Below are 288,358 nucleotides of genomic sequence, written 5' to 3' on the forward strand. Positions count from 1 at the left end.
GAACTGGCGCAGCTCGTCACTCATAAAGGAGGATCGCCTGTCGCTGTGGACGTATGCGGGGCAACCGAACAGTGTGAATATGGTGTTAAGGGCTTTAATGACTGTGGCCGCTGTCATGTCAGGGCAGGGGATGGCGAAGGGGAAACGGGAGTACTCGTCCACCACGTTCAGGAAGTATATGTTGCGGTCAGTGGAGGGGAGGGACCCTTTGAAATCCAGACCAAGGCGTTCAAAGGGACGGGAAGCCTTGATCAGGTGCGTACCATCCGGCCTGAAAAAGTGCGGTTTGCACTCTGCACAGATGTGGCAGTTCCTTGTGACTGTACGGACCTCCTCCACAGAGTAGGGGAGGTTGCGGGACTTTATAAAGTGGTAGAACCGAGTGACCCCCGGGTGGCAGAGGTCCTCGTGGAGGGTTTGGAGGCGGTTAATTTGTGATTTGGCACATGTGCCGCGGGATAGGGCGTCGGACGGCTCGTTCAGCTTTCCGGGACGGTACATGATCTCATAGGTGAAGGTGGAGAGCTCGATCCTCCAACATAAGATCTTGTCGTTCTTAATTTTGCCCCGCTGTGCATTATCGAACATGAAGGCTACCGACCGTTGGTCCGTGAGGAGAGTGAATCTCCTGCCGGCCAGGTAATGCCTCCAATGTCGCACAGCTTCCACTATGCCTTGGGCTTCCTTTTCCACTGAGGAGTGGCGGATTTCTGAAGCGTGGAGGGTTCGGGTGAAAAAGGCCACGGGCCTGCCCGCTTGGTTAAGGGTGGCCGCTAGAGCTACATCGGAGGCGGCGCTCTCGACCTGGAAGGGGAGGGACTCGTCGATGGCGCGCATCGTGGCCTTTGCGATATCCGCTTTGATGGCCTGACAAGCCTCTGTCGACAGGGGGAAGGTCGTTGTCTGTATTAGGGGGCGGGCCTTGTCTGCGTACTGGGGGACCCACTGGGCGTAATATGAAAAAAAACCCAGGCAGCGTTTTAGGGCTTTTGAGCAGTGCGGGAGGGGAAATTCCATGAGGGGGCGTGTGCGTTCGGGGTCGGGGCCTATTATCCCATTGCGCACTACATATCCCAAGATGGCTAGCCGGTTTGTGCTAAACACGCACTTGTCCTCGTTGTATGTGAGGTTCAAGGCTTTAGCGGTCTGGAGGAATTTTTGGAGGTTGGCGTCGTGGTCCTGCTGATCGTGTCCGCAGATGGTCACGTTGTCGAGATACGGGAACGTGGCCTGCAACCCGTGTTGATCAACAATTCGATCCATCTCTCGTTGGAAGACCGAGACCCCGTTTGTGACGCCAAATGGGACCCTTAGGAAGTGGTATAATCGCCCGTCTGCCTTGAAGGCTGTGTACTTGCGGTCACTTGGGCGGATGGGGAGCTGATGGTAGGCGGACTTGAGGTCCACGGTGGAGAAGACCTTATATTGGGCAATCCGATTGACCATGTCGGATATGCGGGGGAGAGGGTACGCATCTAGTTGTGTGTACCTGTTGATGGTCTGGCTATAGTCTATGACCATCCTTTGCTTCTCCCCTGTCTTTACTACTACCACTTGTGCTCTCCAGGGACTGTTTCTGGCCTGGATTATGCCTTCCTTCAGTAGCCGCTGGACTTCGGACCGAATGAATGTCCGGTCCTGGGCGCTGTACTGTCTGCTCCTAGTGACGACGGGTTTGCAATCCGGGGTGAGGTTTGCAAACAAGGATGGGGGCTCAACCTTGAAGGTTGCGAGGCCGCAGATAGTGAGTGGGGGTATTGGGCCGCCGAATTGAAACGTTAGGCTCTGCAGGTTGCACTGGAAATCTAATCCCAGTAATGTTGGCGCGCAGAGTTGAGGAAGGACGTAGAGCCTGTAGTTTTTAAACTCCCTCCCTTGCACCGTTAGGGTCACTATGCAGAAGCCTTTAATCTGTACGGAGTGGGATCCTGCAGCTAGGGAAATCTTTTGCGCACTGGGATGGATGGTCAAAAAACAGCGTCTTACCGTGTCGGGGTGGATGAAGCTTTCCGTGCTCCCGGAGTCGACCAGGCATGGTGTCTCGTGCCCGTTTATCAGCACCGTTGTTGTCGTCGTCTGGAGCGTCCGGGGCCGTGCTTGGTCCAGCGTCATTGAGGCCAGACGTGATCGTAGCGTCTTCCTCGAACCCCGTGGAGCCGTCGACACTGGGGTCCGTTGTTGCCGTCCAAGATGGCGGCGGGGGTGGACAAAATGGCCGTCCCCATGCGTCACACAGGTCTGGGGGATCCCAAGATGGCGGCGCCCCTCCTCCCCTCGTGGTGGCCGGGACCCAAAATGGCGGCGCTTGCGGATCGCACATGGGGCGCTGGGGGGGTTGGGGAGCGTCAGAAACGCGCAGATCGCCTTGTTCTCCGGGGACAGTGGTAGTCGGGACCCAAACTGGTTGCGCCTGCGGGTCGTGCATGGGGCGCTGGACAGCGGTGGCCGGGACCCAAACTGGTTGCGCCTGTACATGGGGCGCTGGGGGGGTGTTGGGGAGCGTTAGAAGCGCGCAGGAATCCTTGTTCGCCGGGGACCGCGGCGACCTCCCGGGACCGGCACACAGCCGCGAAATGGCCCTTTTTACCGCAGCTCTTACAAGTCGCTGCGCGGGCCGGGCAGCGCTGCCGGGGATGTTTCGCCTGGCCGCAGAAATAGCAGCGGGTTCCCCCGGGACGACTTGGCGTCTGAACCGCGCAAGCCTGTGGGGTGGGGGGGAAGGGGGGGTTTGTCGCGACGGGGGTCCACGGAGCCCAAGGGGCTGCCGCGCGGTCGGGGCCGTAGGCGCGGGCGTTTCGCGCGGCCACATCTAGTGAGGCTGCAAGGGCCCGTGCCTCTGAGAGTCCTAGCGACTCTTTTTCTAAAAGCCTTTGGCGGATTTGGGAAGAGTTCATACCAGCCACAAAAGCATCACGCATCAACATGTCCGTGTGTTCCATCGCGTTTACCGGCGGGCAGCTGCAGGCCCGTCCCAAAATTAGTAGCGTGGTGTAGAAATCATCTATCGATTCTCCGGCACTTTGCCGTCTCGTTGCGAGTTGGTAGCGTGCGTAGATCTGGTTCACTGGGCGAACGTAGATGCTTTTTAGTGCTGCGAACGCCGTCTGGTAATCCTCTGCGTCTTCGATGAGAGGGAAAATTTCCGGGCTTACCCTCGAGTGCAGGACCTGTAGTTTCTTGTCTTCCGTGACCCGGCCGGGGGCCGTTCTGAGGTAGGCCTCGAAACAAGTCTGCCAGTGTTTGAAAACTGCTGCTGAGTTCACTGCGTTGGGGCTGATCCTCAGGCATTCCGGGATGATCCTGAGCTCCATAGTTCTTTTAAGCACGCTTAATAAATTGTAGCCCACAAAGACTCACGAGAGACGAATAGAGATGAAGTCGATGAGGCTTTATTAAGCGTGACTTGTTCCCCGCAGTTCAGTAGCTGACTGGCCTGCGGGGGAGAACTCCAGGTTCTTATACTCCGCATTCAGGGCGGAGCTAGAGGTCAACAGCCAACCAGGACCCGGGATCTGTCAGCCAATGACATCACGGCTTCACAGTCCCACATGACCCCTAATGCATACTACCACACACTCATGAACACATACCCAAGCACATACATACACGCACCCAAACGCATGCACACACATAAGCACATACATACATGCACCCAAACACACAGACGCACATATACATATGCACATATAAATACACATGTGCACCCAAACACACACAACAAAACACACACTCACCCAAACACACACACGCACACACACACACATAAACACATACCCAAGCACATACATACATGCACCCAAACACATGCACACACACAAGCACATACATGCACCCAAACACACAGACACACATATACATATGCACAGCTAAATACACACGTGCACCCAAACACACACACATGCACACACACACACATAAACACATACCCAAGCACATACATACATGCACCCAAACACACACATGTACTTACCCAAACATGCACACACACCCAAATACAGACATACACTCACCCAACATGCTCACCTAAAACACATACAGGCACAATGACCCAAACACATATGTAAACACACACACACATTGACATTGAGATTTATGAGTTAACAGAAAAGGACAAGACAATAGTGCAGGGTAGCAAACAAACAAAGAACAAAGAAACGTACAGCACAGGAACAGGCCCTTCGGCCCTCCAAGCCCGTGCCGACCATGCTGCCCGTCTAAACTAAAATCTTCTACACTTCTGGGGTCCGTATCCCTCTAGTCCCATCCTATTCATGTATTTGTCAAGATGCCCCTTAAATGTCACTATCGTCCCTGCTTCCACCACCTCCTCCGGTAGCGAGTTCCAGGCACCCACTACCCTCTGTGTAAAAAAAACTTGCCTCGTACATCTCCTCTAACGCTTTCCCCTCGCACCTTAAACCTATGCCCCCTAGTAATTGACCCCTCTACCCTGGGAAAAAGTCTCTGACTATCCACTCTGTCTATGCCCCTCGATAGCAATGATAATTGGAGTGTAATAGGAAGGAAGAGAGCATAAAAATGTAAGTGCGCCAGCAAATAAGGTCGGTGTGGGGAAGAAAGGAAAAAGAAAGAATTAAAGGCTCTTCATCTGAATGCATTCAGCATTTGTGACAAGGTGGATGAATTGACTGTGCAAATATAAATAAATGAGTGTGATATAATATCCATTACAGGCATGTGTGCAAAGTGACCACGGCTGGGACTTGAACGTTCAAGACTATTTAAGATTTCAGGACAGGAAGAAGGGAAAAAGAGGTAGGTAACTCTGTTAAACAATTAGAATAGTGTGCAGTGATCTTGGTTCAGAGGACCAAATTGGAGATAGGGGATAGCAAAGGAAAGAAGTCACTAGTGGGAATGATTTATTGGCCCCTTAACAGAAAGCACACTTTAGGATGGAGTATAAATGAAAAAATAATGAAGGCTTGTAAGAAAGGCGCTGCAGTAATTGTGGCAGATTTTCCTCTTCATGTTGGCGAAGGTAGCCTGGAAGATGAGTTCAAGACTGACAAGTGCCTTGGACCTGCATCCTCAGGTCTCAAAGGAGGAGGCTCCAGAGTTAGTGCCTACATTGGTTGTAACCTTCCAAAATTCCCTAATTCTGGAACAATCTTAGCAGATTGAAAAACTGCAAACATAAAATCCGTATTCATGAACAGAGGGAGACAGAAATCAGGAAAGTATAGGCCAGTTGGTCTAACATCTGACATTGGGAAAATGTCAGAATGGGAAAAGCAGGACATTTAGAAAACTAAACCACCAGGCAGAGTCAACATGGTGTTGCGAAAGGGGCATCATGTTTGACAAATTTATTAGAGTCCTTTGAAGATGTAACAGGCAGGGAGCCGTCCATCCCCAAGTCTCGGCTCACTCTTGCTTGTTTGTGCCAGTTTGGCCAGAATGAAGATGAAAGAAAGCATGGGATCGGAGGGGATGGAGCAGAGTTCGGTGAATTCATGTTTGGTCGGCCCTCCCCAGAAGAGCTGGAGGATGGAATATGACCAACATGCCAGATGGGATGGTGATGATGTGAGAGATCCGTGAGGAGAGTTGTTGTTTGCGTACAAGTGCCATGATGAGAGTTTGATACTGGAGGGAGTTGAAGGATGATTTACCCTGGCGAAGCAGATGAGATCGTTCATCAGCTTTCTGAACCGCATTGCGCTCCTGGCCTTGTTGCCAGCCACGCTGACCTCCTGGCTAACCCAGGCTGGAGTGCTTTCTGGAGCCATCCTGTGAATAGAGGACTTGCCTCTCTGCCTGGTCTCCTCGAATCAAGGTGTCGAGGGCCTAGTGGCTGAGATGGGGTGCTGCCTTCTTCGTGAGGGCGGTGGACTTTTTCTTATGGCTGCCTGCCATGTGGATCAGTCTCCTGGTGGCAACTCGGCTGGAGAGAGTCATATGTGTGTGTTGCACTGGCATTTAAACATGGCGTCAGGACCTTCAAACCCACGAGCTGACGAAGGACGGATGAATCCACTCCTGACCTGTCAGGCGATGGAGAGATATTCACTTGTGCATAATTAATAAGGCTCCAAGCTCACACCCGCCACTGCACCGAGGCGAAATAATGGAAAATTCTGCCTGTTTAGTGAATTGGCAAGAGTTTGGAAGATGATGTATAATGTGGGAAAATGGGAGGTCATCCAGTTTGGCAAGAAGAATAGAAAAGCAAAATAGAATTTAAATGGGGCGAGGCTTCAGAATGCTGCGGTACAGAGGGATCTGGGCATCCTTGCACATGAATCACAAAAGGTTTGCACACTGGTACAGCAAATACAACAACTAAGATGCTTGCCTTATTGCAAGGGGGGGTAGAATATGAAGTAGGGAAGTCTTACTACAACTCTACAGGGCATCAGTCAAGCTACATCTGGAGCATGGTGTACAATTTCAAATTCAATGCTTGCATTGGAAGCAGTTCCGAGAAGGTTCACCAGGTTGATTTCTGGGATGAAGGGGTTGCCTCAACACCCACACCTACAGGTTTCCCGATGGTGTGGGGGTGGCCACAATGGGATACTCCATTGGCCAGCTGCTGCAATGGAGGATCCCGCTGCCGGCAGGGGCACGCTGCGACGGAAAACAGGGATGGCGGGACGGAGAATCCCGGCCAGAGAGTCTGAGGAGGCCTGGCAGGTATAGATGCTGAGAAGATGTACCCTCTCGTAGGAAATCTAGGACTAGGGGGCACATTTTACAAATAAGGGGTCTTACAGTTAAGACAGAGATAAAGAGGGTCATTAGCCTCTTCCACTGAGAGCAAAGAACAAAGAAAAGTACAGCACAGGAACAGGCCCTTTGGCCCCCCCAAGCCTGTGCCGACGTTGCTATCCTTCTAACCTAAAACCTTTTACACTTCTATTCCCATCCTATTCATGTATTTGTAAAGGTGCCCCTTAAATGTCACTATCATATCTGCTTCCACCACTTCCTCCAGGCATCCACTAACCTCTGTGTAAAAGACTTCCCTCGCACATCTGCTCTAAACTTTGCCCCTCACACCTTAATCCTATGTCCCCTCGTAATTGACTCTTCCATCCTGAGAACCTTCTGACTATCCACTCTGTCCATGCCCCTCAGAATTTTGTATACTTCTATCAGGTCGCCCCTCAGCCTCCGTCGTTCCAGTGAGAACAAACCGTGTTTGTCCAACCTTTCCTCATATCTAATGCCCTCCATACCAGGCAACATCCTGGTAAACCTCTTCTGTACCCTCTTCAAAGCCTCCACATCCTTCTGGTAGTGTGGCGACCAGAATTGAACACTATATTCCAAGTGTAGCCTAACTAAGGTTTTAGACAGTTGCAGCATGACTTGCCAATGTTTATACTCAATGCCCCGTCTGATGAAAGCAAGCATGCCATATACCTTCTTGACTACCTTCTCAACGTGCATTGCGATTTCAGTGACACGTGGACCTGTACACCCAGATCCACCCGCCTGCCAATATTTTTAAGGATTCTGCCATTCACAGTATATTTCCCACCTGCATTAGGCTTTCCAAAATGCATTACCTACATTTGTCTGGATTAAACTCCATCTGCCATCTCTCCGCCCAAGTCTCTAACTAATCCATATCCTGCTGTATCCTCTGACAGTCCTCATCGCTATCTGCAATTCCACCAACCTTTGTGTCATCCGCAAACTTACTAATCAGACCAGTTACATTTTCCTCCAAATCATTTAGATATGTTGCAGTTATGTTTTGTTCCATTGGAACGACAGAGGCTGAGGGGCGACCTGATAGAAGTAATAGGAGCTTGGGTCATTAAATGCAGCCAAGGCTGAGTTGGACAGATTGTTGATCGACAGGGGAGTCCAGGGGAATGGCGGCAGGCAGGAAAGTGGGATTAAAGCAGATCAGCCATAATTTTATTGAATAGGGGAGCAAGTCGATTCGTCGAATGGCTTACGCATGCTTTTGTTTCTCATGGTACAAACACACACACTCATGGGTCACGTGTCCTCTAAAACAACCAAGTACACTCATTTGCACACTCACACCCACATGTGGGAAATGGTCCCCATACTGATTCCCCCCGCACCCCCCCCCCTCCACTTTCTGCCATTTAAACTATTTCCTACTTATGCTTTCCTATTTCAACTTCTCCACACCCATTATCAATGCATCCTGTCATTTTCTCAAAGCACTTGTTAAATTTGTCAAACATGATTTGCCTGTTACCAACCACTGCTGGTTGTCCTCAATGAGTTCTGTACCTGACAGGGTTATAGTGACAGCGGCTATGTCAGTATATGAAAATGAAGAACGCATCAGAACATTTAATGTATCATTGGTTTCCTTCTTTCCATTGGGGTGCATATGGGTTGGGTATTGTTTATTTTTTAATAAATATTTTATTGAAAATTTTTGGTCAACCAACACAGTACATTATGCATCCTTTACACGATATTATAACAACACAAATAACAATGACCTATTTTATAAACAAAAAATGAATAAATAATAAATAACAAAAATGAAAACTAACCCTAATTGGCAACTGCCTTATCACAAGTAACACTCTCCAAAAATATAATTTAACAGTCCAATATATAATTATCTATCGCAACGACCTATACATATTATACAGTATATATTAACAACCCTGAGAGTCCTTCTGGTTCCTCCTCCCCCCCCCCCCCCCCCCGATCCTGGGCTGCTGCTGCTGCCTTCTTTTTTCCATTCCATCTATCTTTCTGCGAGGTATTCGACGAACGGTTGCCACCGCCTGGTGAATCCTTGAGCCGACCCCCTTAGAACGAACTTAATCCGCTCTAGCTTTATAAACCCTGCCATGTCATTTATCCAGGTCTCCACCCCCGGGGGCTTGGCTTCTTTCCACATTAACAATATCCTGCGCCGGGCTACTAGGGACGCAAAGGCCAAAACATCGGCCTCTCTCGCTTCCTGCACTCCCGGCTCTTGTGCAACCCCAAATATAGCCAACCCCCAGCTTGGTTCGACCCGGACCCCCACTACCTTTGAAAGCACCTTTGTCACCCCCATCCAAAACCCCTGTAGTGCCGGGCATGACCAAAACATATGGGTATGATTCGCTGGGCATCTCGAGCACCTCGCACACCTATCCTCCACCCCAAAAAATTTACTGAGCCGTGTTCCAGTCATATGCACCCTGTGTAATACCTTAAACTGAATCAGGCTTAGCCTGGCACACGAGGACGATGAGTTTACCCTGCTTAGGGCATCTGCCCACAGCCCCTCCTCGATCTCCTCCCCCAGCTCTTCTTCCCATTTCCCTTTTAGTTCATCTACCATAGTCTCCCCTTCGTCCCTCATTTCCCTATATATATCTGACACCTTACCATCCCCCACCCATGTCTTTGAGATCACTCTGTCCTGCGCCTCTTGTGTCGGGAGCTGCGGGAATTCCCTCACCTGTTGCCTTGCAAAAGCCCTCAGTTGCATATACCTGAATGCATTCCCTTGGGGCAACCCATATTTCTCGGTCAGCGCTCCCAGACTCGCAAACTTCCCATCCACAAACAGATCTTTCAGTTGCGTTATTCCTGCTATTTGCCACATTCCATATCCCCCATCCATTCCCCCCGGGGCAAACCTATGGTTGTTTCTTATCGGGGACCCCCCCAAGGCTCCAGTCTTTCCCCTATGCCGTCTCCACTGTCCCCAAATCTTCAGTGTAGCCACCACCACCGGGCTTGTGGTGTAGTTCCTCGGTGAGAACGGCAATGGGGCTGTCACCATAGCCTGTAGGCTAGTCCCCCTACAGGACGCCCTCTCTAATCTCTTCCACGCCGCTCCCTCCTCCTCTCCCATCCACTTACTCACCATTGAAATATTAGCGGCCCAATAATACTCACTTAGGCTCGGTAGTGCCAGCCCTCCCCTATCCCTGCTACGCTGTAAGAATCCCTTCCTCACTCTCGGGGTCTTCCCGGCCCACACAAAACCCATGATGCTCTTTTCAATCCTTTTAAAAAAAGCCTTCGTGATCACCACCGGGAGGCACTGAAACACAAAGAGGAATCTCGGGAGGACCACCATCTTAACCGCCTGCACCCTCCCTGCCAGTGACAGGGATACCATATCCCATCTCTTGAAATCCTCCTCCATTTGTTCCACCAATCGCGTTAAATTTAACCTATGCAATGTTCCCCAATTCTTGGCTATCTGGATCCCCAGGTAACGAAAGTCCCTTGTTACCTTCCTCAACGGTAGGTCCTCTATTTCTCTAATCTGCTCCCCCGAATGCACCACAAACAACTCACTTTTCCCCATGTTCAATTTATACCCTGAAAAATCCCCAAACTCCCCAAGTATCCGCATTATTTCTGGCATCCCCTCCGCCGGGTCTGCCACGTATAGTAGCAAATCGTCCGCATACAAAGATACCCGGTGTTCTTCTCCTCCTCTAAGTACTCCGCTCCACTTCTTGGAACCCCTCAACGCTGTCGCCAGGGGCTCAATCGCCAGTGCAAACAATAATGGGGACAGAGGGCATCCCTGCCTTGTCCCTCTATGGAGCCGAAAATATGCAGATCCCCGTCCATTCGTGACCACGCTCGCCATCGGGGCCCTATACAACAGCTGCACCCATCTAACATACCCCTCTCCAAAACCAAATCTCCTCAACACCTCCCACAAATAATCCCACTCCACTCTATCAAATGCTTTCTCGGCATCCATCGCCACTACTATCTCCGTTTCCCCCTCTGGTGGGGCCATCATCATTACCCCTAACAGCCTCCGTATATTCGTGTTCAGCTGTCTCCCCTTCACAAACCCAGTTTGGTCCTCGTGGACCACCCCCCGGGACACATTCCTCTATTCTCATTGCCATTACCTTGGCCAGGATCTTGGCATCTACATTTAGGAGGGAAATAGGTCTATAGGACCCGCATTGTAGCGGGTCCTTTTCCTTCTTTAAGAGAAGCGATATCGTTGCTTCAGACATAGTCGGGGGAAGTTGTCCCCTTTCCTTTGCCTCATTAAAGGTCCTCGTCAATACCGGGGCGAGCAAGTCCACATATTTTCTATAGAATTCGACTGGGAATCCATCCGGTCCCGGGGCCTTTTCCGCATGCATGCTCCTAATTCCTTTCGCCACTTCTTCTACCTCGATCTGTGCTCCCAGTCCCACCCTTTCCTGCTCTTCCACCTTGGGAAATTCCAGCCGATCCAAGAAGCCCATCATTCTCTCCCTCCCATCCGGGGGTTGAGCTTCATATAATTTTTTATAAAATGTCTTGAACACTCCATTCACTCTCTCCGCTCCCCGCTCCATCTCTCCTTCCTCATCCCTCACTCCCCCTATTTCCCTCGCTGCTCCCCTTTTCCTTAATTGGTGTGCCAGCAACCTGCTCGCCTTCTCCCCATATTCGTACTGTACACCCTGTGCCTTCCTCCATTGTGCCTCTGCAGTACCCGTAGTCAGCAAGTCAAATTCTACATGTAGCCTTTGCCTTTCCCTGTACAGTCCCTCCTCCGGTGCTTCCGCATATTGTCTGTCCACCCTCAAAAGTTCTTGCAGCAACCGCTCCCGTTCCTTACTCTCCTGCTTCCCTTTATGTGCCCTTATTGATATCAGCTCCCCTCTAACCACCGCCTTCAACGCCTCCCAGACCACTCCCACCTGGACCTCCCCATTATCATTGAGTTCCAAGTACTTTTCAATGCACCCCCTCACCCTTAGACACACCCCCTCATCTGCCATTAGTCCCATGTCCATTCTCCAGGGTGGGCTCCCTCCTGTTTCCTCCCCTATCTCCAAGTCCACCCAGTGTGGAGCGTGATCCGAAATGGCTATAGCCGTATACTCCGTTCCCCTCACCTTCGGGATCAACGCCCTTCCCAGCACAAAAAAGTCTATTCGCGAGTAGACTTTATGGACATAGGAGAAAAACGAGAACTCCTTACTCCTAGGTCTGCTAAATCTCCACGGGTCTACACCTCCCATCTGCTCCATAAAATCTTTAAGTACCTTGGCTGCTGCCGGCCTCCTTCCAGTCCTGGACTTCGACCTATCCAGCCCTGGTTCCAACACCATATTAAAATCTCCCCCCATTATCAGCTTTCCCATCTCTAGGTCCGGAATGTGTCCTAGCATCCGCCTCATAAAATTGGCATCATCCCAGTTCGGGGCATATACGTTTACCAAAACCACCGTCTCCCCCTGTAGTTTGCCACTCACCATCACGTATCTGCCCCCGTTATCCGCCACTATAGTCTTTGCCTCGAACATTACCCGCTTCCCCACTAATAGAGCCACCCCCCTGTTTTTTGCATCTAGCCCCGAATGGAACACCTGCCCCACCCATCCTTTGCGTAGCCTAACCTGGTCTATCAGTTTCAGGTGCGTTTCCTGTAACATAACCACATCTGCCTTAAGTTTCTTAAGGTGTGCGAGTACCCGTACCCTCTTTATCGGCCCGTTCAGCCCTCTCACGTTCCACGTGATCAGCCGGGTTGGGGGGCTTCCTACCCCCCCCCCCTTGTCGATTAGCCATCACCTTTTTCCAGCTCCTCACCCGGTTCCCACGCAGCTGTATCTCCCCCAGGCGGTGCCCCCCGCCCATCCCCTCCCATACCAGCTCCCCCCCCTCCCCAGCAGCAGCACCCCAGTAATTCCCCCCTCCCACCCCCCCGCTAGATCCCCCGCTAGCGTAATTACTCCCCCCATGTTGCTCCTAGAAGTCAGCAAACTCTGGCCGGCCTCGGCTTCCCCCGTGACCTCGGCTCGCACCGTGCGACGCCCCCTCCTTCCTGCTTCTCTATTCCCGCCATGATTATCATAGCGCGGGAACCAAGCCCGCGCTTCTCCCTTGGCTCCGCCCCCAATGGCCAACGCTCCATCTCCTCCACCTCCCCTCCTCCCCCCATCACCACCTGTGGAAGAGAGAAAAGTTACCACATCGCAGGATTAGTACATAAAACTCCTCTTTCCCCCCTTTTTAACCCCCCTCTTCGCCCCCCACATTCGCCCCACCACTTTGTTCAAACGTTCTTTTTAATAACCTGCTCATTCCAGTTTTTCTTCCACAATAAAAGTCCACGCTTCATCCGCCGTCTCAAAGTAGTGGTGCCTCCCTCGATATGTGACCCACAGTCTTGCCGGTTGCAGCATTCCAAATTTTATCTTCTTTTTATGAAGCACCGCCTTGGCCCGATTAAAGCTCGCCCTCCTTCTCGCCACCTCCGCACTCCAGTCTTGATAAACGCGGATCACCGCGTTCTCCCATTTACTGCTCCGAGTTTTCTTTGCCCATCTAAGGACCATTTCTCTATCCTTAAAACGGAGGAATCTCACCACTATGGCTCTGGGAATTTCTCCTGCTCTCGGTCCTCGCGCCATCACTCGGTATGCTCCCTCCACCTCCAACGGACCCGCCGGGGCCTCCGCTCCCATTAACGAGTGCAGCATCGTGCTCACATATGCCCCGACGTCCGCTCCCTCCGCACCTTCAGGAAGACCAAGAATCCTCAGGTTGTTCCTCCTTGCGTTGTTCTCCAGTGCCTCCAACCTTTCCACACATCGTTTCTGATGTGCCTCATGCGTCTCCGTCTTCACCACCAGGCCCTGTATGTCGTCCTCATTCTCGGCTGCCTTTGCCTTCACGACCCGAAGCTCCCTCTCCTGGGTCTTTTGTTCCTCCTTTAGCCCTTCGATCGCCTGTAGTATCGGGGCCAACAGCTCTTTCTTCATTTCCTTTTTGAGCTCTTCCACACAGCATTTCAAGAACTCTTGTTGTTCAGGGCCCCATGTTAAACTGCCACCTTCCGACGCCATCTTGGTTTTTGCTTGCCTTCCTTGCCGCTGTTCTAAAGGATCCACCGCAATCCGGCCACTTTCTCCTCCTTTTTTCATCCGTATCCAGGGGGGTTCCCTTCTGGTTTACCGCACAGTGTTTTTAGCCGTCAAAATTGCCGTTGGGGCTCCTATCAAGAGCCCAAAAGTCCGTTTCACCGGGAGCTGCCGAAACGTGCGACTCAGCTGGTCATCGCCGCACCCGGAAGTCGGGTTGGGTATTGTTAAGTGGTATTTACAGTCCACAAACTGCTGCTCAGCTCGCCAGGGTTATAAAGTTGAGGATATTTAGAATCTTTGGAATTCACGACTCAAAAGGGCTGTTGATGCCCAATAGTGTCCTAGGCCCAACCACCTTCAGCTGCTTCATCAATGACGTTCCATCCAATACAAGGTCAGATGTTCGCTGATGATTGCACCATCCAGGACTCCTCAGACACTGAACCAGTCCATGTCCAAATGCAGCAAGACCTAGACAATATCCAGGCTTGGGCTGACAAGTAGCAAGCGATATTCGCGCCACACAAGTGCCAGGCAATGATCATCTCCATTAAGAGCGAATCAAACCAGCGCCCCTTGACATTCAATGGCATTATCATCACTGAATCCCCCACTATCAACATCCTGAGAGTTACTATTGACAATGATCGGAACTGGACTAGCTATATTAATAATGTGGCTACAAGAGCACATCAGAGGCTAGGAATCCTGTGGCGAGTAACTCACCTCCTGACTCCCCAAAGCCTATCCACTACCTACAAGCACAAGTCAGGGGTTTTATGTAATACTCCCCATTTGCCTGGATGGGTGCAGTGCCAACACCACTTAAGCTTGACATCAGCCAGGACAAAGCAACCCGTTTGATTGGCACCCTTTCCACAAACATTCACTGTCCCCACCACCGACGCACAGTGGCAGTGTGTGTCATCTACAAGATGCACTGCAGGAACTCACCAAGGTTCCTTCGGCAGCATCTTCCAAACCCACGAACACTGCCATCCAGAAGCACAAGGGCAGCAGATGCCGGGAACCCCACCACTTGGAGGTTCCCCTGCAAGTCACTCACTATCCTGACTTGGAAATATATCGCTATTCCGTCACTGTCTCTGAGTCAAAATCCAGGAACTCCCTCCTTACACCACATGGGTGTACCTACACCACATGGACTGCAGTGGCTCAAGAAGGAAGCTCACCTTTTAAGGGCAACTAGGGATGGGAAACAAATGATGGCCTTGGCGCCAACGCCCACATCCCATAAAAGTGAATGTAAAAACATAGTTTCAGCCATTCAAGACTGAGATTAATAGATTTTGGGACACTGAGGGTATTAAGGGAAATGAGGATAGTGCAGGATAGTGGGAGTTGAACCATGACTTTAAGGAGTTGCTTAATAGGATTGAAGGACTGCATTGTCCACTCCAGTTTCTACGCTCTCATATTGCAAAGAGGTGTACACAAGTCACCTCCCATTCTTCTTCATCTAAACCTGTCAGCTCAGCCTTCCTATTCCGTCTCCCTCGTGTGCTCACCCAGCTTCCTCTTCAATGCATCTATACAAGTTGCTTCAACTATTCCTTGTGTCGGCAAATTCCACATTCTAACCATTCTCGAGATTTCCCATGGATTTATCAATGACTTTCTTCCATAAAAGCTGGTTCTGTTCATTCAGAGGGGCCCAACTTGCTTTGATATCAGTCCAGAATATGCAGATAAAGCTGGATTTTATTCAATTATTATTTTAATGTTTGGGGGAAATGGGCCAACCAATTTAAATAGTAACGTTTGCGAACTGGAAAACCTGAGCTGGCATCTGGCCAGTGGAATTTAGGAACATTGGAGTAATCCATTTAGCCCCTTAACCCTGTTCCACTATTCAGTGAGATCATGGCTGATCTAATTTATATACCTGCCCTTGCCCTGTGGATAACAAAAATGTCAATCTCAGTTTCAAATTTAAAAACATTTCTAACCATTTGCAGAGTGTCTAAGAGAGAAGCCAAACTATTTGATTCAAATATCAGGGGCTGGATTCTCCGCGCCCCGACGCCAAAATCGTGGCTGGCGCCGGAGTGGAGATTCCATTTCCGCGCATGGAATCGGGAATGGCGCCGGTTCCTCGATTCTCCGGGCCCCGAAATGCGAGTACGCCACGCCGCGTATCCCCTACCTGCGGCCATTGCCGGAGGCCCGCCCCGCCATTCCCCCCCCCCCACCGCCCCCCCCCCCCCCCAACAGGCCGAATTCCCGGCGGCGTGGATCTAACATGGTCCTGCCGGTCGGGATACCGAGTCCGCAGCCGCCACGGTCGGGGGCGGGCCGGTCGGAGGGCAGGGGGCCTTATTCGGCACCGGACTGATTTTGGGCGGGCGATCCGGGTCGGGCGCGTGTCTGATCGGGGGCACTATTTGAGAGGTCCAGCTCCGCGGTCTGACTCCGCATTGGACAACGGCGCGGCCGCTGGAGTCCGCCGCCGTGCGCATGCACGGCCTCTGACCCGGGAGTGCGTGGGCCCTTATCTGCAGCAAAAGATGCAAGCTTCCCGACGGGTCACTGCTAGCCCCCTGCAGGGCGATGAATATGTGGCCCTTCCACGCCAGTTTTTCTGCCGTGAAAGGCCACAGCTTTTACGGTGGCGTGGGGACTTTGTCCCAAAAACGGAGAATCCAGCCCCCTGAATTCTGTAGATTTGGTTTATGGAATGCTACCAAACTGAGCTAAGCTTTGGACTAAGTTTATTTACACTAAAACGCCAATGTCAATTGGTTGAAAGAAGCAAGCCCAATACTAATCTCCTTTTCCTCCATTTGTCTCTGTTCTCTCACCTACTGAATACCTTTGGCCTCAGTCTTGGCTGAGGCCTCTTTAAGTGGCCTCCTACTTCTTCTTTTGGACATGGATCCACAAGTAGTAGCGCCTGGATGTTTCAGTAGCGCATTCTTGCTGGTGGGGGGAATCCCACTGGGAGTCCACCAGAAATAAATAATCAGCCGTGACACAAGAAATTTGTCATGCTATTCAAACACACACATCATGGTAGATAGACCAACAGACCAATTAGCATACATAACACGACAGCCAATCACAGACAAGAGCAGACACAGTATAAGACAAGAAACACGACACCTGCTGGCCAGTCCATCTGGAGACAGGACAAGGCCAGGACCTCATTAACAAGACACTCACACATCACCAGGTGCTGAGTACCAAGACAGATGTGTAAATAACTAGTTGGAATAAAACTGCGTTGTACCAATCGCAACCATGTTGGTTCATCTGTACCTCAGAGCACCCAACACCACAAAATTTGCCAGCATCGTCACGGCGCCAGAAAAAATACATCCCTGCCTCTTGATTTTTGAGTCTTTGGATTTATTTTGGTGACATCAATTTATGTGTACTATTTGGGGATGTAGGGTAGGGATTCTTACATTTTACTATCATTTTACCCGCAACATTTTCTTTTTTGGAACCTACCATTCAAAGAAACATTTACAGCAGCTCCCCCTGCAATGGGTCAGCTGTTAAACCAAGGCCTCTTTGGCCTCTCTGATTGTCGTAAAAGATCCCGTTGCACTATTTTGAAGAGCAGGGGTGTTACCCCCAGTATCCTGGCCAATATCTATCCCTCACCGCTAACACAAATTATCTGGTCATGTGCAGTTTTTGGCACCTTACTGAACACAAATTGGCTTCCATGATTCTTACATTGCAACAGCAACTATGCTTCAAAAGTACTTCATTGGCTGTAGCATGTTTTAGAATATATTGAAGTTCAGGAAAGGCATTGTTGAAATGGACGTCTTTCTTCTTTTCCCTCATTTCTTGGATCAATAGGAAAGAGCCAGAGGTCGTGGTCCATGTTCGAAATGATTACGTCGGGAATAAAAGGATTGACGTCCCCTCAAACCTTGAGAAATCACTACCTCTGCCTGAACTGGAGTATCGCACATAATTTAGGGCTTCAAATATCAGGAACGACGCCAAGGCATTGTAAAGGGCGCAGTGGAGGTTTGTTGGAACGGTACCAGGTTTTATGCAGATAGACAAGAGAAGCTGGGATTGTTCTCCTTCGAGCCGAGAAGGGTAAGGGGAGGTATAATAGAGGCATTCAATATTGTGAGGGATTTTGATTGAGTTGATAGGGAGAAATATTCTACTGGTGTGAGTGTCGATAAACAGAGGACACAGTATCATGATAATTTGGCAAACAAACAATATGAGAAGAAATATTTGTAAGCATCGAGTTGCTCTGATTAAGAACGCACTGCCTAAAAGGGTGAGGGAGAGGGGGGAGTGGTGCGGTGGAAGCAGATTCAACAGGCACATTCAAAGGGGAATTGGATAAATCCTTCGAAAGGAAAAATTTCCAAGACGGTGCATAAAGAGCGAGGAGTGGGAGGAATTGGATAGGTCTTTCAAAGGACCAGCGCAGTCATGATGGGCCAAATGGCCTTGTACTGTGCATGGTAGCACAGTGGTTAGCACTGTTGCTTCACAATACCAGGGACCCGGGTTCGATTCCTGGCTTGGGCCACTGTCTGTGCGGAGTCTGCACTTTCTCCCCGTGGGTTTCCTCCGGGTTCTCCGGTTTCCTCCCACAAATCCCAAAAGACCTGCTGTCAGGTAATTTGGACATTCTGAATTCTCCCTCCGTGTACCCGAACGGGCGCCGGAATGTGGCGACTCTGGGCTTTTCACAGTAACTTCATTGCAGTGTTAATGTAAGCTTACTTGTGATACTAATAAAGATTAGAATTATCATTTTTATGATAAGATTCTTTAATTTTATGATAAATATGAGTTTTTCTTTCTTTCAGAATTCTGATCGTCTTGGAGATAAGGGGCTGGATTCTCCGGTCCGTCCGCGTGTTTCTCGGTGGCGCGCCGTTCGCTGGCAGCGGGGTTCTATACTCCCGCCACTTGTCAATGGGATTTTCCATTGAAGTCACCCCACGGGAAACCCGGGGGCGGGGGTTCGCTGCCGACAGGAACAGGAGAATTCCAGCCAAGAACTGGTAGACGGATTGTAATTCTATGATGTGGTCAAGCAAAACTGCCTATATATGAGTAGTAGACACAAACATCAGTCGTCACACATTATGGGGTGCCTCGATACATTCTCACAGAACTCAGTGAATTGATGGTACTCAGGAAGCAGCACTGATTTGTCCGTCACCCATGAAGTGCATCAGTACCCTGAAATCATCCTCTGAAAATTAGACCCTCAGTTGAACCCTCAAGCAATCTCCTTCCTGTTCCTCTGCTGTCACTAGTGCTCATTTGACTTCGCTGGCAGCCCCAGTAACTGTTCTGAGTTACCAAACACTGGGAAGACTCCCCTGTTATTTTTTTTTTTAAAGAGTGCCTTGTGATCGTTTTCATCCACAAGTGAGATTTAATGTCTCGTCTGAAAGATGCACCTTCGACAGAGCATCGCTCCCTCAGTTTCGCACTGGAACGTTGTACATTCGAGCTTCTGCAGTGGGATTTGAAGCCGCCAGCTTTGCTGACTCAGGGTCAGGAGTGCCACCCACTGAACCAAAGCTGACCCCCTTCTCCTGATCGGGAACAGTGAAACCAAAGAGAAGTCTGACGGAGCTGGTTGGCAGAAGTGAGACGTTGAAGGAGGATCTTGTTGTGAATTGTGCCAAAAGTTGCAAAGTGGTTGAGGACAACAAGGAGGGATAATATCCCCATTTCTCATCATTTTTGCTGGGAATTCCATTATCTGTTTTCTGCTCTGACTCTCCGTGGAATTCCCCAGAACGGATTTTCCTGGGTTGCTGTTTACTTCATTGGAGAGAATGACGCTGTGCGGTGGGAGGTGGATGGCTCCACTGCCTCAGGCTCCTCAAGCTGCTGTTCCACATCTGTATCTATGGAAACTCAATGGGAGGCATCACTATATTTCTATAAGAAAGGCACTCCTAGTAACAACATTTCGCTAGCTGAAACTTGCCGTGCTACGATGTCGTGCAACCTTCACATTTGGCAGATGGCCAGTATGTATGAGGAACTCTTAGTTCAGAGAAACAGCAGCATTGGTGGACTCTACTTCAAGGAAAATTACTCCCCCCCCTCCCCACTCATGCATAACCTTCAGTCACATCGACTTCATGTTTGCTACCCCACCACTGCTCCATCCAGCTTTGCCTGCAGTCCTTGAAACTGGAGCTAAGTAGTCTCTTTTATAAGCCCTATTGCCATCATGCAACAGGGCTTTTTAGCACAGGGCTAAATCGCTGGCTTTTAAAGCAGACCAAGGCAGGCTAGCCGCACGGTTCGATTCCCGTACCAGCCTCCCCGAACAGGCGCCGGAATGTGGCGACGAGGGGCTTTTCACAGTAACTCCATTTGAAGCCTACTTGTGACAATAAGCGATTTTTATTTCATTTCATTTTTCTAATTTCAACAAGAGTGCGAGAGGGCACGTCACTCCATGTTGGTGTTGATGGAGCCGATTGTCCCAACCCATCACTGTTAGGTTTCTTTGGAATTGAAACGGCGAGTCATCCGCTTGTAGAGGTTGCCTTCCGTGGGCCAAAGAGTTCCCATCAATAGGCAGGCATGCACTGCTGCTGTCTGAGGTGAAAGCATGCATTGTTGCCGTGCCGTACCAGGGCAGGGGAGATTAGCACTTCAACATACACTTACCCCAGCTGCATCTTCAAGGTATTAAATTGTCCGCAACAACAATTTGCATCTGCACAGCACCTTTTACCTAGTAAAGCAACCCAAGATGCTTCATTGGACCATTATCAGCTAAGATTTCAAACTGAATTACAAAGGGAGATGTCTGGAGTGGTGATCAATAGCGTGGTCAAAGTGGTAGCTTTGAGGATGAAGGAGAGAATTAGGGAGGTGGTGACATCCAAGGAGGAGATTCCAGAGCTTAAGACCGAAACAACTAAAAGCACAGCTGCTAATGGTCACAGAGTCATAGACGTCGAGAGCACAGAAAAGGCCCTCCGGTCAAAAACAACCACCTAACGATTCTAATCCTATTTTCCAGCACTTGGCCCATAGCCTTGCCTGCCTTGGCATTGCAAGTGCACATCTAAATACTTCTACAATGTTATGAGGGTCTCTGCCTCCACCACCCTTTCAGGCAGCGAGTTCCAGACTCCCACCATCTTCTGGGTGAAAAGGTTTTTCCTCACATCCCCTCTAAACCTCTTGCCCCTTACTTTAAATATATGCCCCCTGGTCATTGATCCCTCCGTCAAGGAGAAAAGTTTCTTCCTGTCTACTCTATCTCTGCCCATCAATTGTATAAATCATGTCCCCCCTTAGTCTCCTCTGCTCCAAGAAAAGCAATCCAAGTCTATCCAATCTCTCTTCACAGCTAAACCTCTCCAACCCAGGCAACATCCTGATAAATCGCCTCTTCAAGTGCAATCATATCCCTCCTGTAATGTGGATTCCAGAACTGCACACAATACTCCAGCTGTGGCCTAACCAACATTTTATACAGTTCCAGCATAACCTCCCCGCTCTTAAACTCTATGCTTCGGCTAATAAAGGCAAGTATACCATATGCCTTCTTAACCAGTGTATCCACCTGCCCTGCTACCTTAAGGGATAGGCGTACATGTACACCAAGATCCCTCTGATCTTTGGTGCTTCCCAGGGAGTGCCGTTTATCGTATATTTCCTTGCCTTGTTTGTCCTGCCTAAGTATATCACCTCACACTTATCCGATTGAATTCCATTTGCCACTGATCAGCCTATTTGATCAGCCCATCTATGTCCTTCTGTAATCGGAGGCTTTCCTCTTCATTATTTACCACCCCACCAATTTTCATATCATCTGCGAACTGACTGATCAACCCTCCTACATTCATATCTAAATCTTTTGCATAAACCACAAACAGCAAGGGCCCCAACACTGACCCCTGTGGGACCCCACTGGACACAAGCTTCCAGTCAGATAAAAAAAACCATCACCCTCTGCTTCCTGCCACTCAGTCAATTCTGGGTCCAATTTGCCACATTTCCTTAGATCCCATGGGCTCTTACCTTTGCTGTCAGTCTGCCATGTGGGAATTTAGCAAAGGCCTTGCTGAAGTCCAAGTAGACTACGTCAAATGCATTTCCCTCATCTACATACCTGGTCATCTCTTCGAAAAATTCAATCAAGTTGGTCAGACATGACCTCCCTGAACAGAACCATGCTGACTGTTCTTAATTAATCCCTGCCTGTACAAATGAAGATTGGTTTTGCCTCTCAGAATTGCTTCCAATAACCTCTGTCTTGAGGTTAGACTGACTGGCCTGTAGTTTCCTGGTTCATCCCTTACTCCCTTCTTGAATAATAGGAGCACATTGACTATCCTCCAGTCCACCAGCACCTCTCCTATGGTCAGAAAAAATTGAACATTATTGCCAGCGCAACTGCTATTTCCTCCCTAGCCTCACTCAACAGCCTGGGATACATTTCATCTGGCCCTGGAGATTTGTCTACTTATACGACTGCCAGACAACTGAGAACCTCCTCTCTGTCTATGTTAATTTCTTTAATTTTATCACAGTTCTTCTCCCTGATTTCTATACCCGCACCATCTCCCTGTTTTGCCCTCCTAGTTTCCTTTTTAAGTTCCCTTTAGCACATTCTAAACACCTCTACTGCTTCTGCTGTTTTACGCCCTTGAAACCTACCATAAGCCTCCCTTTTTCTCCTTATCCAATGCTGTATATCCTTCGATATCCAGGATTCATTGGAATTGTTGGATCCATCCTTTTTCTTGATTGGGACATGTTGGCACTGTACTCTCCCTCTTTCCTTCTTGAATGCGTCCCACTTTTCAGTCACAGATTTATCAGAAGTATCTGCTCCCAGTCTTACTTATTAAAATTGGCCTTCCCCTCAGTTTAGAACTTTAATCTCAGGCCCATCCTTTGTCCTTCTCCATAACAATCTTGAATCTAATGGAGTAATGACCCCTGGCTTCGTTACCTAAAATTAAGTCCAAGACTTTGTAGGACCTTCTATGTACTGGCTTAAAAAGTTCTCCTGGACGCATTTTAAGAATTACCCTCCCTCTAAATCTATTACACTGTTACTACCCCAGTTAATGTTGGAGAAGTTGAAATCCCCCACTATCACTACCCTAATACTTTTACACTTCTCTGAAATTTGCCTACATATCTGCTTTTCTATTTCTCTCAGACTGTTTGGGGGCCTATAAAACACTCCTAGCAAGGTGATTGCTCCTTTTTTAGTTTTTATGTTCTACCTATATGGCTTCAGTTGAAGAGCCTTCTAAGGTGTCATCCCTTCTTACTGTTGTAATTGATTCCTCTTGTTTTGCCTCCTTTCCTATCTCACCTGAAGATCCTTTATCCTGCCAATCCTGCCCCTCTCTAAACAATTTCTCAGTGACAGCAATGACATCATACCCCCATGTTTTAATTTGTGCCCTCAATTCATCTGCCTTGTTTGTCAGACTCTTTGCATTAAACTAAATACCGTCCAATCTTGCCAGTTCCCTTGTGACTTAACTGGTCTAGACATTCTATGCCTTCCTGACTCACTTGATTTGTCTTCTCATTTTAGTTGTGCGTTTCCCCCTGCTGAACCTTATCTTAGGATCCCAGTCCCCTGCCTAGTTGGTTTAAACCCTCTCCAACAGCACGAGAAAACTTCCCTGCAAGGACACTGGTTCATTTCGGTTCAGATGCAAACCGTCCACCTTGTAGAGGCCCAACATACCCAAAAATGGTCCCAAAGTCCCAGAAATATAAAGCCTTCCCTCTTGCACCATTTCTCCAGCCACTAACCTTTTCCATACTCACTAGCACGTGGCACTGGAAGTAATCCAGGGATTACTACCTTCTGGGTCCTGTTTTCTAATCTACTTCCTAGCTCCTTAAATTCTGCCTGCAGGACCTCATCCCTCATTCTGCCTATATGGTTCGTTTCAATGTATACCCCCATGTCTGTTTGCCCTCCCCCTTCAGTATGCCCTGCAGCCGTTCAGTGACATCTCTGACCCTTGCATCAGGGAGGCATCATACCATCCTGGAGTCTCTTTTGCGGCCACAGAAACGCCTGTTTGTTCCCCTTACAATTGAATCCCCGACCATTATAGCCCTGATGTTCTTCCTCCTCCCTCTTGTGTAGCAGACCCACCCACGGTGCCATGAAGTTGTCACTGCTTTCCCTGACACAGTCATCTCCCCCAACAGTATCCAAAATGGTATATCTATTAGAAAGGGGGATGGCCGCAGGGAACTCCTGTACTCCTGCCTTCCTCTACATGCCCTTTCTGCCTGTTCAATCTTCACCTGTGGTGTGACCACCTCATTGAACATGCTACCCACGACCTGCTCAGCATCGTGGATGCTCCACAGTAAATCCACCCTCAGCTCCAGCTGCAAAATGTGGCTAACCAGTAGCTGCAGTTGGGCACACTTCCTGCACATCTGGTCACCAGTGACAACTGAAGCATCCATGATTTTCTACATAGCACAAGAGGAGCACATCACGGCTGCAAGCTTTCCTTCCACTACCGTTTGTCATGCTATGCAAACATGCAACCAATGAACACTCAGAATAGGACACAACCAATGGGCAGTCAGGACACTTAGAGGTGGCATCACCACAAAGGGGCATGGCATAAACACTATAAAAGGGATGAGGCGCTCACACCCTGCCTCTTTCCACAGACAGACATCTAGAGATTTAGACAGGGTTGATCAGCAGCATCATATCCCAGCACGTGGCTTAGAGCAAGCTGGTACAGTTAGACAGAGTTACTACAGTTAGATTAGCAGAGAGTCAAACTCATTTGCGAACTGTGTTAATAGTTCAATAAACACGTTGAACTCATTTCAGAGTCTGGAGCATCCTTTAGTTAAGACTGCATCAAGTAGCAGCCTGTGTTATCCGAAGCAGCATAACACAACATGCTACCAGGTGTGACTGTTCAATCTATTTAGTTCAACTCAGCAAGATCCGTGACAACCAGCTACTGAATACAGGCACAATGGACAAGATTCAGGCTCCTCATCAGCTCAGGACCACCGGTAATCTTAGTGCCAACTGGCGATCATTCAAGCAGAAATTTCAACTACACGTGGAAGCATCCGATCTCAATGGCGCGACCGATGCTCGGAAGATAGCTCTTCTACTCACCACTGCGGGTGACCATGTGATAGAGATCTTCAACTCCTTTCACTTTTCCGAAGGGCAGGACAAAACGAAGTACCAAACCATCCTGGACAAATTCGACAGCCACTGCAAGGTGGACACCAACAAAATCTTCGCACTCTACATCTTCAGGCAGAGGATGCAAGGTAAAGACGAATCCTTCAACTCCTATCGAACTAACCTTAGACTGCTAGCGCAATCCTGCAACTTTGGTGATATCACTGACTGTATGATCAGAGACCAAATCATTTTTGGAGTCCACTCTGATCCTCTGCAAGAGCAATTGTTGAAAATCAAACACATGACCCTGCCAGTCGTGATTGAAACGTGTACTGTGCATGAGCACTCTAAAAATCGCTATTCACAGTACAAAATGGCAGAAAGTGAAAAACAAGCCTCCCACGAGGTGGAGAGTATTCAGGCCATCTCCCGGATGCAGCGTCTCCACATTGATGAAAGCGGCCATTTTGCGTGCTGTTCCCGGGGCCCGACGCATGCGCAATGCGAGCGGGAACACGAAGCGGCCGTAAACTGCACTGCGCAGGTACAGACGTCCGAGAACCGCACCACGCATGCGCAACGACGCACTGAGCGTCATGACGTGTGCGAACTGTGGCACTGCCCATTTAAAAAAAAATGGCAAGATGCAAACGCTGTTTAAACTGTGGGAACCAAACCACTGTGCAGCCGTGTGCAGATCTGCACCACCAGTCAGGAGCCAGCGCTCCCAATTCCAACAGCGGCGCATCAGAAATGTGCAACACCAAATGCTTGACTCTGATCCAGGCAATGCGACGGATCCAGATGATGACTACCTGGACAACACTTACCGAGTGGGCATTATTACAAAGTGCGAATACGCCACACCGGACACATCGCAAGTCCAATCAATCCTGGCCCTGGATTCCGAGGACGAATGGCGAGCAGTGATGAAGGTCAACCACTGCCCCATCCAGTTCAAACTGGGCACAGGTGCCTCCGCCAATCTGAATTCGCAGGTGGTCTTCAAGAGAATCAAGAAGCCCCCCACAATCCTTCCAGCTGCCTGCAAACTCCTGGACTACAATGGAAACGCAATCAAGGCACTGGGGTCCTGCCATCTGCAGGTGTCCAGCTGACACACACAGGAAAGCTTACTCTTCGAGATTGTGAAACCAGACAGGGCGTCCCTGCTAGGTGCGCACGCCGGCAAGCAACTGAACCTCATTCAAAGGGTCTACACCACGACGCTGTCCCATTCAGGTCTTCAGACCAGCATCGACGACATCCTAACCCAGTACCCAGATGTATTTAGCGGGATGGTCACGCTGCCGTACGAGTACAAGATTCTACTGCGGCCTGATGCCAAGCCAGTGGTCCATGCACCACAACATGTCCCTGCTCCACTGAGAGAGCGCCTGAAGGCAGAGCTCACGAGTCTACAACAAAAAGGCATCATCTCCAACGTCACTGAACCAACCGACTGGGTCAGCTCGATGGTGTGCGTAAAGAAGTCTTCGGGGGACCTACCCATCTGCATTGACCCCAAGGATCTAAACAAAAACATTATGCGGGAACATTACCTCATCCCGAAGAGGGAAGAAATCCCGAGGGAGATGGCACACACCCGCTTTTTCACAAATTTGGATGCATCCCCAGGATTTTGGCAAATCCAACTTGAAGAATCAAGCAGAAGGCTCTGCACCTTCAACACGCCTTTTGGCAGATTCTGCTACAACCGAATGCCATTTGGCATCATCTCGGCATCAGAGATTTTCCATCGCATCATGGAACAGATGATGGAGGGAATAGAAGGGGTTTGTGTCTATGTTGACGATATCATAATCTGGTCCACAACCCCAGAGGAGCATGTGTCGCGACTCAAGAGAGTATTCCGACGCATACATGAACATGGCCTCAAGCTAAACAGGTCCAAGTGCTATTTTGGGACATCCACGCTGAAGTTCCTGGGCGATCAGATTTTGCGGCACGGTGTGTACCCGGACACAGACAAAATTAAAGCCATCGAGGCAATGAAAGTCCTCGAGGACAAGAAGGCAGTACTGCGCTTCCTGGGAATGGTCAATTTCCTTGGCAAGTTCATCCCAAATTTGGCCACACACACCACAGCCCTACGCAACCTGGTGATAAAATCAACCGCCTTTGAGTGGAAGGCGGAGCACCGAACACAGTGGCTGGAGCTGAAAGCCAAGCTCACCACTGCACCCGTCCTTGCATTCTTTGACCCAGACCGAGAGACCAAGATATCCACAGATGCGAATCAGGATGGCATTGGGGCGGTGTTGCTTCAAAGAGACGATACGCCATCCTGGGTACCAGGAGCATACGCGTCACGGGCAATGACACCCACTGAGACCAGATATGCGCAGATTGAGAAGGAGTGTTTAGGTCTTCTCACCGGCATCCTCAAATTTCATGATTATGTCTACGGCTTGCCAACATTTACTGTTGAGACGGATCATAGGCCTCTGGTCCACGTCATCCAAAAGGACCTGAACGACATGACACCTCGTTTGCAGAGAATTCTGCTCAAACTCCGGAGGTATGATTTCAATTTGGTGTACACCCCTGGCAAGGAGCTAATCATCGCCGATGCATTGTCCCTCTCCGTCAAGTTACCCAGTGAACCACTGGAGATCATCCAGCACATTGAATTGCAGGTACAACTGTGTGCAAGCACTTTCCCGGCAACAGATGAGAAGATTGTTCACATCCGAGAAGAGACGGCCAAAGATCCCCTGTTGCAGCGAGTCATCCACAACCTCAGCAATGGCTGGCAGAAAGGGCAATGGCCTCAATTCTACAACGTCAAGGACGACCTGATGCTGATCGACGGCATCCTGCTCAAGCGGTACAGGATAGTCATCCCGCTACGTCTCCAGAGCATGGTGCTGTGGCAGATTCATGAGGGACACCTGGGCGTAGAAAAGTGCAGACGCAGGGCCCAGCAAGCTGTCTACTGACCCGGCATCAACCAGGACATCACGGACATGGTCCTAAACTGCAAAACCTGTCAGAGGATCCAACCAGCGCAGAGCAAGGAGACGCTCCAACCACATGACCTAGAGACCTCTCCATGGTCCAAGGTTGGCATTGACCTATTCCACGCGAATGGTCGCGACTATATCTTAATCATCGATTACTTTTCGAACTATCCTGAGGTGCTGAAGTTGCCAGACCTCACCTCACGGACCATCATCGAAGCGTGTAAAGAGATATTCTCACGGCATGGCATCCCGAACACCGTCATGAGCGACAATGGCCCGTGCTTCCACAGTCGGGAATGGTCCACGTTTGCCAAGAGCTACAATTTTAGGCATGTCACCTCCAGTCCGCACTATCCGCAGTCCAATGGCAAAGTCGAAAAAGGGGCACACATCGTTAAGCAGCTCATCCGCAAGGCCTCGGACTCAGCTTCCGACATACACCTTGCACTACTTGCGTTCCGGGCGACTCCCTTGTCCACTGGCATGTGACCAGCTCAACTGCTGATGAACAGGGATCTGCAGACGACGCTTCCAGCCATACACCTGCCCAACCTGGATCACCTCCCGATGCTGCAGAAGATGCAGCAGCTTTGCGACAGCCAGAAGCAGGGCTATGACGCAGATGCCACCGATCTGGGTGTGCTATCCCTGGCAGACACGGTCAGGATTCGGTTCAATTCCCATACCAGCCTCCCCGAACAGGCGCTGGAATGTGCCGACTAGGGGCTTTTCACAGTAACTTCATTTGAAGCCTACTTGTGACAATAAGCGATTAAGGATCAAGATGCTGGCTGTTGGGTGATCTGCTCCGGCTGTTGTTGTTCGACAGGCCGCGCCCAGTTCCTATGTCATATGTATGGCTGATGGCTCCATTGTACGAAGGAATCGAAGGGCACTGCAACAAGTTGCTTGCCCACAAACACTTTCCCCTCCATTTCCACATGTCGAATTGCCACCTCCAGACACCTTGAACCACGAGGCCACCAGTCGTGCCTCCCACTCACCTGTCAAGACATCGTCATCCCTTCCACCACCTCTTCAGCGGTCGACGAGGATCAGACGCAAGCCTCAGAGACTGGACTTATGAGCATTTGTTTTTTGTTCTGTTCTGTATTCCTCAGTCAGTCACATTAGACAGATACATTCACATGTATATACATTTAAAAAAAGGGAGATGTCATGATATGCAAACATGCAACCAATGAACACTCAGAATAGGACACAACCAATGGGCAGTCAGGACACTCAGAAGTGGCATCACCACAAGGGGGCATGACATAGACACTATAAAAGGGATGAGGCACTCACACCCTGCCTCTTTCCACAGACAGACATCTGGAGAGTTAGACAGGGTTGACCAGCAGCATCGCACCCCAGCACGTGGCTTAGAGCAAGCTGGTACAGTTAGACTGAGTTACTACAGTTAGATTAGCAGAGAGTTGAACTCATTTGCGAACTGTGTTAATACTTCAATAAACACGTTGAACTCATTTCAGAGTCTGGAGCATCCTTTAGTTAAGACTGCATCAAGTAGCAGCCTGTGTTATCCGAAGCAGCATAACACAACACCGTTAAGCTCCTTATTTACTCCTTTTTTAAAAAAGGTTACGCTATAGTAGAATATTATTTACTTCCCTTACCCTACTTTGTTTACTTCTATTCCTTTACTATAATGACCCTGACTTTCACTTTTTTGTGCTGTTTCTCAATTAATCCCTTCCTCTAAAAAAAACACTTTTTATACTCACAACTGCTTCACTGTGACGATGAACTGAGGCAGAGGCAGAACTGGGCAATGCCCCATCCCAAACAACAGCCTCAGTCTGAAACTGGTATTGTGGATTGGCCGCATTTTGGGGTTCAGCTTCAGAAGTATTTTGCGGCCACTGAAGCACTGTTGAAGTGTAATCATTGTTCTAACATCTTACCCGCCTCAGGATAAAGACCCGATGGAATGTGGATCGCACCCCCCCATCTCTTTGTTGAGTGCAGATGCAAAGTTTCTGGCAAAGGTATTGGTGACAGGCTTGAAGTCTTGCCTCCCGGAGATAGTTTCAGAAGAGCCGACAGGATTTATTTAGGGGAGACAACTGTTGGACAATGTCCGGAGGCAGCTCAACGTGATTCTGCCCCCTCTCCATACCTTGAAACCGAGGTGATTATTTCTCTGGATGCAGAGAAGGCATAATAATAGTAATAATAATAATCTTTATTATTGTCACAAGTAGGCTTACATTAACACTACAATGAAGTTACTGTGAAAAGCCCCTACTCACCACATTCCAGCGTCTGTTCAGCTACATTGAGGTAGAATTCAGAATGTCCAAATTCCCTAACAGCACCTCTTTCAGGACTTGTGGGAGGAAACCGGAGCACCCGGAGGAAACCCACGCAGTCACGGGGAGAATGTGCAGACTCCGCATAGACAGTGACCCAAGCCGGGAATCGAACCTGGGACCCTGGCGCTGTCATTCAGTAGGATGGAATGGAACTATTTATTTGAGATCTTGGGCAGGTTTGGCTTTGGGCCCAGGTTTATATCCTGGATCCGGCTTTTCATAGATTATCATAGAATTTACAGTGCAGAAGGAGGCCATTCGGCCTGTCGAGGCTGTACCGGCTCTTGGAAAGAGCACCCTACCCAAGGTCAACACCTCCACCCTATCCCCGTAACCCAGTAACCCCACCCAACACTAAGGCCAATTTTGGACACTAAGGGGCAATTTAGCATGGCCAATCCACCTAACCTGCACATCTTTGGACTGTGGGAGGAAACCGGAGCACCCGGAGGAAACCCACACAGACACGGGGAGAATGTGCAGACTCTGCACAGACAGTGACCCAAGCCGGAATCGAACCTGGGACCCTGGAGCTGTGAAGCAATTGTGCTATCCACAATGCTATCGTGCTGCCCTGTAGAGATGTGTAGATTTTGTAGAGATGTGGGATTACAATTATGGACACATGGGTTTTTAAACACAAAACAATGTTTATTCCATGGACTCAACTTAATCTCTCAAATAAACATTGGATCTCTTAACACTCCTTACTTCAAAGATAATCCCGAAAATATTACAACACAAAATAATCCTTCAGTTATTCCTTTCAACATCCAAGAGAGACTTAATACCTTTCAAACAGAAACACATCAGGTTAAGGGCTTTACTATTATGAGTTTAAATCACCCAAATGATCCAGAGATAGTCTTTCATGGCAGAGATCACAGCTCACTGCAAACGCAGACACTCCCAAGCTCTTTTCCAACTGCAAAACTAAACTGCAAAATGGCTGAACTGAGCTCAGCTCCATCCACTCTCTGACATCATTGTTTTCTTAAAGGTACATTGCTTAAACATCCATGTCTAAGCAATCCATGTCTTAAAGGTGCTCTCACATGACACTGTACACCAAGATCTCTTTGACTGTCAACACTCTTGAGGGTTCTACCATTCACTCTATATTCCCTGCCTGTATTAGACCTTCCAAAACGCATTTCATAGAATTTACAGTGCAGAAGGAGGCCATTCGGCCCATCGAGTCTGCATCGGCTCTTGGAAAGAGCACCCTACCCAAGCCCACACTTCCACCCGATCCCCATAACACAGTAACCCTACCCAATACTAAGGGCAATTTTGGACACTAAGGGCAATTTTGCATGGTCAATCCACCTAACCTGTACATCTTTGGACTGTGGGAGGAAACCCACACACACACGGGGAGAATGTGCAGACTCCGCACAGACAGTGACCCAAGCCGGGAATCGAACCTGGGACCCTGGAGCTGTGAAGCAATTGTGCTAACCACTATGCTACCCTGCTGCCCTCACATTTGCCGCATTAAACTCCATCTGCCATCTTGCTGCCCAAGTCTCCAAACAATCTAAATCTTGCTGTATCCTCTGACAGTCCTCAGCACTATCCGCAATTCCACCAACCTTTGTGTCGTCCGCAAACTTACTAATCAGACATCCTTATATGTGGACGACCTGTTCCTGTATGTGACGGACCCTCTCTCCAGCGCAGAGGAAATAATGAAACTGCTCAAGAGCTTTGGCTCCTTTTCGGGGTACAGGTTGAATCTGGGTAAAAGCAAATGTTTTCCAGTGAATCCCCCAGGAAGGGAAGCAGACCTGAGGAAGTTGCCTTTTCGCCTGGCCAGGCCGTTATCTGGGAGTCCAGGTGGCCCACAACTGGGCCTCATTGCAGAAGCTAAATTTTGGGGTCCTGATTGGAGGGGTGACGAAGGACCTGAAGAGATGGGATAGCCTCCCACTGACCTTGGCTGGATGAATCCAGTCAATTAAAATTAAAATCCTCTCACGATTTCTGTTTCAGTGCCTTCCAGTTTTCCTTTCAAAGTCTTTTTTTTACAGGAGTTAATAAGATGATTTTGTCTTTTATTTGGGCGGATAAGACCCTGCGGATCCATAGGAAGCTGTTATAAAAGAATAGACAATCAGGGGTCTTGTGTTAGCCAACCTGTTATATTATTATTGGGCGGTGAATATTGAAAAGGTGCGGGGGTGGTAGAGAGGGATGGAGTCCCCCCCCCCCCCCCCCCTGCTCTCCCCAGTGAAATGGACTGCCAATTTGGTGGTGCTGCCCACCATGAAAATATGGGGGCAATTTAGACGGCACTTCAATCTGGGTGCTATGTCGATGTTAGCCCCAATCTATGGGAACCATCATTTTGTGCTGGCGGTTTTGGATCTGTCCTTCGGGGTTTGGAAGGAGGGGTTGGAAAGGTTCAGGGACATGTTCATTGATGGTAAGTTCATGAATTTTGAGCAGTGTCTGAAGAGGGGTAAGCCCTCAAGAACTAACCAGTTTCAGGGGCACAGTGGTTAGCATTGCTGCCTACGGCGCTGAGGACCCGGTTTTGAATCCCGGCTCTGGGTCACTGTCCGTCTGGAGTTTGCATATTCTCCCCGTGTCTGTGTGGGTTTCACCCCCACAACCCAAAGATGTGCAGGATAGGTGGATTGGCCATGCTGAATTGTCCCCTAATTGGAAAAAATAATTGGGTACTCTAAATTTATTTTAAAAAAGAACTCTAACCAGTTTTGATATAAGCAGGAACGAAACTTTACGCACAAGGATATTGCTGCCTTCCCTTAGGCCTCTCCTCCCTCGTTGATGGACAAAGTTCTTTTGGCAGCAAGTGTAGGGGAGGGAGGGGTGTCAGAGATCTACGGTCAGCTGATGTCAACGGATCAGGTCCTGTAGGATAGAATTAAAAGAAAATGGGAGGAGGAATTCTGCCAGGAACTTCAGGATAGGGAGTGGAGTGAGGCTCTATATAGAGTCAACTATACCTCTTCGCGTGCTCCTTTCAGCCTGATACAGTTCAAAGTGTTGTGCAGGCCTCATTTGACCAGGGACCGGATGAGTGGGCTTTTTGCAGATGTAGGGGATAGGTGCCAGTGGTGCTCTGGGGGCTCTGCCCATCACACACACATGTTCTGATCCTGTCCCGGGCTCGTGAACCTTTGGGTCTCCTTATTCAGCAACATGTCATGAATTCTTGGTGTCAACTTGGCTATTTTTGCGATCTCAAACTTGCCAGAGTTACAGACAGGGGTGAGGGTGGCGGCCCTGCCTTTGCTTCCTTGATAGCCCGGAGGCGGGTCTTGATTGGCTGGAAGTCCTTGTCCCTGCCTACCGATTGGCTCGGTGACCTGTTGGCATTTTTAGACTGAGAAAAAATTAACGATCTAATGAGAGGAGTAGTGATCTCTGTATGTAGTGATACATGATCAAATAATGTTAAGCAAGTACAGGCAAATGATCACCTAGATAGCTACACTATCAAGACCTATATAAATGTGCACTCCACAAAAAGTGTCAATGAAAAAAGGTTAAGGATAGACAGGTTAAGGTTAAGGTTAAGGGGCAGCACGGTAGCATTGTGGATAGCACAATTGCTTCACTAGTTTACTTAATATTACTCATTAAATTATTTTGCCATCACTGGAAGACTACGTCTATATTTCAACAACTCGGCTAGACAAAAAAGAGTAATATATATATTACAAAATAGTAATATAACAAGAGGGTCGGCTGGAGGGCGGTTTTTCTGCCTGAGGTGGCAGCCATTTTCCTTTTTCAGAAAGTTGGTCGCCATCAGATGCGGGGGAGGGGGGGGAGGGTGCAGGGGAACACTGGGAATTGATTGTTGTTTCTATTGTGTTTGTGAGGGATGGGTGAAAAGATTGGAATACTGTTAACTGTTGTACATAGTTGGCTGTATAGGTTTTATTCTGGAAAATTGTTAACAAAGCAATATTGTATTTAAATTGGGAGGGTGGGTTGGCCGGCAGGGGACTTTTTTGTATATTGTATGAATCTTTGGTTGAATATTTTGTTTGTAAACTGAAAATTTGAATTTATATATTTATTTCTTAAAAACATGCTATCGAACTACAAATCACTGTTGTTGTTGCAGCTTAAAACTCCACACTGCCACCTCAGGGGCTCTTCAATGCCTGAAATATCTGAGAAAGGAGCAGCACGGTAGCACAGTGGTTAGCACAGTTGCTTCACAGCTCTATAGTCCCAGGATCGATTCCCGGCTTGGGTCACTGTCTGTGCGGACTCTGCACGTTCTCCCCTGTGTCTGCGTGGGTTTCCTCCGGGCACTCCGGTTTCCTCCCACAGTCCAAAGGTCTGAGGGTTAGGTAGATTGGCCATGCTAAATTGCCCTTAGTGTTCATAAAAAGGTTAAGTGGGGTTACTGGGTTACGGGATAGGGTGGAGACGTGGTCTTGAGTAGGGTGCTCTTTCCAAGGGCTGGTGCAGACTTGATGGGCCGAATGGCCTTCTTCTGCACTGTAGTTTCTATTCTATGAAATGTCACTACCCCACTACACCACCTTCCCATCACCCCTATCCACCCACCCCACCCTCCAAACCTCCCCACTCCCCAGCCTGTCCACCCACTCCACCCTCCCTCCAACCCTCCCAACCTCCCAATCCCCACCACCCTCATCACCCCTGTCCACACACCCCACCTACCCTTCAAATCTCCCCATCACCACTGCCCACACACTGCACCCTCCCTCCAACCCTCCCCATCACCCCATCACCCCTGTCCACACACTCCACCCTCCCTCCAACCTTCCCCACCAACCCCCAAAACCCCTGTCCACACACCTCACCCTCCCCACTCCCCAGAACCCATCCCCCACTCCACCCAGCCCCACCTATTGGCAATTAGCATTTAGATGCATTAAAATCGAAGATACTGAGATCGAAACTGATGTGTTGGATGTTCTGGATCACAAACAGGTCACCAACACTGGAAGTGGTGCAACTCTATTTTATTATAAGGTTAACTATATTAACATACTTGAACTGTGGGTAAATGCAATACCAGCTTTAACTGTTGACCCTTGCCTAGTCCTAACCAGTTGATGCACTTAGCACATGGTGAATGTCTGTGTTGCAGGCTGTGAGCTCTGTCTGAGCTGGCTGCTACTAGAATGAGCGGGAACTCTCCCGTCCCCTGTCTTTATAGTGCGTGTGCTCTCACTGGTGATTGGCTGCGGTTCTGTGTATGCTGATTGGTCCCACTGCATCAGTGTGTGTGTGTGTGTGTCTGCACCATAATATACTGGTGTATATTATGACATCCCCCCTTTTATATAAAGAACATGTGCCTGCGTGACAATAAATATTGTGTAGTGAATGTACCTGACTATGTGTGTGCGTGTTATTTACATGGCTATGTACATGAGGCTAATCTATGAACACGGGAAGGTGCCTGGTGCAGAGAAATAGGGTGTCACACCAACAACGAAATGAACATTATATACAAACTACTGGAAAGATGAAACAGGACAACAGAACAGATCAAAGAGTCCAACATCGTAAAACCCATAAGTCAAATCTCTGAGGTGGGCCACAAATTCTGGTTGACTGCCTCAAGGGTGGGTCAGGAGCCACCGGCTGAGGAACGGGCTGGGCCACGGCAGAGTGAGGAGGAAGCAGAGTATTCGGAATCTCCACATAGTCCAGGTTGGGGACAACAGGAGGGCGTGGCACCGGTGGAGGATCACGTAGCGAGCGTGGAACGCGACGAAGGGTACGCCGATTGCGGCGGCGAATGGAACCATCTGGCAGACTAACCAGGAACGAGCGGGGAGCCACCTGCCGAAGAACCACAGCAGTTACAGACCAGCCACCCTCCGGAAGATGGATGCGGACGTTGTCATCCGGCGCCAGAGCAGGGAGATCAGTCGCCCGAGCGTCATGCGCCGCCTTGTGTTGTGCACGAGACTGTTGCACCTGCTGAAGGACCGGAACGTGGTCGAGTTCTGGGACGTGAATGGACGGCACCGTGGTCCTGAGGGTGCGACCCATGAGCAGCTGGGCTGGCGACAGGCCCGTGGAGAGTGGGGCCGAACGATAGGCCAGCAGGGCGAGGTAGAAGTCGGATCCTGCATCGGCAGCCTTGCAGAGGAGCCGTTTGACGATGAGGGCGCCCTTTTCCGCTTTGCCATTGGATTGGGAGTGCAGGGGACTGGATGTCACATGCACAAAGTTGTACCTGCTGGCAAAATTGGACCATTCCTGGCTCGCGAAGCAGGGACCATTGTCCGACATCACAGTGAGTGGGATTCCGTGACGAGCAAAGGTCTCCTTGCAGGCACGGATGATCGCCGATGATGTGATGTCGTGCAGGCGTACGACCTCCGGGTAGTTCAAAAAATAGTCTACAATCAGAATATAGTCCCTGCCGAGCGCATGGAACAGGTCAACGCCTACCTTAGACCAAGGGGACGCAACCAACTCATGGGGCTGTAGGGTCTCACGTGGTTGGGCCGGCTGGAACCGCTGACAGGTGGGGCAGTTGAGCACTGCGTTGGCGATGTCCTCATTAATGCCGGGCCAGTACACAGCCTCTCGGGCCCTCCGTCTGCACTTCTCCACGCCAAGGTGTTGCTGTTCTAAAACGAGCTGGTGCATGCTGTGCGGGATAACGATGCGGTCCAGCTTCAGGAGGACACCATCGACTATTGCCAGATCATCCCTGATATTGTACAACTGCGGGCATTGGCCCTTGAGCCACCCGCCCGTCATGTGGCGCATGACACGCTGTAGTAGGGGGTCAGCCGCAGTCTCGCGGCGAATGTGGAGAAGGCGTTCATCCGTGGCCGGCAGATTAGAGGCCGTGAAGGCCACATGGGCGTCAACCTGGCAGACGAACCCCTTTGGGTCACATGGGGTGTTGACTGCCCTGGACAGAGCATCGGCTATGATCATGTCCTTGCCCAGGGTGCATAGGAGCTGGAAATCGTACCACCGGAGTTTAAGCAGGATGTGCTGGAGGCGAGGGGTCATATCATTCAGGTCTTTTTGTATAATGTTGACCAGCGGGCAATGGTCGGTCTCGACAGTGAATTGGGGGAGTCCGTACATGTAATCATGAAATTTGTCGACCCCAGTCAACAGGCCCAGGCACTCCTTTTCGATCTGCGCGTAGCGCTGTTCCATGGGGTTCATGGCACGTGACGCATATGCAACGGGGGCCCATGATGAGGCCTCATCGCGTTGCAGGAGCACCGCCCCAATGCCGGATTGGCTGGCATCCATTGGCTGGCATCCTTCGTGGGGTCAAAAAATGCCAATACCGGGACCGAGGTAAGCTTGGTCTTACGCTCCTCCCATTCGCGCTCGTGGGCGGGAAGCCATTGGAAGTCTGTCGTCTTCCTGACCAGGTTCCGGAGAGCTGTGGTATGGGAGGCGAGGTTGGGGATGAACTTCCCCAGGAAGTTGACCATGCCCAAAAATCGGAGGACCGCCTTCTTATCCGCTGGCTTCTGCATGGCCGTGATGGCTGCCACCTTGTCCGCATCCGGCCGCACACCCAACTTTGAGATGTGGTCCCCTAGGAACTTGAGTTCTGTCTGGCCAAAGGAACATTTGGCTCTGTTGAGGCGAAGCCCTTGGTCCCGTATTCCTTTGAAAACGCGCTGGAGGCGACTGATATGCTCCTGCGGGGTGGTGGACCAAATGATGATGTCGTCAACATAGACGCGCACACCCTCAATGCCCTCCATCATTTGCTCCATGATCCGGTGGAATACTTCTGATGCCGATATAATCCCAAATGGCATCCTGTTGTAGCAGTATCTGCCAAACGGGGTATTAAAGGTACACAGTTTTCTGCTGGACCTGTCTGGTTGAATTTGCCAGAATCCTTTCGAGGCGTCACGTTTGGTGAAGATGTTGGCCCGAGCCATCTCGCATGTGATCTCCTCGCGCTTGGGGATTGGGTAATGCTCCTTCATTATGTTGCGATTCAGATCCTTTGGGTCAATGCAGATCTGGAGCTCGCCGGAAGGCTTTTTTACGCACACCATGGAACTGACCCAGTCGGTTGGTTCCGTCACTCTGGAGAGCGCTCCTTGGTCCTGGAGGTCCTGCAGCTGCTGCTTGAGGCAGTCCTTGAGGGGTGCTGGGACTCTGCGAGGTGCATGAACCACAGGCTTGGCATCTTGTTTGAGCAGGATTTTGTAAGTGTATGGAAGCGTGCCCATGCCTTCGAAAACGTTGCGGTGCTGGTCGATGATGGCATTGAGTTGCGCCCTGAAGTCCGCATCCTGGAAGGCAGACGTGTCCTCTGGAGAGAGAGAGTGTACTCGTTGAATGAGGTTTAGGAGTTTGCACGCCTGTGCGCCTAGCAGAGAGTCCTTCGAGGAGCCCATGATCTCGAAGGGAAGGATGGCTTTTCGCGAGTTGTGCGTCACTTCGAGTTGGCATGAACCGGTAGCAGGATTGACTTTGCCATTGTAGTCCACTAGTTGGCAGGTCGACGGAAGAATGGTTGGTTTAACCCCAAGGGTCTGAAAGTCTGACCACGCTAGAAGATTAGCGGAAGCACCAGTGTCCAGGCGGAATCGTATCTGGGATCGGTTGACCGTCAGGGTGGCACACCACTCGTCGTCTGGATCAATGCTGTGCACAAACAGCGGCTGGTGGTTTTGATATGGGGACAGCCTGTTCTTTGTTATAACAGCGACTCGAAAAGGCTCCCTCGGGTCCTCGGTGTCACTGATCTGCGGGAAGTCGGAATCGGACTCGGTGACCGTGGGTTAAATTGCCCGAACATTCCTGCGAGGCTGGCTGAAGCGATGCGAATTGGCAGGCTGAGCTGCTCGACAGCAGGCAGCATAGTGGCCAAGTCTGCCACATCGTAGGCATTGTCGCGATTTTGCAGGACATTGCTGCTTTAAATGGGCGGGGCCACAGTTGTCGCACGTCGTAACGTCAGTACGCTCGTTGCGCCACCACGTATGCGTGGTGCAGTCCTGCATGGTGTGCGCCTGCGCATCACGTTCCTCCACGTCACCGTCCCCTCGTTTGGCGCGTACAAGCACGGGAGGCAACGAAAAGCACGCAAAATGGCTGCCCTCATCCAGGCTGCAGCCTTGGAGGTGTTCAATTGTTTGGACCTGTTCCGCCTCGTGGGGATCTTGTCACGCCGTCTCAGCCGACTGTATGTGGGAGTACCGGCTGGTGGCATTTTCGTGTTAGGACACAGGTCTCGATGGCAGTCGCTAGGGTGAGTTGCTTAATTTTGAGGAGCTGCTGATGCAGGGGGTCCGACAGAACACCAAATACGATCTGGTCGCGTATCATGGAGTCGGAGGTGGATCCATAGCCGCACGACTGCGCAAGGATGCGGACGTGTGTTAAAAAGGATTGGAAAGGCTCGTCCTTACCCTGCAAGCGCTGCTGGAACAGGTATCTTTTGATGCTTTCATTGACCTCTATGCTGAAGTGGGTATCGAATTTGAGGAGAACCGTCTTGTACTTTGTCTTGTCCTCGTCGTCTGCGAATGTGAGGGAGTTGAAGATGTGGATAGCTGTTGCCCGGCCGTGGAGAGGAGCAGAACAATCTTCCTGGTGTCCGAGGTGTTCTCCCTGTCCGTGGCTTCGAGGAAGAGCTGGAAGCGCTGTTTAAAAATCTTCCAATTGACCCTGAGATTGCCGGCGATGCGGAGCGGCGGCGGCGGGTTGATGTTCTCCATAATTCAGGATGCCGGAATGCTGATTAGTTGCAGGTGGGTCTCAGAAGTGCTAGTATGCAACCACTCCTTGTACCATGATGTGTTGGGTGTTCTGGATCACAATCAGGTCACCAACACTGGAAGTGGTGCAACTCTATTTTATTATAATGTTAACTATATTAACATACTTGAACTGTGGGTAAATGCAATACCAGCTTTAACTGTTGACCCTTGCCTAGTCCTAACCAGGTGATGCACTCAGCACATGGTGAATGTCTGTGTTGCAGGCTATGAGCTTTGTGCTCCGAGCTGGCTGCTACTAGAATGAGCGGGAACTCTGATGTCCCCTGTCTTTATAGTGCGTGTGCTCTCACTGGTGATTGGCTGCGGTGTTGTGTATACTGATTGGTCCCACTGCATCAGTATGTGTGTCTGCACCAAGAACAAAGAACAAAGAAATGTACAGCACAGGAACAGGCCCTTCGGCCCTCCAAGCCCGTGCCAATCATGCTGCCCGACTAAACTACAATCTTCTACACTTCCTGGGTCCGTATCCCTCTATTCACATCCTATTCATGTATTTGTCAAGATGCCCGTTAAATGTCACGATTGTCCGTGCTTCCACCACCTCCTCCAGTAGTGTGTTCCAGGCACCCACTACCCTCTGTGTAAAAAACTTGCCTCGTACATCTACTCTAAACCTTGCCCCCTCACCTTAAACCTATGCCCCCTAGTAATTGACCCCTCCACCCTGGGGAAAAGCCTCTGACTATCCACTCTGTCTATGCCCCTCATAATTTTGTAGACCTCTATCAGATCGCCCCTCAACCTCCGTCGTTCCAGTGAGAACAAACCGAGTTTATTCAACCGCTCCTCATAGCTAATACCCTCCATACCAGGCAACATTCTGGTAAATCTCTTCTGCACCCTCTCTAAAGCCTCCACATCCTTCTGGTAGTGTGGCGACCAGAATTGAACACTATACTCCAAGTGTGGCCTAACTACGTTTCTATACAGCTGCAACATGACTTGCCAATTCTTATACTCAATGCCCCGGCCAATGAAGGCAAGCATGTCGTATGCCTTCTTGACTACCTTCTCCACCTGTGTTGCCTCTTTCAGTGACCTGTGGACCTGTACTCCTAGATCTCTCTGACTTTCAATACTCTTGAGGGTTCTACCATTCACTGTATATTCCCTACCTGCATTAGACCTTCCAAAATGCATTACCTCACATTTGTCCGGATTAAACTCCATCTGCCATCTCTCCGCCCAAGTCTCCAAACGATCTAAATCCTGCTGTATCCTCTGATAGTCCTCATCGCTATCCGCAATTTCACTAACCTTTGTGTCGTCTGCAAACTTACTAATCAGACCAGTTACATTTTCCTCCAAATCATTTATATATACTACAAACAGCAAAGGTCCCAGCACTGATCCCTGTGGAACACCACTGGTCACAGCCCTCCAATTAGAAAAGCAAATATAATATACTGGTGTATATTATGACAGAAACTGTGGTATGTTGAATGTCCGACAGAACTATCAGGTTATCTTGCAGGTTCTAATTTTTTAATGCATGATTAGGTACTTTTGTTTGTGCTGTGTGCTTAATGAATACATGATACCTGATTTAAACTATTTAAGTGTCTTAATGATTTGAGGATTAAATTGCCTAGACTTTACAGCAATAAAATGGAAAAGCTCGGGCCAACAGATCCAGGCTGATGTTTATACTTCACATCAGACTCCTCTCATTTCTCATCACCCCACCCCAGCAATATATCTGGCTATTTCTTCCACCCTCATGTGCTTGCTTAATTTTCCCTTCAATACAAATGTGCTATTGGCCTCAACTAATCCTCATAGTAGTGAGATAATAGAACATACAGTGCAGAAGGAGGCCATTAGGCCTATCGAGTCTGCACCGATCCACTTAAGCCCACACTTCCACCCTATCCCTATAACCCAGTAACCCCTCCTAACCTATTTGGTCACTAAGGGCAATTTATCATGACCAACCCACCTAACCTGCACGTCTTTGTACTGTGGGAGGAAACCGGAGCACCCGGAGGAAACCCACGCAGACACGGAGAGAACGTGCAGACTCCGCACAGACAGTGACCCAGCGGGGAATCGAATCTGGGACCCTAGCGCTGTGAAGCCACAGTGCTATCCACTTGTGCTACCGTGCTGCCCTTCCATGCAGCATGGAGTGAGTTCCATGTTGTAACCACTCCCTAGGTAAAGGAGTTCCTGCTGGATTTATTGATGACTATTTTATATTTACGATCCTTAATTTTGGTCTTGCCTACAAGTGGAAACATCTCTATGTTAACCCTATCAAACCCATTCACAAAGCTCCTTCAGATGTTTGAATACATCGCATTGTAATTCCTCATGAGCAACCCCTTTCTCAGATGGAGAATCCCACAAGAACGTTTAATGAGCCTTTTCTCTTTTTGATGCTAGTTAACTCGCACTTTTTTGATTTCCCAGTTCTTCTCTTGAACCTCTCTGATTTTGCTGCAAGTTGACAAGGATCAGGATGATGGTCATCACTCCCCCCTCACCAACATCCAGCACAAAATAAAGCAACTTTCATCGCGAGGAATCAAATGACTGTCGTCAGTATGACAAATAAGGTGCCCTGTACGCATTCAATAACAAACAGTCCCACTCTGGAAGTTGGAAGTGAGAGAGGGAAGACGAACAGTGGTATTTCTCACATCTGACAGCTGACGTACAGACTGCCCTTTCTGAAGGGCCAGATGAATTCACTCGCAGCGAGGAGATGGCACAGAATCACAGGCCCTGTTTGCACACTGCTCGAGTCAGGACGCAGCTCGCCCTGCCACTAAACAACCCAGCTGTTTCCTCACTTGGCCCTGACGCCAAAGAGCTTGCACTCTGCGACCTCTTCCTAGCTCACACCCCTCTGTGTGAAGATCTGCAAACAGTCCACAAGGGCCCATAGTTGGCAGCCCCAGTCACCTCTTCTTGTATTTGCAAACAGCTCATTTCTCCCCCGAGTTTCTGTTTTAAACGCATTCTTGCTGTATTCCTGTGAACGTGCTAAGCAAAGCTTCCTGGAAAGACAGAGTAGGGAATACATTGCAATTTGTTTCCAGAATTCTTTTTTCCAATTGGAGTAGAAGATTCTCGGGATAGGATCCAAGGAGTAAATTATTTTCCAACAATTGTAATGGACAAGAAATGATCGGGCCTTAAATTGGATATAGGCCACATCTGGATACGTGCACACAAAGACCCACGCGGAGAACTCCTGAGCAAAGATAGTTGACAATGTGTTGATTAACTTAACTAAATACGAGTCAGATCCAGCTTGAGAATGGCATTAAAGATTAAGGAGTTTAATATTGATTGAGGTGGAGCAAGATTCTGTGTGCTACACAAAAAGAACATTTATGTCTTTCATGACCTCATGAGGTCCACTTCAGAGAGAATGATGTAGTTTGGAAGTGTTATATTATGGGGAATTCCAACAACCAATTAAGTGCACAGTAAGATTCCACTATGACAATCTTTGACTCATGCAAATTTACAATTTTAAATGTCTGCGGAAACTGTAATTGTGTTTAACAAGATATGAAAAGGTCTTTTAAGAGTTTTCTTCAGTTTTGTTATTCATTCATGGGACGTGGGCCAGCATTTATTGCCCATTCCTAATTGCCTTTGAACTGAGTGGCTTGTTCGACCATTTCAAAGGGCAGTGAAGACTTACCTCATTGCTGAGGGTCTGCACCACATAAGAAGCAAATGGGATTTTAAAACAAATAACCCTCACGAGACCCTCAGGGACACCCCAACTGATCTCTCTGTGGGACACATGGAATACGACCTCCCCCGCTAATTGGCGGAGGCCCATCCACTGGGACTCATAGAAATCGACTCATAAAAACCAGCCCGGACAAGGACCAGCTAGTTAGTGTCATTTGAGACCTTGGAACTGTAAGTTGCTTTACGGTCTTTTCTTAAATTTATTTTGGATTTACCTTCTTGGGCCTCCTTAGCTTTTATTTTTTTTTTAAAATATAAATTTAGAGTACCCAATTAATTCTTTCCAATTAAGGGGCAATTTAGCGTGGCCAATCCACCTACCCTGCACATCTTTGGGTTGTGGGGGCGAAACCCACGCAAACATGAAGAGAATGTGCAAACTCCACACGGACAGTGACCCAGAACCGGGATCGAACCTGGGAACTCGGTGCCGTGAGGCAGCAGTGCTAACCATTGCGCCTCCGTGCTGCCCTCTCCTGAGGTTATATGCTGGTGACGAGGAAAAATAATGGCTGTGATCCTGGACGCCCTGACCGCACCGGGATTCCCCAGCACAAGAACAAGGTTGGTGAGACCTTAACAATGCCGCTTTTTGGAAGGCTGGAGGTCTTTGATATAGGCGTGGAAGACTGGGCCCAGTATACCGAACGGATACGGTATTTCTTCCGAGCTAATGGTATTGTTGGAGGTGACCGGCAAAAGGAATACTCCTGACTCCCTGCGAGGCCCCAACTTTCAGCATAATTAAGATCCTCACATACCTGGTGGGCCTCGATTCAAAAACCTTTAGCGAACTCATAGAACTTGTTGCAAATCATTATGACCCAAGCCATTGGCAATCATGCAGAGATACCTCTTTAAAACAGCCGGGCAAATCCCTTGGGAATTGGTTACAAAGTTTTTTGATGTGATTTCGCAGGTTAGCCGAGCATTGTGACTTTGGGCCAACCCTCCCTGAGATGTTATGAGATCGGTTAGTATGTGATATAAACAAAAGGCGACCTAAAGGAAGTAAGGAAATTGTTAGCTGAATCCACCTTACGTCTAAAATGCACCATAGAGCTGTCGATCCCCCTTTAGGACATGGAATAGGGGGCACCCGGAGGAAACCCACACAGACACAGGGAGAACGTGCAGACTCCGCACAGACAGTGATCCAAGCTGGGAATCGAACCTGGGCCCCTGAAGCTGTGGATCAACTATGCTAACCACTGTGCTACCGTGCCGCCCTCAAGAAATTATTCAAGAAAATTATGATTGATCCCTTGGGGAGATGGTGGCGTAGTGCCATTGTCACTGGAGTAATGATCCAGCGACACAGGGTAATCATGTGGGGACCTGGATTCAAATCCCACCGTGTCTGAAAATGAAATTTGAAATCAATAAAAATCTGGAATATAAAGTTTAATCATCTTTGCGAAAGCCCAGGAGGCCTGAGAAGGTAAATCCCAAAGAAATTTAATTCGACAACTAAGGTAAAGGCCGCAAAGCGGTTTACAGCTCCGAGGTCCCGAAGGGTCTGCTCTAGTCGGTCCCAGTCTGGGCCAGCTTTAATGAGGCAATTTCTATGAGCCCCAGCTGATGTGCTTCCACCCATTAATGAGGAATCTGGTATTTCACGAGTCCCACAGGAAGATTAATTGGGGTGTCCCCATGGACATCAAAGGTCCCCAGTAGCTGGTTGTAGCGGGCGTCTCCACAATGTTTATCGGCATCATGCTTTGACAGATCCTGGGCCACATCAAACAGAGTTAAGCGTTTTCCATTCATCTCTCTTCACCCTGAAGTGACTTTGAAGTAGTCAACAGTGAAACTAATAGAAAGCACTTAGCTCTGTTTGATGTGGTGCAGGAGCTGTCAATCAAAGTTTGATGTTTATAAATGTAGGTTAGTTTCACAGCTGACCACTTCAAAGTCACTCAAGCGTGAAGGGTGATGAATGGAAAAATAGTGACAGCTAAATGTGTGTAGAAGCTGTCAATCAAAACCTAGTAAAATCAATATCAAATATTTAAAAAAATATCATGTGAGCAGCATTGTAGCATAGTGGTTAGCACAGTTGCTTCACAGCTCCAGGGTCCCTGGTTCGATTCCCGGCTGGGTCACGTGTCTGTGTGGGTTTCCTCCGGGTGCTCTGGTTTCCTCCCACAGTCCAAGATGTGCGGGTTAGGTGGATTGGCCATGCTAAATTGCCCCTAGTGTCCAAAAAGGTTAAGCAGGGGTTACCGGGTTATGGGGATGGGGTAGATACATAGGCTTGAGTAGGGTGCTCTCTGTAAGGGTCGGTGCAGAATCGATGAGCAGAATGGCCTCCTTCTGCACTGTAAATTCTATGATTCTATGAAAGAGAAATGAATGAATGGTTTGCAGATCAAAGATATGAGGGGGTTTAAACCCAGCTGACTGCTTTCTCCTTCCAGGAATTGACAAGTGCTGCTCCCTGTGCCTGAGCCAGCAGGTGTATTGCCCAGGTGTTAAAGCAGTATTTCTATTCACTGCCTCGTCTGGACTACACTCCAGCTTCCAGGCAGAGGTGTTTATTCTGAGGGGCTTCCTAACATGTGTCTCTCTTCTGGAGGCTTCCACATAGGGGTCTCTCTTCAGGGGGGCTTCCCGACAGGGTCTCACATTTGGGGTCATTTTAATTATAGGGTCACTTTTGGGGGGGGGGGTGCTCTGCAATTAGAGGGTCTCTGGGAGGGATCTCTGGTGGGGGGTAGTGGTAGGGGGGTCTGGTAGGGATGCAATGAGCAGGTCTTGCATTGTGGGAGAAGAGTGTCCTTCCAATGGACTTTGCGGGCAACTCCCATCAAAAGGTACCTCCTTGGCCCACCGTGAGGTCCAGAGGGCCAGGTACACGCTCGCCAGGATCTGCATCAATTCTTGCCTGCATGATACTCAGCCCAGAGAACCAGAGAATCACAAGGGCCCGGAGAATATGGTGCCAGGGCCATTAATACGTTGCAAATGGGTCTTAATGATCTATTTGCAACCACCCGCTGGCATGGGGCGCGAACCGCGATCCTGATTCAAGTGGGGGACGGGAGCATCGGAAACGGATCTTTCCTGATGCTGGGTTCTCCACTACATCATGAACTCTGTTACTGGTGGAACATCGGGAGGAGAATCCCGCCCTTGACTCAGAGGCAAGCCTGCAACCAACTGACATGTAGCTTTTATTTCTTTTTAAAATCTTTTTATTGGCATTTTCAAAATTTATGAACAGCTATGTACTTTGTTGGCCGTGTTTATTTAATATATTATACAGAAAGGAAAAGTATCATATGTGGAAAGGAAACGGCCCAAATTGTAACCATAAAGGTTGTAAGTTTGGACAAATATTTTCAAGCTCGACTCAATTAACTTTGATGATCAAGGAGAAATTATTCAGCACAGTCCCTCAGGAATTTAAACATGGAGAATAGAAATTGGATGTAATGGGGTCTGCAAGCGCTCCCAGTGGCCTTTCCTCATTTCACATTTCTTGATGTTCATATAAACATTTGCATCTACATCAGATTGCTCAAAGCACCACAAGGTGAACTGAAGCCTCCAACTAATCCCTTTTCTCCTGTTCCACCACCCGAATATACAAACCATCCAAAAGCTCTAACATTGAGGACCCATCATTCAGAGGCTTCAATTCATAAAAGTTCTGATAAAACGCCTCCTGGGCAGAGTCCAGACCACTCCACACGTCCCTGATCTGCGCAATTTTGCGAGGGGCCACTTGTCACCTCAACAAGTCCGATGTTCATACAAAGCCCCCTCGAACGTAGCAACAAGCACACCACCCTATCCATTGAGAGCACCCTAAACTCAATCTGTAACTTCTTCCTACTGACCAGCAATTCCAGTGCCTGATTGGTCAATTATTGGCGGTCCACATCCAAGATGGCATGTGCCAACCTCTGCCTCTCCATCACACTGAGATATACACTGAAATACACACTGAAATATAGAGTGAAATACACACTGAAATATACATTGAATGCATACTGAAATACACACTGAAGTACACACTGACATACACATTGAAATACACATTGAAATACAAACTGAAATACACATTGAAATACAAACTGAAATGCACACTGAAATACACACTGAAATACACATTGAAATACAAACTAAAATGCACACTGAAATACACATTGAAATACAAACTGAAATGCACACTGAAATACACATTGAAAAACGCTACCTTGTTTGCTTTGAGGTCATTTTCAGAAATCATGGGTGGAATTCTCTGTGCCGCCAGCTGGCCAAAGGGATTTCCCATAGTGGGAAGTCCCATGCCATCAGGAAATACCCACTAGTGAGTGAGCTGCCGGTGTAACGGAGCATCCCGACAGTGGAGAATTCAGCCCCATTTTAACATAGGGGTTACCCATAGATTTGGCTTGTTTATCTATAGTCATGACTGAAATAACTCCTGTGTAATTGGTTGCAACTGAGGTCTGGCCCGTGTAATAGATTAGAACAAAGAGAAGTTTCGAGCAATGGACTGAAAACAAAAACAGTCCTCGCTAATGCTCTGGAACTGAGATCAGTCTTGAATATTGGACTGGGACTGAGAATATCTGAATTCGGATTGGTTTATTGTCACGTGCACCGAGGTACAGTGAAAAATATCGTTCTATACAAGAAAAGAAAATACATAATAGGGCAAACATAAAATACACAATGTAAATACACAGGCATTGCGTGAAGATGTGTGAAGAGATCAGATCAGTCCATCAGTCCATAAGAGGGTGGTTTAAGAGTCTGGTAACAGCAGGGAAGAAGCTGTTTTTGAATCTGTTAGTGCGTGTTCTCAGACTTTTGTTTCTCGTGCCCGATGGAAGAAGTTGGAAAAGTGAGTAAACCGGGTGGGAGGAGTCTTTGATTATGCTGCCCGCTTTCCCAAGGCAGCGGGAGGTCCTATTTAGTGGAACAGAACGGAGAACAGTGGTGAACTGGAACTCAGATTATTCTCGAGTAATGTTCAGCACCTAGAGTCAGTCTGTACACTGGTTTGGAACTGGAAACCTATTAGATTCAAAGATAAATATATGAGAACTGGGTCAGATAGGAATAAGAACTGGACTGAAATCATCTTGAAAGGTGGAGTGAGGGGAACCCAGATTGTAAACTGGATTTTACTACAACCAGTTATTAGAGTCAAAATGGTACACAGACCTATAAGGAGAGTACAGCAATGGTTCCTATTATGCCTCACCATTAATATCTTAAATAACCTTCCAGGCTTGAACTGCTGTATTCCCACCAACACTCCCAACAACAAGTTTGTTTCGTTGAGCTTTAGGTCACTAACAAAGTCGAGCTACATTGCTGCTCTAGTCACCTTTTCACCTTAAGGTTCTCAAAAAGCTGAAGGCTGATCTCCCTCCGCGCATGTAGACCCAATCAGTTTTGGTCAGTCCTTTTATTTGCTGAGTTGTCTGAAATTGACAAATCTGTAAATCACACAGCAGAAGTCTACTTTCAGATCCAAATTTTCTGTCCTTAAGAACATAGGAAATAGCAGCAGGAGCATTCCATAAGGCCGATCGATCCTTCTCATCCATTTAATACGATCATGGCTGATCTTTGGCCTCAACTCCATTTTCCCACCCACTCCCAATATCTTTCAATTCCCTGGCAGATCAAGCATCTGCCTGCCCCAAGTCTTAAATATACTCAACGATGGAGCATCCACTACCCTCTGGGATAGAGAATTCCAAGATTCACAGCCTTCTGAGTGAAGAGGTTTCTGCTCATTTAAGACCTAAATGATTGGCCTCTTATCCTGAGACTGTGCCCCCATGTTCTGGACTTCCTTGCCAGAGGAAACAACCTCTCAGTATCTACCCTAAGAAGCCATTCCAGAATCGTACCTTTGACACTTGTGTTCCGTTAAATTTTTCATTTTATATCATCTTGGGATGTGACGGAAACTGGTAAGGCTATGTTCATCATCCATCCCTGGTTGCCTGAATAAGACAGTGACATACGTCCTCGTTGAACTGTTGCAATCCTTTTGTGTGTAGTTATGGTTCATTTCATAGCGCCCTTGTCGCTGAGGACGGTCTTTGTGGGTTCAAGTCCTGCTTCTGGAAAGTGTAGCCGACACTCCAGTGCATTGTTGGAGGTGCCGTTCTTTGAATGAGAAGTTAGATCAAGGTCCAATTTGTCCCCTCAGGTATAAAGGATCCCATGGCAATATTTTAAAGAATGGCAGGGGAGTTCTCCCTGGAGCTCTGGCCAATGTTGATCCCTTAATCAACGTCACAAATAAACAAAATTTCTAGTCATTATCAAGTTGTCACTTGTGTGAGTTTGATGTGTGTGAACTGGCTGCTCTGTTATCAATGTTACAATCGTGACTACACATAATTGGCTGTAAAGTACTTTGAGATGTCTGGTGAAAATGTACTATAGAAAGGGAAAGGCGCGATCCAACGGCCACGCTGTACCCGAAAAGCAGCTCGCCACAGCGCTGCGTGGCCATTGAAAGCCGGGAGACCCTGCTCCTGGGATCTACCTGGCTTGCAACACCTCACGGGATTCAATGCAATCTCGCGAGACATTGCAACGTGAATCCTGCCCACAATGGGCGGCATCACCTTTTAGCAAATCTGCATATTAGAGTGATGCAGTAAGCCTCACTCTATTGTGCATATTCCTGACAGGCCTGAGGCTTTGGGACTCAACCACTTCGCCTCAGAGACCTCGGATGAGCACCGTTCAGCACTGGTCCCCACAAATAGGGACCAGACGGAACGGCACTCGTGGGGGTCTCCCACGGGATCGGAGGCCTCCAGCTGCAAACCCTTTGGCCAGGGTGGTACCTTGGCAGTGCCATCTGTGTGTCAGGCTGGTGGTGCCCAGGTGGTACTGCCCACTGGCATGCAAGGTGCCAAGTTGTCAATTTTTGCATGCACACATCGGGTCGGGGCTGCCTGTCTTGGGTGTTGTGGGAGATGCGGGGAGGGGACCAGGGACTTTCCCATTGTATGTTCGAGCTTGGGGGAGGTCGGGGATTGTTTCACGGGTCTCGGAGATCGGGACGGCATTTAAAAATGGCGTCGCGATTGCTGTCTACAATGGGCAGTTCCAGTGAGCAGAGCTCCCCACTGTACAAGACAGGGCTATATGTGGCCTCGGCCACGTGTTCCCTGTTCACGCCTCTTATTCGACGTGAGTCGCATTGAATATCCATGTGTTTCTCGGCACTGCGAGCGCTGGGAAACACGCGGCTAAACGCACTCGCGAGGGACTTTGATCCCTTTTGGGAGAATCGCGCCCCAAGTCTTTCTTTTGTGAAGATCTCCCACAATGAGGTAATGGAGGAAATTGTAATAACCTGACTTTGCGTTGAAGGAACAGAGATATGTGTCCAGGTTGGTGTGCCACTTGGGGGTGGGAACCTGGAGGAAATGGGGTTTCCATAACCATTGCTGTTCAGATCCTTCTCGATGGCAAGACTGGGAGGGAGTTGGAAGGTTGTGGCATCCAGCAGATTGCACATATCTACTGCCAAGCAGTCCTACTAGTAGAGGGCGAGTGGGGATGTGGTCTTTTTTTCATTCATTCATGGGATTTGGATGTTACTGGTTGGGCTGTCATTTATCGCCCATCCCTAATTGTCCTTGAACTTGGTTTGGCAGGTCATTTAAGAGTGCCGTGGATCAGGAACCAGATGTAGACCAGACCAGGTAAGGATGGCAGATTTCCTTCCCTGAAGAGCGTTAGAACCACAGAATTTCTCCAGTGCAGGAAGAGGCCATGTGGCCCATCCAGTCTGTATTAACACTCAGGCCTTATCCCCGTAACCCCATCTAACCTGCACATCACTGGACTGTGGGAGGAAACCGGAGCGCCCGGATAAAACCTACGCAGACACGAGGAAAAAGTGCAAACTCCACACATTCAGCCAAGACCACAATTGGACCCGCATCCCTGCGTTGTGTCAATTAGTGAACAAGATGGGATTTTACAACAATCGATATTGGTTTCACGGTCATCATTAGACTTTTAATAACATATTTTAATTGAATTCAAATTTCACATCTACCTTGGTGGAATTCAAACTGAGTTCCCCTGGATCTTTGGATTACTAGCCCAATGACAATACCACTCACCACTGGATTTTATAGCGACAACGACAGTGTCTGCTCTGCCCTGAATGGTTTTGTGCCTCTTGAGATTTGTTGGGCTGAACTGTTGAGTGATTGTTGAGTATTCCATCACACTCCAGACTTGAGAGTTGCAAAGTTAATAATTATTTAATAGTTTCAGAAACCTAAGAAGCCATGTTTCTTACAATGCAACAGTGAATTTCAGCGGGAGCGGAGCAGGCTAGTCAATTTCAGCGGGAGCAGTGCGCAAGCGATTTCTGGGAGGTAAGTCTCTCCTTTAAAAACACTTGTCTTTGCAGGAGCAGGCCAGTCGATTTCAGCGGGAGCGGAGCAGACTAGTCAATTTCAGCGGGAGCAGTGCGCAAGTGATTTCTGGGAGGTAAGTCTCTCCTTTAAAAACACTTGTCTTTGCAGGAGCAGGCCAGTCGATTTCAGCGGGAGCGGAGCAGGCTAGTCAATTTCAGCGGGAGCAGTGCGCAAGTGATTTCTGGGAGGTAAGTCTCTCCTTTAAAAACACTTGTCTTTGCAGGAGCAGGCCAGTCGATTTCAGCGGGAGCGGTGCGTTAGTGATTTCTGGGAGACCTTCACAGGAGCAGGCTAGTCAATTTCAGCGGTAAACACTTACCTGGTCCCGTTTTCGGTCCCTCTTTGCTGTTTTAAAAAAAATTTAGTGGTTAAGGCGGGAACAGGAAGTTCGACCCGCGGACTTCTGGGAAGACCCTCACCAATAAATTCTGGTGGAGAATTTACCTGCAGGAAGTGCTGCCATCTCCAGCTCCTCCAAGACCGAGTTAGGGAACTGGAGCTGGAGTTGGAAGAACTTCGGATCATTCGGGAGGCAGAGGGGGTCATAGATAGCAGCTTCAGGGAATTAGTTACACCAAAGATTGGAGATAGATGGGTAACTGTAAGAGGGACTGGGAAGAAGCAGTCAGTGCAGGGATCCCCTGCGGTCGTTCCCCTGAGAAACAAGTATACCGCTTTGGATACTTGTGGGGGGGGGGACTTACCAGGGGTAAGCTATGGGGTACGCGCCTCTGGCACGGAGTCTGTCCCTGTTGCTCAGAAGGGAAGGGGGGAGAGGAGCAGAGCATTAGTAATTGGGGACTCGATAGTCAGGGGCACAGATAGGAGATTTTGTGGGAGCGTGAGAGACTCACGTTTGGTGTGTTGCCTCCCAGGTGCAAGGGTACGTGATGTCCCGGATCGTGTTTTCTGGGTCCTTAGGGGGGAGGGGGAGCAGCCCCAAGTCGTGGTCCACATTGGCACTAACGACATAGGTAGAAAAGGGGACAAGGATGTCAGGCAGGCTTTCAGGGAGCTAGGGTGGAAGCTCAGAACTAGAACAAACAGAGTTGTTATCTCTGGGTTGTTGCCCGTGCCATTTGATAGTGAGATGAGGAATAGGGAGAGAGAGCAATTAAACACGTGGCTACAGGGATGGTGCAGGTGGGAGGGATTCAGATTTCTGGATAACTGGGGCTCTTTCTGGGGAAGGTGGGACCTCTACAGACAGGATGGTCTACATCTGAACCTGAGGGGCACAAATATCCTGGGGGGGAGATTTGTTAGTGCTCTTTGGGGGGGTTTAAACTAATGCAGCAGGGGCATGGGAACCTGGATTGTAGTTTTAGGGTAAGGGAGAATGAGAGTATAGAGGTCAGGAGCACAGATTTGACGTCGCAGGAGAGGGCCAGTGTTCAGGTAGGTGGTTTGAAGTGTGTCTACTTCAATGCCAGCAGTATACGAAATAAGGTAGGGGAACTGGCAGCATGGGTTGGTACCTGGGACTTCGATGTTGTGGCCATTTCGGAGACATGGATAGAGCAGGGACAGGAATGGATGTTGCAGGTTCCGGGGTTTAGGTGTTTTAGTAAGCTCAGAGAAGGAGGCAAAAGAGGGGGAGGTGTGGCGCTGCTAGTCAAGAGCAGTATTACGGTGGCGGAGAGGATGCTAGATGGGGACTCATCTTTCAAGGTAGTATGGGCTGAAGTTAGAAACATGAAAGGAGAGGTCACACTGTTGGGAGTCTTCTATAGGCCTCCAAATAGTTCTAGGGATGTAGAGGAAAGGATGGCGAGGATGATCCTGGATAAGAGCGAAAGTAACAGGGTAGTTATTATGGGAGACTTTAACTTTCCAAATATTGACTGGAAAAGATATAGTTCGAGTACATTAGATGGGTCGTTTTTTGTACAGTGTGTGCAGGAGGGTTTCCTGACACAATATGTTGACAGGCCAACAAGAGGCGAGGCCACGTTGGATTTGGTTTTGGGTAATGAACCAGGCCAGGTGTTGGATTTGGAGGTAGGAGAGCACTTTGGGGACAGTGACCACAATTCGGTGATGTTTACGTTAATGATGGAAAGGGATAAGTATACACCGCAGGGCAAGAGTTATAGCTGGGGGAAGGGCAATTATGATGCCATTAGACGTGACTTGGGGGGGATAAGGTGGAGAAGTAGGTTGCAAGTGTTGGGCACACTGGATAAGTGGAGCTTGTTCAAGGATCAGCTACTGCGTGTTCTTGATAAGTATGTACCGGTCAGGCAGGGAGGAAGGCGTCGAGCGAGGGAACCGTGGTTTACCAAAGAAGTGGAATCTCTTGTTAAGAGGAAGAAGGAGGCCTATGTGAAGATGAGGTGTGAAGTTTCAGTTGGGGCGATGGATAGTTACAAGGTAGCGAGGAAGGATCTAAAGAGAGAGCTAAGACGAGCAAGGAGGGGACATGAGAAGTATTTGGCAGGTAGGATCAAGGAAAACCCAAAAGCTTTCTATAGGTATGTCAGGAATAAGCAAATGACTAGGGAAAGAGTAGGACCAGTCAAGGACAGGGATGGGAAGTTGTGTGTGGAGTCTGAAGAGATAGGCGAGATACTAAATGAATATTTTTCATCAGTATTCACTCAGGAAAAAGATAATGTTGTGGAGGAGAATGCTGAGACCCAGGCTATTCGAATAGATGGCATTGAGGTACGTGGGGAAGAGGTGTTGGCAATTCTGGACAGGCTGAAAATAGATAAGTCCTCGGGTCCTGATGGGATTTATCCTAGGATTCTCTGGGAGGCCAGGGAAGAGATTGCTGGACCTTTGGCTTTGATTTTTATGTCATCATTGGCTACAGGAATAGTGCCAGAGGACTGGAGGATAGCAAATGTGGTCCTTTTGTTCAAAAAGGGGAGCAGAGACAACCCCGGCAACTATAGACCGGTGAGCCTCACATCTGTAGTGGGTAAAGTCTTGGAGGGGATTATAAGAGACAAGATTTATAATCGTCTAGATAGAAATAATATGATCAGGGATAGTCAGCATGGCTTTGTGAAGGGTAGGTCATGCCTCACAAACCTTATCGAGTTCTTTGAGAAGGTGACTGAACAGGTAGACGAGGGTAGAGCAGTTGATGTGGTGTATATGGATTTCAGCAAAGCGTTTGATAAGGTTCCCCACAGTAGGCTATTGCAGAAAATACGGAGGCTGGGGATTGAGGGTGATTTAGAGATGTGGATCAGAAATTGGCTAGCTGAAAGAAGACAGAGGGTGGTGGTTGATGGGAAATGTTCAGAATGGAGTTCAGTTACAAGTGGAGTACCACAAGGATCTGTTCTGGGGCCGTTGCTGTTGGTCATTTTTATCAATGACCTAGAGGAAGGCGCAGAAGGGTGGGTGAGTAAATCTGCAGACGATACTAAAGTCGGTGGTGTTGTCGATAGTGTGGAAGGATGTAGCAGGTTACAGAGGGATATAGATAAGCTGCAGAGCTGGGCTGAGAGGTGGCAAATGGAGTTTAATGTAGAGAAGTGTGAGGAGATTCACTTTGGAAGGAATAACAGGAATGCGGAATATTTGGCTAATGGTAAAGTTCTTGGAAGTGTGGATGAGCAGAGGGATCTCGGTGTCCATGTACATAGATCCCTGAAAGTTGCCACCCAGGTTGATAGGGTTGTGAAGAAGGCCTATGGAGTGTTGGCCTTTATTGGTAGAGGGATTGAGTTCCGGAGTCAGGAGGTCATGTTGCAGCTGTACAGAACTCTGGTACGGCCGCATTTGGAGTATTGCGTACAGTTCTGGTCACCGCATTATAGGAAGGACGTGGAGGCTTTGGAGCGGGTGCAGAGGAGATTTACTAGGATGTTGCCTGGTATGGAGGGAAAATCATATGAGGAAAGGCTGATGGACTTGAGGTTGTTTTCGTTGGAGAGAAGAAGGTTAAGAGGAGACTTAATAGAGGCATACAAAATGATCAGGGGGTTGGATAGGGTGGACAGTGAGAGCCTTCTCCCGCAGATGGAAATGGCTGGCACGAGGGGACATAGCTTTAAACTGAGGGGTAATAGATATAGGACAGAGGTCAGAGGTAGGTTCTTTACGCAAAGAGTGGTGAGGCCGTGGAATGCCCTACCTGCAACAGTAGTGAACTCGCCAACATTGAGGGCATTTAAAAGTTTATTGGATAAACATATGGATGATAATGGCATAGTGTAGGTTAGATGGCTTTTGTTTCGGTGCAACATCGTGGGCCGAAGGGCCTGTACTGCGCTGTATCGTTCTATGTTCTATGTTCTATGAATCCATTAAAAAAAATGTCTAATTGGTTGTAAATGGGATGTCCTGAGGATCATGAAAGGCAACAAAGAAATGCAAGTCCTTCTTTTGGCTGATATTTGATTATCTGTTTTTGCCAATCCTGATTTGATTTGTTAGACCTTGGCAACTGGATTTCAATGAGAGACTACAAGAAAAAGTTCATCAATTTCACTCCCTTCAACAAACTGGAAGATTTTCAGTTATGAGACGATTTTGTTATGGAACCTGCTCACAGCCTGAGGGTGTTGATGGTGTGGGATTAACAAATTCCCACAAATTCCCTCTGTCACGGAATAATGGAATTTACCTTTAGCAGAATGTGTTTTGTGCAGTTTGAACAACAATTGGCCTTCATTCTACATGTCTGCTGAGGCAACCTGTAGAACCATCTTTACTCTCATTGACAAATCACCCTTTGCCTGGCCAGGCCAGTGACAGTTATTGAGAGGTTCATGAATAGCGAGCAAGGGTTCATGGGAGATTAACGATGTCGAGCCAAGGGTGCCCACATGTTCCAGGACTTGGAATCACCTGTGAAAAATGTTGGATTTTCCATCGGGTCAAGGAATCCAAGCTTCGCAGTGTGTTAACACTAACACATACATCAAATACATCGGGTGGGATTCTCCGTTGCTCGACGCCAATTTCATAATCGGCGATCGGGGGGAGAATCGACTCCGACGTCCAGATCGGGGACGGCAGCGGTTTGACGCTGGTCAGCCATCCTCCGCCCCCTCGGAGATGGCGTCATCACATCAGGCGCCGCGTGCCATTGCAACGGCATTGCCGTGTCATCGGCCCGCCCTCCCGCGATGTTCCGCCCCCGATGGGCCGAGTTCCCGATGGCGCGGGACACGTGTGGTCTCAGCGGTTGCGAACCCGGCGTGGTGACTGCGGACTGTGACCAGCGCTGCCACACTCGGCCGGGATCCGTGCCGCTGGCCGGGGAGGCTTCCGTGAGTTCTGGGGGGACTGGTGGGGGTGGCCAGGGGGTGGCCTGTGGGGTTGCTGATGGCGGGTCGGGAGCGCGCATGGCCGGCGCCTGTACGGCTGTAGGTCGTCAGCCGTGCGCATGCGAGGCCAGGGACCCGGCCATTCTCCGGCCGTTTTCGGCACGGGAGCCAGGAATTTCACCCGGCCCCGCTGTCAGCCCCTTAGGGTCCTGGAATCGGTGAGGGGTTGGTGTCGATTCTTCCATCGTATACCTCCTGCGGATTCTCAGTTTGAGCCAGCACTTAGCCACTGAAACGGAGAATCCAGCCCATCATCTGCATCGAGCTGTTTGGAATAAATTTTCTGTTGACAAAGGTCAAAAGAGGTCTAAAGCAACAGTCCTAATCCAGACTGGAAATAAATAGCTCATGGTTATGTTGTTTTAAAGGGGTGTTGCCTTCATCATTTTAAATTGGATTTCACAAACTTTATCTCTTTGCATTTGTTGAGACAGAGAAGAATGGGAGGAGAGGCCCAAGTCATCGGTGTGAAAAGAATACCATTCGCTCGTGGTGTTTTGAGATGTTTTATCTTCATTTGTACAGTTGCATGTAAGTAAAGGGAATGAAGGTTAACCAAGGACTTTGGGAGTGAAATTCTCCTTGGGGTCTAGCCCTGAAGTGATAATAGTGCAAAGAGAAATAAAAGGAAGTGACGGTGGGTTGTATAATGTCCTGCTGTTTTGGCTATCATCTCCTTTACGTTTAAAAAAATCTGTAATTAAAAGTCAAATGATGACCATGAAACCATTGCTGATTGTCATAAAGACCCATTTGGTTCATTAATGCCCTTTAAGGAAGGACCTTACCTGGTCTGGCTTACATGTGACTCCAGACCCACAGTGATGTGGCTGACTTTTAGAATGCCCTCTCAAAGTGCTCAGTACAAGGGCAATTCGGGATGGGCAACAACTGGTGGCCAAGCCAGCGAAGCCCACATCCCATGAATAAATAATTAAAAAATGATTTCCCAGGGCACACTTCAACCCCTTTTCTTGTTCACAGTAACAGTGCAATGTATTTGAACCTTGTGAAATAAGGTGAAGTCTCCATAGTCGCAGATGACCATAGGCTAATTTCCCCTTTGAGAGGAGGGGGGGGGGCGCGGAGCTGACTGGTGGTGGTTTAACCTGAGGATCACCACACCTCAGACAAAGGGCAAGGTTGAGAAGGAGGGGCCTTTGTGTTTAACCTCAGCCGGGACAGGAATTGAACCCACGTTACAGGCCTTGCTCTGTGTCACAGACCAGCTGCCCAGCCAACTGAGCTAAATGGGCAGTCGTGAACGCGGCAATCGGGTTTACAACTCTCCTGATTTATATTCTCATTGAAATCAAGGGATGAGCTGGAAATCTGGTGCTGACCCAATGTCACCTGCTTAGCACTGCTGGCCAAGGCCCAAATCGACTCCAGTGCTTTTAAAGCAGCTTGATTTCCAAACACAAGGAAATAACAAAGATAGCTGCTCTCGGGGTCAATCCTGAGAGTGTTAACCCCCACTGACGGCTTGTATTAAGTTACTTTTTATACTTTGAAAAATGATCATTAATCCTTTAAACTGCCTGGCGGAGTCATTGAAACAAGAAATATTAATGTAATAGAACACATGCTGGCAACAGACTCTGAGCTGGCATTCCCCTGCGCTGGCAGGGACAGTGCTAGCCCTGATTTCAGTCCCTGGAGTCACACTGTCCCATATTCTGTGACAGTATCACAAGTCACACAAGTGCCACACATATTAACAACATTGTTTAACAGCACATATTAATGCACTGACTCACTCTTGTCCCCTTCCAGGTTCTCCCACTCACATTGTCACCGTTTTATAAATGTTTATGTGTCAAGACCAAAGAATTTACAGCCACAATGTTGTGGATAAACCGGTGAGCCTGTTCGGGCTAAATCCTAATCTCTACCTCACTGATTGACTTTGCCGTCATCGTGTCCAAACGGAAAAGTCTTTCTTCCCTTTTCCACCTCTGATGTAATCACTTCAGTGTTGGCTGTGACTGAACTTCTATTTTTAGTTTTCTGTAGGTTGAAATAAAGGGACACAGCCGTGATTCCCAACTCCTTTCCACTCCCATATTATGGGGTTTAGTCACTGTCCTATCTTTGCTGTTCTGGTCTATGACCATAGTTCCAGTACAGAGCACCCATCATTGTGTCTGCTGCTCCATGTCCAGCTCAAACAGCTTGGTGTTCAGTGGCACCACGGCAAAAGCAATAAACATTGGTGCAAATGGTGCCCCAGCCATAGTATTGAAGCAGCCCTTATCAAATTCACCAGTGGTATCCTACATGACTGTGACAAAGTTAAATTATCCATGTGCATCTATCTTGATCTCTCTGCAGCCTTTGACGCAGTTGATCACACTATCCCTCTCCAATGCCTCCCCACAGTCATCCAGTTAGTTGGGACGCACCTGCCTATTATCTATCTCATCTATTGAATAGTAAGTAGGGAATCACTTGCAATGGGTTCTTTTTCCAATCCTGCACAATGATTTCTGAAGTCCCCAATTACTACCTTTGGACCCTTATTATTTCTCTCTACATACTCCACAGGGTCAGTTTTCACTTATGCTCAGCTCTACCTCACCAACACCTCTCTGCACCTCTCCACTCAGACTGTTTGTCCAGCGCCCAAGACAGGATGAGCAGGAATTTCTCCCAACCAGGGTGGCACAGTGGTCAACGCTGCTGCTTCGCGGTGCCAGGGACCCGTGATCGCTTCTGACCTGTGTAGAGATTGCACATTTCCCCCATGTCTGCGTACGTTTCCTTCGGGTGCTCTGTTTCCTCCCACAGGGTGGACTGTCCATGCTAAATTGCCCCTGAGAGTCCAAAGATGTGCAGTTTAGGTGCGGAAATAGGGATAGGGCAGGGGAGTGGTCCTAGGTAGGGTGTTCTTTCAGAGGGTTGCTGCAGACGCGATGGGCCGAATGGCCTCCATCTGCACTGCAGGAATTCTGTTCTATGAAATGTTGGGAAGACTGAAGCCATTGGGCACAATTCTCCAGAGCAATTTCTAAATGTATATAACCTGGTGAGCCCTGTAGCGAGCGGGAATTGCCGCGAGCTTCCCGGCCCTCGGCCCAGCGAGGCTGACAATGAAATTCAATGTTAATTGGTCACTTAACAAGGCCTCACGGGCTTCTCTCCGCAAATGAAGGCTCGCCAGCTGAGTGGCCGGGACCGTGCACGCCAGCCCCTCCCCCTGCCGAAGGTCGAGCGGCACTTTCTCAGCCACCCCACCCCACTCGCAACAATGGCGCCGAAGAGCCCAGCCCCAAGATTCGGGGATACTGACCTGGGGAGGTGGCTAGAGGCTGTGGAGGCCAGCAGGGGTGTCCTGTTCCCCAGAGGGTCCCGGAGAGTCAGCCACAAGGCAGCACGATGAGGTGGCAGCAGACAGCTCGGGGAGTGTGACCAGGTGTGTGCCTCCAGTGCTGGAAAAAGGTCAGCGGCCTACACCGGGAGGCACGAGTGAGTAAACACCAATGCCTGCCTCCTCCCCAGGGGAGCACCCATCCCCCCAACTCCCCAGCGACCCCCAGCTCTCTCTCCACCCCCTCCCGTTCAACCTTCACTCCACCCCCCCTCCTTAACCCTCACCCCCCCAACCCTCCCTCCACACCCCACCCTCCCACCATTTGAACCACGCGTGTGGGTAACAATGTCCTCTCTGTGTCTCCTCGGAAAAGCTCTTCCATAATCGTCGGGAGAGGGTCCAGACTGGCGGAGGGATGCTGGACTTAGGAATCCTCACCCCCCCTTAGAGGAGTGGGCCCTGGAGGTGACCGGGATGGCTGAGGACAGGGTGGTCACTCCTGCGGAGGCTGCCGGATGCCACAGAGGTGAGGGACCACCAGGATCCACCCGGAGAACATGTCAAACGTGAGTTGTTATTTCCTTACTGACTGACCCATCCCTCCCACTGACCACATGTCCATTCTCCCGCAGGTCCTCCAGTCTACGGAGCAGGCCCATCCCGGACAGCCCCCTCTCCAGCCTCCCAGGAGACCACCTCGGAGGAGAGCTCCGAGGATGCAACCATTATAGTCGTGGCACAGCTGTCTTCCCTGCCCTCCACCGGTGCAGATATACGCACCTCGGTGGGACATGTCAGTGGACAGGCTTTGGGGGCACAATCTGGTGAGAACCACACAGCTGCTGATGCACATCTGGTGGAGGCAGGAACCCCCAGGCGAGACAGCAGTCGGAGGGCTGCTGGTCCCAGGGCCCAGCTGGGTCCCAGCCTGATTCTGAGCCTGTGGTACAGTGTTACCCGGAGCTGATGGAGATAATAGGGAGCAGCCGGATCATTCAGGGGGAGATGTCAGCATCACTCCAGAAGATCCATAGGCACTTGGAGGAGTCCCAGAGGCTATGGCGCAGGGGATGTCGCTGGCCAGGAGTGGCACCGAGGCCAACACTGCTCGGGTAGCGAGCACAGTGGAGAGCTTGGTGCACGACTTTGCACCATTAGTGAAAGTGTCCGAGGCCTCACGCAGTCGGTGACGGCCATGGCTGGGGGCCTCGGCAGAATGTCCGACTTGCTGGGGGATGTCACCCAGTACCAGGGTGACCTTGATGAGGTTCTGCGGGACATGTTCTGCTCTCAGATGGCATTGCCGATGCGCTGCGAAGCTTGTCCCAGTCATTAAGGAGCATCGCCGAAAGCATTGACACAATGGTGCAGACCATGCGGAACATCCAGGGCTGGCATAGACAGATGATGCATGGGCGGCCGGGGCTCAAACCAGCTGCCCCACCATCGCAAGGTGAATCCCTGGGAGGAATGGGCGCTGAGTGCCAACCCAAATCCACCCCATGGAGTGGCGATGGTGGGCACCAGCTCCCCCGAGTCCCAACCCTCTGATGAGGCCAGGTCTCGAAGTCAGCACACGGGACAGGGTGGCACAGCTGTGCACTCTGCTCCCAGAGCCCCCAGAGGATGCCTGCCAGGGGCATCGAAGCTTGCAGGACGAGATAGGCGGCTGGCAGCGTCCACCGCTGATGTGCATCTTGGGGAGACACATTGACGTAGTGGTAGAGCTAGGAGGGCAAAGCACATCAAAGATCACTGAAGGCACTGGGACGGGGAGGGGGTGGGGTTAGGTAGGAGGTGAGGGGGGTGTAGAGGATGGGGGTTGGGAGGGTGGGGGGTTGCACCATCAGGAGAGTGGCTACCTGTACGGAACATTAAACACCCTTGTGTACAACCAGCAGTTTGTCTCAGTCACTTGCTTCCACAATGCATCACGTGTGTGGGTGGCATGGTAGCACAGTGGTTGGCACTGCTGACTCCCAATGCCAGGGACCTGGGTTCAATCCCGACTTTGGGTGATTGTGTGGAGTTCCCACGTTCGCCCCATCTCCTTGTGGGTTTCCTCTGGGTTTTCCTTCCACAGTCCAATGATGTGCAGGTTAGGTGGATTGGCCATGCTAAATTGACCCTTAGTACTCAGCAATCTGCAGGTTAGCAGGGGTTACGAGGATAGGGCGGGGGAGTGGGCCTACGTCGGGCGCTCTTTCAGAGGGTCGGTGCGGACTCGATGGGGCGAAGGGTCTCCTTTTGCACTGCAGGAATTCTATATCAGTGCGGCACGGTGGCACAGTTGGTCGCACTCTCACCTCACAGCGCCAGGGACCCAGGTTCGACTTTGGCCTCGGATAACTGTCTGTGCGGAGTCTGCACGTTCTCCCCGTGTGTGCGTGGGTTTCCGCCGGGTGCTCCGGTTTCCTCCCACAGTCCAAAGAAGTGCAGGTCAGGTGGATTGGCCTTAGCAAGGCTACACAGTCATTAGCACTGCTGCCTTATGGCACCGAGGACCCGGGATCGATCCCAGGCCCGGGTCACTGTTCGTGTGAAATTTGCACATTCTCCCCGTGTCTGCTTGGGTCTCACCCCACAACATAAAACTGTGAAGAGTAGTTGGATTGGCCACGCTAAATTGCCCCTTAATTGGAAAAAAAAATGTTAAATGTAAATTGCCCCTCAGTGTCCAAAAGGTTAGGTGGGTTATGGGGATGGCGAGGGGACAGGCCCTATGTAGGGTGCTCTTTCCAAGGGTTGGCACAGACTCGATGGACCGAATGGCCTCCTTCTGCGCTGTAGGGATTCTCTGACAAGTTGCTGTCATAATATTTCTGTCATAGTGACTCCTTTGTTATGTAGTTGGTATTTTTATTCCTGCATTGGCATTTGTAGTCTATAAGTATTTACTATATTTTTAATGTCAACCAGCAGTGGCCCAAGCAGAACCTGTACCTTCTGTGATCTGTGATGCGGTAGGAAAATGGGAAGAGCCCTGAAGAAGGGAGGGACCTCTGCTGTGTCCTCTGACTAACTATAATGTACCATGTGTTGTCATGTCTGTCTCCTCATCTTTAGCAGACTGCTCCAAATCAAACACAAACAGTTCACAATGCAAAGTAGTAAACGTGCACTGATTAACAAAGTTTATTACCATGCGCAGTATATCAAAACAATAAAGGAGCTACTTCTGAGCTTTCTTCCAACTCAACTAAAACTTTGAAATGGCTGTTCACTTTACCATGGAGTCAGATTAATCCAAACTGGATAGAGAACTTAAACTGATTAGTCAGGCTTCAGCAGCTAGAGATCAGACCTTAGTGAGAGGGTATTGGATATGATGCCCTCCATCAAAGGGTTAGAGCTCCTCATTGGCCCTGCCCATTTTTACAGCAGTTAATCAAAATCACTGCCCCAAGATGCTTTGTGACCGTGCCAAAGTATTCTCCTGATCTGTTTCAAGATCCTGTCATGTTAAGTCAGAAAAAAACCCACTTCTAATTCCATAGATGGACGGCTATTTCACAGTATTCAACACAGTCGGGGAACGAGCCTGGGAAGCACTATGGTCCAGGAGAGACACAATATAAAGCTGCATCGCTTTAACAATCAATATACTAGCTTCTCTATTATCGGGCAAGAATTAGAAGTCATATGAATATGTCCAACTGAAATGTGAATTTATAAACTCCGCAGAAACATATCCAAATGTGTACGATGATCTGCAACAAAGAAGGAGGCAGTGGTGTAGCAACGTTGTCACTGGACAAGTAACCCTGAGACCCAGAGTAATGCACTGGGGACCTGGGTTCGAATCACGCCACAGCAGATGGTGAAATTTGAATTCAATAAATATCTAGAGTTTCGAATGATGACCTTGGACTCCATTCACTAATGCCCTTTCGGGAAGGAAATCTGCCATTCTTACCTGGTCTGACCTGTGATTCCAGCCCCACAGCAATGTGGTTGACTCTTAAATACCCTCGCAAGGGCAATTGGGGATGGGAAAGGCCCAGCCAGCCATGTCCATATCTTGTGAAGGAATAAAAAAAGGTGGTTAAACTTAACACAGATAAAAATGCTTTACTTTTGTCGCTGCACTGGATACTTTCCCGAACCACAGTGACAGCCTATAAGGTGGACTTCGCCCTTCAAAGTGAAAGGAAGAGCATGTGGCACGACAAGAGGACCTCGCTTAGATTTCTGTCCTCACATTCACAGCCTATTCCTGGACCTGATGTAAACTGTACTAACCACACTACTGCTTGTGTGCAGTCCCCCTTTAGACTTGAATCATTGCTCACCACAGCTGTTTAATCTGTAGCCATGTCCTTATTTGAGAGGTTCCACTATCCAGTTTCTCTTGATGGCCAGGGTTTCAAAAGAATCTGATTCCAAAATGATACCACTGCCCTCTGAGTGATGTACATTGATGAGAATCGTGAAATTGTTCACAAAAGAATGAATGATTCTCTGTAAATATCGTGTGATGAGGAGAATGGGCTGGGCTCCCATTGCTGGAGTGACACAATTTATCACTACAGTGCTCGACGCTGAAGCTAAACCTGCTTGTGCAGAACTCAACAGACAAAACCCACCTGTTCTTATTCGACAGGATCTCTGAGGCGAATGTGTGCGCGGATATGGGTTAGATGATCCAGCTATCACCTTGAATACTGGTAAATTAACATGTCCAGGGTTGACTGGCCAATTCTCAAGAGTTGATGTGCGCGGCGCGGTGGTACAGCGGTTGGTACCACTGCCTCACAGAGCCAGGGACGTGGGTTCGATCCCGGCCTTGGGTGACTGTGTGGAGTTTGCATGTTCTCCCTGAGCGGGTTTCCTCCGGGTGCTCCGGTTTCTTCCCACAGTCCAAAGATGTGCAGGTTAGGTAAGGTTGTGAGGGAGTGGGCCGAGGTAGGGTACTCTTTCAGAGGGTCTGTGCAGACTCGATGGGCCAAATGGTCACCTTCTGCACGGTAGAGATTCTATGACTCTATGACATCAGCATGTAACCCTTCTGCAATGTACAACCTTCTCATAGGCAATGGAAGTGTGAATCTTTATCGATGAGTCCTCACTGACTATGAAGTGTACACTATTCGTCAAGCACCTGAAGCTGCTGCACTTGTGATGGTTGCAGTGAAAGGGCTGTGGTTCCACTCGCCCTTTCTTCTGATAACTTTCCCTGGTAGTCGAGCAAGTGATTCTGCCATCTGCCTCCACCAAGCTTATAGATATCAAAACCCCCATCCCCACCCCCACGGGACACCCACCAACTCTGCCCCACTATCCTCCCCAAGGACTAACCCTTCTCCGTCCTGATCCTTCTATTTTCAGCCTGCGTCTCAGTTACATTATCCACCTGACATCCGTCACAAACATGCTTTTTCTTCTTCATCTTAATCCCTGCATCTTTTGTCATCCAGCGACCCTTGGATTTGTTTCCCTACTTTTCCCCTTTGTGCAGATGTACCTTGACTGTGCCTGAACTATCTTTCCTCTAAGCCCATTGTTCAGTTAGTTTGGCCTGTCAACCTTTGACTGCAAATAGTCTGGGTCAGATTCACCCTTACCCCATTGAGATGAGCCTTCCCCAGTTAATTATTTTACACTGGATTGTACCTTGCCCCTTTCCATAGCCAACCAAAACATTGTGATAGAATAAACACTGTCCCCCGAATGTTCTCTGATTGACACTTAATGCACTTGGCCCATCTCATTGCCAAGAACCAAGTCTAGCATTGTCTCCTTTCTCATTGGACTGCTGTAGAAAGTATTCCTGAATACACTCGAGCAACATTTGCTCCTCCTAATCTATATTCAGGTAATTAATGCCCCCATTATAACTATGCTACAATTCTTGCATCTCTCTGTAAATTGCTTGCAAATGTGTTCTTCTACATCTTTCCCACTATAGATTGCAGACGGCACATTCTATAGACTACACTGAGCAATGCAATTGCCCTGTTTTGTTCCTTAGATCTAGCCAAATAGATTTTCTGAATCTGATTCTCAGATGGCCCATCTAGGACAGCTTCCCTCTTCAACACTGCAATCTTATCCTTAATCATTAATGCCATCTGCTTCCCTTCTATTTTCTCCTGAATATCTTGCATTCATGAATATTTAATGGTGTGGAAATGCTGGCGGAAGATTATCTGAGATGCCGGTGGAGATCACCTGAGGAAGGAGCAGTGCTCCGAAAGCTAGTGATTTGAAACAAACCTGTTGGACTTTAACCTGGTGTCGTAAGACTTCTTAATATTTAATAGCCAGTACTGACCTTCTTTGACTAAGGTCTTTGATATAGCCACTGCATCATATTTCCATGTGGCAATCCATGTCTGTAACTCACCATTCTTATTTAGCACATGTGTACTGTAGCGGTCAGGCCAGCCCTGCCATTCCTCTATCTAGAATCATAGGAGCATAGGAATTAGGAGCAATTCAGCCCTTTGAGCCTGATCCCGCCGCCATTCAATCAGATCATAGCTGATCTCTTCCTGATCTCAAATCCACCTCCCCAACTGTTGCCCATATCCCTTTAACCTGTTTTTTAAAATTAGAAATATATCTATCTCCTTGAAACCATTTAATGACTCTGATTCCACCGCCCTATGGGGCAGCGAGTTCCACAAATTCACCACCCTCTGCGAGAAGTAGTTCCTCCTCATCTCAGTTCTAAATCTACCGCCTTTCAACCTATATCGAAGACCTCTCGTTCTAGGTTGCCCCACAAGGGGCAATATTTGGCCTATGTTTACTTTATCAATCCCTTTTAGTATGTTATACACCTCGATCAGATCCCCTCTCATAGAATCATAGAGTCCCTGCAGTGCAGAAGGAAGCCATTGGTCCATTGAATCTGCACCCACTCTCTGAAAGAGCACCCTACCTAAGCCCACATCCCCACCCTATCCCCATAACCCTGTAAACCTACCTTACCTTTGGACACTAAGGGGCAATTTATCATGGCCAGTCTACCTAACCTGCACAACTTTAGACAGTCAGAGGAAACCGGAGCACCCGGAGGAAACACATGCAAATTCCACACAGATAGTCACCAAGAGTCGGAATCGAATTCAGGTCCCTGGCATTCTGAGGCAACAGTGCTAGTCAGTGTGCCATAGTGCCATCCCGATATCTATTGGATAATAAACCTTACTACTAAAAAGAAAATCTTACTACCAGTAATAACTCTTGTTACTGCTAATAATATACACATAATAAACCTGACAACAAATAAGAGAGACCAACTCACCAGCTACTCACTTCCATTCTGTTGATGAAATGAAATGAAAATTGCTTATTGTCACAAGTAGGCTTCAAATGAAGTTACTGTGAAAAGCCCCTAGTCGCCACATTCCGGTGCCTGTTCGGGGAGGCTGGTACGGGAATTGAACCGTGCTGCTGGCCTGCCTTGGTCTGCTTTAGAAGCCAGCGATTTAGCCCAGTGTGCTAAACCAGCCCCTAATGTTATCTAAATATAAGGAAGAAAACTGAATGCTTGACTTATTTTTTAAAAAATTTAAATCTCCCAGCTGCTTAGTCACAGACCCTGATTATGGAGAAAAGGAAATACAACAGTGACAATGTCACTGTTAGATTTTACTTTCCACATTTGGACACCAGCCGGGTGTCCTGGTTCGCCAATGCTGCTGTCTCCTCAAGCAGTCAAATCCTTCCTTAAATGTGGACAGAAAACTGCAAACAGTGCTCCAGGTGTGGTCTCAACAAAGTCCCGTACAGTTGAAATAAGTGTAAGGGTCCTTCCTGTTGGTTCCTGTTTTTCTTGTTTATTTCCTTATTTCTCATTTCTTTTAATTTTGCCATTACATTTTGAATCATGGATGTTTAATGGACCTGTGACTTTAAGGCAAAGCAGCATGTACCTTTAATTCAAACACAGGATCCAGAAGGCTGGTGATTGCTGACTGGCTGACAGCAATGATGACTTGGTTTGATTGATTTGGCTGGTGGCCAATGAATTGGCACAAAGGGCTGTGTTACACCCGGTAGCAGGTGCTGAATGGATCTGATTCCACTGGAATGTTTTTAGAGTCACGAAGTTCCAGTTTGGTTTCACTTTTGATTCTGCAGCCTGGATGGAGGAATCTATCTAACTTTCTCCAAAAAGATCTAACTAATCCTCGCCGTAGGGCCCCTGTCAGTCTGACTCACAGCGAATCTGTGTGCCATTGTCGCATGACTGCAAAGGCTTGAAGTCAAACAACGAGCGGAAAGTAAGGTTTGATGTGAAAGAAAGGGTCTGTACAGAAAGATATAGTCCTGAATGTGAACCTCGAGCTGAAGGCCCGGTTTGATAAGAAATGAAGTATCTCTCCAGAAAGCCTACTGCCTGTAAGTGCTGTGTTGAATGAATGTCTCAGCAAGGAAGATCATTACCCAGCTGTAAACCAGAGACTTTGATCAACAAGCGTGCTGTGAGGAAAGCATGCCAAAGAACCACCATTCGAAGCAAAGGTTCTTGAGCGGCATTCTCCGGTCCGCCAGCCACGTTTTCCAATGTGCCGTGCCCCTGCCAGCAGCGGGATTCTCCATTCCCACAGCCAGCCAATGGAGTTTTCCATTGTGACCACCCCACGCCGTTGGGAAACCCACAGGCGTGGGTGAACTGTCGGCGGACTGGAGGATCCCGTCAATGGAGAATTCCACAGCTTATCTTTTGACATTCAACCTTATTATTTTTACCCTTCCCTTCCCCCCCCCCCCCCATGTTTGTCTGTCTTGTGTGTGTGAGTAGAGGGTGGGGCAGTTAAAGGAGGTAGTTGTTTAGCTTGTCACTATCCAGTTATATTAACTGCATGCTTCATCATCATTCTTGTTATACATTGTCAGTAATTGTGTTTCTACTTACAAACCTGGTGACTGTAATCATTGGGCGGCCAAGGGCCAAAGACTTTGGGAATTTGCATAAGAATTATTGGTTAATTTACTTGTGTTGTCACTCTATGTGATATGAGGCTGGAATTGACCATGCATTAGCCCAGGGTGTCATAACACATGTCTTCTTTATTTCTATACTCAAAATACTCTTGCAAAAAAGACCAATGCGCTATTTACCTTTTTGATTGCTTGCTGGACCTGTCTGCAGACTTCCGAGGTCTTTGTGCAAGCACACCCGAGTCGGTCTGAAGATCAACATTTACAAGGTTCACACCTTTTCAAAAATATCCTGCTTTTAGGTCCTTACCTCACACTTTCGCACATTGTGCTCCACCTGCCATCTTGTTTCCCACTCAGGTAACTCATAAAGCCTCTATGTGCCCTCCTCGGAACCTACATTTCCAACTAGCTTTGGATCGCCAGCAAAATTTGATATATTACTCTGTGTCTCTTTATCTAAGTCGTTAATATAGGCTGTAAATAGCTGTGACCCCAGCACTGAAATTCAACCGACTAGTCACAGCCTGCCCTCTTTAAAGTACCTCATTTTGGTTCATCTTTGCTTCCCATCCATTCAGCAAACCTCCATCCCCCCAACCTCAGAATTCCTTATCTTTTTTTTTATTAAGCCAATTATTTTTCTTTTCCAATTAAGAGGCAATTTAGCGTGGCCAATCCACCTAACCTGCACATCTCTGGGTTGTGGGGGTGAAACCCACGCAGCCATGGGGAAAATATGCAAACTCCACACGGACAGTGACCCATGGCTGGGATTCGAACCTGGGTCCTCAGCGCCGCAGTCCCAGTGCTAACCACTGCACCGCATGCTGCCCTATGATCCTTTATCTTGTCTGTAACCTTTTATGTGGCACTTTATTGAGTGTAATTTTGAAATCCAGGTATACCTGATCTACTGGTTACCCCTTTACTGGTCTACCCGATAAGTTACATCCTCAAAACATTCCACTAACTTTGTAAACATCATTTCGCCTTTGGAAACCGGTGTTGACTTTGTCTGAAGTAAAAGCAAAACACTGAGGGTGTTTGAAACCTGAAATAAAAACAGAAAATGCTGGAAAAACTCAGCAGGTCTGACAGTATCTGACATTTTCAGTCTGTGTGAATGACTGGAGCTGGTCCTATGTGTAATGATATGAATAATCTGAGAGTAAAGGGTTAACAAGATGATGTTCATGTATATCAACAGTAGATGGCATCACTGAGTAGTCTATTATAAAAGACTGCGTCTAGCTTTATAGAACATAGAACATACAGTGCAGAAGGAGGCCATTCGGCCCATCGAGTCTGCACCAACCCACTTAAGCCCTCACTTTCACCCTATCCCCATAACCCAATACCCTCTCTTAACCTTTTTTGGTCACTAAGGGCAATTTATCATGGCCAATCCACCTAACCTGCACGTCTTTGAACTGTGGGAGGAAACTGGAGCACCTGGAGGTAACCCACACAGACACGGGGAGAACGTGCAGACTCCGCACAGACAGTGACCCAAGCCGGAATCGAACCTGGGACCCTGGCGCTGTGAAGCGACAGTGCTATCCACTTGTACTACTGTGCTGCCCATTCTGGGAGAAGCTGTTGGAGAAGTTGATGTAGAAGAATAGTGTGAAGTTGAATTGGAGTGTAGGTTATATATTCGAGAGATAATTAATTACTGTACCATAGATTCAATACTTTTATTTTATTAACTGTTCCTCAGTTGAGTGTGCAAACCAATTTAAGTAGTGTAAAATAAACTAGTTTTGATTTAAACATGTAGATTTATGTTCTTTGTCAACTCTTTGGCTATCTTGGAGAACAATACAAGGAACATAACACTATGGCCAGCTCTTTGAAGAAGAGTCAGACAGACTCAAAACTCTGTTTCTCTCTCCTCAGATGCTGCCAGACATGTTGAGTTTTTCCAGCATTTTCTGGGCGGGATTCTCCGGTTCCTCAGCCTTGTGTTTCCCGGCCATGTGCCGTTTGCTGGTCGCGGGATTCTATCTTTCCGCCGCTTGTCAATGGGATTTCCCATTATAACCACTTAACGCCACCGGGAATGCACGTGCGTGGGTGCGCTGCCAGCAGGAAAAGTGAATCGAAACGACCGGAGAATTCTGGCATCTGTTTTTGTTTTGACTTTGTCTAATCATACTATGATTCTCAAAGTGCATTCTTAAGACTTCCTTAACAATAGATTGCGCCATTGCCCGATGACTGATGTCAGACCCATTGACCTGCAGTTTCCTGTTTTCGCTTTCCCTTGTTGAATAATGGTGTTAGAGTTGATATCAAATCTGCTGCGACCATTCCAGAATCTAGGAAATGTTGGGAAATCATACCCAGAACATCTGTCAACTGCAATCTGTCGCATTTAGATTTCTAGGTTGTGGGTCCTGTGGATCTGTCTGATTTTAGTCGCTCAAGTTTCTCCAGCAGATTACTTGTGTGCCAAACAGCATAAGCAGCAAGTAATAGACAGAGCCAAGTGATTCCACAATGAACACATCAGATCTAAGCTCTACAGTCCTGTCACATCCAGCCGTGAATGGTGGTGGGCAATTAAACAATTCACTGGAGGAGGAGGTTCCATAAATATCCCCACCCTCAACGATGGAGGAGCCCAGCACATCTGTACAAAAGACAAGGCTGAAGCATTCGCAACAATCTTCAGCCAGAAGTGCCAAGTGGATGATCCATCTTGGTCTCCAGCATCAAAGATGTCAGTCTTCAGCCAATACAATTCACTCCACGTGGATATCAAGAAATGGCTGAAGGCACTAAATACTGCAAAGGCTATGGGTCGCTAACAATACCCTGGCAGTAGTACTGAAGATTTGTGCTCAGATCTTGCCGCACCCCTAGCCAAGCTGTTCCTGTACAGCTACAACACTGGCATCTACCCGGCAATGTGAAAATTGCCCAGTTGTGTCCTGTACATAAGAAACAGGACAAATCCAACTCAGCCAATTATCGCCCTATCAGTCTACTCTCTATCATCAGCAAAGTGATCAGAGTCGTCAACAGTGCTATCACTTACTCAGCAATAACCTGCTCACAGACACTCAGTTTGGGTTCTGCCAGGGTTGCTTCTGACCTCATTACAGCCTTGGTTCAAACATAGACAAAAGAGCTGAATGTCAGAGGTGAGGTGAGAGTGACTGCCCTTGACATCAAGGCAGCATTTGACTGAGTATGGCAATATAGAGCCCTCGTTAAACTGGAGTCAATGGGAATCGGGAGTTATACCTGTGGTGATGTGCATCAATGTAAATACATGTAGGCTAGCTAGACACTAGAGGGAGCACTAGAAACATCACACACACACACACACACACACTCAACCAATAGATCAATTAGATAGGACACGACCAATAGACATTCACGATACACAAGGAGGTGACACGACCACAGGGGGGCATTACACCAACCCATATATAAAGGACACCACGCACATGATCTGCCTCTTTCCAATGGAGGCAGTCAGTGAGTAGAGACACAGGGTTGATTCAATATTACACCCACCACGTGGATTGCAGCAACTGGTTAGTCAGTCTGGGTAGCTATAGTAGGATTAACAGTAGTGTCGAACCTACTAATAGAAGTGTAAATAATTTAATAAACGTGTTGAAGGTATCTCCACGTCAGAACCTTCCTTTGTCAAGTGCACCACAAGGAAGCCGCTTATGTTACACCTACAACATAACAAATCATGGTACCAGGACTGAACTGTTTCAATCCATATATCCATTCCTCAGTGTACAGTGACAACCAGCAACGATTCCCAGGCATGATGTTCGAGATCCGGGTTCCGCTGCGGCTCCAGTGCCATGGCGCTCTCCGCAAAAACTGGTGGGCATTCCGGCAAAGGTTTGAAATCTTCCTGGTAGCAGCTGAACTAGAAGACGCGGCCAATGTTGAAAAGACAGAGCTTCTCCTCACCATCACCGGTGCCAGAGCAGAAGAAATCTTTTTAAAATTCAAGTTCTCCAAAGGGCAAAACAGGAGCGACTTCCAGGCAGTCCTGGACAAATTCGGCAAATACTGTGAGGAAAACACACTCCAACCAGCAAGAAAAGGTAAGAGAAGTGCCAGTACTCACCACAATGCCGAGATCCTGGGGCAGAGAACAGTTTTGATCGGCGGCCATCTTTCTAAAGGCAGTTGCACGAGATGCGCGCAGAACAGGAAGGTCCGTTTGCGCATGCGCAAGGCGCCGCGCATGCACAATCACGAAAATGGCCATCGGTAAAGGAACAGTGATCTGCGCATACGCAATCGCTTCCTACGCGCTACGTCACATGCGTCATGACGTTAGAGGCCCCGGACCACGCCCATTTAAAGGGGAAACATCTCAAATTAAAGAAAAAATCTTCTAAAGCAGTAAAACAACCTTCACCTGGAATGACAGCACAATGCCTCAAATTGAACCAGGGAATTAAATTAACCTCCGAAGAACCCTGCAACAAGCAGTTACCTACGCCCAAACCGATGATTCCGACCTTGAATACTTCGATACCGACCTTTACATTTTCTCTGGACCTCGCGAGCCCAATGCCAGCTCCAACGCAAACAGTGATGATATGGTCCTAGAAGACTACGACTCGGATGAACCTTTCACCTTGGGAGGCTACCCCAGTACAAAATCCGAACTGCAACGAGACGTGTTGCACATTGGCGACCCCCGTACTGAATCCGCCGCAGACGCGGATTCGTTCTTCGGATTTGAGGATCTTCAGCCCAGCAGATATGACATCCCAACTCGTGAGTGCAGGATGATGCTGCAGCCTGAAACCAAGAGACAGAGAGCGGTACACGCCCACAGAGAGTGGCCTGCTGCCACACAGAGTGTGGTCCACGCACCGCTCAGGGTTCCCGACTCTAAGAAAGAAGACACGCAAGACTCTACACCGCAGTCCTTGCATGAACAAGAAGTGACTCCAGCATCACAAGCCTCCGCAGCGAGCTCGTGGACAGCCTCCACGATAGAAGCAACGCAAGACTCCAGAGCGCAGTCCTTGCACGAACAAGAAGTGACTCCAGTGTCACAAGCCTCCACAGCGAGCTCGTGGACAGACTCCACGATAGAAGAAACGCAAGACTCCAGAGCGCAGTCCTTGCACACACAAGACGTGACTCCAGTGTCACAAGCCTCCGAGCGAGCTCGTGGACAGCCTCCACGATAGAAGCAACGCAAGACTTCGACGCGCAGTCCTTGCAGGAACAAGACCATGAGGGTCTAGCAACCTCCTCTGACCAACTAGCGGCAGAAGATGCAAGTCTGCCATGCTCAAGCAAACAGCAAGAAGACTATGACAGTCTACCACGCTCCAGTGCACAGCAGGACGACCATGACGGTCTATCATGCTACAGTGAAGAACAAAGCGATGATGACAGTCCAAGCCCAAATGAAACAGCAAGACAATGACAGTCCACCCACATTGTTTGCGCCACCAGATGAAGACTCTGACAATTTACCCAACCCAAGTGAACAACAAGCAGCTACTGAGGCTCTACCCACGGTATGTGAGATGAGTGACGACAGCATCCCACTTCCCAGAACAGCTGTGCAACGTGACAGACCTCAGCTAGTGTGTACAGAGGCACTCGACGATCACTGTGAGACCACTGGTGACTCCGGTGACACCATGATACTTCCACCCTCATTCGCTCGAACCTCTCCACAAGTCAATGCATTCCTGCATGTTCCGACTCCAGACGTGCAGCTTCAAGAAATCTCAGCGGACTCCAGTGAACCTGCTAAGACTCTGGACGGGGAGCATCAACAAACCAACACTGACTTAGTTAAAACAGACAAGACTCCAGATGGGGAGCAACCAAACACAGACTCTGATTCACATAAGCCGGACTTTACTCCAGACAGGGAGTTCCGCAACCTCAGTGTGACAGCAGATGCCACAACGACAGGAGATGGATCACTTAACAATTACACTGGGTCAGTAATAACAAGCAGCGGCTACAGTCCAAGAGGAATACACCATTATTCACCACAGCTATAGCCACACATTTTTTCCACACCAGAAGTGCAGCCAATGACAGCTCATGCTGGACAAGCCCAGTATTCAGGCATGCAGCAGCCAGCAGTCTATGCAGCATATTTTCAAACAGGCCAGCACTACGGATTGCCCACTAATGGAATCAAGACCGAAGGAGGACTACCGCAAGTGCAATCTGCACTACAGACTGGATGCCTTAGTTACAGCCCAGGATTTGCTGCACCCCAGCCTGGCCAGACAGCAGATTCCTATCAGATGCAAGGTTCTAGTTTCACACCATCACCAGGTATTTATGCGAGCAGCAATTCTGTTTCCAATTCGACAAGCTTCAACGGTTCTCAGCAGGATCACCCTTCCTGCGCAGCACGTGGCCAGAACCAGTATGTACAGTCTTATCCAACTTCAACATATGGCACATCCATGACCTAGAATGATACTGTTGATGGTACCTCTTCAACGTCAACACCTTATGAGCTACAAGATGCCATCTGACAGCATCATCACAAACATCGAAAAAAGAAAGGGACTCCAAATCAGACAGCGAAGTGACTTGACCACTTCTTGGTTCCTGTGGCACAGGGACGTTGATGGCGTTCATAACCAAGAGAGACATTTGACCATGATGATTGATCGTTTATGGGCTCACACGGATGATTTGGACTTGTTTAATCACTGTTGCCATGACTTGTATATACCTTACCTTATCTACCTATTCTTTGTTCAATTTTTTTAAAGGGTACAGAAAATATGAACATATAAAAAAGGGGGGATGTGGTGATGTGCATCAATGTAAATACATGCAGCAGCGAGCTACACGGCCAGCGGGAGGATGCAAATGGATCACTAGCACCAAATTGCATCCAATTACCAGGCTGGAAGCACAATTCTCAAAGCCCCCATGGTGCTCCAGGTCTCTCAGCCGGGATTCACACAGGTGTGGATTGGTGCAGGAATTTCCAAACGTGGCCCCTCCATGGTGGACCCTGCAGTGTTTCAGGGGGGAGGGGGGGGGGGGGAAATGTGTAATGTAGGTGCCACAAAGTCCATTGGGAAGCTCTCCTCCCCCGCAAAGCAAATCCTGCCCCCCCCCAGACACGCTCAGACCCCCATCAGACTCCCAGTAGAGACGCCCAACTGAGCCTCCAACAGAGATACCCCATAAGACACCCAATAGAGACCCCCAGCAGGGCCCCATCAGACCGCAATCAGAGACACCCCTATCACATCCCCAACAGAGACCATCCATTAATCCCACAACAGAGACCCCCAATCAGACCCCCATCAGAACCCCCCCCTCCAAAGCTAACTGCTTTGACTTCCTCTTTTTCACAGCAGGAAGCACATTGCTGGTGTTGATGTGGTTATATGTCTGTCAATCATAGCAAGAGTGTTTATAAATATTGTGGTTAGCATCAAAGCAGGGTAATGGAGATGCATTCAAGCATGAAGGGAAAGATCAAGTAACAATCCAGCAGGCAGCTGTCTCTGGAGTAATAAAACTGTCAATCAGTGGCTAATGCAATGTATTGCGATGTGAAATTGACTGGAAGATCTTCATTTGAAAGGCTGAAAAGGGATCACAGCCTTTGAAGTGTACTGGGCTTTCGAAGAAGCCTCTGACACTTATAACATCTGCTGCTTTGAACACTTCTGTCTAAAGCAGCAGATGTTAAGAAAGGGTAAGTGAAAATGCAGTGATTTTTTGACATACTGCGTGGACTGCTCTTCATCTTTCAGGCAGGGCCTCTGATGGTGGAAGTCTAATGGGGGTCGAATAGGGGGGGCTGATTGGGGACTCTGATTGGGGGGGCTGATGGAGAGTCTCTAATATGGAGGTCTGATGGGGGGATCTGATGGGGGGGGACGGGGATCTGATGAGGGATTCTGATGAGGATCTCTGTTGAGGGGTCTGATGGGGGATCTGATGAGGGGACGGGGATCTGATGAGGGTCTCTGTTGAGGGGTCTGATGGGGGTATCTGATTGGGGACTGGGGGATCTGATGAGGTTCTCTGTTGAGGGGTCTGATGGGGGTATCTGATTGGGGACTGGGGGATCTGATGAGGTTCTCTGTTGAGGGGTCTGATGGGAGGGTCTCTCCTGGGAGTCTGATGGGAGAGCCTCTGTTGGGGGGCTGATGAGGGGAACCTGATTAAGGGGTTTTGATAGGGGTCTCTGTTGGTGATCCGATGGGGGCGTCTGATCGGGATCTCTGTTGGGCGATCTGATGGGGGGCTAATGGGGTGTCTCCTTTGGAGATCTGATGGGGATCTCTGGTGGGGGGTTTGATGGGGGTCTTATGGGGATCTTTGTTGGGGAGTCTTATGGGGGTCTGTTCGGGAGCTAGGTGGGTTTGATGGGGTCTTTGTTGCGGGTCTGATGGGGAGGGTCTTTGTTGGGGAGGCTGGTGGGGCCTGATTGGAGGGTGTCTATGTTGGGGGAGTCTGATTTACATTATGGGGAAGGGGGGGTCAGCCACCACACCATGCTCAAAATGACGGCCCGATACTGGGATTCCAAAAGAATCCTGCGAGCTCCTCTGAATGCATAACTTTTCTTGGAAAAGGAGATTGAATCTCTCCTGGGCGTCGCTCCTAGTGTCTGCGGGGTCCGGGAGCCATTCTACTCTGGTGGGAGAGCGTGGTCTGCCAAATGGAGAATCCAGCCCTGGTACTTTGTCCAAGTTCCCATTTATCATTCCAGACACGGTCGGTAGGTTGAGCATCCACAGGACAGTCAAATCCAAGTTAACTCTCCCTCTGCTGCTGTTCAAACAGTCAAGCTTTCAAAAAGAAGGAAAATAGAGTTCGCATTTCTACAGCATCATTTACAGACATCGCAAAGCCTTTGACAGTCAATGAAGTGCTTCTGAAGAATAGTGACTGGTGCAATGTCAGAAACAGAGCAACCAATGCGTGCACAACAAGCTCCCACAAACATAGATGTGTTAATGGCTAGATAATGTCTTTTTAGTAATGTTGATTTGGAAGCACACTCCCGACATCTTGAACACTTGGCTCCCTTGCCAGCTCCGAACCTCTCACTAACGTCACAGCATGCCTGTCAAAGCAATCGAGGAAAAGGGCAGACAGGCCTGCCTCACCTCAACGGTGCTGCCAGTGCACCGGCTGCCACTGGCTCTCGCCTCCATGTATCACTGCAGTAACAGAGTGCTGATCTTTCATGCGATGCTTGGGGACAGGTCACTCCCTTTTTGCCACTGCATTCGTCAAGCAATATTCTCAGGTTGCCATCTTGTGTTATTATAATACATGAAGGTAAGGTAAGGGTTAATTAAATGTATACAGACAGCCTCTAGAGGGAGCTAATCCTGGAAGTATATAAAGGATGATGCTGAGCCTTGTGGGACGGAAGGTTGGTGGTAGGAGCAGAAGCTGGCTAAGAGGACTGAAGAGAGTTTAATCTGTTAGTGAGTTAGATGTAGATGAGTACAGTGAGTATAGTTTATGTGTGATCAATCAACTGTTTGTTTCTTAGGGATAAGTGTCAATCCAGTTAGTAGTGTTTAATAAAATAGTTTTGTTGGTTTACTGTTCTCTGACCAACACTACACATCGAAGCCATCCAGATAGAGCAAGGCCGAGAACATCACACATCTCTGCCTCAGAGTCTGAATCGCAGCATGCAAAATCCCACAAAGTCAGTATTTCCCCCCAAAGCTGGACAGGAGACCCGCTGTGCACGCTGATTTAGTCCACGGTTTGGAAGGTGCATATACATTGGTCATAATATCTTTTTGTTTTTTTCTCATATATATGCCTATTGTAAATGCACGACCTGTAACTTGTAAAGGTCACAGTCGTTAATCTAGTCGATTTGTCGTGGCATGATAAGGACACGCTCCAATCTCAATGTCGCTTATATTGGACCCTTTGCCATCCTGAAGGCAGATATCGACTGCACCTTGATGGGAAAGCTCCAAGACTTGAGCAACACCTGCTGTCGGATAGCACCTATGACCTGCTTTGAGAGTTCAAGCTCCATTATTTGGCAGCGATAATCTCGCTCTTTATAGGCTTATAGAGCAGTCCGCGGTTGATTAAATGACTGCAGGGTATAGGGCACAGGTACTTTAATGTGTGTAGAGATGATGGATTGCAGTTAAGTGGATAGACTGGAAAAGCTGGTGTTGTTCTCCGATGAGAATAAATGGCTAAGAGGAGTTTCGATTGAAGATATATAATCATCAAGGGTTTAGGGAGAGTACCATGGGTGGCACGGTAGCACAGTGGTTAGCATTGTTGCTTCACAGCACCAGGGTTCGATTCCCGGTTTGGGTCACTGTCTGTGCGGAGTCTGCACATTCTGTGTGGGTTTTCTCCGCGTGCTCCTGTTTCCTCCTGAAAGACGTGCTTTTTAGGTGAATTGGACATTCTGAATTTTCCCTCAGTGTACCCGAACAGGCGCCGGAGTGTGGCGACTAGGGGATTTTCACAGTAACTTCATTGCAGTGTTAATGTAAGCCTATTTATGACACTCATAAAGATTATTATTAAATAAAGAGAAACTGTTTCCAAGGCCCAAGGGTTGATGACTAGAAGGCACAGATTTAAGATAATTGACAAAACCAGCGGCAATGTGTGGAGATATTTTATCGTGATGAATGGTCAGGATTCAAGGCTTTGTGGTGATGTCACTGGGCTAGCAATCCAGACGTCCAGGCTAATGCTCTGGGCACATGAGGACGAATCCCACCACCTTGGTGCCGAGAGGAATATAAATTCAATGACAAAATCTGGAATATGAAGTTAGTTTGAGTAATGGTGACTGTGACAACTATCATCAATTGCCTTAAAAAATCTACCTGATTCAGTCGGAAAGGAAATCTGCCGTCCTTACCTGGTCTGGCCTACACGTGACTCCAGACCCATGGTAATGTGGTCAAGTCTTAACTGCCCTCTGAAGTGGCCTAGCAAGCCACGTATTTCAAAGGCATTTAGGGATGGGCAATAAATGCTGGCCTGGTCAGCAACGCCCACTTCCCATGAAAGAAGAAGTCTGGAGCAAGGTGGTGGACACGGATTCAAAAGTAGCATGACAGAAGAAAAGAATAGTAGGGATAGGAAGAAAGAATGGCAAACTAATTGGTTTGCTTTTCAGAAGAGCTGGTGTAGATGCAATGAACCGACGCCCTTCCTCGGGGGCAGCACGTTAGCACAGTTGCTTCACAGCTCCAGGGTCCCAGGTTCGATTCCCGGCTTGGGTGACTATCTGTGTGGAGTTTGCATGTTCCCCCTGTATCTGCGTGGGTTTCCTCCGGGTGCTCCGGTTTCCTCCCACAGTCCAAAGATGTGCAGGGTTAGTGGATTGGCCACGATAAATTGCCCTTAGTGTCCAAAAAGGTTAGGTGGGGTTACTGGGTTACAAGGATAAGTTGGAAGTGTGGGCTTAAATGGGGTGCTCTTTCCAAGGGCTGGTGCAGACTCGATGGGCCGAATGGCCTCCTTCTGCACTGTAGATGCTATGATTCTAAGATTCTATGATTTTATTCGGAGGTGAGAGGCTGTAGCTACGTCAGAGAGGTTTAAATTCGCTTATCCCTCAATTATTAGATAATCATTAGGGCAGCACGGTAGCACAAGTGGATAGCACTGTGGCTTCACAGTGCCAGGGTTGCAGGTTCGATTCCCGGCTTGGGTCACTGTCTGTGTGGAGTCCGCACGTTCTCCCCGTGTCTGCGTGGGTTTCCTCCGGGTGCTCCGGTTTCCTCCCACAGTCCAAAGATGTGCAGGTTAGGTGGACTGGTAATGCTAAATTGCCCTTAGTGGCCAAAAAGATCAGGAGGGGTCATTGGGTTATGGGGATAGGGTGGAAGTGAGGGCTTAAGTGGGTCGGTGCAGACTCAATGGGCCGAATGGCCTCCTTCTGCACTGTATGTTCTATGTTCTGTGTTCTATTGGGTCTCGGAACAAATACATGAATTGGTTATACCTGAATGGACCTTCTGTCTGAGATGCAGTTTGTCTATTAGTTCCCGGGACAAAAAGATCTTACTTTAGCAGAGAGGTTGGTCAGCTAGGAGATGCACTTGTCATGCCAAGTACTGAAGCCACTGTGAAAATGCAGCTGTAGCAGGAGATTGGAGAGGCAAATCTCTGGAAACTTTAGCAGAGGGAAAAGCGCTTTCCAGATCAATTTTATTTGTGTAATTGTGGCATGTTTTCACAGTTCCAGTCCCTTGTTTGTGTTCCAGAGGATAGTCCAATCCGGAACCTCGGTTATGGGGTTTTGGCTTCCTTACACAGACTTGAATTGTATGTCAGGGCTGTATATCATTGGGAGATTTGCTCATCATCCAGTGCTCCTCATTCAGTCCGAATTGTATTCGACCTGGAAGTACATACAGAGGGCAGCTTTCCCTGATGTTGACAGTCGAGGATAAAATAATTCTATCCTCCGGCAGGAACATCCTTCACTGAAATGAAAATAATAAAGACATGCCAAAATAATGAGCACCAGAGGGCAGAACAGATGAGGTGTTCTGAGTTGTTAGGATTCCGATCAATGTACTGCATCAGCCGCCAACAACACAATGCACCCTGAACTCTCTTTAAGACATGCCAGCGTGTACACATGTCTAAGTTTCAAAGGAATTCAGCACAAGCCTTGCTCCAAACATGGTCCTCATCCAGCTGGAACGTTTCTTTGGCAGTGTTGCTCCCCATGATAGTTTAGCCTGAGAGGAGATCTGCTTCTTTGATCAGTTGATTTGACAGTTTGAATTTCCATTGCTCGGTGTTAGCCAATATTGAACCTTTCAAAGATGATAGTTCAAAGTGCTGAGATGTGAATGGAGAGCCGGTGGGCAACTGGCGGGGGATTGATGCTGGTTAACCAACTGTTTGGAAGAGAATCTGCATTCAGTATTCATGAGGCAATAATCTCTTGCCAAACCGTGAGCTCATAGACGTAAGAAACATGGGCTTGATTCTCCAATTCTGCGGCTATGTTCGCAGGATCCGCCTGGTCTTGCGACCAGAATGTTGGCGCCGCGCCCGCACTGATGCTTCGCCCGGTGGGGGGCTAGCAGCCATGCCGCGTAAGCCTGGCTTTACCTACGGACAAGGCCGGAGAATGGTTGGGTCCGTAGCCGCGCATGCGCATGGTAGCGGCCTGCGGCGGCCGCACCGTACAGCATGGCGCCGGCCGTGTGTGGACCCGGCCTGCCAAAAACGATCCCCCTCTAACCCCCCCCCTCGCCACCCCCGCACCACCCCTCACCAGCCTCCTGAGCCCCTGCAGAAGTCCCCCCGCCAGCGGAACGGCCCCTCCCCCCCGACTGTGGTGGTGCTGGACACAGTCTGCAGGCACCACGTGGGGGCCCCAAAAAGTGAGAGAACACGCGCCCCACACCATGGAGGACTCAACCCATCGGGGGCAGAGCATCGGGGAAGGCTGATCGTAGAATCCAGACCATGATCTCATAATTTAGGCTGGCACTCCCGTTGCAGTACTGGGGGAGTTGGCACAGACAGGATTTATTTGTTTGATTGTTAGCCATTGATTTTAATTGTGAAATGGTTGCATTTTCGTACTCTCAGAGTACTTTTAACTGATTCCAGCAGCAGGATTTTATGTATTTAAAAATAAAGATTATTATTTGTTATTGCTCTGGATGTTTAACCGCTACAGGCACAATCTGCCGACTGTTCATGCGGCAGGATATTCCGGACCCGCGGCAGTGCAAGGGTTTCCCGGCGACAAGGGGTGCAATCACCGGGAAATCCCATTGATAACGGCAGGGTCGGTAAATCCCACCTCCATCGCCGAAAAACACTTGGCAGGTTGGTCGGTAAATCCCACCCAATATCTCATACTCACTATTGGCCACAAAGATAAAATACAGATGAAGGAAAAAAACAATGTGATTACAATCTGGATGTATTTGTCTTATTTGTGGCCGGCCTGTGGTTTCTTGGATGAATTGGTGCTTCAGCTGCAGGAGACGTCTTGTAAAATCAGAGGATTCCCAGTGAGCTGCAAGGCTTCTAGTAGTTCAATTGCCATGAGATTGGCTCTCGGGTAAACTTGAAGTTGGGACAGGTTGGGGGCAAGTTCTTCTCCCATTTGCAAGGTATATCTGTATATTCCCTTGGATGCATAGTTGTCTTGCAGTTGGTAGAATGGCTTAGATGGTGCTTCCAAAGGTATCGGTCTCAGAACAGTTTCTGTTGTGTTAGACAACATCCAGTGTTGCGGCTTTTCGCTCCCTGAGAGTATCAGACATCTAAGATCTTCGTATTTGGGATAAGGAGCTATCAGAATATGATGGAAGGTTGATGAAATCCATTTAATCTCTGTCTAACGCTCATTGAGTTTCGAAGCCTCTATCATCCATGGTGAAGCACCAAGGCAAATCAGCTGGCATTTGTCATCTTTCCTGTTGACGTTAAATCCTTAACAAAGGGAGGAGCGGATTTCAAAAGTCTCCGTAATTGTTCTTATTTTAATTAGGTTGTGGTGTTCTTTGTGATTCTTGTTATCAGGATTATTAACGAAGCTAACATTTATTTACACTACTTATTAAAGCTCGACCACTTACTCCTTTAGTAAACAATAATCTAGTAATCTACAATCTACACTCGACTAAAATTAGTCTCTACACTCTATCTATAACTGTACACTCTCTCACTGCTCCTCTCCAGCTCTCTCCACCTCTCTCCCAGAAGCCTGGGAGTCAGTGCTTTATATAGTTCTACATCTAGCTCCATCTAGTGATTAATGATGACATGACATTAACACTTTGTGTTCTGAACATTTCACGTAATGTCACAAAGGTATTTTCTTGTGTTTCAGGACTGTCTGGAGCTGCACACTGTCAGGTCACATGATATGCTGACTGTAGAAGACGGAATCCTCCTGTGGAACACGAGAGTTGTTGCTCCGGCGAAGGACCAAGCACTCGTGTTAAATTCACAATGGGCACCCCAGAGTGTCCCAAATTAAGATGCTGGTGAGAAGTTACGTCTGCTGGCCGGGTTTGGGCACAGATATCGAGATGTTGGCTCAACAGTGCTCCATCTGTCGAGAGCACCAGGGCTCCCCACGGCGCAACCCTGCACCCTTTGGGATGGCCAAGGGTTGAGGCCATGGCCTCACGTACAAGCTGATTTGGCCAGTCCATTCCCGGGTTCGATTTTTCTTGTCCTGGTGGATACCCACGCCAAGAGGTCCACAAGATGGCGATGATCACCTCCCATAGTGCGCATTTCTTTTTCCACCCATGGAGGTGCTCTTAACAGATAATGGGGCCTCTTACATGACTGAAGAATTTACCGCTTTCATGAAAGGCAACGGGATTCGGCAACCCACACTGCCCCATACCATCTGGCATTTAATGTCTTGGCAGAGAGGGCCGTGCAGACGGATAACCGGGGTTAAAGAAACAGACTTCAGGCTCGATGGGCACCAGGCTGCCACATTTTATATTCTCATACAGGAACACACCGCATGCAGTAACTGGGGTGGCCCCCCGCTGAGATGATCATGGGTTGTCAACTTGCTACCTGTGGTAGTATGTATTAGGGGTCATGTGGGACTGGAAGCCCTAATGTCATTGGCTGACAGATCCCGAGTCCTGGTTGGCCGTTGACCTCTAGCTCCGCCCTGAAGGCGGAGGATAAGAAGCCGGAGTCCTCCCCCGCAGGCCAGTCTACTACCGAGCTGCAGGGGAACAGACACGCTTAATAAAGCCTCATCGACTTCACTCTATTCGTCTCTCGGAGTCTTTGTGCGCTACAATTTATTAAGCGTGCCTAAAAAGGACTATGGAGCTCAGGATCATCCCGGAATGCCTGAGGATCAGCCCCCACGCAGTGAACGCGGCAGCAGCCTTCAAGCACTGGCAGACTTGTTTCGAGGCCTACCTCAGAACGGCCACCGGCTGGGTCACAGAAGACCAAAAACTACAGGTCCTGCACTCGAGGTTAAGCACAGAGATTTTCTCCCTCATCGAAGACGCGGAGGATTTCCAGACGGCGTTCGCAGCACTGAAAAGTCTCTATGTCCGCCCAGTTAACCAAATCTACGCTCGCTACCAGCTCGCGACGAGACGGCAAAGTCCTGGAGAATCGGTTGACGAATTCTACGCTGCGCTGCTGATTTTGGGACGAGCCTGCAGCTGCCCGTCGGTGAACGCAAACGAACACATGGACATGTTAATGCGCGATGCTTTTGTGGCAGGTATGCACTCCTCCCAAATTCGCCAAAGACTTCTAGAAAAAGAGTCGCTAGGACTCTCAGAGGCACGGGCCCTAGAAGCCTCCCTGGACGTGGCCGCGCGAAACGCCCGCGCCTACGGCCCCGACCGCGCGGCAGCCCATTGGGCTCCATACGCACCCGTCGCGACAAACCCCCCTCCCCCCCCCCCCCCCCCCCCCCCGGACACCCCACAGGCTTGTGCGGTCCAAACGCCGAGTCGCACCGGGGGAGCCCGCTGCTATTTCTGCGGCCAGGCGAAACACCCCCGGCAGCGCTGCCCGGCCCGCGCAGCGACCTGTAAGAGCTGCGGGAAAAAGGGCCATTTCGCGGTTGTGTGCCGGTCCCGGGACGTCGCCGCTGTCCCGGCAGAACAGGGAGCCCTGCACGCCGTTTACGCTCCCCAACCCCCCCCAGCGCCCCATGTACGACCCGCAGGCGCAGCCACTCTGGGTCCCAGCCACCGCTGTCCCAGGAGAACAGGGAGCCCTGCACGCCGCTTACGCTCCCCAACCCCCCTCCGGACCCCACGTATGACCCGCCGTCACTACCAATGTGGGTCCCGACCACCGCTGTCCCCAAAGAAGAGGGAGCCCCACGCGTTCCTGACGCTCCCCAACCCCAGCGCCCCATGTGCGATCCGCAGACGCCGCCATTTTGGGTCCCGGCCACCACGAGGGGAGGAGGGGTGCCGCCATCTTGGACCGCCCCAGACCTGTATGACGCATGGGGGTGGCCATTTTGTCCACTCCCGCCGCCATCTTGTGACCCCCCAGCCATGTGCGATGCACGGGGGCGGCCATCTTGTTCACCCCCGACGCCATCTTGGACGGCAACAACGGACCCCAGTATCGACGGCTCCACGGGGTTCGAGGCAGACGATCAACTACTACAACCACGTCTCGCCTCTATGACGCTGGACCAAGCTCGGCCCCGGACACTCCAGACGACGACGACAACTAATAAACGGCCACGAAACACCATGCCTAGTCGACTCCGGGAGCACGGAGAGTTTTATCCACCCCGACACGGTAATACGCTGTTCTTTGACCATCCGTCCCAGCGCACAAAAGATTTCCCGAGCTGCAGGATCCCACTCGGTACAGATCAAGGGATTCTGCATAGTTACCCTAACGGTGCAAGGTAGGGAGTTCCAAAACTATAGGCTCTACGTCCTTCCCCAACTCTGCGCCCCCACATTATTGGGATTAGATTTCCAATGCAACCTACAGAGCCTAACCTTCAAATTCGGCGGCCCAATACCCCCACTCACTATATGCGGCCTCGCAACCCTCAAGGTGCAACCCCCGTCCTTGTTTGCAAACCTCACCCCGGATTGCAAACCCGTCGCCACTAGGAGCAGACGGTACAGCGCCCAGGACCGGACCTTCATTCGGTCCGAAGTCCAGCGGCTGCTAAAGGAAGGCATAATTCAGGCCAGCAATAGTCCCTGGAGAGCGCAGGTGGTAGTAGTAAAGACAGGGGAGAAGCAAAGGATGGTCATAGACGACAGCCAGACCATCAACAGGTACACACAACTAGACGCGTACCCTCTCCCCCGCATATCCGACATGGTCAATCGGATTGCCCAGTATAAGGTCTTCTCCACCGTGGACCTCAAGTCCGCCTACCATCAGCTCCCCATCCGCCCAAGTGACCGCAAGTACACAGCCTTCGAGGCAGACGGGCGATTATACCATTTCCTAAGGGTCCCATTTGGCGTCACAAACGGGGTCTCGGTCTTCCAAAGAGAGATGGACCGAATGGTTGATCAACACGGGTTGCGGGCCACGTTCCCGTATCTCGACAATGTAACCATCTGCGGCCACGATCAGCAGGACCACTACGCCAAACTCCAAAAATTCCTCCAGACCGCTAGAGCCTTGAACCTCACGTACAACGAGGACAAGTGTGTTTTTAGCACCAACCGGCTAGCCATCCTGGGCTACGTAGTGCGCAATGGGATAATAGGCCCCGACCCCGAACGTATGCGCGCCCTCATGGAATTTCCCCTCCCGCACTGCCCAAAAGCCCTGAAACGCTGCTTGGGGTTGTTTTCATACTACGCCCAGTGGGTCCCCCAGTACGCAGACAAGGCCCGCCCCCTAATACAGACCACGACCTTCCCTCTGTCGACAGAGGCTTGCCAGGCCTTCAGCCGCATCAAAGCGGATATCGCAAAGGCCACGATGCGCGCCATCGACGAGTCCCTCCCCTTCCAGGTCGAGAGCGACACCTCCGACGTAGCTCTAGCGACCACCCTTAACCAAGCGGGCAGACCCGTGGCCTTTTTCTCCCGAACCCTCCACGCTTCAGAAATCCGCCACTCCTCAGTGGAAAAGGAGGCCCAAGCCATAGTAGAAGCTGTGCGACATTGGAGGCATTACCTGGCCGGCAGGAGATTCACTCTCCTCACCGACCAACGGTCAGTAGCTTTCATGTTCGATAATGCACAGCGGGGCAAAATCAAGAACGACAAGATCCTAAGGTGGAGGATCGAACTCTCCACCTTCAACTACGAGATCTTGTATCGTCCCGGAAAGCTGAACGAGCCGTCCGATGCCCTATCCCGCGGCACATGTGCCAACGCACAAATTAACCGCCTCCAAACCCTCCACGAGGACCTCTGCCACCCGGGGGTCACTCGGTTTTACCATTTCATCAAGTCCCGCAACCTCCCATACTCTTTAGAGGAGGTCCGTACAGTCACAAGGAACTGCCACATCTGCGCAGAATGCAAACCGCATTTTTTCAGGCCGGATGGTGCGCACTTGATTAAGGCTTCCCACCCCTTTGAACGCCTTAGTCTGGATTTCAAAGGGCTCCTCCCCTCCACCGACCGCAACACATACTTCCTTAATGTGGTGGACGAGTACTCTCGCTTCCCATTCGCCATCCCCTGCTCTGACATGACCGCGGCCACAGTCATTAAAGCCCTGAACACCATCTTCACACTGTTCGGTTGCCCCGCATACGTCCACAGCGACAGGGGGTCCTCTTTCATGAGTGACGAGCTGCGCCAGTTCCTGCTCAGCAAGGGCATAGCCTCAAGCAGGACGACCAGCTACAACCCCCGGGGGAACGGGCAAGTAGAAAGGGAGAACGGCACGGTCTGGAAGACCGTCCTACTGGCCCTGCGGTCCAGGGACCTCCCAGTTTCACGGTGGCAGGAGGTCCTCCCGGACGCTCTCCACTCCATCCGGTCGCTATTGTGTACGAGCACTAATCAAATGCCTCATGAGCGTCTCCTTGTCTTCCCTAGGAAGTCCTCCTCTGGAACGTCGCTGCCGACCTGGCTGGCGGCCCCAGGACCCATCTTGCTCCGAAAGCATGTGCGGGCACACAAGGCGGACCTGTTGGTCGAAAGGGTTCACCTCCTCCACGCGAACCCGCAGTACGCTTACGTGGAGTACCCCGACGGCCGACAGGACACGGTCTCCCTGCGAGATCTGGCGCCCGCCGGTAACACACACCCCCCCCGACAACATTCACCCAACCCCCCCCCTTCCTGCCACCGCCGCACCCCGCGACCGCCCCCTTCCCAGGAGGATCGGTCCCCTTCCCCCCAGGCCCGACCAAGAATAAACCCCAAGCTGAAACCGTAAGGCTCCCGGAGATGTCAACACCGGAACAAACGCCACCACCACCACCGGGGCCGAGGCGATCGACACGGACGACCAGACCGCCCGACCGACTCGTGGCGTCGATCTAAATCAATATATGGACTTTTCACAAGAACATTTTGCTTTTTCTCCCGATACCTTCTGTAAATAGTTGAAACAGGACAAAATTGTCCAATACTGTATTGCCATATGAATGTTTTCCTCCCAGGACCAGCCCTGTAAACCCTTACCACCATGCGAAGCATCACCCCGCCGGGTTCATTTTTGACAAGGGGTGAATGTGGTAGTATGTATTAGGGGTCATGTGGGACTGGAAGCCCTAATGTCATTGGCTGACAGATCCCGGGTCCTGGTTGGCCGTTGACCTCTAGCTCCGCCCTGAAGGCGGAGTATAAGAAGCCGGAGTCCTCCCCCGCAGGCCAGTCTACTACCGAGCTGCGGGGGAACAGACACGCTTAATAAAGCCTCATCGACTTCACTCTATTCGTCTCTCGGAGTCTTTGTGCGCTACACTACCCAACTTAGTTTGATTCTCCCAGACATCAATGCGAAGGTGCGCCGTCACCTGGAGTTACTAGGACGTTGCCTGGTTCAACATCAACCTCACTGATGCTTTCTATTGGGCTAAGTGCTGGCAAGTGGGATTAGGGGGGCAGGTCAGGGCCTTTCATGCGGTGCACACTCGATGGGCTGAAGGGCCTTTTCTGCACTGTAGTATTCTGTGATTCCGTGATTCGCATCAGAAAACGCGCATTTGTTCATAACTTCATCGACAGTGCCCGTCGGCTCTCTGGGATTGTTGTCCGTCAAATGGGACTAGTCTTTTACCAAGTTTGGCAAATGATGAGATGGCATTTGGATCATATTCACTCACGGAGGTTGGTCCCTCGTGAAGTTCCTCTGATTTAACCTGTCCTGGATCCTCTGACTCCATTGCGGAACCAGCCTGCTGTGACCCCTCCAGTCTGTGTCGATGCCGACATGCCCGATGTTGTATTTCGGATTCAAACATGGAGGCGCAGACGTCTGAGGTCTCGGAGGCAGATTCAGCGGTTCAACTGCCTCCTGCCGATCGTCCACTATGGTGTTCCTGCCACAGACGACGTTCCCCTGGGAGGTATATGCCGACTGATCTGGCCCATCAGATGCACGATGATTTACCGGAGCCGAAGAGAGTCCAACGTTCCCCACTTGCTCCTCTTTCTCCTCCTCATTGGCCATTAAGGGGATCTTCGGACTTTGGGGGAGAGGAATGTAATATCCCTCAGCGGACCTACAGGGTGGGAATGATCATCTTCCCCATGGTTCTCGCGAAGTATGAGCTGACCCGCTGAGGGGCGGTGAATGTCCATTTAACAATGTATAAAAGGTCGGTTAGCAAGGCACTGACCATGAAGAGACCCAGTAGGGATCTACCGGGAAGTGTAAATACCGTAGTTGTAAATAAATCAAAATTCTTTATTTTACCCGGTGTGTGTAGTGACCTCTGTATGTGGTAATACATGATCAAGTAATGTAAAGCAAGTACAGGCAAATGATCACTTGATGGCAACACTAACAAGATCTATAAAAGGACTTCCCGCTCTTTCCTCAAAGAGTGTGTGTAAGGAGTGTGGAGAGTACAGAAGGGAAACAGCAAGAGAGAAGAAGTTAACAGATCATAGTATAAAGTATTATCTTAATTAATAGTTTAATCTAGACTTATTTGTTTGTTGACTAGTTTAGTATTGAAGTAAAAAGAACTCACTAGTTTATTTCCTATTACTCATTAAATTATTTTGTCATCACCTGAAAGACTACGTCTATATTTCAGCAACTTGGGTAGACAAAAGGAGTAATATATATATTACAAAATCGTAATATAATAGTGTGGACTCCCCGTGCCCTTATTAAAACAAGGTAACATGAAAAGCAACCCCCAAAAATCTTTTACCAACATATAAAAAGTTAAAAGATAGTTAAAGGAATGGTTAAAGGGATTGATTAGGAACAATAAAGGAAATCTTGTTGAAGAGGCCGTGGCTGTGGTTGAAGTAATGATGAGCGAGTACTTTGCTTCTCTCTTCCCAAAAAAAGGGAAAGAAATGAGTAGAATACAGTGAAAGAGATATTAGGTTGAGTAAAAGTCAATTTAAAAAGGGAAATAGATTGGCATCATTCAAAGTTAACAAGTCACTAGATTATAAAAATTATTTCTTGAGCTATGAGAATCATTGGCTAGGCCAGCATTGTTGCTCATCCCTAATTGCCCTTGAGAAAGTGGTGGGGAGCTGCCTTTGGGGCAGCACGGTAGCACAAGTGGATAGCACTGTGGCTTCACAGCGCCAGGGTCCCAGGTTCAATTCCCCGCTGGGTCACTGTCTGTGCGGAGTCTGCACGTTCTCCCCGTGTCTGCGTGGGTTTCCTCCGGGTGCTCTGGTTTCCTCCCACAGTCCAAAGATGTGCAGGTTAGGTGGATTGGCCATGCTAAATTGCCCTTAGTGGCCAAAAATATCAGGAGGGGTTATTGGGTTATGGGAATAGGGTGGAAGTGAGTCGGTGCAGACTCGATGGGCCGAATGGCCGCCCTCTGCACTGTATGTTCTATGTGTTCTATGTTCTTGAACTGCTGCAGCCCATCTGGGATAGAAAGGCCCACAGTTTTTTGACCCAGTGACCATGAAGGAACGGGGATATAATTCCAAGTCAGAAGATGTGACATGGTGAGAATTTGCCGTTCCCATGCACTGGCTACCTTTGTCCTTCTAGGTGGTAGAGTTTGCAGGTTTGGAAGGTGCTGTTGAAGGCTCTGATGGGCTGTATGCTGGGTAACTTGAGGAAGCTGGGATAGAGATGGAAGAAGCCCTGACCGGAATTGTTCCAGGAACGGGGGGAATCACAAATGTCACACCCTTGTTCAAAAAAAAAAAACAGGTACATAGAACATAGAACAGTGCAGCACAGTACAGGCCCTTTGGCCCACGATGTTGTGTCGACCATTTATCCTAATCTGAGATCAACCTAACCTGTACCCCTTCAATTTACTGCTGTCCATGTGCCTGTCTAAGAGTCGCTTAAATGTCCCTAATGACTTAGACTCCACCACCTCTGCTGGCAGTGCATTCCACACACCCATCACTCGCTGTGTAAAGAACCTACCTCTGACATCTCCCCTATACCTTCCTCCAATCACCTTAAAACTATGTCCCCTCGTGACAGCCATTTCCACCCTGGGGAAAAGTCTCTGGCGATCCACTCTATCCATGCCTCTCATCACCTTGTACACCTCTATCAAGTCACCTCTCTTCCTTCTTCGCTCCAGTGAGAAAAGCGCTAGCTCCCTCAATCTTTCTGCATAAGCCATGCCCTCCATTCCAGGCAGCACCCTGGTAAATCTCCTCTGTACCCTCTCCAAAGCATCCACATCTTTCCTATAATGAGGCGACCAGAACTGGACACAATGTTTCAAGTGTGGTCTAACTAGAGTTTTATAAAGCTGCAGTAAAACCCCGCGGCTCTTAAACTCAATCACCCTGTTAATGAAAGCCAACACACCATACGTCTTCTTAACAACCCTATCAACCTGGGTGGCAACTTTGAGGGATCTATGTACGTGGACCCCAAGATCCCTCTGTTCCTCCACACTTCCAAGAATCCTGCCTTTAACCCTGTATTCAGCATCCAAATTCAACCTTCCAAAATGAATCACTTCACATTTATCGAGGTTGAACTCCATCTGCCACTTCTCAGCCCATCCTGTCAATGTCCTGTTGTAACCTGCAACAATCCTCAACACTATCTACAACTCCCTCAACCTTCGTGTCATCGGCAAACCTACTAACCCACCCTTCCACTTCCTCATCCAAGTCATTTATAAAAACCACAAAGAGCAGAGATCCCAGAACAGATCCTTGCGGGACACCACTGGTCACCGACCTCCAGGCAGAATACTTTCCATCCACTACCACTCGCTGTCTTCTTTCGGCCAGCCAATTCTGTATTCAGACAGACAAATTTCCCTGTATCCCATGCCCCCTAACTTTCTGAATGAGCCTACCATGGGGAACCTTATCAAATGCCTTACTGAAATCCATATACATCACATCCACTGCCCGACCTTCATCAACGTGCCTTGTCACATCCTCAAATAATTCAATGATGCTTGTGAGGTATGACCTGCCCCTCACAAAGCCATGCTGACTATCTTTAATCAAACTATGTTTTTCAAAATAATCATAAATCCTATCTCTCGAAATCCTTCCAATATTTTGCTCACCACAGACATAAGACTGGTGGGTCTGTAATTCCCAGGGATTTCCCTATTCCCTTTCTTAAACAGGGGAACAACATTCGCCTCCCTCCAATCATCCGGTACTAGTCCAGTGGAGAGTGAGGACGCAAAGATCATCGCCAACGGCGCAGCAATCTCCTCCCTCGCTTCCCGTAGTAACCTTGGGTATATCCCGTCAGGCCCAAGGGACTTATCTATCCTGATGCTTTTAAAATTTCCAGCACATCCTCCTTCTTAATATCAACCTGTTGAGTCTATTGACCCGGTTCACACTGTTCTCATGAGCAACAAGGTCCCTCTCTCTAGTGAATACTGAAGAAAATTTTCATTTAGGACGTCCCCTATGTCCTCAGACTCTAGGCACAAGTTCCCCCCACTATCCCTGATTAGCCCTTCTCTCACTCTGATCATCCTCTTATTTCTCACATAAGTGTAGAACGCCTTGGGGGTTTTCCCTAATCCTTCCCGCCAGGGCTTTTCCATGCCCTCTTCTAGCGCTCCTAAGTCCATTTTGAGTTCCTTCCTGGCTACCTTGTAACCCTCTAGAGCCATGCCAGATCCTTGCTTCCTCAACCTTAGGTAAGCTTCCTTGTTCCTCTTGACTAGAAGCTCCACTTCTCTTGTGATCCAAGGCTCCTTCACCTTACCATTCCTTCCTCGTCTCAGTGGGACAAAACTATTCAGCACTCGCAGCAAGTGCTCCTCAAACAATTCCCACATTACTGTTGTGCATTTCCCCAAGAATAAATGTTCCCACTTTATGCTCTTCAGCTCCTGTCTAATAGCAGTATAATTTCCCTTCCCTCAATTAAATACTTTCCCATACTGTGTGTTCCTATCCCTCTCCATGACTATGGTAAAGGTCAAGGAGTTGTGGTCACTGTCACCAAAATGCTCTCCCACTGAGACATCTGACACCTGGCCTGGTTCGTTGTCGAGCACCAAGTCCAATATGGCCTCCCCCCTTGTCGACCTATCTACATATTGAGTCAGGAAACCTTCCTGTACACACCTGACAAAATCTGCACCATCCAAACCATTTGCACTAAGGAGGTTCCAGTCAATATTAGGGAAGGTGAAGTCACCCATGACAACAACTCTGTTACTTCTGCACCTTTCCAAGATCTGCCGCCCAATCTGTTCCTCTATCTCTCTGCTGCTATTGGGGGGTCTATAGAAAACTCCAAATAAAGTGACTGCTCCTTTCTTGTTTCTGACTTCCACCCATACTGACTCAGTAAACAAACCCTTCTCAACTACCTCCTTTTCTGCAGCTGTGGTGCACTCCCTAATTAACAGTGCCACTCCCCCTCCTCTTTTACCTCCCTCCCTATTCTTCTAAAAACATCTAAACCCTGGAACATCTAACAACCATTCCTGCCCCTGTGAAATCCATGTCTCCATAATGGCCACAACATCATAGTTCCAAGTACTAATCCATGCTCTAAGTTCATCCCCCTTATTCCTGACACTCCTTGCATTGAAACAGACACACTTTAACCCATTCCACTGAGTGCAACTTTGCCCTATTAACTGTCTATCCTTCCTCACAGACTCGCTGCATACTATTTCTACCTGTCCAACAGCTGCTCTATCCTGTGATCCATAGCTCTGATTCCCATCCCCCTGTCAAACTAGTTTAAACCCTCCCGAAGAGCTGTAGCAAACCTCCCACCCAGGATATTGGTGCCCCTCCAGTTTAGGTGCAATCCGTCCTTCATGCACAGGTCCCACCTTCCCCAGACGATATCCCAATGAGCCACACATCTGAAGCCTTCCCTCCTGCACCAGCCCTGTAGCCACGTGTTCAGCTGCATTCGCTCTCTGTTCCTTGCCGCACTTGCACGTTGTACCGTGGTAACTACAGGCTAATCAGTCTAACATCAGGGGTGAGGATACCTCCAGAGCCCATTGTCAAGGACAAAATTAATTCTCACTTTGAAACGTATGAGTTAATAGGCAGTAGCCGGTACAGCTTTGTTAAGGGAAAATCATGTCTCACTAACCTGATTGTGTTCTTTGAAGAAGTAACAGGGAGGGGACGATGAAGGTAACCCATTAGTTGCTGTATATATGGGCTTCTAAAAGGCATTTAGAAAAGCATCATATAACTGACATTCGAATAATAGGAGCACACGTGGTAATTTGGGTATGGAATTGACAGAGAGTACAACACCGTCAGCCTGCTCCACCAGTCAATGCATTACGTCTTCAACTCCACTTTCCCGCCCATTCCCCATTTCTCTTGATACTCTAAGAAATCAAAAGCCTGTCTATCTCAACCTTAAATATATTGAACAATGGAGAATCCACAATCTTCTGCAGTAGAGAATTCCAAAGATTCACAACCCTCTTAGCGAAAAGGTTTCTCATCTCAGTCCTAAATGATCGATCCCGTATTGTGAGGCCGTGCCTCTGTGTTAGAGATTCTTCACCAGAGCCAACAAATACTCAGTGTCCACATGGTCACGTTCAACTCAAAATGGAGGCCCAATCTACTCAGCCCCTCATCATAGGAGAACCCTCCCATCTTAGGAACCAATCTAGTGGTGAGCAGATGTTATTCTGCTTGAGATCGGTAATAGGACCATTGTTCTTCTTGTTCTCTGTGGAATATTGTTACAAAGGTTCCAGATGATACATGACTTGACAATATAGTGCACGGTGAGTGGGATAGGAGACTTCAGGAGGGAGAGACACGCTGGCAAAATGGGCAGACAAATGGGAGATGCAATTTATTGTGGATAGATGGCGAGATGTTGTTTGAGAGAAACAGCACGGAGATTCAGTGTAATCCGAATGGTGCTAATACGAAAGGGTGGGGAGAAGAACAGGGAGATTGGGAGCTGCATGATCACAAATCTTTGGAGATGGGATGGGAAGTTAATAAGGTCAGCAAGAAAGCACATGGGTTACTCAGCTTTATAAAATGGGACACTGAATACAAACCTTGAAAGGTTTAACCAATCACTCTTTCAGTCTCAGCTTGAGTATTGCATACATTTCTAAGCACCGCACTTTAGAAAGGATGTCAAGGCACTGGAGAGGGTACAGAAGAGGTTGACCAGGGATGAGGACATTCAGTCATTTGGAGGGACTGGAGAATCTGGGAATCGTTCTCCTTCGAGCAGAGAAGGATAAGGGGAGACCTAAAGGAGATGTCCAAAATTACAATGGATTTTGTCAAAGCAAATAGTGAGAAAATACTTTTCCCTGTAAGTAGATCATAATTAGGGGTCATAGATGTAAAATAATTTGTTTTTAAAAAATCTAAAGGGCAAACGAGAAATTATTTCACACACGGTTTTGTTATGATCTGAAATGCACTAACTGGATGTGAGGCAGAAGTAGGTCCCTTAGGAATTTTCAAAACAAAATTGGAAATGTACTTGAAGAGGATTAACTTGCAACATTCTGCGGAATAAGCTGGAGTGTGGATTAAATTGGATTGCTCTTGCAATGAGCTCTTGATTCAAAGATTCTATGGTCCTAAACCACATCACCAAAATGTTTTTTTAATCAAAGTCACAAATCGTTGATGTGACCATGAACAGGGTTATCTTTCCCTCCTCATCTCCCTCTGTCACTGGCGGGTTGGGTACAGGCGGTTAAAATGAATGTGTTGCCGTGATTTCTGTTTATTTTCCAATGCCTGCCGATTTTCCTGCCAAAGGCATTTTTCAGAGAGATTGAAGGAATTATTACCTTGTTCATATGGGGAGGGAAGGTGGCCAGAGTGAGAAAGGTGCTGCTACAGAGGGGAAGGCAGGCAGGGGGTTTGGGTCTTCCGAACCTGATGTATTACTACTGGGCGGCGAATGTGGAGAAGGTGTGGAGCTGGGTCAGAGGGGTTGATTCCCAGTGGCTCAAAATGGAGGAGAATTTGTGTAGGGGGTTGAGATTGAAGGCGCTAGCAACAGCGCCGCTCCCGATGGCAACAGGGAAATACTCAGGGAGTCCAGTAATAATAGCTTCATTGAGAATTTGGAGGCAGTTTCGCCAACACTTTGGGTTGGGGGCAGGGTCAAGGGACATGCCGATTCGGGGGAACCACAGATTTGGGCCAGGGAAGTGGGACGGAAATTTTTGGAAATGGGAGGAGAAGGGGATTAAGACACTAAAAGATTTGTTTCTTGGGGGGTCGGTTTGCAGGATTGAAGGAGCTGGGACCGAAGTATGGGCTGGAGCAGGGGGAAACGTTTAGACACATGCAGGTTCGAGATTTTGCCAGGAAGGAGATACAAAGCTTCCTGGTGGACTGGCCTCCACATTGCTGGAGCAGGTGCTGATGACAGGGGGACTGGAGAAGGGGGTAGTGTCGGCTATTTACGGGGCTATTTTGGAAGCGGAGAAGGCACCATTGGAAGGAATCAAAGCAAAGTGGGAGGAAGAGTTAGGAGAGGATATGGAGGAGGGGTTCTGGTGTGAGGTGCTCCGGAGAGTGAATGCCTCCACCTCGTGTGCGAGATTGGGGCTGATACAGCTGAAGGTGGTATATAGAGCATACCTCACAAGGGCGAGGATGAACCGGCTCTTTGAGGGGGTAGAAGATGTGTGTGAATGTTGCGGGGAGGGGGCACAAATCACGTTCATATGTTTTTGTCCTGTCCAAAGCTGGAGGATTACTGGAAGAAGGTTTTTAGATTAATCTCTAAAGTGGTGCACATGAAACTGGACCTGGGCCCTCGGGGTGTCGGACCAGCCGGGGTTGATACATAGATACATAGATGATAGGAGCAGGAGGAGGCCTTTTGGCCCTTTGAGCCTGCTCCACCATTCATCACAATTATGGCTAATCATTCAACTCAATAGCCTAATGCTGCTTTCTCCCCATAGCCTTTGATCCCATTCTCCCCAAGTGCTATATCCAGCCGTCTCTTGAATATATTAAAAGTTTTAGCATCAACTACTTTGATAATGAATTCCACAGGTTCACCACTCTTTGTGTGAAGAAATGTCTCCTCACCTCTGTCCAAAATGGTTCACCCTGAATCCTCAATCTGTGGCCCCTGGTTCTGGACACACCCATCATTGGTAACATCTTCCCTGCATCTACCCTGTCTAATCCTGTTAGAATTTAAAAGTCTCTCTGAGATCCCCCTCATTCTTCTGAACTCCAGAGAGAACAATCCCAACCTAGTCAATCTCTCCTCATGTGACAGTCCTGCCATCCCTGGAATCAGTCTGGTAAACCTTTGCTGCACTCCCTCGAGAGCAAGAACATCCTTCCTCAGAGAAGGAGACCAAAACTGCACACAATACCTCTCCAAGGCCCTGTACAATTGCAGCAACACAGCCCTGCTTCTATACTTGAAACCTCTCGCAATGAAGGCCAACTTACCATTAGCCTTCTTTACCTCCTGCTGCACCTGCATGCTTACCTTCAGTGAATGGTGCACAAGGACACCCAGGTCCCGCTGCACACTCCCCTCTCCAAATTTACAACCATTCAGGTAGTAATCTGCCTTCCTGTTTTTGTTTCCAAAATGAATAATCTCACACTTATCTAAATTATACTGCATCTGCCATTGGTTTGCCTATTCGCCCAATCTGTCCAGATCTTGCTGTAGGATTCCTGCATCCTTGTCACAATTCACCCTCCCACATGAATTGGTATCATCTGCAAACTTTGAGATGTTACATTCTGTTCCCTCATCCAAATCATTAATATATATTTTGAATAGCTGGGGTCCCAGCACCGATCCCTGTGGTATCCCACTGGTTACTACCTGCCAATTTGAAAAGGACCCATTAATCCCTACTCTTTGTTTCCTCTCTGCCAACCAATTTTATATCCACCTCAATACATTTCCCCCAATCCCATGCACTTTAATTTTGCACAATAATCTCTTATGCGGGACTTTGTCAAACGCCTTCTGTAAGTCCAAATATACCACATCGACTGGCTCCCCCTTATCGACTGTACTAGTTACCACTTCAAAGAATTCCAACAGATTTGTCAAGCATGATTTTCCCTTCATAAATCCATGCTGACTGTGACTGATCCTGCCACTGCTTTCTAAATGTTCCGCTATAAAGCCCTTGATAATGGATTCAAGCATTTTCCCCACTACCGATGTTAGGCTTACTGGTCTATAATTCCCTGCTTTCTTTCTACCTCCCTTTTTGACTATCGGAGTGACGTGAGCTACCCTCCAATCTGCAGGGACAGTTCCAGAGTCTATAGAATCCCAGAAGATGACCACCGATGCATCCACTATTTCCAGAGCCACCTCCTTAAGCACTCTGGGACGCAGATTCTCAGGCCCTGGGGATTTGTCCGCCTTCAATCCCATCAGTTTTCCCAGCGCCATTTCTCTACTAATGTTGATCTCCCTCAGTTCTTCCCTCTCACTAAACCTTTCATTCTCCAACATTTCTGGGATCTGATTTGTGTCCTCTTTTGTGAAGACAGAACCAAAGTATGTATCCAATTGCTCAGCCATTTCTTTGTCCCTTATTATGCATTCCCCTGTTTCTGTCTGTAGGGGGCCGATATTTCTCTTTACCAATCTCTTTCTCTTCACATATCTATAGAAATTCTTAGTGTCAGTCTTTATGTTCCCTGCAAGCTTCCTTTAGTACTGTACTTTCCCCTTCTTCATCAATCCCTTCGTCCTTCTTTGCTGAATTCTAAACTGCTCCCAATCCTCAGACCTATTATTTTTCTTGGCCAATCTGTATACATCTTCCTTGTATCGGATACTATTTCTAATTGCCTTTGTAAGCCATGGATTGGCCCTCTTACCCCTTTTGCTTTTGTGCCAGACAGGAATGAACAATTGCTGTAGGGCATTGTGGATAGCACAATTGCTTCACAGCTCCAGGGTCCCAGGTTCAATTCTGGCTTGGGTCACTGTCTGTGCGGAGTCTGCACATCCTCCCCGTGTGAGCGTGGGTTTCCTCCGGGTGCTCCGGTTTCCTCCCACAGTCCAAAGATGTGCAGGTTAGGTGGATTGGCCATGATAAATTGCCCTTAGTGTCCAAAATTGCCCTTAGTGTTGGGGTGGGGTCACTGGATTATGGGGATAGGGTGGAAGTGTTGACCTTGGGTAGGGTGCTCTTTCCAAGAGCCAGTGCAGACTCGACGGGCCGAATGGCCTCCTTCTGCACTGTAAATTCTATGATAATCTATGATTAATCTAGGACAAAGTTTCGGCACAACATCGTGGGCCGAAGGGCCTGTTCTGTGCTGTATTTTTCTATGTTCTATGTTCTATGTTCCTCCATGCGTTCCTTGAATGTTTGCCATTGTCTATCCACTGTCATCCCTTTAAGTAACTCTCTCCAATCTATCAAGGCCAACTCACGCCTCATATCCTCATAGTTCCCTTTATTAAGATTCAGCATCCTAGTCTCTGAATCAACTACTTCACTCTCCACCTTGATAAAAAATTCTATCATGGAAACGGTGCGAAGGCAGATGTAGCCTTCGCCTCGTTGGTCGCCCGAAGGCGGATCCTGCTGGGATGGAGAGCAACCTCTCCAACCTGTGCTCTCGCGTGGCGGGGGGACCTGTTGGAATTCTTGGCTCTTGAGAAGGTTACGTTTGAACTGAGGGGAAGGATGGAAGGGTTTCTACAATTCATGGGCGTTATTCATCATGCACTTTCGAGAATTGAATAACATCGAACATTAGTTTGGGGGGGGGGGGGGGGTTGGGGGGATGAGGACTGTGTGCATTAATGGTGACTATGGGTGATTCCTGATTCCCTTTTGTTATTTGTTTATGGTTTTTTTTGTTTTTAAAAAAATAATTTTTATTGAGGTTTTCACAAAATATCAACAACAGAATGAAAAAGGAAGCAATAGAATTAAATACAGAACAATGTAAAACAACCCCCGTGCCCCCCTCCCCCTGTACATAAATAATAAATTAACACCCGCCGAAACACATAGCAAACATAGCAAATATATACACCCCCTCAGATTCCCCAGTGTAAACATACAAAAATAAAATAGAACCCCCCCCCCTCCCGGGTTGCTGCTGCTGCCGACCATTGTCTACCGCTCTGCCATGAAGTCCAAGAACGGTTGCCACCGCCTGAAGAACCCTTGTACCGATCCCCTTTAGGCGAATTTCACCCTCTCCAATTTAATAAACCCCGCCATATCGCTGATCCAGGATTCCACGCTTGGGGGCCTCGCATCCTTCCACTGAAGAAGAATCCTTCGCCGGGCTACCAGGGACTCAAAGGCCAGAATACCGGCCTCTTTCGCCTCCTGCACTCCCGGTTCCCCTGCAACCCCAAATATTGCGAGCCCCCAGCCCGATTTGACCCTGGATCCTACCACCCTCGACACCGCCCTCGCTACGCCCTTCCAAAGTTCCTCCAGCGCTGGGCATGCCCAGAACATATGGGTGTGATTTGCTGGGCTCCCTGAGCACCTAACACACCTGTCCTCACCCCCAAAAAACCGGCTCATCCTTGTCCCGGTCACGTGTGCCCTGTGCAGCACCTTAAACTGTATGAGGCTGAGCCTCGCGCACAAAGAGGAAGAGTTCACCCTCCCAAGGGCATCTGCCCATGTCCCCTTCTCGATCTCCTCTCCCAACTCCTCCTCCCACTTACCTTTCAACTCCACCACCGAGGCCTCCTCCTCCTCCTGCATCACCTGGTAAGTTTCCGAGATCTCCCCCCCCCGCCCCCGAGAGCGCCCTGTCCTGTACTGTGTGTGTCAGTAGCCGCGGGAATTCCTCCACTATCCGTCTGGCAAACGCCCTTACCTGTAAGTACCTGAAGGTGTTCCCCGGGGGGAGCCCATACTTCTCCTCCAGCTCACCCAAGCTCGCGAACTTCCCGTCCACAAGCAGGTCCCCCAACCTTCTTATCCCTGCCCTGTGCCACCCTGAAAACCCTCCAACTATTCTCCCTGGGACAAACCGGTGGTTCCCCCGTAATGGGGTCCACACCGAGGCCCCAACTTCCCCCCTGTGCCACGTCCACTGCCCCCAGATTTTGAGGGTAGCCGCCACTACCGGGCTCGTGGTATACCTCCTTGGAGGGAGCGGGAGCGGCGCCGTTGCCAGCGCCTCCAGACTCGTACCCGCACAGGACGACGTCTCCAGGCTCTTCCATGCAGCCCCCTCCCACTCCATCACCCACTTGCGCACCATCACCGCATTGGCGGCCCAGTAGTACCCACAGAGGTTGGGCAGTGCCAGCCCTCCCTATCTCTACTCCGCTCCAGGAACACCCTTCTCACCCTTGGGAGTCCCTCGCGCCCACACAAACCCCGTTATGCTCCTGTTGACCCGCCTAAAGAAGGCCTTCGGGATAAAAATGGGGAGGCACTGGAAGAGGAACAAAAACCTTGGGAGCACCGTCATTTTGATTGACTGCACCCTATCCGCCAGGGACAGCGGCAACGCGTCCCACCTCTTAAACTCCTCCTCCATTTGCTCCACCAGCCTCGTGAAATTAAGCCTGTGCAGGGCCCCCCAGCTCCTGGCCACCTGGACCCCCAAATACCTGAAGCTCCTCTCTGCCCTTTTTAGTGGGAGCTCGCCTATCACCCTCTCCTGGTCCCCTGGGTGAACCACGAACAATTCGCTCTTCCCCATGTTGAGCTTGTACCCTGAGAAATCCCCGAATTCCCTGAGGATCCTCATTACCTCCGGCATTCCCCCCACCGGGTCCGCCACATATAGCAGCAAGTCGTCAACATAGAGCGACACCCTATGCTCCTCCCCACCCCGCACCAACCCCCTCCAGTTCCTCGACTCCCTCAGTGCCATAGCCAGGGGTTCAATCGCCAGTGCGAAGAGCAGGGGGGACAGGGGACACCCCTGCCTCGTCCCTCGATGCAACCGAAAGTACTCAGACCTCCTCTTGTTTGTGGCCACACTCGCCATCGGGACCTCATACAACAGCCTAACCCACCTGACAAACCCCTCCCCAAACCCGAACCTCTTCAGCACCCCCCACAGGTACCCCCACTCTACCCTATCGAAGGCCTTCTCAGCGTCCATCGCCACCACTATCTCCGCCTCCCCCTCCCTCGCCGGCATCATAATAACGTTCAGGAGCCTCCGCACATTCGCTTTCAACTGCCTCCCCTTCACAAACCCCGTCTGGTCTTCGTGGATCACCTGCGGCACACAATCCTCAATCCTCGTGGCTAAGACCTTCGCCAGCACCTTGGCATCTACGTTTAACAACGAAATCGGCCTGTAAAACCCGCACTGCAGGGGATCCGTGTCCCGCTTCAGGATCAAGGAGATCAGTGCCTGGGACATTGTCGGGGGCAAGGCCCCCCCTCCCTTGCCTCATTGAAGGTCCTAACCAGCAACGGGCCCAACAGGTCCACATATTTCTTGTAGAATTCGACCGGGAAACCATCCGGCCCCGGTGCCTTCCCCGCCTGCATGCTCCCTATCCCTTTGGCCAGCTCCTCCAGCCCAATAGGGGCCCCCAATCCCGCCACCAGTCCCTCCTCCACCTTCGGAAACCTCAGTTGGTCCAGAAAGCGGCCCATCCCTCCCTCCTCCAGTGGGGGCTCGGACCGATACAGTTCCTCATAAAAGTCCCTGAAGACCCCATTGATCCCAACTCCACTCCGCACCACACTCCCTCCCCTATCCTTAACTCCCCCGATCTCCCTAGCTGCGTCCCGCTTCCGAAGCTGATGCGCCAGCATCCGACTTGCCTTTTCCCCATACTCATGAATCACCCCGTGGGCCTTCCTCCACTGCGCCTCCGCCTTCCTGGTGGTCAACAGGTCGAATTCGGCCTGGAGGCTACGCCTCTCCCTCAACAGTCCCTCCTCAGGCTCCTCCGAATACCTCCTGTCTACCCTCACCATCTCCCCCACCAGCCTCTCCCTCTCCCTCTGCTCCCTCCTCTCCTTGTGGGCCCTAATGGAGATCAGCTCTCCCCTAACCACCGCCTTCAGCGCCTCCCATACCATCCCCACTCGGACCTCCCCGTTATCGTTGGCCTCCAGGTATCTCTCGATGCTTCCTTGGACCAGCTCGCTCACCTCCTCGTCCGCCAACAGCCCCACCTCCAAGCGCCACAACGGGCGCTGGTCCCTCTCCTCCCCCAGCACGAGGTCTACCCAATGCGGGGCGTGATCCGAAATGGCTATCGCTGAGTACTCGGTATCCTCCACTCTCACTATCAGCGCCCTACTCATAATAAAAAAGTCGATCCGGGAATAAACCATATGAACATGCGAGAAGAATGAAAATTCCCGAGCCCCGGCCTTGCAAATCTCCAAGGGTCCACCCCTCCCATCTGGTCCATAAATCCCCTCAGCACTTTAGCCGCCGCCGGCTTCCTACCCGTCCTAGACCTGGAGCGATCCAGTGCTGGATCCAACACTGTGTTAAAGTCCCCCCCCATTATCAGGCCCCCCACTTCCAAGTCCGGGATCCGACCCAACATGCGCAACATAAAACCCCCATCATCCCAGTTCGGGGCGTACACGTTGACCAGCACCACCCTCTCTCCCTGCAGCTTACCACTTACCATTACGTACCTGCCGCCATTGTCTGTCACAATGCTCGACGCCTCGAACGACACCCTCTTTCCCACCAAGATCGCCACCCCGCGATTTTTGGCACCCAGCCCCAAATGAAAAACCTGACCTACCCACCCTTTCCTCAATCTTACCTGGTTTGCCACCTTCAGGTGTGTCTCCTGGAGCATGACCACATCCGCCTTCAGCCCCTTCAGGTGCGTGAACACCTGGGCCCGCTTAACTGGCCCGTTCAGTCCACTTACGTTCCAGGTTATCAACCGCATCAGGGGGCTACCCGCCCACTCCCCCGCCGAATAGCCATAACACCTCCTCGGCCAGCCACACGCCCACACCCGACGCCCGGCCCGTTCCCCACGGCGGCAGACCCCCGTCCCAACCCCCTCTACTCACTCCAGCTTCCCCTTGACCATAACAGCATCAACACCACCCCCTTCACAAGAGCTCTCCTAGCTGCTTTGCTCCCCCCATTGCACTCCCGCAAGTCAGCTGACTCCTGCTGACCACGGCCTCTCCCGCCTCTCCTTCGACTCCTCCCATTGTGGGACATACCCTCCTCCTCCATTACACATCAGCAGGCTCTCCGCCTCCCGCTTCCATCCCAAGCGCGGGAAACAACCCTCGCTTCCCCACCCCGGCCCCCCCCCCCTCCAGCCTTCAGCGCGGGAAAAAGCCCGCGCTTTCCACCTGCCCGGAGCCCACTTCACAAGAGACACTGACCTTCTCCCCCACTCGTACGCCACCCCCTTCACAAGAGACACTAACCTTCTCCACATACTCATACACCACCCCCTTCGCAAGAGACACTGACCGTCTCCCCTTACTCATACACCACCCCCGTCACAAGAGACACTGACCTTCACCCCATACTCATACACCACCCCCTTCACAAGAGTCACTGACCTTCACCCCATACTCATACACCACCCCCTTCACAAGAGACACTGACCTTTCCCCATACTCATACAACACCCCCTTCACAAGAGACACTGACCTTCTCCCCATACTCATACACCACCCCCTTAACAAGAGACACTGACCTTCTCCCCATACTCATACACCACCCCCTTCACAAGAGACACTGACCTTCTCCCCATACTCATACACCACCCCCTTCACAAGAGACACTGACCTTCACCCCATACACATACACCACCCCTTCACAAGAGACACTGACCTTCACCCCATACTCATACACCACCCCCTTCACAAGAGACACTGACCTTCACACCATACTCATACACCACCCCCTTCACAAGAGACACTGACCTTCTCCCCATACTCATACATCACCCCCTTCACAAGAGGCACTGACCTTCTCCCCCAACTCATACACCACCCCCTTCACAAGAGACACTGACCGTCTCCCCATACTCATATACCACCCCCTTCACAAGAGACACTGACCGTCTCCCCATACTCATAGACCACCCCCTTCACAAGAGACACTGACCTTCTCCCCATACTCATATACCACCCCCTTCACAAGAGACACTGACCTTCTCCCCATACTCATACACCACCCCCTTCACAAGAGACACTGACCTTCTCCCCATACTCATACACCACCCCCTTCACAAGAGACACTGACCATCTCCCCATATTCATACACCACCCGCTTCACAAGAGACACTGACCTTCTCCCCATACTCATACACCACCCCCTTCACCAGAGATGCTGACCTTCTCCCCATACTCATACACCACTCCCTTCACCAGAGATGCTGACCATCTCCCCATACTCATACACCACCCCCTTCACAAGAGACACTGACCTTCTCCCCATACTCATACACCACTCCCTTCACAAGAGACACTGACCTTCTCCCCATACTCATACACCACCCCCTTCACAAGAGACACTGACCTTCACCCCATACTCATACACCACCCCCGTCACAAGAGACACTGACCTTCACCCCATACTCATACACCACCCCCTTCACAAGAGTCACTGACCTTCACCCCATACTCATACACCACCCCCTTCACAAGAGACACTGACCTTCCCCCCATACTCATACAACACCCCCTTCACAAGAGACACTGACCTTCTCCCCATACTCATACACCACCCCCTTAACAAGAGACACTGACCTTCTCCCCATACTCATACACCACCCCCTTCACAAGAGACACTGACCTTCTCCCCATACTCATACACCACCCCCTTCACAAGAGACACTGACCTTCACCCCATACACATACACCACCCCTTCACAAGAGACACTGACCTTCACCCCATACTCATACACCACCCCCTTCACAAGAGACACTGACCTTCACACCATACTCATACACCACCCCCTTCACAAGAGACACTGACCTTCTCCCCATACTCATACATCACCCCCTTCACAAGAGGCACTGACCTTCTCCCCCAACTCATACACCACCCCCTTCACAAGAGACACTGACCGTCTCCCCATACTCATATACCACCCCCTTCACAAGAGACACTGACCGTCTCCCCATACTCATAGACCACCCCCTTCACAAGAGACACTGACCTTCTCCCCATACTCATATACCACCCCCTTCACAAGAGACACTGACCTTCTCCCCATACTCATACACCACCCCCTTCACAAGAGACACTGACCTTCTCCCCATACTCATACACCACCCCCTTCACAAGAGACACTGACCATCTCCCCATATTCATACACCACCCGCTTCACAAGAGACACTGACCTTCTCCCCATACTCATACACCACCCCCTTCACCAGAGATGCTGACCTTCTCCCCATACTCATACACCACTCCCTTCACCAGAGATGCTGACCATCTCCCCATACTCATACACCACCCCCTTCACAAGAGACACTGACCTTCTCCCCATACTCATACACCACTCCCTTCACAAGAGACACTGACCTTCTCCCTGTACTCATACACCACCCCCTTCATAAGAGTTACTGACCTTCTCCCCATACTCATACACCACCCCCTTCGCAAGAGACACTGACCGTCTCCCCATAATCATACACCACCCCCTTTGCAAGAGACACTGACCGTCTCCCCATACTCATACACCACCCCCTTCACAAGAGACACTGACCGTCTCCCCATACTCATACACCACCCCCTTCACAAGAGACACTGGCCTCTACATACTCATACACCACCCCCTTCACAAGAGATGCTGACCGTCTCCCCTTACTCATACACCACCCCTTCACAAGAGACACTGACCTTCACCCCATACTCATACAACACCCCCTTCACAAGAGTCACTGACCTTCACCCCATACTCATACACCACCCCCTTCACAAGAGACACTGACCTTCCCCCCATAGTCATACAACACCCCCTTCACAAGAGACACTGACCTTCTCCCCATACTCATACACCACCCCCTTAACAAGAGACACTGACCTTCGCCCCATACTCATACACCACCCACTTCACAAGAGACACTGACCTTCTCCCCATACTCATACACCACCCCCTTCACAAGAGACACTGACCTTCTCCCCATACTCATACACCACCCCCTTCACAAGAGACACTGACCTTCACCCCATACTCATACACCACCCCTTCACAAGAGACACTGACCTTCACCCCATACTCATACACCACCCCCTTCACAAGAGACACTGACCTTCACACCATACTCATACACCACCCCCTTCACAAGAGACACTGACCTTCTCCCCATACTCATACATCACCCCCTTCACAAGAGGCACTGACCTTCTCCCCCAACTCATACACCGCCCCCTTCACAAGAGACACTGACCGTCTCCCCATACTCATACACCACCCCCTTCACAAGAGACACTGACCGTCTCCCCATACTCATACACCACCCCCTTCACAAGAGACACTGACCTCCTCCCCATACTCATACACCACCCCCATCAGAAGAGACACTGACCTTCTCCCCCTACTCATACACCACCCCCTTCACAAGAGACACTGACCTTCTCCACATACTCATACACCACCTTCTTCTCAAGAGAGGATGACCTTCTCCCCATACTCATACACCACCCTCTTCACAAGAGACACTGACCTTCTCCCCATACTCATACACCATCCCCTTCACAAGGGACACTGACCTTCTCCCCATACTCATACGCCACCCCCTTCACAAGAGACAATGACCGTCTCCCCATACTCATACACCACCCCCTTCACAAGAGACACTGACCTTCTCCCCATACTCATACACCACCCCTTTAACAAGAGACGCTGACCTTCTCCCCATACTCATACACCACCCCCTTCACAAGAGAGGATGACCTTCTCCCCATACTCATACACCACCCCCTTCACAAGGGACAATGACCTTCTCCCCATACTCATACGCCACCCCCTTCACGAGATACACTCACCTTCTCCCCATACTCATACGCCACCCCCTGCACAAGAGACACTGACCGTCTCCCCATACTCATACACCACCCCCTTCACAAGAGACACTGACCTTCTCCCCCTACTCGTACACCACCCCTTCACAAGAGACGCTGACCTTCTCCCCATACTCATACACCACCCCCTTCACAAGAGACACTGACCTTCTCCCCCTACTCATACACCACCCCTTTAACAAGAGAGAATGACCTTCTCCCCATACTCATACACCACCCCCTTCACAAGAGACACTGACCTTCTCCCCATACTCATACACCACCCCCTTCACAAGAGACACTGACCTTCTCCCCCTACTCATACACCACCCCCTTCACAAGAGACACTGACCGTCTCCCCATACTCATACACCACCCACTTCACAAGAGACGCTGACCTTCTCCCCATTCTCATACACCACCCCCTTCACAAGAGACACTGACCGTCTCCCCATACTCATACACCACCCCTTTAACAAGAGAGAATGACCTTCTCCCCATACTCATACACCACCCCCTTCACAAGAGAGGATGACCTTCTCCCCATACTCATACACCACCCACTTCACAAGAGACACTGACCTTCTCCCCATACTCATACACCACCCCTTCACAAGAGACACTGACCTTCTCCCCCTTCTCATATACCACCCCCTTCACAAGAGACACTGACCGTCTCCCCATACTCACACACCACCCCCTTCACAAGAGAATCTGACCTTCTCCCCATACTCATACACCATCCCCTTCACAAGGGACACTGACCTTCTCCCCATACTCATACACCACCCCCTTCACAAGAGACAATGACCGTCTCCCCATACTCATACACCACCCCCTTCACAAGAGACACTGACCTTCTCCCCATACTCATACACCACCCCCTTCACAAGAGACGCTGACCTTCTCCCCATACTCATACACCACCCCCTTCACAAGAGAGGATGACCTTCTCCCCATACTCATACACCACCCCCTTCACAAGGGACAATGACCTTCTCCCCATACTCATACGCCACCCCCTTCACGAGATACACTCACCTTCTCCCCATACTCATACACCACCCCCTGCACAAGAGACACTGACCATCTCCCCATACTCATACACCACCCCCTTCACAAGAGACACTGACCTTCTCCCCCTGCTCGTACACCACCCCCTTCACAAGAGACGCTGACCTTCTCCCCATACTCATACACCACCCCCTTCACAAGAGACACTGACCTTCTCCCCCTACTCATACACCACCCCTTTAACAAGAGAGAATGACCTTCTCCCCATACTCATACACCACCCCCTTCACAAGAGACACTGACCTTCTCCCCATACTCATACACCACCCCCTTCACAAGAGACACTGACCTTCTCCCCCTACTCATACACCACCCCCTTCACAAGAGACACTGACCGTCTCCCCATACTCATACACCACCCACTTCACAAGAGACGCTGACCTTCTCCCCATTCTCATACACCACCCCCTTCTCAAGAGAGGATGACCTGCTCCCCATACTCATACACCACCCCCTTCACAAGAGAATCTGACCTTCTCCCCATACTCATACACAACCCCCTTCACAAGGGACACTGACCTTCTCCCCATACTCATACACCACCCCCTTCAGAAGAGACACTGACCTTCTCCCCCTTCTCATACACCACCCCCTTCACAAGAGACACTGACTGTCTCCCCATACTCATACACCACCCCCTTCACAAGAGACACTGACCATCTCCCCATACTCATACACCACCCCCTTCACAAGAGACACTGACCTTCTCCCCATACTCATACACCACCCCCTTCAGAAGAGACACTGACCTTCTCCCCTTCTCATACACCACCCCCTTCACAAGAGACACTGACCCTCTCCCCATACTCATACACCACCCCCTTCACAAGAGAGGATGACCTTCTTCCCATACTCATACACCACCCCCTTCACAAGAGAATCTGACCTTCTCCCCATACTCATACACCACCCCCTTCACAAGGGACACTGACCTTCTCCCCATACTCATACACCACCCCCTTCACAAGAGACACTGACTGTCTCCCCATACTCATACACCACCCCCTTCACAAGAGACACTGACCTTCTCCCCATACTCATACACCACCCCCTTCACAAGAGACGCTGACCTTCTCCCCATACACATACCCCACCCCCTTCACAAGAGACACTGACCTTCTCCCCATACTCATACACCACCCCCTTCACAAGAGACACTGACCTTCACCCCATACTCATACACCACCCCTTCACAAGAGACACTGACCTTCACCCCATACTCATACACCACCCCCTTCACAAGAGACACTGACCTTCACACCATACTCATACACCACCCCCTTCACAAGAGACACTGACCTTCTCCCCATACTCATACATCACCCCCTTCACAAGAGGCACTGACCTTCTCCCCCAACTCATACACCGCCCCCTTCACAAGAGACACTGACCGTCTCCCCATACTCATACACCACCCCCTTCACAAGAGACACTGACCGTCTCCCCATACTCATACACCACCCCCTTCACAAGAGACACTGACCTCCTCCCCATACTCATACACCACCCCCATCAGAAGAGACACTGACCTTCTCCCCCTACTCATACACCACCCCTTTAACAAGAGAGAATGACCTTCTCCCCATACTCATACACCACCCCCTTCACAAGAGACAGTGACCTTCTCCCCATACTCATACACCACCCCCTTCACAAGAGACACTGACCTTCTCCCCCTACTCATACACCACCCCCTTCACAAGAGACACTGACCGTCTCCCCATACTCATACACCACCCACTTCACAAGAGACGCTGACCTTCTCCCCATTCTCATACACCACCCCCTTCTCAAGAGAGGATGACCTGCTCCCCATACTCATACACCACCCCCTTCACAAGAGAATCTGACCTTCTCCCCATACTCATACACAACCCCCTTCACAAGGGACACTGACCTTCTCCCCATACTCATACACCACCCCCTTCAGAAGAGACACTGACCTTCTCCCCCTTCTCATACACCACCCCCTTCACAAGAGACACTGACCGTCTCCCCATACTCATACACCACCCCCTTCACAAGAGACACTGACCGTCTCCCCATACTCATACACCACCCCCTTCACAAGAGACACTGACCTTCTCCCCATACTCATACACCACCCCCTTCAGAAGAGACACTGACCTTCTCCCCTTCTCATACACCACCCCCTTCACAAGAGACACTGACCCTCTCCCCATACTCATACACCACCCCCTTCACAAGAGAGGATGACCTTCTTCCCATACTCATACACCACCCCCTTCACAAGAGAATCTGACCTTCTCCCCATACTCATACACCACCCCCTTCACAAGGGACACTGACCTTCTCCCCATACTCATACACCACCCCCTTCACAAGAGACACTGACCGTCTCCCCATACTCATACACCACCCCCTTCACAAGAGACACTGACCTTCTCCCCATACTCATACACCACCCCCTTCACAAGAGACGCTGACCTTCTCCCCATACACATACCCCACCCCCTTCACAAGAGACACTGACCTTCTCCCCATACTCATACACCACCCCCTTCACAAGAGACACTGACCTTCACCCCATACTCATACACCACCCCTTCACAAGAGACACTGACCTTCACCCCATACTCATACACCACCCCCTTCACAAGAGACACTGACCTTCACACCATACTCATACACCACCCCCTTCACAAGAGACACTGAACTTCTCCCCATACTCATACATCACCCCCTTCACAAGAGGCACTGACCTTCTCCCCCAACTCATACACCGCCCCCTTCACAAGAGACACTGACCGTCTCCCCATACTCATACACCACCCCCTTCACAAGAGACACTGACCGTCTCCCCATACTCATACACCACCCCCTTCACAAGAGACACTGACCTCCTCCCCATACTCATACACCACCCCCATCAGAAGAGACACTGACCTTCTCCCCCTACTCATACACCACCCCCTTCACAAGAGACACTGACCTTCTCCACATACTCATACACCACCTTCTTCTCAAGAGAGGATGACCTTCTCCCCATACTCATACACCACCCTCTTCACAAGAGACACTGACCTTCTCCCCATACTCATACACCATCCCCTTCACAAGGGACACTGACCTTCTCCCCATACTCATACACCACCCCCTTCACAAGAGACAATGACCGTCTCCCCATACTCATACACCACCCCCTTCACAAGAGACACTGACCTTCTCCCCATACTCATACACCACCCCCTTCACAAGAGACACTGACCGTCTCCCCATACTCATACACCACCCCCTTCACAAGAGACACTGACCTCCTCCCCATACTCATACACCACCCCCATCAGAAGAGACACTGACCTTCTCCCCCTACTCATACACCACCCCCTTCACAAGAGACACTGACCTTCTCCACATACTCATACACCACCTTCTTCTCAAGAGAGGATGACCTTCTCCCCATACTCATACACCACCCTCTTCACAAGAGACACTGACCTTCTCCCCATACTCATACACCATCCCCTTCACAAGGGACACTGACCTTCTCCCCATACTCATACACCACCCCCTTCACAAGAGACAATGACCGTCTCCCCATACTCATACACCACCCCCTTCACAAGAGACACTGACCTTCTCCCCATACTCATACACCACCCCCTTCACAAGAGACGCTGACCTTCTCCCCATACTCATACACCACCCCCTTCACAAGAGAGGATGACCTTCTCCCCATACTCATACACCACCCCCTTGACAAGGGACAATGACCTTTTCCCCATACTCATACGCCACCCCCTTCACGAGATACACTCACCTTCTCCCCATACTCATACGCCACCCCCTGCACAAGAGACACTGACCGTCTCCCCATACTCATACACCACCCCCTTCACAAGAGACACTGACCTTCTCCCCCTACTCGTACACCACCCCCTTCACAAGAGACGCTGACCTTCTCCCCATACTCATACACCACCCCCTTCACAAGAGACACTGACCTTCTCCCCCTACTCATACACCACCCCTTTAACAAGAGAGAATGACCTTCTCCCCATACTCATACACCACCCCCTTCACAAGAGACACTGACCTTCTCCCCATACTCATACACCACCCCCTTCACAAGAGACACTGACCTTCTCCCCCTACTCATACACCATCCCCTTCACAAGAGACACTGACCGTCTCCCCATACTCATACACCACCCACTTCACAAGAGACGCTGACCTTCTCCCCATTCTCATACACCACCCCCTTCACAAGAGACACTGACCGTCTCCCCATACTCATACACCACCCCTTTAACAAGAGAGAATGACCTTCTCCCCATACTCATACACCACCCCCTTCACAAGAGAGGATGACCTTCTCCCCATACTCATACACCACCCACTTCACAAGAGACACTGACCTTCTCCCCATACTCATACACCACCCCTTCACAAGAGACACTGACCTTCTCCCCCTTCTCATATACCACCCCCTTCACAAGAGACACTGACCGTCTCCCCATACTCACACACCACCCCCTTCACAAGAGAATCTGACCTTCTCCCCATACTCATACACCATCCCCTTCACAAGGGACACTGACCTTCTCCCCATACTCATACACCACCCCCTTCACAAGAGACAATGACCGTCTCCCCATACTCATACACCACCCCCTTCACAAGAGACACTGACCTTCTCCCCATACTCATACACCACCCCCTTCACAAGAGACGCTGACCTTCTCCCCATACTCATACACCACCCCTTCACAAGAGAGGATGACCTTCTCCCCATACTCATACACCACCCCCTTCACAAGGGACAATGACCTTCTCCCCATACTCATACGCCACCCCCTTCACGAGATACACTCACCTTCTCCACATACTCATACACCACCCCCTGCACAAGAGACACTGACCGTCTCCCCATACTCATACACCACCCCCTTCACAAGAGACACTGACCTTCTCCCCCTACTCGTACACCACCCCCTTCACAAGAGACGCTGACCTTCTCCCCATACTCATACACCACCCCCTTCACAAGAGACACTGACCTTCTCCCCCTACTCATACACCACCCCTTTAACAAGAGAGAATGACCTTCTCCCCATACTCATACACCACCCCCTTCACAAGAGACACTGACCTTCTCCCCATACTCATACACCACCCCCTTCACAAGAGACACTGACCTTCTCCCCCTACTCATACACCACCCCCTTCACAAGAGACACTGACCGTCTCCCCATACTCATACACCACCCACTTCACAAGAGACGCTGCCCTTCTCCCCATTCTCATACACCACCCCCTTCTCAAGAGAGGATGACCTGCTCCCCATACTCATACACCACCCCCTTCACAAGACAATCTGACCTTCTCCCCATACTCATACACAACCCCCTTCACAAGGGACACTGACCTTCTCCCCATACTCATACACCACCCCCTTCAGAAGAGACACTGACCTTCTCCCCCTTCTCATACACCACCCCCTTCACAAGAGACACTGACCGTCTCCCCATACTCATACACCACCCCCTTCACAAGAGACACTGACCGTCTTCCCATACTCATACACCACCCCCTTCACAAGAGACACTGACCTTCTCCCCATACTCATACACCACCCCCTTCAGAAGAGACACTGACCTTCTCCCCTTCTCATACACCACCCCCTTCACAAGAGACACTGACCCTCTCCCCATACTCATACACCACCCCCTTCACAAGAGAGAATGACCTTCTTCCCATACTCATACACCACCCCCTTCACAAGAGAATCTGACCTTCTCCCCATACTCATACACCACCCCCTTCACAAGGGACACTGACCTTCTCCCCATACTCATACACCACCCCCTTCACAAGAGACACTGACCGTCTCCCCATACTCATACACCACCCCCTTCACAAGAGACACTGACCTTCTCCCCATACTCATACACCACCCCCTTCACAAGAGACGCTGACCTTCTCCCCATACACATACCCCACCCCCTTCACAAGAGAGGAAGACCTTCTCCCCATACTCATACGCCACCCCCTTCACAAGATACACTGACCTTCTCCCCATACTCATACACCACCCCCTTCACAAGAGACACTGACCGTCTCCCCATACTCATACACCACCCCTTCACAAGAGACACTGACCTTCTCCCCCTACTCATACACCAACCCCTTCACAAGAGACGCTGACGTTCTCCCCATACTCATACACAACCCCCTTCACAAGAGACACTGACCTTCTCCCCCTACTCATACACCACCCCTTTAACAAGAGAGAATGACCATCTCCCCATACTCATACACCACCCCCTTCACAAGAAACACTGACCTTCTCCCCCTACTCATACACCACCCCCTTCACAAGAGACAGTGACCGTCTCCCCATACTCATACACCACCCACTTCACAAGAGACGCTGATCTTCTCCCCATTCTCATACACCACCCCCTTCACAAGAGAGGATGACCTGCTCCCCATACTCATACACCACCCCCTTCACAAGAGAATCTGACCTTCTCCCCATACTCATACACAACCCCCTTCAAAAGGGACACAGACCTTCTCCCCATACTCATAGACCACCCCCTTCACAAGAGACACTGACCGTCTCCCCATACTCATACACGACCCCCTTCACAAGAGACACTGATCTTCTCCCCATACTCATACACCACCCCCTTCACAAGAGAGGATGACCTTCTCCCCATACTCATACACCACCCCCTTCACACGAGACACTGACCTTCTCCCCATACTCATACACCACCCCCTTCACAAGAGACACTGACCTTCTCCCCCTTCTCATACACCACCCCCTTCACAAGAGACACTGACCGTCTCCCCATACTCATACACCACCCCCTTCACAAGAGAGGATGACCTGCTCCCCATACTCATACACCACCCCCTTCACAAGAGAATCTGACCTTCTCCCCATACTCATACACCACCCCCTTCACAAGGGACACTGACCTTCTCTCCATACTCATACACCACCCCCTTCACAAGAGACACTGACCGTCTCCCCATACTCATACACCACCCCCTTCACAAGAGACACTGACCTTCTCCCCATACTCATACACCACCCCCTTCACAAGAGAATCTGACCTTTTCCACATATTCATACACCACCCCCTTCAGAAGAGACACTGACCTTCTCCCCATACTCATACACCACCCCCTTCACAAGAGACACTGACCTTCTCCACATACTCATACACCACCCCCTTCACAAGAGAGGATGACCTTCTCCCCATACTCATACACCACCCTCTTCACAAGAGACACTGACCTTCTCCCCATACTCATACACCACCCCTTTCACAAGAGACACTGACCGTCTCCCCATAGTCATGCACCACCCCCTTCACAAGAGACACTGACCGTCTCCCCCTACTCATACACCACCCCTTTAACAAGAGAGAATGACCTTCTCCCCATACTCATACACCACCCCCTTCACAAGAGACACTGACCTTCTCCCCATACTCATACACCACCCCCTTCACAAGAGACACTGACCTTCTCCCCCTACTCATACACCACCCCCTTCACAAGAGACACTGACCGTCTCCCCATACTCATACACCACCCACTTCACAAGAGACGCTGACCTTCTCCCCATTCTCATACACCACCCCCTTCACAAGAGACACTGACCGTCTCCCCATACTCATACACCACCCTCTTCACAAGAGACACTGACCTTCTCCCCATACTCATACACCACCCCCTTCACAAGAGAGGATGACCTTCTCCCCATACTCATACACAACCCACTTCACAAGAGACACTGACCTTCTCCCCATACTCATACACAACCCCCTTCACAAGGGACACTGACTTTCTCCCCATACTCATACACCACCCCCTTCAGAAGAGACACTGACCTTCTCCCCCTTCTCATACACCACCCCCTTCACAAGAGACACTGACCGTCTCCCCATACTCATACACCACCCCCTTCACAAGAGACACTGACCGTCTCCCCATACTCATACACCACCCCCTTCACAAGAGACACTGACCTTCTCCCCATACTCATACACCACCCCCTTCAGAAGAGACACTGACCTTCTCCCCTTCTCATTCACCACCCCCTTCACAAGAGACACTGACCCTCTCCCCATACTCATACACCACCCCCTTCACAAGAGAGGATGACCTTCTTCCCATACTCATACACCACCCCCTTCACAAGAGAATCTGACCTTCTCCCCATACTCATACACCACCCCCTTCACAAGGGACACTGACCTTCTCCCCATACTCATACACCACCCCCTTCACAAGAGACACTGACTGTCTCCCCATACTCATACACCACCCCCTTCACAAGAGACACTGACCTTCTCCCCATACTCATACACCACCCCCTTCACAAGAGACGCTGACCTTCTCCCCATACACATACCCCACCCCCTTCACAAGAGAGGAAGACCTTCTCCCCATACTCATACGCCACCCCTTCACAAGATACACTGACCTTCTCCCCATACTCATACACCACCCCCTTCACAAGAGACACTGACCGTCTCCCCATACTCATACACCACCCCTTCACAAGAGACACTGACCTTCTCCCCCTACTCATACACCAACCCCTTCACAAGAGACGCTGACGTTCTCCCCATACTCATACACAACCCCCTTCACAAGAGACACTGACCTTCTCCCCCTACTCATACACCACCCCTTTAACAAGAGAAAATGACCATCTCCACATACTCATACACCACCCCCTTCACAAGAAACACTGACCTTCTCCCCCTACTCATACACCACCCCCTTCACAAGAGACAGTGACCGTCTCCCCATACTCATACACCACCCACTTCACAAGAGACGCTGATCTTCTCCCCATTCTCATACACCACCCCCTTCACAAGAGAGGATGACCTGCTCCCCATACTCATACACCACCCCCTTCACAAGAGAATCTGACCTTCTCCCCATACTCATACACAACCCCCTTCAAAAGGGACACTGACCTTCTCCCCATACTCATAGACCACCCCCTTCACAAGAGACACTGACCGTCTCCCCATACTCATACACGACCCCCTTCACAAGAGACACTGATCTTCTCCCCATACTCATACACCACCCCCTTCACAAGAGAGGATGACCTTCTCCCCATACTCATACACCACCCCCTTCACACGAGACACTGACCTTCTCCCCATACTCATACACCACCCCCTTCACAAGAGACACTGACCTTCTCCCCCTTCTCATACACCACCCCCTTCACAAGAGACACTGACCGTCTCCCCATACTCATACACCACCCCCTTCACAAGAGAGGATGACCTGCTCCCCATTCTCATACACCACCCCCTTCACAAGAGAATCTGACCTTCTCCCCATACTCATACACCACCCCCTTCACAAGGGACACTGACCTTCTCTCCATACTCATACACCACCCCCTTCACAAGAGACACTGACCGTCTCCCCATACTCATACACCACCCCCTTCACAAGAGACACTGACCTTCTCCCCATACTCATACACCACCCCCTTCACAAGAGAAGCTGACCTTCTCCACATACTCATACACCACCCCCTTCACAAGAGAGGATGACCTTCTCCCCATACTCATACACCACCCTCTTCACAAGAGACACTGACCTTCTCCCCATACTCATACACCACCCCTTTCACAAGAGACACTGACCGTCTCCCCATAGTCATACACCACCCCCTTCACAAGAGACACTGACCGCCTCCCCATACTCATACACCACCCCCTTCACAAGAGACACTGACCTTCTCCCCATACTCATACACCACCCCCTTCACAAGAGACACTGACCTTCTCCCCATACTCATACACCGCCCCCTTCACAAGAGACACTGACCATCTCCCCATGCTCATACACCACCCCCTTCGCGAGAGACACTGACCGTCTCCCCATACTCATACACCAGCCTCTTCACAAGAGACGCTGACCTTCTCCCCCTACTCATACACCACCCCCTTCACAAGAGACACTGACGTTCTCCCCATATTCATACACCACCCCCTTCACAAGAGACGCTGACCTTCTCCCCCACTCATACACCACCCCCTTCACAAGGGACACTGACCTTCTGCCCATACTCATACACCACCCCCTTCACAAGAGATACTGACCTTCTCCCCATACTCATACACCACCCGCTTCACAAGAGACACTGACCGTCTCCCCATACTCATAAACCACCTCCTTCACAAGAGACACTGACCTTCTCCCCATACTCATACACCACCCCATTCACAAGAGACACTGACCTTCTCCACATACTCATACACCACCCCCTTCACAAGAGACACTGACCTTCTCCCCATTCTCATACACCACCCCCTTCACAAGAGACACTGACCTTCTCCCCATATTCATACACCACCCCCTTCACAAGAGAGGATGACCTTCTCCCCATACTCCTACACCACCCCCTTCACAAGAGAATCTGACCATCTCCCCATACTCATACACCACCCCTTCACAAGAGACACTGACCTTCTCCCCATACCCATACACTACCCCCTTCACAAGAGACACTGACCTTCTCCACATACTCATACACCACCCCCTTCTCAAGAGAGGATGTCCTTCTACCCATACTCATACACCACCCTCTTCACAAGAGACGCTGATCTTCTCACCATATTCATACACCACCCCCTTCACAATAGACACATGACCGTTTCCCCATACTCATACACCACCCCCTTCACAAGAGACACTGACCTTCTCCCCATACTCATACACCACCCCCTTCACAAGAGACACTGACCTTCTCCCCATACTCATACACCACCCCCTTCACAAGAGACACTGACCTTCTCCCCATACTCATACACCACCCCCTTCACAAGAGACGCTGATCTTCTCCCCATACTCATACGCCACCCCCTTCACAAGAGACACTGACCTTCTCCCCATACTCATACACCACCCCATTCACAAGAGATACTGACCGTCTCCCCATACTCATACACCACCCCCTTCACAAGAGACACTGACCTTCTCCCCCTCCTCATACACCACCCCCTTCACAAGAGACGCTGACCTTCTCCCCATACTCATACACCACCCCCTTCACAAGAGACACTGACCTTCTCCCCCTACTCATACACCACCCTTTTAACAAGAGAGGAGGACCGTCTCCCCATCCTCATACACCACCCCCTTCACAAGAGACACTGACCATCTCCCCATACTCATTCACCACCCCCTTCACAAGAGAGGATGACCTTCTCCCCATACTCCTACACTACCCCCTTCACAAGAGAATCTGACCTTCTCCCCATACTCATACACCATCCCCTTCACAAGAGACACTGACCTTCTCCCCATACTCATACACCACCCCCTTCACAAGAGACACTGACCTTCTCCACATACTCATACACCACCCCCTTCACAAGAGAGGATGACCTTCTCCCCATACTCGTACACCACGCTCTTCACAAGAGACACTGACCTTCTCCCCATACTCATACACCACCCCCTTCACAAGAGACACTGACCGTCTCCCCATATTCATACACCACCACCTTCACAAGAGACGCTGACCATCTCCCCATACTCATACACCACCCCCTTCACAAGAGACACTGACCTTCTCCCCATACTCATACACCACCCCTTCACAAGGGACACTGATCTTCTCCCCATACTAACACATCACCCCCTTCACAAGAGACACTGGCATTCATCCCATACTCGTACTCCACCCACTTGACAAGAGACACTGACCTTCTCTCCATACTCATACACCACCCCCTTCACAAGAGACATTGACCTTCTCCCCCACTCATACACCACCCCCATCACAAGAGACACTGACCTTCTCAACATACTCATCCACCACCCACTTCACAAGAGACACTGACCGTCTCCCCATACTCCTACACCACCCCCTTCACAAGAGACACTCACCGTCTCCCCCTACTCATAAACCACCCTCTTCACAAGAGACACTGACCTTCTCCCCATACTCATACACCACCCCCTTCACAAGAGACACTGACCTTCTCCCCATACTCATACACCACCCCCTTCACAAGAGACACTGACCTTCTCCCCATACTCATACACCACCCCCTTAAAAAGAGACACTGACCTTCTCCCCATACTCATACACCACCCCCTTCACAAGAGACACTGACCTTCTCCCCATACTGATACACCACCCCCTTCGCAAGAGACACAGACCTTCTCCCCATACTCAAACACCACCCCCTTCACAAGAGACACTGACCGTCTCCCCATACTCATATACCACCCCCTTCACAAGAGACACTGACCTTCTCCCCCTACTCATACACCACCCCTTCACAAGAGACGCTGACCATCTCCCCATACTCACACACCACCCCTTCACAAGAGACACTGACCTTCTCCACATAATCATACACCACCCCCTTCACAAGAGACACTGACAGTCTCCCCATACTCATACGCCACCCCCTTCACAAGAGCCACTGACCTTCTCCCCATACTCATACACCACCCCCTTCACAAGAGACACTGACCATCTCTCCATACTCATACACCACCCCCTTCACAAGAGACACTGACCTTCTCCCCCCACTCATACACCACGCCCTTCACAAGAGACGCTGACCTTCTCCCCATACTCATACACCACCCCCTTCACAAGAGACACTGACCTTCTCCCCCTTCTCATACACCACCCCCTTCACAAGAGAGGATGACCTTCTCCCCATACTCATACACCACCCCCTTCACAAGAGACACTGACCTTCTCCCCATACTCATACACCACCCACTTCACAAGAGAATCTGACCTTCTCCCCATACTCATACACCACCCCTTCACAAGGGACACTGAACTTCTCCCCATACTCATACGCCACCCCCTTCACAAGAGACACTGACCGTCTCCCCATACTCATACACCACCCCCTTCACAAGAGACACTGACCTTCTCCCCATACTCATACACCACCCCCTTCACAAGAGACGCTGACCTTCTCCCCATACTCATACACCACCCCCTTCACAAGAGAGGATGACCTTCTCCCCATACTCATACACCACCCCCTTCACAAGAGAATCTGACCTTCTCCCCATACTCATAAACCACCCCCTTCACAAGAGACACTGACCTTCTCCCCATACTCATACACCACCCCCTTCACAAGAGACACTGACCTTCTCCACATTCTCATACACCACCCCCTTCACAAGAGAGGATGATCTTCTCCCCATACTCATACACCACCCTCTTCACAAGAGACACTGACCTTCTCCCCATACTCATACACCACCCCCTTCACAAGAGACACTGACCGTCTCCCCATATTCATACACCACCCCCTTAACAAGATACACTGACCGTCTCCCCATACTCATACACCACCCCCTTTACAAGAGACACTGACCTTCTCCCCATACTCATACACCACCCCCTTCACAAGAGACACTGACCTTCTCCCCATACTCATACACCAACCCCTTCACAAGAGACACTGACCTTCTCCCCATACTCATACACCACCCCCTTCACAAGAGACACTGACCTTCTCCCCATACTCATACATCACCCCCTTCACAAGAGACACTGACCTTCTCCCCATACTCATACACCACCCCCTTCACAAGAGACACTGACAGTCTCCCCATACTCATACACCACCCCCTTCACAAGAGACACTGACCTTCTCCCCATACTCATACACCACCCCCTTCATAAGAGACACTGACAGTCTCCCCATACTCATACACCACCCTCTTCACAAGAGACACTGACCTTCTCCCCATACTCATACACCACCCCCTTCACAAGAGACACTGACCTTCTCCCAATACTCATACACCACCCCCTTCACAAGAGACACTGACAGTCTCCCCATACTCATACACCACCCTCTTCACAAGAGACACTGGCCTCTACATACTCATACACCACACCCTTCGCAAGAGATGCTGACCTTCTCCCCATACTCATACACCACCCCCTTCACAAGAGACACTGGCCTCTACATACTCATACACCACCCCCTTCACAAGAGATGCTGACCTTCTCCCCATACTCACACACCACCCCCTTCACAAGAGACACTGACCTTCTCCCCAAACGCATACACCACCCCCTTCACAAGAGACACTGGCCTTCTCCCCCTACTCATACACCACCCCCTTCACAAGAGATGCTGACCTTCTCCCCATACTCATACACCACCCCCTTCACAAGAGGCACTGACCGTCTCCCCATACTCATACACCACCCCTTCACAAGAGACACTGACCTTCTCCCCATACTCATACACCACCTCCTTCACAAGAGACACTGACCGTCTCCCCCTACTCATACACCACCCTCTTCACAAGAGACACTGACCTTCTCCCCATACTCATACACCACCCCCTTCACAAGAGAGACTGACCTTCTCCCCATACTCATACACCACCCCCTTCACAAGAGACACTGACCTTCTCCCCATACTCATACACCACCCCCTTCACAAGAGACACTGACCTTCTCCCCATACTCATACACTACCCCCTTCACAAGAGACACTGACCTTCTCCCCATACTCATACACCACCCCCTTCGCAAGAGACACAGACCTTCTCCCCATACTCATACACCACCCCCTTCACAAGAGACACTGACCTTCTCCCCATACTCATACACCACCCCCTTCACAAGAGAGGATGACCTTCTCCCCGTACTCTTTTTAAAAAATAATTTCATAGTCCCCAATTTTTTTCCAATTAAGGGGCAATTCAGCGTGGCCAATCCACCTAGCCTGCACATCTTTGGGTTGTGGGTGTGAAACCCACCCAAACACGGGGAGAATGTGCAAACATCACACGGACAGTGACCCAGAGCCGGGATCGAACCTGGGACCTTGATGCCGATGGCTGGCTTTCTCCCCCTACTCTTACACCACCCCGTTCAAAAGCCTCAGCTGGGACACTTGCCTGTCCATAGACAGGAGGTCAAACTGCATTTACAGATTTTTCCTACATGCCAATAGTTCCGGAGTTGGGTCGCTCGCATAACCATTCATCCACTGGATCTTATCCACTAACCTGGGTGGCACAGTGGATAGCACTGCTGCCTCACAGCTCCAGGGACCCGGGTTCAATTCCGGTCTAGGGTGACTGGGTGAAGTTAGCACTTCCTCCCCGTGTGTGCGTGGGTTTCCTCCGGGTGCTCCGGTTTCCTCGCACAGTCCAAAGATGTGCAGGTTAGGTGGATTGGCCATGATAAATTGCCCCTTAGTGTCCAAAAGGTTAGGTGGGGCTACTGGGTTACGGAGATAGGGTGGAGTCGTGGGCTTAAATATGGTGCTCTTTCAAAGGGCCGGTGCAGACTCGATGGGTCAAATGGCCTCCTTCTGCTCTGTAAATTCTGTGAACCTCTAATGCTCCTACCTGACCTCACCATCCATGTGCGCCTTGTATGATATGATCTCCCCTCTAACCTTAGACGCCTCCCGCAGGGTAGAAGGTGAGACCGTCCAATTCTCATTAAACTCCGCATATTCATTTATAGCTCGAGAGGCCTTCGCGCAGAACCTAATATCTGATAAAAACCCCGGGGGAGATTCTCTGAGCCCTGTGCCGGGCCGGAGAATCGGAGCAACCGCGCCACTACGCACCGACGCCGGCACGCGATTCTCCGAGTTGCGGAGAAACGGCGCCATTTGAGCCGGCACGTTTGGTGCGACGGGGCCGCCGATTCTCCGGCCCGGATGGGCCGAGCGGCCGCTCCGACATGGCAGAGTCCCGCCGGTGCCATTCACCCCTGGTCGCTGCCGGCGGGAACTCTGCGGGAGCGCTGTGGGGGCGGCCTGTGGGGGGGTGGGCTCCTTCACCCGGGGGCGGGGGGGGCTTTCGATGGGGTCTAGCCCACGATCGGGGCCCACCGATCTGCGGGCCGGCCTCTCCCCCCCCCCCGGGCCTACTTCCTGGCGCGGCCGGCCCCTGAACGCCAACCCCATGTTGGGTCGGGGCTGGCGCGCGGAATAAGTCCCCCGTGCGTGCCAGTGGGAGCCAGAACAGGTCGTGCCCGGGCCCTGGTCACGACGGCGTGAACGCTTTGCCTCCATAGCAGAGAATCACCCCCCTCCCCTAGATCCAATCTCCAGGTGCGGAGCATCGTCAGAAATAACCACCGCCGAATATTCTGCCTTTTTCACCCTGAGGAGAAGAGTCCTACCCATGTCAAAGAAGTCTATCCTCGAGTACACTTTGTACCCCAGGCGAAAACACGAGAACTCCTTACCCTCAGGGTGTTTAAACCACCAGGGGCCCGCACCTCTTGTCTCGACCATGAATGTAGCCAACACTCTCGCCGTCCCTGAAGGAGCCAACAACCTTGGCCTGGAACAACCCATTTTCAGGTCTAGTTGAAATCCCCCTCCCTAAAATCAGTCGGTGTGTATCTAAATCTGGTATTGCGGCCTTAGAAACTTTCCATCGTGCCAATTCGGGGCGTATAAAGTCACTAACACTTCCCCTCTAATGTGCCTGCTACCGTCACGTAACGGCCACCTGATCAGGTTAGACTTTCCCCACCTGTAAACAGACCCTTTCGTTGATTAGAATCAACCTTTCGACATAACCCCGTCGAGTAAATGTTGCCCAGATCAGCCAACTGGGTTTGGACACAAATGTCCATCAGAAAACTGGCAAAAGGGATCAAAAAACAAAGATCCTGGCGGGAGCCACCTTTCGTGTGACTTGCTCTCACATGTCGTCACCGATGTCCTCCATATACTTCAATATAAACAGGCTTTAACTCCAGAATTTTCAACACTATCTTCCTGTGATGATTTCCGTACCCTCAGAGCTACCTATTACCCCCAGTAGTATTCCCAATGTTAGCCCTACCTTGATCACCTCGACCATTACACCTCAGCATGGTCAACATGTCCTTTATATGAACACAGTTAGGGGATTTTCACAGTAGCTTCATTGCAGTGTTAATGTAAGCCTACTTGTGACACGAATGAAGATTATTATTATTATTATTAGTTAGAAGAATTGGACATTACGAATTTTCTCCTTCAGTGTACCCGAACAGGCGCCGGAGTGTGGCAACTAGGGGCTTTTCACAGTAACTTCAATGCAGTGTTAATGCAAGCCGACTTGTGACACTATTAAAGATTATTATGAACATTCCCTCCGCATTACTCCCACTATTACCCCTGCATTTGGCAAGAGGGATTTAAGTTGAATCTAAACTTTACATTAACTTTTGTTAAAGGTACCAGTGGGTCCACAGCAAATGGAACGTGGCTTAAATTCTGCATTCCATGCATCACATATCATTCTCAGAAATGCTGGTACGTTTCTGCTGGAATCATTTGAGTTCAGTTTCTATCCTATGCATTGACCTGTTCCCAGAATATGGTTTCACAATCGCTGCCCCTGCTGTAAGTGTCTACTCAACATTTGTTTTTCGTTTAGATTCTGACTCATGCCGGGTTTTTTTTTTGCCGACTTCTTTTAAATTCTTTATTCGAACTGTGTTGCTAATTTCCTTTCGATTGGGTCGTTGATGGATTCATAATGGGGAATTCTAAATCTTTGATGCCACCCGCGCCAGTCAACAGTCACTCCAGTGGCGTGTGAAGATGTTATCAGTCTGTCGAGGGATGCTTGGGAGACATCAGCTCAGGGATTGGAATACAGCCCTCCTAGCAACTAGTTAAATAAAACACAGACAGGCAGGCAGACTCCTTCACTTATTAAGGCCCTCGCTGGGAATTTGTGCAGGGCACTTGGAGCAACACCAGAGACAAACCGGTGCCACTTTCATTTCCGAATTTAGATCGGTAGCTGACACTGGTTACCTGCCAATAATGTTTCACTGGATTTGCCGGGGCAGTAATATGACTAAAGTATCACACATCAGTAAAATAATTGGTTCGAGTGTCACCAATTTCCCATATTCCCAAAGCATCAACATACCAAATGAAAGAAAATAACTAACGCAGTTTGCTAAAAGGATGTCCACGGGGAGTGCCAGAGGACTGGAGAGTGGCGAATGCTGTTCCGCTGTTCAAGAAAGGGAATAGGAATGACCCTGGTAATTATAGGCCGGTTAGTCTTACTTCGTTTTTTCGGGAAGATAATGGAAAAGGTCCTGAAGGATAGGATTTATGGCCATTTGGAAAGATGCAGCTTAATCCGGGATAGTCAACACAAATTTGATTGAATTCTTTGAGGAGGTAACTAAGTGTGTAGATGAAGGTCGAGCTGTTGATGTCGTATACATGGATTTTAGTAAGGCGTTTGATAAGGTTCCCCATGGTCGGCTCATGAAGAAAGTAAGGAGGTTTGGGATAGAGGGAAATTTGGCCAACTGGCTATCACACAGAAGACACAGGGTGGTGGTGGATGGAAAATTTTCAGACTGGAGACCAGTTACCAGCGGTGTACCACAGGGATCAGTGCTGGGTCTTCTGCTATTTGTGATTTTTATCAATGACTTGGAGGAGGGTGCTGAAGGGTGGGTCAGTAAATTTGCTGATGACACCAAGATTAGTGGAGTAGTGAATGAGGTGGAGGGCTGTTGTAGGCTGCAAAGAGACTTTGATAGGATGCAGAGCTGGGCTGAAAAATGTCACATTGGAGTTTAACCGTGATAAGTGCAAGGTGATTCATTTTGGTCGAAAAAATTTGAATGCGGATTACAGGGTCAATGGCAGGGTTCTGAGGAACCAGCCTCCCCGAACAGGCGCTGGAATGTGGCGACTAGGGGCTTTTCACAGTAACTTCATTTGAAGCCTACTTGTGACAATAAGCGATTTTCATTTTCATGTGGAGGAACAGAGAGATCTTGGGGTTCATGTCCACAGATCTCTGAAGGTTGCCACTCAAGTGGATAGAGCCGTGAAGAAGTCTTATTGGAAGGATGTGGAAGCATTGGAAAGGGTGCAAAGGAGATTTACCAGGATGCTGCCTGGTTTGCAGGGTAGATCTTGTGAGGAAAGGTTGAGGGAGCCAGGGCTTTTCTCTTTGGAGCGGAGGAGGATGAGAGGCGACTGTCATAATATACACCAGTATATCATGGTGCAGATACACACACACTGATGGACACACAGCAAGACCAATCAACACACACAACACCGCAGCCAATCACCAGTAAGAGCACACTCACTATAAAGACAGGGGGCATCAGAGTTCCCATTCATTCGGGATGCAGCCTCCTAGAAGGACAGAGCTTACAGCTTACATCACAGATCTTCACCATGTGCTGAGTGCATAGACTGGTTAGGACAGGCATAGGTCTTTAGTTTAATGTAACATCGTGTTAACCCACAGTGAAAGTATGTTCAACAGTTTCTAACTTAATAAAATAGTGTTGTACTATTTTAAGTGTTGGTGGCCTGTATGTGTTCCACGGATCCAGAGCACCCAACACATCATGATACCAGGAGTTGAGGGATATTAGAACTTCTTAGACGTACCTGCAAGTGATCTGCCTTCCACCAGCATTCCGTCATCCTGCAAAATGGACAGCGTCCGCCCGCCGCCGCCGCTCCGCATCACCGGTAACCTGGGGGCCAACTGGAAGATATTCAAACAACGCTTCCAGCTCTACCTGGAAGCCACAGACCGGGAAGATGCCTCAGACACCAGGAAGATCGCTCGCTTCCTATCCATGGCCGGGGAACATGCCATCCACATTTTCAATTCTCTCACCTTTGCTGATGGTGAAGATAAATCAAAATTCAAGATGGTCCTCCTCAAGTTTGACAGTCACTGCGACACCGAGATGAATGAAAGTTTCGAGCGCTATGTATTCCAACAGCGTTTACAGGGTAAGGATGAGCCTTTCCAGTCCTTTCTCACCCACCTCCGCATCCTTGTGCAGTCCTGTAATTACGGGCCCACCTCTGACTCCATGATACGCGACCAGATCATTTTCGCTGTTCAGTCGGACCCCCTACGCCAGCAGCTCCTCAAGGTAAAGCGGCTCACCCTAGCGATTGCCATCGAGACCTGCGTGCTACATGAACACGCCACGAGTCGGTATTCCCACATCCAAGCGGCTGGAACGGTGCGGCAAGGTCCCCACGAGGCAGAACGGGTCCAAGCAATCGAGCAACTCCAGGGCCTCAGCCTGGATGAGGGCGGCCATTTCGCGTGCTTTTCGCAGACTCCTGCGCTTGTGCGCACCGAACGAGGGGACGGCGACGTCGCCGAACGTACTGCGCAGGCGTGCACCACGTACGACCGCGCCGTGCATGCGCAGTGGCGCAGCGAGCGTACTGACGCTACAACGTGCAGGAACTGTGGCTCCGCCCATTTAAAGCGGCAATGTCCTGCCACATCCCGACGATGCCTGAGATGTGGCTAACTTGGCCGCTATGCTGCTTTATGCAGATCAGCTCAGCCTGCCAACTCAAATCGCTCCAGCCAGCCTCGAATGTCCGGGCCATTCAACCCACGGTCACCAAGCCCGATTCGGACCTGCTACCCGATATTGACACCGAGGATCGAAGGTGCCTTTTCGAGTCGGTATCGTTACAAAAAACAGGCTGTCCCCGAAGCAAAGGCACCAGCCGCTGTCCGTATACAGCATCGATCCGGGCGATGAGTGGTGTGCCACCCTGACGGTCAACCGGTCCCAAATACGATTCCGCCTGGACACTGGTGCCTCCGCCAATCTCATTGCGCGGTCTGACCTCCAAAGCATTTGTGTCAAACCAGCCATCCTCTCATCAGCCTGCCAGCTATTAGATTATAATGGCATTGCCATTGCTGCCAGTGGCTCATGCCAACTTGAAGTGACGCACAGGTCACGCAAAGCCATCCTTCCCTTTGAAATCGTGGGCTCCTCGAAAGCCTCCCTGCTTGGCGCGCAGGCATGCAAGCTGTTGAACCTAGTTCAGAGAGTTCACTCTCTCTCTCCTGCTAACGCGTCTGCCTTTCAGGACACTGACTTCAGGGCGCAGCTCGATGCCATTATCAACCAGCACCACAACGTATTCGAGGGCATGGGCACGCTCCCGTACACCGACAAGATTTTATTAAAACCAAATGCCACGCCAGAGGACAAGAAGGCGGTCCTCCGATTTCTGGGCATGGTCAATCTTTTAAGGAAATTTATCCCTAACCTCGCCTCTCATACCACGGCTCTCAGGAACCTGGTCAGGAAGACGACAGACTTCCAATAGCTCCCTGCCCACGAGCGCGAATGGAGAGAACTCTAAGCAAAACTGACCATGGCCCCGGTCTTAGCTTTCTTTGATACTGCAAAGGAGACCAAAATTTTGACCAATGCCAGTCAATCGGCATTGGGGCAGTGCTCCTGCAACGTGATGTGGCCTCATCATGGGCCCCCGTTGCATATGCGTCACGCGCCATGACCCCCATGGAGCAGCGCTACGCGCAGATAGAAAAGGAGCGCCTGGGTCTTCTGACCGGTGTCGTCAAGTTTCATGATTATGTCTACGGACTTCCTCAATTCACCGTCGAGACCGACCATCGCCCGCTGGTCAATATAATACAGAAAGACTTGAATGATATGACACCTCGCCTCCAGTGTATTCTTCTCATGCTCCGGCGATACGACTTCCAGCTGGTATACACCCCAGGCAAAGACCTCATCATTGCTGACGCTCTCTCCAGGGCAGTCAACACTCCATGTGACCCAGCGGGATTTGTCTGCCAGGTTGATGCCCATGTGGCATTCGCGGCCTCCAATCTACCCGCCTCGGATGAACGCCTCATCCAAATTCGTCGCGAGACGGCGGCTGACCCCTTGCTACAGCGTGTCATGCGCCACCTAACGGACGGGTGGCTCAAGGGCCAATCCCCTCAATTCTATAATGTCAGAGATGATCTGGCGGTAGTAGACGGGGTTCTTCTAAAACTGGATCGCATTGTCATCCCGCATAGCATGCGCCAGCTTGTCCTGGAACAACTACACGAGGGCCATCTTGGCGTGGAGAAGTGCCGCCGCCGGTCCCGAGAGGAAGTGTACTGACCCGGCATTAATGAGGACATAGCCAACACAGTGTTCAACTGCCCCACCTGTCAGCGCTTCCAGCCGGCCCAACCACGTGAGACCCTGCAGCCCCATGAGTTGGTCACGTCACCATGGACCAAGGTGGGCATCGACCTGTTCCACGCGCTGTGTAGAGACTATGTCCTGATCGTGGACTACTTTTCGAATTACCCGGAGGTTGCACGACCTCACCTCGTCTGCAGTCATTCGCGCATGTAAAGAAACCTTTGCTCGACACGGCACCCTGCTCACGGTTATGTCAGACAATGGCCCCTGCTTCGCCAGCCAAGAATGGTCCAACTTTGCCAGGCGGTACAATTTTGCCCATGTGACGTCCAGTCCCTTGTACCCGCAATCCAATGGCAAAGCGGAGAAGGGAGTACATATAGTCAAACGGCTCCTCTGCAAGGCTGCCGATGCTGGGTCCGATTTCTACCTTGCCTTGCTGGCCTATCGCTCCGCCCCACTGTCCACTGGCCTGTTGCCAGCCCAGTTACTCATGGGTCGTACCCTGAGGATGACAGTGCCGTCCATCCATGTCCCAGACCTCGACCACGTACCGGTCCTTCAACGAATGCAGCTGTCTCGTGCACAGCACAAGGCGGCTCATGACTCCCGTGCAGCTGATCTCCCTGCTCTGGCTCCAGATGACAATGTCCGCGTCCATCTTCCAGATGGTGGCTGGTCTGCAACCGCTGTTGTCCTTCGGCAGGTGGCCCCCCCCACTCATTCCTGGTTCATCTACCGGATGGCTCTATTCTGCGCCGCAATCGACGCGCCCTTCATCTCATTCCACGCTCGCCACGTGATCCTCCAGTGTCGCCTTGCCCTCCTGCTGACCCTGTCACAGACTATGCAGAGCTCCCTGTCACTCTGCCTCCCCCTGACTCTGACGCAGTCCAGCCCGCTCCTGAACCGGCGGCTCTCGACCCACCCTTGAGGCGGTCAACCAGAATTCGTCGCCCGCCTCAGAGACTTAATTTATGAACTTTGCGGACTTATAGACTCTCTGAATTGTTTTGTTGCTTTGTTTGATCGTTTCCCTGGTTTGTATATAGTGTTGATGTCGTTACTCTTGTTGCATATTGCTTCTCTGCACCAGGCACCTTCCCATGTCTTCGCACCCCACACATAGTTAGGAACATTCTCACCATACATTATTTATTGCCACACACATACATTCTTTTATAAAAGGGGGGATGTCATAATATACACCAGTATATCATGGTGCAGATACACACACACTGATGGACACACAGCGGGACCAATCAACACACACAACACCGCAGCCAATCACCAGTTAGAGCACACTCACTATAAAGACAGGGGGCATCAGAGTTCCCGTTCATTCGGGGTGCAGCCTCCTAGAAGGACAGAGCTTACAGCTTACAGCACAGATCTTCACCATGTGCTGAGTGCATAGACTGGTTAGGACAGGCATAGGTCTTTAGTTTAATCTAACATCGTGTTAACCCACAGTGAAAGTATGTTCAACAGTTTCTAACTTAATAAAATAGTGTTGCACTATTTTAAGTGTTGGTGGCCTGTATGTGTTCCACGGATCCAGAGCACCCAACACATCAGCGACTTAACAGAGGTTTATAAGATGATGAGGGGGATAGATAGAGTGGGCGTTCAGAGACTATCTCCTCGGGTGGATGTAGCTGTTACAAGGGGGCATCACTATAAGGTTCAGGGTGGGAGATATAGGAGGGATGTCCGAGGTAGGTTCTTCACTCAGAGAGTGGTTAGGGTGTGGAATGGACTGCCTGCTGTGATAGTGGAGTCGGACACTTTAGGAACTTTCAAGCGGTTATTGGATAGGCACATGGAGCATACCAGAATGACAGGGAGTGAGATAGCTTGATCTTGGTTTCGGACAATGCTCGGCACAATATCGAGGGCCGAAGGGCCTGTTCTGTGCTGTACTGTTCTATGTTCTATGATGTGGTAAAAATCTGTGGAAATCAACAGGTGTGATCTGGCGTTTGGGATGTGAGGAAAAATGCACAAACTCTGTTGCTCATCTCTCTCCCTCCAAGTTTTCTTCTGCTTATTCCCGAATCACACTGGGATGGTTACATGTCTGGGCGGCCTGAGACAACACGGTGGCACCACAACCTCACAGCGCCAGGGACCCGTGTTCAATTCCGACCTTGGGTGACTGTCTGTGCGGAGTCTGCACGGTCTCCACGTGGCTGCGTGGATTTCCTACGGGTGCTCCGGTTTCAGCCCACAGTCCAAAGATGTGAAAGTTTGGTGGATTGGCCATGCTAAATTGCCTCTTAGTGTCCAACGGCTAGGTGAGGTCATGGCGATGGGTGGGGGAGTGGGCCTAGGTCGGTGCAGACATGATGGGCCAATTGGCTTCCTTCTGCACTCTTGGGATTTTATGAACACAAGTCTGGGTCTTTTGCATTACTGCAATACTCAGATCAGGGCGACTGTGGATTATGTAAGTGAATCTGAGAAATTTATAGGGCCTTTTGTGACAATAGGACACCTAAAGTGTTTTACACCCAGGAAAGCAAGTACTTTCTGAAGTGTAGTTCGTGGTAGTCACCCCTAGTCGTATTACATGTATTACGGTAAGGCCCGTATAGTAGAGGTACATGGGTAAATCCCTGCCTGCTGGCTCCGCCCATTAGGTGGCGTATAGATGTGTGTGCTCACCGGTGCTGCAGCCATTCTGGTTCCAGCAACAGGAGGCACAACATCTTTGCTCAATAAAGCCTTGATTGTTCCACTACTCTCGTCTTTGTGGTAATTGATAGTGCATCAATTTATTGAGCAAAGATTTTTTTAAACGTTGGATCTCCACATCAAGCCTGATCGCCTGCAGCTGAGCGATCAAGCAGCCAACGCTACGTCCGTCTTTTACCACTGGCTAGTCTGCTTCGAAAGCTACCTCCGAACATCCGCTGAGGAACCCTCAGACTCGCAGAAGCTCCAGGTCCTTTATTCAGAGGTGAGCCCTGACATTTCTCCTCTCATCCGGGATGCGGCCACTTACTCGGAAGCGATGGAGCTCCTGAAGGGACATTACGTTCGACCAGTCAATCAAGTAAACGCCAGGCACCTCCTGGCCACGAGACAGCAACTCCCCGGGGAGTCTCTGGACGATTTCTGGGTGCCCTGCACATCATAGGTAGGAACTGTGACTGTCAAGCAGTTTTGGCAGTCCAGCGCACCGAACTTTTAATCCGAGACGCCTTCGTTGCGGGCATGAAATGAAAAAATGAAAAGTCTGCATACGTCCGCCAGCGGCTACTGGAAGGGGGTACACTTGATCTTGCGGGAATTAGGCAGCTCGCTAACTCGTTAGAAGAGGCCTCCCGTAACGTCCAGTCATATGATCCCGACCGCGTGGCACCCTCATGGGCATCATGGGCCCCACCAGCCGTCGACTCCAGCTCACCGCAAGCCTGCGTGGCGTGCCAGCCAGCCAACCCTGTGCTATTTTTGAGGGCAGAACAAACACCCCAGGCAGCGCTGCCCGGCGTGAAGTGCGACCTGCAATGGATGTGGGAAGAAGGTTTATTTCTGTTTGCCAGGCCCGGTCGGTCGCCGCTGATTCCAGGCCCGGCGTTCCTACAACCCCCCACGTGCGACCCAGGAGCGCCACCATTTTCCTCTTCGCAAGCCACGTGCGGCCCGTGGGTGCCGCCATCTTTGATGTCGCCCGCCATGTGCACCCCGTGGGCGCCACCATCTTCGGCGCCATTTTAGGTGGCGCCTCAGGACCCCTGCTCCTCTGGCCGTTCATCGCCGGCCGCTACCTCCACCACCGCTGACCAGCCTGGGACCTCCCAGCATCTGCCGCAGCTCGCCTCGATCACCTTGGATCAGTCCTGGCCCCACAACCTCACGACCGCAACAACGACGGTGAAAATCGATCGGCACAAGACGTCCTGCCTTTTTGACTCCGGGAGCACAGAGAGCTTCAACCACCCCGCTACGGGAAGGCGCTGCTCCCTCGCGGTACACCCCGTTACCCAGAAAATCTCCCTGGCCTCCGGATCCTGTTCCGTGGAAATCCGGGGGTACTGCATCGCGACCCTCACCGTCCAAGATGTAGAGTTTAGCAACTTCCGGATCTGCGCTGCCCTGTTACTCAGCATGGACTTCCAGTGCCACCTCCAAAGCTTAACATTAAAATTCGGTGGACCCCTAACACCCCTCACCATATGCGGCCTCACGACCCTTAAGGTCGATCCACCTTTCTTGTTTGCGAACCTCACCCCGGATTGCAAACCTGTCGCCACCAGGAGCAGACGGTACAGTGCCCAGGACAGGACCTTCATCAGGTCGGAGGTCCAACGGCTTTTGCGGGAAGGGGTCATTGAGGCCAGCAACAGCCCCTGGAGAGCTCAAGTGGTAGTAGTAAAGACTTGGGAGAAGCACAGGATGGTCATTGACTACAGTCAGACCATCAATCGGTACACGCAGAGAGGGTGCAGAAGAGATTTACCAGGATGTTGTCTGGTATGGAGGGCATTAGCTATGAGGAGCGGTTGAATAAACTCGGTTTGTTCTCACTGGAACGACGGAGGTTGAGGGGCGACCTGATAGAGGTCTACAAAATTATGAGGGGCATAGACAGAGTGGATAGTCAGAGGCTTTTCCCCAGGGTAGAGGGGTCAATTAATAGGGGGCATAGGTTTAAGGTGAGAGGGGCAAGGTTTAGAGTAGATGTACGAGGCAAGTTTTTTACGCAAAGGGTAGTGGGTGCCTGGAACTCGCTGCCGGAGGAGGTGGTGGAAGCAGGGACGATAGTGACATTGAAGGGGCATCTTGACAAATACATGAATAGGATGGGAATAGAGGGATACTGACCCAGGAGGTGTAGAAGATTGTAGTTTAGTCGGGTAGCATGGTCGGCACGGGCTTGGAGGGCCGAAGGGCCTGTTCCTGTGCTATAAATTTCTTTGTTCTTTGTTCTTTGACGCGTATCACCTCCCACGCATATCTGACATGGTCAATCAGATTGCGCAGTATCGGGTCTTTTCCACAGTGGACCTGAAGTCTGCCTACCACCAGCTCCCCAATTGTCTGGAGGACCGCAAATACACTGCGTTCGAAGCAGATGGCAGCCTCTATCGCTTCCTTAGGGTTCCCTTCGGCGTCACTAATGGGGTCTTGGTCTTCCAGCGCGAGGTGGACCGAATGTTTGATCAGTACGGACTGCGGGCCACCTTCCGGTACCTAGATAACGTCACCATCTGCGGCCACGATCAGCAGGACTGCGACGCAAACCTTCAAAAATTCCTCCAGACCGCCAAACTCCTTAACCTCACGTACAATAAGGAGAAATGTGTGTTCCGCAACAACCGCTTAGCCATCCTTGGCTATGTCATGAAAAATGGAGTTCTGGGGCCCGACCCCGATGGCATGCGCCCCCTCATGGAACTCCCTCTCCTCCACTGCCCCAAGGCCCTGAAACGATGCCTGGGGTTTTTCTCCTACTATGCCCAGTGGGTCCCTAATTATGTGGACAAGGCCCGCCCACTCATTCAGTCCGCAGTTTTTCCCCTGACGCGCCCGCCAGGCCTTCAGCCACATCAAGGCGGACATCGCCAAGGCCACGATACATGCAGTCGACAAGTCCCTCCCCTTTCAGGTCGAGAGCGATGCATCGGATGTAGCTCTGGCCGCCACCCTCAACCAGGCGGGCAGGCCCGTGGCCTTCTTCTCCCGCACCCTCCATGCCTCCGAAATTCGGCACTCCTCGGTTGAAAAGGAGGCCCAAGCCATTGTGAAGCTGTGCGGCATTGGAGGCATTTCCTGGCCGGCAGGAGATTCACTCTCCTCACTGACCAACGGTCGGTTGCCTTCATGTTTAATAACACACAACGGGGTGAGATGAAAAACGACAAGATCTTGAGGTGGAGGATCGAGCTCTCCACCTATAATTACGAGATCTTGTATTGCCCGGGGAAGCTCAATGAGCCCCCTGATGCCCCATCCCGCGGTACATGTGCCAGCGCACAAGTGGACCGACTCCGGGCTCTCCACAACGACCTCTGCCACCCGGGGGTCACCCGGTTCTTCCATTTCATCAAGGCCCAGAACCTGCCCTACTCCATTGAGGAGGTCGGGACCGTCACCAGAGACTGCCAGGTCTGCGCAGAGAGCAAGCCGCACTTCTACCGGTCAGATCGAGCGCACCTGGTGAAGGCCTCTCGCCCCTTTCAGCGCCTCAGCATGGACTTCAAAGGGCCTCTCCCCTCCACCGACCGCAACATTTACTTTCTGAACGTGATTGATGAGTACTCCCTGTTCCCCTTCGCCATCCCATGCCCCGATATGACTTCTGCCACGGTCATTAAAGCCCTCCACAGCATCTTCACTCTGTTCGGTTTCCTCACCTATATCCACAGCGATCGGGGATCCTCTTTATGAGCGATGAACTGCGTCAGTTCCTGGGCATTGCCTCGAGCAGGACGACCAGCTACAACCCCCGGGGAAACAGGCAGGTGGAGAGGGAGAACGGGATGTTCTGGAAGGCCGTCCTGCTGGCCCTGTGGTCTAAAAATCTCCTGGTCTCCCGCTGGCAGGAGGTCCTCCCCGATGCGCTCCACTCCATCCGGTCGCTCCTCTGCACCACCACGAATGAGACCCCTCACGAACGTGTGTTTGCCTTCCCCAGGAAATCCACCTCCGGGGTCTCGCTCCCAACATGGCTGACAGTTCCTGGGCCCATCCTCCTTCGCAAGCATGTGCGGACCCATAAGTCGGACCCTTTGGTCGAAAGGGCCCACCTCTTACACGCTAACCCGCAGTACGCCTATGTGGCACACCCTGACGGGTGCCACGACACAGTCTCCCGCCGGGACCTGGCACACGCTGGATCCCCACCCACGGTCTCTGACCTGACACTGCCCCCCACCCCCGGCTGCCTCATTCACACCTGCGTCACTCACCCTCCCTCCAGCGAACCTCACCGCAGCCCCCGCCCCAGTAGGATCTATCCTCCCACTGGTTCCACTCAGGGGTGACGAAGACGAGGACAACACGCTCCCGGAGTCACAGGTGACCAAGTCGGCGCCCACATCACCACCAGGACTGAGACGATCACAGAGGAAGGTCAAGGCCCCCGACAGACTTAACTTGTAATGTTTTCCACCACCCCCACCGGGACTCTTTTTTTAACAGGGGGTGAATGTGGCAGTCTCCACTAGTAGTATTACATGTATTACGGCACTGCCCATATACTAGAGGTACATGGGTAAATCCCTGCCTGCTGGCTCCGCCCAGTAGGTGGCGTATAAATGTGTGTGCTCACCGGTGCTGCAGCCATTCTGGTTCCAGCTACAGGAGTTTTGTGAGGGCCACGAAGAATCCAGCACGAGTTTTAAGGATACAAAGTAATAACATTTATTTACAATAACATATATAGATAACAGCAGCAGCAACGTCCCTTGCTGCACACTCCTTCCTGCTGGTTCCCAACTGGCCAGCTTTATTTATACTTGGAGTTTACTAATGGCTTCTCCGCCCCCCTCATTGGGGAAGCTCATACTCCCACAGGATTGAGGGATTGTCATTAGTCCCCAGCCAATGGTAAGCAGGCAGGTTATAACATCCCTCCCCCCCAAAGTCCAAGGAATCCACCGAAGACCCTGGCGAAGGAGGGCGTCGGACTCGTTTTGCCGCAGGCCGGACACCGTTTGCACGCGGTGCTGGATCAGGCGGCGTGTAACGAGACGGAGACCGGCGCTTCCGTGATGAACGGTGCAACGGTTGTACATCCACGGCCCATGGACACGAGGATTCCCCCTCTGATGCGTCCTGTGTCTCCATCTCAGAGTCAGAGTCTGCTGCCTCCGTCATGTCAGCGTCTCTATCTCCATTCGGTTCTGTGACGACCTGCGCAGGCTTTGAGTGAGGCACCAGTGGAAGATTGTGAGGACTACCTTCCCTTGTCTCTGGTCTCTGCTGGTCCCTGCGGCTGTAGAAATTAGCTCCGGGGGCGGGGAATCTTTGAAGGGGATAGTCTTCTGGACCAAACGTGGTCTACATGTTTGCGCTGGAGACAACCCTGGGCTTGCACCTGGTAAGATATAGGGCCCGTTTGGCGAACGATTACGCCAGGAACCCACTGGGCACCACCAGCAAAATTCCGAACGAACACTGGGTCACCGGGCGCAAACTGCCGAATCGGCCGATGCCGAGAAAATCCCTGTCCCTGCCGTTCTTGTGTGCGGTGTACTTTTGCGCCAATGCCGGGAAAACCATACTAAGGCGGGTGCGAAGTCTCCGGCCCATTAGGAGTTCTGCGGGAGCTACCCCAGTCACCGCATGGGGGGTGGTCCTATACGTAAACAAAAAGCGAGCCAGTCTCGTGTCCATTGATCCAGAAGACTGCTTCTTTAGGCCTCTTTTGAATGTCTGCACTGCGCGCTCTGCCAACCCATTTGAAGCCGGGTGGTAAGGGGCAGTGCGGATATGGCGTATGCCGTTCATCTTCATGAACCTCGCAAACTCCTCACTCGTGAATGGAGTGCCGTTATCCGTGACCAGCACCTCAGGGAGGTCATGCGTACTAAAAGACAAACGCATCTTTTCAATTGTTGCGCAGGACGTTGTCCCTTGCATCTTATGCACCTCTAGCCATTTAGACTGGGCGTCGATTAATAGAAGGAACATGAGTCCTTGAAAAGGGCCTGCGAGATCTGCATGCAAGCGTGCCCCAGGCCCCCCTGGCCATTCCCAGTGATGTAGGGGCGCGGCCGGCGGAAGCTTCTGATGCTCCTGGCAAATGGAGCAGTTTTGGGCCATCTTCTCAATGTCGATGTCAAGGCCTGGCCACCAGACATAACTCCGGGCCAACATTTTCATTTTGGTCACGCCTGGATGCCCATTGTGCAAGTCTGATAGTATCAGCTCCTGGCCTTTTTCCGGGACAATCACACGCGCCCCCCCCACAAGAGGATGCCATCTTCCACGCTGAATTCTGACAGCTTGGAGGAAAATGCCTGCAACTCGCCTGGGAGCTGCCTATGCTGCCCATCATACAGGACTATGTGCCGAACCTTTGACAGGACTGGCTCCGTCTGGGTTCACTCACGGATCTGTGATGCAGTGACAGGCAAGGTGTCCATAAAAGTTAGGGTTGCAACCACCTCACCGGTCGTGGGGGTCGACACGGGGAGCTGCCACAAAATGCAGCTGCAGGCAGTCGTCCTCCATTTCCACGTCCTCAGGACTAGTCGCCGCAGGTTCATCCACATGGAAAGTACGGCCCCTGGGCTAGTCCCAGTTTCGGTCGGAACGACGGTGCCTCTGGCGCCCCCAGGACCGGCGTCCGTGACGGGGTCGGCGCCTACAAGTCTGACACGGACATGGTTCCTCATCCATTGGTTCTGAAGAAGGCTCCCTTCGGTGAGGAATGTCCGACGGCCACTGGCGTCGGTCCGGACGTCGCCTCGCCCAAGGTACCGCAGGAGTGCGGGGGGACGTTTTCGGACGGAAGGGGTTGCGCCCCAAGGCATGCACTTCCATTCCCTATAGCTCCTGCACTCCTCGTTCTGCGTTCTCTCGGGACAATACTATTTGAATGGCCTGTTGAAAAGTCAATGTTGGCTCAGCTAACAACTTTCTCTGCGTGGCCGCATTGTTAATACCGCAAACCAAACGGTCGCGTAACATTTCTGACAAGGTCTCACCATAGTCACAGTACTCCGCAATCCTGCGTCACCTGGATAGATAATCAGCAAGGGATTCTCCAGGGGTCCTCTCAGCGGTATTAAACCGGTAACGTTGGACTATCGTGGACGGGGTTGCGTTAGAATGTTGCCCCACTATATTCACAAGTTTATCAAATGTTTTGGGTGTCCGGCGCAGCTGGGTACGTAAGGCTCCTAATCACCCCAAACGTATGCGGGCTGCAGGCGGTGAGCAATATGACCACCTGGCGCTCATTTTCGGTGATATTGTTTGCCCGGAAATAGTAACGCATCCGTTGTGCGTACTGGTTCCAGCTTTCCAGCGCAGCATCAAAAACATCCAAACGTCCGTACAGAGGCATGGTATAATAGAAAACAACTTCCAACCTGTATCCAACAAAAATCCAGGGAGGTGGCTTCAGCAGTGTAGGCAGCTATTTGCTTTAACCCTCGTCGCCAGTTTTGTGAGGGCCACAAAGAATCCAGCACGAGTTTTAAGGATACAAAGTAATAACATTTATTTACAATAACATATATATATATAACAGCAGCAGCAACTTCCCTTGGTGCACACTCCTTCCTGCTGGTTCCAAACTGGCCAGCTTTATTTATACTTGGAGATTACTAATGGTTTCTCCGCCCCCCTCATTGGGGAAGCTCATACTCCCACAGGATTGTGGGATTGTCATTAGTCCCCAGCCAATGGTAAGCAGGCAGGTTATAACAAGGAGGCACAACATCTTTGCTCAATAAAGCCTCGATTATTCCACTACTCTCGTCTTTGTGGTAATTGATAATGCATCATAGCTATTGATGTGATGTCAGAAATGGGGCGGCCATCTTGGGAAAAGCAAGTTCCCACAAACAGTAATGACTTTCACTCACGATCACCCAAACTAGTGCATAAAATCAAGGAATTTCACGTTCAAATTAATGTTAACACAAATTGAGTTTATACACTTTTTAACACTGATTCAAAAAAGCATTACACTGGAAACCCCTCTTGCCCACAAAACTGGCAACACCACCGTATGAGGAAGCTTTTCAGAGCAAGCTGATGTTTTTAGATAGAATCCCTACAGTGCAGAAGGAAGCCATTTGGCCCACCGGCCCTCCGAAAGAGCACCCTGCTGTATCCCTGTAATCCCACCTAACCTGCACATCTTTGGACTGTGGGAGGAAACTGGAGCACCCGGAGGAAACCCATGGAGACACGGGGAGAAAGTACAAACTCCACACAGACAGTCACCGAAGGCCGGAATCGCACCCGGGTCCATGGCGCTGTGAGGCAGCAGTTAGTCAGGATACTAAAAGATGACACTGAAACATTTAAATATTAAAAAGTATTTACTTTACTAAGAATCTGACTACTGACTACCATTAAACTATTTATTAGTTCCGTACAATTACTTCAAAACATTTTCAGTTATTAAAAGTCACTCAACACCCTGTTCAACAAAACGCTTATTTTTGTGGCCCAGGAACCCACTCTTAAATGCATAAATCATTTTTGAATGCAAGAAAATAAAATAAACGTTGTCCAACCTCACCTGGAATATTGTGGACAGTTTTGGTCTCCTTATCTAAGGAAGGATGTACTTGCCAGAGAGGCAGTGCAGCAGATGTTCACCAGATGCATCTCTGGGATGGTGGGATTGTCTTCACGGGAGAGGCTGCTTTCTCCAGACTTTCGAAGAATGAGAGGTGATTTTGTTGAATCTTGCGAAATTCTTACAGGGCGTGACAGGGCGGATGTGGATAGGATGTTCTCCCCTGTCGAGAACCAGGGACACGGTCTCGGAATAAGGGACAGGCCGTTTAAGAGTGAGGTGAGGAGGAATTTCTTCACTGAGAGGGCAGTGAATCTTGGGGATTCTCCTAACCCTGGGGTCTGGGAAAGCTCAATCATTGAGTGTGATCAAGACAGAAATTGATAGATTTCTGGATAGCAATGACTTCAAGCTACACCCCTGCTCCTGTCTCCTGCGCTCTGGTTGATTGAGGATTTTATGCTGATGAGTTTGAACAGAAGCTTGAACTGCAACTTCACTTAGGAAAACTGGTGCGTTCCAAACACCCAGCTTGTCGGTCAGGGCTGGTCTCGGTTTAAATGCCTTGCAAAACTGACTCTCGCAATAAGCCTCAGAAATGTTCCAAAAACGGCTCACAGGCATTAAACATAGTGGGGGTGAATCTTTGGCAGCGCGTGCCTGGCGCAAATCCCGTTATATCGGGAGAATTCCGGGAGATGCCCAAAACAAGATTTTCACCAGGCGCCAAACAGTTTCCGATGCTCTCGGTCCTACCCCCCACCCACATGTTTCTCACCGGCGCGCCATTCGCTGGCAGCGGGATTCTCTACTCACGCTGCTTGTCAATGGGATTTCCCATTGAAACCACCCCGTGCCACCGGGAAACGGTGGAGGTACGCTGGAAATGGGATTCACTGGTACTGCCAGCAGCGCATCCCTGTACCCAGGTTCCCCAGCAACATGGGGCGGCTTCAATGAAAATTCCCATTGACAGCATCGGGAGCAGAGAATTCATCGGCAGTGAATGGCGTGACGCCTCTGGCGGCCGAGATGCACGCTGTGAGGCCGGGGAATCCTGCCCCAGATATGATGACCATGCCGTGCTGCTTGGAGGCCATTGTAGCACCCATGAGCTCAGGCGCATGGCAGTGGAATGCTCTGGGATGCCCCCAGCACCCTTTCAGGTTGGCACTGTCATTTGGCACTGCCAAGAGGTGGAACTGAAGGGATGGGTCATTATGGGGTGTTACCTGAAGGTGGGGCATTAAGGGGGTGGGATGTTTGGAGCCACCATAGTGGGGTGTCACTCACCTGAGGGGGCGGGGTACAGGGCACAGTTCACACACCAAATGTGGGTGGCTTGCAATCTAGATTGTGCTGAAACACGTCGCAGGAATTATACCTTAGGCGCGATTCATTGGAAAGATTTCCAAGGCCGGATTCTCCATCCGAGGCCACCCGACGACCGGAGAATCCTGCCCGAGGTCAATGGACATTTCCATTGTCCATATCTCGCCCATGGCAATCTTGCAGTGGGTGGGGCGGACAAATCCAGCCCGAAGTGTTGTAGCGAGCAGGAATTTCCTCAAGCTTCCCGGCGCTCAGCCCAGCAAGGCCAGGAGCGCTATTCAACGTTAATTGGTCCAACTCAACAAGGCCTACGGCCTCCTCGCCACAAATGAAGGCTCGCCAAGGAGACCAGCACCAAGATTCAGGGACGCTGACCTGGGAGGCTGCTAGATGCTATAGAGGCCAGGAGGGATGTCCTATTCCCCCGAGGGTCCAGGAGGGGTAGCCATAGGGCAGCCAGTGCTGCCTGGGATGAGGTGGCAGCAGCTGTGAGTGCCAGGAGTGTGACCAGGAGGACAGGCTCCATTGCAGGAAGAACGTCAATGACCTAAACTGGGCAGCACAAGTGAGGAGACACTATAGCCCCACAAGCCTATCCCTGTCAAACGTAAGTTGTTATTGCTTTACTGACTGACCCATCCCTCCCACTAACCACATGTCCATTCTCCCAAACATCCTCCAGCCGACGGCACCGGCCCACCCCAGCGGCCCCCTCTCCAGCCTCCCAGGAGGCCACCTCAGAGGAGAGCTCCAAGAATGCCACCATAATAGTCACGGCACAGCTGTCATCCCCACCCACCATCAGTGCAGATACACGCACCTCGGTGGGAAATGCTAGTGCTCAGGCTTCTGGGGCACAATCTGGTGAGCACCACACTGCTGCTGATGTACATTATGTGGAGACAGGAACCCCCAGGCGAACCCCCAGGCGAGACGGAGGGCTGCTGGTCCCAGGGCCCAGCTGGGTCCCAGCCTGATGCTGAGCCTGTGGTACAGTGTTACCCGGAGCTGATGGAGATAATAGGGAGCGGCCGGAACATTCAGAGGGAAATGTCAGCGACACTCCAACAGGACCATAGCCGATTGGAGGAGTCCCAGAGGCTACGGGCGCAGGAGTTGTCACTGGCCGTGCGTGGCACCGAGGCCAAGACTGCTGGAGTGGCAACAGCAGTGGAGACCCTGGCGCATGACACTGGCACCATGAGTGAAGGTGTCCAAGGCGTCGCGCAGTCGGTGACGGCCATGGCTGAGGGCCTCGACAGAATGTCTGACTCACTGGAGGCTGTCACCCAGTACCAGGCCGAGCTTGATGAGGTTCTGCGGGACATGTCCTGCTCTCAAATGTGCATGGACGAGGCGCTGCTGAGCCTGTCTCAGTCGCAGGTGGGTAATGCTGAGGCACTGCAGAGCATGTCCTAGTCACTGAGGAGCATCGTCGAGGGCGTCGACACCATGGTGCAGAGCATGGGAACTGCCAGGGCTGGCACAGCCAGATGATGCACGGGCAGCCGGGTCTCGAACCAGCTGTCCCCCTGTTCCAAGGTGAACCCCATGGCCTTATGGGCATCGACCGAGAGGAGGGGGCGCTGAGTGCCAACCCGGATATGTCCCGTGGAGTGGTGACGGTGGCGACCAGCTCCCCTGAGTTCCACCCTCTGATGAGGCCGCGTCTTGCAGCCAGCACACAGGACAGGGTGGCTGTGCATATGCCGCTGACAAGTGAGCCGGGGCCCTCCAGCCTCAGAGCCCCCAGAGGACGCCCGCCGGGGGCATTAGAGGCCACGAGACGAGGTAAGCAGCTGGCTGCCTCCACATCTGGGGAAGCACCTAGACGTAGTGGTAGAACTAGGGGTGCCAGGCATGTTGAGGATCACTGAGGGCACCGGTGGAAGGGGTAGGGGGGTAGGTAGGTGTTGAGGGGGCTGAGGGTGGGGTTGGGAGATGGGGAAGCACCATTGGGAGGGTGGGAAATTGTCAAACACAGTAAATACTTTTGTGCACAACCAGCATGGTGCCTGTCACTTTCTTTCGCAGTGAGGGCTGACCTCCGAACCCTTGGTCCATCTCTAGGCATCTTCCCCACCCTCTAGCCGTGGACATGTCCCCGGAGCTGTGTTCCACCTCCTGTGTGTTCGGATGTTGGCTATCGCGTATGTGGTGTTGCCTCCCGCAGTGTTCAGGCACAGTGTCCATGTATTGGGAAGCTAGGTAATAACTCCCATATGCTACATGGCTCGCCCACCCACAGAAGTCCACTTGGGTTGTGTGAAGTGTTCACTTAACCACGATTGCCAATTTCCTATCAGTAATAGCCTTCAGCCGAGTGGCCAGAGCCTCGGCAGTCGGTTGGGGTTATGGGTGATCGGTGGGGCAGACGGGCAGGGACGAGGGTTGCCCCAGGAATGGGTACACACGATCCAGGGGTTGGCATGGTGGTGCTGCGAGCGATTGCCCCTCGGTTGCCCCCCCAGCACACACACCTACCCCACCCTCCCATGGTGGCCCGCTCCCGCAGTGGTCCCCCACCGAGCACTGTGGAGCAAGCCCAGCACCTGTGAGCAAAGATGGCTACTCACCTCCTCAGCTCCCCACAGAAGCCCTTCCGCCAGGTTCATGTTTTTTCAAAAGGAGCACTAATCGGCGCCAGCGTGACCACTTGCTGAATGTCAGGAGGCCGGTGGATATGTGGAGGCTCTAGTTAATTGTATGGAAATGGGGCATAAGTGGTGATCATTAATTTCTCGCCATCGAGATCATGATTTTGCCGACGGGAGCGGGCCGGTCGCATCAGAAACTGTTTGCCGCCTGCGTGGTTCTTGTTTTGGCCTCTCCTGCTATTCATCAACTCGTGCTGCCCATTGTACAGTCGTGTTAAACAACCCGCCTATTATACAACCTGCCTGTTATCACCTGCCTGTTACACCCGCTCCTTATACACCTGCCTGTTACACACTCAAAGAAATGTAGAAAGTGCGAGTAAAACCCAGCCGGCCTGACGGCATCTGTGGAAAGAGAAAGGCAATTAATGTCTCGAGTCCTGTATGACGCTTGTTCGGAACTGAAGAGAAGTAAGGATGTAATGCGTTTTGTACTGTTGGAAAAAGGGGGGGGGGCAGGTTTAATGAACAACAAGATCAGGGATAGTTTAGAAAGTGGGGAGATTTTCTGACTAAGATGTCATGGACCACAATGGCGTGGTAATGATAATATTAAAGATTAGAGGTGGTGTCAATAGTAGATTAAAGGTCAGCATTGTGTGAATGGAAAATAGGTAAGTGTGTTAATAGCAGAATGAAGGTGAGCGCTGTCAGTGCCAGATGTCCTGGCTGATCCCGGGCCAGTAGACAGCCTGCGTGGCTCTGCGTCTGCACTTTTCCACACCCAGGTGGCCCTCATGGATTTGACGGAGCACCAAGCTCTGGAGACTGTGTGGAATTACAATCCGTTCCAGTTTGAGGAGGATACCATCAACCACCGTCAGGTCGTCCTTTACATTGAAAAATTGAGGGCATTGCCCATTGGCTAGGTGTTGCATAACATGCTGCAAGAGGGGGTCTTTGGCTGTCTCCTCACGGATACGAATCACCTTCTCATCAGATGCCGGGAGGGTGTTAGCACACAGATGCACCTGTGACTCAACCTGTGACTCAGTTTGCCGGATGACATTCAGTGGTTCACTAGGCACGATGATGGGCGGGACAGTGTATTTTGCAATGATGAGCTCCTTGCCAGGCGTATAGACCAGATCAAAGTCGTACCTTCTGAGTTTGAGGAGGATGCGCTGCAACCGAGGCGTCATGTCGTTCAGGTCCTTGTGGATAATGTGGACCAGGGGCCTGTGATCCGTCTCGACTGTGAATGTCGACAGGCCGTAGGCATAGTCGTGAAACTTGAGAATGCAAGTGAGAAGGCCCAGGCATTCCTTCTCAATTTGTGCATACCTTTGTTCGGTGGGCGTCATTGCCCTTGATGCGTAGGTAACCTGTGCCCAGGATGAAGTGTCATCGCGTTGCAGTAGGACCGCACGAATGCCATCCTGGCTCGCATCTGTCGAGATTTCTGTTTCCCTGTCTGGGTTGGAAAATGCCAATACGGGTGCAGTGGTGAGCTTGGCTTTCAGCTCCAACCACTCTGCCTGATGGGCCGCCTTCCACTCGAAGGCAGTGGACTTCTTCACTAGGTTTCGTAGGGCCGTGGTGTGTGAGGCCATGTTTGCGATGAACTTGCCCAGAAAATTGACCATGCCCAGGAAGCGCAATACCGCCTTCTTGTCTTCCGGGACGTTCATGGCTGCGATGGTCTTGACCTTGTCTGTGTCGGGGCACACGCCCTGCTGAGAGATCTGGTCTCCGAGGGACTTGAGTGTCAACATGCCAAAGCAATATTTGGCCCTGTTCAGCTTCAGACCATTGGCGAAATACCTGCTGGAGACGGGAAACATGCTCCTCAGGTGTCGGGACCATATGATGACGTTGTCCATGTACACATGAACCCCTTCGATGCCCTCCATCATCTGCTCCATGATGCGATGAAATATCTCCGATGCCGAGACGATGCCGAACGGCATACGGTTATAGCAGTACCTACCAAACGGTGTGTTGAAGGTGCAGAGCCTTCTGCTGGACTCATCCAGTTGGATTTGCTGCAATCCATGTGACGCATCTAACTTCGTGAAAAACCGTGCATGTGCGATCTCACTGGTGAGTTCCTCACGCTTCGGGATGTTCACACATTATATTCTGGCTGAGATCCTTGGGATCAATGCAGATGCGCAGGTCTCCAGAGGGTTTTTTAACCACCACCATCGAGCTGACCCAGTCAGTCGGTTCGGTTACCCTGGAAATGACCTCCTGCTGCTGCAGCTCCTTGAGCTGTTCCTTCAGGCGCTCCTTCAGCGGAGCCGGGACCCAGCGTGGTGCATGGACCACTGGCTTGGCATCAGGTCACAGTAGGATCTTGTACTGATATGGCAAAGTGCCCATCCCGTCAAACACATCTGGATACTGAGCGAGGATGTCGTCAATGCCAGCTTGAAGATCCACGTTGGAGGATGTCGTTGAATAAACCCGCTACACCAGGTTTAGCTTTTTGCAGGCATGCGCGCCCAGTAGGGATGCCCTGTCCGGCTTGACAAATTCAAACCTTAGCCGTGCATGGGTGCTCCGGTTGGAGATGAGGAGGTGGCAGGATCCCAGTGCCGTGATGGCATTACCGTTATAGTCCAGGAGCCTGCAGGCTGCTGGAAGGACCTTGGAGGGCTTCTTGATGCGTTGGAAGTCTGCCTGTGAGAGGAGATTGGCAGAAGCACCTGTGTCCAGCTTGAACTGGATGGAGCAGCGGTTGACCTGCATCACCGCACGCCATTCGTCCTCCGAATCCACAGTGAGGATGGACTGAATGCGAGATGAGTTAGGTGTGGTATGTTCACGTGTGGTAATGATGCCCACTCGGTAGGCGGACTCTGGGCACTCGTCCTCTGGATCCGTTGTACTGCCAGGATCAGACTCCTGTAATCGCCGTTGCACATTCTGAACGCGCCGTCGTCGGAATTGGGAGCGCTGGCCCCTGACTGGTGGTGCAGACCTGCACAAGGCTGCATAGTGTCCAGGCTTCCCGCAGTTTAAACATCGCCTGCCTCTTGCAGAGCAGTGTCCCTTTAAGTGGACGTTGCCACAGTTCTGGCACGTCATGACGTCGGCATCGTGACGCGGTGTACGTCGTCGCACATGCGGTTGGCAGACGTCTGCACCTGCGCAGTATGGGTGTCGGCCGCTTTCTTATCCCGTTCGCATCGCGCATGCGTGGGGCTCCGGGAAAAGCGCGAGATGGCCGCTGTCTTCAATGCTGAGGCGCTGCATCCGGGAGATGGCCTGCACATTCACTGCCTCGTGGGAGGCAAGTTTCTCATTTTCAGCCGATTTGTATTGGGAATACCGATTATTTGTGTGCTCATGCACTGCACATGTTTCAATCGCGACTGACAGGGTCATATGCTTGATTTTTAAGAGCTGCTCTTTCAGAGGATCAGAGTGAACTCCAAACACGATTTGGTCTCTGATCATGGAGCAATAGCACCAAAGTTGCAGGACAGCGCTAGCAGGTGGAGGCTAGTTAAGAAGGCATTGAAAGATTCATCTTTACCTTGAAGACGTTGTTTGAATATGTAGCGCTCGAAGATTTCATTGGTGTCCACTTCACAGTGACTGTCAAACTTGTCCAGGATGGTCTGAAACTTTGTCTTGTCCTGGCCTTCGGTGAAGTGAAAGGAGTTGAAGAGTTCGGTGGCTTGATCACCCGCTGTTGAGAGGAGAAGCGCGATCTTCCTTGCATCAGACGCACCCTCGAGGTCTGAGGCTTCGATGTACAGCTTGAATATCCGCCAGTTGGCACTGAGATTGCCGGAGGTCCTGAGCTGGTGAGGAGCCTGAATCTTCTCCATGGTGCTGGGATACATTCGCTGGTCGTCACAGAACGGACTGAGGTAAGCCACCTTAAATTAGTAGTCTCCTGGTATCACGTCGTGTTCGGTACACTGGTCTAACACTGGCTGCAACTGGATGCAGCATAGATCAGAAAGATACTCCAGACCTTGAAGTTAGTTCAATCAGGTTTATTGAACTAATAGCACAGTTAGCACAGTTCTCTGTGAGTTCGATTCTCTGCTAACTTAAGTGTGGTTACTCTGTCTGACTGAACCAGACTAGCTCTTAGCCACGTGGTGGGGGTGTGAGATTGTAACAACACCCTTGACTGACTCTCCAGATGTTTACCAGTGGAAAGAGGTGGAGTGTGAGTGCCTCGTGGCTTTTATAGTCAGATCCCACCCCTGAGTGTCCTGCCTGCTTATTGGTCATGTCCTGTTCCCTGTGTCCATTAGCTGCTTGGCTGTATATCATTATGTGTGTGTCTGCATATCATGACAGTCAGAACATGCGAATTAGAAGCAGGAGTAGGCCACTCGGCCCCTTGAGCCTGCTTGGCCGTTCAATAAGATCATGGTTGACCTCATTTTAACCTCAGCCTCCCATTCCTGCCTGGTACCAGGATTTGCGAAGAGAAAGATTTAGTGATTGAAGAGGTAAGCTCATAAACTAAAGGCATCTCACAATCAGTGTGTGCAGCTGACAGCTGCAGCCAGGAGGCATCCTCACTCATTTCCCAGGGAAGTCCTATCTTGCCCTCACCTCCTTGCTTATCAAGAATCTATCAATTCCACCTTAAAGTCTCTGCCTCAGCCACTGTTTGAGGGAGAGAATTCCAAAGTCCCTCTGAGAGAAAACATTTGTTCCTGTCCCCTGTCTGAACTGGGCAACCCCTTGTTCTAGATTTCCCCAGAAGGGGAAACACCCTTTACACATCCACCTCGTCAAGTTCCGTCACGATCATATGGGCGCGATTTAACGGCCAAAAAGAGTCCCGTTTTGGCTGGGTACAGCCTGCAGCACTGAGAGCGACCCTGCTATCAAACGGGATTCTGGGTTTTTTTTGGGGCCTTGGCCTCTCAAGGGCAGGGACCACTCAAATAAGGAAAGCAGTACTGCATACAGTACTCCACATCTGGTCTCACTAATGCCCTGCATAACCTCCTCATCTTGTGTCCTGACCATGGTGACCTGGACGGAGGTCTCAGCAGAGGTTAGTGCCCATGGCGGATGAGCAGAATGCCCACAATAAGCACAAGTTGACCAACACTGGTGTGAGGAATTCCAGATGTTAGAATTCCCACTATTATGATGAGCAGGCTGGCGAGTTAGTTGGAGAGGAGCAGGCCCACGTCTGTGCTGAGGGCAAGATAGGTCTTCCCCGGGAAATGAGTGAGGATGCCTCCTGGCTGCAGCTGTCAGCTGCACACACTGATTGTGAGATGCCTTTAGTTTATGAGCTTACCTCTTCAATCACCAAATCTTTCTCTTCGCTATTCCTGGTACCAGGCACAGCCCCAAACCCACCTCTGAGGAGGAATTTTCGGTGGGTACCTCGTCACCATGTTTACCTGCACCCTCCAGAGGTCCAGATACACTAACCACGCTGTGTTTAAGTTCTAGGGCAGCACGTAGCACAGTGGGTAGCACTGTTGCTTCACAGCTCCAGGGTCGCAGGTTCGATTTCCGGCTTGGGTCACCGTCTGTGCGGAGTGTGCACGTTCTCCCCGTGTCTGCGTGGGTTCCCTCCAGGTGCTCCGGTTTCCTCCCACAAGTCCCGAAAAGACGTGCTGTCAATTAATTTGGACATTCTGAATTCTCCCTCCCGTATACCCGAACAGGCGCCGGAGTGTGACGACTAGGGGTGTTTCACAGTAACTTCATTGCAGTGTTACCGTAAGCCTACTTGTGACATTGAAGATGATTATTATTAGAATCGGCTTGAGGTCACAGCTAACGGGGGAAATGACAGCCGAGGTCTCTGACAACTCGGAGGACTGCTGGAGACCAGGCTCCGGCTATGCCCCGAGCAGGTGGGTGAGCCTCTGGACTCGGCCCTAAGAGACATGTTGGTATGAGAGACAGGAAAGGGAATCTCGGACAGAGTTGTCAGATGCCATGCACAGGCTGGACTGAAGGCTGGAGGAGTCTATTCACGTTCTGTCTACTGTTGTGGCTCTGGCGTTTGAGTGCTTGGCCGCCTACTTGGAAAAAGTGGCGACCGCCTTGCAGATCCAGGTCCAGCAGTACACACAGTGATTGCCGGATATGTGCTCGGACCTGAACGTCACATCACTCTCGGCATAGTTGCAGTGAAGCATTGGCTAGACAAGAGGAGGACAAGGTGCCCCAAACTCCCACCTTCTCTTCAAGGAGTCATGGAGGTGCCCACAGGGAAAAGGATCGCCAGCCAGGCACCCCATGGACTTTATCCCAAGACAATCCGAGAGTACCCTGTTGCTGCATCTTCCCTCTGCCAGTGACCCTGCATCCGAGCAGGAAATCCTTGGGAAGCCTGTGCCCTCGAGGCCAAGGGGCACCATAGGATGCCCGTCAAAGTCCTCAAGGACAACAGGGCATAGAAGGTTGCAGGTTAACTCTACCTCAGCTACAGATGTCGGCCCTTCACCCGGTCATAGCGATGGATAAGGAAAATTAAGAAGTATTCAAGGTACACTAATAGCATGGGTGTCCACCCATTGTTTATAGTTTGGATATTTATAGTTTAATTGCACTGTTTGCAAGTCTCCTGGGTTCCATTTTGTTATTAGTTGCATCAATGATTGTGGGAATCCACCAGCATGCGGTTTCCCCCAAGTCCTTGTGGTCACAGCTCACCTTGGAGCAGCTTGTAAATGTGAGCAACCACATCCTGGGGCATCTCTAGTGTTACCTGTCACTTATATGATACACCTCTGGTTGGGCCGATGTTTGCATTGCAGAGGACCCTGTTCATTAGATTCTTGAGCTTCTTGAGGCCCTGCTCCCTCTTGCTGCTCAGGTCACTGCTCCTCCTGGTCCTACACCGATCTACAATGGGCCCTCCTTCTCCTCATCTGGATGTGAGCTGGTAGCAAGGAAGGGTTGCCTGGAGCTTGTATCCATTAGACAGCTGGGTTGTTGGGCGTTAAAACCACGAGAGCAGAGCTGAGTCTCAGTTCTCTGTGGAGTGGCGTAATACTTAATAGAGTGTCCTTTCACTCAGCCCAAAAACTGAGACACTCACTCATCCGACTCTTTCTGAGACCCCTCCTGTTTCGAATGCGTGAGAGGTTTTATGAACTGCACAACAACCTTGAGAGCTTCAGCATGGTGTGTTTACCAGCACCTCCTACCATCCCCATTACTCAGCAGGTTCCAGTGGTAATGTGCCCCACACAGTCTGCCTCCCTCCCCTGCCCAGCCTCCCACCTTTCCCTGCTATTCCTCCCTCCCCTGCCCAGCCTCCCAACCTTCCCCACTATTCCTCCCTCCTCTGCCCAGACTCCACTCCACCCTTCCCCACTATTCCTCCCTCCTCTGCCCAGCCTCCACTCCACCCTTCCCCACTATTCCTCCCTCCCCTGCCCAGCCTCCATTCCGCCCTTCCCCACTATTCCACCCTCCCCTGCCCAGCCTCCATTCCGCCCTTCCCCACTATTCCTCCATCCTCTGCCCAGCCTCCACTCCACCCTTCCCCACTATTCCACCCTCCCCTGCCCAGCCTCCATTCCGCCCTTCCCCACTATTCCACCCTCCCCTGCCCAGCCTCCATTCCGCCCTTCCCCACTATTCCTCCATCCTCTGCCCAGCCTCCACTCCACCCTTCCCCACTATTCCACCCTCCCCTGCCCAGCCTCCATTCCGCCCTTCCCCACTATTCCTCCATCCTCTGCCCAGCCTCCACTCCACCCTTCCCCACTATTCCTCCCTCCCCTGCCCAGCCTCCACTCCACCCTTCCCCACTATTCCACCCTCCCCTGCCCAGCCTCCACTCCGCCCTTACTCACTATTCCAGCCTCCCCTGCCCAGCCTCCACTCCACCCTTCCCCACTATTCAACCCTCCCTTGCCCAACCTCCCACCTTTCCCTGCTATTCCTGCCTCCCCTGCCCAGCCTCCACTCCGCCCTTCCCCACTATTCCTCCCTCCCCTGCGCAGCCTCCACTTCACCCTTCCCCACTATTCCACCCTCCCCTGCCCAGCCTCCATTCCGCCCTTCCCCACTATTCCACCGTCCCCTGCCCAGCCTCCACTTCACCCTTCCCCACTATTCCTCCCTCCCCTGCCCAGCCTCCATTCCGCCCTTCCCCACTATTCCTCCCTCCTCTGCCCAGCCTTCACTCCGCCCTTCCCCACTATTCCTCCCTCCCCTGCCCAGCCTCCACTCCACCCTTCCCCACTATTCCACCCTCCCCTGCCCAGCCTCCACTCCGCCCTTACTCACTATTCCAGCCTCCCCTGCCCAGCCTCCACTCCACCCTTCCCCACTATTCCACCCTCCCTTGCCCAACCTCCCACCTTTCCCTGCTATTCCTCCCTCCCCTGCCCAGCCTCCACTCCGCCCTTCCCCACTATTCCTCCCTCCCCTGCGCAGCCTCCACTTCACCCTTCCCCACTATTCCACCCTCCCCTGCCCAGCCTCCATTCCGCCCTTCCCCACTATTCCACCCTCCCCTGCCCAGCCTCCACTCCACCCTTCCCCACTATTCCTCCCTCCCCTGCCCAGCCTCCATTCCGCCCTTCCCCACTGTTCCACCCTCCCCTGCCCAGCCTCTACTCCACCCTTCCCCACTATTCCACCCTCCCCTGCCCAGCCTCCATTCCGCCCTTCCCCACTATTCCACCCTCCCCTGCCCAGCCTCCATTCCGCCCTTCCCCACTATTCCACCCTCCCCTGCCCAGCCTCCACTCCACCCTTCCCCACTATTCCTCCCTCCCCTGCCCAGCCTCCACTCCACCCTTACTCACTATTCCAGCCTCCCCTGCCCAGCCTCCAATCCACCCTTCCCCACTATTCCTCCCTCCCCTGCCCAGCCTCCACTCCACCCTTCCCCATTAGTTCGTCCTCCCTCCCTTGCCCAACCTCCCACCTTTCCCTGCTATTCCTCCCTCCCCTGCTCTGCCTCCACTCCACCCTTCCCCACTATTCCTCCCTCCCTTGTCCTACCTACACTCCACCCTTCCCCATTAGTACTCCCTCCGCCGGCCATCCTCCCACCCTCCCCCGCTATTCCTCCCTCCCCTGCCCTGCCCAGCATCCACGCCATCCTTCCCCATTAGTCCTCCCTCCCCTGCCCAGCCTCCCACCCTTCCCTGCTGTTCCTCCCTCCCCTGCCCAGCCTCCCACCCTTCCCTGCTACTTCTCCCTCCCCTGCCCAGCCTCCCACCCTTCCCTGCTGTTCCTCCCTCCCCTGCCCAGCCTCCCACCCTTCCCTACTATTCCTCCCTCCCCTGCCCAGCCTCCCACCCTTCCCTGCTATTCCTCCTTCCCCTGCCCAGCCTCCCACCCTTCCCTGCTACTTCTCCCTCCCCTGCCCAGCCTCCCACCCTTCCCTGCTATTCCTCCCTCCCCTGCCCAGCCTCCCACCCTTCCCTGCTATTCCTCCCTCCCCTGCCCAGCCTCCCACCCTTCCCTGCTATTCCTCCCACCCCCTGCCCAGCCTCCCACCCTTCCCTGCTATTCCTCCCTCCCCTGCCCAGCCTCCCACCCTTCCCTGCTGTTCCTCCCTCCCTTGTCCTGCCTTGGTGCAGTTTTTGCTACCAGTGAAGTGAAGTTACTAAGTGGTCCCCAAGAAGGCAAATGTAGCATCTCTACTGACCTCAAAATCGGGGAATAAATGAAGCCTCCCAGGTGCACATCACTTAAACACAGTTGTAAAAGTGAATTTCTCTCTGCCGAGGAACTTAATTTGAAGACAGGATGTAACTCCAACAAGATGGCCTTTTATTGAACTTGCAGGCGATGCTAATGTACACAAAGAGACTTCCCAACATTCATCAAAGTTCCAAGAACTAAATTCCAACAGTACATCCCGACATTGGAAAACAGATTTTTGGCCTCCTGGTCACAAGGCTTCCCGCTGCTCGTGGAACCGGAAGATTCCTTGGCGATGAATGAAGTCAATGTGGACTGAATGCTTCACAATGCCTCAATCTGAAAAACCACCAGTCAATCTGGCATCCAATCTGTGTTCTTGCAGCTAATATGTTGCGATCAACATGTGCTAGAAAATGATATCCAGATGTCAATATATTGACTCGGCATATTTTACTGAGATGTTTCTCTGTAGTGAATCCTACCCTGCTCTCTCTACCTCAAACATATGTGTGCTCCATCGCAAAGTAATGTCACTTGGGATTTGTTGGTGGTTTTTCATGATCTCAGGACACCCAAGAGCACTTCACAGGCAATGAAGCACATTAGACTTGAAGTCACTGTTGTAATCTGGCAAACATCGCAGCCACTTTGTGCATAATTAGAGCCCACATACAGGATAATGATAGTCTAGCACATTGGCCAGGTCAATGGGAATACCTTCCCAGAAACATTCCCCATCAGCAGCAATAATATCTGAAGCAATTTACAACACAGCTTAGTGACATTGGACAGCTGGCCAGGGTTTGAAATTGGCTTAATTTGACAATTTGCCTCTGTTACCCCGTCTGTTTTGATGCATTTTAAACACCGCGGGGCTTCTTTCAGGACAATATGAGCCAACCGAGATGCACACAGTTGGTCAGATACAGACAGACCGGGCGTTGAGTTGGTTCGAAGAATTTTGGCGGGGTGGGGGGATATCTTACCGTTATTTGCCTTATTACATGGACAAGTTGTTCGAGCAAATACTTTTCTTTTTACAAAATGAAAAACTTGCATCGTGCTGCTATTTGTGCCAAAAGGTATTTTGAAATAAAAGGCAGTGCGGTTCAGGAAATAATAGCTACAAATCTGGTCATGTACACGGAGATGCATAGGAATACTTTACAGACAGACAAAATTCAGGGGGTACTGAGGACGTAATGCCATAGTCCCAGGTCACCATAGGCTGCTTTCCCCTTTGAGGGGGAGACCTGATTTAACCTGAGGATCACCACACCTCAGGCAAGGGACAAGGTTGCGAAGGTGGGCCTTCATGAATAACCTCAGCTGGTATAGGAATTGAACCCACGCTGCTGGCCTCGCTCTCTATCACAAACCAGCTGTCCAGCCCACTGAGCTAAACCGGCCCCCAGGTGGGGGTGAGGGTAAAACAGAAATGTCAGTGTATTAGGATGAAAGCAGAGAGGGAGAGAAGCAGTTCAAAGAGTTTTTTAATAAGTGAAGACCTGAGATCAGGGTTGCAGTGACTGAAAGATTCCTCAGGATGACCTAAAGTGATTTACAACCGAATAAATACTTTTTGGTATGTCGATTGCTAAAATGTTGGAAACAAGGCAATAAGGTCCCAAGTGCAGCAAAGTGACAATGATCACGTGATCTGTTTTAATGATGTTGAGAAATTCGTATTGGCCAGGGCACCTAGTCCGAAGAATATTGACTTGGCAATGTTTATATCCACCTGAGAGAACAGACAAGATCTCAGTGAAAGATATTGATCTTCCAATCAACGTTACTGTTTGCGAAGGTTTCTGAAACCTGGCCTTTGTGCGATTTTTTTTGCCAGGTTTTTTACTCCGGCAATGGGTAAGTGCAGACATCCACAGGGAAAACTATCCACAGGGAAGACAGACAAAGACAGGGCAAGCCTACTTTTACCAACAGTTTGGTTGCCATATTTAGGTACGTTTTCAAAGGTCTCAGGTCTTTCAGTAAGTGATTGGGTTAGTGAATGGATGGATGTAATAATGATAATCTTTTTATTGTCACAAGTAGTAACACTGCAATGCAGTTACTGTGAAAAGCCCCTAGTCGCCACATTCCGGCGCCTGTTCGGGTCACAGAGGGAGAATTCAGAATTCTCAGCTGGTACGGGAATTGAACCCCCCGCTGCTGGCCTTGCTCTGCATCGCAAACCAGCTGGACGTGTGAGTGCATCAATGAGTAAATGGTTGAAAGGATGATTGAGTGAATGGGTGAGTGGGTAAATGGATGAGTGAGTGAATAAGGGAGTGTGTGAATGGATGAAGGGTCAGTGGGTATTCGGGCTGGAGTTCGTCAGGTGGAGGGTAGTCAGGACGCTGGGGGATAGTCGGGTGGTCGGGGGTTAATAGGGTTCTCGGAGAGGGGTTAAAAGAGCAGAGGGGTAATAGGGTGGTTAGGGGGTAGTTAGATGGTTGGGTAATAGCTGGGTCAAGTGGGTGGGTGGTCAGAAAGTCATGGTATGGTGGGGGGTAGTTGAGACAGGGGGTAATTGAGGGGGTTGGGTGTGGTGCTCAGTTGAGCTTATCACTGAGTTAAACCAGGCAGTGACCAATGTAAAATTTCCAAGTTAAGTATCCACATAAGTCTTGCATATATGACCCACATCACGAGCACAAAGCTCGGTGTCAGGGTCACGCATGGAGGATTCCGAGCAGAGGAAATCAGCCAAGCAGATGTTTAAACTTGCTGGGGATTTTCAGCCCATATGTGTGCGCCAGGATTTCCACAGGGTCCTGATTCACATCCATCAACTTACGTCCGATCTCCAATGATCCAGGACATGGGAAAATTGTTGGTCATTATCTACACGGCATCACTTCCAACAGTGCAGCTCTCTCTCAGTACTGCACTGAAGTGTCAGATTGGATTATGTATCTGTGATGAACGGTTACTGCCTTATCATCATGTAAGGTGATGTCCCCTTTAAGACCGGGCTTGGAACCCTGGGGACTCCGCCTCTGGCTCCGCCCATCTGGGAGCCATACATAAACGCCTGCCTCATGGTCTGTGTAACAGTCAGCTCTCGTCTCTAGCTCTAGCATAGTTATTAGTCTAATAAAGCCTTCTTTACAGTTTAATCTCTCAGCGTCATTATTGAGGGTACCTCAATTTATTAGACTAAACTAGATTCAGGATGGACGCAGGCCTAAAACCAGAGAAGCTCAATCTGGAAGCACGAACGCCGGAGGCGAAGAAAATGTTTAAATACTGGCTGCGGTGCTTCGAGGCCTACCTGGACTCCGCAGAGATTCCCATCCTGGGGCCACGCAAGCTGCATCTACTCCACGCCCGGGTGAGTCACAGAATCTCCGCCACGCTCGAAAAGGTGATGACTTATGATGAGGCGATCGAGTTGCTCCGCAAGCGGTTTGTCAAACCCATCAATGAGGTGCACACCCGGCATCTGCTCTCTACCTGCCGGCAGCGCTCGGGGGATTTGCTCGACGAGTTTGTTGAAAAACTCACCGCGCTTGCCAGGGACTGTGACCATCAGGATGTGACAGGGGAAGTCCATATGAACCTGCACATCAGGGACGCTTTCATGTCCGGCATCTGCTCGACCTACATCCGGCAGCGGCTGCTCGAAAACGGGGCAAACGACCTCCAGGAGACGCTAACGCTCGCCTCCTCGCTGGAGGTGGCCCGACATAACTTGGGTACATACCCCGCGGACTCTGCCAGCCCCCCCCTGGACTTCCTCAGACTCAACCGTATTACAGGCCTGCGCCACGCAGCGACCCGCTCACCATGGGGGCACATCATGCTACTTCTGCGGGCAGGGCCAGCACCCACGCCCACGCTGCCCAGCCCGCTCCGCGATCTACAGCGACTGCGGGAAGAAAGGGCACTTTGCGAGGGTCTGCCTGGCCAGACCCAGGGGCCAGAAAAACAAAGAACAGCCGGCCCGAAAATCAGGCTCTCAGGCCCGCAGGCCTCGCAATGCTGCTGCGCACCGACCCGACATGCCTTCTTCTGACGCGTCACCAGCCTCCTGCAAATCATGGGAGCGGCCATCTTGTCGGCGGCCATCTTCTCGACCCGACACGCGCAGCCGGCGGCGGCGGCCATTTTACGAGTCCAACTCGGCTGAGGACTCCGACTACCCGCGAGTGAGTGCGATCACCCTCGACCAAACTCAGCCAAAACACCTGCAGAACTCCATGATGCAGGTCCAGGTCAACGGGCATGACACTGCATGCCTCTTCGACTCCGGGAGCACGGAGAGCTTTATCCACCCTGAAAAGGTAAGGCGCTGCTCCCTACGCACCCATCCCGCATCCCAAACCATAGCCCTCGCATCTGGGTCCCACTCGGTACAAATCAAGGGGTACTGTATTGTGGATCTCTCGATCCAGGGCAACAAATACACCCGTTACAAATTTTATATCCTCCCTCACCTCTGTGCCCCCCTGCTGCTCGGACTGGATTTCCAGTGCAGCCACCGAAGCCTGACACTGAAGTTCGGCGGACCCTTGCCCCCCCTCACGGTGTGCTGCCTTGCGACACTGAAAGTTGCACCCCCCTCGCTATTCACGAACCTCACTCCCGACTGTAAGCCCGTCGCCACCAGGAGCCGGCGCTACAGTGCCCAAGATATGGCTTTTATCAAGTCAGAGGTCCAGTGTTTACTGGGAGAGGGGGTCATCGAGGCTAGCAACAGCCCTTGGAGAGCGCAAGTGGTGGTAGTCCGGTCCGGGGAAAATAAACGGATGGTCGTGGATTATAGCCAGACCATAAACCGATTCACGCAGCTTGATGCGTACCCCCTTCCTCGCATCGCGGAAATGGTAAATCGGATCGCCCAATACCGAGTCTTTTCCACGGTCGACCGCAAATCCGACTACCACCAGCTCCCCATCCGACCAAAAGACCGCCCCTGTACTGCCTTCGAAGCAGCCGGCCGGCTCTTCCACTTCCTTAGGGTCCCCTTTGGTGTCACAAATGGGGTCTCTGCCTTTCAAAGGGCAATGGACCAAATGGTGGACCAGTACGGTTTGCGGGCTACATACACGTACTAGGACAATGTCACCATCTGCGGCCATGATCAGCAGGACGATGACGCTAACCTCAAAATTTCCTCCAGACCGCCCGAGCCCTTAACCTGACCTATAACGAGGGCAAATGCGTTTTCCACACCAATCGGCTGGCCATCCTCGGCTATGTCGTGGAAGACGGGGTCCTAGGTCCCGACCCCGACCGCATGCGCCCCCTTAAGGAACTCCCTCTCCCCCGCAGCCTCAAGGACCTCAAACGGTGCTTGGGGCTTTTCTTCTATTACGCCCAGTGGGTCCCCAAGTATGCGGACAAAGCCCGCCCACTCCTAAAGACCACCACTTTTCCCCTCTCGGCTGAGGCTCAATTGGCCTTTGTAGCGCACAATGACTTACGAGAGAGACGAGTAGAGATGAAGTCGATGAGATTTTATTAAGCGAGACTTGTCCCCAGCAGTTCAGCAACAGAATGGAGCGGCGGGGAGAAGCTCGGGTTCTTATACTCCACCTTCAGGGCGGAGCCAGGAGTTAACAGCCAACCAGGACCCGGGATCTGTCAGCCAATAGCATCACGGCTTCACAGTCCCACATGACCCCTAATACATACTACCACATTCACCCCTGGTTAAAAAATGAACCCGGCGGGGTGGTGGTTCGCATGGTGGTAGGGGTTTACAAGGCTGGTCCTGGGAGGAAAATTTCGGGCATGTCATTACAGTTTTAGCCCTACACTGGGCTATGTACAAGGTTTGTGAAACTATTTACACTATTAGTAAGAGAAATTTTTTTTGTTACAGTCCAACAACATTCTTGGTATCACGCCGATGCCACGAGTCGAGCGGGCGGTCTGGTCTTCCTTGTCGATCGCCTCAGCACCGGTGGTGGTGCAGGTGCTTGTTCCGGCGTTGTCGTCTCCGGGAGCGTTTCGGTGTTTGTTCCTGTTTCACTCCTGGGCGGACACAGGAGGAGGACCGATCCCCCCGGGAAGGGGGCGCTCGCGGGGTGCGCCGGTGGCAGGGAGGGGATGATCGGTGTCGGGGGGGTGTGTGTGTTGCCGGCGGGCGCCAGGTCTCGCAGGGAGACCGTGTCCTGTCGGCCGTCGGGGTACACCTAGGCGTACTGCGGGTTCGCGTGGAGGAGGTGAACCCTCTCGACCAACGGGTCCGACTTGTGCGCCCGCACATGTTTCCGGAGCAAGATGGGTCCTGGGGCCGCCAGCCAGGTTGGCAGCGACGTTCCGGAGGAGGACTTCCTGGGGAAGGCAAGGAGGCGCTCATGAGGCGTTTGGTTAGTGGTGGTACACAGCAGCGACCGGATGGAGTGGAGAGCGTCCGGGAGGACCTCCTGCCACCGGGAAACTGGGAGATCCCTGGACCGTAGGGCCAGTAGGACGGTCTTCCAGACCGTGCCGTTCTCCCTCTCTGCTTGCCCGTTCCCCCGGGGGTTGTAGCTGGTCGTCCTGCTCGAGGCTATGCCCTTGCTGAGCAGGAACTGGCGCAGCTCGTCACTCATGAAGGAGGGCCCCCTTTCGCTATGGATATATGCGGGGCAACCGAACAGTGTGAATATGGTGCCAAGGGCTTTAATGACTGTGGCCGCTGTCATGTCGGGGCAGGGGATGGTGAAGGGGAAACGGGAGTACTCGTCCACCACGTTCAGGAAGTATGTGTTGCGGTCGGTGGAGGGGAGGGGCCCTTTGAAATCCAGACTGAGGCGTTCAAAGGGGCAGGAAGCCTTGATCAGGTGCGCTCTATCCGGCGTGAAAAAGTACGGTTTGCACTCCGCGCAGATGTGGCAGTTCCTTGTGACTGTACGGACCTCCTCTAAAGAGTATGGGAGGTTGCGGGACTTTATAAAATGGTAGAACCGAGTGACCCCCGGGTGGCAGAGGTCCTCGTGGAGGGCTTAGAGACGGTCTATTTGTCCGTTGGCACATGTGCCGCGGGATAGGGCATCGGACGGCTCGTTCAGCTTTCCGGGACGGTACAAGATCTCGTAGTTGAAGGTGGAGAGCTCGATCCTCCACCTTAAGATCTTGTCATTTTTAATTTTGCCCCGCTGTGCATTATCGAACATGAAGGCTACCGACCGTTGGTCGGTGAGGAGAGTGAATCTCCTGCCGGCCAGGTAATGCCTCCAATGTCGCACAGCTTCCACTATGGCTTGGGCTTCCTTTTCCACTGAGGAGTGGCGGATTTCTGAGGCGTGGAGGGTTCGGGAGAAAAAGGCCACGGGTCTGCCCGCTTGGTTAAGGGTGGCCGCCAGAGCTACGTCGGAGGCGTCACTCTCGACCTGGAAGGGGAGGGACTCGTCGATGGCGGGCATCATGGCCTTTGCGATATCCGCTTTGATGCGGCTGAAGGCCTGGAGAGCCTCTGTCGACAGGGGGAAGGTCGTGGTCTGTATTAGCGGGCGGGCCTTGTCTGCATACTGGGGGACCCACTGGGCGTAATATGAAAAGAACCCCAGGCAACGTTTCAGGGCTTTGGAGCAGTGGGGGAGGGGAAATTACATGAGGGGGCGCATGCGTTCGGGGTCGGGGCCTATTATCCCATTGCGCACTACGTATCCCAGGATGGCCAGCCGGTTTGTGCTAAAAACGCACTTTTCCTCATTGTACGTGAGGTTCAAGGCGTTAGCGGTCTGGAGGAATTTTTGGAGGTTGGTGTCGTGGTCCTGCTGATCGTGGCCGCAGATGGTTACGTTGTCGAGATACGGGAACGTGGCCTGCAACCCGTGCTGGTCAACCATTCGGTCCATCTCCCGTTGGAAGACCGAGACCCCGTTCGTGACACCAAATGAGACCCTTAGGAAGTGGTATAGACGCCCGTCTGCCTCGAAGGCTGTGTACTTGCGGTCACCTGGGCGGATGGGGAGCTGGTGGTAGGCGGACTTGAGGTCCACGGTGGAGAAAACCTTATACTGGGCAATCCGGTTTACCATGTCGGATATGCGGGGGAGAGCTGTGTGTACCTGTTGATGGTCTGGCTATAGTCTATGACCATCCTTTGCTTTTCCCCGGTCTTTACTACTACCACCTGGGCTCTCCAGGGACTATTGCTGGCCTGGATTATGCCTTCCTTCAGCAACCGCTGGACTTCAGACCGAATAAATATCCGGTCCTGGGCACTGTACCGTCTGCTCCTAGTGGCGACGGGCTTGCAATCCGGGGTGAGGTTTGCAAACAAGGACGGCGGTTCAACCTTGAGAGTTGCGAGGCCGCAGATAGTGAGTGGGGGTATTGGGCCGCCGAATTGAAATGTTAGGCTCTGCAGGTTACACTGGAAATCTAATCCCAGTAATGTGGGCGCGCAGAGTTGGGGAAGGACGTAGAGCCTGTAGTTTTTAAACTCCCTCCCTTGCACCGTTAGGTTCGCGATGCAGAACCCTTTGATCTGTACGGAGTGGGATCCTGCAGCTAGGGAAATCTTTTGCATACTTGGATGGATGGTCAGAAAACAGCGTCTTACCGTGTCAGGGTGAATGAAACATTCGGTGCTCCCGGAGTCGATGAGGCATGATGTCTCGTGTCCGTTGATCAGCACCGTTGTTGTCGTCGTCTGGAGCGTCCGGGGCCGTGATTGATCCAGCGTCACCGAAGCCAGTCGTGGTCGTAGTGTCTCGGCGTCTTCTTCGGACCCCGTGGAGCCGTCGATGCTGGGGTCCTTTGTTGTCATCCAAGATGGCGGCGTCCATGAATCGCACGCGGCCGGGGGTGAACAAAAGGGCCGCCCCCATGGATCGCACGTGGTCGGGGGTGGACAAAATGGCCGCCCCCATGAATCGCACGTGGCTGGGGAGTCACAAGATGGCGGCTCCCATCCTCCCCTCGTGGTGGCCGGGACCCAAAATGGCGGCGCCCGCGGGTCGCACATGGGGCGCTGGGGGGGTTGGGGAGCGTTTGGGATGCGCTGGGCTCATTCTTTTCCGGAGATTGCGGCGACCCCCCGGGACCGGCACACAGCCGCGTAATGGCCCTTCTTACCACAGCTTTTACAAATAGCTGCGTGGGCCGGGCAGCGCTGCCGGGCGTGTTTCGCTTGCCCGCAGAAATAGCAGCGGGCCCCCCCCGGGATGATCTGGCGCTTTAACCGCGCAAGCCTGTGAGGGAGGGGGGGGTTTGTCGCGACGGGGGTCCACGGAGCCCAAGGGGCTGCCGCGCGGTCGGGGCCGTAGGCGCGGGCGTTTTGCGAGGCCACATCTAGGGAAGCTGCAATGGCCCGTGCCTCTGAGAGTCCTAGCGACTCTTTTTCTAAAAGTCTTTGGCGGATTTGGGGAGATTTCATACCTGCCACAAACGTATCGCGAATTAGCAGGTCCATGTGTTCGATCGCGTTCACCGGCGGGCAGCTGCAGCTCCGTCCCAAAATTAGCAGCGCGGCGTAGAATTCTTCTAACGATTCTCCGGGACTTTGCTGTCTTGTTGCAAGTTGGTAGCGTGCGTAGACCTGGTTCACGGGCTGAACGTAGATGCTCTTCAGTGCTGCGAGCGCCGTCGGGAAATCCTCTGCGTCTTCTATGAGAGGGTAAATTTCCGGGCTTATCCTCGAATGCAGGACCTGCGTTTTCTGGTCTTCTGTGATCCGGCCGGGGGCCGTTTGGAGGTAGCCTTCAAAACAAGCTTGCCAGTGTTTAAAAACTGCTGCCGAGTTCGCTGCGTGGGGGCTGATCCGCAGGCATTCCGGGGCGATCCGGAGCTCCATAGTCCTTTAAGCTCGCTTCATAAATTGCAGCGCACAATGACTTACGAGAGAGACGAGTAGAGATGAAGTCGATGAGGCTTTATTAAGCGAGACTTGTCCCCAGCAGTTCAGCAACAGAATGGAGCGGCGGGGAGAAGCTCGGGTTCTTATACTCCGCCTTCAGGGCGGAGCCAGGAGTCAACAGCCAACCAGGACCCGGGATCTGTCAGCCAATAGCATCACGGCTTCACAGTCCCACATGACCCCTAATACATACTACCACAGCCTTCAACCGCATCAAGGCCGACATCATCAAGGCCGCCATGCACGCGGTGGACGAAACCATCCCTTTCCAGGTAGAGAGCGATGCATCAGACATCGCCCTGGCTGCTACCCTCAATCAAGGAGGCAGACCAGTAGCGTTCTTCTCCCGAACCCTCACCGCCTCCGAGGTTCGACACTCTGCAGTCGAAAAGGAGGCACAAGCCATTGTGGAGGCTGTGCGGTGCTGGAGACACTACCCCGCCGGTAGGAGGTTTACCCTCGTCACCGACCAACGGTCGGTCGCCTACATGTTCGATAACACGCAACGGGGCAAAATAAAAAACGATAAAACTTTGAAGTGGAGGATCGAACTCTCCACCTACTCGTACAATATCAAGTATCATCCAGGGGAGCTCAACGAGCCCCCAGATGCCCTGTCCCGCGGCACATGCGCCAATGTGCTGGAGGACCGCCTGCAAGCCATCCACAATGACCTCTGCCACCCGGGGGTTACCCGGCTCGTCCATTTCATCAAGTCCCGCAACCTACCTTACTCAACCAAGGAGGTCAAGGCCATGGTCAGGGCTTGCCAGGTCTGTGCGGAGTGCAAACCGCACTTCTACCGGCCAGACAAGGTTCGGCTCGTGAAGGCCTCGGGCCCCTTTGAGCGACTGAGCGTGGACTTCAAGTCCACCAACCGTTATGCCTATTTCCTCACCGTGATTGATGAGTTCTCCCGTTTCCCATTCGCCATCCCCTGCCCCGACATTACCTCAGCCGCGGTGATTAAGGCACTGCACAGCATCTTCACCCTGTTCGGTTTCCCCGCTTAGATCCACAGCGACCGGGGTACATCGTTCATGAGCGATGAACTGCGTCAGTATCTGCTCAGCAAAGGCATCGCCTCGAGCAGAACGACCAGTTATAACCCACGGGGAAACAGGCAGGTGGAGAGGGAGAACGCGACAGTGTGGAAGGCTGTCCTTCTGGCCCTGTGGTCGAGAAATCTCCCAAGGACCTGCTGGCAGGAGATCCTACCCGATGCTCTACACTCCTCTGCACGGTCACGAATGAGACCCCTCATAACCGATTGTTTGTCTTCCCCAGGAAGTCTACCTCCGGGGTCTCGCTTCCACCTTGGCTGATGGCTCCGGGGCCTGTTCTTCTCCGGAGGCATGCGAGAAGCCATAAAATGGACCCCCTAGTTGAAAAGGTCCGACTGCTCCACGCCAACCCCAGTTACGCCTACGTGGAGTACTCCGACGGCAGGCAAGATACGATTTCCCTCCGGGATCTGGCACCAGCTGGATCCTCCACCACAGACGCCCCTTCCCGCGCCGCTCCCCTGCAGGACCCGTCACCCCCTACAACACACTCCCTTCCGGCCCTACCACCCGTTGGTGAGCCCCTACCGTGCGCCCCCCCCTTGTGCCCCCCCTTTACACACCCCGCCGGCGCCGGCACTGCTACCCCCGGCCCTGCCTACTTCCCCTGCCCCGACCCGGACCGAAGCTCCGACCGCTGTGCTCCCGGATGTGCCCTCAACCGGGATGTCCGTGCCCGCCGCACCACCGCCCAAATTGAGGAGGTCGAGGAGGACGATCCGGCCACCGAGACGGATGGACCTATGATGGCAATTCACCCCCGCCGGACTCCTTTTTAAACAGGGGGTGAATGTGATGAACGGTTACTGCCTTATCATCATGTAAGGTGATGTCCCCTTTAAGACCGGGCTTGTAACCCTGGGGACTCCGCCTCTGGCTCCGCCCATCTGGGAGCCATATATAAAGGGCTGCCTCATGGTCTGTGCAACAGTCAGCTCTCGTCTCTAGCTCTGGCATAGTTATTAGTCTAATAAAACCTTCTTTACAGTTTAATCTCTAAGCGTCATTATTGAGGGTACATCAGTATCAAAGCCTTGAAACAAGGCTTATACTCCAAATCTTCTGGTTTAGGAATTCAAAATAGAGAAGAGGCCATTCAGCCCCTTGAATCTGTTTCACTATTGACTCAGAACTTGGTTCAACCTTATTCACTCTGTTCTACACCCTTCATTACCCTTATCTAACAAACATCGATTGAAGTAAAATCAGAAAATGCTGGATAAACGCAGCAGGTCTGGCAGCGTCCGTGGAGAGAGAAACAGAGTGAACGTTTCGAGTCCTTTTGACATTTTTTCAGGCGTCCCTTGAACTCAGTCTAGGAAATCATAATTAGACCCAGGATCCACAACTTTTCGGATGTGAGGATTCCAGGTGTTTGCTCACCTTTCTGTGAAAGATTGCTTCCTGAATTGACTCCTAAATAGTGAAGATCTAAAGTGAAGATAAAAGGCGGGATTCTGAGGCCATTTCCGCCCGGCGACCGGAGAATCCCACCCGAGGTCAATGGACATCTCCCTTGAACGTGGCACGCCCGTGGCGTTCTTGCGGCAGGTGGGACGGGAGGATCCAGCCCAATTGTCCGGAATTCTCTGGCTGTCGGGATTCTCTTTTCCTGATGGCACCCTCACCTGCGGGTTTTCTGGCGGTGTGTGATGTGTTGGATGTTCTGGATCACATACAGGTCACCAACACTTGAAGTAGTGCTATTTTATTTAAAGGTTAACTATTTAAACATACTTGAACTGTGGGTAAATACGATACCAGCTTTTACTAAAGACCTTTGCCTTGTCCGAACCAGTTGATGCACTCAGCACATGGTGAATGTCTGTGTTGCAGGCTGTGAGCTCTGTGCTCCTAGCTAGCTGCTACTCGAATGAGCGGGAACTCTGATGCCCCCTGTCTTTATAGTGCGTGTGCTCTAACTGGTGATTGGCTGCGGTGTTGTGTATGCTGATTGGTCCCGCTGTGTGTCCATCAGTGTGTGTGTCTGCACCATGATATACTGGTGTATATCATAACAGTGTGAGGTGTCTTCAATGGGAAATCCCATTGCCAAGCGACAGGAGTGGAGAATCCCGCCTCCAACGGGCGGCGTGCCGCCCAGAAACACACGGCTAGGGAACTGGAAAATCCCGTCCAATTTCCTTCCGTCCTGGATTTCCTCACCAGGGGAAATTGTTGCTATATAGAGACTGCATTGAAGTCAAAGATAAACTGAGTCAAGCATGGTGTAAAACAAGTCGCTGATTCAATACAAATCTGTCTCGTGCTACTGGCTTCGACCAATTTGACTCACATTGCCTTAATTTCAGCGGGGGGGGCGGGGGGGGGGGGGGGGAGGGGGGGGGTGGGGGGGGGGGTGGAGAGGTAAAACAATCACAGAATCTCTGGCAGAAATACTGAATCATCAACACTTCATTAAGTTGCGTTTGGGCCCTCATAAATTCACAAGTCAGCCCCCAGCACTGCGGAATGCTTGTTGATCATGTGCCACCTGGTAACCAGGACGCCCACTGCACTCTGTGGCATTTTGGTGATGTGATGAAAGGACACTGCTGAGCAGTCTTTCAGTGTAAGAAACCTGGAGCGAGTGAGACCTCTTCGCAAAGCCGATCAATGCCATCTGCTGCCTCGTTTGTCTTTGAACTGAAGTAAATTCCTGCAAATCAGTCCAATTACTCAGGAAATCCCTCCTCTGGACCCCCCCAGCGTCTTGCCCTGACTGTCTGCCTCTTTTTACATGAAACTGTACATAGTCACTAAGTGGAAATATTCCTGCAGTCAGCATGTTTGTCTGTGTGTTGTAAAGGAATGCTTCCAACCTAGCTGTTAGCACAGCTTTTCCAAGGCTCAATCTGTAGCCAAACATTTGGGGGAGGAGTGCAGGGGGAGGGGAGCAAGGGAGGGGGAGGGGAAGATGGTGTGGGGGGTGCCAGGTGTTGTGTTCTGCACCTTCATGTAGCATAAGCTGCTTCCTTGATGTATACTCTGACAAAGGAAGGTTCAGACTTGGAGATAGGTTTAACACATTTATTGAACAGTTAACAATTCTCCTGCTTGGGTTCGACTCTCCTGCTATTCTAACTATAGTAATTGAGGTGGTATATATTAGGGGTAGTATGGTACCTGTGAAGCCGAGAGGCTATTGGCTGACAGGTCCCGGGTCCTGGTTGAATCCGCCGCCTGCTGGCTCCGCCCTGAAGACGGAGTATAAGAGCTCGAGTTCTCCCAGCAGCCGCATTCTGTAACTGAGCTGCTGGGGAACAAGTCTTGCTTAATAAAGCCTCGATTGATTTCATCTCTTCTCGACTTGAGCGAGTAATTGTTGCGCTACAGTAACTCAATCTAACTAACCAGTCTGCTCCAATCCATGCGGTGGGTGTGATGCTTCCTGATCTGCCCCTGTGTCTCTGAGTGTCGCCTATGGAAAGAGAAAGAGCATGTGTGCCCAGTCCTTTTATATGGGTAGCCCCCTTGTGTATTTGCAGTGCCCTAGTGCATCTACATTAACCCCTTGTGTATTTACAGTGCTGCATATCACCACACCAGGGTTAAAATCAGTCTTTAAACAAAAGCACAAAACGGGGGATAGTGTACCTGGAGCCCGTGTAATCGGGCATGGTGTGAAACTGGCTGCTGAATGTTACCTTTTTCACTGAGGACCGAATCCACTTACACTCTATAGATTGTGATTTGCAAAGTGCTTGGCATCACGCCATGTCTGCCTCACAGCCCCACGGTCAGTTAAAAAGAGAAGTCTACATTTCTGTAGCGCCGTTCATAACCTCGGGATGTCCCAAGCTACTTCACAACCTTTTGGAGGTGTCGACCTCGCAGGAAACGCAGAGGCCAAGTTGCACACAGCAAATCCCATAGACACAACTGTGATCATCGTTTTGGCCCATAACCATGTTTTGGGGAGGTTTTGCCTACTTTATGATGGTCGGTATATAGGGTATATAGTTTTACTTCAAACAGTTCATTAAGAGCTACTTACATCGACCTCATGGTAATGACATGGTTCCGTGGACAAAGGCTATTCTGTGTCTTGCTCACTTGAAGTTCCTGGTCACCTGACCCTGATGTCATGTTCACATCATCATTAGTATCATTCTTTTATTAACATAACTTTTAAGCTTTCACTCTACATCTCCCCGCACAAGAATCATCTGAAACCAGTTACATTACTTTGTTAAACTATTTACGTCACATTCCCACCATCTGTTAACCTCTAATTACAACTTCCATCCAACTGCTCCCTCTCCCCCTCCCCTCACAAGTCATTGCCACCAAAGACATCAATCCCCAACGGTATTCTCGGTTCTCTCATTGTATCTCTACAAACAGCAGGAGACCATTTGGCCCATCGAGTCTGCACTGACCCTCTCTGAAAGAGCACTCCACCTACGCCCACTCCCCCGCCCTATCCCAATAACCCCTTAAGCTAACCTATGCATCATAGGACATAAAGGGGCAATTCATCATGGTTGATCCACCTAACCTGCACATCTTTGGACTGTGGGAGGAAACCGGAGCACCCGGAGGAAACCCACGCAGACACGGGGAGAACGTGCAGACTCCTCACAGACTGTGATCCAAGGTCGGAATTGAACCCGGATCCCTGGCGCTGTGAGGGTTAACAGTGCTAACCACTGTGCTACCGTGCCGCCAGCGTATCTGTTCCTTTATTTTGTCCTTGGAAGAAAAACACATTGGAAGGCAACTTGACTGTGGCTCCTGAGCCGTGACTCTGAAGGTGACCTGACTGTAAAGGCAGGGGAAACCAATGAGGGAAAAAATTGATTCAGCCTTCAGGACTCAAATGACCACAACCTCTTGTAGAGGAAGGTGACACTATGATATTCACTGTGTAATCTTCTCCTGGGCTGTCCACCAGGGAAAATGAAGACTTTCATCTCATGAAGAACTGTGCAGCTGTATCATTCACTGCTGCTGCGATGGCAAGATGTGATGATTCAATACCTGAGACAGGAATAAATTGGGTAGACAGAAAAAAGAACATTCTGAAGACACTGCCGGGTAGGAGGGCAGAAAGTCTTCATCGCTACTCTTAGGGCAGGAAATACACTTCCTGTACAGGTAATCAAATCATTTCCACTCTTGCCTCAGTGTGAAGCTGGTCTACAGCAGACAATGGGATTGCGGGAATAAAAACAGAAAATGTTGGAAAAACGCAGCAGGTCTGGCAACATCTGTGGAGAGAGAAACAGAGTTAACGCTTTGAGTCCAGAGAATGCTTCTTCAGAGTGAAAGAGAGGAAGAAATGTGATGGATTTTATACTGTTATGGGGCAGGTGGAGCAAAGTAGAAGGTCAGTGATCGGTGGGATCACGGTGGGATCACGGATTGCAACAAAGATGCTTAGGGCATAAAACAGAGGGAATGTTAATGGCAGTGTTGAGGACTAAAGAAGATGCTGATAGTGACGTAAAAGTTTCCATCCCATTCTCCCAGTTTCTCCACCTCCATCGCATCTGTCCCGATGATGCCACCTTCAAGATTGCTGCTTCTGACATGTCAGCCTTTTTCCTTAACTTTTCCCCCACCAGGTTTGTAATTTTAACACAAGTAACCTTTTATTATGTACAGTATTATAATTAAATAGGCAACAAAAATACAACTCTTACTCCTTCCTAACCACCCCTTTCTAACTACACACTCTCTATATACACACAAACAACATAGAGGGAAAGGGTGGTTGAGAGGTACAGAAAATATTAATGAAAATAAAAGGTTAAAGGATCTTTGATGCACTTGGGTGGATTCTAGTTTTTCTCGAGGTTAGGCCTTCAGTTTGGGTACTTCCTTTTCCTTCAGTTTATAATGATCTTCACTGCAGACTCACAAAGACAGCAAGCAATCGGCAGCCAGGAGAGGAAGAAACACAGCTCCTCTTCCTTTGAGGGTCTAGAGGCTTCGCTGGCTAGATTGTTTATTTCCTCTGTAGATTCAGGATTATTTCAAGTTTACAGCAAGGATGTGGCAGGCACTCACTGGCCTTAGGACAATAAAGCAGCTCTTTCAGCGAGCGAGAAGATGCCCCTTTCATTTCCAAGGCCGAAACACTTCTTATAGACTTATAGAATTTACTATATGTGCTAAAGGAGGCCATTCAGCCCATCGAGTCTACAACGGCCCTTGGAAAGAGCACCCTACCCAAGCCCACACCTCCAGCCTATCCCTGTAACCCAGCAACTCCACCTAACCTTTTTGGACACTAAGGGCAATTTACCATGGCCAATTCACCTAACCTGCACATCTTTGGACTGTGGGAGGAAACCGGAGCGCCCGGAGGAAACTCACGCAGACACGGGGAGAACATGCAGACTCCGCACAGACAGTGACCCAAGCCGGGAATCGAACCTGGGACCCTGGAGCTGTGAAGCAACAGTGCTAGCCACTGTGCTACCGTGCTGCCCAGTTCTCTCAAAAAGCATCACGCAAAAACCAATCTGTGACTGTTGTCAGGCAGAAACCAGCCACTGGTCAACCCACTGGCTGCCAGTTAACCAATTGAACCAACTTCCTCCAAAGTTGGTCCATCAGACCCACTCAGCGCCGACGAGTCTGGTTTCTCCTCTCCAAAATACCAAACCTGGAACATAATGTCCTGACAAGCAGGTTGCTTCAACCTGAGACCTCTGCTTAAAGGCACATTCTGAATATGGGCCCACAGACCAAAAATAATAAAGGAAAATAAAATAAAATGGGATCAAAGGAAATAAACAGGAAGGACTCTTGCACTCTAAAAAAGAGTCGTACAGCCTCAAAATATTAACTCTGTTTCTCTCTCCACAGATATTGCTAGGTATGCTGGGTTTATCCAGCATTTTCTGCTTTTATTTCAGATTTCCAGCATCCACATTTAATTTAATGGGATTACAATATTTGTCAGGGGCCTTCCTGATCCTTCTTGTTTGTTCCTTTGTTTATTGCATTCTTTTATTTTTGACGTTACATTTTTGATCCATGGATGATTTATGGACATGTGTCTTTAAGGCAGCCTGGCATTTTAATTCAAGCAGAAGAAAGAGATGAACTGTGTCTTTAATTCAAACAACAGGGTCCAGAAGGCTGTGCTGTTTTAGACTGTGATGTGGAGATGCCAGCATTGGACTGGGGTGGGCACAGTAAGAAGTCTTACAACACCAGGTTAAAGTCCAAAAGGCTTGTTTCGAATCACTAGCTTTCGGAGTGCAGCTCCTTCATCAGGTGAATCTTTCAACCATATCTGCTGCGTATTTTGCCATTAATCTTAATAATAAATATAGTAATCTTTACTAGTGTCACAAGGAGGCTTATATTAACACTGCAATGAAGTTAATGTGAAGATCCCTAGTTGCCACACTCCGGCACCTGTTCGGGTACACTGATGGAGAATTCAGAATGTCCAATTCACCTAACAAGCACATCTTAGGGTCTTTTTGTGGGAGGAACGCGGAGCACCCGGAGGAAACCCACGGGGAGAATGTGTAGACTCCGCACAGACAGTGACCCAAGCCGGGAATCGAACCCGGGTCCCTGGTGCAGTGAAGCAACAGTGCTAACCACTGGGTTATAAATAAACCGTAATTATGTTTCAAACTTAGAAACCTGGTGACTGTAATTACTGGGCAGCCAAGGGCCAACGGTTTGGGGAATTTTTATAAGAATTATTGGTTAGTTCACTTGTGATTTGAATCCGGGGTGGGGCTGGAATTGACCACCCACTTGCCCAGGGTGGCATGACAGGGTAGCATGAGAAAGCAGAATGGCACCATCAACAATAGAATAAAATTCCTGACCTGGATTTGGATTAAGTTCCTACAACGTGCCCTTTGGCTGTACAAGTGCTGCAGTTTGGGCCGCTGCTTCTTTATGGAAGGGGGATTTGAGCACCTCCATTATTGCTGTTGAGAATCGAGTGTGAGCCACGGCTTACATTCATGCATTCATGAGGTGATCCATTTTGGTTGGACAAATTTGAATGCGGATTACAGGGTCAATGGCAGGGTTCTGAGGAATGTGGAGGATCAGAGAGATCTTGGGGTTCATGTCCACAGATCGCTGAAGGTTGCCACTCAAGTGGATAGAGCCATGAAGAAGGACTATAGTGCGTTAGCGTTTATTAACAAGGGGCTTGAGTTTTACCGTTTAGAGCCGTGGGGTTATGCTGCAACTGTACAGGACACTGGTGAGACCACATTTGGAGTATTGTGTGCAATTCTGGTCACCTCACTGTAGGAAGGATGTGGAAGCATTGGAAAGGGTGCAAACGAGATTTACCAGGATGCTGCCTGGATTGGAGGGTAGGTCTTATGAGGAAAGGTTGAGGGAGCTAGGGCTTTTCTCATTGGAGCGAAGGAAGATGAGAGGCGACTTAATAGAGGTTTATAAGATGATGAGGGGGATAGATAGAGTGGACGTTCAGAGACTATTTCCTCGGGTGGATGTAGCTGTTACAAGGGGGCATAACTATAAGGTTCAGGATGGGAGATATAGGAGGGATGTCCGAGGTAGGTTCTTTACTCAGAGAGTGGTTAGAGTGTGGAATGGACTGCCTGCTGTGATAGTGGAGTCGGACACTTTAGGAACTTTCAAGCGGTTATTGGGTAAGCACATGGAGCACACCAGAATGACAGGGAGTGGGATAGCTTGACCTTGGTTTTGGACAAAGCTCGGCACAACATCGAGGGCCGAAGGGCCTGTTCTGTGCTGTACTGTTCTATGTTCTATGTTCTTTGTTCTATGTTCTATGAATAAATCCTGAGCTTCCTCTATTGGTTTAATCCAACTTGGAGTTAAACATCTCGTTCTCCCAGAATAGCATTCTGTTGGCCGCTTGCGATTGTTGTTTTGTGTCATTGGTGAACTCAATGATGCAAGCGGACAAATTCACCTCATTATTAACTTCTTCGAGACAACAAGGTCTTCAGAGTCAAGGTGGTCCACAGGGCTCATATGACTATGGCTCGGAAGAGTAGGTCTTTTGAGGAGGAACAGGACACGTGTGGGGGACGTCCTGCGAACCATGTACATATGTTTTGGGCATGTTCGAGGCTATGGGGATTTTGGCAGGGATTTTCAGATGTCTGAAAGGAGGTCCTGGAAGGAAGGGTGACTCTGAGTCCAGAGGTGGCAATATTTCAATATTTGGAATGTCGGAAGATCCGGGGGCCCAGAAGGGGAGGGAGGCCGATGTTTTGGCCTTTGCCTCCCTGGTGGCCTGGAGACAGATTTTGGGGGGATGGAGGGATCTGGAGCCTCCAAAGTCAGGTGTTTGGGTCAGTGACATGGCAGGCTTTCTTAGGGTAGAGAAAATCAAATTCGCCTTAAGGGGTTCACTACAGGGGTTCGCTCGGAGATGCCAGCCGTTCATTGACTTCTTCAAGGCAAATTGACTGTCAGCGGGGCGGGTGGGGGGGGGGGGGGGGGTGGAGGCATGGAAGTGACGAACAAGGGTAGGGAATCTAATATATGGATAGTTAGGGTCTGTGCTTGGGGGGTGGGGTTAGGTATGTTATTGTGTGGTTTTTGTGCGTGTTGGATCTCTTTGTTCAAAATGTTAAAATTATAAATGCCTCAATAAAATATTTTCTAAAGAAAAAATAATGTCTTCAGAGGTATTGACAGCGAAGATCAAGACTTTGGTAAGATCTAAGCTCTCTTCTTCCAACCGATCATCTGACTCTTCGCTGGGACCATCGAAGGGACTTCGATGTTGTGGCCATTTCGGAGACATGGATAGAGCAGGGACAGGAATGGATGCTGCAGGTTCCGGGGTTTAGGTGTTTTAGTAAGCTCAGAGAAGGAGGCAAAAGAGGGGGAGGTGTGGCGCTGCTAGTCAAGAGCAGTATTACGGTGGCGGAGAGGATGCTAGATGGGGACTCATCTTCCGAGGTAGTATAGGCTGAGGTTAGAAACAGGAAAGGAGAGGTCACCCTGTTGGGAGTTTTCTATAGGCCTCCAAATAGTTCTAGGGATGTAGAGGAAAGGATGGCGAGGATGATCCTGGATAAGAGCGAAAGTAACAGGGTAGTTATTATGGGAGACTTTAACTTTCCAAATATTGACTGGAAAAGATATAGTTCGAGTACAGTAGATGGGTCATTTTTTTGTACAGTGTGTGCAGGAGGGTTTCCTGACACAATATGTTGACAGGCCAACAAAAGGCGAGGCCACGTTGGATTTGGTTTTGGGTAATGAACCAGGCCAGGTGTTGGATTTGGAGGTAGGAGAGCACTTTGGGGACAGTGACCACAATTCGGTGACGTTTACGTTAATGATGGAAATGGATAAGTATACACCGCAGGGCAAGAGTTATAGCTGGGGGAAGGGCAATTATGATGCCATTAGACGTGACTTGGGGGGGATAAGGTGGAGAAGTAGGCTGCAAGTGTTGGGCACACTGGATAAGTGGAGCTTGTTCAAGGATCAGCTACTGCGTGTTCTTGATAAGTATGTACCGGTCAGGCAGGAGGAAGGCGTCGAGCGAGGGAACCATGGTTTACCAAAGAAGTGGAATCTCTTGTTAAGAGGAAGAAGGAGGCCTATGTGAAGATGAGGTGTGAAGTTTCAGTTGGGGCGATGGATAGTTACAAGGTAGCGAGGAAGGATCTAAAGAGAGAGCTAAGACGAGCAAGGAGGGGACATGAGAAGTATTTGGCAGGTAGGATCAAGGAAAACCCAAAAGCTTTCCATAGGTATGTCAGGAATAAGCGAATGACTAGGGAAAGAGTAGGACCAGTCAAGGACAGGGATGGGAAGTTGTGTGTGGAGTCTGAAGAGACAGGAGAGATACTAAATGAATATTTTTCGTCAGTATTCACTCAGGAAAAAGATAATGTTGTGGAGGAGAATGCTGAGACCCAGGCTATTAGAATAGATGGCATTGAGGTACGTAGGGAAGAGGTGTTGGCAATTCTGGACAGGCTGAAAATAGATAAGTCCCCGGGGCCTGATGGGATTTATCCTAGGATTCTCTGGGAGGCCAGGGAAGAGATTGCTGGACCTTTGGCTTTGATTTTTATGTCATCATTGGCTACAGGAATAGTGCCAGAGGACTGGAGGATAGCAAATGTGGTCCCTTTGTTCAAAAAGGGGAGCAGAGACAACCCCGGCAATTATAGACCGGTGAGCCTCACGTCTGTAGTGGGTAAAGTCTTGGAGGGGATTATAAGAGACAAGATTTATAATTATCTAGATAGGAATAATATGACCAGGGATAGTCAGCATGGCTTTGTGAAGGGTAGGTCATGCCTCACAAACCTTATCGAGTTCTTTGAGAAGGTGACTGAACAGGTAGACGAGGGTAGAGCAGTTGATGTGGTGTATATGGATTTCAGTAAAGCGTTTGATAAGGTTCCCCACGGTAGGCTATTGCAGAAAATACGGAGGCTGGGGATTGAATGTGATTTAGAGATGTGGATCAGAAATTGGCTAGCTGAAAGAAGACAGAGGGTGGTGGTTGATGGGAAATGTTCAGAATGGAGTTCAGTTACAAGTGGCGTACCACAAGGATCTGTTCTGGGGCCGTTGCTGTTTGTCATTTTTATCAATGACCTAGAGGAAGGCGCAGAAGGGTGGGTGAGTAAATTTGCAGACGACACTAAAGTCGGTGGTGTTGTCGACAGTGTGGAAGGATGTAGCAGGTTACAGAGGGATATAGATAAGCTGCAGAGCTGGGCTGAGAGGTGGCAAATGGAGTTTAATGTAGAGAAGTGTGAGGTGATTCACTTTGGAAGGAATAACAGGAATGCGGATTATTTGGCTAATGGTAAAGTTCTTGGAAGTGTGGATGAGCAGAGGGATCTAGGTGTCCATGTACATAGATCCCTGAAAGTTGCCACCCAGGTTGATAGGGTTGTGAAGAAGGCCTATGGAGTGTTGGCCTTTATTGGTAGAGGGATTGAGTTCCGGAGTTAGGAGGTCATGTTGCAGCTGTACAAAACTCTGGTACGGCCGCATTTGGAGTATTGCGTACAGTTCTGGTCACCGCATTATAGGAAGGACGTGGAGGCTTTGGAGCGGGTGCAGAGGAGATTTCCCAGGATGTTGCCTGGTATGGAGGGAAAATCTTATGAGGAAAGGCTGATGGACTTGAGGTTGTTTTCGTTGGAGAGAAGAAGGTTAAGAGGAGACTTAATAGAGGCATACAAAATGATCAGGGGGTTAGATAGGGTGGACAGTGAGAGCCTTCTCCCGCGGATGGAAATGGCTGGCACGAGGGGACATAGCTTTAAACTGAGGGGTAATAGATATAGGACAGAGGTCAGAGGTAGGTTCTTTACGCAAAGAGTAGTGAGGCCGTGGAATGCCCTACCTGCTACAGTAGTGAACTCGCCAACATTGAGGGCATTTAAAAGTTTATTGGATAAACATATGGATGATAATGGCATAGTGTAGGTTAGATGGCTTTTGTTTCGGTGCAACATCGTGGGCCGAAGGGCCTGTACTGCGCTGTATTGTTCTATGTTCAATGTTCTATGGCTTGAACTCTGTATCGAAGCAGCCAATCAAAGTCCAGAAACCTGTCTTGCGGATGGTCACCGGCATTATTGGTGCAGCCTGTCTCCTCTTCAAGCCTGTCTTCAAACAGCAGTGAGGGATTAGTAATCCCCCCTCCTGTGGTCCAATGGATGGTGTTTCTGCAATGAAGAACGGCTCACTGTGTAATGTGTCAACTTCTGCAGTTTTGAAGTTTCCCCACCTTCGAAACAAATGTAGAGTATTGCTTCCTTGGCCTCAATTGTTCCCTCATTGGCCTTTTGTAGAAGACCAAGTCCAAAACATGCCGACCTGCTAAGCAAAAAAGCTTGCTGGTTCTGTAAGGTATAAAGAATTTTGTTCATTTCTTTATCTTCATGCCTGAGGGTCAGTGAACAGATCCTTCACTTTAAGGCCTTTGCCCTCTGGCCCCTGTGGCTTTGGTTGAGATGGTTCGATTCCTATTTTTTTAAAGCGAACCTGAAGCTAATCCAATTTACCCGATAATACTGTGACCCCAGTCCCGGTGTCCAGTTCAAATCTTGTTCTGCATCTTTGAACTTCCAACTCTACGGACGCGAACAACTTATCGGCATCTGTGATTTCTCCTAGGAACTGGTCAGGCTGAAATGGTCTATTTCTAATTTCCTGGACTAAGAATGGTTGGAGGTTTGTTGCAGCTTTCTTCTCTAACTTTAACTTTAGATCGGCAGAATTGTCCAAAATGTCTGGGCTTGCCACAGTGAAAGCATTCAGCTCCCCCTGCTGGGCAGTCTTCGCAACAATACTGTTTTTTGGCTCGGTATCTGAAGCCTTTTAACATAGGTGGAAGGGTTATTCCCGCACCTTCAGCAGTTTTAATGAGCTTTTCCACAGGCCTTTCGGTGGGCAGGGCTCCCTACTTTGGATTGACAAACTGAATCCCGAGCCTTGACATCTCCCCGAGGTTCACCCCGATTCTGCTGTCTCGGTGCGGCCTGCCGTGCAAACTGTTCGACCTTCCGTAACATTAGGTCTTCCTTGGATTGCAAAATGTCTAACAGCTCATCGTCTTGCACGCCAACTACAAATTAACTCATACTATAAAGCTCCACAGGTGCAACAGTTGGCCAATCGATACAAGTCATTAATAAATGAATCAATGTGTTCACCAGGATTTGGCTCTTTTGGTTGAACTATTCCCCCTTCAATGAATAGATGCTTTGTCGGGATGAAGTAATTATAAAAGGTCCTCTTAACCTCCTCATAGGAAGCCGAGGCCTTGTCAACTCCTAGTCATGCAAGGACATCATCAGTTATGGCCCCAATTGCTTATAAAAGAGTACAGACCAGATGTTTTTATGTCTTTTCTTGTAAACCCAAAGCTATTCGGTACCTTTCCAATTGTCTCCTCTGCTGCTTCCATCGTTGTCCTTGCTGTGGATCCTCAGTGTGCTCAAAAGGCTATGGAGGGGGCAGTGGCTGTTTAATGGCTGCCGTAATTGTGAGTGGTTCACTATTTCTTCCAAAGACATTTAAATTTTGTCCAGCTTTGTTGCTAAAGTCAAGCTGTTTAAAGGTCTTCACCCATGTGTTACCAATCTGGGGTCTCAGTTTCTTAAGCTGTGGCCTCCAGTGCTACCACCTCGTTTGAGCCGTCACCATGTGTTGGTGAGGGTTTGTATACTCTGTGAGTGCCTTGAGATAGTTGGCATATAGTTCTTAATAAATAGTTTGAAGAGAAACTATTTGCAAAGACCTCATGGTAAACACATGGTTTTATGCATACAGACTATTCGGTGTCTTTCTCTCTTGGAACCTCTGATTCCTCGGACCCTGATCCAGCAGCACTCAAGGTTGATGCCATCCAGGACTGAGCAGCCCACATGATTGGCACCCAATCCACAAATATTCACTCCTTCCACATTGATACATAATGGCAGGAGTGTGCACCGTCTACAAGGTCCACTGCAGGAACTCACTAAAGCTCCTTAGGAAGCACCATCCAAACCCACCATAGCGACCACTGAAAAGGACAAGGGTAGCAGATGCATGGGAACACCATCACCTGGAAGTTCCCCTCCAAGTTGGATCAGGGAATCAATTACAGTAATAAGGACGGATTACATTTTAGAAGACTCTTATCCGAAGCCATATGGGTAGAACTTAAAAACCAAAAAGGAGCAATCACACTACTGGTAGTGTTCTGTAGGCCCCCTAACAATCCAAGAGAAATAGAAGAGCAGATATGTAGGCAAATCTCAGAGAAGTGAAAAAGTAATAGGGTAGTGATAGTGGGGGAATTTCAACTTTCCCAACATTAACTGGGGTAGCCATAGTGTAAAAGGTTTAGAGGGAGGAGAATTCTTAAAATGCAACCAGAAGAACTTTTTAAGCCAGTTATGTAGAAGGTCCTACAAGAAAGGAACGGTCCTGGACTTAATTTTAGGTAACAAAGCTGGGCAAGTATTTGAAATATTAGTGGGGGAGCATTTTGTAGACAGTGATCATAACTCCGTTAGATTCAAGATTGTTATGGAAAAGGATAAGAATGGGCCTGAGATCAAAGTTCTAAACTGGGGGAAGGTCAATTTTGATAAGATCAGATATGATTTGGCCAGAGCAGATACTTTTAGGTAAATATGTGACTGAACAGTGGGACTCATTCAAGAAGAAAATAGGGACAATACAGGGCCAACAGGTAAGGAAGTGTTGCTGGAACTATACAAGGCATTGGTAAGACCGCATCTGAAGTATTGTGCACAGTTCTGATCCCCTTTTTTGAGGAAAGATGTAGTGGCATTGAAGGCAGTTCAGAGGAGGTTCATTGGATTGATTCCAGAGATGAGGGGTTTGCCGTATGAGGAGAGATTGAACAGTTTTGGCCTATACAGGGGCTGTTTAGCACAGGGCTAAATCGCTGGCTTTGAAAGCAGACCAAGGCAGGCCAGCAGCACAGTTCGATTCCCGTAACAGCCTCCCCGAACAGGTGCCGCAATGTGGCGACTAGGGGCTTTTCACAGTAACTTCATTTGAAGCCTCCTTGTGACAATAAGTGATTTTCATTTCATTTTCATTTTCATTTTCATTCATTCATTTCATTTCATTTTCATTTCATTCATTCATTTCATTATACTCTCTGGAGTTTGGAAGAATGAGGGGAGATCAAATCGAGGTATACAAGATTCTAAAAGACATGGATAAAGTAGACATGGAGCAGATACTTCCTCTTGGGGGCATTCTAAAATGAGAGGTCAAAATCTTAGAATAAGAGGTAGCAAATTTAAAACAGATTTGAGGAGGAACTACTTCTCCCAAAGGGTTGTGAATCTGTGGAATTTGCTATCCCAGAGTGCGGTGGCGGCAGGGACAGTGAGTAAATTTAAGGAGGAGTTAGATACATATTTAATTGGTAATGGCTTAAATGGGCAGGACAATGGAGTTGAGGCAAGGATGGGATCAGCCATGACCACATTGAGGGTGTTGGGCTTGGGTGGCTAAATTGCCTGCTCCCGCTCCTAGGTCATGTGTTCCAGGGAGGAGATGCTCTGGCTGATTTTGCAATCCAGCTCTTGGTCTGTAGCATTGTACGTAACAGATAAGGAATATATCAGCCATTATAGAATGGTGGAGCAGAATCAAAACGAATGGCCTAATTCTGCTCCTATATCTTATGAACTTATGAACATGTTCCAGTCAAGAGAAAGGTCCAACAAATCCTAGTGCTCCTGGATATCGAGAGATACACAGCATTGGATAAGGAGAAAAAGGGAGGCTTATGGCAGAAATTAAGAGCTCAAACAGAAGGCCTCGAGGTGTATAGAATGTGCAAAAGGGAACTTAAAAAGGAAATTAGGAGAGCAAAAAGGGAACATGAAAGGATATTGGCAGGTAAAGTAAAGGAAAATCCGAAGTTGTTTTACAAGTACTTTAAAGGTAAAAAGATAGCTAGGGAAAGAATAGGGCCTGTTAAGGACCACAGTGGTAATTTATGTGTGGAACCAGAAGGTGTAGGTATGGTTCTAAATGAATACTTTGGGCAGGATTCTCCGCCCTGCAGCACTCGTAATCTGCGCCTCACCTGGCAGCGGGATCCTCTGCCTGCCAGCCGGCCAATGGAGCCTCCCATTTTGGGCATCCCCACGTCGCCAGGAGATCCGCGGGTGTGAGTGCGCAGCCGGCGAAGCGGAGGATCCCGCCGACGGAGAATCCAGCCCTTTGTGTCGGTGTTCACTCATGAGAGGGACAGGCTGGGTATCGAAATCAGGGAGAAGAACTGTGATAAAATTAGAGAGATTGACATAGACAGAGAGGAGGTTCTGAGTGGTCTGGCAGGCTTAAAAATAGATAAATCTCAGGGCTGTATCCAGGCTGCAGATTGAGACAAGGAAATATCAGGGCGCTGGCAATAAATTTTCAATTCCTCCCTGACCACAAGAGAGGGGCCGGAGGACTGGAGGATAGCCAATGTGGTACCATTATTCAAGAATGGAGGACAGGATAAACCAGGAAACTACAGGCCTGTAAGTTTAACCTCAGTGATGGGGGAACTATGGGAGCAATTCTGAGAGACAGAATTAATCTGCATTTGGAGAGGCAGGGATTAATTAAGAACAGTCAGCATGGTTCTGTTCAGGGAGGTCATGTCTGACCAACTTGATTGAATTTTTCGAAGAGGTCACCAGGTATGTAGATGAGGGAAATGCATTTGACGTAATGCACATGGACTTCAGCAAGGCTTTTAATAAGGTCCCACATGGGAGACTGATAGCGAAGATAAGAGCCCATGAGGTGCAAGGAAATTTAGCAAATTGGATTGAGAATTGGCTGAGTGGCAGGAAGCAGAGGGTAATGGTCGAGGGGTGCTTTTCTGACTGGAAGCCTGTGTCCAGTGGGGTCTCGCAGGGATCAGTGTCGGGGCCCTTGCTGTTTGGGGTTTACATAAATGATTTAGTCATGAATGTAGGAGAATTGATCAGTAATTTCGTAGATGATCCGAAAGTTTGTGGGTGGTAAATAGTGAGGAGTATAGCCTCAGATTGCAGGAGGATATAGACGGGCTGATCAGTGGCAAACAGAATTCAATACGGATAAGTGTGAGGTGATGCACTTGGGCAGGACAAACAAGGTAAGGGAATATTTGGCAAACAGCAGGACCCTGGGAAGCACCAAGGATCAGAGGGACCTAGGTGTGCATGTACGCCGGTCCCTTAAGGTAGCAGAGCAGGTGGATACAGTGGTTAAAAAGGCATATGGTATACTTGCCTTTATTAGCTGAGGCATAAAGTTTAAGAGCGGGAACTCAACTGTATAAAACTTTGGTTAGAGTATTGTGTGCAGTTCTGGAACCCACATTATAGCAGGATGTGACAGCACTTGAAAGGATGTTACCTGGGCTGGAGATTTTAGCTATGAAGAGATTGGATAGACTGTTTTTTTTCCTTGGAGCAGAGGACACTGACGGGGAACATAATTGAGATGTATAAAATTATTGATAGAGTAGACAGGAAGAAACCTTTCCTCTTGGTGGAGGGATCAGTGACCAGGAAGCATAGATTTAAGGTAAGGGGCAGGAGGTTTAGAGGGGATGTGAGGAAAAACCTTTTCATTGAGAGGGTGGTAGGTGTCTGGAACTCACTGCCTGAAAGAGTGTGGTGGAGGCACACTCTCATAACATATAAGAAGTATTTATATGTGCACTTGTGATGCCAAGGCACACAAGGCTATGGGCCAAGTTCTAGAATAGTCAGGTGGTTGTTTTTGGCTGGCGCAGTCGTGATAGGCTGAAGGGCCTTTTCTGTGCTGTAGATCTCTATGACTCAAGCCACAAGCAATCCTGAAATACATCGCCGTTCCTTCAGCGCCACTGGGTCAAAATCCTGGAACGCCTTTCCGACCAGCACTGTGGGTGAACCTACACCACATGGACTTCAGCGGTTCATGGAGGCAGCTCACCCCCCACCTTCTCAAGGGCAATTAGGGTTGGACAATAAATGCTGGCCTAGCCAGCGAAGCCCACACCCCTTGAGTAAAATAAACTCATGTCACGGTGACTCCGAACTGTGCTCTGAAATGGCCTTTCAAGCCACGAGTTTGTATCAAACCATGATTCCAAAAGCCAATTCTCAGTGGAATTAGGGATGGTGAAATAAAAATGCTGGCTTTGGCTTTGGCCACCACCCAAGAATAGATTTTTAAGAAGCACAATCCTTTAGTTGATTATGAATGAACGCTTAAACTGACAGAGAGATTCCAGGTTCCCCCCCCCACTAACCATTTTTAAAAAGAATTTAGACACAAACTAAAATTACACTTCTACAGCTAATGACACATCATCATTAACATAACATTAATACTGATCCAGCAGCAGTAAGGTGTGTATTATCACTAACATAAAGCTACAGCAATAAACTTGTAATTATATAAAGCCACAGAATGAGAAACACTCTTTCTACATAGCCCTGAATAGAATTCAAACATATATTCAATTTCCTTCTGAAAATTGCTATTGAATCTGCTTCCACCAACCTTGCAGCATTGCATTCCAGATCATAACTCCCTATGAAAAAAAAAAATGTAATCTCTTCTCAGGTTATTTTGACAATTATAATAAATATGTGCCCTTTGGTTACTGACCCTCCCACCAGTGCATCGTCTCTCCTTATTTATTCTGTCAAAAAGCCTCATGATTTTGAATGATTAAATCAACCTTGACCTTCTCTGTTCTAAGGAGACCAAGCACACCTTCCCCAGTCTCTCCGAATTACTGAAGTCCCTCGTCTCTAGTTCCATTCTAGTAAATCTCCTCAGCCTCCTCTCTAAGGTCTTCACAGCCGTCCCAAAAGTGTGGAGGCCAGAATTGGATCTAAAATACTCCAACTGAAAGTTTCTTCACACAGATTGATCATAACTTGCTTGATTTTTCTACTCGAGCGCTCAAGAAAGCAAGGATCCCATATACTTTTTCAGAGCCTTGTCAACATGGTCTGCCGTGGTCAAAGATTTATTCCTATCAAGTCAGTCCTCCCTCCATTCATTGACTTTCCACCTTTCCATAGACTTCATAGAATTTACAGTGCAGAAGGAGGCCATTCGGCCCATCGAGTCTGCCCCAGATCCTCGAAGGAGCACCCTACCTAAGCCCACACCTCACTCTATCCCGGTAACCCTGTAACCCCACCTAACCTTTTTGGACTCTAAGAGAAATTAAGCATGGTCAATCCACTTAACCTGCACATCTTTGGACAGTGGGAGGAAACCGGAGCACCCGGAGGAAACCCACACAGACACGGGGAGAATGCGGCAACTCCGCACAGACAGTGACCCAAGCCGGGAATCGAACCTGGGACCCTGGAGCTGTGAAGCAATAGTGCTAACCACTGTGCTACCATGCCTCCCGTCTTTAGTGACCACATCCAAATCCGAGATGAGTGGATAATGGAAACTATTTTTCGTCTAATGTAAAAATAGGAACAACACTCTTCAGATCCCAGCCGGGTCTGAGATGTCAGCACCGAAACTAGCTGACCTTTATATTTTTAGCGTGTCCATGGGCTCTCCGCCCCTCAGTGGGGAGCTTGTATCCCACGAGACTCACGGGAGGCTAACTTTCTACCCCATGGGTCTCGTGCGGGTTTTAACACCATCCCACAGTTTTGGAACGAGGTGGGCTGAAACAGTCGCTTTTCACCTCCGCAGCAGGGGATCCAATTCACTGCTGAAGTGCTTGGCGATCATTGAAACCACAAATTACAATCTCCTCACGATTCAACTCCACGTTTTTCGCACAAGATCCGGGAACTTCCCTGTGTCTAGGACCTGTATCAGTCAGTTTGTTCTCCTTATCCCTCCAGGCCAGAGCATGACCCAGCACCTCCCTACCCCATTTGGTATTGTGCTGATCCTCACTGGTCAAATCGCCACACAGTATCAGAGTTACAGAGAGAGTGAAGACCAAGTTACATTCTATTTACAGAAGGCTAGCAGTTGGCATTGTGCTTTTTCTCATCTGTTTCAGCTGACTTTAAAATAAAACGTTATTAGTGTCACAAGTAGGCTTACATTAACACTGCAATGAAGTTACTGTGAAAATCCCCTAGTCGCCACACTCCGGAGCCTGTTGGGGTACACAGAGGGAGAATTCAGAATGTCCAATTCCCCTAACAGCACGTCTTTTGGGACTTGTGGGAGGAAACCAGAGCACCCGGAGGAAACCCACGCAGACACGGGGAAAACGTGCAGACTCCGCACAGACAGTGACCCATGTCGTGTTGGGTGTTCCAATATACAAACGAACCAACACGGTTGTAGATGGTACAACTCTGTTTTAGTGTTCTGTACAATAACAACTGTTAACTTCTGGCTGTGGTTCGTACTTCACCAGCTAACCTGTGGACCCAGCCCTATCACTATCTTAGTGAGGCACTCAGCACATGGTGTCTGTCTGAGTGGCACGCTGTGAGTTCTGTGCTCTGAGCTATCTCCTGGTGGAATGAGCGGGAACTGTGGTGTTCCCTGTTTTATAGTGCGTGTGCTCTCACTGGTGATTGGCTGTGATGTTGTGTGTGTGTTGATTGGTCCGTCTACCTGTCCCTCAGTGTGTGAGTGTGATTGCATCATGATATGTTAGTATGGATATCATGACAACCCAAGCCGGGAATCGACCCGGGACCCTGGTAACCACTGTGCTACCGTGCTGCTACCGTGATTGGCTTGGCAGGATCGAGTAAGCCTGATGTATTATAATCCTGGATGCTTTTTTGGAACAATCCCAGTTTGGAGTAGCTCTCAGATGATTCCTTCCAACTTCAACCATCAACCAAGAAGAGGCCTTCTCATCAGCTGTAGGCAGCGTATTCCTGGGACAATAATGTCGGAACAATGATGTCTCATCAGCATTATGGATTTGCTCTTGCATTAGCTTTCCATCAGTGATGATCTTGGCAGACTCATCGGTTAAATTCCTCAGCAGAAGCTTTATCAGCACAAGTATTTAAAACTTTAATGCCATGTCTTTACTTAAACTTCTGGAAGCAGCCTGCGGAATATTCACAGTTACCTTCAATTTTCAGTTTGTCCTGCTAGATCTTTGCTGGCTTCATAAGCAAACTGTTAAGGCATATGTTCACTTCCACACTTAGGAATCCACTCTTTCAATACCTGATCAAGAATTTCATTTATCACCTTGTTTTTCTATTTTTCATTTGCTTCTGCTCATCGCTTTCGGCATAGAACTTGAACAGTTTATCCTTCTGTTACTTCAGATCATAGATGGTGGTCGTTCCAACACCATATTCCTCCGTAAGACACCTCACACGGTCAGGGTTTTCCAATAACTTGACTCTCTGTGTTATAGATAAGCATGAATGCTTCCTTTTTTTTCTTTTCACTGTTACCCATAGCGGTGTCTGCAGGCCTTTTCGACATTTTCACCAGTGCAATGCACTAACGTCTGACTATGATGACTGCTGAAAACATACTGACGTTTTGGCGCCAGAACAGCCCCACCTAGGACTTGTAACGTAAGTGGCATCGCCGAGGAACTTTCCCAGAGCCTTGTGGAATTTTCCACTCGTGGCATCACGTTGGTGCTCAAAGAAAAGTGCGGATTTCAGAGCTTTTCAAATTTCGGATAAGGGATGGTTATCCTGTATTGGGCATTTCCCTGGCATGATTTCAGATCCAAATCATAGAATCCCTACAGTGCAGAAGGAGGCCATTTAACCCATCGAGTCTGTAATAATATGTACATAGTCAGGTTAGTGAAGGGTTAATAATTACATAGCTGTGCAAATCAAACACTAGAGGGCGTTACCACTTCTCTGTATTTAAGTCAGACTCTGAGGGAGTTCTGGGAGTAGCAGAAGGAGAAAGCATGGTGAAAGCATAAGAAGATTAGAGTAGATAGAGTTAGCACGAGGTTAGATCATAGTGTAGTTAGTGACTAGATAGATTATTGAGTATTGTAAGTCAGATTCAATATCACTTAAATTATTATCTGTAGCTCAGTAGAGTGTGCGAACTTCATTTAATTAGTAGTGTAATAATAAATTAGTTTTGTTCCAATCTTTTGATTGTTATATTCTTTGTCAACACTACATCGGGTCATTCTGGAATAAAGGAAAAAGAATACAACATAGTACCAATCATGGTAATATAACAGAGTCTGCCCTGACCCGCCCAGAGCGCGCCCTGCCTAGGCCCCGGCCTATCCCCGTAACCCAGCCTAACCTGCACATTTTTGGATTGTGGGAGGAAACCAGAGCACCTGGAGGAAACCCACACAGACATGGGGAGAAAGTGCGAACTCCACAGTCACCCGAAGCCGGAACCGAATCCGGGTCACTGGCGCTGTGAGTGCTAACCACATATAAAGGAAAAAGGCTGTGTCGTTACTCGGGAAAAGAAGCAGCCAATGCTGACACAACAAGCTCCCACAAATGGTAATGAGGTAAATGAGGGTTAATTGGTTTCAGTGAAGTTGGATGAGGGATATTAAAATTGGACAGGCTTCAGGCAGAACTCCACTATCGTTCGTTGGAGCAATGCCAAAGCTGAGAGAGCAGACGGGCCTCAATTTAACATCGTTGGGGCAGGATTCTCCACCCCCACGCCGAAGTGGCCGCGCCGTCGTGAACGCCGTCGAGGTTCACGACGGCGCGGAACGGCCCCGGTCCCGACCAATTCAGGCCCTGACAATGGGCCAGTATCGGGGCCGCGTCATCTACCCGCACCAGGCCTTGTCGCCCGCGTAAAAGCGGCGCCGCATAGATGGCGCGGCCGGCGCCGCATAACGGACATCATCCGCGCATGCGTGGTTGCCGTCCTGTCCAAATCCGTCCCGCAATAAGATGGGGGACGGATCTTGCGGGGTGGCGGAAGGAAGGAGGTCCTCCTTCAGAGAGGACGGCCCAACGATCGGTGGGCACCGATCGCGGGCCACCTCACATTTCAGGTACCCCCCGGTGCAGGATCCCCCCTCGCTCCCCCGCAGGCCGCCCCCCCCCAGCGTTCACGCACCGCCCACGACTGTAGCGACCAGGTGCGGATGGCGCCGGGGGGAACCCGCCGTTTTGGCCTGGCCGCTCGGCCCATCCGGGCCTCAGAATCGCGGGGGTGCCGGAGAATCGCCATTTTGGGTGTCTCCGGCGATTCTCCGGCTTACGGCCCGCGAAACTCGACTGGGCCGTTCCCGCCGCTTGGAAGAATCGCGGGAGGGCGTCGGACCGGCGTCCCCGGAAATTTTGGCGGCCCAGGCGATTCTCCTAACCGGCGTGGGAGTGGAGAATCCCACTTATGTGGGACTTGGCAATTCTGACAATGCAACACTCCCTCAGAATCGCTTTGGGACGTCAGCTTGAATTATGAATTCCAGTCTTTGGACTGAAACCCATAACCTTCTGACTCAAGAGATCAGAGTGTTTGCCACTGATCAGAATTGCCACCGATGTTGTGTTACCCGTGATATTTATTATACAGATGCTTTTCAAATAACTCCTGTTGCGTGTAAATACAATATTAAAAGAAACCACAGATATGAATCACTTGAAGGAGGGAGACAGCTACGCCAATGCGAGGCTTGTTAAAAAGTTGTCCAGGTGTCACCTTGTTCTGCAGGTGTGGTGTGTAACCATTTGGACAAAGCTGTGCTCGGCACGATTGATTCTTTCTCCTTTTGGCAATGCAACAATCATTTGCTATAAATTATACTCTGTTTATAAAAATAGTTCAGAACCAGGAACCCAAAACAAGGCAAGCTTTGTGTGACCGTGAAAAATACGTTCAAAAGAATGTTAACATTAGTCTGTCTGGGCATGACGAGGTTAGCCCTGGATGTACCATCCGGAGAAAATGAATGGTGTTGGTGCCTGGATAGAGGTGAGGGGGATTTCATTATAATATCAGGGATTTATTATCCTGCCTTTCGTATTCAGAACTGCCTCCCGGGAATTGGCAGCTTGGTGTTTATCCAGCAGCTGGGCTTGCACACAATCGACCTTCGAAATCTGGCACAATTGAAGCCATTCCCAGGCGATTCTGTTCTACAACAATGCACCTGTTCTGGGGGTAATTTATCGAGCGTGCATCTTGCATAAGGTCTGTAAAAAACAAACTTGCCTACCTATGATAACTGTAGCATGAGAAAGGCAGCCAAGAATATCTGAAATTCAGTGTCAGAGTTATGGGCTGTTGAGGTTGGGTGACCAGAAGCTCAAACTCAACATTCAGTGGAATTCTACACCTCGCACACAAACATTCCTTCAGCTCCACAGCAGCTCAATTGGGGTAGCATGCTTTGCCCCTTGGGTTTAGGGGTTGTCGGGTCAAGTCCCATTCCAGCACGAAACATTGGTTGACTCCAATGCACTACGGACGGAGTGCCCCTCTTTTGGAGGTATCATGAGATGTCAAATTGAGGCCTCTCAGGCAGATTTGGAAATACTGCCTTGGGATCTTTTAAGGACCGAGGAAGGATTCTCCTTGGTGTACCAGCCAAGATTTATCCCTCAACCAGGACCATTAAGATGGGTTATTTGGATGTTACCACATTGCTGTTTGAAGGAGCTTGCTGAATGCAAATTGGTTCCTACAGTTGCTACGTTACAGCAACAACATTACAACGGTGAAATCCCAACAGAATATTTCCCCTCGCGGGGGTGGGGGGGGGAAATCGAGAACTAGGGGCCAAAATTTCAAAATAAAGAATCTTCTGTTTAAAACAGAGATGAGGAAGAATTTCTTCACTGAGGGTCAGTGGTGGTTGGTCTTCTCGCCCAGAGAGAAGGGTTTTGTCGGACAGGCAGGGAAGTAGGGTTAAGGCCATAATCAGATCAGCCATGATCTTATTGAATGGTGGAGCAGGCTTGAGGGGCTGAATGGTCCACTCCTGCTTCTATTTTTAATGATCTTTTGATTATACTTCAATTGAGGTGTACAAAATTATGAGGGGAAGAGATAGGGTGGACAGGATAAAATTGTTTCCCTTGGTGGAGAATTCTAGGACCGGGGACATAGATTCAAGATAAATGGCAGACGGTGGAGAGGGAACATCAGGAAAAACTTTTTTATGAAGAGGGTAGTGGGAGTCGGGAATTTTCTGCCCGGGTTGGTGGCGGAGGCAGTAAACTCTTTTAAAAACTATCTGGATCTGCACCTTAAGCGCTGTAAGATACAGGGCTATGGATCGAGTGCAGGAAGGTGGGATTAGAAAGGGCACCTGCGTATCCTCGGGCTGGCATGGATGAGATGGGCCGAATAGCCTCCTCCTGTGCTGTAACTTTTCTATGATACTATAAAAGTATTTAATAGGTTGTAAAGCACTTTTGAACACTTGCTAATGTTTATTCTTTCATTTAGGTATATTAAACTTGGAAACAGCAGCAGAATGGTGCTACCCATGTCCAATAGCACATGTCCATTGTTCCTTACAAGTCCTTCAATATTTGCATTGAGCAGTGTCTGTGCAGCGCAGCTAGTTAGCACTGTGGCTCCACAGCACCAGGGTCCCAGGTTCGATTCCCGGCTTGGGTCACTGTCTATGCGAAGTCTGCACGTTCTCCCCGTATCTGCGTGGGTTTCCTCCGGGTGCTCCGGTTTCCTCCCACAAGTCCTGAAAGACGTGCTGTTGGGTAATTTGGACATTCTGGATTCTCCCTCTGTGTACCCGAACAGGCGCCGGAATGTGGCGACACAGGGATTTTGGCAGTAACTTCATTGCAGTGTTAATGTAAGCCTACTTGTGACAATAATAAAGATTATTATTATTATAGAAACGATTGATCATCGTAAATGCTCCCCGGCATGTCTCGGGCAACGATCCAGACTGGGAATTGAAAAAAGAAAATTAGGTTTGGCTCGTGCGGTTTTCATTGTCATCTGAATTCTCCGTTGGAGCTCCGACTTGTTCAGAGCTGACAGGTGTTCATTTTCCTGAAATATAGCTGGCTAATCCCCGTAATGTTCAGTCAATCTAAATGATCCAGAGACTGATATTCAAAGCCTGGTAGGCGGTTGGGACATGCCAGGCTCTGGTGTTGCCAGCAGCTTGTTTTTGTTGTGACATAGATTTTAATCCAGCTCATCCAGCAGAAACTGGCCAGGTATACATAGAACACACAGTGCAGAAGGAGGCCATTCGGCCCATCGAGTCTGCATCGACCCACTTAAGCCCTCACTTCCACCCTATCCCCATAACCCAATAACCTCTCCTAACCGTTTTTTTTTGGACACTAAGGGCAATTTAGCATGGCCAATCCACCTAACCTGCACGTTTTTGGACTGTGGGAGGAAACGGAGCACCCGGAGGAAACCCACGCAGACACGGGGAGAACGTGCAGACTCCGCACAGACAGTGACCCAACGGGGAATCGAACCTGGGACCACGGTGCTGTGGAGCCACAGTGCTAGCCACGTGTGCTACCAGGCTGCCCTTAACGCGATGGGTGATTTACCCATGAAGCCTTCTGTCAATGTGAACATTAATGGAACTCGCACCACATGGAAGGTCTGGACACTGGAGAGTTTTTAACTGCGAGTGGGTTATGAGTGTGTGTGGCAGAGGGGGAGGGGAAGAGGGGTGGGGGGGAGGGATGTCAGGCAAGTATAAAACCTCACCCTGCCCCACCCTGATATTTGAGACCCGGATTATTAATTCCTCAGATCCCACTCCCATCCCGCTGACCTTCAGCCGACCCAAAAAGAAGCCTGACGAGGCTGCTGATTGGCTTCACACAGCGCCTCCCGCTGGGAGATTGGGTGCCTGCTCTCAGGAAATTGAGAGCTTGTGGGAAAATCAGGGGATGGAGGTTCAGTCTACCCTTGGATAAGAGTTACTTCAAGCCTGGCGTTTTTGAACGCGGTGGAACCGTTCTACGTTTAACAGGAAAAAGCGAGTCTGAGAGAAGAAAACTTGCCTTTGTATAACCGCCTTTCACTACCTCAGGATGACCCAGAGTACTTCAGCCAATGAAGGGTTAATGAAATGGCGGCACTTTTGCCATGTAGGAAATTTGCACTTATTTGTCCATTTCAGCTCACTAACAACAATGAAACAAATTACCAAGTAACCTGTTTTACTGAACTCAACTGAAGGATAACTATTGGACACGGCACCAGCCCCCACATCGAGTACATAGAACCTAGAAAATGCAGCACAGAACAGGCAGTGGCTGTGGGATCCTTTACGTCCACCCGAGAGGAGGGCGCAAACGCGACCTTAATTTTTTAACTGCCTCATCGGAAAATGGCAGCGCTGGCATGCGATGTGGCCTCAGCGCTGCACTGGATGTGACAGCCAGGATGAGGCCGTCATCTCCGGAGTGGAACTTGTATCTCCGCTCCGGCCCCACCGCGTCAAGGCAGAGTGAAAATGGCAATAAGCAGCTCTTGCTGTTTATTGACGCAACAATTTCAGATCCCAATCCACAAACCCATTAGCCAACTTGTATAAAATACTTCTAATTAGGTTCCTAAACTCTGAATTTATGATTGAAAATTCCCCTATTAAAAGAGTCATTTGACCTTATTCAGTTATTTAAGTGGGAGTTAAATTTTTTATATATTAAACAGTCTGATGCTTCTCCTGAAATAGCTGGGTAATGTTGCACCCTCCATTAATATCACCAACCATTATTCCCAGAAATTTACGCCATTTGTTTTAGTGGTGAAGCTCAATAGCTTGGAGGAGGGTTTAGTGATACATATATAAAGTTACAAGCTCACTGCAAACCACACTTTTGTTTTTGAATGAGCGAAAAGTAATTGCAAGGGGAACAAAAAAGGTTGCTTCACAGCGCCAGGGCCCCAGGTTTGATTCCCGGCTTGGGTCACTGCGACACTAAATAAAGATCATTATGATTATTATTATCCACAACGTGACCAAGTGGCTTCTAAACAAAGTTTATGGGGATAAGGGGATCAGGGGTTATGAGGAGAAGGCAGGAGAATGGGGATGAGAAACATCAGCCATGATTGAATGGCGGAGCAGACTCGATGGGCCGAGTGGCCTAATTTTGCTCCTATGTCTTATGGTCTGAAATGCAGCTATCCCTGACTGACACTCCTGATGCTCCCATCACCTCTGGCTGGGAAGCTCACTTGCCTGAGCAGGCTGCACCGGAAGGAGAAGCAGGGAATCGATGGGAGGTGATCAGAATGAGTTCCTTGTATGATTGAGGAATCACCCCGAAGCAGGTCACAACTGGAATGATACGCCAGGCTCGTAACAATCTGACTCTAATGAAAGCAGTGAGTGTATTAGTCAGTCAAAGTGCCTTGAGCCGAGCATGTTTTGTCTGGTTTTCACTCTTATTAATAAATCTATCGAAAGGGTCTGTTTGCTCTCTACGGTAGGATGGAAGTGTTTGTACTGTCAGTAACAATGGCTGGAAATGAGCAGCCCAATCCTGAACAAACACAGCCAAGCTGTTTTCTTCGCTCCCTGTACTGTTTATTGCTTGTAGTGGCGCTCGGGGTCACCCTGTACACAATCTTCCTTAATGAGCGGACAGCATCCTGCCTTTGTGTGAATGAAATTGCGGTAAAAATGACCAAAGTGGAAATTACTGCAAAAACAGATCCAGAAGAAGCTGTATGTGTCTCACTGTGTGTGTATATGTGAGTCTGTGCCTATGTGAATCTGTGTTTGTGCATCTCTGTTTGTGTGTGTCTGTGTGCGTGTATCCATGTCTGTGTGAGGGCATTTAAAAGTTTATTGGATAAACATATGGATGATAATGGCATAGTGTAGGTTAGATGGCTTTTGTTTCGGTGCAACATCGGTGCAACATCGTGGGCCGAAGGGCCTGTACTGCGCTGTATTGTTCTATGTTCTATGTTCTATGAATCTTTGTCTCTCTGTCTATGTTTGTATCTGTGTGTCTATGTATGGTGTGCGTCTCGTTCTGTTTGTATGCTTGATGTGTATTTGTGTCCATGTGTGTGTTTATTTTAATCTATTCATGGGAATGTGGGCATTGCATGCTGGGCCAGCATTTATTGCTCATCCCTATTTGCCCTTGAGTGAATTTCGGAGGGCATTTTCCGAGTCCACATTGCTGTCGATCTGGAGTCAAATGTAGGCCAGACCTTTCACGGTGGGATTCTAACCCGGATCCCGAGATCATTATCCTGGGTCTCCGGTTTACTGGTCCAATGACAATACCACTGCACAAACGCCTCCTCTGTATCCGTTTCCTTGTGACCTACAGGTGTACATCTCTGACTATGTGTCTCTGTGTTTATATGGTAAAACAAACTTTAAATTAAACACAGAATTAAACACATTAACAACAATGGAATAGTTTACATTTAACAGTCATTACATCGCGCTGACTTGCTAACCCTGCCTCTATATATATATATAGATAGATTTTCCAATTAAGCAAACCAACATATCTCGCATACCACTGTAATTAAATTTAACAACCAGGGTTTTTACTTGCTTCTTATAGTGGTGCAGAGTCTTTCAGAGAGAGATTTATTTAGAACCAAACTGAACCGTATCTGCCCAGCTTGTTGGTATTCCGGAAACAACTCACAAACCCCTCGCATAAACTCTGCCGCCTACAATCCAAAAGCCCACTGCATTCCTGTGTCTTGTTACAAAAGGTAAGAATGATTCTCTCCCTTTGTAATCACAGCAGAAATACTAAATACAAACTTTAAAATATGAACATTTCTCACATCCGTCATAAAGTGTAGTCACTATTGTAATGTAGGAAACACTGCAGCCAATTAGTGCACAGCAAGCTCCCACAAAATGCAATGTGATAACGAGCAGGGCCGGGATTCTCCGGCTGGTTGGCATTATCAGTTCCTGCCGGCAGCGCACCCTTGCCCGTGGGTTTTCCGGCGGTGTGGGGTGGTTTCAATGGGAAATTCCATTGACAAGCTGCGGGAAGAGAGAATCCGGCCTCCAGCATCGCCGAGAAACACGGGTCTGGGGACCGGAAAATTCAACCCCAGATAATCTACTTGTGTGATATTGATTATAAGACAAATGTAGGTCAGATCCTGTAGGTCAAATATCCTATTCTTCTTCAAACTCTTTTGGGCACGATTATCCCCCAAAATTTCTAAGTTAATTTGTGGCGGGTTTTGCAGGGAGTTTCCCGCTGGATCTGCCAGCGAGTTCCCCACCACTATTCAATGACACTTAGACACTGTTTTAGGCTCCGGGGAGTTTCTCACCGGTTTAGCACTGGGGAGCCGAACTCAGAGATCAGACTGCCATTTTGAAAGGGTGCTCTGATCTCTAAGTGAGCTTGTGAGGTCCCCCACACCTCCCACCCATGGGCAAGGTTACCCCCACACACATGGACACTATCCCACAACCCCCAAGTGAGGATACCCCGCTATGGGGTCCCTGGCAGTGCCCCACTTCAAACCCCCCCCCCCCAAGCCCCCTTACAGCAACCCTTCCTTCTAGGACCCCCACCCATCACCCACCCAACCTCCCGGAGGCCTCTGCTTTCCTGCCCTGCACTCCCCCACCCTTCAAACCCCCCCTCCACCCCCATTTCATGGGCATGGCCTCCTTGCCCCCTGGCCCTAGCCAGTGCCAACCTGGCACTCAGGCACCCTTGCACTGACACCCTGGCACCCAGGCAGTGCTCTTGCTGGCTTGGCAGTGCCAAGGTGTCAGTGCCAATGTGCCAGCTGGACAGTGCCAAGGTGCCCAAGGTCCAGGGGGCGGGCCAGAAGCTTCCCTGACTTACCCTGACCACCCTGGCATCTCTGGTGGCCCGGGAGACCCCCCGGAGTGCCATTCCGCCTGGTCCGTTTGTGTGGACCAGCACTGATCGGCGTCAGCAGCCTCCTTGGAGAGGCCGAAGATTTGAGCGAGGCCACAGGATCCTGCGCAGGTAGGTCATAAGTAGGTTAACGTCCTACTTCCACGAGTGTCATTCAGTCATGCCCATTTGGGGTGGGCACCGAACCTGACTTCTCGCGGGATTTCAGAGAATCCAAGGAGGCGTGGAGCCTGTCGGGATTCTCGTTACAAGCCTTTCCCGGCAATCTCTGGCTGCGGTGCGCTCAAACAAGAGCACAATGCGCCCAGGAATGGAGAATCACGCCCAGGAAGTTCACTTGAAAGAGCAGACAAGACCTCGGCTTAATGTCTCATCTGAAAGACAGCATCTGTGTGAGTGGATCACTCCCTGTGTGAGTGGATCACTCCCCGTGTGAGTGGATCACTCCCCGTGTGAGTGGATCACTCCCTGTGTGAGTGGATCACTCCCCGTGTGAGTGGATCACTCCCTGTGTGAGTGGATCACTCCCCGTGTGAGTGGATCACTCCCTGTGTGAATGGATCACTCCCTCAGTGCTGCACTGGAGTGTCAGCATGGATTTCCCCAGTGAACTGGGATCGGGCGCATTGACAGAATTAGGCTAACCACCTCCCCAAAATACCCAAAGGCATTCCCGTCACCACGTCCTCAATGTCCTGCCGGGTCAACATTGACCAGAAACTCACAGCTATTTAACCACAGCAGTGGTTAGTACGGCAGGTTGGATGCTAAGTATTCTGCGGCATGTTAACATTGAGATGTTGGTAGCTCAGTGTCTCTGCAGGCCAGTGAGCACAGTGGGTGAGGAAAGAATAGGACTTGCAGCAAGTTGGGACACTGGCAGCAGAGATTTAGATGCACTGGGTAAGACTAAAAAACTTTGAACTGAAGGTAGCTATTATTGAACAATTGTGTTTACACCTCCCTAACAGAGAGTGCAGCATGACAAAATGCTCAGCTATTATAAAATATTACCCTCCCTGCCTACTTATAAAAAGCACCTTATACACGCGCATAATTTCCAGAATTGTGTTGGGGGGGGGGGGGGGGCCATTGGCCAGCGGCAGATCTTCTGGTCCCGCCACTGTCTACGGGATTTCCCATTATTTTCACCCACCACTGTCATGATATTCAAACATACATCATAACACACACATAATGATAGACAGACCAACGGACCAATTAGCACACATAACACGACAGCCAATCACAGACAAGAGCAGACACAGTATAAGACAAGAAACACGACACTTCCTGGGCAGTCCATCTGGAGACAGCACAGGGCCAGAACCTCATAGCAAGACACTCACACCGTCACAACGTGCTGAGTACCAAGTCTGATGTATAAATAGTTAAATGGATTAAAACTGCGTTGTACCAATCGCAACCGTGTTGGTTCGTCTGTACCTCAGAGCACCCAACAGCTCAACCACCACTGGGGAACCCGTGAAGGGGGGCTTCCATCAGCAGGACCAAGATCCCACCGGTGAGAAGGCCTGAGAATCCCGCCCAGTATGTTCGAATCAACATTTGACAGGTTGTGTGGCAAATCTGAAGTTTAAAAAAAAATTCATTTAAGGGATGCGGGCGTCTCTGGTGAGGCCAGCATTTATTGCCCATCCCTAAATGTCCTCGAGAAGATGATGGTGAGCTGCCTTCTTGAACCAATTTTGTTACTGTCATCACAACTGAAACCTATACGACCAATATTTAAAATAATTAAAAAAGAATAATTTAAAAAGAAATTGAAACTACCAAATTCTTTATTCCAGCTAAGGGGCAATTTAGCGTGGCCAATCCACCTACCCTGCACACCTTTGGGTTATGGGGGTGAAACCCACGCAAACATGGGGAGAATGTGCAAATTCCACTAGGACAGTGACCCAGAGCCGGGATCGAACCTGGGACCTCGGCGCTGTGAGGCCCCATTTCCAGAGTAATGTTTTTCCTCAACAACTTTAACAAAAATATCATAATTTGACAAGAAATAATCAAGAGGACAATTGCCTCCTTCCTTCATACGTTGAATCAACCTACCTAACTACTTTCTCTTTTTGTCTGGGTATCTTTTCCCATTTCCATTAACTTGACTTCACTCTCTCAACATCTCTAGCTGAGTCAGATCTGAACTTTGACTTTTATTACCAACTTCACTAGATGGTTGGGGGCTGCGATATTGATTGGTTTCTCTTAATCAAAGACCCTGACTCATTTGGCTCTATGGGAGGACCCTACAATGCTGACTGGCAAACTTTCAATCCCTTTCTGAGTTTCACTTTGAGCTATAAGCAGAATTTGGACAAAAAGAGGGTTTATTGTGCTCTCCTTTCATCAGCTTTCCTCCTTCAAGCACATCATCTGCAAAACGCTGATGGAGTCCTCCTCCAGTCTTCACTCGATATGTGAATGCATCCAGTCTCTTTACAACAACTCCAATCACACACTTTTCCATATCACCTCGGTGGATTTTCACCCTGATCTTCTGTCCTGCACTGAACTCTCGAGGTTTCATGAATCATCTTCACTTTGTCTCTCTTCTCTCTTATTTTTCAGTTGACATCAAGCTTCTGCAAATCAAACCTTGTCCTAAAAGCGTGTTTAAACACTAACTTGTAAATTGAACAACCTTTTGTAGGCGGAGGTTATTTTGAAAGTGAACAGAAAAGTGCATAGTGGATATGTTATTGAACCATTAATCCAGTTGCCTGGACGAATGATCTGTTGAGTTCAAATCTTAGTGGTGACACAGTTGTTAGCACTGCTGCCTCACAGCGCTAGGAACCCGGGTACAATTCTCGCCTTGGGTCACTGTCTGTGCGGAGTCTGCACGTTTTCCCCGTGTATGCGTGGGTTTCCTCCGGATGCTCCGGTTTCCTCCCACAGTCCAAAGATGTGCAGGTTAGATGGACTGTCCATGCTAAATTACCCCTTGTTACGAGAGGCAGATATTAGGAAATTGGGTCCAGCAATGGGATTGAAGATGTTGCAGGCAATTTAGGGGTTAAATAGACTGTGGGAAAGCTGCTAGCACAGAGTCAGAGGGACACACCGACACGTGAGGCGTCATTCTCCGCCGGCGGGAGTCTCCGTTTTGCCGGCGCCCGGGGGTTTCCCGACGGCGTGGGGCTGCCCCACAATGGGAAACCCCATTGACCGGCTGGTGTTACGGAGACTCCCGCCGGCCGGTCGGGGCAGAAATGTGGTGGGGCGGGTAGGAGAATTTCGCCCCTTGTCTGAGTTACATTATCCCAATCAGACTTCAACACATTAGTGGGAATACACAGGATGCCCCCTTTTAGCAAGGGTGAGTCACTCAAAATCCATTGACCTTTGGGACACACCTGTCTGACCAGCCATTAGCCCATTACAGTGAGTGATGGTGTCTTTGTTCGTCAATGGGAGGTTAGTTGCATATGAATAGCATGGCTCTGTTCTTTTGTATAAACGGGAGTGGGAAATCAAATAGCCAAGGTAACGCTGATGGGTTCAAGTCAGGGCACCCTAGGAGAGAACCTTTGTTTGACGGGCTGGGTGGAGTTTAGAGTGAGAGAGAGAGAGAGAGAGAGAGAGAAAGAATCCTGTTTTGAATAGGTGAGGAGAAGGGTTTGAAAAGCCACCGAAAGAGGTCATGAAAACAACTGTCCCAGAATTCTAAAGGAATATAACTAACAACAGAAAATTGTTTCATGCATGCAAGTATCATCTTTGCCTGTCTATGTAAGTGGAATGAGAGCTGTATGTTCATTTGCAGTGCCGTCTAATGGAAACTTGTGTGCTAAAGTTTAGAAACTGTATGTAATCTGTTATTGTTAGGGCTGAAGTTTAAAAGTTAAATATTATTTTTCATTTGTTTTAATAAACTTTGTTTATAAAATAACCAAGCCCTATTCTTATATTATCACTTCTGGAATGAATCGATGTTTTCGCACCGCCTTAAAAACTGAAAAAGGTTCTGGTTCTGGTCCAGTCTCTTAGCCACTGTTGGAAGCTGAGCAAGTGTCCATAAAACCCTTCAGTATCCAAAGATGCGCAGGTTATGTGGGGGAGTGGGTCTAGGTAGGGTGCTCTTTCAGAGGGGCGGTGCAGACGCAATGGGCCGAATGGCCTCCTTCTGCAATGTAGGGAGTCTATGGATTCTAAGAAAGAAGGAAATTACTGCTTAACTTTTCACCTGATACATACTTCTGCAAAGACCTCTACACAATCTGTACACTTCTTTCTGCAGTGCCATTTGATGCTGGCTGATGTGGTGGTTTTAGAATGTGTTTAACTACATTCTTACTCAAAAATATTTCAAACTCTTCTGATGTAAACTGTGGACCATTATTTGTCATCAACACCTCTGGCAGCCCATAAATTGCAAACAGGTTTCTCAAAATCCCAATAGTTTTGGCACTCGTGGTATTGGACATAGACTCAACATTTATTCAGTTGCCATAGCTATCGACCAAAACAAGGTACTCTTTCCCTTCCACTTCAAAGGAATCGACATGTACTCATTCCCACGATTCTTTTGTGTTTGACCGTAGAATGAAAGGAACCTTGGTTGAATAATTTCTCATTCTGAGACACACTTCATAACTTTTCACCAAGTCTTCAATATTTCTACCTACCATAGGATATCAAAAATAGCTTTTGCTAGTGCTTTCTTATGAACTATCCCTGTGTGCTCTGTATGAGCTTCCCCGAACAATCGCGCCCTAAAGCTTGGCAGAATAAGGGGCGGGATTTTCCACACACCCCCCGCGCCATGTTTCACCGCAACGGAGGTAGCCAGTCATTGGCCGGTGGTGGGAGCTGTCAGTGGGGTTTCCCATTGTATGCACTCCCGCTGTCAGGAAATCCGGGGGTGGGGGTTCACCACCAGTGGGTCAGGAAGACCATGCCAGCGGGAATGGCTGGGAAATCCCGCCCTTTGACTCTTAAACCCGATAGGAGTCAGCCTTGATCTAAATGCAGTTCAATTCTCCGTGTGAAATACTCCTTAAATTTCTCACCCTCACACATCTTAGGCTGGTCATACGTGACATAGTTGAGCACTTTGCTGAGCGCCACATCCTTGCGAGTTTCTTCACTAATTTCTCTGGCAGATACTGGCATATCAAGTGTGAATGTCAAATGGTTCAAAAGTTAACTCAGTGGCTACAAATGAGGCAGTTGTCTCGGGAAATCTCAAAAGAATGCTTAGATTTGCATGATCTGCTGACTTATGATATGTAATATTGTACTGATGGGCCATCAGTGTCCATTCTTGAAGCTGTGCTTCCTTCTTCGAACCAAATTATGATCATAAGAGCTTAGTGGTCAGTGAGCAAAGTAGGCGTCCTACTATGCAAATATTTGAGGAACTTTGTAATGCCATATATGACCGCCAATACCCCTTTCTCAAGTCATGAGTAATTTTGTGCTGACTTCATGAAAGAACGAGAAGCATCTGCTACAGGCTTGTCCACCTTGTCTTTCGTTTTGTGGGCCAACAAGCCACATAACCCCTGTGGTGAGAATCGCAAGCTACAACCAATTGTTTCATGGGACCATCATGGGTCAAAAAAGCATCTCACATCAGTATTTCCTTCACTTCTTCAGACGCTTTCTGACGCTACTTAAACCACTCCCAATTTATTCCATCTTTGAGCAGTCGATACAGTGGAGGGAATATATTAGTTAAATCCGGGATGAGTTTAGAATAATACACAGGAGTCCCTGTGAATGTTTTAAGTTCTCTGTTGTTCCCTGGTCTCTTTGCTTCCAAAATCCCCTCCGCCTCCCCTGCGATGAATGGAGACTTAAACCATCTATTTGGTGACCAAAGTATGTGATACTTGACACCACGAAGCAGCATTTGTGCTTTTCAGCTTTGATGCCAAACTCTTGAAGTTAAACTTGGATTTTGTTCAACCTTACAATGTGTTCATTTTCTATCTTACTGCGAATGTGAATGTAATCTAAGAAGGAGGACACTCCTTTCAACCTATTTGGTCCCTGATCCATGCTGCTCTGGAACGCTGCTGAAACATTCAATACCCCAAATAGTACCTTTTGTATGGGTATAACCCTTTGTACGTATGAATGGTAATCAGTTCCTTGCTCTTGTCAGTTAATTCTGATTTTTAAAAATTAATTTACGGTCTGTGGGCATGGCTGGCGAGGACAGCATTCAATGCCTATCCCTAATTGTTCTTGTGGTGAGCTGCCTTCTAGTGGTTGGATACAACTGAGTGGCTTGCTGTGGTGATATGCCTGTAGATAATATTACATGTACTCAGCAGTGTGACCTCCCACCAGCAGGTGGCAGCAGACATCAGTCAGGTGACATCCGGCTACCAGCAGAAGGTTGTAAGGCGTACATAAGGACAGTCGCACATATGGGTAGTTCCAGGAGAGTCTAATGTAACTCTATGATAACTTGTTCTGTATCTGGTCGTTACCTTACCACGTGTACATTAATAAATCCTAGTTCTAGCTAAGTCACCAGCAGTTCTGTAGACTCATTGCAAGACAAGGTCACGAACACAACAACTTGCTAGGCCATTTCAGAGATTATTTAAGAGTCAACCACATTGCTGTGGGTCTGGAGTCACAAGCAGGCCAGACCGGGTAAGGACGGCAGATTTCCTTCCGTAAAGAACATTAGTGAGCCAGATGGGTTTTAACCCATCAGCAATGGTTTCATTGTCATTAGACTCTCAAATTCCACCATCTGACATGGTAGGATTTGAACCTAGGTCTTCTAATTACAAATATGCATTTGACAAATCTATCTCAAAGAACAAAGAAAAGAACAAAGAGCACCTTTCCATTTCCTAAATTAGAAAACAAATCATGATTGGTAGGCACTGGGTAAGTGTCATTCTTGATCACCTCATTTATCATTTGCTCCACAAATCCATTTGTTTTTTGAACTATCACAATCAGTATAACCCACTCACTGATCTACATCTCCTTAGTTTTCCCTGATCTTTCACATCCATCCAGTTCTTGAATTACTGTTCTAACCGTGCATAAGGCCCTGGACTAGCCTTACAAATCTGCAGGCTATACCTTGTCTTTTATCTTGACTTTGGCCTTATAAAGCCTTATTTTGTAATTTATTCCCGCTTGTTGAAAGACCACTTTGTGCAGATGGAGGCCATTCGGCCCATCGAGTTTGCACCAACCCTTGGAATGAGCATCCTACTTAAGCCCACACCTCCACCCTATCACTGTAACACAGTAACCCCACCTAACCTTTTGGACACTAAGGGGCAATTTAGCATGGCCAATCCACCTAACCTGAACATCTTTGGGCTGTGGGAGGAAACCGGAACATCCAGAGGAAACCCACGCAGACTCGGGAGAAAGTGCAAACTCCACACAGACAGTTATCTGAGGCCGGAATTGAATCCAGGTCCCTGGAGCTGTAAAGCAGCAGTGCTAACCACTGTGCCAACGTGCCACCCCGAATTCTTTAATATCAGGCACACTTCTATTGATCCCTACTGTAAATAGCGCGGCCCAGTTTAACCATACTTTCCTCTTCTTCTTACTACCAATGACACGCAATAGGAGTTCACTCTAACAGTAACTTGAGCTAACACAGGATTGCTATTATTGGAATAACTAGTCAGATTCACACGATTTTGCATAAGACTAATGTGGCTTAGGGATTTACTTTACCTTCTTTACAAGATAACTGAGAATGCTGTAGCTGTATCATTGGCGAAAGTAAGTTGTGAATTTCTGACTTTCATTTTTACTGTGGGAGTTGGAATTCTATCTTCAGTCCCTCTGACTGTCATCTTCCAGGCACTGCTTCTCTTGCTCTCTACTTGGCTGCTATGGATTGAATCCCACTGAAAATGGGCAACCCTCCCCTGCCAGCGCAGGGAAGGAACTCCCTTGCCAGTTGAAACTATCCCTTTCAGCCATTTCCATGATATGTGGCCTCATCACAGGCCTCCTTCCAGGTCTTTACCATAAGACCATAAGGCGCAGGAGCAGAAGTAGGCCATTCGGCCCATTGAGTCTGCTCCTCCATTCAATGAGATCAGGCCTGATTTGATGCGACAATCCTCAGCTCCACTTTTCCGCCTTATCCCCCATAACCCTCAATTCCCTGACCGATTAAAAGTCTGTTGCTCTCAGCCTTGAATATACTTAACGGCCCAGCCTCCCCAGCCCTCTGCGGTAAAGAGTTCCACAGATTTAATACCCTCTGGGAGACAAGATTCCTCCTCATCTCTGTTTTAAATGGGCGACCCCTTACTCTGAGATTATGCCCTCTGCTCCTGGAGCCTTCCACAAGGGGAAACAACCTCTCAGCACCAACTCTGTCAAGCCCCCTGAGAATCCTATCAGTGGAATTCTCCGTTCCTGAGACTAAGTGTTGACGCTGGGGCAGGATTTGTGGACTTCTACGAGAGTAAAACTGGTGCCACAGCTGGACCGATTCAGTGACTGTTGAGGGTCTCGCACCGGCGTCACGGAACACAATCGATTCCAATGAAAAACGGTGCGGGATTCGCCGGATTAGCGATTGACACTCAGGAGGCTGACAAGCTGCATGTACACTGTTCACCCCCCACACACACCATCCCAGCCAAGAAGATGGCAGCGAGGAGAGCGGCATCCCGTTTTACGGACGCCAAGCTCCAGACCCTGGTGGACGCCGTGGAGGAGAGTTGGGAGATCCTGTAACCCGGCCTGGGAAGGAGACTGCCATCCGCCGCCATTCGCTGTGCCTGGGCACAGGTGGTAGAGGCCATCAGGGCCGTGGGCACCGCTGTCAGGACCGGCCAGGCGTGCCAGAAGAAACTGCACGACGTCCTCAGGATGGCCAGGGTGAGTACTGTGCCCCTGGCAACAATTCCCGTCCCACACACCCGTTACCCTACCACCCCCTCCCACTTGGAAGGCAGCCGAACCCCCAGTCTTCACCACATGACGGCACCCATACCAGCCACCATGGCCAGGTGCCCTGACCACTGGAGACAACAGCTACCCACCTCCTGGCTTGCATGCGTCGGACTGTCTAACACTGTGAGTTTACCACTGTGTGGTAGTAGCCACACTCCGAAAGTGGAATCAAATGAGGCAGAACTTCGGCTTAACCAAAATGACCACCATGGCCCCCATATGCAACGATCACAGGTTCACTCCCACAATAATGGCCGCCTCCTTCAAAAGGTGGAGACTGGACGAGAGGACACTGATGGTCAGGGACATGTACACAGATGGTAGAGTAGCGACCCGGAGGGAACTCACGGAGAAGTTTCAGTTCCTGAGAGGGAACGACCTGAGGTACATACAGGTCAAAAATTTCTTCCACAAGGAAACGACGGTTTACCCCCAGGACAGTCATTGCTCGAAGGACTACTGAACGCAGGTAAGCTAAGGGAAGGGACCTGTGCAGACATGTATGGATCACCGTTAGAAGAGATGCGCTCACCCCTGGATGAGACAATGAAAAAGTGGAAAGAAGAACTAGGCAGTGAGATAGGGGGAGGACTCTGGATCAAAACACTCCACTGGGCGCATTTCACCTCCATGTGCCCAGGGTTGAGCCGAACGCAACTAAAGTTAGTACACAGAGCGCGCCTAACCAGAACACGCATGAGTGGGTTCTTCCCAGAGTTAGAGGACACATGCGAACATGGCATGGAGGGAGGCCCAGCCAACAACACCCACATGTTCTGGTCTTGTCCCAGACTTGTCGGGTACTGGACGTCCTTCTTTGAGGTCATGTCCAGGGTTGTCATCATAGATTATCATAGAATTTACAGTGCAGAAGGAGGCCATTCGGCCCATCGAGTCTGCACCGGCTCTTGGAAAGAGCACCCTACCCAAGGTCAACACCTTCACCCTATCCCCATAACCCAGTAACCCCACCCAACACTAAGGGCAATTTTGGACACTAAGGGCAATTAATCATGGCCAATCCACCTAACCTGCACATCTTTGGACTGTGGGAGGAAACCGGAGAACCCGGAGGAAACCCACGCATCCACGGGGAGAACGTGCAGACTCCGCACAGTGACCCAAGCTGGAATCGAACCAGGGACCCTGGAGCTGTGAAGCAATTGTGCTATCCACAAGGCTACCGTGCTGCCACTGCTCCCGTGGTTGTGCGAGTGAGGGTGGAGCCGTGTCCACCAATGGCGGTCTTTGGGGTACCAGAGCAGCCACAGCTCTTCATGGGGAAGGGAGCTGACGCCCTAAGCCTTTGACTTTCTGGTTACCCGCCGGAGAATCCTGTTCAGCTGGTGATCGGCAGCACCACCCAATGCTGCAGGCTGGCTGTCCGACCTGGCAGAATTTCTCAGGTTGGAGAAGATAAAGTTCGCCATCGAATGCACCCAAAGAAGAACACAGAACAGGTAGAAGCAAAGATAACCGCAAGAGACAGGATGCTGACAAATTACTGCCTGAACCACAACATATGCAAATTATTGTAAATACGTGTTTCGGCCATGTCTGGCCATGTAACATTTGCAATGAAATATGAAAAACCAGAATAAAAATAACGTTTAAAGAAAAAATGTTTGGCATTGCTGCTTAAGGGATGTCCCATACACCTGGGGAATTGACTTTATGTTGATGGTGTGTTAATGATATTGTTAAGATATACGGGCGAAGGGCATTGTTTAATTAAGGACTTGGAGCACATATAAAGAGAGATTGTAAGTTCATGGCTAGTCATCTTTGGAGAGTGGACACATGGGGCGAAATTCTCCCCCAACGGCGGGATGCCCGCCGACTGGCACCAAAGCCGGCGCCAATCAGACGGGCATCGCGCCGGCCCAAAGGTGCGGAAGTCTCCGCATCTTTGGCGGCCCAGCCCCAACATTGAGGGGATAGGCCGACGCCGGAGGGATTTCCGCCCCGCCAGCTGGCGGAAATGGCGTTTGTTGCCCCGCCAGCTGGCGCGGAAATGCGGCGCATGCGCGGGAGCGTCAGCGACCGCTGTCAGTTTCCCAGCGCATGCGCGGGAGCGTCAGCGGCCGCTGTCAGTTTCCCGCGCATGCGCAGTGGGGAGAGTCTCTTCCGCCTCCGCCATGGTGGAGGCCGTGGCGGAGGCGGAAGGGAAAGAGTACCCCCACGGCACAGGCCCGCCCGCGAATCGGTGGGCCCCGATCGCGGGCCAGGCCACCGTGGGGGCACCCCCCGGGTTCAGATCGCCCCGCGCCCCCCCCCCAGGACCCCGGAGCCCGCCCACGCCGCCTGGTCCCGCCGGTAAATACCAGGTTTGATTTACGCCGGCGGGACAGGCAATTCCTGGGCGGGACTTCGGCCCATTCGGGCCGGAGAATCCAGCGGGGTGTCCCGCCAACTGGCGCGGCCGGATTCCCGCCCCCGCCCAATCTCCGGGAGCGGAGACTTCGGCAGGGGCGGGGGCGGGATTCACGGCGGCCAATGGCCATTCTCCGACCCGGCGGGGGGTCGGAGAATGACGCCCATGGTGTCCACCCGCAGGTTTCAGGCCTTCTGTAACTGGTGGGCACTGTGGGGACTGGGGTCCATCATCACCCCCGGGAAAGGTATTTTGCCTAGTTAATTTTCCCTTTGACGTTTTGTTTTAGTTATAATGTCCCACCAGGGGCTTTCACCCCTCTTTAATTTGTTTTAATTCACTGATTTTTGTTTTCTTTTCTTATGGGCGATGTGTTTTCAGAACCCCAAAATGTATCATGGAGTTCAACCAATCTCCCCCTTTAATGGATTGTTGCTTTTGAAGCACACGGCTTTTTCCCCAGGTGTGATATTACAATTATGGACACGTGGTTTTTAACACAAAACAATGTTTATTCCATGAACTTAACATAACCTTTTAAATAAACATTGGATCCCTTAACACCCCTTACTTCAAAGATAACCCCGAAAATAATACAACACTAAATAATCCCTCAGAATGTTCCTTTAAACATCCAAAAGGCTTCAAACCTTCAAAACAGTAACGCACCAGGTCACAGAATATATATATTTTCTGTTGGATGGCAGAGATATATCAGCTTGGTTGACTTCTGCTCCAGCACCTCGCTTTTCATCCTGCAGCTCTCTGGAAACACACAGACACACACAAGCTGCTTTTTCAAACTGAAACCAAAAGCAGAATTGAGCTCAGCTCCCCCCCCCCTCTGTGACATCAGTTCAGTAATATGATCAGCTTCATCTGTTAAAGATACATTTCTTCAGCATCCAATTCTTAAAGGCACTCTCACATGACACTTTAAAGAGTAGAAGGAGAAACTGTACGTTGGTGGCCGGATTTCTTTGGAGAGGCAGCACATGGTACCCATGCAGCAGCCAGTGGGCAAGGCAGGGGCAGGAGTCCTTCCTCACCCCACAACATGGCATCCTGATTTAATTTGGTAATGATGCCTGCCATGGCAGCACGGTAGCATGGTGGTTAGCACAATTGCTTCACAGCTCCAGGGTCCCAGGTTCGATTCTGGCTTGGGTCACTGTCTGTGCGGAGTCTGCACGTCCTCCCCGTGTGTGCGTGGGTTTCCTCCGGGTGCTCCGGTTTCCTCCCACAGTCCAAAGATGTGCAGGTTAGGTGAATTGGCCATGCTAAATTGCCCTTAGTGTCCAAAATTGCCCTTAGTGTTGGGTGAGGTTACTGGGTTATGGGGATAGGGTGGAGGTATTGACCTTGGGTGGGGTGCTCTTTCCAAGAGCCGGTGCAGACTCGATGGGCCAAATGGCCTCCTTCTGCACTGTAAATTCTATGATAATCTATGATTCTTTTCCTTCGTTTCAGTCTGCGTTAGGGGCTATCACTTGGTTTACTTCCTAAACTGGCTTTTTTTAAAAATTAGCTATTTGGCTAACTCAGAAGACCAGACCAGGTAAGGACGGAAGATTTATTTCCCCAAAGGGACATTAGTATACCGGATGGGTTTTCATGACAATTGTTTCATGGTGATCATTCGACTTTCGATTTCAGGTTTTTATTCAATTCAAATTCCAACATGTCCCCTGGTTTTGAACACAGGTCTCATGGATTATTGTCCAGTGATAATAGCACCGCCTCCCACTGCTGTCCGGAGCTGGTGAGCTCCAAAGAGTATAAAGCGAGACCGCCGTCCAGAGGGGGTGGGGGTCCCCTAGTGGAGGGGTGTCTATGTGGGAGTTCTCACCTTTTCCATCAGGAATATGGCAGTCCTGTACAATTGGTTCATAGACTACCAGGCCGCCTGTATTTTCCGTGTCCTTGATGAGTCCATGTTCCATGCGTACATCGATTGAGGGAGATTGTACCCCTTTTAAAAATTATCTGAAGGAGTTTCTCCTCAACTTTCGGTTGCATCTCAGCCCCACGCACCTGATCTTTGGGCGCCCAAATGTAAATAGAGCACCTCTGACAGTGCAGCACTCCCTCTGTCCTCTCGGGCGGACATAAACAATCACTATTTCAAAGAAGAGCTGGAGTGTTCTACTGGCACTTACTATTCCCTCAACAGGCACACAAAAAACAGGTTATCTGGTCATTATCACATTCCTGTTTTCCAGAGTTTGCTGTGTACAAATTGGCTGGGACCTAACCCCAATCCTATATTATAACACTGCAACAGCACTTTAGTGGCAGCACAGTAGCACAGTGGTTAGCACTGTTGCTTCACAGCACCAGGGACCTGGATTTGATTCCCGGCTTGGGTCACTGTCTGTGCGGAGTCTGCACGTCCTCCCCATGTCTGCGTGGGTTTCCTCCGGGTGCTCCGGTTTCCTCCCACTAGTCCCGAAAGATGTGGAGTGATATTCCCTCAGCCCAGGCTGGGTCGTTGGAATCGCCGGGACGGGCGCGAATCGTGCGACGCCAGTCCGCTGATTCGCTGGAGAGCGGAGAATCGGCGCCATTGGCGCCAGCACGGTCGGCGCAGCGCTGGTCAGGGGCCACTCTACGTGCCCCCCCCCTCCGATTCTCTGCCCGGGATGGGCCGAGCGGCCACGCAAAAAAAAACGAGTCCCGCCAGCACCGTTCAAAACCTGCTCTTACCCGGCGGGACCTCCGCTGTGGCTTGGCCCATGATCAGGGCCAACCGATCGGCGGGCCGGCCTCTCAGGCTGGGGGCCTCTTTTGTTCTGCTCCGACCCCTGTAGCCCTACGCCATGTTGCGTCGGGCCGGCGCGGAGAAGGGAGCCACTGCGCATGCGGGCATTGGCGTCTGTCCCACTGCGCACGCGCGCATTGGTGCCAGTCCCACTGCGCATGCGCAGTCCCGCGGCGCCCATCTGACACCGGGAATCGGCAGCTGAATCGGCTCCCTGTGGGCGTCAGAATCGCTGCTCCTGAGGCCATGTTGACCCGGTTTCTCGACGCCATTTACGACGGCGTCGACACAGCCTCAGGATCAGAGAATGCCACCCGTGCTGTTCGATAATTTGGACATTCTGAATTCTCCCTCAGTGTATTCGAACAGGTGACTAGGGGCTTTTCACAATAACTTCATTGCAGTGTAAGCCTACTTGTGACACGACTAAAGATTATTATATTATTATAATGTGCTTTGGGATGCCTGGTGATAATAAAGGGTAAGAATGTTACCTCAGAGCTGCCTGGGTGCTTGGGTTTGCAGTAAGCGGGAATGTGCCTTGCAGAGTACAAACAGGCCTCGCACAAACCACATTCCCTTCAAGATGTACACGTGTGTAGCTGTGCGTCAATGTAAAGGGACAGTGCAGTGCAACAAAATGGCTGTACGTGGCAAGCAGAAGTCAGAGGGAACATCGAAGGGCAATGTGAAGATATACAAGTGTCTTGTGCCGAAGTTTCAGCTTAAGAGTATGTGCCCAAGTCCTTTAGTGGGGTTGGAGAAGAGCACATTACCACCAAATCCAGCTGATAAGGGGAGAGAGGGATAGATTCTGGATTACCTCCGGAAGAACAAAGAAGAAGTGAGAAGAATATTTTCCCACAGAACATTCGAACTTGGAACACCGAAAATGGCCGTCGAGACTGAGGCGGTGATTTTCTGGGGCCCACTGAAGGTGGGAACTGAGGTCTCGGGGGGCGGGGGTGGGGGGGGCCTTGAAAATGCCGGGCAGCAAATCAGTTTCAAGGAACTAATGGCAGTGCTGCCAATGAACACCGGACCATAGGGAGGATGGGACAGGAATCCTGCTCTGCCTCCAACTGAGGACAATTAAGTTATTCTAAAAGCTTGCTGAGAGCTTTGAAACCTACAGAAGCCGTTTCAAACATTATTTTCAATATAACCTATGGCTGACGGGTGTCAAACGTACGTGTCAAAAGGTGTTAAAAACGCAGCTATTTCTAGTCGGTTATGATCACAAATACATTACGGATTATATTACACAAGGATGTTTATGAAGCAAATTAATAATGTAACATTACTGATGATATATACAAACTGCATTCTCCCTCTGTCTGCGTGGGTCTCAACCCCACAACCCAAAAATGCGCAGGGTAGGTGGACGCTAAATTGCCCCTTAATTGGAAAATTTAAGTATATATATATATGAATACGAGGTGCATCTAATTTATTGTTTTATTTTTCCACAGATCACCTCCAGTACTTCGCCGACCACTAGCGGTCCCCGGACCACAGGTTGGGAGCCACTGGTTGTCACATACCCTCAGGAGCTGACAGGCAGATTCTGAGCCCTGTGGCAATGAGGGGCAACTCCTTCTGAAGGAAGGGTCAAACTCTGTCTATCACAAGAGGACAGGAGAGGACAGACAGAAAGATGGTGGCAGCAAACCCTCAACACAGGATCGGCCGCCAAATACCGAGCTGCCTGGAGATGACTGAGGCCCAGTGCCACATGGGACTACGGGTTTCCCAGTGGATCTGTGTCCACGTCACTGAAGACCTCACATCTTGCAGCACTGGTCGCCAATCGCTATTAAAGTCACTTTGGCATTGAACCTCTTTGCTTCTGACTCCTTCCAAAGATCAACTGGGGGACCTTGTGGCATTTTGGAAATGGCTGCACACCACCGTAACTCGCCGGTCACTAGTGCCATCTTTTCCAGAGCTGGACATCAAACTTACTCGACATGGCCTTGCAGGAGCCAAGGACATTGCGTTTCACCTCCATCACTGGAATCCCCTAGATGCATCAACGCGGCCATCAAAAAACCTAGCAACCAGCCTGTGAGATTCTTCAACAGGAAGGGCTTCCACTCCCTGTGACCACAACATAAACGTCCGCCAAGTGTGCGTTAACCTTCTTGGCAAACTTTGGTGATCCTTTCAACCTCCACCTCTGCCCCTGTGCTTCACTGCAACCCTCAAAGTGCATGGTTGCATCCTAGAGGACAAGCAAAATTCATTCAGAAGGTATTGACCCCTCTCTGGGAGCCTCAGACAGAGGCACAGAGAAAAGACAACTAATGCTGACTGCTCAGCATGATAACCATTGAGCAAGCCTTCAGACTTCTGAAGATGCAATTTTGGTTCCTGGACTGGTCAGGAAGTGCCATCCAATATCCTCCTACAAGGGTCTCAGTCATTGTGGTGGTCTGCTGTGTTCACCATAACATGGCCCTCCAGAGAGCTGTGAATCTTGAGGACAGTGAGGCCTTGCTAGGAGGTAGCTCATTGGGGAGGAGCAGGAGGTAAGAGAGGAAGAGGAAATGCAGGTGGAGGGTGATGACGCTAAACAGAGAGGTGCCCCTCCTACAGGACAATAAGCCTTCTCCTGCCACACTGTGGGAAAAGGACCTTCCACCTCTCTCAAACCCTCCAGCATTTGATCCGGGACAGCAGGATCAGTAAGCAAGACTCTGCCTGATTTCCTCAGTGAACTAGGTTTGAAGTCTTCAATATGAATGTTACACATCAGTGGCCTTGGCCCATGTAGTAATAAACCTTAAAGGAATGGAGGTTGCGTGCAGCCTGCTCACTGGCACTGTGTGGTAAGCTCCTGAATGTTCCCCAGCCCATACCTGGGAAATTTGGAGAAAGCATTAAAGATGAGTCTACCAACCAAGCCACAGTCGGGATCTGTTCGCCCTGTTCTCCGCCTCAGGATTAACCAATCCCTAGAAATATCAGCAGGTGAAATTCTTCAACCCCCACATTTAACGCTCCATTTAGAACAAGCACAGTCACGCCAAGGCTTCAGAGCAATTCACCTGCAGGCTTCCTGCAGTTAAACACATCCTGGATTGAAGACTTTCATGAAATATATTCGCATATACACTGACGCAGTATGTCGTTATTCATTTCAAATAATTAAAATATCGCAAGAAATTTGGGGTTGTATTTGGAAAGGAGGAATGTAAAAGGGAGACAGGGGAGGAGAGTAGGATCAAAGGAACATAGGAATTAGGAGCAATTCAGCTCTTTGAACCTGCTCCGCCATTCAATCAGATCATGGCAGATCTCTTCCTGGTCTCAAATCCACCTCCCCACCTGTTCCCCCATATCCCTTTAACCCATTTTTAAAATCAAAAATATATCTATCTCTCTCTTGAAACCATTTAATGACTCTGTCTCCACCGCACTATGGGGCGGCGAGTTCCACAAATTCCCCACCCTCTGCGAGAAGTAGTTCCTCCTCATCTCAGTTCTAAATCTACCGCCTCTCAACTTATAGCTGTGACCTCTCGTTCTGGATTTCCCCACAAGGGGAAACATTTGGTCTACGTGGGATGAAAATTAATTCCTCGATGAAGAAGGATCAAGGATCACTTTGACTCAGAATGAAAAAATCATAGAATGATGCAGCACAATATGAGACCATTTGGCCCATTGCACATCTGCTGGCTCTTTGATCAAGCTATCCAACTAGTCCCACTCCTCTGTCCTTTCTCCATAGCACTGAAAGGATTTCTTCAAGTATTTGTCCAATTCCCTTGAGAAAATTGCGATTGAACTGTTTCCAGAACCCTTCAAGACAATAAATTCCAGATCAAAATGTTTCCTCCTGTTGTCTCTGGTTCTTATTTAATTCTGGGTCCTCTGTGGACTAGAGGAGCACCTGACACTGATGTAACTATGATGCTGATGTAACTATGATGCTGTGTCACATGATGAAGCAACAGATCTGGTGGGAAGCAGAAGTATTACCTCTTGTACGTAGATCTGGGAGTCAACTTTTTTTTTTAACAGATAATAATAGTCATCTTTATTATTGTCACAAGTAGGCTTACATTAACACTGCAACGAAGTTACTGTGAAAATAACAATCCATGGTAGCATTATAAGGTAAACAGGCAAACCCTAAAAAAGCCCCATCAGGACCCCGATCTCAAGACAAAATATGGTGGCAGGGAACAGGGCATAAAGACCCCAGAGACACTCCAAGAGACAACTGCAGACCTGCAAGACCCATAAACCCTTGGGAGCGACATGGTAGCCAGGGTCCCGTGTTCGATTCCCAGCTTGGGTCATTGTCTGTGTGGAGTCTGCGCATTCTTCCCGTGTCTGCGCGGGTTTCCTCCAGGTGCTCCTGTTTTCTCCCACAAGTCCCGAAAGACGTGATTGTTAGGTGAATTGGACATTCTGAATTCTCCCTCTGTGTACACGAACAGGCGCCGGAGTGTGGCGACTCGGGGATTTTCACAGTATCGTCATTGCAGTGTTAATGTAAGCCTACTTGTGACAATAATAAAGATTATAAAAAGAAAAGGACAAGAAGATAAAACAAGAGGAGAAGACTCACCTGAGAATGGAGCATCGTGGGTGTGGCAGATGCAAGCAGACACACCGACCTGGAGTCCAGACAGCAGTGAATACAGATTATAAACTACTGAAGCAGCAAAAGATCCAGAGTTTAGGACAAGCATGGAATATACATGGCTACTCTCAAAACCCTGCTGAAGTGCTGGAGGCTCACAAGAGTCTCAGCACTAGGACAATTGGAGGAAGAGATTATCCAGATACGGGATAAAATACTTACCTTATCCTTTTGTTCCTTATACAAACCCTAACTTACATAAGGTTTAGATAAAATGGGAATAAGTTAAGGTTTGCAAAAGAAAGAAGAAAGAGATAAGATAAGTACTTTACTCTATGTGGTAGGAGCTATTGCAGATGACATAATAGCAAGATAGGGAATTGATGAGACTTCAAGCTCACAATGCCCTCCAGGCATTCCATACACACTTCAGTGTCAAAAGAAATTATCATTCAGTGAGCAAAATTTAATAAGAGGAAACAAAAACGGCGAATCCATGGATTAATTCATAAATATCCAGTATAGCCTAGCCTCATGGAGAATTGCAACCATGGCATTCTCAGAGATGAATAGACCATATAGTAATTGGGGTGGTAGAAGGAACCCTCTTAGATCTTTTGCAAAAGTGGGCAGCACTGTGGCTCAGTGGTTAGCATTGCAGTCTCACGGCACCGAGGTCCCAGGTTCGATCCCGGCTCTGGGTCACTGTCCGTGTGGAGTTTGCACATTCTCCCAGTGCATGCATGGGTTTCACCCCCACAACCCAAAGATGCGCAGGGTAGGTGGATTGGCCACGCTAAATTGCCCCTTAATTGGAAAAAATGAATTGGGTACTCTAAATTTTTTTTTTTTAAAGATCTTTTGCAAATGCAGGAAGGTTTAACTCTCACAAAGGCAGTACAAATAACACAGCAGACTATGAAGCAAAGCAGAGTGGTTGTTTGTGGGGAAAAGTATGCCCCTTGGAGAAAAATGAATGAGGTATTCCAAATGGCATTCAAAAAGAGAAAGCAAAGTGAAATCGGCAAAAGATGTGCCAACCACCGTCTTGAGATGCTCTCAGTGTATAAGGAAAATGGGGCTGTTTAGCACAGGGCTAAATCGCTGGCTTTGAAAGCAGCCCAAGGCAGGCCAGCAGCACGGTTCAATTCCCGTAACAGCCTCCCCGAACAGGCGCCGGAATGTGGCGACTAGGGGCTTTTCACAGTAACTTCATTTGAAGCCTACTTGTGACAATAAGTGATTTTCATTTCATTTTCAAATGTTCCACGAGCAGGAAGAATGCCCAGGAGGGGGAACATAGTGCCACAACCGTGAAAATTCAGGACAGTTTCAAATTTACTGACATTCCAAAATACATGTAGCAAATAAAAAATAACAAAACCACATTCAATCCAAAAAGCAAAAGAGCCACTGAAAGAACAAATAATATTCCAAGGAGAAATAAATTAAACAGAAAACAATTATTGGAGCATTAAATTAGAGGTTGATGGTCACCCCACAGAACTCAAGCTAGATATTGGGGTGGGTATTTCAGCTTAACCTAATGAAGTAAAGTGGTTTAATGATATCTGGCTGGATTCTCTGCTGTCGAATTCTCCGTTACGCCGGCAGCGCACCCACGCCCGGAGTATTTCCGATGGCGTGGGCTTGCCCACAATGGGAAACCCCATTGGCCGCCTGGCGGGATGGAGAATCCCACCCAATTTATTACAGCCATCCTCCATTCAATTGTAAAGTCCAGAAGGGGCAACACTGAAAGTAATAGGCCAACACTTGGCAAGATTAAGATATAAGAATTCTGGATCCGTGGTATCTTATACAGAACCAGGTGTCATTATTGAGCTGAAAACCATGCCTGCAGTTTTAAATGACCAAGGACACCAATGGTAGGAAGAGGGATATTTATTTTTCTTACAGCAATACTCTGCCCATGGCAGTAAACTATTTACAATCACAGTCCCCAGTGGGACAACCAACATGCCAGTCCCTGGTTGGGCCGGCTTTTATGTTCAGTTCAAACAAGCCCCAGCTGGGTAGCCATCGCCGCCTACCTGGGAAGCCCGTACTTCACAAGGCCCACGGGAGATTGATTATGGTTTCCTCATGGGGGGGTTATGGCACCCCTCCCCTGCAAAGTCTGAAGGTTCCTCCTCTGTCATGAGCAGCGGGGACCTTCTGCACCTTTTTATCAGAGGCTGAGCTTCTGGCTTCGGTGGTTCTGAGTTAGGCGGTGACCTCTGGAAGGTTATTGCCGGAACCTCAGCCCCGGGCACGACATCTTCCCCCTGAGAGGGTGCTTCTATGTCCCTATGCAAGCCAGAGTCATCTTCCACCTGCTGGGTCGGTCGATGGGTCATAGATCATAGAATTTACAGTGCAGAAGGAGACCATTCAGCCCATCAAGTCTGCACCGTCCCTTGGAAAGGGCACCCTACCTAAGCCCACACCTCCACCCTATCCCTGTAACCCAGTAACCCCACCTAACCTTTTTGGACACTGAGGGCAATTTAGCAAGGCCAATCCACCTAACCTGCACATCTTTGGGACTGTGGGAGGAAACCGGAGCACCCGGAGGAAACCCACGCACACACGGGGAGAACTCCTCACAGACAGTGACCCAAGCCGGGAATCAAACCTGGGACCCTGGAACTGTGAAGCAACTGTGCTAACCACTGTGCCACTGTGCTACTGTGCCGCTGGCTTGGTCTGCTACGGCCATCAGGCCAGGTCCCAACAGTGGCTAAGACACTGGACTGGAACCACAGTTTTAAAAACAAAACAATTTAAGACTGTGCAGAAAGACGAATTCGCTCCAGGGGTGATTGCATGAGAAATAGACTTGGTTATTTTTACCAAGAAACTTTACTATAACAAAATTAAAATAATATTTAAACTTCAAGCCTAACAAGAATAGCTTCCGTGTATCTCTTAATCCTAACACACAATTTTCCATTGATATGCAGCTCTCAAATCCACTTACACAAACAGACAAAAAAGATACTTGCATTACAGAACATATTCCTGCTGGTAGTGAGGCTCTTTCAGATCCTATCTGAAGGCCTGTCTCTGTGGCAGGTTTTTCATGGTCTCCCCCGATAGTTCTCCAAATCCTTCTGCTCCCACCTGTTCGAACAGGATTCTTATCTCCCTGAGGTCCACCCAGTCGCTCAAAGATGGTTCTGTTCAGATGTGTCCAGACTTAAATTCACCATCGCTATCCGGATTTGTGATTGCTCACACTCGTTTATACAAAGGAACAGGGCCATGCTATGAATGTGCAACCAATCTCCTATTTACAGACAAAAGAGGCCATCAGACTTTGTAATGGGCTAATGGCTGGTCATGGGTTTCCCAGGGAACAATGGATCGTGAGTGAATCACCCCAGCTGAATAGCGATATCCTTATTCCTATTAACGGGTTTAATCGGACAGTGTAATTCAGGCAAGGTGTGGACGTATACCTCTGACTCAGTGCTAGTAGTTTTACCCTCAAGCTGTTAACCCCTAAATTTCCCACTACATCTTTAATCCAATTTCCTAACATCTCCCAGTCTCCACAGGTCCCCTGGCTGAGGGGTGGTTCTTTCTATGGTGGGTGCATCAATGTCATCAGTTGGGCGCCGTTTCGCGCGGCTCTCGCATCGTCAGATGGTTCACATGTTTTTGTTGGACTTTCCCTTTGATCTTGACTTTATAGGAGACCAGCCCCGTTCTCTCGTTCATGACTCCAGGGAGCCAGAGAGCCCCATCTCTAAATTGTGGGTGTAGATTGTGTCCCTGATTGAAACTTCCATCTTGGCCATTTCTGTACTTCTTGCTGTGCTTCCACTTTCCCACCCAGGTTCGGAAAAGTCAGGTTTAACCGTTTCCTAAGCCGACGGCCAATCAGCAGTTCTCCTGGTCCTACCCTGTCATCACGCACGGCATCGTTCGGTAGTTAAAGAGGAATTGTGCCAGTCGCGTGTCTATGGATTTGTGATCTGCTTCTTTATGCCTCTTTTATATAATAATAATCTTTATTGTCACAGGTAGGCTTACATTAACACTGCAATGAAGTTACGGTGAAAATCCCTTAGTCGCCACACTCTGGCGCCTGTTCGGGTACACAGAGGGAGAATTCAGAATGTCCAATTCACCTAACATCACGACTTTCACGCAGACACAGGGAGAAAAGTGCTTAGACATCTGGATGGCCTTTTCCAGCAGTCTGTTAGATGAGGAATGGTACGGGGTATTTCTGATGTGCCAGATGCCGTTCTGATTCGCGAATATGGCAAATTCCTCAATCGTGAACGGAAATTGAATTGTGGGTGACGCGGTGACACAATGCTTAGCACTGCTGCCTCACAGCGCCAGAGATCCGGGTTCAATTCTGGCGTTGGGTGACTGTCTGTATGGAGTTTGCACGTTCTCCCCGTGTCTGCGTGGATTTCCTCCGGGTGCTCCGGTTTCCCCCCTCAGCCCAAAGATGTGCAGGTTGGGAGGATTGGCCATAATCAATTAGGTGGGGCTATGGGGTTATGGGGATCGGGTCGGGGTTGGGCCTAGATAGGGTGCTCTTTCAGTGCAGATTCGATGGGCCGAATGGCCTCCTTTAGCAGGTCAGTGTGGACGCGATAGGCCAACTGGCCTCCATCTGCACTGTAGTTCCATGGTTCTATGGAAGGTTTTCATTTTGAAGGCCATCAAGGAATTTGATGTCCTTTGGAGCGTACTTGGCTTTGAGGAAACATGAGGTAAAGTGGGGTGGGTCGAGGGTCATGTGGAGTATAAACACCAATTGAAATGATGCTTGTTCCTGACGTAATGCGTTATTTAATGCATCACATTATTCTCTCCACCAACACCCACCCGAACAAATTTCTGAATCAAAGTCCAGGTCAATGAAAGGCTCTTCGTCCCATTGGAGTGGATCCCTCCAGGGCCACAGCTCTCTCTCTCTCTCTCTCTCCAGCGGCATTCTGCAAATCTCCGTTATCTCACTGCCCACTCGGCAGACAATTCAAAACATTTGAAGCACGCTTTGACCAAGAGACGCCCTTCCAAACCTCTGCTTTAAATTTACTTTGCACCAAGGCCTGTCCTTGGCTGAAGTGCTCCGTCAACGAGCAACTTTATTTGGAATGAGAGGTTGAACGTTAAAGGGAGCTTTGTGGAGTGCGAGGGGCTCAAAGGGTGAAATGTAACACTGGAGTAACTGATGATTAATGAGGTGCCTAACAGGCCCATTCACATGGACAGTCAATGCATTGAGAACGTGAGCCTTTAGCCTGCTGCTTCTGTTTTATATTGTGTAGATAATGTGAATAAAATAATCCACACACTTTGTCATGGAAGTAAACAATCAGCATGGACCTCGTGAATAGTGTTGGATCACTCATGGCTGTAAGAATGAAGGAAAATTTGCATTTATATAGCGCCATTTACAAGGTAAGGAAGCCACAAAGTGCTTCACAGACAATGAATTACTTTTGAAGTGTAGTCCCTGTTGTAATGTTGAAATGAGGAAACCGATTTGCGCGCAGCAAGATCCCACTAGCAACCATGTGATATAACGAACAGGAAACCTGTCTTAGTGATGTTACCTGAGGGAAAATGTTTGGCCAGGACACTGGGGGAGAACTCCTTGCTCTTCAAGAGCAGGGTATGGGCGAGATCTTCCGGCTCTTCATGCTGAAGTTCTCCAGTCCCGCCGATGGTGCACCCCAATTGGTGGGCTCAATGGGGTGTCCCATTGCCGCCACCAACCACCAACCAGTGGCAGGCCACCGCCGAGAAACACGCCGCGGGGAGGCCAGAGAACCTCGTCCTGGACCTGATTTGGCTTCCAAGATTAATGTCCCAAGCTGCAAACCTCGGGCGGGATTCTCCGCAATCGGCGCGATGTCCGCCGACCGGCGCCAAAAACGGCGCGAATCAGTCCGGTATCGCGCCGCCCCAAAGGTGCGGAATTCTCCGCATCTTGAGGGGCTAGGCCCGCGCCGGACTGATTTCTGCCAGCTGGCGGGCACTTTGCCGTGCGGCGCATGCGCGGGAGCGTCAGCGGCGCTCACGGCATCCCCGCGCATGCGCAGTGGAGGGGGTCTCTTCCTACTCATTAACAACAGAACATGCCGACTAACCAGAGAACACTAAATGAATAGTGTCTGCTCCCAGACAGCTAAAACACAAATATGATAAGAAGGTACTGCAAGTTTATTCCAGTTTAGTTCTCAGATAATGGTTACAGAACTACATTATAACATTTAAATCTTTTATGGACAACCGTTATTCTGCATGAAAACAGTCCAGAAACTATCCAGCCTGTAACTGACTCCGAGGTGAAATATCTATACTCCTCGGCTTGGCAACAGTCTCAAGTATGTTATTCTATACATGATCTACCTGAACCCCTTGTTTACATTCAAGCCAGGAACATACTACTTGATATCAGTTATTCTATATGTAAACCCAGTCAAACTCTTTGACTTGAGTGCAATCTGTAACTCCTTCTCACGCATCTGCCATTCTATATAAAACTCACCTGTATCCCTCAGACTTTAACCTACATTTTACTGCAGAGTTCAAGTGGTTCCGAAACAAGTGTGAAAACGAAAGCATCAATACCTGAAGAATAAAGCAGATATGAAATGGGATCATTTCTAATTGCATTAATATGCGGTACACATACAATGTCAGGCCAGGGATTTATGTGATCAGGGTCTTCTACCACGCAATGCATTCCCTGGCATGTGCAGCAATATTTTCTCTGCTTGGCAGCTTGCCTGGAGGTAAGCCTAGTCATTCCGCTATGGAAAATTAAGGAACATCCGTACCATTGTGAATTGTACCAGGGATGGGGGAGGATGGGATTAGAAGTGCTGGGTTTTCTTTGACTAGCATGACCTGGTAATTAGATAGAAGAAATTGGAAGCCAGATTTTCCAGACCCCCCCCCCATGGCGGAGGCAGCTCGCTATTGGGAGCTGACGGGATCTCCCAGGCCCACCAAAGACTACCGTATTTTGCATGGCTCGCCCATCCTCCAACTGGAGAACCCACGGCAGAGCCGGAAGATCCCACTGGGAGGAAGGGCTGGAAATCCTGCCCTCCGTGTTTCTGTCTTAAATGTAGATATCTGTGTCTATGTGTGTTTGTATCTATGTTTCTGCAAATCTGTATGGGTGTGTGTGTGTGTTTGTTTGTGTGGTTATGTGTATGTACATACCTTCATGAATAACCTCAGTTATTCTATATGTACCCAGTTATACATGAAGGCCCTGCCTGAGGTATGGTGATCCTCAGGTTAAATCACCAGCAGTCAGCTCTCCCCCTCAAAGGAGAAAGCAGCCTATGGTCATCTGGGACTATGTTGATTTTACTTGTGGCCAGTTTAGTGCACTTGGCTAGACAGCTGGTTTGTGATGCAGAGTGAGGCCAGCATCACAGGTTCAATTCCAATACCAGCTCAGTCATCTGGGACTATGGCAACTTTATCTTATGTACATGCATGTTTTAAAATTATTTTACGGGATGAGGATGCCGCTGGCAAGGTCAGCATTTGTTGCCCATCTTTAATTGCCCCTCAGAAGGTGGTGGTGAGCCACCTTCTTGAACTGCTGCAGTCCAGCAGGTACGCTCACAGTGCTGTTAGGGAGAGAGTTCCAGGATTTTGATCCAGCATCAGTGAAGGAACGGTGATACAATTTAAAGTCAACGGTGTAGGCTTCAAATGAATTTTGGATTTCGGCGGCAGCGGTGCGCTGGGGCCTTCTGGGAGGTGAGTAGTGTATTTAAAAGCCTTACCTTTGCAGGAGCAGCCCTTTGGATTTCGGCGGCAGCGGTGCGCAGGGGCCTTCTTGGAGGTGAGTAGTGAGTTTAAAACCACTTACCTTTACAGGAGCAGCCCTTTGGATTTCGGCGGCAGCGGTGCGCAGGGGCCTTCTGGGAGGTGAGTAGCGAGTTTAAAACCACTTACCTTTACAGGAGCAGCCCTTTGGATTTCGGCGGCAGCGGTGCGCAGGGGCCTTCTGGGGGGTGAGTAGTGTATTTAAAAGCCTTACCTTTGCAGGAGCAGCCCTTTGGATTTCGGCGGCAGCGGTGCGCAGGGGCCTTCTTGGAGGTGAGTAGCGAGTTTAAAACCACTTACCTTTACAGGAGCAGCCCTTTGGATTTCGGCGGCAGCGGTGCGCAGGGGCCTTCTGGGAGGTGAGTAGTGTATTTAAAAGCCTTACCTTTGCAGGAGCAGCCCTTTGGATTTCGGCGGCAGCGGTGCGCAGGGGCCTTCTTGGAGGTGAGTAGTGAGTTTAAAACCACTTACCTTTACAGGAGCAGCGGATATCGGCGGGAACCGGAAGTTCGACCTCTGGCAAGTCCCCCCCCCCCCCTAACCAATAAATTCTGGTGGAGAGGAAACCCGAGACACTACACGTGTAGTGTCTCCCACCCACCCTCCTCCTCTAACCTAATAATAAGACCCATTGGTGTAAGGTAAGTGCCATATTATATTATTATATTATTAGCATTGTGCAGGTCAAGGATTGGAGGTGGAGGAGCAGTCTCTGTCAGCGAGAGAACCTGAGAACATCTCAGAAGGTAAGCAAGTGATTTTTACTTTTATACCTTTTTTTTTCAAATTGTGTGTGTCGGGGGGAAACTGAAGTGACATCACAGAAAAGCTGTGACCTGAGTGGCTGGTTGGGATTCTAACCTAAATTTTTTTGAGTGTTTGGGAACTAATTAAACATAATAACTTAATTATAATTTAGAGGATATCTAAGCCAGAGATCGGAGAATATTATAGTTAGCTATCGCATTTCTATTAGAAATCTAGTGCTAGGAAACAGATAGTTGACAGTAACTTTGCAATTTAAAAAAAAAGACAAATTTTAATTTTAATTAATATGCGCAATGTCAGTTAGAGGGGTGCTGTGCTCTGACTGTGAGATGTGGCAGGTCCGGGAGGCTTCCAGCGTCCCGGATGGCTTCATCTGCAGAAAGTGCACCCAACTGCAGCTCCTCACAGACCGCATGGTTCGGTTGGAGCAGCAATTGGATGCACTTAGGAGCATGCAGGTGGCGGAAAGCGTCATAGATCGCAGTTATGTAAATGTGGTCACACCCAAGGTGCAGGCAGAGAAATGGGTGACCACCAGAAAGGGCAGGCAGTCAGTGCAGGAATCCCCTGTGGTTGTCCCCCTCTCGAACAGATATACCCCTTTGGATACTGTCGGGGGGGATAGCCTATCAGGGGAAAACACCAGCAGCCAGAGCAGTGGCACCACGGCTGGCTCTGATGTTCAGAAGGGAGGGTCAAAGCGCAGAAGAGTAATAGTAATAGGGGACTCTATAGTCAGGGGCACAGATAGGCGCTTCTGTGGACGTGAAAGAGACTCCAGGATGGTATGTTGCCTCCCTGGTGCCAGGGTCCAGGATGTCTCCGAACGGGTAGAGGGAATCCTGAAGGGGGAGGGCAAACAGGCAGAGGTCGTTGTACATATTGGTACTAACGACATAGGCAGGAAGGGGCATGAGGTCCTGCAGCAGGAGTTCAGGGAGCTAGGCAGAAAGTTAAAAGACAGGACCTCGAGGGTTGTAATCTCGGGATTACTCCCTGTGCCACGTGCCAGTGAGGCAAGAAATAGGAAGATAGAGCAGACAAACACGTGGCTAAACAGCTGGTGTAGGAGGGAGGGTTTCTGTTATCTGGACCACTGGGAGCTCTTCCGGGGCAGGTGTGACCTGTATAAGATGGACGGGTTGCATCTAAATCGGAGAGGCATAAATATCCTGGCCGCGTTGGTTTGCTAGTGTCACACGGGAGGGTTTAAACTAGTATGGCAGGGGGGTGGGCACGGGAGCAATAGGTCAGAAGGTGAGAGCATTGAGGGAGAACTAGGGAATAGGGACAATGTGGCTCTGAGGCAGAGCAGACGGGGAGAAGTTGCTGAACACAGCGGGTCTGGTGGCCTGAAGTGCATATGTTTTAATGCAAGGAGCATTACGGGTAAGGCAGATGAACTTAGAGCTTGGATTACTACTTGGAACTATGATGTTGTTGCCATTACAGAGACCTGGTTGAGGGAAGGGCAGGATTGGCAGCTAAACGTTCCAGGATTTAGATGTTTCAGGCGGGATAGAGGGGGATGTAAAAGGGGAGGCGGAGTTGCGCTACTTGTTCAGGAGAGTATCACAGCTATACAGCGAGAGGACACCTCAGAGGGCAGTGAGGCTATATGGGTAGAGATCAGGAATAAGAAGGGTGCAGTCACAATGTTGGGGGTATACTACAGGCCTCCCAACAGCCAGCGGGAGATAGAGGAGCAGATAGGTAGACAGATTTTGGAAAAGAGTAAAAACAACAGGGTTGTGGTGATGGGAGATTTCAACTTCCCCAATATTGACTGGGACTCACTTAGTGCCAGGGGCTTAGACGGGGCAGAGTTTGTAAGGAGCATCCAGGAGGGCTTCTTAAAACAATATGTAAACAGTCCAACTAGGGAAGGGGCGGTACTGGACCTGGTATTGGGGAATGAGCCCGGCCAGGTGGTAGATGTTTCAGTAGGGGAGCATTTCGGTAACAGTGACCACAATTCAGTAAGTTTTAAAGTACTGGTGGACAAGGATAAGAGTGGTCCGAGGATGAATGTGCTAAATTGGGGGAAGGCTAATTATAACAATATTAGGCGGGAACTGAAGAACATAGATTGGGGGCGGATGTTTGAGGGCAAATCAACATCTGACATGTGGGAGGCTTTCAAGTGTCAGTTGAAAGGAATACAGGACAGGCATGTTCCTGTGAGGAAGAAAGATAAATACGGCAATTTTCGGGAACCTTGGATGACGAGTGATATTGTAGGCCTCGTCAAAAAGAAGAAGGAGGCATTTGTCAGGGCTAAAAGGCTGGGAACAGACGAAGCCTGTGTGGCATATAAGGAAAGTAGGAAGGAACTTAAGCAAGGAGTTAGGAGGGCTAGAAGGGGTCATGAAAAGTCATTGGCAAATAGGGTTAAGGAAAATCCCAAGGCTTTTTACACTTACATAAAAAGCAAGAGGGTAGCCAGGGAAAGGGTTGGCCCACTGAAGGATAGGCAAGGGAATCTATGTGTGGAGCCAGAGGAAATGGGCGAGGTACTAAATGAATACTTTGCATCAGTATTCACCAAAGAGAAGGAATTGGTAGATGTTGAGTCTGGAGAAGGGGATGTAGATAGCCTGGGTCACATTGTGATCCAAAAAGACGAGGTGTTGGGTGTCTTAAAAAATATTAAGGTAGATAAGTCCCCAGGGCCGGATGGGATCTACCCCAGAATACTGAAGGAGGCTGGAGAGGAAATTGCTGAGGCCTTGACAGAAATCTTTGGATCCTCGCTGTCTTCAGGGGATGTCCCGGAGGACTGGAGAATAGCCAATGTTGTTCCTCTGTTTAAGAAGGGTGGCAGGGATAATCCCGGGAACTACAGGCCGGTGAGCCTTACTTCAGTGGTAGGGAAATTACTGGAGAGAATTCTTCGAGACAGGATCTACTCCCATTTGGAAGCAAATGGACGTATTAGTGAGAGGCAGCACGGTTTTGTGAAGGGGAGGTCGTGTCTCACTAACTTGATAGAGTTTTTCGAGGAGGTCACTAAGATGATTGATGCAGGTAGGGCAGTAGATGTTGTCTATATGGACTTCAGTAAGGCCTTTGACAAGGTCCCTCATGGTAGACTAGTACAAAAGGTGAAGTCACACGGGATCAGGGGTGAACTGGCAAGGTGGATACAGAACTGGCTAGGCCATAGAAGGCAGAGGGTAGCAATGGAGGGATGCTTTTCTAATTGGAGGGCTGTGACCAGTGGTGTTCCACAGGGATCAGTGCTGGGACCTTTGCTCTTTGTAGTATATATAAATGATTTGGAGGAAAATGTAACTGGTCTGATTAGTAAGTTTGCAGACGACACAAAGGTTGGTGGAATTGCGGATAGCGATGAGGACTGTCTGAGGATACAGCAGGATTTACATTGTCTGGAGACTTGGGCGGAGAGATGGCAGATGGAGTTTAACCTGGACAAATGTGAGGTAATGCATTTTGGAAGGGCTAATGCAGGTAGGGAATATACAGTGAATGGTAGAACCCTCAAGAGTATTGAAAGTCAAAGAGATCTAGGAGTACAGGTCCACAGATCACTGAAAGGGGCTACACAGGTGGAGAAGGTAGTCAAGAAGGCATACGGCATGCTTGCCTTCATTGGCCGGGGCATTGAGTATAAGAATTGGCAAGTCATGTTGCAGCTGTATAGAACCTTAGTTAGGCCACACTTGGAGTATAGTGTTCAATTCTGGTCGCCACACTACCAGAAGGATGTGGAGGCTTTAGAGAGGGTGCAGAAGAGATTTACCAGAATGTTGCCTGGTATGGAGGGCATAAGCTATGAGGAGCGATTGAATAAACTCGGTTTGTTCTCACTGGAACGAAGGAGGTTGAGGGGCGACCTGATAGAGGTATACAAAATTATGAGGGGCATAGACAGAGTGGATAGTCAGAGGCTTTTCCCCAGTGTAGAGGGGTCAATTACTAGGGGGCATAGGTTTAAGGTGAGAGGGGCAAAGTTTAGAGTAGATGTACGAGGCAAGTTTTTTACGCAGAGGGTAGTGGGTGCCTGGAACTCACTACCGGAGGAGGTAGTGGAAGCAGGGACGATAGGGACATTTAAGGGGCATCTTGACAAATATATGAATAGGATGGGAATAGAAGGATACGGACCCAGGAAGTGTAGAAGAGTGTAGTTTAGTCGGGCAGTATGGTCGGCACAGGCTTGGAGGGCCGAAGGGCCTGTTCCTGTGCATTTCTTTGTTCTTTTGTTCTTTGAAGTTACTGTGAAAAGCCCCTAGTCGCCACATTCTGGCGCCTGGTGGAGAGGCTGGTACGGGAATTGAACCACACTATTGGCCTGCTTTCAAAGCCAGCGATTTAGCCCTGTGCTAAACCCACCCCTTATCTTCTAAGCCCCAGGATCTTATAGGTAGTGGTGTTCCCATGTGCCTGTTGTCTTTCTAGGTGGTAAGGGTTGCGGGTTTGAAAGGTACTATCGGAGGAGCCTTGGTGACTTGCTGCTGTGCATCTTTTATATATCTTTTATATGCCCCCGAGGAGACAGTGAATGCTTAACTTGGTGAATTGGGTGCTATTCAGGCAGATTTGTCCTGGACGGTGTCAAGCTTCTTGAATGTTGATGGAGCCACATTCATCCAGGCAAGTGGAGAGTGTTCCACCTCAGTTCTGACTTGTGCCTTGTAGATGGTGGACAGGTTTTGGGAAGTCAGGAGGTAAGTTACTAACCACAGGATTCTTAGCCTCGAACCTGCTCCTGCAGCCACAGTAATTATATGGCTAGTCCAGTTCAGTTTCTGGTCAGTGGTAATCGCCCAGGATGTTGATAGCCGGGGATTCAGCAATGGTAGTGCCATTGAATATAAAGAGATGATTAGATTCGCTCTTGTTGGAGATGGGCATTATCTGGCATTTATGTAGCACGAATGTTACTTGTTACTTATTGCCCTTGTTAATAATTGACTCTGGGGTCTCAAACTCAAAAGTATTTTTCGCCCACCTCTTCTCTTTCAAAATCTGAACCTTCTCCTCTGGAAAGTAGTGGAAAAAGCTGTTGATCAGTGCAACCTGATGTTTCTGAATGAGACTCGTCAGTCCATTGACACTTACTAACACATTTTTCTCCCATGTGTTGTAGCAGTGTGGGGAATGATGTGTTGGGTGTTCTGGATCACATACAGGTCACCAACACTTGAAGTACTGCAACACTATTTTATTAAAAGGTTAACTATTTAAACATACTTGAACTGTGGGTAAATACGATACCAGCTTTTACTAAAGACCTTTGCCTTGTCCTAACCAGTTGATGCACTCAGCACATGGTGAATGTCTGTGTTGCAGGTTGTGAGCTCTGTGCTCCTAGCTGGCTGCTACTCGAATGAGCGGGAACTCTGATGTCCCCTGTCTTTATAGTGCGTGTGCTCTCACTGGTGATTGGCTGCGGTGTTGTGTATGCTGATTGGTCCCACTGTGTGTCCATCAGCCTGTGTCTGCCCCATGATATATTGGTGTATATTATGACAGGAACATGCAGTAGTTTTGGCTTTATACTCACACTTGTCAAACTTTCAATTACTTTTGGAAAGCATCTATTTCTTCACAGTGCCAAAAGCAATCATCATCCTTTCCTTACAATTTGAGGTTCAGATCATTTAGAATTGAAAATATGTCTGCAAGGTAAGACATAGTTTGCATCCAACTCTCATTTTCCAGTACTTCCCTGCATATAACACACATGGGCTTTGCATCTTGGTTTGAATTGGCATAATTTACAAAGTCATACCTTAAGAAATCATCTTTATACTGCTTTGTTCCTGATTTCAGTTTCTTCTTAGTAGGCTGTTCACCAGAGGTCCTGGAGCTCTGTATACAGCTCACACTAGCACTGCTTTGTCCTGCATGGACTCTCTTGAGCAGCTCACACTAGCACTGCTTTGTCCTGCCATGGATTCTCCTCAGCAGCTCATGGTAATGCTGCTTTGTCCTGCTGTAGACTCTCCTGAACAGCTCTCTCCAGCAGATTCAGTTGTGAGACTCTTGCCTGTTTGTGTCTCTGGCCCTCTCTTCCTGATGACAAAACAATCCATCGTTAGTTCTTCACAGTTCTGTTGCTTGTTTGCTCTCAGCTAGAAAATGAAGGAATCTCTCCTCCATGATTTCCTGTTAAAAGCAAGGATGTACAGGATGCATGACGCCCGTGTCCATGTCGTGCGCGTGTCCAGCCCTCTGCTGCCACTTCTGGGGGAAAGACTGCAGTGTCCGCTTTTAAAAGCCAGGCACAGCCACCATTCTCCGCGAGCCACCAGACACCCGCCCCCGACCCACCTGTGGGTCGTGACCGCAGTTTGAAAAACCCTGATCTTAACGAGAATCAGCAGGTTATTTATTAATAAGTGGCACCATTGCTGATGCTTTTCATCATTTTACTGACGATGATGAGGCAACTGATGAGGCAATAATTGGCTGGGTTGGATTTGTCCTGCTTTTTGTGGATCGGACAAGCCTGGTAACATTTCCACATTATTGGGTAGTTGTCAGTTTTGTAGTTTTACTGGAACAGCTTGGATCGGGGCAGGGCTAGTTCTGGAGCATAAGTCTTCAGTCCGATTGCGAGGATGTTGTCGAAGCCCATAACCTTTGCAGCGTCTAATGTCTTCAGTCGTTTCTTGACATCACACAAACTTGAAGTGAGTTGGCCAAAGACTGGCATTTACGATGCTGGGAAGCTCACAAAGAGGCCAAGAAAGATCATCCACTTGGCACTTCTGGCTGAACGGCTTGTCTTTTGCACTGACGTGCTGGACTCCCCATCATTGAAGATGGGAACATTTGTGAAGCTGTTAATTGTGTAATTGTGCACCATTATTCAAGACTGGATATAGCAGGACTGCGGAGTTTTGATCTGATCCGTTGATTGTGGGATTGTGTATCTCTGTCTAACACATGCTGCATATGCTGTTGGCCTGCAGGTAGTCCTGTGTTGTAGCTTCACCAGGTTGACATTTCATTTTAAGGAATGCTTGTTGTTGCTCCTGGCATGTCCTCTTGCAATCAGGGTTGAATCAGGGTTGATCCCCGCACAATATATTCTGTTTCCTTGGTATCCTCAGTAGCTCCACCAAGTGATGTTCAACATGGAGGAATGCTGATTGATCAGCTGAGGAGGTTTGGTAGGTGATAATCAACAGGAAGTTTCCTTGCCCATGTTTGACCTGATGCCATGCAAATTCATGGGAACCAGTGTCAACGATGAGGGTCCCAGGGCAATGCCCCCTGACTGTACACCACTATGCTGTCTCCTCTGCCAGTGATTGTGGTGGTGGTTTAGCTGTAAGGTACGATTCTGCGAGTATGACTATGTCAGGCGGTTGCTTTACTAGTCTGTGGGGCAGCTCCCACAATTTTGGCACAAGCCCCCAGATGGTAGGAAGGAGGAGTTTGCAGGGTTGGATGTGTCGTTGTCAGTGCCTAAATCGATGCCAGGTGGTCCGCTCGGTTTTACTCCTTTTTGACTTTTCCGTAGCATTTTGGTACAACTGAATGATTGTCGGCTATTTCAAAGGACAAGTTAAGAATCAACCATACTGGTTTAGATGGGGAGTCACACGCATGCCAAACAGAATAAGGATGGCACATTTCTTTCCGTAAAGGACATTAGTGATTCTGATAGGTTTTTAAAACAATTGATGACCTCTCCAGGAAAAGCGCTGCAGTAGCTGGAAGAGGAACTTCAGTGCACTCCCTGGAACGAGGTCCTGGGACCATTCCTGGGGCTCCTGGACCTGGATGTTTGTGGATGCCATTGGTGATCGGGAGCAGGGCATTTGTAGCGTCGGAGGGTAGGCTGGGGTGCGGGGGTGGGAGGGTAGGGGGGTCTTCAAATTGAGCCTTCCCCACAACCTCCACCCCTTCCCCCGAGATGGAGAATAGTTGGAAATCAGATTTCCCGCCTGCCCATGCAACAAACTAAAATCGCACGGGCAATAGGGCAGATAATCCCCTCAATTGGCTGATTAACCGCTACCGAGCACGCTGCTGATCCCCGCATGCACCTTCCAACCAAGATACCGTGCGAGTGTGATATGGCATCCAGGTGCCCAGCATCATCACACGCTATTCTGCGCACTTACAGGGTCGGTATGCGCTCATCTGGGACACCTACAATTCTGCCTATTGTCACCGTTACTGTGGGTAGCTTTCAATTATCGATGTTTATTCACCAATTGAATTTCTGAATTGACTTTAAATTCACTATTTAAAACCCATGCTCCGAGGGCATTAGGTTGACTTCCTGGATTAGTAGTACAGTGACATTACCTCGACACCTCTGTGTGTGTCTATCAGTGGCAGAAGTCCTGTTTGATGCCAGAATTTCGGGCTAAGTAATAACAATGCAACCAGTTCTTGCTGAGAGCAGAAATTTGCTAAAAGTGATGGAGATATTTGTCTATTTGCTCTCTCTCCCCAGGTTTGCTTTACCTTTCTTCCCTCTTGAAAGTGTTGATTCCAGCTTCCAGCTGAGGTCTTGGTATACAAAATTGTATACAAAATTATGAGGGGCATAGACAGAGTGGATAGTCAGAGGCTTTTCCCCAGGGTAGAGGGGTCAATTACTAGGGGGCATAGGTTTAAGGTGAGAGGGGCAAGGTTTAGAGTAGATGTACGAGGCAAGTTTTTTACGCAGAGGGTAGTGGGTGCCTGGAACTCGCTACCGGAGGAGGTAGTGGAAGCAGGGACGATAGGGACATTTAAGGGGCATCTTGACAAATATATGAATAGGATGGGAATAGAAGGATACGGACCCAGGAAGTGTAGAAGATTGTAGTTTAGTCGGGCAGTATGGTCGGCACGGGCTTGGAGGGCCGAAGGGCCAGTTCCTGTGCTGTACATTTCTTTGTTCTTTGTTTGTTTTTTGTCTGGATCCATAGGGCAAAACTGCGGCTTAGCTAGAGGTTAGCACTGCTGCCTCACAATGCTAGGGACCCGGGTTCGATTCCACATTGGGTGACTGTCTGGAAATTGTACGTTCTCCCGGTGACCGTGTGGGTTTCCTCCGAGTGCTCCGGTTTCCTCACACAAGGAATGTTGGATAGGTGAATTAGCCATGATCAATTGTCCCTTGGTGTTCAAAAATGTGCAGGTTAGGCTGTGCTATGGGGTTACGGGGATCGTTCAGGGGTAGCGCCTAGATAGAGTGCTCTATCAGAGGGCCAGTGCATATTTGATGGGCTGAATAGCCTCCTTTAGTGGGTCAGTGCGGGCTGGATGGGTCAAATGGCCTCCTTCTGCACTGTAGGAGTTCTATGGTTCTATGGAAGATTTGCATTTCAAACCCTGTCAAGGGGGTTGAAGCCCTTTGAAGTGTACACAGCTTTGAGGAAACATGAGGTAAAGTGGGGTGGGTAGATCCTCATGTGGGGTATAAACACCAGTCCAAAGATGTGCAAGTAAGGTGGATTGGTCATGCTAAATTGCGCCATAGTGTTCAAAGATATGCAGGTTAGGTGGGGTTGTGGGGGAGGAGTGGGTCTGGGTAGGATGCTATTTGGGAGGATTGGTGTAGACTCGATGGGCCAAATGGCCTTCTTCTGCACCGTAGGGATTCTATGGCTATGGTAGGTGGAGAGCATTCCTGCTACTCCTCTGACTATTAAAATTATAGAATCATAGAATTTACAGTGCAGAAGGAGGCCATTCGGCCCATCAAGTCTGCACCGGTCCTTGGAAAAAGCACCTCACTTAAGCCAAAGTCTCCACCCTATCTCCGTAACCCAATAACCCCACCTAACCTTTTGGACACTAAGGGGCAATTTAGCCTGGCCAATCCACCTAACCTGCACATCTTTGGACTGTGAGAGAAAACCGGAGCACCCGGAGGAAACCCACGCAGACAAGGGGAGAAAGTGTAAACTCCACACAGACAGTGACCCATAGCCCGGAATTGGACCCGGTTCCCTGGTGCTGTGAGGCAGCAGTGCTAACCACTGTGCCTCTGTGCCGCCCAATAATTAATAATAGGCTATTGGTTATTCTGAGTGGGGTGGGAATCAGAGCTCAGACCAACTCAGTGCTGTCAATAGCCAACATCCACATATGCACACTTTCGATGTGGGTGCCTAACTATAGTGAACATGAGAAAGTATCCTGTCTTATTGTTGCCCTCCTGGGTCGAGAAGCCCAGTTTCAACATCTTGCTTCCACCCAGCTCAGATCCTCTGGCCCAGCTCCTGACCAGACAGTGCACTCACCCACTGAGCCACAGGCTCTCAACTTTGGTTTTTGAAGTGGGGGGTTGATTTTCATTTTGCGTTGCGGTGCCATTTGAAAAGCAGCCTCCTTCCCAATCCTGGTCCAGGTGCCTGTTAAATAAAGGGATTTCCTCACTCAGTCCAGCATTCTATGCAAGGACACCACAGCAATTCAGCCTCACATTCACACATTCATCCCAGTGCCATCCAACACACTCCTTATACAGTGATGATCTGTCACCGATAACATCCGTGAGCTCACCGAGACCGCTTCGCTAATGCAGCGTGATTGCATTGTGCTTTATTTACAGTCATTATTTCACAAACAGATTCCACATTCTGGAATTTCCTGTGATAAATTATTTTGTCCACGCCCTCCCCAAGCAGGCTGAGCCATTGCTAATCCAACAATTCTAATCAAGCCACTTCAAAGATCAAAGAACAAAGAAAAATTACAGCACGGGAACAGGCCCTTCGGCCCTCCGAGCCTGCGCCGGTCCAGATCCTCTATCTAAAACTGTCGCCTATTTTCTAAGGATCTGTATCCCTCTGCTCCCTGCCCATTCATGTATCTGTCTAGATACATCTTAAATGACGCTATCGTGCCCGCCTCTACCACCTCCGCCGGCAATGCGTTCCAGGCACCACCACCACCCTCTGCGTAAAGAACTTTCCACGCATATCTCCCTTAAACTTTTCCCCTCTCACCTTGAACTCGTGACCCCTAGTAATTGAGTCCCCCACTCTGGGAAAAAGCTTCTTGCTATCCACCCTGTCTATACCGCTCATGATTTTGTAGACCTCAATGAGGTCCCCCCTCAACCTCCATCTTTCTAATGAAAATAATCCTAATCTACTCAACCTCTCTTCATAGCTAGCGCCCTCCATACCAGGCAACATCCTGGTGAACCTCCTCTGCACCCTCTCCAAAGCATCCACATCCTTTTGGTAATGTGGCGACCAGAACTGCACGCAGTATTCCAAATTTGGTTGACCCAAAGTCTTATACAACTGTAACATGACATGCCAACTCTTTCCGATGAAGGAAAGCATGCCGTATGTCTTCTTGACCACTCTATCGACCTGCGCAGCCACCTTCAGGGTACAATGGACCTGAACACCCAGATCTCTCTGTACATCAATTTTCCCCAGGGCTTTTCCATTTACCGTATAGTTCGCTCTTGAATTGGATCTTCCAAAATGCATCACCTCGCATTTGCCCGGATTGAACTCCATCTGCCATTTCTCCGCCCAACTCTCCAATCTATCTATATTCTGCTGTATTCTCTGACAGTCCCCTTCACTATCTGCTACTCCACCAATCTTAGTGTCATCTGCAAACTTGCTAATCAGACCACTGCTTATTAAACTATTGCTTTGCTTTCCCTGTTGCAGTGGCAGGGGCTTTCTTCACAATTCCCTCTTTTATTTCTTCCTTCACCTTCATTATATTCTCTTCATCCTCAACCACGGCCATTTTTAGTCAAGGCAATTGGAACATCGGAATAGGAGGAGGCCATTCAGCCCCTCAAACCTACTCCTGTATTCAATTAGATCATAGGCGGGAATCTCCGGTCTCCCAACTGTGTGTTTCCGGGTGGCGGGAGTATAGGCGGGAATCTCCGGTCTCCCAACTGTGTGTTTCCGGGTGGCGGGAGTATAGGCGGGAATCTCCGGTCTCCCAACTGTGTGTTTCCGGGTGGCGGGAGGTGGTGCGTTGTTACCCAGTGACGGGATTCTCTGGTGCTGCCATTGTAAATGGGAATTCCATTGACGCCACCCCATGCCACCGGAAAATCCACACGAGGCGGTCCACTACCAGCGGGAGCAGAGAATCCCACCGCCAGCGAACGGTGGGAGAATTCCAGCCCATGACTGATCTGCATCCTCACTCCATTTATCCAAGTTGGTTCCATAAATATTAATACCTTTACCCAACAAAAATCTATCAATCTTAGTTTTGAAATTTTCAATTGAAATTCTCAGCTGAACTCCAGCCTCAACAGCTTTCTGGGGCGAGAGTTTCAGATTTGTGAAGAAATGCTTCCTGATATCATTCCTGAGATGTTCCATACAAATCTCCTCTTAGTCAGTGTTTTAAAAAAAATAAATTTGGAGTAGCCAATTCATTTTTTCCAGTTAAGGGGCACCTTATTGTGGCCAATCCACCTAGCCTGCACATCTTTGGGTTGTGGGAGCGAAACCCACGCAAACACGGGGAGAATGTACAAACTCCACACGGACAGTGACCCAGAATCGAACCTGGGTCCTCAGCGCCGTGAGGCAGCACTGCTAACCACTGTGCCACCGTGCTGCCCTCTCAGTCAGTGTTATGCACATGTGCAGTAGCTAGCATTAGAATTATCTCTTTACTCTACACCCCCCACCACCCTACACCCTTCCCACAACGTCAAGTTATTATCCCATACCATTATACATATTCCCCTACACCTCCCCACAAAGTCTCTTCTCAGAAAGGGAAAGTCTCGTTGATGGCTTCACCTGTCTTTCAGAATGAGTACGGAGTTTCTTCCGAGGTAGGTGGACATCCTGTTGCTCTGTGATCAGTTCATAGGGGTTGTCATTCCTGGTTTCCCTCCTTTCTGGTTCTGTAGGTGTGACACTCTCTTGAGATTCAGGGTACTCTACTCATGCTGTTAACTGGGACAGATCTGTTCCTTTGAATGATAACTGACTGTGTCCTGACCAGATACAATCTCGGTCGCTGTAGCTTCTCAATTACTGTACCAGCACAGTTCTGGTCTCTGACCCAGACAATCTTTCTCCATCCAAAAATTGGAAGGTCTTGGGCCCTGGTTAAACGCCTCTGGTTAAACGCATGAGCTTGGCTTTCTTGGCAGTTTTCTTCTTCCTCCCAGCTCGATCATGGTCCTCCACCGTGGCATTTGGCGGGGAAGTTGTTGGGGGTGCAAGTTGTGGGGGAGGAAAGCAATTTGGGTCTTTAGTCTGTGGCCCAATAGAAGCTTGCATGAGGAAATCCCATCATGTAATGGTGTTGAATTATAACTAAGGAGAACCTTTCCTCAGTAGGGTTTTTATAGTGCGTACTCTTCACTCAGCTTCTCTGTTAGACTGTGGCGTTTTGGGGAACTTGTGGAATGCACAAATCCATGTGACTCTGTGAAAGATTGGAAACACTCGTTGGTGAATTGTGGTCCATTTTCAGAGATCACAATGTCTGGAATGTCATGTATAGTACCTTCTTCCAGAAGGTACTAACAACTTCAGAGTTGAGGCCTTGTAGCTTTGACACCTTTATCCATCAAGAATAATCATATACCATCATAAGAAATCTTTTCATTTTGTAGTTGAACAAATCCACGCCAAGACATTCCCAAGATCTTGATGGGGAGGAGGACAGAAGAAGGGCTCTTTCTACTCCTGTCTGTGAATGGCACAGGTGATTGGAAACCATCTCTTCAATAGAGTGGGAAATCCCTGTCCGTCATACTCACTGCTGTGCCCTGGCTCAACACTTGTTAACCAAGATATCCTTGCTGGATTTTCTGAAAAGCTTCCAGACAGAGAGCTTGTGACACCACCACTCCTGTATCGTATACCAGGAGCTCGTCTATGACCCTGAAGAGGTACCACTGTTTCAATCAAGACAGGGTTGTTTTGAATGTACTGTGTTCAGGCTGTAAGGGTAAAGCTGGATACATTCTTCATCTTGTCTTTTGGCAACACAAAGTTCGCACAACATCTGGTCTGCTGCTGGCAAATATTTGGTAGTCAAAACTGTGAAAGCTTCACTGTCCGTGTGGAGTTTGCACATTCTCCCCGTGTCTGCGTGGGTCTCACCCCCACAGCCCAAAGGTGTGCAGGTTAGGTGGATTAGCCACGCTAAATTGGCCCTTAATTGGAAAAAACAAGAATTAGGCACTTTAAATTATTTCAACATTGTGAAATGTTCAACTTCCACCAAGAAGGTTTATCTTAGTACTGGGCAAGTGTAACAGCCATAGTCTGATATTTACCCTGCAGCTGCTCTGTAATAGCGTCATATCGCACAATCTTTCGGGATCTCTGATTCCTGGGTGGCAGCGAGCGATTTCCTTCAACAAGGTTACTAATGGTTTACGATCAAGTCTCAATCTTAAATTGCAGGCCCCCAGTACAGAATCAGAGAATCCCTCACAGGCCCAAATCTCTGTGAGGGCTTCCTATTCGCTAACTACATTTCGCTATTTGGTCTTGGTTAATGACCTAGATGCATAGCAAACAGGTTTTCTTTGACCATCACTTTGGACCTGAAATAGCACTGCCCCCAGTCCCATTGCTGGTGTATCAGCTTCCGCACTTGTGAAAGTTAGTGGGTTAGGAGGATGTTAGCGTCATATTTGATTTGTTCGAAAGATGCTGGTCCTGTCATAAAAGATGTCTGAGGGGTTCATTTATCTTGGGTAAATGAGGCAGGAATCTACCCAATTGCTTTACCACACCCTGAAACCTTTGTAGCTCTGTTGTATATCTGGGTGGTGGCATTCCTTTATTGTCTTCATTTTCTGTGGGTGGGCAGATATCCCAGGTGTTTGTATAATGTGTCCTTGTTGGTCTCTGAGCACCAAGCCAGCCTCTTGCAGCATTAATAAGACTTCCCTGACTCATTTGTCGTGTTCCTGTTTCGTCGACCAATGGATAAGGATGTCATCCATGCCGCATATGATGCCCTCAATGCCCTGTAATATATTGGACATTGTCATTAGAAATATTTCAATGACTGGTGTGATACCGGATGGCAGATGATTTAAGAAGTACTGTCTAATGGTAACTGCCAGAATCTGCTATTGGTGTCATGTCTGGTGAAGTTTGTGCGTTTTGCAAGTTTGATCAAGTTCTTATCTTCTGGTGCCTTTGGGTGCATTTCTCTTCCCACTGCTTTGTTGAGGTGTGTTAGATCAATGCAGATTCGAAGGAGCCATTGGGTTCGCAACTGGTACTATACCACCACCAGGCTAGTTTAGTGACTGCTAAAATTACCCCGTATTGCAGCGTTGTCTCCATCGCACTCCTGACTCCTTTCAGAAGTCCTTGGCATGAATATGCAAATGGTTTTAGCACCTGTCTTGAATGTAATGTGATATACTATCTTCAATCTACCTAAACCTTTAAAAGGTCTGGGGAATTCCCTCCTAAATTCATTGGCCGGGATTCTCCAATCCTGCGGCCAAGTTCTGACGCCGGCGTGAAAAGCAGATGTCAATGGGCCTCAAGTGGCAGGTATCCACCCCGTCCTAGGGGGGCTAGCACGGTGCCGGAGTGGTCCGCAGCTCCGGCGCCCAAAAGCCGGCGCGCCATGGCCGGTGTGAGTCCGTGCATGCGCGCCAATGCCGGAGCGAGTTTGCGTATGTGCGTGGGTTCCCGTCTCCGCGCCGGCCCCAGGACAATATGGCGGAGCCCTACAGGGGCCCGTCGTGGAGGAACATAGGCCCCCACGGAACTAGCCCGCCCGCCAATTGGTAGGCTCCTATCGCGAGCCAGGCCACCGTGGAGGCCCCCACCCCCCATTGTTTGCAGCAAACTACCCAGACTTCAGAACAGTGACCACGACACCACACAACCCTGCCATGGCAATCTCTGCAAGACGTGCCAGATCATCGACATGGATACCACCATTACACATGAGAACACCACCCACCAGGTACGCGGTACATACTCGTGCGACTCGGCCAATGTTGACTACCTCATACGCTGCAGGAAAGGATGTCCCGAAGCGTGGTACATTGGCGAGACCATGCAGACGCTGCGACAACGAATGAACGGACATCGCGCAACAATCACCAGGCAGGAATGTTCCCTTCCAGTCGGAGAACACTTCAGCAGTCAAGGGCATTCAGCCTCTGATCTCCGGGTAAGCGTTCTCCAAGCTGGCCTTCAGGACGCGCGACAACGCAGAATCGCCGAGCAGAAACTTATAGCCAAGTTCCGCACACTTGAGTGCGACCTCAACCGGGACCTGGGATTCATGTCACATTACATTCATCCCCCACCATCTGGCCTGCGAAATCCTACCAACTGTCCTGGCTTGACACAATTCACACCTCTTTAACCTGGGGTTACCCCATCTCTGGATCTGTAAAGGTTTAATCACCTGCTAATGGTCGCATTCCAAGCATTGTCTGGCATCTTTGAATCTGTCTATATATACGTTTCTGGAACATACCTCTTCATTCACCTGAGGAAGGAGCAGCGCTCCGAAAGCTAGTGACATCGAAACAAACCTGTTGGACGTTAACCTGGTGTTGTAAGACTTCTTACTGTGTCCTACCTCTGACCAGGTTGTCTGACAGTGTTCAATATTCGGATTCTCGGCAAGAACTACAATTCGTTAATGAATCAGTCAATCCTTTCACCTTGTTTTTGACTGCGCCGATTAAACCTCACCCATTTAGTGACAATATTTTCCCGAGGATTGAAGTATGAGTCAAAGGCTCCGATTACATCCTCATAGGAAGCTGTCTCTTTGTCCAACCTGGCCAGCACGTCATACGCTTTGCTCCCAACAGTGGATAACAAAGTGCTAACTTGATCTTTGTTCTCTTTACCAACAAGATCTGAGATGTTGCGGTACTGGGCATAACATCTTGGCTGCTTTTGCCCATTGCTCAGGTTGTCTGGGGCCTCCATATTTTGAAGTCATTCTGGTAGGAGAAATATAATGGCCATTTCTCACACTGATTTGAGGTTGTCATTTACCGCGCTGCTTGTCTTGCCAGTTGCTGGGCTGGCTTTGTTACTGGGTAACCTCCTGTGTGGTTGCTGGGCTGGCCTTAAAGCCCTTCGCCTACTGCTCTGTACTACTCTTCAAGTTCCTCCCACCTATTTCTGCTGTTTCTCTGTACGTGCATTCTCTGCTGCCACCATCTGTTATCATGGAATTATCTTGGCTTCTTATTCTTGAAGAGTTGCTGGAGGCAATGGTCTTTTGTTCAAAAACATTTAATTACATTCTAATTATTGACAAAGGTTAAATAAGACAAAAACATTGCTGGAGGTATTCTCTGAGATGCTTCCCATTCATCTACTCTCGGTAAATTACGTCACGATGACACAGCAAGTCACTCACATCCTCAGTAGAGTTAACCCATGTACATTTTTTACATTGTCATTTATGGAAAGTGTTGTATGTAAATTGGCTTCCTACAAAACGACAAAAAGCACTTAATGATTGTAGAGGTCTTTGAGACATCGAACCATAGAATCCCTACAGTGCAGAAGGAGACCATTCAGCCCATCGTTCATGTACCAAACCTCTGAAAGAGCACCCTACCTAGGCCCACTTAAACCCCCCCCCCCCACTTCATCCCCGTAGGCCCACCTAACCTGCACATCTTTGAACACTACGGGGCAATTTTGCACGGTCAATCCCATTAACCTGCACATCTTTGGACTATGGGAGGAAATCGGAAGCCCACACAGACACAGGGAGAAAATGCAAACTCCACACACACACTGTCACCCAAATGCTAATCACTGTGCCACCATGCAGCCTCCCTGGGGGTAGTGAAAGATGCACGTTTTTCTTTCTTCCTTAACTTCAAATCATAGAATGCTACAGTAGAGAGGAGGCCATGAGCCCATAAGATAGAGCAGAGGCCATTTGCTCCACTTGGCCTATGCTAGTTTATTATTAATTACACTATCAAAGCCATTCATGATATTGATCAGCTCTATTAAATCATCTCTTAATCTTCTCTACTCTTAAGGAGGAACATCACAGTTTCCCCAGTCTTCTGCCCTGGCAGAAAAATCCACCAATCTACTGCAGAGCAACGGTTAATTGGGGTTTTCACTTCTGTCAAGGATTGCTCATTTTCCAGAGGTTGGCCGTGTCTGTCTGATGTTCACTACACTTGGCTGAAGCTTGACCACCACCGGACCGCTGGGAAATTTGGCTTGCGCCAGGAAAATCTGTGGCCAGGCGTGGAATCACAACCAATTTGCACAAGTCCCGAAGCACCTCTACAAAACTTGGATTTAGAGTTTCCCCAGCTGCAATGGGCCACGTCGGATGGGCACAGGTGCCTGCCAAAGTCATAAGGATGCAAAGGGTATAAATATCTAGCCATACATGACTTGGAGTTGGTGGTTTACCACTAATCAGTTGATTTGACTCATGCCTCCTAACATACAATAAGATTATGCCACGCACATCATGCGGTACTTCATATTTCAGTGAATCCTCCACCAAGACAGGTCCTATATCAGAGGTGCGCCCTTATATTTAGCATAAAATTGACTTCCATTTATTTACCTGCCCTTAGTTAGTCATACAGGGCTAGGCTCAATCACTAGCAAGGAATTTCGTGTTGGGAAATCATGAGGAAAACACACAGGCCTCAGCCATTTTAATGGGATAACATCAGAAGGACAATGAGTTTGAACCCACGTACCACAGGCCGGAAGAACAAAGCTTGGTGGACGTCATCATTCAACCTGATATCCAATGGCTGGTGTTCTGAGATGCCAAGCAGGTAGAGTTGCTATCCAATTCCAGGTGTCACGTATGGTATTCCTGGGGGCGGGTAACTCTCTGCGACAGTATCTCCCCGTGTCAATATGCAGATGGACGAGTGAGGAGCAGGAAAAGGCCATTTGTCCCATCAAATCCACTCCGCCATTCAATAGGACTGATCGATTGTCACATCAGCTCCACGTTCCTGCCTACTCCTTGCTTCCATCCCCTTGCTCATCACAAATCTATCCAGCTCCACCTCGAAAATATTCAGGGACTCTGCTTCCACTGCCTTTTGAGGTAGAGAGTTCCGGAGAGACTCACCGCCCTAGAAGAGAACGTCTTGAATGGACGACCCCCTTATTTTTAAGTCGGGCCCCCTTGTTCAAGATTCTCCCACCAGAAGAAACATCCTCTCCACAACCATCCTGTCAAAATCCCTCAGCGTCTTATATGGTTCAACCAAGTCACCTCTTACTCTAATAAACTCTAGCAGATACAAGCCCACCCTGTCTAACCTTTCTTCAGAAGACAACCTGCCCTATCCTGGGGTGGAATTCTCCAGTCTGCCAGCCGGGTTTTCCTGGGCAGTTTGCCCTCGCCAGCGGGATTCTCCGTTCTAGTAAACTCTGAACTTCTTCCAGTTTACATCCTTCGTTAAATAAGGAGACCAATGCGGCACAGGTTCAATGAAGGAGAGCATGCCAGGAGCAGAACCAAGGCATATTCAAAAATGAGGTAGCAATCTGATGAAGCTACAGAACAGGACTAACTGCGTGCCAAACATCATAAGCAGCAAATGATGGACAGAGCTAATTGATTCCACAACCATCGTATTGTTGAATCCCAAGTTTCTTTACCCGTCAGTCTGGCCTCAATAAAAGTCGAGATGGATTTGCAGGTACAGCATTAGTTACTTTATTTAGCTTGCAAGCTTGATTCATTTCACAGAAACATAGGAGACATCCAGTCTCCTACATCCCAGAAAGCGAATGCACAAAGAGACAAAGGGATCTCTGCAAATCAATTCAAATGGTATCAGGTTTCACATACTCGACGCCCATAGGTCAGCCTATATCCCTCCTGACCTGTTTGATCTATTCTGATTGGCTCACTTCCAATCCCTTCCTCTGGCCCCTATTACCCAGCATCCTTTTCTCCTACTTTGGTGGACACACCTCTTCCTGCTTTTCCATGCGGTCTGAAATCCTTTGTCTGTGAACTCACCAGAATTAGACTGGCCTACCTCTACATTACATTAACTAATATCTCTAAAGTAACTATTTTATATCACATTCGTCAGTATCAGATCTAACTTCTGCGGCCTTGCCACATCCAGTCACGAATGGTGGTGGACAATGAAACAGCTCACTGGAGGAGGAGGCTGCACAAATACCCCCATCCTCAATGATGTAGGTGTAAAGCGGAAGAATTTGCAACAATCTTTAGCCAGAAGTGCTAAGTGGATTTTCCATTTCAACCTCCTTTGAAGGTCATCAGCATCACCGATGTCAGTCTTCAGTCAATTCGATTCACTTCGCATGTTATTAAGAAGTGTCTGAAGGCACTGGACACTGCAAGGACCACGGCCCCGACAATAGTCTGGCAACAGTACTGAAGACTTGTGCTCCAGGACATGCCCCGCCCCCAGCCAAGCTGTTCCAGTACAGCTGCAAAACAATCATCTAGCCGGCAATGTGGAAATTTGCACAGGTGTGTCCTGGACAGAAAAGCTAGGACAAAGCCAACCCAGCCAATTACGGCCCCATCACTGTACTCTTGATCAGCAGCAAAGCGATGGAAGGTGTCACTCAGTTACAGTGTAGTTACACACACTGCCTCACTCACTTACAGTGTAGTTACACACACTGCCTCACTCACTTACAGTGTAGTTACACACACTGCCTCACTCAGTTACGTGTAGTTACACACACTGCCTCGCTCAGTTACAGTGGAGTTACACACACTGCCTCTCTCAGTTACAGTGTAGTTACACACACTGCCTCTCTCAGTTACAGTGTAGTTACACACACTGCCTCACTCAGTTGCAGTGTAGTTACACACACTGCCTCGCTCAGTTACAGTGTAGTTACACACACTGCCTCACTCAGTTACAGTGTAGTTACACACACTGCCTCGCTCAGTTACAGTGTAGTTACACACACTGCCTCACTCAGTTGCAGTGTAGTTACACACACTGCCTCACTCAGTTACAGTGTAGTTACACACACTGCCTCACTCAGTTACAGTGTAGTTACACACACTGCCTCACTCAGTTGCAGTGTAGTTACACACACTGCCTCACTCAGTTACAGTGTAGTTACACACACTGCCTCACTCAGTTGCAGTGTAGTTACACACACTGCCTCACTCAGTTACAGTGTAGTTACACACACTGCCTCACTCAGTTGCAGTGTAGTTACACACACTGCCTCACTCAGTTACAGTGTAGTTACACACACTGCCTCACTCAGTTACAGTGTAGTTACACACACTGCCTCACTCAGTTACAGTGCAGTTACACACACTGCCTCGCTCAGTTACAGTGCAGTTACACACACTGCCTCACTCAGTTACAGTGTAGTTACACACACTGCCTCGCTCAGTTGCAGTGCAGTTACACACACTGCCTCACTCAGTTACAGTGTAGTTACACACACTGCCTCACTCAGTTACAGTGTAGTTACACACACTGCCTCACTCATTTACAGTGTAGTTACACACACTGCCTCACTCAGTTACAGTGTAGTTACACACACTGCCTCACTCAGTTACAGTGCAGTTACACACACTGCCTCACTCAGTTACAGTGCAGTTACACACACTGCCCCACTCAGTTACAGTGTAGTTACACACACTGCCTCACTCAGTTACAGTGTAGTTACACACACTGCCTCACTCAGTTGCAGTGCAGTTACACACACTGCCTCTCTCAGTTACAGTGTAGTTACACACACTGCCTCACTCAGTTGCAGTGTAGTTACACACACTGCCTCGCTCAGTTACAGTGTAGTTACACACACTGCCTCACTCAGTTACAGTGTAGTTACACACACTGCCTCGCTCAGTTACAGTGTAGTTACACACACTGCCTCACTCAGTTGCAGTGTAGTTACACACACTGCCTCACTCAGTTACAGTGTAGTTACACACACTGCCTCACTCAGTTACAGTGTAGTTACACACACTGCCTCACTCAGTTGCAGTGTAGTTACACACACTGCCTCACTCAGTTACAGTGTAGTTACACACACTGCCTCACTCAGTTGCAGTGTAGTTACACACACTGCCTCACTCAGTTACAGTGTAGTTACACACACTGCCTCACTCAGTTGCAGTGTAGTTACACACACTGCCTCACTCAGTTACGGTGTAGTTACACACACTGCCTCACTCAGTTACAGTGTAGTTACACACACTGCCTCACTCAGTTACAGTGCAGTTACACACACTGCCTCACTCAGTTACAGTGCAGTTACACACACTGCCTCACTCAGTTACAGTGTAGTTACACACACTGCCTCGCTCAGTTGCAGTGCAGTTACACACACTGCCTCACTCAGTTACAGTGTAGTTACACACACTGCCTCACTCAGTTACAGTGTAGTTACACACACTGCCTCACTCATTTACAGTGTAGTTACACACACTGCCTCACTCAGTTACAGTGTAGTTACACACACTGCCTCACTCAGTTACAGTGCAGTTACACACACTGCCTCACTCAGTTACAGTGCAGTTACACACACTGCCCCACTCAGTTACAGTGTAGTTACACACACTGCCTCACTCAGTTACAGTGTAGTTACACACACTGCCTCACTCAGTTACAGTGCAGTTACACACACTGCCTCACTCAGTTACAGGGCAGTTACACACACTGCCTCACTCAGTTACAGTGTAGTTACACACACTGCCTCACTCAGCTGCAGTGTAGTTACACACACTGCCTCACTCAGTTACAGTGTAGTTACACACACTGCCTCACTCAGTTACAGTGTAGTTACACACACTGCCTCACTCAGTTACAGTGTAGTTACACACACTGCCTCGCTCAGTTACAGTGTAGTTACACACACTGCCTCACTCAGTTGCAGTGTAGTTACACACACTGCCTCACTCAGTTACAGTGTAGTTACACACACTGCCTCACTCAGTTACAGTGTAGTTACACACACTGCCTCACTCAGTTGCAGTGTAGTTACACACACTGCCTCACTCAGTTACAGTGTAGTTACACACACTGCCTCACTCAGTTGCAGTGTAGTTACACACACTGCCTCACTCATTTACAGTGTAGTTACACACACTGCCTCACTCAGTTACAGTGTAGTTACACACACTGCCTCACTCAGTTACAGTGCAGTTACACACACTGCCTCACTCAGTTACAGTGTAGTTATACACACTGCCTCACTCAGTTACAGTGTAGTTACACACACTGCCTCACTCAGTTACAGTGTAGTTACACACAATGCCTCACTCAGTTACAGTGTAGTTACACACACTGCCTCACTCAATAACACTGTAGTTACACACACTGCCTCACTCAGTTACAGTGTAGTTACACACACTGCATCACTCAGTTACAGTGCAGTTATACACACTGCCTCACTCAGTTACAGTGTAGTTACACACACTGCCTCGCTCAGTTACAGTGTAGTTACACACACTGCCTCGCTCAGTTACAGTGCAGTTACACACACTGCCTCACTCAGTTACAGTGCAGTTACACACACTGCCTCACTCAGTTACAGTGTAGTTACACACACTGCCTCACTCAATAACACTGTAGTTACACACACTGCCTCACTCAGTTACAGTGTAGTTACACACACTGCGTCACTCAGTTACAGTGTAGTTACACACACTGCCTAACACAGTTACAGTGTAGTTACACACACTGCCTCACTCAGTTACAGTGTAGTTACACACACTGCCTCACTCAGTTACAGTGTAGTTACACCCACTGCATCACTCAATAACACTGTAGTTAGACACACTGCCTCACTCAGTTACAGCGTAGTTACACACACTGCCTCACTCAATAACACTGTAGTTACACACACTGCGTCACTCAGTTACAGTGTAGTTACACACACTGCCTAACACAGTTACAGTGTAGTTACACACACTGACTCACTCAATGACACTGTAGTTACACACACTGCCTCACTCAGTTAGTGTAGCTACAGACACTGCCTTACTCAATAACACTGTAGTTAGACACACTGCCTCACTCAGTTACAGTGTAGTTATGCACATTGCCTCACTCAGTTACAGTGTAGTTACACACACACTGACTCACTCAATGACACTGTAGTTACATACACTGCTTCACTCAATGACACTGTAGTTACACACACTGCCTCACTCAGTTACAGTGTAGTTACACACACTGCCTCACTCAATAACACTGTAGTTAGACACACTGCCTCACTCAGTTGCAGTGTAGTTACACACACTGCCTCGCTCAGTTACGTGTAGTTACACACACTGCCTCGCTCAGTTACAGTGTAGTTACACACACTGCCTCACTCAGTTACAGTGTAGTTACACACACTGCCCCACTCAGTTACAGTGTAGTTACACACACTGCCTCACTCAATAACACTGTAGTTACACACACTGCCTCTACAGTTACAGTGTAGTTACACACACTGCCTCACTCAGTTACAGTGCAGTTACACACACTGCCTCACTCAGTTACAGTGTAGTTACACACACTGCCTCACTCAGTTACAGTGTAGTTACACACACTGCCTCACTCAGTTACAGTGTAGTTACACACACTGCCTCACTCAGTTACAGTGTAGTTACACACACTGCCTCACTCAATAACACTGTAGTTACACACACTGCCTCACTCAGTTACAGTGTAGTTACACACACTGCCTCACTCAGTAACACTGTAGTTAGACACACTGCCTCACTCAGTTACAGCATAGTTACACACACTGCATCACTCAATAACACTGTAGTTACACACACTGCCTCACTCAGTTACAGTGTAGTTACACACACTGCCTAACACAGTTACAGTGTAGTTACACACACTGACTCTCTCAATGACACTGTAGTTACACACACTGCCTCACTCAGTTAGTGTAGTTACACACACTGCCTCACTCAATGACACTGCAGTTACACACACTGCCTTACTCAGTTACAGTGTAGCTACAGACACTGCCTTACTCAATAACACTGTAGTTAGACGCACTGCCTCACTTAGTTACAGTGTAGTTACACTCACTGCCTCACTCAGTTACAGTGTAGTTACATACACTGCCTCACTCAGTTACAGTGTAGCTACAGAAACTGCCTCACTCAATAACACTGTAGTTAGACACACTGCCTCACTCAGTTACAGTGTAGTTACGCACACTGTCTCACTCAGTTACAATGTAGTTACACACACTAATTCACTCAATAGCACTGTAGTTACATACACTGCCTCACTCAATGACACTGTAGTTACACACACTGCCTCACTCAGTTACAGTGCAGTTACACTCACTGCGTCACTCAGTTACAGTGCCGTTACACTCACTGCTTCACTCAGTTACAGGGTAGTTACACACACTGCCTCACTCAGTTACAGTGTAGTTACACAAACTGCCTCACTCAGTTAGAGTGTAGTTACACAAACTGCCTCCATCAGTTACAGTGTAGTTACACAAACTGCCTCACACAGTTACAGTGTAGTTACACACACTGACTCACTCAGTTACAGTGTAGTTACACTCACTGATTCAATCAGTTACAGTGTAGTTACACAAACAGCCTCACTCAGTTCCAGTGTAGTTACACTCACTGCCTCACTCAGTTACAGTGTAGTTACACAAACTGTCTCACTCAGTTACAATGTAGTTACACTCACTGCCTCACCCAGTTACAGTGTAGTTACACAAACTGCCTCACTCAGTTACAGTGTAGGTACACTCACTGCCTCACTCAGTTACAGTGTAGTTACAAACACTGCCTCACTCAATTACAGTATAGTTACACTCACTGCCTCACTCAGTTACAGTGTAGTTACACACAATGCCTCACTCAGTTACAGCGTAGTTACACACACCACCTCACTCAGTTATAGTGTAGTTACACACACCGCCTCACTCAGTTACAGTGTAGTTACACACACTGCCTCACTCAGTTACAGTGTAATTACACACACTGCCTCACTCAATTATAGAACATAGAGTATAGAATTTACAGTCCAGAAGGAGGCCATTCAGCCCATCGAGTTTGCACCGGCACTTGGAAAGAGCACCCTACCTAAGCCCCACACCTGAGGTTGCAACTGAGGGAGGCAGTGTGTGTAACTACACTGTAACTGAGGGAGGCAGTGTGTGTAACTACACTGTAACTGAATAAGGCAGAGTGTGTAATTATTGTATAAGTGAGTTAGGCAGTGTGTGTCACTACACTGTAACTGAGTGAGGCAGTGTGTGTAACTATTCTATAAGTGAGACAGGCAGTGTGTGTACTCTGTGTGTACTTTGTACGTGAGTCAGGCTGTGTGTGGAACTACACTGTAACTGAGTTAGGCAGTGAGTGTAACTACACTGTAACTGAGTGAATCAGTGTGTGTAACTTCACTGCAATCAACTGAGGCAGTGTGTGTAACTACACTGTAAGTGAGTCAGGCCGTGTGTGTAACTACTCTGTAAGTGAGTCAGGCAGTGTGTGTAACCACACTGTAACTGAGTGATGCTGTGTGTGTACTCTGTGTGTACTTACTCTGTAAGTGAGTCAGGCGGTGAATGTAACTACACTGTAACTGAGTCAGGCAGTGAGTGTAACTCCACTGTAACCAGTGAGGCAGTGAGTGTAACTACCCTGTGAGTCAGGCAGTGAGTGTAACTCCACTGTAACTGAGTGAGGCAGTGAGTGTAACTACACTGTAACTGAGTCAGGCAGTGAGTGTAACTACTCTGTAACTGAGTCATGCAGTGTGTGTAACTACACTGTAACTGAGTGAAGCAGTGAGTGCAACTACTCTGTAACTGAGTGAAGCAGTGAGTGTAACTACACTGTAACTGAGTGAGGCAGTGAGTGTACTCTGTGTACTTACTCTGTCAGTGAGTCAGGCAGTGAGTGTAACTACACTGTAACTGAGTCAGTCAGTGAGTGTAACTCCACTGTAACTGAGTCAGGCAGTGAGTGTAACTACACTGTAACTGAGTCAGTCAGTGAGTGTAACTACACTGTAACTGAGTCAGGCAGTGTGCGTAAATCCCATTCAGACTGAGCGGGAATTGAAAATGTCAACACTGCAGCGTCTTAATGCTTGCTGGGAAATGTTACTCGGGTAAAAGAACAATTTAGGTCGATGGAATTGCGGTAAGAATCAGCTATGATCCAGTACTTTAGGAATCAAATGGACTTTTTCTGTCCCTATCAAACTTCTGCACCTATCAGAATATAATTGGGACCCATTGAAACTCCGAATGAACCATTTAATCTTCCACCAGAATTATTTCCAAAAAGTATTTATGCCCTTTTCCCTCCTGCATCCTTCATTTATTCCTGAGATATGGGCATCACTGATCATGCCGACTTAATTTCTTTTTTTGTTAATTTCCTTTGAGAGGGCGATGCTGAGCCACCTTCTCAAATACAACCGAGTGGCTTGTGATGCTCGATCAATAACTCCAGAAGCGAGATTGGTTGACAATTGAAGGCTTTATTGGACTAGATGTTTCCCCCAGCAGCGCAGGTACAGAATGCAGCTGCTGGGGAGACACAGGCTCTTATACTCCGCCTTACTGGGCGGAACCAGCAGGCAGGCTTCACCAATGATATTGCTGTCTCAGGTACCTCCCACACCAATGGTCTTACAGCATCAACCTGGGTACCGTAATACCCCTAATACCGACTACCACCATTCACCCCCTTTAAAAAAAGAGTCCGGCGGGGGTGGTGGTCTCGCGTTATACAGTGGTAGAGTTTGAGGTTATGGTGGTACCCGGTATACATTAGTACAGTGTTTTGCCTCGTTACATGTCGCAACTATTTATTTACATTCAAAATGAAGCAATTAGTTGGTCGGGGGCCCTGGTCGTCCTCTGCGATCGTCGCAGCTTCGGTGGTGATGCAGGCGCCGGCTCGGGCATCCTGGCTCCGGGAGCATGGCTTCGGCTTCTTCAGCGGCTTCATCACCCCTAGACGGGACCAGTGGGAGGACCAATCCACCTGGGAAGGGGGCGGCTGTGGGGTGCGCCGGTGGGAGGGAGGGTGGGGTCGGTGGTGTGGGTGTGGATCCAACGGACGCCAGATCCGGTAAGGAGAACGTATCCTGTCGGCCGTCGGGGTACGCCACCTAGGCATATTGAGGGTTAATGTGAAGGAGGTTAACCCTCTTCACCAATGGGTCCGACTTGTGCGCCCGCACGTGTTTGCGGAGCAGGATGGGTCCAGGAGCTGCCAGCCAGATTGGGAGCAAGGACCTGGAGGAGGACTTCCTAGGGAAGACAAGGAGACGTTCGTGAGGTGTTTGGTTGGACATAGTACACAGCAGTGACCGGATGGAGTGGAGGGCATCTGGGAGGACCTCCTGCCAGCGAGAGACTGGGAGATTCCTGGACCGTAGGGCCAGTAGGACGGTCTTCCAGACCGTTCCGTTCTCCCTCTCTACCTGTCCGTTTCCCCGGGGGTTGTAACTGGTCGTTCGGCTCGAGGCAATGCCCTTGCTGAGCAGGAATTGACGCAGTTCGTCGCTCATAAAGGAGGACCCCCTATCACTGTGTATGTAGACGGGGAAACCAAACAGCGTAAAGATACTATGGAGGGCTTTTATGACGGTGGCTGTGGTCATGTCAGGGCAGGGGATGGCGAATGGGAACCGGGAGTACTCGTCAATCACGTTCAGGAAGTAGGTGTTGCGGTTGGTGGAGGGGAGGGGCCCTTTGAAGTCCATACTGAGGCGTTCAAAGGGACGGGAAGCCTTTATCAGGTGCGCTTTCTCTGGCCTGTACAAGTGCGGCTTGCACTCCGCGCAGATTTGGCAGTTCCTGGTGGCTGTCCTGACCTCCTCGATGGAGTAGGGCAGGTTGCGGGACTTAATGAAAAGGAAGAATTGAGTGACCCCCAGGTGGCAGAGGTCCTCGAGGTGGGCCCGGAGTCGGTCCACTTGTGCGTTCGCACATGTGACGCAGGATAGGGCATCAGGAGGCTCGATTAGCTTCCCCGGACGATACACAATCTCATAGTTGTAGGTGGAGAGTTCGATCCTCCACCGTAAGATCTTATCATTCTTTATCTTGCCCCGCTGTGCATTATCGAACATGAAAGCAACCGACCGTTGGTCAGTGAGAAGAGTGAATCTCCTGCTGGCCAGGTAATGCCTCCAGTGCCGCACAGCTTCTACTATGGCCTGGGCCTCCTTTTCAACTGAGGAGTGGCGGATTTCTGAAGCGTGGAGGGTCTGGGAGAAGAAGGCCACAGGTCTGTCCGCTTGGTTGAGGGTGGCCACCACAGCTACGTCGGACACTTCGCTCTCGACTTGGAAGGAGAGGGATTCATCAATTGCGTGCATCGTGGCCTTTGCAATGTCCGCTTTGATGCGACTGAAGGCCTGGCGAGCCTCTGCCGACAGGGGAAAAACCATGGATTGAATTAGTGGGTGGGCCTTGTCCGCATAGTTGGGGACCCACTGGGCATAATACGAAAAGAATCCCAGGCAACGTTTCAGGGCCTTGGAGCAGTGGGGAGGGGAAACTCCATGAGGGGGCGCATGCGTTTGGGATCTGGGCCTATAAATCCATCATGCACTACGTAGCCTAGGATGGCTAGACGGTCGGTGTCCTTGTTGTAGGTTAGATTAAGGATTTTTGCGGTATGGAGGAATTTTCGGAGGTTGGTGTCGTGGTCCTGCTGGTCGTGGCCGCAGGTGGTGACGTTATCGAGGTACGGAAACATGGCCCGCAAACCGTACCGGTCAACCATTCGGTCCATCTCCCGTTGGAAGACCGAGACTTCATTTGTGACACCGAAGGGAACCCTTAGCAAGTGGTAGAGCCACCCATTTGCTTCGAATACAGTGTATTTGCGGTCGCTAGGGCGGATGGGGAGCTGGTGGTAGGCGGATTTTAGATCCACCGTGGAAAAGACCTTGTATTGTGCAATCTGATTGACTTAATCAGATATGCTGGGGAGAGGGTACGCGACGAGCTGCGTATACCTGTTGATGGTCTGACTATAATCGATGAGCATCCTATGCTTCTCCCCGGTCTTTACGACCACTACTTGAACTCTCCAGGGACTAGCCTCAATAATACCTTCCCTCAGTAATTGCTGGACTTTCGACCTAATAAAGGTCCAGTCCTGGGCACTGTACCATCTGCTCCTGGTGGCGACGGGTTTGTAATCTGGGGTGAGGTTTGCAAACAGGGAAGGCGGATCGACCTTAAGGGTCGCGAGGCTGCAGACAGTGAGGGGGGAATAGGGCCGCCGAATTTAAAAGTTAAGCTCTGGAGGTTACATTGGAAATCTAACCCTAGGAGCGTGGCAGCGCAGAGGTGAGGGAGGACGTAGAGCCGGAAATTTTTTAATTCCCTTCTCTGGACCGTGAGGTTCGCTAGGCAGAACCCTTTGATCTCTACAGAGTGAGACCCGTCCGGGCCAGGGAGATATTCTGGTTAACTGGATGGATGGGAAGAGAACAGCGCCTTACCGTGTTGGGGTGCATGAAGCTCTCTGTGCTCCCGGAGTCGATCAGGCAGGATGTTTTATGTCCGTTGATGAGCACGGTCATCGTCGCGGTCGAGAGCGTTCGGGGCCGAGACTGGTCCAGGGTCAGCGAGGCAAGCCGTGGCAAAAGTTGGAGATTTTCCTTGGGCGGTGTGTGGTCATCCGAATCGGGGTCCTGAGACTCCAGCCAAGATGGCAGCGCCCACTGGTCGCACATGGCTGGGGGTGTACAAGATGGCGGCGCCCATCCGTCGCACATGATCCCTGGGGAACAAGATGGCGGCGTCCGGAGCCCGCACGTGGCTCTGGGGAAGGAAGATGGCGGCGCGCGCTGGCCACACGTGGCTCGTGGAGAGAGTTGGGGTGGCGGTCCCGGTTCGCCCCTGGAGACCGCAGAGACCGACCGGGCCTGGCATACTGCCACAAAATGGCCCTTTTTGCCACACCCTTTGCAGATGGATGAGCAGGCCGGGCAGCACTGCCAGGGGTGCTTGGCTTGCCCGCAAAAATAGCAGCGGGGCCCCCCGGGGTTGCCTGGCAGTCGCGCAGCACAAGCTTGTGGGGGGATGGGGGATGCATCGGAGTCGGCCGCGGGGGGGGGGGGGGGGGTTCCACGCTGCCCAAGGGGCTGCTGCGCGGTCGGGGACATAAATATGGGCGTTTCGGGAGGCCACATCCAGGGAGCTGGCAAGGGCCCGTGCCTCCTTGAGGCCTAGAGTCTCTTTCTCCAGCAACCGCTGGTGGATTTGGGAGGACAGCATGCCTGCAACGAATGCGTCCCGGATCAAACGTTCTGTGTGGTCGCTGGCTGAAACTTGCTGGAAGTCACAGTTCCTACCTAACACCAGGAGTGCATTCCTCCAGTGAGTCCCCGGGGATTTGTCGCCTCGTCGCTAGCAGATGTCGGGCGTAGACCTGATTTACTGGGTGAATATAGTGTCTTTTAGCAGGGTCATTGCGGCCTTGAAATCGTCCGCATCCTCGATGAACGGTGTAGATCTCTGGGTTCACCCTCGAGTGAAGAACGTGCGTCTTCTGGTCTGTTAAGTAATGAGTTAAGAGACATTGCAATTAGTTGTCTCATTTATGTTAAGCATCCATTAATTGACACTGATATGTAAAGGAGCTTCAGGTGGCCATAGCAGGTGATGTGTAGTTAGAGTTTTGGGCAAAGGCTATTGGAAGGAAATAAAGGTGTGTTGGTGAAAAAGCAACAGAACTTTAGACTCTTCATATCACAGCAACTAAAACGCCTAACAATTGGTAGCAGAGGATGGTTGCTGTGTAAATGTGAAGGGTTGAAAGATACAACTTTCCAGATCAAACCAAGGAGTGAGTGGGGGGGAAAAAAAGGGATATATGGCTGAATCGAGGATAAAAATGGCTGGATATGACTATCCTCCCTTATTATGACCAATGAGAAGTACAGTAGTTATGTGGACTAAGGTAACTGCTTTGGGAAAGAGAAAACAAGGTATGGCATTGGCTCTTTCTCTACCATATGGCAGTAAAATCCAAAACAAAGTGCTTTCTGAGCTGGAATTGAAAGAGTTAGACTCAGAAGAAGGTCTGGAGACTTTATTACATTATATGGATAAGATTTATAAGAAATATGACTTGTTAAGTGTGTATGAAGCATGGTCCGATTTTGATATGTTCCGGAAAATGGAGGATATCTCCATGGAAGACTATATAATGGAATTTGGCAGACTATATAAAAGGCTGCAGAAACACAATTTGGAATTTCCACAGTCTGTGTTGGCCTTTAAATTACTTGACTGTGCTAGAGTGAGCAACATGGATAGGCTCCTGGTTTTGACAGGAGTTCAGTTTACTGATAAGGATACCTTATTCGAACAGATTACAAAAGCTTTACAAAAGTTTCTGGGGAAACATTCGATTCCGATGGCTCTGATGACCCAAATAGGTCAGCCTGCAATGAGGCAGAATATGGAAGTTAGACTACTAACAGGATGGCGAAATCGTATGGCTACGAACAGGGCTCAAGACTATAGAAGGAGACCGAGACAAGGGAATTATGAGACAGAAACCCAGTTAGAACCTACAATAGGAAGATGAACCCCAGAAATGCACGGGGCATGATAAATTGATGTTTTCGATGTGACTCTCAATACCATTATGCTTTCAACTGTCCAACTCGTTATAATAGAGTGTTTGAAGCGACACATGACATGGAAGAGTCAGAAGAGGAAAAAGATAGTGACCAGAAAGAAGGCATTGTCCTATTGACAAGCAGTTTTACGCTGGTAATGAGGGTGTTGGTTGCAGAATCCTTCAACTGTGCTGTATTGGACAGTGGCTGCACATCTACTGTGTGTGGAATTGACTGGTTAAAATGCTATCTGGACTCATAGAATTTCATAGAATTTACAGTGCAGAAGGAGGCCATTCGGCCCATCGAGTCTGCACCGGCTCTTGGAAAGAGCACCTACCCAAGCCCACACCTCCACCCTACCCGACACTAAGGGCAATTTTGGACACTAAGGGCAATTTATCATGGCCAATCCACCTAACCTGCACATCTTTGGACTGTGGGAGGAAACCGGAGCACCCGGAGGAAACCCACGAACACACGGGGAGAACGTGCAGACTCCGCACAGACAGTGACCCAAGCCGGGAATCGAACCTGGGACCCTGGAGCTGTGAAGCAATTGTGCTAACCACTATGCTACCGTGCTGCCCCATGCTGAAAATCATAACATGGTTAAGGAATTTGAAAGTTCCACAAGTTTCAGGTTTGGGGATGATAATACTCTGAAGTCGCTGAAAAGAGTGGTGATCCCTTGCAATATTGCCAGAGTGAATCATTTCATTAGCACGGATGTTGTATCGAGTGAGATACCTTTGCTTCTGAGCAGACCGTCGATGAAGAAAGCACACATGAAACTGGATATGGAACAGGATAAGGCAACAGTTTTTAGAAAGACTGTGGACTTACAATTTACACAGTCGGGACACTATTGTATTCCATTACTGACAAATAATATTTCAAGTAGAGTGGTTAAGGATGTGTTAATGGCAGTTGAAAATGGGACTTTAGCTGATAAAAAAGCTTGTGGTATTATGAAATGAAATGAAAATGAAATTAAATGAAATATTAAAACTGCAGAGGCAATTTGCACATCTGTCTCCTCGGAGGCTGAAAAATTTATTAAAGATGCAGAGGTAAGGGATGACGACTATACTAAACTAATAGAACAGGTGACCGCTGTGGAGTTTGTAGGAAGTACAGAAGGACACCAGCACGACCCTACCTTTGGCCAGGGATTTTAACGACATTGTGGCCATGGACCTTAAGATCTGGGATAAAGCAAATAATATATTTATTTTGCATTTTGTAGATTTAGCAACCAGATTTAGTCAATCAACGATTGTGCGAAGTAAAGAAAAGAGAGTAATTCTGGATCAAATCGTGGAAAAATGGATAGGGACAGGAATGGGTCCACCAGCAAAATTCCTTACGGACAATGGGGGAGAATTTGCTAATGATGAGTTTAGGGATATGTGTGAAAATGTGAATATCAGAGTTATGAATACGGCTGCAGAAAGACCATTTAGTAATGGTGTCTGTGAAAGAAATCATGCTGTCATCAATGACATGCTTCGGAAAATTTTGGCAGATCAACCAAATTGCAGGCTAAATTCAGCTTTAGCATGGGCGGTACATGAAAATAATTCATTGCAGATGGTTGGGGGCTATAGTCCTTATCAATTAGTGTTTGGTAGAAATGCTAAAATTCCGTCCATTTTGGATGGCCAGCCTCCAGCTTGGGAGGGGACTACAATTAGCTCTGGTTTTGCTGAACATTTAAATGCATTACATAGCAGTAGAAAAGCTTATTTGGAAGCAGAAGTCTCTGAAAGAATTCGCAGAGCTTTAAGACATAACGTACGGCCATCAGATACCGTTTCTCAGCAAGAAGGCATGGTATACTATAAGAGAGACAATTCTAATGAATGGAAAGGCCCAGGGAAGATCATAGTCATAGATGGCAAAACAATTATTTTGCAACATGGTAATCAAACTGTTAGGGTACATTCATCAAGGATAATGGGTACAGATTACAAATTTACAACTTTAGACAGAGCAGACAGACATGACGAGGAACCAGAGTCATCTGGCACGCATGTGTTACAGAACTATGAGGACCAGTTAACTGATATAGACAGGGTTTCTGTAGAGGAACACAACACTTCTGATTAATTAGAACAGGCCATTTTTCCGAAAGGGCAACTGCCAAAAGTTGGTACAAAAGTGACATACTTGCCTGAAGGGTCTAGTCAATGGAAGGATGCAACTGTTATTAGTAGAGCAGGGAAGGCCACTGGAAAGTATAAACATTAGTTGAATGTACAGCATTCAGGGGAAGGAGTCAAGACGATGGATTGGGAAAACGAAGTTCAAAAATGGAGGGCACAGAAACACAGTGCCAGTTTAGATAGTACATCGGATAGTGAACAGGTCCGCAGGAAAAGGTCGAGAACTATTGAAAGGACATCCCACAGCAGAAGGGAAAGATCAAGCAGTAGCAGTACAGAACGAGATACCAGGCGGGAGAGGGGACGTAGTTTATCAAGATCTCGGAACATGAGTAAGACTACGAATACTAATAGGAGTAGAAGCCCACATGCACGTGAGATTTTGGTGGCTTCAAATAAATTAGATGAAAAAGTTATCAAAGATGCTAAACATTATTGCATAGTTGGAGTGAATTTGGGGTATACACGGAAGTACCGGATAGGGGACAAAGAGCTCTATCCCACAGATGGATTTGCACGGAAAAGGTTCTTCCGGATTGGAACTTATAAGGCAAAGGCCAGGCTTGTGGCAAGGGGATTTGAAGAAAACTTAGAAGATCAGGATTTAAGGGTAGATTCACCTACAGCAGGAAAGGTTATTTTAAAGATCTTCTTGGCTCTATTAGCCACAAAGGCATGGGAATGCAAATCTATAGATATGAAAGCTGCCTTTTTGCAGGGGCATCAGCTCCAGAGAGACATTTTTCTCCGTCCTCCTAAAGAAGCAGCTAACACAGAAGGGGTACTCTGGAAGTTGAACAAATGTGTATATGGATTAAATGATGCATCTAGAGTCTGGTATTTTTCGGTAAGGTCAGTTTTGTTAAAGTTAGACTGTTGCCAGTTGAAAGCAGATCCTGCAATGTTTTACTGGCACTATAAAGGAAATCTTTTTGGCATTTTTATGATGCATGTCGATGATTTTTTGTGGGGTGGGTCTAGTGATTTTGAAGCTATTGTAATCTCTGGTTTGAGGAAAGAATTCAGGGTTGGAAGTCAGGCTTCCGGTGCATTTAAATATATTGGACTGGAAATTGGACAGGCTAAGTTAGGGGCAACATTACGTCAGCAATCTGCCCAATAGCAATTAGTCTTGGCCGAGTTTCACAAAAAGACGCAATGGTTTCAAAGATAGAAAAAGAGCAACTGTGAAGTTAAATTGGGCAACTGAACTGGTTAGGTAGACAGACTAGACCGGACGTGAGTTTTGATGTTTTAGAGTTGAGTACAAAAATGAATGATCCCAAATTGGAAGACATAATAAGAGCAAATAAAGCGTTGGCCAAACTAAAAATGCAGGAGTGTGTTTTGAAGTTCCCGGTTTTAAGTCACCTTAGGCACTTGAAACTCATAGTTTATAGTGATGCGTCCTACGCAAATTTATGTGATGGGGTTTCAAGCGCAGGAGGTTTTATAATTTTCCTTTTGGGGAACAATGGTAAATGTTGCCCGCTTGTGTGGGAAACAAAGAAAATAAGGAGAGTGGCAAAAAGCACTTTGGCTGCTGAGACGTTAAGCCTTGTAGAGGCGGTGGATTTGGCCTTTTATATAAGTCAGATATTGACAGAAAGTTTGGGATTAGGGGATTTGGGTAATATACCTATTGACTGTCACATTGACAATAAATCCCTGTGGGAAAATGTGCACTCTACAAAAAGTGTCAATGAAAAGAGGTTACGGATAGACATCGCAAGTTTGAAGCAGATGTTGGACAGAGGGGAAATAACAAAAATTAAATGGGTCGACAGTAGCTATCCAACTGCCAGACTGTTTTACGAAAAGAGGGGCGAGTTCCAGAAACTTTTGGATATTGTTAATGAAGGGCGCTTGTTTCTGTGACTGTTTTTTTCTCTTTCTCGTCCAAACAAAAATGGAAAAAAAAGGGGGGGAAATCATGTGTGTTTTTGAGTTTCTTGAAATTTTGTTTTCACCTAATTATTATTTTTTTCTCCAAGGAAGGGGAGACTGTTAAGTAATGGGTTAAGAGACATTGCAATTAGTTGTCTCATTTATGTTAAGTATCCATTAATTGACACTGATATGTAAAGGGGCTTCAGGTGGCCTTTGTCAGGTGATATGTAGTTAGAGTTTTGTGCAAAGTCTGTTGGAATGAAATAAATGTGTGTTGGTGAAAAAGGAACAGAACTTTAGACTCTTCATATCACAGCAACTAAAACGTCTAACATGGTCCTCCGTGGGTGTAGTTGTGGCTGTCCCGAGGTACACGCTGAAGCACGCCAGCCAGTGCTTGAAGGTTGCCACTGAGTTTGCCGTATGGGGGCTGAGTTGCAGACACTCCGGCTTGATTCGGAGCTCCACTCTTTAAAATCTAGTCCAATAAATTGATGCTCGATCAATAACTCCAGAAGCGAGATTGGAGACAATTGAAGGCTTTATTGGACTGGATGTTTCCCCCAGCAGTGCAGGTACAGAATGCAGCTGCTAGGGAGACACAGGCTCTTATACTCCGCCTTACTGGGCGGAACCAGCAGGCAGGCTTCACCAATGATATTGCTGTCTCAGGTACCTCCCACACCAATGGTCTTACAGCACCAACCTGGGTACCGTAATACCCCTAATACCGACTACCACAGCTTGTTCATCAATTTCAGAGGGCAGCTAAGAGTCAACCACATTGCCGTGGGTCTGGAGTCACATGTAGACCAGACCCAGGTAAGGATGGCAAATATCCTCCCCTAAAGGACACCAGGGAACCAGATGTGTTTTTATGTAACCCGGTGTTATGGCCACCATTACTCAGGCCACCCTTATATTCCAGATTTATTGATTCAATTTAAATTGCCCAGTTGCCATGGAAGGATTTGAACTCATATCTCAGGGTCATTATCACCCATGCCTCTGGAATTCTAATCCAGCAACATAACCTCTTTAGCCCCGGTTTTGCACGATACATTTGAAAAAACGTTGGAGGATTATTCTCCACAACATTTTGGCCTCACTGAGCCAGTTCTCACTCCCCGCTCAGCTCTCTGCTGTCACTTTCATAGATGGCCCAAACTGGCAGATGTTTTCTTTAAATGTCTTTTCTTCTGAGCAGTATGTGACCAGCCTGCTATTGTCGAGCCGCGGTGCTCGTCCAGACATCTTGGCTCAATGCTGAACAATGGAGATAATGGCCATCACGTCACCTTCCCAGTCAGGCCCATTGACCTGCGGGAGCTGGTCTGCACTTATTCTACTTATTTTTCCAAAAAGAAGTTGATCAGAGAGCAGAGGCTCAGGACAGGAAGAAGGTGGAGAATGGACAGATGACCCTTGGAGCTGAAGGTGTCTCGCTTTTAGCAATAGTAGGCTTCATAGAAGGGGCACAATTCATCTTTAGTAACTATTATTGGCCAGGGTTTAGAGAACACCGAAGTATATCATGGAGTTCACCTGACCCACAACTTTAAATAGATTTTGGTTATGAGGAGCACAAGGGCCCACTTTCCAGGTGTTATGCAACAGAGACCTCGGGCTGGATTCTCCAGGGGCGGGCAGAAACGGCGCAGTGGAGTGGCGGGAGCCACACCTGCGTCGAGCCGCCGGAGTGGTTTGCGTCCCGCCGGCCAGCGTGGAAGGCCTTTGGCGCCGCGCCAGCCAGGGACGAGGGGACTCCGCCGGCCGGCGCAGGTCCACGCATGCGCGGGAGCATCAGCGGCTGCTGACGTCATCCTCGTGCATGCGCGGGGGGGGGTTCACCTTCGCGCCGGTCATCGCGGAGGCTTACACGGCCGGCGCGTAGGAATAGAGTGCCCCCACGGCACAGGCCCGCCCGCGGATCAGTGGGCCCCGATCGCGGGCCAGGCCACCGTGGGGACACCCCCCCGGGGCCAGATCACCCCACGGCCCCCCGAGGACCCCGGAGCCCGCCCGCGCCGCCAGGTCCCGCCGGTAAGGGACCAACTCCAATTTACGCCGGCGGGACCTGCATAGAACGGGCAGGACTTCGGCCCATTGCGGGCCGGAGAATCGCCGGGGGGAGCCCGCCGACTGGAGCGCCACGATTCCCGCCCCCGCCAATTCTCCGGTGCCGGAGAACTCGGCAGCCGGTGGGGGCAGGATTCATGCCGCCCCCCACTCCCCCGGCGATTCTCCGACCCGGTGGGGGGTCGGAGAATCCCGGCCCTAAAGTATTTTTAAACAAAACAATGTTTATTCTATGAATTCAGAGGCCTTTTTACGTCATTTTTTTCTCATGTAAAATGCTACCATTTCCATGCCAGCATGGGGGCATAGCCCTAGAATCAGAGAATCTATCCCACTGTCTTTTTCAGACAAACCTGACCCCTCTCATTAGCTACACCTGCTGCACTCAAAGCACACAGCATTCCTTTTTCTCTTGTTACAAGAGAATGCATTGATTTGTTTAGCCTGGTTCAAACTGTTACAATATTATATTAGCTAGCTATCAGCAAATAGGTAAAATGGTTTTTAATATCTATCAGCAAAACACTTCCCCTGCAAAATCACCAATTCCCGCACTTTTAATCACACCTTCAGCAGGCATGCTGTCTGTATGCATTCTAACCTCGGTTTTAATAGTGTTACTGCAAAATACACTGTAAAATATTCCAATTTCTTATCTTCATCACACCTCACCCCTTAAAAAATGAGCCAGCAATATGAAAAGATGGCTTCATCTTCCAGCCCCTTATAAATGTTCGATGTTCCATTCTTCTCACATTTCAAAGTCATGATAGAGAATTTGTAATTAGGTTCTCTCTTCCTACTACATGTGTATATATATATATATATATATACTTTATTCTTTTCAAATTTATCTTTTGAAATGGTTGTTTATGGTTATACAGGATTGTCATCCAGGTGTGATGAAGGTCGGGACTTCAGATATATTGTATTCTATGTATTTGGTGCAGTAAGGGTTAAAATCCTGGGTTAGTGCATGTATGCCTGCTGCAGTAGTGCTTTAAAAAATCCTGGTTTGCAAGACAGATAGGCTTTTTGGGAGTAAAAATTTGGGCTAATGGATTTTTATTTATATTAAGAGGGTTCCCCGCAGAGTAGTCAATTAGAGACATTGTGCTCAGTTCAGTGAGATGATGTAATTAATGGGAGGAGCCACGGGTTGAAGCAGTCAGGTGTTGAGTTTCAGACTAAATTGAGAAGTTTCTAAAGAAATGCAGCCAGAAATTCTGCATTGTTCTGACAGGGTTCAGGTCTATCTTTTCAAACGGGCTCAAAAGACATCTCTGCACAGCAAGTATTCCAGAGTGCTAACTGTATTTTAAAGTGGATTGGGATCTGAGATGGTTTTGTTGTTTGAGTGGGAATAAAGATAGCAGTTAAGGGTTGTTGTGTCACTGTATTGATTAGCATTGTTTAAGGCAGGGTTTTTCAAAGTCAGGGTCATGGGTCTCGGGTGGGTGTCAGGAGGGTTGTGGAATAATGGGACGTCCCGCTCCTGTGACGCTCCCGATCGCCGGAGGAACGCCCATCTTTTACTTTGAGAATGGTGGCAAAGTTAAAAATGTCTACAGTTCCGGAGGAGAGGGAGAGTCAGCAGCAATGGGGGGTGGTCAGCGGGGTGGAGAGAACAACTTAAATGTCCATGGCTTGGAGCGCCCCCACCCCAGTTTGTGTGGAGCCACCCGAGTGCCGGTGAGTGTCCGGCAGGTTTTGTGCCGGATGTTCAGGGTGAACGAGACCTGGCGATCGAGGGAGAGGTCGGCCATTCCATCCCCAAGGTCGGGAGGACGATCCCCCCTTTCTGTGTGTTTTGATCCAACCCCCGGTGCAGTTGCGCCCGAGGCTCAGTGTGACCCAGTCCCTGGTTTGTGGTTTTGGGGGGTTACTGCGCACCAGGTTTTATTTGGGGAGTGGGGGTGGGGGGGGCTGGGTGGAGGGCTGTATTTGGTAAAGTCCTGGGCAGCACTGAATGCTGGGCTCGGAAATGACAGTCAACGTGGTTATCCTCAAGCTTTTTACATATATTTTAGTATCCAAGGTCACGTTTTGAAAATAAGTCGCTGTCTCTACTGAGAAGGACTCCCCCCTTTGTGATATAAACCGAACTTTGGTGTAAAATGACACGAACCCTGAAAAGCGTACAGGTAATTTTGGTATGTTCTGTACTATTGGTCATGTTGTGATCTCTGGAGCCAAAATAAAATACTTATTGCAAACCAAAAAATGAAATGAAAATAAATTTGTGTGAAGTTTCCCAGAAAGAAACGGCAGCAAAGAGCTTGTCACGCATGCTGCACGGACAGCTGACGTCAAGCGCCCACCAGGTATGTGCTTTTGGCACCAAATCACAGAGCAGTGTTGCTTCCATTTTCCAGCTGCTGGCAAGCAAGGCAAGTGAGCTGTGAAGATGAATGGTTTTCTTAAAAATAAGAGACAGCCAGAGACTCAAATCGGCAGTTTATCAATTGGACAGCACCTCACAACAGAATCTGTTTGATAGAGCTGCTCAGGAGAGTCCAGGGCAGGACACAGGAGTGCCAGTGTTCGCACAGCACACAACTCCAGGGCCTCTGGTTCACAGCTGACAAAGGAGAAACTTAACTCGGGAACAAATCAGTAAAAAGATGCTGTCTTGAGACAGGATTTTGTTCTTCAACCAACGTGCAAGGTTAGAATTTCCGTTTTCGTAAAGCTGAAGATGGCACAAGGGAATTGGCTGAAGTCAGCCCCTGATACATGCATTGCCCTCTCCTCCTTTGCACCTTATTCAAATGAGATCGTGAGGACCAAGCAGGGTCGCCTTTTGCATCAACGTAAGCAAACGTGGCGTTTGTCGCAAACGTCGACCAGCGTGTCTCCCGAAGGTCGGCCGGTGTGTCTCCCGAAGGTCGGCCGGTGTGTCTCCCGAAGGTCGGCCGGTGTGTCTCCCGAAGGTCGGCCGGTGTGTGTCCCGAAGGTCGGCCGGTGTGTCTCCCGAAGGTCGGCCGGTGTGTGTCCCGAAGGTCGGCCGGTGTGTGTCCCGAAGGTCGGCCGGTGTGTGTCCCGAAGGTCGGCCGGTGTGTGTCCCGAAGGTCGGCCGGTTTGTGTCCCGAAGGTGGGCCGGTGTGTGTCCCGAAGATCGGCCGGTGTGTCTCCCGAAGGTCGGCCGGTTTGTGTCCCGAAGGTCGGCCGGTGTGTGTCCCGAAGGTCGGCCGGTGTGTGTCCCGAAGGTCGGCCGGTGTGTCTCCCGAAGGTCGGCCGGTTTGTGTCCCGAAGGTCAGCCGTTGTGTGTCCCGAAGGTCGGCCGGTGTGTCTCCCGAAGGTCGGCCGGTTTGTGTCCCGAAGGTCGGCCGGTGTGTCTCCCGAAGGTCGGCAGGTGTGTGTCCCGAAGGTCAGTCGGTTTGTGTCCCGAAGGTCGGCCGGTGTGTCTCCCGAAGGTCGGCCGGTTTGTGTCCCGAAGGTCGGCCGGTGTGTCTCCCGAAGGTCGGCCGGTGTGTCTCCCGAAGGTCGGCCGGTGTGTGTCCCGAAGGTCGGCCGGTTTGTGTCCCGAAGGTCGGCCGGTTTGTGTCCCGAAGGTCGGCCGGTGTGTGTCCCGAAGGTCGGCCGGTGTGTCTCCCGAAGGTCGGCCGGTTTGTGTCCCGAAGGTCGGCCGGTTTGTGTCCCGAAGGTCGGTCGGTGTGTCTCCCGAAGGTCGGCCGGTTTGTGTCCCGAAGGTCGGCCGGTGTGTGTCCTGAAGGTCGGCCGGTTTGTGTCCCGAAGGTCGGTCGGTGTGTCTCCCGAAGGTCGGTCGGTGTGTCTCCCGAAGGTCGGTCGGTGTGTGTCCCGAAGGTCGGCCGGTTTGTGTCCCGAAGGTCGGTCGGTGTGTCTCCCGAAGGTCGGCCGGTTTGTGTCCCGAAGGTCGGCCGGTTTGTGTCCCGAAGGTCGGCCGGTGTGTGTCCTGAAGGTCGGCCGGTTTGTGTTCCGAAGGTCGGCCGGTGTGTGTCCCGAAGGTCGGCCGGTGTGTGTCCCAAAGGTCGGCCGGTTTGTGTCCCGAAGGTCGGCCGGTGTGTGTCCCGAAGGACGGCCGGTGTGTGTCCCGAAGGTCGGCCGGTGTGTGTTCCGAAGGTCGGCCGGTTTGTCTCCCGAAGGTCGGCCGGTGTGTGTCCCGAAGGTCGGCCGGTTTGTGTCCCGAAGGTCGGCCGGTTTGTGTCCCGAAGGTCGGCCGGTGTGTGTCCCGAAGGTCGGCCGGTGTGTCTACCGAAGGTCGGCCGGTTTGTGTCCCGAAGGTTGGCCGGTGTGTGTCCCGAAGGTCGGCCGGTGTGTCTCCCGAAGGTCGGCCGGTTTGTGTCCCGAAGGTCGGCCGGTGTGTGTCCCGAACGTCGGCCGGTGTGTCTCCCGAAGGTCGGCCGGTGTGTGTCCCGAAGGTCGGCCGGTTTGTGTCCCGAAGGTCGGCCGGTGTGTCTCCCGAAGGTCGGCCGGTTTGTGTCCCGAAGGTCGGCCGGTGTGTCTCCCGAAGGTCGGCCGGTGTGTCTCCCGAAGGTCGGCCGGTGTGTGTCCCGAAGGTCGGCCGGTTTGTGTCCCGAAGGTCGGCCGGTTTGTGTCCCGAAGGTCGGCCGGTGTGTGTCCCGAAGGTCGGCCGGTGTGTCTCCCGAAGGTCGGCCGGTTTGTGTCCCGAAGGTCGGCCGGTTTGTGTCCCGAAGGTCGGTCGGTGTGTCTCCCGAAGGTCGGCCGGTTTGTGTCCCGAAGGTCGGCCGGTGTGTGTCCTGAAGGTCGGCCGGTTTGTGTCCCGAAGGTCGGTCGGTGTGTCTCCCGAAGGTCGGTCGGTGTGTCTCCCGAAGGTCGGTCGGTGTGTGTCCCGAAGGTCGGCCGGTTTGTGTCCCGAAGGTCGGTCGGTGTGTCTCCCGAAGGTCGGCCGGTTTGTGTCCCGAAGGTCGGCCGGTTTGTGTCCCGAAGGTCGGCCGGTGTGTGTCCTGAAGGTCGGCCGGTTTGTGTTCCGAAGGTCGGCCGGTGTGTGTCCCGAAGGTCGGCCGGTGTGTGTCCCAAAGGTCGGCCGGTTTGTGTCCCGAAGGTCGGCCGGTGTGTGTCCCGAAGGTCGGCCGGTGTGTGTCCCGAAGGTCGGCCGGTGTGTGTTCCGAAGGTCGGCCGGTTTGTCTCCCGAAGGTCGGCCGGTGTGTGTCCCGAAGGTCGGCCGGTTTGTGTCCCGAAGGTCGGCCGGTTTGTGTCCCGAAGGTCGGCCGGTGTGTGTCCCGAAGGTCGGCCGGTGTGTCTCCCGAAGGTCGGCCGGTTTGTGTCCCGAAGGTTGGCCGGTGTGTGTCCCGAAGGTCGGCCGGTGTGTCTCCCGAAGGTCGGCCGGTTTGTGTCCCGAAGGTCGGCCGGTGTGTGTCCCGAACGTCGGCCGGTGTGTCTCCCGAAGGTCGGCCGGTGTGTGTCCCGAAGGTCGGCCGGTGTGTGTCCCGAAGGTCGGCCGGTTTGTGTCCCGAAGGTCGGCCGGTTTGTGTCCCGAAGGTCGGCCGGTGTGTGTCCCGAAGGTCGGCCGGTGTGTCTCCGGAAGGTCGGCCGGTTTGTGTCCCGAAGGTCGGCCGGTTTGTGTCCCGAAGGTCGGCCGGTTTGTGTCCCGAAGGTCGGCCGGTGTGTCTCCCGAAGGTCGGTCGGTTTGTGTCCCGAAGGTCGGCCGGTGTGTCTCCCGAAGGTCGGCCGGTGTGTGTCCCGAAGGTCGGCCGGTGTGTGTCCCGAAGGTCGGCCGGTGTGTCTCCCGAAGGTCGGCCGGTGTGTCTCCCGAAGGTCGGCCGGTGTGTGTCCCGAAGGTCGGCCGGTTTGTGTCCCGAAGGTCGGCCGGTGTGTCTCCCGAAGGTCGGCCGGTGTGTGTCCCGAAGGTCGGCCGGTGTGTCTCCCGAAGGTCGGCCGGTGTGTGTCCCGAAGGTCGGCCGGTTTGTGTCCCGAAGGTCGGCCGGTTTGTGTCCCGAAGGTCGGCCGGTGTGTCTCCCGAAGGTCGGCCGGTGTGTGTCCCGAAGGTCAGCCGGTTTGTGAACCGAAGGTCGGCCGGTGTGTCTCCCGAAGGTCGGCCGGTTTGTGTCTCGAAGGTCGGCCGGTGTGTCTCCCGAAGGTCGGCCGGTGTGTCTCCCGAAGGTCGGCCGGTGTGTGTCCCGAAGGTCGGCCGGTGTGTCTCCCGAAGGTCGGCCGGTTTGTGTCCCGAAGGTCAGCCGGTTTGTGTCCCGAAGGTCGGCCGGTTTGTGTCCCGAAGGTCGGTCGGTGTGTCTCCCGAAGGTCGGCCGGTTTCTTTCCCGAAGGTCGGCCGGTGTGTGTCCCGAAGGTCGGCCGGTTTGTGTCCCGAAGGTCGGTCTGTGTGTCTCCCGAAGGTCGGTCGGTGTGTCTCCCGAAGGTCGGTCGGTGTGTCTCCCGAAGGTCGGCCGGTGTGTCTCCCGAAGGTCGGCCGGTGTGTTTCCCGAAGGTCGGCCGGTGTGTCTCCCGAAGGTCGGCTGGTGTGTGTCCCGAAGGTCGGCCGGTTTGTGTCCCGAAGGTCGGCCGGTGTGTCTCCCGAAGGTCGGCCGGTGTGTGTCCCGAAGGTCGGCCGGTGTGTCTCCCGAAGGTCGGCCGGTGTGTGTCCCGAAGGTCGGCCGGTTTGTGTCCCGAAGGTCGGCCGGTTTGTGTCCCGAAGGTCGGCCGGTGTGTCTCCCGAAGGTTGGCCGGTGTGTGTCCCGAAGGTCAGCCGGTTTGTGTCCCGAAGGTCGGCCGGTGTGTCTCCCGAAGGTCGGCCGGTTTGTATCCCGAAGGTCGGCCGGTGTGTCTCCCGAAGGTCGGCCGGTGTGTCTCCCGAAGGTCGGCCGGTGTGTGTCCCGAAGGTCGGCCGGTGTGTCTCCCGAAGGTCGGCCGGTTTGTGTCCCGAAGGTCGGCCGGTTTGTGTCCCGAAGGTCGGCCGGTTTGTGTCCCGAAGGTCGGTCGGTGTGTCTCCCGAAGGTCGGCCGGTTTGTGTCCCGAAGGTCGGCCGGTGTGTGTCCCGAAGGTCGGCCGGTTTGTGTCCCGAAGGTCGGTCGGTGTGTCTCCCGAAGGTCGGCCGGTTTGTCTCCCGAAGGTCGGTCGGTTTGTGTCCCGAAGGTCGGCCGGTGTGTCTCCCGACGGTCGGCCGGTGTGTCTCCCGAAGGTCGGCCGGTGTGTGTCCCGAAGGTCGGCCGGTTTGTGTCCCGAAGGTCGGCCGGTGTGTGTCCCGAAGGTCGGCCGGTTTGTCTCCCGAAGGTCGGCCGGTGTGTGTCCCGAAGGTCGGCCGGTATGTGTCCCGAAGGTCGGCCGGTTTGTGTTCCGAAGGTCGGCCGGTTTGTGTCCCGAAGGTCGGCCGGTGTGTCTCCCGAAGGTCGGCCGGTGTGTCTCCCGAAGGTCGGCCAATTTGTGTCCCGAAGGTCGGTCGGTTTGTGTCCCGAAGGTCGGCTGGTGTGTGTCCCGAAGGTCGGCCGGTGTGTGTCCCGAAGGTCGGCGGGTTTGTGTCCCGAAGGTCGGCCGGTGTGTCTCCCGAAGGTCGGTCGGTTTGTGTCCCGAAGGTCGGCCGGTGTGTCTCCCGAAGGTCGGCCGGTGTGTCTCCCGAAGGTCGGCCGGTGTGTGTCCCGAAGGTCGGCCGGTGTGTGTCCCGAAGGTCGGCCGGTGTGTCTCCCGAAGGTCGGCCGGTGTGTGTCCCGAAGGTCGGCAGGTTTGTGTCCCGAAGGTCGGCCGGTGTGTCTCCCGAAGGTCGGCCGGTTTGTGTCCCGAAGGTCGGCCGGTGTGTCTCCCGAAGGTCGGCAGGTGTGTGTCCCGAAGGTCGGTCGGTGTCTGTCCCGAAGGTCGGCCGGTTTGTGTCCCGAAGGTCGGTCGGTGTCTGTCCCGAAGGTCGGCCGGTTTGTGTCCGAAGGTCGGCTGGTGTGTGTCCCGAAGGTCGGCCGGTGTGTGTCCCGAAGGTCGGCCGGTGTGTCTCCCGAAGGTCGGCCGGTTTGTGTCCCGAAGGTCGGCCGGTGTGTGTCCCGAAGGTCGGCCGGTTTGTGTCCCGAAGGTCGGCCGGTGTGTGTCCCGAAGGTCGGCCGGTGTGTGTCCCGAAGGTCGGTCGGTGTGTCTCGCGAAGGTCGGTCGGTTTGTGTCCGGAAGGTCGGCCGGTGTGTCTCCCGAAGGTCGGCCGGTGTGTGTCCCGAAGGTCGGCCGGTGTGTGTCCCGAAGGTCGGCCGGTTTGTCTCCCGAAGGTCGGCCGGTTTGTCTCCCGAAGGTCGGCCGGTTTGTGTCCCGAAGGTTGGCCGGTGTGTGTCCCGAAGGTCGGCCGGTGTGTCTCCCGAAGGTCGGCCGGTTTGTGTCCCGAAGGTCGGCCGGTGTGTGTCCCGAAGGTCGGCCGGTGTGTCTCCCGAAGGTCGGTCGGTTTGTGTCCCGAACGTCGGCCGGTGTGTCTCCCGAAGGTCGGCCGGTGTGTGTCCCGAAGGTCGGCCGGTGTGTGTCCCGAAGGTCGGCCGGTTTGTGTCCCGAAGGTCGGCCGGTTTGTGTCCCGAAGGTCGGCCGGTGTGTGTCCCGAAGGTCGGCCGGTGTGTCTCCGGAAGGTCGGCCGGTTTGTGTCCCGAAGGTCGGCCGGTTTGTGTCCCGAAGGTCGGCCGGTTTGTGTCCCGAAGGTCGGCCGGTGTGTCTCCCGAAGGTCGGTCGGTTTGTGTCCCGAAGGTCGGCCGGTGTGTCTCCCGAAGGTCGGCCGGTGTGTGTCCCGAAGGTCGGCCGGTGTGTGTCCCGAAGGTCGGCCGGTGTGTCTCCCGAAGGTCGGCCGGTGTGTCTCCCGAAGGTCGGCCGGTGTGTGTCCCGAAGGTCGGCCGGTTTGTGTCCCGAAGGTCGGCCGGTGTGTCTCCCGAAGGTCGGCCGGTGTGTGTCCCGAAGGTCGGCCGGTGTGTCTCCCGAAGGTCGGCCGGTGTGTGTCCCGAAGGTCGGCCGGTTTGTGTCCCGAAGGTCGGCCGGTTTGTGTCCCGAAGGTCGGCCGGTGTGTCTCCCGAAGGTCGGCCGGTGTGTGTCCCGAAGGTCAGCCGGTTTGTGAACCGAAGGTCGGCCGGTGTGTCTCCCGAAGGTCGGCCGGTGTGTCTCCCGAAGGTCGGCCGGTGTGTGTCCCGAAGGTCGGCCGGTGTGTCTCCCGAAGGTCGGCCGGTTTGTGTCCCGAAGGTCGGCCGGTTTGTGTCCCGAAGGTCGGCCGGTTTGTGTCCCGAAGGTCGGTCGGTGTGTCTCCCGAAGGTCGGCCGGTTTCTTTCCCGAAGGTCGGCCGGTGTGTGTCCCGAAGGTCGGCAGGTTTGTGTCCCGAAGGTCGCTCTGTGTGTCTCCCGAAGGTCGGTCGGTGTGTCTCCCGAAGGTCGGTCGGTGTGTCTCCCGAAGGTCGGCCGGTGTGTCTCCCGAAGGTCGGCCGGTGTGTTTCCCGAAGGTCGGCCGGTGTGTCTCCCGAAGGTCGGCCGGTGTGTGTCCCGAAGGTCGGCCGGTTTGTGTCCCGAAGGTCGGCCGGTGTGTCTCCCGAAGGTCGGCCGGTGTGTGTCCCGAAGGTCGGCCGGTGTGTCTCCCGAAGGTCGGCCGGTGTGTGTCCCGAAGGTCGGCCGGTTTGTGTCCCGAAGGTCGGCCGGTTTGTGTCCCGAAGGTCGGCCGGTGTGTCTCCCGAAGGTTGGCCGGTGTGTGTCCCGAAGGTCAGCCGGTTTGTGTCCCGAAGGTCGGCCGGTGTGTCTCCCGAAGGTCGGCCGGTTTGTGTCCCGAAGGTCGGCCGGTGTGTCTCCCGAAGGTCGGCCGGTTTGTGTCCCGAAGGTCGGCCGGTGTGTCTCCCGAAGGTTGGCCGGTGTGTGTCCCGAAGGTCAGCCGGTTTGTGTCCCGAAGGTCGGCCGGTGTGTCTCCCGAAGGTCGGCCGGTGTGTGTCCCGAAGGTCGGCCGGTGTGTCTCCCGAAGGTCGGCCGGTTTGTGTCCCGAAGGTCGGCCGGTTTGTGTCCCGAAGGTCGGCCGGTTTGTGTCCCGAAGGTCGGTCGGTGTGTCTCCCGAAGGTCGGCCGGTTTGTGTCCCGAAGGTCGGCCGGTGTGTGTCCCGAAGGTCGGCCGGTTTGTGTCCCGAAGGTCGGTCGGTGTGTCTCCCGAAGGTCGGCCGGTTTGTCTCCCGAAGGTCGGTCGGTTTGTGTCCCGAAGGTCGGCCGGTGTGTCTCCCGACGGTCGGCCGGTGTGTCTCCCGAAGGTCGGCCGGTGTGTGTCCCGAAGGTCGGCCGGTTTGTGTCCCGAAGGTCGGCCGGTGTGTGTCCCGAAGGTCGGCCGGTTTGTCTCCCGAAGGTCGGCCGGTGTGTGTCCCGAAGGTCGGCCGGTATGTGTCCCGAAGGTCGGCCGGTTTGTGTTCCGAAGGTCGGCCGATTTGTGTCCCGAAGGTCGGCCGGTGTGTCTCCCGAAGGTCGGCCGGTGTGTCTGCCGAAGGTCGGCCGGTTTGTGTCCCGAAGGTCGGTCGGTTTGTGTCCCGAAGGTCGGCTGGTGTGTGTCCCGAAGGTCGGCCGGTGTGTGTCCCGAAGGTCGGCCGGTTTGTGTCCCGAAGGTCGGCCGGTGTGTCTCCCGAAGGTCGGTCGGTTTGTGTCCCGAAGGTCGGCCGGTGTGTCTCCCGAAGGTCGGCCGGTGTGTCTCCCGAAGGTCGGCCGGTTTGTGTCCCGAAGGTCAGCCGTTGTGTGTCCCGAAGGTCGGCCGGTGTGTCTCCCGAAGGTCGGCCGGTTTGTGTCCCGAAGGTCGGCCGGTGTGTCTCCCGAAGGTCGGCCGGTGTGTGTCCCGAAGGTCAGTCGGTTTGTGTCCCGAAGGTCGGCCGGTGTGTCTCCCGAAGGTCGGCCGGTTTGTGTCCCGAAGGTCGGCCGGTGTGTCTCCCGAAGGTCGGCCGGTGTGTCTCCCGAAGGTCGGCCGGTGTGTGTCCCGAAGGTCGGCCGGTTTGTGTCCCGAAGGTCGGCCGGTTTGTGTCCCGAAGGTCGGCCGGTGTGTGTCCCGAAGGTCGGCCGGTGTGTCTCCCGAAGGTCGGCCGGTTTGTGTCCCGAAGGTCGGCCGGTTTGTGTCCCGAAGGTCGGTCGGTGTGTCTCCCGAAGGTCGGCCGGTTTGTGTCCCGAAGGTCGGCCGGTGTGTGTCCTGAAGGTCGGCCGGTTTGTGTCCCGAAGGTCGGTCGGTGTGTCTCCCGAAGGTCGGTCGGTGTGTGTCCCGAAGGTCGGCCGGTTTGTGTCCCGAAGGTCGGTCGGTGTGTCTCCCGAAGGTCGGCCGGTTTGTGTCCCGAAGGTCGGCCGGTTTGTGTCCCGAAGGTCGGCCGGTGTGTGTCCTGAAGGTCGGCCGGTTTGTGTTCCGAAGGTCGGCCGGTGTGTGTCCCGAAGGTCGGCCGGTGTGTGTCCCGAAGGTCGGCCGGTGTGTGTCCCGAAGGTCGGCCGGTGTGTGTCCCGAAGGTCGGCCGGTGTGTGTCCCGAAGGTCGGCCGGTGTGTGTTCCGAAGGTCGGCCGGTTTGTCTCCCGAAGGTCGGCCGGTGTGTGTCCCGAAGGTCGGCCGTTTTGTGTCCCGAAGGTCGGCCGGTTTGTGTCCCGAAGGTCGGCCGGTGTGTGTCCCGAAGGTCGGCCGGTGTGTCTCCCGAAGGTCGGCCGGTTTGTGTCCCGAAGGTTGGCCGGTGTGTGTCCCGAAGGTCGGCCGGTGTGTCTCCCGAAGGTCGGCCGGTTTGTGTCCCGAAGGTCGGCCGGTGTGTGTCCCGAAGGTCGGCCGGTGTGTCTCCCGAAGGTCGGTCGGTTTGTGTCCCGAACGTCGGCCGGTGTGTCTCCCGAAGGTCGGCCGGTGTGTGTCCCGAAGGTCGGCCGGTGTGTGTCCCGAAGGTCGGCCGGTTTGTGTCCCGAAGGTCGGCCGGTTTGTGTCCCGAAGGTCGGCCGGTGTGTGTCCCGAAGGTCGGCCGGTGTGTCTCCGGAAGGTCGGCCGGTTTGTGTCCCGAAGGTCGGCCGGTTTGTGTCCCGAAGGTCGGCCGGTTTGTGTCCCGAAGGTCGGCCGGTGTGTCTCCCGAAGGTCGGTCGGTTTGTGTCCCGAAGGTCGGCCGGTGTGTCTCCCGAAGGTCGGCCGGTGTGTGTCCCGAAGGTCGGCCGGTGTGTGTCCCGAAGGTCGGCCGGGGTGTCTCCCGAAGGTCGGCCGGTGTGTCTCCCGAAGGTCGGCCGGTGTGTGTCCCGAAGGTCGGCCGGTTTGTGTCCCGAAGGTCGGCCGGTGTGTCTCCCGAAGGTCGGCCGGTGTGTGTCCCGAAGGTCGGCCGGTGTGTCTCCCGAAGGTCGGCCGGTGTGTGTCCCGAAGGTCGGCCGGTTTGTGTCCCGAAGGTCGGCCGGTTTGTGTCCCGAAGGTCGGCCGGTGTGTCTCCCGAAGGTCGGCCGGTGTGTGTCCCGAAGGTCAGCCGGTTTGTGAACCGAAGGTCGGCCTGTGTGTCTCCCGAAGGTCGGCCGGTTTGTGTCCCGAAGGTCGGCCGGTGTGTCTCCCGAAGGTCGGCCGGTGTGTCTCCCGAAGGTCGGCCGGTGTGTGTCCCGAAGGTCGGCCGGTGTGTCTCCCGAAGGTCGGCCGGTTTGTGTCCCGAAGGTCGGCCGGTTTGTGTCCCGAAGGGCGGCCGGTTTGTGTCCCGAAGGTCGGTCGGTGTGTCTCCCGAAGGTCGGCCGTTTTCTTTCCCGAAGGTCGGCCGGTGTGTGTCCCGAAGGTCGGCCGGTTTGTGTCCCGAAGGTCGGTCTGTGTGTCTCCCGAAGGTCGGTCGGTGTGTCTCCCGAAGGTCGGTCGGTGTGTCTCCCGAAGGTCGGCCGGTGTGTCTCCCGAAGGTCGGCCGGTGTGTTTCCCGAAGGTCGGCCGGTGTGTCTCCCGAAGGTCGGCCGGTGTGTGTCCCGAAGGTCGGCCGGTTTGTGTCCCGAAGGTCGGCCGGTGTGTCTCCCGAAGGTCGGCCGGTGTGTGTCCCGAAGGTCGGCCGGTGTGTCTCCCGAAGGTCGGCCGGTGTGTGTCCCGAAGGTCGGCCGGTTTGTGTCCCGAAGGTCGGCCGGTTTGTGTCCCGAAGGTCGGCCGGTGTGTCTCCCGAAGGTTGGCCGGTGTGTGTCCCGAAGGTCAGCCGGTTTGTGTCCCGAAGGTCGGCCGGTGTGTCTCCCGAAGGTCGGCCGGTTTGTGTCCCGAAGGTCGGCCGGTGTGTCTCCCGAAGGTCGGCCGGTGTGTCTCCCGAAGGTCGGCCGGTGTGTGTCCCGAAGGTCGGCCGGTGTGTCTCCCGAAGGTCGGCCGGTTTGTGTCCCGAAGGTCGGCCGGTTTGTGTCCCGAAGGTCGGCCGGTTTGTGTCCCGAAGGTCGGTCGGTGTGTCTCCCGAAGGTCGGCCGGTTTGTGTCCCGAAGGTCGGCCGGTGTGTGTCCCGAAGGTCGGCCGGTTTGTGTCCCGAAGGTCGGTCGGTGTGTCTCCCGAAGGTCGGCCGGTTTGTCTCCCGAAGGTCGGTCGGTTTGTGTCCCGAAGGTCGGCCGGTGTGTCTCCCGACGGTTGGCCGGTGTGTCTCCCGAAGGTCGGCCGGTGTGTGTCCCGAAGGTCGGCCGGTTTGTGTCCCGAAGGTCGGCCGGTGTGTGTCCCGAAGGTCGGCCGGTTTGTCTCCCGAAGGTCGGCCGGTGTGTGTCCCGAAGGTCGGCCGGTATGTGTCCCGAAGGTCGGCCGGTTTGTGTTCCGAAGGTCGGCCGGTTTGTGTCCCGAAGGTCGGCCGGTGTGTCTCCCGAAGGTCGGCCGGTGTGTCTCCCGAAGGTCGGCCGGTTTGTGTCCCGAAGGTCGGTCGGTTTGTGTCCCGAAGGTCGGCTGGTGTGTGTCCCGAAGGTCGGCCGGTGTGTGTCCCGAAGGTCGGCCGGTTTGTGTCCCGAAGGTCGGCCGGTGTGTCTCCCGAAGGTCGGTCGGTTTGTGTCCCGAAGGTCGGCCGGTGTGTCTCCCGAAGGTCGGCCGGTGTGTCTCCCGAAGGTCGGCCGGTGTGTGTCCCGAAGGTCGGCCGGTGTGTGTCCCGAAGGTCGGCCGGTGTGTCTCCCGAAGGTCGGCCGGTGTGTGTCCCGAAGGTCGGCAGGTTTGTGTCCCGAAGGTCGGCCGGTGTGTCTCCCGAAGGTCGGCCGGTTTGTGTCCCGAAGGTCGGCCGGTGTGTCTCCCGAAGGTCGGCAGGTGTGTGTCCCGAAGGTCGGTCGGTGTCTGTCCCGAAGGTCGGCCGGTTTGTGTCCCGAAGGTCGGTCGGTGTCTGTCCCGAAGGTCGGCCGGTTTGTGTCCGAAGGTCGGCCGGTGTGTGTCCCGAAGGTCGGCCGGTGTGTGTCCCGAAGGTCGGCCGGTGTGTCTCCCGAAGGTCGGCCGGTTTGTGTCCCGAAGGTCTGCCGCTGTGTGTCCCGAAGGTCGGCCGGTTTGTGTCCCGAAGGTCGGCCGGTGTGTGTCCCGAAGGTCGGCCGGTGTGTGTCCCGAAGGTCGGCCGGTGTGTGTCCCGAAGGTCGGTCGGTGTGTCTCGCGAAGGTCGGTCGGTTTGTGTCCGGAAGGTCGGCCGGTGTGTCTCCCGAAGGTCGGCCGGTGTGTGTCCCGAAGGTCGGCCGGTGTGTGTCCCGAAGGTCGGCCGGTTTGTCTCCCGAAGGTCGGCCGGTTTGTCTCCCGAAGGTCGGCCGGTTTGTGTCCCGAAGGTTGGCCGGTGTGTGTCCCGAAGGTCGGCCGGTGTGTCTCCCGAAGGTCGGCCGGTTTGTGTCCCGAAGGTCGGCCGGTGTGTGTCCCGAAGGTCGGCCGGTGTGTCTCCCGAAGGTCGGTCGGTTTGTGTCCCGAACGTCGGCCGGTGTGTCTCCCGAAGGTCGGCCGGTGTGTGTCCCGAAGGTCGGCCGGTGTGTGTCCCGAAGGTCGGCCGGTTTGTGTCCCGAAGGTCGGCCGGTTTGTGTCCCGAAGGTCGGCCGGTGTGTGTCCCGAAGGTCGGCCGGTGTGTCTCCGGAAGGTCGGCCGGTTTGTGTCCCGAAGGTCGGCCGGTTTGTGTCCCGAAGGTCGGCCGGTTTGTGTCCCGAAGGTCGGCCGGTGTGTCTCCCGAAGGTCGGTCGGTTTGTGTCCCGAAGGTCGGCCGGTGTGTCTCCCGAAGGTCGGCCGGTGTGTGTCCCGAAGGTCGGCCGGTGTGTGTCCCGAAGGTCGGCCGGTGTGTGTCCCGAAGGTCGGCCGGTGTGTCTCCCGAAGGTCGGCCGGTGTGTCTCCCGAAGGTCGGCCGGTGTGTGTCCCGAAGGTCGGCCGGTTTGTGTCCCGAAGGTCGGCCGATGTGTCTCCCGAAGGTCGGCCGGTGTGTGTCCCGAAGGTCGGCCGGTGTGTCTCCCGAAGGTCGGCCGGTGTGTGTCCCGAAGGTCGGCCGGTTTGTGTCCCGAAGGTCGGCCGGTTTGTGTCCCGAAGGTCGGCCGGTGTGTCTCCCGAAGGTCGGCCGGTGTGTGTCCCGAAGGTCAGCCGGTTTGTGAACCGAAGGTCGGCCGGTGTGTCTCCCGAAGGTCGGCCGGTTTGTGTCCCGAAGGTCGGCCGGTGTGTCTCCCGAAGGTCGGCCGGTGTGTCTCCCGAAGGTCGGCCGGTGTGTGTCCCGAAGGTCGGCCGGTGTGTCTCCCGAAGGTCGGCCGGTTTGTGTCCCGAAGGTCGGCCGGTTTGTGTCCCGAAGGTCGGCCGGTTTGTGTCCCGAAGGTCGGTCGGTGTGTCTCCCGAAGGTCGGCCGGTTTCTTTCCCGAAGGTCGGCCGGTGTGTGTCCCGAAGGTCGGCAGGTTTGTGTCCCGAAGGTCGGTCTGTGTGTCTCCCGAAGGTCGGTCGGTGTGTCTCCCGAAGGTCGGTCGGTGTGTCTCCCGAAGGTCGGCCGGTGTGTCTCCCGAAGGTCGGCCGGTGTGTTTCCCGAAGGTCGGCCGGTGTGTCTCCCGAAGGTCGGCCGGTGTGTGTCCCGAAGGTCGGCCGGTTTGTGTCCCGAAGGTCGGCCGGTGTGTCTCCCGAAGGTCGGCCGGTGTGTGTCCCGAAGGTCGGCCGGTGTGTCTCCCGAAGGTCGGCCGGTGTGTGTCCCGAAGGTCGGCCGGTTTGTGTCCCGAAGGTCGGCCGGTTTGTGTCCCGAAAGTCGGCCGGTGTGTCTCCCGAAGGTTGGCCGGTGTGTGTCCCGAAGGTCAGCCGGTTTGTGTCCCGAAGGTCGGCCGGTGTGTCTCCCGAAGGTCGGCCGGTTTGTGTCCCGAAGGTCGGCCGGTGTGTCTCCCGAAGGTCGGCCGGTGTGTCTCCCGAAGGTCGGCCGGTGTGTGTCCCGAAGGTCGGCCGGTGTGTCTCCCGAAGGTCGGCCGGTTTGTGTCCCGAAGGTCGGCCGGTTTGTGTCCCGAAGGTCGGCCGGTTTGTGTCCCGAAGGTCGGTCGGTGTGTCTCCCGAAGGTCGGCCGGTTTGTGTCCCGAAGGTCGGCCGGTGTGTGTCCCGAAGGTCGGCCGGTTTGTGTCCCGAAGGTCGGTCGGTGTGTCTCCCGAAGGTCGGCCGGTTTGTCTCCCGAAGGTCGGTCGGTTTGTGTCCCGAAGGTCGGCCGGTGTGTCTCCCGACGGTCGGCCGGTGTGTCTCCCGAAGGTCGGCCGGTGTGTGTCCCGAAGGTCGGCCGGTTTGTGTCCCGAAGGTCGGCCGGTGTGTGTCCCGAAGGTCGGCCGGTTTGTCTCCCGAAGGTCGGCCGGTGTGTGTCCCGAAGGTCGGCCGGTATGTGTCCCGAAGGTCGGCCGGTTTGTGTTCCGAAGGTCGGCCGATTTGTGTCCCGAAGGTCGGCCGGTGTGTCTCCCGAAGGTCGGCCGGTGTGTCTCCCGAAGGTCGGCCGGTTTGTGTCCCGAAGGTCGGTCGGTTTGTGTCCCGAAGTTCGGCTGGTGTGTGTCCCGAAGGTCGGCCGGTGTGTGTCGCGAAGGTCGGCCGGTTTGTGTCCCGAAGGTCGGCCGGTGTGTCTCCCGAAGGTCGGTCGGTTTGTGTCCCGAAGGTCGGCCGGTGTGTCTCCCGAAGGTCGGCCGGTGTGTCTCCCGAAGGTCGGCCGGTGTGTGTCCCGAAGGTCGGCCGGTGTGTGTCCCGAAGGTCGGCCGGTGTGTCTCCCGAAGGTCGGCCGGTGTGTGTCCCGAAGGTCGGCAGGTTTGTGTCCCGAAGGTCGGCCGGTGTGTCTCCCGAAGGTCGGCCGGTTTGTGTCCCGAAGGTCGGCCGGTGTGTCTCCCGAAGGTCGGCAGGTGTGTGTCCCGAAGGTCGGTCGGTGTCTGTCCCGAAGGTCGGCCGGTTTGTGTCCCGAAGGTCGGTCGGTGTCTGTCCCGAAGGTCGGCCGGTTTGTGTCCGAAGGTCGGCCGGTGTGTGTCCCGAAGGTCGGCCGTTGTGTGTCCCGAAGGTCGGCCGGTGTGTGTCCCGAAGGTCGGCCGGTGTGTGTCCCGAAGGTCGGCCGGTTTGTGTCCCGAAGGTCGGCCGGTTTGTGTCCCGAAGGTCGGCCGGTGTGTGTCCCGAAGGTCGGCCGGTGTGTCTCCGGAAGGTCGGCCGGTTTGTGTCCCGAAGGTCGGCCGGTTTGTGTCCCGAAGGTCGGCCGGTTTGTGTCCCGAAGGTCGGCCGGTGTGTCTCCCGAAGGTCGGTCGGTTTGTGTCCCGAAGGTCGGCCGGTGTGTCTCCCGAAGGTCGGCCGGTGTGTGTCCCGAAGGTCGGCCGGTGTGTGTCCCGAAGGTCGGCCGATGTGTCTCCCGAAGGTCGGCCGGTGTGTCTCCCGAAGGTCGGCCGGTGTGTGTCCCGAAGGTCGGCCGGTTTGTGTCCCGAAGGTCGGCCGGTATGTCTCCCGAAGGTCGGCCGGTGTGTGTCCCGAAGGTCGGCCGGTGTGTCTCCCGAAGGTCGGCCGGTGTGTGTCCCGAAGGTCGGCCGGTTTGTGTCCCGAAGGTCGGCCGGTTTGTGTCCCGAAGGTCGGCCGGTGTGTCTCCCGAAGGTCGGCCGGTGTGTGTCCCGAAGGTCAGCCGGTTTGTGAACCGAAGGTCGGTCGGTGTGTCTCCCGAAGGTCGGCCGGTTTGTGTCCCGAAGGTCGGCCGGTTTGTGTCCCGAAGGTCGGCCGGTGTGTGTCCTGAAGGTCGGCCGGTTTGTGTTCCGAAGGTCGGCCGGTGTGTGTCCCGAAGGTCGGCCGGTGTGTGTCCCAAAGGTCGGCCGGTTTGTGTCCCGAAGGTCGGCCGGTGTGTGTCCCGAAGGTCGGCCGGTGTGTGTCCCGAAGGTCGGCCGGTGTGTGTTCCGAAGGTCGGCCGGTTTGTCTCCCGAAGGTCGGCCGGTGTGTGTCCCGAAGGTCGGCCGGTTTGTGTCCCGAAGGTCGGCCGGTTTGTGTCCCGAAGGTCGGCCGGTGTGTGTCCCGAAGGTCGGCCGGTGTGTCTCCCGAAGGTCGGCCGGTTTGTGTCCGGAAGGTCGGCCGGTGTGTCTCCCGAAGGTCGGCCGGTTTGTGTCCCGAAGGTCGGCCGGTGTGTGTCCCGAAGGTCGGCCGGTGTGTCTCCCGAAGGTCGGTCGGTTTGTGTCCCGAACGTCGGCCGGTGTGTCTCCCGAAGGTCGGCCGGTGTGTGTCCCGAAGGTCGGCCGGTGTGTGTCCCGAAGGTCGGCCGGTTTGTGTCCCGAAGGTCGGCCGGTTTGTGTCCCGAAGGTCGGCCGGTGTGTGTCCCGAAGGTCGGCCGGTGTGTCTCCGGAAGGTCGGCCGGTTTGTGTCCCGAAGGTCGGCCGGTGTGTGTCCCGAAGGTCGGCCGGTTTGTCTCCCGAAGGTCGGCCGGTGTGTGTCCCGAAGGTCGGCCGGTATGTGTCCCGAAGGTCGGCCGGTTTGTGTTCCGAAGGTCGGCCGATTTGTGTCCCGAAGGTCGGCCGGTGTGTCTCCCGAAGGTCGGCCGGTGTGTCTCCCGAAGGTCGGCCGGTTTGTGTCCCGAAGGTCGGTCGGTTTGTGTCCCGAAGTTCGGCTGGTGTGTGTCCCGAAGGTCGGCCGGTGTGTGTCCCGAAGGTCGGCAGGTTTGTGTCCCGAAGGTCGGCCGGTGTGTCTCCCGAAGGTCGGTCGGTTTGTGTCCCGAAGGTCGGCCGGTGTGTCTCCCGAAGGTCGGCCGGTGTGTCTCCCGAAGGTCGGCCGGTGTGTGTCCCGAAGGTCGGCCGGTGTGTGTCCCGAAGGTCGGCCGGTGTGTCTCCCGAAGGTCGGCCGGTGTGTGTCCCGAAGGTCGGCAGGTTTGTGTCCCGAAGGTCGGCCGGTGTGTCTCCCGAAGGTCGGCCGGTTTGTGTCCCGAAGGTCGGCCGGTGTGTCTCCCGAAGTTCGGCAGGTGTGTGTCCCGAAGGTCGGTCGGTGTCTGTCCCGAAGGTCGGTCGGTGTGTCTCGCGAAGGTCGGTCGGTTTGTGTCCGGAAGGTCGGCCGGTGTGTCTCCCGATGGTCGGCCGGTGTGTGTCCCGAAGGTCGGCCGGTGTGTGTCCCGAAGGTCGGCCGGTTTGTCTCCCGAAGGTCGGCCGGTTTGTCTCCCGAAGGTCGGCCGGTTTGTGTCCCGAAGGTTGGCCGGTGTGTGTCCCGAAGGTCGGCCGGTGTGTCTCCCGAAGGTCGGCCGGTTTGTGTCCCGAAGGTCGGCCGGTGTGTGTCCCGAAGGTCGGCCGGTGTGTCTCCCGAAGGTCGGTCGGTTTGTGTCCCGAACGTCGGCCGGTGTGTCTCCCGAAGGTCGGCCGGTGTGTGTCCCGAAGGTCGGCCGGTGTGTGTCCCGAAGGTCGGCCGGTTTGTGTCCCGAAGGTCGGCCGGTTTGTGTCCCGAAGGTCGGCCGGTGTGTGTCCCGAAGGTCGGCCGGTGTGTCTCCGGAAGGTCGGCCGGTTTGTGTCCCGAAGGTCGGCCGGTTTGTGTCCCGAAGGTCGGCCGGTTTGTGTCCCGAAGGTCGGCCGGTGTGTCTCCCGAAGGTCGGTCGGTTTGTGTCCCGAAGGTCGGCCGGTGTGTCTCCCGAAGGTCGGCCGGTTTGTGTCCCGAAGGTCGGCCGGTGTGTGTCCCGAAGGTCGGCCGGTGTGTCTCCCGAAGGTCGGCCGGTGTGTCTCCCGAAGGTCGGCCGGTGTGTGTCCCGAAGGTCGGCCGGTTTGTGTCCCGAAGGTCGGCCGGTGTGTCTCCCGAAGGTCGGCCGGTGTGTGTCCCGAAGGTCGGCCGGTGTGTCTCCCGAAGGTCGGCCGGTGTGTGTCCCGAAGGTCGGCCGGTTTGTGTCCCGAAGGTCGGCCGGTTTGTGTCCCGAAGGTCGGCCGGTGTGTCTCCCGAAGGTCGGCCGGTGTGTGTCCCGAAGGTCAGCCGGTTTGTGAACCGAAGGTCGGCCGGTGTGTCTCCCGAAGGTCGGCCGGTTTGTGTCCCGAAGGTCGGCCGGTGTGTCTCCCGAAGGTCGGCCGGTGTGTCTCCCGAAGGTCGGCCGGTGTGTGTCCCGAAGGTCGGCCGGTGTGTCTCCCGAAGGTCGGCCGGTTTGTGTCCCGAAGGTCGGCCGGTTTGTGTCCCGAAGGTCGGCCGGTTTGTGTCCCGAAGGTCGGTCGGTGTGTCTCCCGAAGGTCGGCCGGTTTCTTTCCCGAAGGTCGGCCGGTGTGTGTCCCGAAGGTCGGCAGGTTTGTGTCCCGAAGGTCGGTCTGTGTGTCTCCCGAAGGTCGGTCGGTGTGTCTCCCGAAGGTCGGTCGGTGTGTCTCCCGAAGGTCGGCCGGTGTGTCTCCCGAAGGTCGGCCGGTGTATTTCCCGAAGGTCGGCCGGTGTGTCTCCCGAAGGTCGGCCGGTGTGTGTCCCGAAGGTCGGCCGGTTTGTGTCCCGAAGGTCGGCCGGTGTGTCTCCCGAAGGTCGGCCGGTGTGTGTCCCGAAGGTCGGCCGGTGTGTCTCCCGAAGGTCGGCCGGTGTGTGTCCCGAAGGTCGGCCGGTTTGTGTCCCGAAGGTCGGCCGGTTTGTGTCCCGAAGGTCGGCCGGTGTGTCTCCCGAAGGTTGGCCGGTGTGTGTCCCGAAGGTCAGCCGGTTTGTGTCCCGAAGGTCGGCCGGTGTGTCTCCCGAAGGTCGGCCGGTTTGTGTCCCGAAGGTCGGCCGGTGTGTCTCCCGAAGGTCGGCCGGTGTGTCTCCCGAAGGTCGGCCGGTGTGTGTCCCGAAGGTCGGCCGGTGTGTCTCCCGAAGGTCGGCCGGTTTGTGTCCCGAGGGTCGGCCGGTTTGTGTCCCGAAGGTCGGCCGGTTTGTGTCCCGAAGGTCGGTCGGTGTGTCTCCCGAAGGTCGGCCGGTTTGTGTCCCGAAGGTCGGCCGGTGTGTGTCCCGAAGGTCGGCCGGTTTGTGTCCCGAAGGTCGGCCGGTTTGTCTCCCGAAGGTCGGTCGGTTTGTGTCCCGAAGGTCGGCCGGTGTGTCTCCCGACGGTCGGCCGGTGTGTCTCCCGAAGGTCGGCCGGTGTGTGTCCCGAAGGTCGGCCGGTTTGTGTCCCGAAGGTCGGCCGGTGTGTGTCCCGAAGGTCGGCCGGTTTGTCTCCCGAAGGTCGGCCGGTGTGTGTCCCGAAGGTCGGCCGGTATGTGTCCCGAAGGTCGGCCGGTTTGTGTTCCGAAGGTCGGCCGATTTGTGTCCCGAAGGTCGGCCGGTGTGTCTCCCGAAGGTCGGCCGATGTGTCTCCCGAAGGTCGGCCGGTTTGTGTCCCGAAGGTCGGTCGGTTTGTGTCCCGAAGTTCGGCTGGTGTGTGTCCCGAAGGTCGGCCGGTGTGTGTCCCGAAGGTCGGCCGGTTTGTGTCCCGAAGGTCGGCCGGTGTGTCTCCCGAAGGTCGGTCGGTTTGTGTCCCGAAGGTCGGCCGGTGTGTCTCCCGAAGGTCGGCCGGTGTGTCTCCCGAAGGTCGGCCGGTGTGTGTCCCGAAGGTCGGCCGGTGTGTGTCCCGAAGGTCGGCCGGTGTGTCTCCCGAAGGTCGGCCGGTGTGTGTCCCGAAGGTCGGCAGGTTTGTGTCCCGAAGGTCGGCCGGTGTGTCTCACGAAGGTCGGCCGGTTTGTGTCCCGAAGGTCGGCCGGTGTGTCTCCCGAAGGTCGGCAGGTGTGTGTCCCGAAGGTCGGTCGGTGTCTGTCCCGAAGGTCGGCCGGTTTGTGTCCCGAAGGTCGGTCGGTGTCTGTCCCGAAGGTCGGCCGGTTTGTGTCCGAAGGTCGGCCGGTGTGTGTCCCGAAGGTCGGCCGGTGTGTGTCCCGAAGGTCGGCCGGTGTGTGTCCCGAAGGTCGGCCGGTTTGTGTCCCGAAGGTCGGCCGGTTTGTGTCCCGAAGGTCGGCCGGTGTGTGTCCCGAAGGTCGGCCGGTGTGTCTCCGGAAGGTCGGCCGGTTTGTGTCCCGAAGGTCGGCCGGTTTGTGTCCCGAAGGTCGGCCGGTTTGTGTCCCGAAGGTCGGCCGGTGTGTCTCCCGAAGGTCGGTCGGTTTGTGTCCCGAAGGTCGGCCGGTGTGTCTCCCGAAGGTCGGCCGGTGTGTGTCCCGAAGGTCGGCCGGTGTGTGTCCCGAAGGTCGGCCGGTGTGTCTCCCGAAGGTCGGCCGGTGTGTCTCCCGAAGGTCGGCCGGTGTGTGTCCCGAAGGTCGGCCGGTTTGTGTCCCGAAGGTCGGCCGGTGTGTCTCCCGAAGGTCGGCCGGTGTGTGTCCCGAAGGTCGGCCGGTGTGTCTCCCGAAGGTCGGCCGGTGTGTGTCCCGAAGGTCGGCCGGTTTGTGTCCCGAAGGTCGGCCGGTTTGTGTCCCGAAGGTCGGCCGGTGTGTCTCCCGAAGGTCGGCCGGTGTGTGTCCCGAAGGTCGGCCGGTTTGTGAACCGAAGGTCGGCCGGTGTGTCTCCCGAAGGTCGGCCGGTTTGTGTCCCGAAGGTCGGCCGGTGTGTCTCCCGAAGGTCGGCCGGTGTGTCTCCCGAAGGTCGGCCGGTGTGTGTCCCGAAGGTCGGCCGGTGTGTCTCCCGAAGGTCGGCCGGTTTGTGTCCCGAAGGTCGGCCGGTTTGTGTCCCGAAGGTCGGCCGGTTTGTGTCCCGAAGGTCGGTCGGTGTGTCTCCCGAAGGTCGGCCG

The sequence above is a fragment of the Scyliorhinus torazame genome, chromosome 22 (assembly GCF_047496885.1).
Source record: "Scyliorhinus torazame isolate Kashiwa2021f chromosome 22, sScyTor2.1, whole genome shotgun sequence".
In the NCBI taxonomy this organism is placed as follows: Eukaryota; Metazoa; Chordata; class Chondrichthyes; order Carcharhiniformes; family Scyliorhinidae; genus Scyliorhinus; species Scyliorhinus torazame.